Genomic DNA, 267,500 nt, shown 5'->3' on the forward strand with positions numbered 1-267,500 from the left:
CTCACACCCAACTCGTCGAACGAGGATGCATGCAGCCGTGAACGTCACTGCTGTTCATCTGTCAATCATCACGTAAAGCCCGCCCTGACAATGTGATTGGTCCGAACAGATCTGTATCTCGAATAATAGCAGCTGAATGGAGCAGTGCCAGACCGAAGTTCCCTGCAGAAAAAGAATGGAGGCGGGGCTAAACTTCGTCTGGCATCCAGGCTAGCTAATGCCTGGTGCTCACACTGAAGTGTCCTCTCTTTTCAGCAGTCCTCTGAACAGTCTTCTGATGCAGATTTAAGGATTCAGCATGGTTATCTGGACCAAAGGTAACTGGCCCAACAACTTTAACTGTGCCATGTCCTTACATTAAATCTATCTAGAAACCAAAAGAAACTTTGAGGATAATTTAAGCATCTGATTTAAAGTGAATTCTGGGTATAGGGAGAATATATTATTGTAATTTTTCTGACAGATTATTTTAATTTTATTTGCAATGTAATTTAAGGGCTAATCTGATCTGATCTGATCTGTCATCACAGGCTTAATGGATAACTTGAATACTAACTACACTTGTTGTTATCTACATTATTCTGTTTATTGTTACGCCAAGTGATTGAGCACTTAAAAAATATTCTTATTACAGAAATGACCAGAACAGCCAGGAATCAGGCTCTGCTTGTCAAAGCTGTCTGAAATTAGTATTTTGCTTTATTTTAGTTGCACTGTTTGGATGTTGTACATTAATCCCATTGTACCCAAATTAACGATACAATCTAAAATACTTTTCAGACCCAAGATAAAGGGAGAGGTAGCGCCTGATCAGACCATTCCAGAGAAAAGGTACTTGTATGCAAACCATTTTTTCTGTGAAAAATACTTTCAGTGAAAAGACATTTCACTGATTTGAGAAATGGGACAAAACATGCCCAGCATTGGAACTGCTCTCAGGTTCAATAATTAATATGAATACAGTTTGTTTTTTCTCTCAATTGCTTTGCACCTTCTGTCAACTCTGAAATCACATCGTCAAATCAGTTCAATTTTAGGCCTACACTGAGACACTCTCGTTCACAGTCTTACTCAAAAAACTTTGTGTTACGCATACCATACCACATACTTAAAGTGAGAAGGGGACTTTGCCGGTGTAATTTTCAATTAATTGTTTGGTGGGAAATAAGGGACATTATGGAATTATAATGTCATTATAAGTCTTGTTTAACGAATGTACATGTGTAGCAATTGTTTATTGACAAATGCCATGGTTGTTACATAATTTATTTGTTTGGAGTAATGGTTGCTGCTGGGCTACTGAAAGTCTGAGTTTCAGAATGGTTAGGCAGTCTATGTTTTGTTGAGCTGTGGAGAGCACCATAGACTCAGCAGTGCTTTGATTGTGGAATAATTCTGAGTTTATTATTGGGTCCGGTCTATGACCAGTATTTTGTTTTGGTTTTCTATTATGAGTTATATTATTGATTAAGCATTTATTCTTTATTACACCTTTTTGCTGAATAAACAAGGAAAACCCTCATTTGGCATCTTATCCGGTGCAGCCTTCCTGCTTTCCACCACACCGCACAGCTATCCTGATCACAAATCTATCTATATACTATTAATCCACCAGTAAACAGCAACCTACTATACATTGTCCCTTACATTTTCTTGATGATTGTGTTTCTTTACTTTGTTATTTTCAATGTGCAATTGAACATTTCTAATACAAGAGATATGTACTTCCTCTTACCTCAGGGTGTTTATGACAGTACTGTTTTATATGCTCTTATTTCAGGTTGAAACTGGAGAGTTCAGATTCACCTGCACCAAGCTGTGTGTCTCTAAAGTCAATAGACCAGCCACTAAATTTCAAAGGAGAATCTATACCTGATTTAAGGTGAGTGATATAATATCTATGTACAGCATTTATCTACAGTATTACTGTAATCCACCAGAAAACTGTGACCTACTGAACATTGTCCCTTACATTTTCTCGATGACTTTGTTTCTTTATTTTCAATCTGCAATGGAACATTTCTAATACAAGAGATAAGTACGTCCTTTTACCTCAGGGTGTTTGTGACAGAATTGTTTTATATGCTGTGATTTCAGGTTGAAACCGGAGAGTTCATATTCACCTGCACCAAGCCGTGTATCTCTAAAGTCAGTAGACCAGCCACTGAACTTCAAAGGAGAATCTACACCTGATTCAAGGTGAGGGAAATAATTTGTTAGTTAAAGCTGCCCTAAAGAAGAATTTCTCTCAGGGTCCCTGTAGCAAAGACCCCACCTGGACTTGAGCTTGGGTAAGAAAACTGAGACCTACTGAACATTATCCCTTACATTTTCTTGATGACTTTGTTTCTTACTTTTATTTTCAATCATCAGTGGAACATTTCTAATACAAGAGATATGTACTTCCTCTTACCTCCGGGTGTTTGTGACAGAATTGTTTTTTATGCTGTGATTTCAGGTTGAAACTGGATGGGTCAGATTCACCTGCACCAAGCTGTGTGTCTCTAAAGTCAATAGACCAGCCACTAAACTTCAAAGGAGAATCTATACCTGATTTAAGGTGAGTGATATAATATCTATGTACAGTATTTATCTATTAATCCACCAGAAAACTGTGACCTACTGAACTTTGTCCCTTACATTTTCTCGATGACTTTGTTTCTTTTATTTTCAATCTGCAATGGAACATTTCTAATACAAGAGATAAGTACGTCCTTTTACCTCAGGGTGTTTGTGACAGAATTGTTTTATATGCTGTGATTTCAGGTTGAAACCGGAGAGTTCATATTCACCTGCACCAAGCCGTGTATCTCTAAAGTCAGTAGACCAGCCACTGAACTTCAAAGGAGAATCTACACCTGATTCAAGGTGAGGGAAATAATTTGTTAGTTAAAGCTGCCCTAAAGAAGAATTTCTCTCAGGGTCCCTGTAGCAAAGACCCCACCTGGACTTGAGCTTGGGTAAGAAAACTGAGACCTACTGAACATTATCCCTTACATTTTCTTGATGACTTTGTTTCTTACTTTTATTTTCAATCATCAGTGGAACATTTCTAATACAAGAGATATGTACTTCCTCTTACCTCCGGGTGTTTGTGACAGAATTGTTTTTTATGCTGTGATTTCAGGTTGAAACTGGATGGGTCAGATTCACCTGCACCAAGCTGTGTGTCTCTAAAGTCAATAGACCAGCCACTAAACTTCAAAGGAGAATCTATACCTGATTTAAGGTGAGTGATATAATATCTATGTACAGTATTTATCTATTAATCCACCAGAAAACTGTGACCTACTGAACTTTGTCCCTTACATTTTCTCGATGACTTTGTTTCTTTTATTTTCAATCTGCAATGGAACATTTCTAATACAAGAGATAAGTACGTCCTTTTACCTCAGGGTGTTTGTGACAGAATTGTTTTATATGCTGTGATTTTAGGTTGAAACCGGAGAGTTCATATTCACCTGCACCAAGCCGTGTATCTCTAAAGTCAGTAGACCAGCCACCGAACTTCAAAGGAGAATCTACACCTGATTCAAGGTGAGTGAAAGAATTGGTTAGATAAAGCTGCCCTAAAGAAGAATTTCTCTCAGGGTCCCTGTAGCAAAGACCCCACCTGGACTTGAGCTTGGGTAAGAAAACTGAGACCTACTGAACATTATCCCTTACATTTTCTTGATGACTTTGTTTCTTACTTTTATTTTCAATCATCAGTGGAACATTTCTAATACAAGAGATATGTACTTCCTCTTACCTCCGGGTGTTTGTGACAGAATTGTTTTTTATGCTGTGATTTCAGGTTAAAACTGGAGGGGTCAGATTCACCTGCACCAAGCTGTGTGTCTCTAAAGTCAGTAGACCAGCCACTAAACTTCAAAGGAGAATCTACACCTGATTCAAGGTGAGTGAAGGAGTTGGTCCATTAAAGCAGCCATGCTCTCTGAGTCCCCTTCTGTTGAAAAGTGCAATTGCCAGTTAGCACTGTAAATATGAATTGCGGTATTATGCGAAACATGCATTTGTTTCGTGTGTTGAGATTCTCTGCCTCCCTTGCTGGGTGTTAATGTTCCTTGCCACTTTCTGCATCTAGAATTTAAAAATACCAATTCAGTATGTTTCTAATACCCAACATCACAACATGTATTGTACATAGAACCCCAGGTCTCTGTAACACTCCATAAACATAACATGGAGACAACATAGAGGGAATGCATTGGTGGCAGTTTGTAGAAATAGAGCAGCAAATTACTGTTGAATCTGTTTGCACAGCCAACTCATTCCCATTTCAATTTGATACAGTCTATGCTCCCATCACCTGAATGCCCATAGGTTCAGGGGTTAATGATCCAAACCGATAGCCAAAGTTGCTTAATACTATTGCAGGCGATGCTATGCCACTCACTCAGGCTATAGCATACATGTTGTTCGCCTTGGTAACAGTTGATGTACTGTCAAAATTATTTTGGATTTCATTGTCTTCTATAGTTTTGTTTTGTGGTGAATCTATGTGTGACAGAGGGCTCTGTCACGGAGAACGGCAGCTTTCCCTCATAACGTCCCTTACCCACTGTGGTATGTTAGCCGCGGCAGTGAGTGCACGCACTGTTAGCGGTTTATCATGCCTGTTGCTCAAACACGCACACACGCACCATCTCACACAATATAATACCCACTATCATGTTTCCCCTACGAATAATCAGACAATAAGTATTTAAACAAGCTATACTTTATTGAGCGTTTGAGTGTTAAGTTGTGTTGTCTTGTGGTACTTAGCGTATCGTTGTAGCCGGGCAGCCGCCGGTATGTTTTGCTCTGTTAGTTACGTGCGTCCACTTCCTGGGTATGGGTGCTGCTCCGGGACAAACCAGACTGGAGGCACAGTGACTGTTTTAACGACATTGTCCCGCGAAAGTGGCAATTAGGATGAGCTCATGGGGAAGGGGGAAATAACGAGTGTGATAAGCCAGGTTAAAGCATATGTCAAATGTGAAGATGTGAACTGTATTTATTTATAATGCATTTGCTAGGAAAAATACTTTTCATGTTGTGTGATTGCTATTTGAAATAATATGTGTGTTTTTATCCTGTAATGTAAATGTGATGAATTATGTAACACCCCTGTATGTTTTAGTTGGGACAATGGGGGCAGGGTTACGGGGTTAAAAGCAGGCAGGGTAGGCCTGATGAGTTAGAGTATACAGAGACCTAAGCGAAGTAGGTTGATGTGATTGACTGAGAGCGTATTGCAAGTTTGTAACATAGTTACTATATTTTTTTTTTATTTGTCAAGTGGATAATTCTCACCCTATTGGTGGCACTGTTTTTTGCACGGCTAAAAATAAAAAAACCTTTGCACTTAAAGTGCTATCGTGGTTGAGCCATCAATTCATTGGACCCAGAAGGAGCCCTCTACGACATTTGGTGGCAGCGGTGGGATGGCTAACCGCAAAGGCCGAGCAAAAGCCACTACCAAGGGTAAGAGAAGCCTCCGATCCCAGACTGATCCAGAGGAAGAAAAAGAGACAGTTACCACAGACGAAGAAGACGACAAGGGAAAAGATGGCCGACCAACGCAACCGATAACAACTGGCCAAAATGCGGAGTTCTTTGGGATGATGAGGAGTTTTATGGAAGAACAGCAGCGACGAGAAGAAGGGTTCCTGAGCGAGCTACGGGAGAGTCTACGGCCAGCCAGAGGACCAGGTGTGGCACCAGAACCACAGCGGCAGCAGGCGCCAGCCAGCCAGGGGCCCAGAGTGTCAACTGCAGCAGCACGGCAGTCAGAGGGAGCCATGGGGAGGTATGATGGCCTACCCTCCCGGTCATACCTGTTTCATGAGTCATCGGGGCCCTCTGCTGGTGTAGGTCGAGCTGAGGATGACTTTCTGCCGTACCAGCCAGAACTGTTATATGAGCCCCATAACCCTCGTAGAGTATCTATGGAGAGGGGGCGTGTGCGTGACCCAAAGATACCAGTGTACCAGCAGGGGGAGGACATAGAAAACTACCTCCTCCGCTTTGAACGCATAGCCCGCACCTGGCGGTGGCCAACAGATGAGTGGGCCTGTCGACTTGTGCCCTTGCTGACCGGACGAGCCCTGGAAGCCTACTCAGCGATGGAGGAAGATCAGGCAGACAGCTACTATGACCTGAGGGAGGCGCTGTTGCAGAGATTCGACATCTCTCCTGAGACCTACCGCCAGCGGTTCCGGGAGACAGCCATACCACCGGGAGAGACACCTACAGAGTCTTACCAACGACTCAAGGGGCTCTACAGACGGTGGATACAGCCAGCGCAGCACAGCAAAGAGGACATCGGAGAAGCCATCGTTCTGGAGCAGCTGTTGCGGGTGTTTCCGACAGACATTCGGATGTGGGTGAAAGAACACGAGCCAGAAGACGGCCAGGCTGCAGCCAAGCTTGCCCAGCAGTACCTCAATGCACGTAAAGGGGCTCCACCACGCCACTTCTCATCTTTGCCGCGAGGTACCCGTGATGGCAGAGACAAGCCCAGCACTGGACCCAGCACTGGACCCAACACTGGCGGCTGGGAGAGCAGAAGGAGAGAGACGGGCAGAGACCGGGATACGCCTGGAACTGGTAAGGGACTAATCTGTTTTTATTGTCAGCAGCCGGGCCACAAAGCATCGTTGTGTCCAGCAAGAAAGCCAAAGCTCAGTGGCTACTGCTATGTGCCTAGGGAAGAGGACACACAACAGAGAGACAATGATGCTACTGTATGCTATAATGTAATGGTGAATGGTCAAGTCTTACAAGCACTGTTGGACACGGGGAGTGTAATGTCACTTATTAAGTCATGCTATGTTCCAGAGGGCAGTGTTGTATATAGCCACACCACATTGGTGCAATGTGTACATGGGGATCAAAAGTGGTATCCTATGGCAGAGGTTACTGTGACTGTGAATGATCAAATGTATCTGCTGAATGTTGGGGTGGTTGACGATTTGCCCGTAGACATGATATTGGGAAGAGATATGCCTGTACTACGTGATTTGTTTGTCATTGCCATGTGATTTGTCCGAACCTGTGGCTAACAATGTTGCTGGGGCTGTGCTAACGCGGGCCCAAGCGAAAGCTGGTTTGCAGCCACTCCCAGACTTTTGCGATAGTCTGCTGGATGGCGGAACTAAAGGCCCAAGAAAACTTCGCCGTCAACGGCGTTTGGAGAAATATCTAGGGAGACCCCTTGTAGAGCCAGAGGTAACTGGCCTAAAGGTGTCAAACTTGGATATACCTGAGGACATAGCAAATCTCCAAGCACAAGACAAAACATTGCAACCACTGTTTGCTAAGATGAAAGGGACAGGGGAGATTAAAGTTGTTAATCATTGTGGGGAGGAGCTGTGTATGGAGGGTGGTGTGCTGTACATTAAAGATGGGGACAAACTCAGACTAGTTGTACCCAAGAGCTGTAGACTTATGGTGTTAGAGCTAGCACATACCATTCCATGGGCCGGTCACTTAGCTCATCAGAAAACATACCAGAGAATCAGCTCACGTTTTTACTGGCCCTCCATGTACACTGATGTCCAGACATTTTGCAACACTTGCCCCACATGCCAACAGACCAGTGCTGTTCGAAAATCTGACAGAGCCCCACTTTACCCTCTGCCTGTGATCACAACTCCCTTCCAGCGCATCGCTATGGATATTGTAGGCCCCTTGGAGAAGAGTCAGTCAGGGTACCAGTATATACTGGTTATCTGTGACTATGCCACTAGGTATCCAGAGGCCTTCCCCTTGCGCTCCATCACCACACCAAAGATCATTAGCGCACTGGTTCAGCTTTTCTCTCGGGTAGGATTCCCCGAGGAAATCCTCACCGACCAGGGGACAAATTTCACATCGCGCCTAATGAAACAGCTTCACCATCAGCTGGGCATTACTGCTATCCGAACAACACCATACCACCCGCAAACAGATGGTTTGGTGGAACGATTTAACCAGACTCTGAAAAACATGCTGCGCAAATTTGTCAGTGATACTGGGAAGGATTGGGATAAGTGGTTGCCCTTCGTACTCTTTGCCTATCGAGAGGTGCCACAGGCTTCAACTGGGTTTTCCCCGTTTGAGCTGCTGTATGGGTGGTCTGTACAGGGTCCATTGGACCTCCTGAAGAGAAGCTGGGAGATACCCGCCAGCGGTCCAGGTAACATGGGAGTGGTGCATTATGTTTTGCAGATGCGGGACCGGCTAGAGCAGTACCGAGAGGAGGCCCAGGAGAACTTGAAGAAGGCGCAGCAAAACCAGAAACGCTGGTATGACGCACATGCTCGACGGAGGGAGTACCAGCCGGGTCAAAGGGTCCTACTACTCCTGCCCTCCTCAACAAGTAAACTTCTGGCAAAATGGCAGGGACCGTATACCATCACCAGGAAGATGGGGCCGGTCACTTATGAAGTCCATCACCCTGACCGTGGCAAGCAGAAGCAAACGTATCACGTCAATCTGATAAAGGAATGGAAAGAGCGGCAAGAGAGTCCAGTCAAGGCGTTGATGGTGAGGAAGGTGGAGGAAGACGAAGGCCCCTGTGACCTTAGAGCCTGGCAAGGGCAGAGTCCAGTGGATCTAGGTCACCTGAGTGTGGACCAACAAGGCGACTTGCAGCAAGTGTTCGGGAAGTACCCAGGCCTGTTCCAGGAAAGACCCGGGAAGACAACGGTGTTGCAGCATGTCATACACCTGAAGGAGTTGACTCCCATCCGGCAAAGACCCTACCGTGTTCCTGAGAGGCTGCTCGAGCCATTGAGAGAGGAGGTGGAGACCATGAAACAGCTGGGAGTCATCGAGGCCTCCAGCAGTGAGTGGTGCAGCCCCGTGGTCATCGTGCCCAAAAAAGACGGCACACTCCGGGTCTGCATGGATTTCCGCAAACTCAACGCGGTGTCAAGGTTCGATGCATATCCCATGCCCAGGATAGATGACCTGATTGAGAGGATCGGCCGGGCCAAGTTCATCACCACCTTAGACCTCTGTAAGGGATACTGGCAAGTACCGCTGGAGGAGAAGTCCCGTGAGTACACTGCTTTTCAGACTCCGTTGGGCCTATACCAGTTTACGGTAATGCCCTTTGGACTTCATGGAGCCCCCGCCTCCTTCCAGCGGCTCATGGACCGCGTCCTTCAGGGATGTGAGGATTGCTGTGCCGCCTACCTTGATGATGTGGTCATCTTTAGCAACACCTGGGCCAATCACCTCCAACATCTGCAACGTGTCCTAAGCCAAATCCATGATGCCGGCTTGAGTTTGAACCAGCGGAAGTGTGACTGGGCCAGGAGTGAGGCGCAGTACCTGGGATACCATCTAGGCGGAGGACAGATCCGACCACAGGTGGATAAGCTGGAGGCCATCCGCAACAGTCCTCGGCCTCACACAAAGAAGCAGGTCAGATCCTTCCTAGGCCTCATAGGCTGGTACAGAAGATTCATCCCGGATTTTGCAACCATCGCTACCCCCCTCACAGATCTCACGACCAAAGCCGCCATGAATCCGGTGAAATGGACCAAGGACTGTGACCAAGCGTTTGCCATGTTGAAGACCCGCATGTGCTCTTCACCTGTCTTGCAGAGTCCGGATTTCACCCAACGGTTCCTGGTCCAGGTAGACGCCTCTGCTGTCGGGCTCGGGGCTGTGCTGGCGCAAGGAGAGCCTGGTGAGGAAAGACCGGTGTTGTACCTGAGTCGGAAGATGCTGCCACGGGAGACCAGGTATTCGACTATAGAGAAGGAGTGCCTGGCCATGAAATGGGCCCTGGACAGCCTGCGCTATTATCTGCTCGGGAGGGAGTTTGACTTAGACACAGATCATCGGGCCCTGACTTGGATCCAATCAATGAAGGACCGGAATGCTAGGGTGACACGGTGGTACTTGGCACTCCAACCTTTTAGGTTCAACATAAGACACAAAGCAGGAAAGCAGAACGTTATGGCAGACTACCTTTCCCGATTGCCGATCCTCGCCAATCTGGTAGAGGAGGAGGGAAATGTGACAGAGGGCTCTGTCACGGAGAACGGCAGCTTTCCCTCATAACGTCCCTTACCCACTGTGGTATGTTAGCCGCGGCAGTGAGTGCACGCACTGTTAGCGGTTTATCATGCCTGTTGCTCAAACACGCACACACGCACCATCTCACACAATATAATACCCACTATCATGTTTCCCCTACGAATAATCAGACAATAAGTATTTAAACAAGCTATACTTTATTGAGCGTTTGAGTGTTAAGTTGTGTTGTCTTGTGGTACTTAGCATATCGTTGTAGCCGGGCAGCCGCCGGTATGTTTTGCTCTGTTAGTTACGTGCGTCCACTTCCTGGGTATGGGTGCTGCTCCGGGACAAACCAGACTGGAGGCACAGTGACTGTTTTAACGACATTGTCCCGCGAAAGTGGCAATTAGGATGAGCTCATGGGGAAGGGGGAAATAACGAGTGTGATAAGCCAGGTTAAAGCATATGTCAAATGTGAAGATGTGAACTGTATTTATTTATAATGCATTTGCTAGGAAAAATACTTTTCATGTTGTGTGATTGCTATTTGAAATAATATGTGTGTTTTTATCCTGTAATGTAAATGTGATGAATTATGTAACACCCCTGTATGTTTTAGTTGGGACAATGGGGGCAGGGTTACGGGGTTAAAAGCAGGCAGGGTAGGCCTGATGAGTTAGAGTATACAGAGACCTAAGCGAAGTAGGTTGATGTGATTGACTGAGAGCGTATTGCAAGTTTGTAACATAGTTACTATATATTTTTTTTATTTGTCAAGTGGATAATTCTCACCCTATTGGTGGCACTGTTTTTTGCACGGCTAAAAATAAAAAAACCTTTGCACTTAAAGTGCTATCGTGGTTGAGCCATCAATTCATTGGACCCAGAAGGAGCCCTCTACGACACTATGATGTGATGAAATTAGCTTTTTGCTAAATCTGGTAAAAAGCATTTCTTCTCTTTATGTGATTAATGCATTTTGTACGTGGTCCCAGACAGAAATACTCTTAATAAACTAAACTACCAGTCAATCAATGTATAGGCTATGTCTGTCTAGCCACCAATCCAGCCATCTTTCCATTGATTTGGATGGTAGAGATGTACAGTGTGTTTGAAGATGTTTGTGTTATTGTTACAGCAGCTGTTGTTTAATCCACCAGAAAACTGCAACCTACTGAGCATTGTTCCTTACATTTTCTTGATGACCATGTGAACTTTCCTTTTTTTTCAATATGTAATAAAACAATTCTGTCACAAACATCCCCAAGGTAAGAGGAAGTACATAGCTCTTGTATTTTAAATGTTCAACATGCTCCGATTTCAGGTTTAAACTGGAGAGTTCAGATTCACCTGCACCAAGCTGTGTGTCTCTAAAGTCCATAGACCAGCCACTAAACTTCAAAGGAGAATCTACACCTGATTTAAGGTGAGTGAAATAATTGGTTAGTTAAAGCAGCTCCTTGAAAGACAGACAGACAAATGTATCCCAAATAAATGTATCTATATATCTACGTATGTATCTATCTATTAATCCACCAGAAAACTGTGACCTACTGAACATTGTCCCTTACATTTTCTTGATGACTTTGTTTCTTTACTTTTCTATTTTCAATCTGCAATGGAACATTTCTAATACAAGAGATATGTACTTCCTTTTACCTGAATGTGTTTGTGACAGAACTGTTTTATATGCTGTGATTTCAGGTTGAAACTGGAGAGTTCAGATTCACCTGCACCAAGCTGTGTGTCTCTAAAGTCAGTTGACCAGCCACTAAACTTCAAAGGAGAATCTACACCTGATTCAAGGTGAGTGAAATAATTGGTCTGTTAAAGCTGCCACAAAGAAGAATTGCTCTCTGGGTCCCCTACCGTTGAAAAGTGCAATTTTCTGTTAGCACTGTAAATATGTATTGTGGTACTATGTGAAACATGCATTGTTACATGTGTCGAGATTGACTGCCTCTCTTTCTGTGTGTCAATGTTACTTGCTAGAATAAAAAAGACCAATTCAGTATGTTTCTAGTACCCATCCTCACAGCAGAACATGTATTGTATTAGTAACCTGAGAGAAAATGACATAGAACCCCAGGTCTCTGTAACACACCATAAACATAACATGGAGACAACATAGAGGGAATGCATTGATGATAGTTTGTAGAAAGAGAGCTGCAAATTCCTGTTGAATCTGTTTGCACAGCCAGCTCTTTCCCATTTCGATTTGATACAGTCTATGCTCCCATCACCTGTATGCCCATAGGTGCAGGGGTTAATGATCCTAACCGATAGCCAAAGTTGCTTAATGCTATTGCAGACGATGCTATGCCACTCACTCAGGCTATAGCATACGTGTTGTCGCCTTGGTAAGAGTTGATTGATGTATGGCTTTGGATTTAATTGTGTTTCCTTTGGGATGAATCTGTCCAGGGCCTAGAGATGTACAGAGATATACAGTGTGTTTGAAGATGTTTGTGACATTGTAACAGCTTTTTTTTTAAATCCACTTGAAAAATTGCATCCTACTGAACATTGTCTCCTACATTTTCTTGATGACTGTGTTTTCCTTTCATTTTAATATGCAATAAAAATGATTCTGTTGCAAATATCCCTGAGGAAAGAGGAAGTATAGTACAAAGGTCTTGTATTATACATGTTCAATATGATCTGATTTTAGGTTGAAACTGGAGAGTTCAGATTCACCTGCACCAAGCCGTGTATCTCTAAAGTCAATAGACCAGCCACTAAACTTCACAGGAGAATCTACACCTGATTCAAGGTGAGAGAAAGAATTGGCCCGTTAAAGCAGCTCCTTGAAAGACTGACAGAAAGACAGATCGATAGCTACTGTAAATAGACAAATGTATCCCAAAGGAATCTGTCTATCTTGCTATATACTGTATCTATCTACAGTATATCAATCAGTCCACTAGAAAACTGTAACTTACTGAACATTGTCCCCTACATTTTCTTGATGACTGTGACAGAATTGTTTTACTGCATATTTAAAAGAAAACAAAAGTAAAGAAACAAAAACACCCCTGAGGTAAGAGGAAGTACTGTACATAGCCCTTGTATAAATGCTCAATATGATCTGATTTCAGGTTAAAACTGGAGAGTTCAGATTCACCTGCACCAAACTGTGTGTCTCTAAAGTCAGTAGACCAGCCGCTAAACTTCAAAGGAGAATCTACACCTGATTCAAGGTGAGTGAAAGAATTGGTTAGTTAAAGCTGCCCTACAGAAGAATTTCTCTCAGGGTCCCTGTAGCAGAGACCCCACCTGGACTTGAGCTTGGGTCTCCGGGTTACTAACCCTGCAGCTTGACCGCAACGGCAAAGAGCCAGTGATCTTCTTGTCAACACCACGCCAGTTGATCCGTTGTCCTTGCTTCACTTCAGATACAGTTGTTGAACGTCTAGTTTGGTTTTCATGTTCGCAAACAAAGCTGGTCACCACCTGTCTCTTGTCCTGCGCTGTGGAGTTGCCCTATGCTTCCAAACTAGTACTAAGTCCAAGCCGTACTATTCAGCACCTGTCCAACAATATCCCGATGTTGCAGTGTACCTTGGACATGCTTCACTGCTTCTCGTGGATTCCACTCTCGACCAGTTTTAATTGTTTGCCGCAGTGTTCTTCATGACTGGATCCTTAGACTGTGAAAGCATCATCTCTAGGATGGTTTAGCACATTTGAACTCCTCCACATTGGTAATGCCAAATGTAGCATCCCAAGCCATTTTCTAACTACAGTGTATTGTTAACAATTGTCTCAAATTTGTCCACCTTTGATACAGCAATTTTGTATAAAGACAAAGGTACGGTGTTCATTTTAGGACATCCTCAGACTCAGGTGTCAGACTCAGAAAAACCTCTGTCATCCTCAGATAAAACTGCCTCAGCGTCAGAAAAACCTCTTTCATCCTCAGACAAAACTGCGTCAGAAAAACCTCTGTCAGAAAAACCTCTCTCATCGTCAGACAAAACTGTCTCAGCGTCGGAAAAAACTCTGTCATCCTCAGACAAAACCGTGTCAGAAAAACCTCTCTCATCTTCAGACAAAACTTTCTCAGCGTCAGAAAAAACTCTGTCATCCTCAGACAAAACTGACAAAACATACAAATATAATTGTGATTACAGTATTTCTGTCTAAAATCATGCATGATACCAATGAATCATTCCATAGGGCACGGAATGAATAATTTAATTAGTCTGTGAACCGAGCTAACTAGTTCTAGAGAGGTTTTTCTGACGCTGAGAAAGTTTTGTCTGACGATGAGAGAGGTTTTCCTGACATGGTTTTGTCTGAGGATGACAAGAGTTTTTTCCGACGCTGAGAAAGTTTTGTCTGAGGATGAGAGAGATTTTTCTGACAGAGGTTTTTCTGACGCAGTTTTGTCTGAGGATGAGAGAGGTTTTTCTGACGCTGACACAGTTTTGTCTGAGGATGACAAGGTTTTTCTGATGCTGAGGCAGTTTTGTCTGAAGATGACGGTAGTTTTCCTGAGTCTGACACCTGAGTCTGAGGATGACAAGGTTTTTTCTGACGCTGAGACAGTTTTGTCTGAGGATGACGGATGTTTTTCTGAGTCTGACACCTAAGTCTGAGGATGTCCTAAAATGTACACCGTACAAAGGCCACCTGATGAATGGCAAGAGCCCAAATTGTAAGCACCACAACTTAAGCTTGCCAGGCAAAAATGTTTCCATGTTTCAGTGGAATGGGTTGCCTACCCACAACCTGTTCTCAGTCACTTAATGTAGAATTGTACCACCTGCCTAAACTCTTCACAGGTTTTTCCACATTAGACGGAATCAGCTCTTCATCAACGTAAAACTTTTTCTTTCACCAGTTTCCTCTTCTTAAAGGAATAGTTAGGTATTCATGTCATGCTAGGCAATACAGAAAACAGACTTACAGTGTAAAATACCGAAATATTCCTTTAATAAATACACTTCTTCAGTTCCAAGGTCTCACTCTCATCCTTGCCTATTTCAGACTGAAATGACGGGTACATGTAGCATGGAGAGTATGAAGTAGATGCACCTCATCCTGTAGATAGAACCCTCATGATCTAAAATACTTAAATGTCAACTCCCTTTTGTATTATGATAAACATATGACCCAGTGACATCATTTAAAAATGCACTATTTCAGTTGTTCTATTTTTCCAAAAGTGATGCCATTGAACAAGTATATATGAACAGTATGTTGAGATTTCAGTCTGAAGCAGGAGAGGTCAGATTGCCTTCAGCTCTACAGTATGTCTCTGAAGTCAATGGATCTACCTAAATTACTTTGTCTCTGCCTATGTCTCTACAGTGACCTGACTGCCAGTCTGCTGACAAAGGACCACTTCACCTGCTCTGTGTGTACAGACGTGCTGAAGGACCCCGTCTCCATCCCCTGTGGACACAGTTACTGCAGGCAGTGCATCACCTCACACTGGGCCCAGCCTAACCATGCAGGACACTATGCCTGTCCCCAGTGCTCACACACATACAGCTCCTGTCCTGCACTCTACACAAACTCAGCCCTAGCAGTAGTGGTCCACAAGCTCCAGCAGTTCAGTCCTGTTCCTCCTGCTCACTGCTACACTGGTCCTGGAGACGTGGCCTGTGATTTCTGCACTGGGAGGAAACTCAGAGCTGTGAAGTCCTGTGTGACCTGCTCTGCCTCCTATTGTGAGTCTCACATCAGGCAGCACTACACAGTTCCTGTACTGCAGAGACATATCCTGACAGAATGTGCACACCAAGAACAAAAGGCCCTGGATATTAAGTGTGATATTAAGACTGAACCCATCAGCCCAGTTTGATTTGCTGGGTATGTGAAGAAGATAATCAAAGTGTTGTTGAGACTAAAGATAAATACTCTGATTGGACAATCTGATTATGTAGATGATGTATTAATTCTATGAGACTTCTGTTATTCAAGATGTTATATTAGTGAAATGCTTAGTCTTCTGACTTAAATGACATTATGAACCAACTTAAATGTGCAATACTATACTGTGTGTGTGTGTGTGTGTGTGTGTGTGTGTGTGTGTGTGTGTGTGTGTGTGTGTGTGTGTGTGTGTGTGTGTGTGTGTGTGTGTGTGTGTGTGTGTGTGTGTGTGTGTGTCGATATTATGTGATCAATGTGTCATTGTTGAATGCTTCTCATCATGTAAGTGAAAGTATTGTATGGCACCTTGAGTTTTGACCCACCTTATTTGGTGACAGTGACGTCAGTCAGCAAGGTGAAAGCAACTTTTCAAGCACAACATTATTTTAATGACTATTCTAATCTAACTTTGTACACGTTTTGCTCCTGACTGTATTTTTTACTAATCTTATATTTGTATGGATACAAATGTAATCTGAGTCATTTGCTGGGTGATTCAATACTTTTGATTGGTAGAATGCATCTCTCTGACTCAGGCAAGTTGTCATCAGTGTAGTATAGATGTGTTTTATGAGATCTTTGGGAACACTTACCTTGAAGCTGTCTTCATAATGGCACACTGTCATGACACACACATGAACCCTAACCCTAACTTGTGTCATATACAGTATAAAGTGCCATATCATGAACCTTCATGACAGTGTCATGTCACTCTTATGTTACCTTGAAGTAATGTGTAACCAAATCTTTTAGTCGAGGGGACACTGCGGTGTACAGTAAATGGCTGCAGTGTGATGGTCGAAGTACCCGTGGGGACCTGGGTTCGGATCCGATCTGCGGCCATTCCCCGAATTCACCCCATCTCTCTCTCCCACTCACCTGCATCACCCTCTCTTCACTCCCCTATCTAAATGTGAGCAATAAACTGAATTACTGTAATCAATAACAGCCATATCAGCTTGTACTGTTCCTTCATGCAGTGTTCTTCTATTCACTGATGAGATGAAGGTGGATTTTGTGACTCGTATACAGTAAGATTATTTATTTTTTACATTAGTATGTTTTGGTATTGAGTTGGTGGTGGTGGAATCCACAGATGCTGGGCGGATAGTTAATTGGCTGATGATGAGGTTGGTTGCCGTTTTTCCTGCAAGTGAGTTGAAATTATGTGCCTGTGTACTATGGTAAAAAAATAAGTATTAATCCACAAAGAGGCAAAAAGTGATACACAGACAAGCCAACCGTACTGCAGAGTAAAACATTTTATTCACAATACTGGAAACAGGTTACAAACACACAAACATCCTAGATGAGTATGTGAGTAACAAGTCTGTTTTAAACAAAGTCTTACCATTATTTATAGGACTAAAACAGGATATTCTTAATGGATTACATAAAAATAAAGTTTTCATGATAAGAGATTAAGGTTCAGACTCCCTATCTGATTGTTATAAACATTCAAACACACACTGAAGGTGTACACAGACCCAGCTGTTGGTGTTAGTTGTAGCAGTGTGCAGTTACCGTGGCAGATACAATGTGACATATGAGTGATGCATCCAAAATGCTGCTCTGTGTTTAACGGAGACATCTGATGATGTAGATGATGCAGGGCTGGACTGGGACCAAAAAACGGCCCGGGCATTTTTGGCCATAGTGGCCCACCATGATAATTTACACGATAAAACATACACTGTTTTGTTTGTAAAAAATATTTAAGTAAACCGCAGTAGCCTGCATGGAAGCGAGTAGGCTAGCCTACCCTTGCTAAAAAAATATTAATTATTATTATACTCTCTCTCTCTCTCTCTCTCTCTCTCACACACACACACTCTCACACACACACACACACACACACACCCACACCCACGCACCCACTAGAGTGGCCTTTAAACCAGTAAAGGATGAGGTTGTGCACAAAACTCATATGCTATTAAATGCTTCACTAAATAAAACCTGCTATAATTTATGTTGCGCATTTGCAGTTTTAGCCAACAATTCACCTTGATACTAAATAGGCTACACATCCCAAAACATTTTCATTGTTAATTCCATGGGCTATCACCATCCCTGATTGATTCCATGCGTCTGACTGCATGTCTGTGTGTCTGCTTGTCTGCGCAAAGAAATGTGATAGTTTGCTTGTTGTACTGCGTCAAGATTGACAACAATTTCGACCAATCGTGACTGTCTTAAAATTTCAGAAGGTTGATGGCGAGCCGACGACTCGTTAATTTGATGGGTATCGCAATTCAAATGCATGCGAGAGGGGTACACAGAAACCACACAAAAAGACGCACTCACACTATAAAACTTTGTTTTACTTAACTGGGTGCTGAATCATAGTACGCAGGTTAATACATCTAAAAGAAGCAAGGGGAAGCAGCAGTCGCAGATTTCAAACTTTTAATTGTTCGTTGTGCGCCCAAAAAGTTCAGCCAACATTTCGGCCACTTCTTACTTGGCTCACAGTAGCTATTTGGTACAGTATCTCCTCCTCAATCTGTCCCTGCTGGGTCACGTCTCTCACCTCTTCCTCCTCCTCCGAATCAATTTGAATAGCTACTCCTTCCTCTGTGTAACTCTGCTTCTGCACTGCTGCTATGTCGACGGCCCTGTTTGAACTTGTGGTGGCAAACATTTCTGTAATTTTAGCAAATTTTTGCTGCATCCACTTGTAGGCTTTTGCCTTCTATCTCGCAACTTCTCTGCGCCCCCCTTGCGATTTTGTGGTTTGTCTTTGTACATTTTCATATACGAACGGTCTCAAACTCCGGTCGAACTCCAATCAAGAGGGAGATGAGGCAGGGAGGGAGACAGGGAGGGGCCTGAGATTTCATTGGACTAGCCCAATGTCCATTAAGGCAGTCAACCAATGGGCCGCGACTCGCTACCGTTGCGGCCGTACATAAGCGAAGCCTAATATTTTTTTTATTATTATTAAATTATGACAGCCTCGGCCCAAATATATGCGTCGGCCCACCGGGCATTGCCCGGTATGCCCTATGGCCAGTCCATGCCTGAGATGATGTATTAATTTCTATGAGACTTCTGTTATTCAAAATGTTCAAATATTTACATTTGAGTACAATATGCAGTGAAATGCATATGGTCACTCAGACCTCTTGGCCTCTCTGCTCCTCTCTCCCGTTCTCTCTCTCTTTATCTCTTTCTTTCTTTATGGTTTGTTATGTTCTTTATGTGATACATTGTTTTATTATATTTAAATATATATATATATATATATATATATATATATATAGTATATATATATAGTGGGTTCAGTAAGTATCTGAACCCAGGCTAAAGTTGACTAAAAAGAGGAATATAAAATCATCTTATGAGAATTGTTTTTAATGCCTTAATTAAAAAAATTAAAAAGGATTTTTTTATATGTTTTTATTTTACAGGCTAGCTATTTCATGGATCCAGGATATTATGCATCCTGATAAAGTTCCCTTGGCCTTTGGAATTAAAATAGCCTCACATCATCACATACACTTCACCATAGCTAGATTGGCATGGTGCTTTTTCCAGTTAGCCTATTAGCCTGTTTGATTTTGAGCAACTGTAGCCTACTTCACAGGATTCACATACAACCTTTACAAGTATTGACTAGTTTCCCAGCTTACATTGCATCTCAGTTTTTTTCAAGACTGTTTTTTAAATGGCTGCTTGCCATCATGACAACATTGTGAGCACACAAAAAGTCATGTCACACATTTAGGGTGAATGACATTCCGTGTGTGTGCGTGCGTGTGCGTGTGTGTGGCGTGTGTAGCGTGTGTGTAGCCTACACATGCGTGCATGTGTGTGATTGCGAGCGAGCGTGTGTGTGTATGTGTGTGTGTGTGTGCTATTTTCCCACTAGGCTATAATCAATTTGAAATGGCTTTTTCATCTTTAGGAGCCACTGGACCAAGTTTCAGTATAAAAGTTTTGAATTCTGCATCGCATGAAAAGTTGACATGTCCAGCCTTATTCCACACAAAAGCTATTGTTGTATGTCTACTTTTTGCATTTGCATGCAATCTGCATGTAGTCACGTAACTGTAAGTTAGAGGAGTTAGTTTCTATTAGAGGAATAGTTTCACACACAAACACACACACACACACACACACACACACACACACACACACACACACACACACACACAATAATAGGAAGGCTGTGGTTCTATGCCTGCTTTCATTTTGGGCATACTGTCACATAGTCTGTGCATGTAGTCACGTAGCTCTGACAGCTAGTTTTATGTCCCATCCTGTCATGGGTTTTCAGCTTTGGATGTGTATTACTAGAAGCTTTACTTTCACTTACTTTTGCAGAAGGAGTCAGCCTACAGTACATATAGCAGCCATTGTAAGTAGTTGAATTACCCTGTTTTTCACTGACTGTCATCAGTTAACTATTTAAGCAGACTACTATTTAGCCTGAGCCGTGTAATGAGTTCTATTTTTTTTATTGGGAATGCAGGTTATGTTGATTAAGTTGCTTTCTTCCGGATAGGAATCCTTAGTGCCTTTCTTCCTATATGTATCTCCAATTCTAGGGAGTTTTTCCTTGCCCCTGTTACTCATGGGCTCTCTTTGAATGTTTAACACTCTGTAAAGCGCCATGAGACATGTGTAATGTTTTGGCGCTCTATAAGTAAAATTAAATTGAAATTGAAATTGAAATTGAAATAGTAAAGTCAACAGCGGGGCCTGTTTTCAATGCAGTGCATCCATTTGTCTGTATCTGTGTGCAAGTTTACACAGAAACTGCCGATACTATTTTCATGAAATTTGGTGTAGAGGTGTAGGATGGGCCAAGGAAGACCCCGTACTATGTTTTAGTGCATCCAACTCAACAAATGGACTTTCACTTTCCCCGCTGTTGCTTAGCCTTGGCGAAAGGCGTGTGTATTGTTTTTTGGCCTCAGCAAAAGGCTTGTGTGTTGCTCGTGTATTGTCTTGTGGTTTGGCGATTCACGCGTGTTGTCATCAATTGCAAGTCGTTTGCACCCGTCGGGCACCATTCTGAGTTGTTCTGATGAGAATGGCCGTGACGTGTAAGTCGCTTTGGATGAAAGTGTCTGCTAAATGAATGAATGTACTGTAGGCTATACTGTATGTGGGGAGGATTATATACAGATACACACATTATACATACTGTACTCTGTACAGATTTGTTTAATAGTGTGGAAATATTTCAGTTAACTAGTCCACTGAAATATTCCACACAAGACTATCATTCTACGTCTACTTGTTGAACCTGTATGTGGTCACATACTGTAGCTGTAAGTTAGGAGAGTATAGTGACAAGATATAGGCCTACCGTCTCTTTCAAACACACACACACACACACACACACACACATATAGTAAGGCTGTGTATGTACTGTATGCCTGCTTTCATTTTAGGCATACTGCCACATAGTCTGTGCATGTAGTCACGTAGCTCTGACAGCTAGCTCTATGTCCCATCTGGCTTTTCAGCTTGGGATGTATTATTAGAAATGTTACTTTCACTTACTTTTGCAGAAGGAGTCAGCGGACTTATACTGCAAGCATCGTAAGTTTACTACATGAGTAGACTATTTAGCCTAAGCGGTGTAATGCTTTTGATTTTTTTTATTATTGGCAATGCAGGTTATGTTGATTACACTTCTTTCTTCTGGATCCTTCCGGTGCCTGAAGTCAAAAGCGGGGTCTGTTTTTCAGTGTATCTGTTTGTCCGTATCTGTGTGCAAGTTTACACAGAAACTGCTGCTATTTTAACTGCCGCTACTATTTTCATGAAATGTGGTCCAGAGGTGTAGGATGGGCCAGGGTCATTCCGTGTCAACTCACCCAGTGGCTGACAGGTCACACTCTCCAAAAAAATCTGATATACTACTTAAGATGCATAAATCTTAAATAGTATATCAGTATACTAATGGTTCCAAAACTACAGCCCTTTGAAGCGTCAAGTCATTTTAAGCGTTGTGGTGAACTCCTTTTTGTTCAACTTTATTATTGGCTATTATTGGAAAATGATTGGCTCTTTTGGTATTTCACACACATTAGTGAAACATGACGACAGTTAAAACATTTTACCATATATCATTCTGTATGTGAGGATCATCTGTTCAAAACGTGGGCTTGTTGCTGAGTTCCCTTATTGAGATGTGATTTTTGGAAAATATTGTCTATAAATCCACTGACTCTGTACTGGACCTGCCAGTACCATTTTGCACCACTGCATTCCGTGGGATGCCAAAGTGTTGACTGTATGTACTATGATGGATTCTTTCATGGCTAAATCATGATACACTGTAATACAATTTGTCCTCCTCCAATACATAAACAGGCTAACAGTTGTTCAGAACATATTTAAGAGAGACCATATTCTTTTGTCCAAAGTTTTTATCAGTTTTGATCATAAAATGAATTCTCTAGTAGAGTTTTATTCTGAATTCAGACATCTCTGCATGTTACATTCAGGTATATTATTTTGATTGTATTGAAGATGGAGAAGTTGAAAGAAAACCGTAGGGCAGAGGAGAGGAAGATGAAGGTGAAGAAGCAGAGAGAGTTTCTCAGATCATCAGCAGGTGAGAGACATATCCAGCACTCAGATTTACGCAAGAGACGTTTAAATGAACTCCTCACTGCTCCTGTGTACTACACACACATGTATATGGCACCCCAAACATGTACACAGACACACACACATACACATACACATACACATACACACACGTACACAGACACATATATACACACACTCACACACACGCACACACTCACACACACGCACAGACTGACACACACACACACACACACACACTCTAACACCCCCCCCCCCCCCCCCCCACACACACACACACACACCTGGGACACACGGACATACAGTGAAATGCACAACTGAAACATACACAGAAGCCCAGAGTTCATGTCGAAGCAGGTTTAGGTATACTTCATTTAGCACCTGTAGAGAGCTCTCTAGAGTCGCGATGTACAGTATTTAAGTTACTCTATATTGTAAACAGCAAACTTCTCCCTGCTTATCCCCCTGTACACTATGCAAATGCTTTTGGTGTGAAGGTGAATGATTAACAACAGGCAAAAATTGTCTCCAAAGAGCTATATCAACTAATGTTTCACAATTTTTGCAAGATTTGGCGTAGTGTACCCTTTAATCAGTGATAATTATATAATCCTAAAATGATAGAGAGGATTTGCAGTGGGTTTCACAAAATTGCGTACTTTCTATCTCCAGGTGGAGTTCCACATATCTCAGATATGAGCATTGTGCTGTTGGGGAACAGACTTACTGGGAAGAGTTCATCAGGAAACACCATTCTGGGCAGAGAAGAGTTCAGCACCTCAGGAAGAACAGCTGAGTGTGTGAAAAGAGAAGGACAAGCAGCTGGGAGACACATCACTGTAGTGGAGGCACCAGGATGGTGGAGGAGCTACACTGTAGAGAGGACTCCTGAACGTGATAAACAAGAGATTGTCCTCAGTGTGTCTCTGTGTCCTCCAGGACCCCATGCTCTACTCCTGGTCATTAATGTGAGTAAGTCATTCACAGAGACGCACAGAAGAGCAGTGCAGGAACACATGGAGCTGCTGGGTGAGAGAGTCTGGAGTCACACTATAGTGCTGTTCACCAAAGGGGTTTGGCTGGGAAGCACAAGTATTGAGCAGCACATTGAGAGTGGAGGAGAGGCTCTGCAGTGGGTTGTAGAGAAATGTGGGAACAGGTATCATGTTGTAGACAATATGAAGAGTGATGAGGGCCAGGTGACAGAGCTGCTGGAGAAGATAGAGGAGATGGTAGCAGGGAACATGGGCCATACGTTTCACTTTTCTAAAAATCTACAAGAGAAGAAGAAGGCAGAAGAGAGAAGAGCAGAGGTTAGGAAGATGAAGGTGCACAAGCAGAGACAGACTCTCAGATCATCAGCAGGTAAGCAACATTTCCAGTACTCAGATGTACTAAAGAGACGTTTATGGTAAATTACCTTCTCATGGCTCTCATGGCAGAAATCTACTGTTACCAGTTCTGTCATCTCCAAAAGCACATCCCTAATACACATACACAGACATACACAGACATACAGACCCAGTTAGCAGAAGGCTGGCGGACCACTGGGAACAGATTTGGTGGTCCTCTAGCCTTTTGCTCATCGGTTCTCTTATGTTGCGGTCTGCTGGGGGGTGCAGACAAATGTCCCAACAAATTGTCACTATTGGTCTAAAATCTTTTTCGTTTGTTCAGTTATTTCATACATCATTTTATAATATTTCATGTCTGTTCTTAAAATTCAAGACACGTTAAATTTACAAACAGTGGACCACAAGTGCCACGCCACCAGCGTTACTGTACGCCATCTGCCAATCTGATTTTGCTATCTGGACACACAGACACACACACATACACACACACCTGGAAAACTCAAACACAGCAGTCATATCTAGGACACTCAAATGCACAATTAATACATACACAAAAGCCCAGATTTGATTTAATCAATGACAATTATATGATATTAAAAGCGTGGAGAGGATTTGCAGTGGGTTTCACAGCATTACATACTTTTTTATTTCCAGGTGGTGTTCCACATATCTCAGACATGGGCATTGTGTTGCTGGGAAGCAGACATACTGGGAGGAGTTCCTCAGGAAACACCATCCTGGGCAGAGGGGAATTTAGCACCACACGAAGAACAGCTGAGTGTGTGAAGAGAGAAGGAGAAACAGCAAGGAGACACATCACTGTAGTGGAGGCACCAGGATGGTGGAGTAGCAAATCTGTAGAGAAAACTCCTGAACGTGACAAACGAGAGATTGTCCTCAGTGTGTCCCTGTGTCCTCCAGGACCTCATGCTCTACTCCTGCACATTAGAGTGGATGTGTCATTCACAGAGACGCACAAAAGAGCAGTGCAGGAACACATGGAGCTGCTGGGAGAGAGAGTCTGGAAGCACACTATAGTGCTGTTCACCAGAGGGGACTGGCTGGGTGACACAAGTATTGAGCAGCACATTGAGAGTGAAGGAGAGGATCTGAAGTGGGTTGTAGAAAAATGTGGGAACAGGTATCATGTTGTAGACAATGAGAAGAGTGATGGTGGCCAGGTGACAGAGCTGCTGCAGAAGATAGAGGAGATGGTGGCAGGAAACAGGGGCCATCCGTTTTACTTTGACAGAAATATTTCTACAAATCTACAAGAAAAGAAGAAGGAAGAAGAGAGAAGAGCAGAGGAGAGGAAGATGAAGGTGCATAAGCAGAGACAGACTCTCAGATCATCAGCAGGTGAGAGACATTTCCAGCACTCAGATTTACACAAGAGATGTTCAAATGAACTTCTCATAGCTCATGCACTTCATAGGTCATCTTTTTGTTATGTATTATATCCCTCTGTCTTCCTTTTTTACACACTCTCTCTTTCTCTCTCTCTCTCTCTCCCTCTATCTCTCTATCTATTTCTCTCTCTCACTTACACACACACACACACACACACACACACACACACACACACACACACACACACACACACACACACTCACAAACACATGTTCTGTTTTCCACATAAGAAAGCCATTACCAGATATGTCTCATATTCACAAAATAAACAACACATAACCCTCATATGCACAACACACAGACACAGACACACAGACACACACACACACACACACACACACGTACTGTACATAGTATTCTGTTATGCACTGAAGCCTACTGTTACCAGTGCTGTGATCCCTCAAAAACATATCCCTAAGGTCAGTACACAGAAAACACACACACACACACACACACACACACACACACACACATCTGAAACACAGGAACACAGCAATCACATCTAAGACACAGCCAAATGCACAACAAGCACACACACAAAAGGCTAAATTTTATTTAATCAATGATAATTCCAGTAAAAACATAGAGGATTTGCAGTGTGTTTCACAGAACGACATACTTCCTATTTTCAGGTGGAGTTCCACATATCTCAGACATGGGCATTGTGCTGCTGGGAGACAGAAATGAAGGGAAGAGTTCATCAGGAAACACAATATTGGGTAGAGAGGAGTTTATCACATCAGGAAGAACAGCTGAGTGTGTGAAGAGAGAAGGAGCAACAGCAGGGAGACACATCACTGTAGTAGAGGCACCAGGATGGTGGAGTAGCAAATCAGTAGAGAAAACTCCTGAACGTGACAAACGAGAGATTGTCCTCAGTGTGTCCTTGTGTCCTCCAGGACCCCATGCTCTACTTCTGATCATTAGAGTGAGTAAGTCATTCACAGAGACGCACAGAAGAGCAGTGCAGGAACACATGGAGCTGCTGGGTGAGAGAGTCTGGAGTCACACTATTGTGCTGTTCACCAGAGGGGACTGGCTGGGAGACACAAGTATTGAGCAGCACATTGAGAGTGAAGGAGAGGATCTGCAGTGGGTTGTAGAGAAATGTGGGAACAGGTATCATGTTGTAGACAATGAGAAGAGTGATGGTGACCAGGTGACAGAGCTGCTGCAGAAGATAGAAGAGATGGTGGCAGGAAACATGGACCATCCGTTTCACTTTGACAGAAATATTTCTACAAATCTACAAGAAAAGAAGAAGGAAGAAGAGAGAAGAGCAGAGGAGAGGAAGATGAAGGTGCACAAGCAGAGACAGACTCTCAGATCATCAGCAGGTGAGAGACATTTCCAGCACTCAGATGTACAAACGAGACGTTTAAATGAACTTCTCACGGCTCATAATGTTCTTCATGCGATATATCTCTGTCCTTTACTTTGTCTCTCTGTCTTCCTTTTTCAAACACTCTTTCTTTTGCTCTTTCTCTGTACAGTATCTATTTCTCTCTCTCACTCACACACACACTCACACACACACACACACACACACAAAAACACACGTTCTGGTTTTTTTTATTATTATTATTTTTTATGGGGCTTTTTATGCCTTTAATTGGACAGGACAGTAGAGAGTATGACAGGAAGCGAGAGGGAGAGAGAACTGGGGTGGGATCCGGAAAGGACCACGGGGCGGGAATCGAACCCGGGTCGCCGGTGTGAGGTGCAGGTGCCCCAGCCAGTCGTGCCACGACTGGGGCCACATGCGTTCTGTTTTCCACACAATGCAATCATAACTAGAAAAGCACTCGGAGAGCGCCGACCTCCGCCTGTATTGTTCTTCCGAGGTTGTCATACATTTGAACCTAAACTATTCAGATCGCCACCACGTGGCCATGCCATGCCATTACACCGCTAAGCAAAAAACATAAACGCCTGCGGAATCCCGACGGTGATACGGATCACCCCAAAATGTAATCGTTTCTTCCTTGGGTCATTTCTGACCTTCCCTGAATTTCATCGAAATCCATCTATTACATTTTTGAGTTATCTTGCTAACAGACAGACAGACAGACAAACAGACAGATGCAGGTCCACGATGAAAACATAACCTCCTTGGCTGAGGTAACTAGATTTGCCTCATGCTCACAAAATAAACACATAACACACACACACACACACACACACACACACACACACACACACACACACACACACACACACACACACACACACACCTGTAACAAATGAACACAGCAATCACATCTAAAACACCCTCAGATGCACAACTAACACATACTGTAGTGGGTTTCACTGCATTACATACTTTCAATTTGCAGGTGGAGTTCCACATATCTCAGACATTGGCATTGTGCTGCTGGGAGACAGAAATGAAGGGAAGAATTCTTTATTAAACACCATCCTGGGCAGACAGGAGTTTAGCACCTCAGGAACAACAGCTGAGTGTGTGAAGAGAGAAGGACAAACAGCAGGGAGACACATCACTGCAGTGAAGGCACCTGGATGGTGGAAGAACTACACTGTAGAGCAATCACCTGAACGTGATAAACAAGAGATTATCCTTAGTGTGTCACTGTGTCCTCCAGGACCCCATGGTCTACTCCTGCCCGTCGATGTGCGTATGTCATTCACAGAGACAGACAGAAGAGCAGTGCAGGAACACATGGAGCTGCTGGGGGAGAGAGTCTGGAGTCACACTATAGTGTTGTTCACATGGGGGGTCTGGCTGGGAGACACAAGTATTGAGCAGCACATTGAGAGTGGAGGAGAGGCTCTGCAGTGGGTTGTAGAGAAATGTGGGAACAGGTATCATGTTGTAGACAATGAGAAGAGTGATGGTGGCCAGGTGACAGAGCTGCTGGAGAAGATAGAGGAGATGGTGGCAGGGAATGGAGGCTGCCCTTTTCAGTTGATGCAGAGTATGGAGCTTGCTCCTCCCAATTGTAAGTATACATCTTTTAGTGTTATGTTTTTCAGCCCATTGGTATAGAATGTTACACTATTCATATCAAGGCCATTATAAATTATTTTGACCAGAATTTGTTTACTGAATGCCTATTATTTGTGCATACTATTGTAGCAAGAGAACACTTCCCTGGTGACCTCTCTGCCTTGAGACCGGCACATGAGAAAAGATTTGCAGCTCAGAAACAAGGTAAGTGTACATTTTTATTATTACAGTGCATGAAAATGCACTGTACTGTTCTTCCTAGTCTTCTTATTATTACAGTGCATGAAAATGCACTGTACTGTTCTTCCTAGACTTCTTATTAGAGTGCATGAAAATGCACTGTACTGTTCTTCCTAGTCTTCTTATTATTACAGTGCATGAAAATGCACTGTACTGTTCTTCCAAGGCTTCTTCTTCTTCTTATTATTCCGCTGATCAAATTCATTTTTTCTATTCAGCTTGAACCGTTTAACTTAGAAACTTCATTCAAACGTCGCAACGTAGGTCTTAAATAGGGGAAGGCTGCTAAGTATTTTTCAACTTTGTAACTTTTATACTTTTTAAACTATAAATTAAAAACTATTACAAATTTCCCCATAGACTTAACATTGGCCTCTATGACATCACAATCGGATCATTAAGCAATTAGAATCTTATGCCAGGTGGCCAGCCCCACCTGCAGCAGCCCTCTCTCTCTCAGGCTTTAAGCATACAATCTCTCTGTGAAGACTACATATCCTGTTAACTGTTTCCTCTTTCCACAACTGTTTCAAAATAAAAGTCCTCACTGCAATAATACACTATTAAAGGAGAATTCCGGTGTGATATTGACTTTAAATGTGTTGAAACATGATACCGAGTGTGAGCGATTGTCTCAGAGCTGATTTCGACCTGTCAGCTGTTCTCCGAAACCCGGCGGGAGCTTAGAAATAGTCAACCAGGTTTTTAACGTTTGTGCCTCGGGCATCGATCTGCCGTGCAAATAAATCACTGTTTTACACCATTAATGAGGCTCAAAGTAGCTCCACACTTTATTGGTAGACTTCTGAGGGCCCTGACATTTAAAACGAGACATCGAGAACTTTGAAAAAGCACTGGTTGTTTACTTACATGACTGTTTATTCAGGCAGTCACTTTCGAAAGTTTACCGGTCGCAGCCATCTTGAATTTAGTCACGTGACTGATTCATGACTAGTGCACGCAGGGGGTCAAGGCTGTGTTGATTAGCTTCGGCAAGTTAGCAAGCGCCATTTTCAATTATGGCGCCTCATGGAGCATTTAGAACCAGCTCCGTGCACGAAAATCCGTGTTGGGCACGAGCTCTCATGCGCGTACATGTTGGTGAACGGGTACCTACAGCCAATCATTACTCCGTGCGACACTCCACTGGACTCAGGTGTGCGTTCCCGAGCAACTTTTTCTGCTTGTTGTTACGCTGCAAGCAAGGTATGTGCATTATCGCCACCCTCTGAATTGGAGGATGACTCTCTTTTTACAGAATGTCCAATAAAGATCAATGTAGGTCCATGCGTCATTTCCAGCTTTGGATCTTTGCGCATGGTCAGAGCCGACTGGCGCTGGATCGGAGCTCCAGTGTTCAATATGGCGTTGACGAAAATTGGCCGGATTTACTAGCCTAGCATCGGCCATTCATTTGTATGGAGGGCGGGACTTAGTCACGCTCTCCAGTTATATATAATACCTCCATGAGTGCACGCATAGACATAGCGATTACGTGAACCAGTCACGAATCAGTCACGTGACTAGATTCAAGATGGCTGCTACCGCTAAACTTTCGAAAGTGACTGCCTGAATAAACAGTCATGTAAGTAAACAACCAGTGCTTTTTCAAAGTTCTCGATGTCTCGTTTTAAATGTCAGGGCCCTCAGAAGTCTACCAATAAAGTATGGAGCTACTTTGAGCCTCATTAATGGTGTAAAACAGTGATTTATTTGCACGGCAGTTCGATGCCCGAGGCACAAACGTTAAAAACCTGGTTGACTATTTCTAAGCTCCCGCCGGGTTTCGGAGAACAGCTGACAGGTCGAAAACAGCTCTGAGACAATCGCTCACACTCGGTATCATGTTTCAACACATTTAAAGTCAATATCACACCGGAATTCTCCTTTAAATCATTTAACCATTGAAACTACTCAACTATTTAACTGTTCAACCATTCCAACTGTCAGTTATCATCAACTATGCCTCCAGTCAACTACATGAGACCTCCATGCACCTAGCAACCAACATAGCGACCATCAAAATTAAGCGTTTATGACCGTTTCCATAGCAACCAACATGATTTTACTGCAGTAACTTCTTTATTCCTGATAGTGGCAGCCATGGATACCCCATCAACAAATGTTTCAAAATAAAAGTCCTCAGTACCAAGTTAGCTAGTTAGCATGGTTAGCATAGTTAACATTGTTAGCATAGTTAGCATTTTTAACATAACTGCTAAAAATGATTAGCTAAGTTAGCTAATCAACCTGGTTAGCATTGTTAGCATAGTTAACATTGTTAACATTTTTAGCATAACTGCTAAAAATGATTAGCTAAGTTAGCTAATCAACGTGGTTAGCATTGTTAGCATAGTTAGCATAGTTAACATTTTTAACAGTACTGCTAGAAATCATTAGCCAAGTAAACCAATCAACCTGGTTATCATTGTTAGCATAGTTAACATTTTAGAATACCTGTTAGAAATCATTAGTTAAGTTAGAACAGGAATGTTTAAGCTTTAAAATGTCTACCTAAACACTATCAACTCTCTTTAAACTATGCAACCACCATGTTTACCCTAGCTATACCTTAGTAGCCATATCTACATTATCTATCTATATTTTTTTTTGCATTTTCATGCACTGGTAATTCCTTGGAATTGCATTTCTAGTTTTCTTTATTATTATTCCGCTGACAGCTTTTTCTAACCGCAATTTCTCTTCAACCGTTTAACTTAGAAACTTCATTCAAACTTTGTAACGTAGGTATTCTAATGGATCGGGTTGCTATGACTTTTCAACTTTGTAACTTTTATACTTTTTGAACTATAAATTAAAAACTATTAAAAATTTCCCCATAGACTTAACATTGGCCTCTATGATATCACAATCGGGTCGTTGAGCAATTAGAATCTTATGCCAGGTGGCCAGCCCCACCTGCAGCAGCCCTCTCTCTCTCAGGCTTTAAGCATACAATCTCTCTGTGAAGACTACATATCCTGTTAACTGTTTCCTCTGTCCACAACCGTTTCAAAATAAAAGTCCTCACTGCAATAATACACTATTAAATCATTTAACCACTGAAACTACTCAACTATTTAACTGTTCAACCATTCCAACTGTCATTTATCATCAACTATGCCTCCAGTCAACTAAATGAATCCTCCATGTACCTAGCAACCAACATAGCAACCATTAAAATTAAGCGTTTTTGACAGTTTCCATAGCAACCAACATGATTATACTACAGTAACTTCTTTATTCTTGATAGTGGGCACCATGGATACCCTAGCAACTACTGTTTCAAAATAAAAGTCCTCACTAGCAAGTTAGCATTGTTAGCATGGTTAGCACAGTTAGCATTGTTAACATAGTTAGCAATTTTAGCATAACTGCTAAAAATGATTAGCTAAGTTAGCTCATCAACCTGGTTAGCATTGTTAGCATAGTTAGCATTGTTAACATAGTTAGCATTTTTAGCACAACTGCTAAAATGATTAGCTAAGTTAGCTAATCAACGTGGTTAGCATAGTTAACATAGTTAGCAATGTTAGCATAGTTAGCATTTTTTAGCATTACTGCTAGAAATCATCAGCTAAGTTAACTTATCAACCTGGTTAGCATTGTTAGCATAGTTAACATTTTAGAATACCTGTTAGAAATTATTAGTTAAGTTAGAACAGGAATGTTTAAGCTTTAAAATGTCTACCTTAACACTATCAACTCTCTTTAAACTATGCAACCACCATGTTTACCCTAGCTACACCTTAGTAGCCATATCTACATTTTTTTGCATTTTCATGCACTGGTAATTCCTTGGAATTGCATTTCTAGTTATTATTATTCTGCTTACCACTTTTTCTGCCCGCAATTCCTCTTCAACCGTTTAACTTAGAAACTTCATTCAAACTCTGTAACGTAGGTCTTCTAATGGATCGGGTTGCTATAATTTTTCAACTTTGTAACTTTTATACTTTTTAAACTATACATTAAAAACTATTAAAAATTACCCCATAGACTTAACATTGGCCTCTATGACATCACAATCGGGTCGTTGAGCAATTAGAATCTTATGCCAGGTGGCCAGCCCCACCTGCAGCAGCCCTCTCTCTCTCAGGCTATTAAGCAGACAATCTCTCTGTGAAGACTACATATCCTGTTAACTGTTTCCTCTGTCCACAACTGTTTCAAAATAAAAGTCCTCGCTGCAATAATACACTATTAAATCATTTAACCATTGAAACTACTCATCTATTGAACTGTTCAACGATTCCAACTGTCAGTTATCATCAACTATGCTTCCATTCAACTACATGAAACCTCCATGTACCTAGCAACCAACATAGCAACCATTAAAATTAAGCGTTTTTGACAGTTTCCATAGCAACCAACATGATTATACTTTCGTAACTTCTTTATTCCTGATAGTGGGCACCATGGATACCCTAGCAACTACTGTTTCAAAATAAAAGTCCTCACTAGCAAGTTAGCATGGTTAGCATAGTTAGCATTTTTAGCATAACTGCTAAAAATGATTAGCTAAGTTAGCTAATCAACCTGGTTAGCATTGTTAGCATAGTTAACATTGTTAGCATAGTTAGCATGTTTAGCACAACTGCTAAAATGATTAGCTAAGTTAGCTAATCAACCTGGTTAGCATTGTTAACATAGTTAGCAATGTTAGCATAGTTAGCATTTTTAGCATTACTGCTAGAAATTATCAGCTAAGTTAACTTATCAACCTGGTTAGCATTGTTAGCATAGTTAACATTTTAGAATACCTGTTAGAAATTATTAGTTAAGTTAGAACAGGAATGTTTAAGCTTTAAAATGTCTACCTTAACACTATCAACTCTCTTTAAACTATGCAACCACCATGTTTACCCTAGCTACACCTTAGTAGCCATATCTACATTTTTTTGCATTTTCATGCACTGGTAATTCCTTGGAATTGCATTTCTAGTTTTCTTTATTATTATTCCGCTGACAGCTTTTTCTAACCGCAATTTCTCTTCAACCGTTTAACTTAGAAACTTCATTCAAACTTTGTAACGTAGGTATTCTAATGGATCGGGTTGCTATGATTTTTCAACTTTGTAACTTTTATACTTTTTGAACTAAAAATTAAAAACTATTAAAAATTTCCCCATAGACCAGGCCTATTCAACTAGCGGCCCGCGGGCCAGATGTGGCCCGCTTCAAATTTCCTGTGGCCCGCGTGTCTCGTCATGAGAATGAACTCGCTTTGACGGGTGTGCATAGAACTTCATATGACTGGCGAGTAGCGCACTGTCGGCCCGCCCCTATTGGCCAGACTAATTCTTCCAGTTATCTTCACTCAGAGAACACAGCACATCACTACACAAACTGACATTTCCAAATGTGTAACTAGTTTTAAATGTTATCATTAGATGTTGATTAAATTACGATTTCTTACCGCCAAAGATTCTAACCCCGAGCGTGCGCAAATCAAAAATGTTACAATCATACCCGGTCTCCGTTCCTCCGAGCCCTCGGGAAAGTTAGTGAAGGAGCTGTGGTTTGTAGAGAATTGCCTCTTGACTTTATATTCCTTCTTTAAAGCGATGGATTCGTTGCACAATAAACATAAAAGTCTCGTAGGCCTACTTGTTGCAGAGGGTAAAAGAACGATTCTCGTTGTCAATTAGACGTTTCTTTAGACAGAGCCATCTTCACTCCACTCGTGGGAATGTTACTGTTTGTGATTTGCGCAGGCTCGAAGTTTAGAATCTTTGGCGGTAAGAAATCGTGAAATAGATAAAGAGGCAGAGCTGGCATTACTTTTTCTTTCAATTCAATGCTAAGTATATTTGAGAGATTGGCGCTGTAGGCTACTGTGTGTGTTTGAAACACTTATGAGCCTAATTATCTTGAAGTAGGCTAGTTAAATCAACACTGCAATTTTTCCCACTGATGCATGATATGGCAGCTATCAGACATCAGGTATGAAATATATGGTTAGCCTGGGTGTTTTCAAATACTTGTATAGTTTGTGTGGCAGCCTATCACCTGTCTGAGAAGATTTTTTTATGGATATGGATAATAGGCTATGTTCTTAGTTTCTATGCCAGTGTATAAAATTCAATTGAATTTAACTGAATTTTACTCTGATTTTATCAAATATTGTTGGATACAATTATTTTGCGGCGTCTTATTTTATGCGGCCCCTGAAAACCCAGTGATTTTTCCATTCGGCCCTCTTGGTACTGAAGTTGAATAGCCCTGCCATAGACTTAACATTGGCCTCTATGACATCACAATCAGGTCGTTGAGCAATTAGAATCTTATGCCAGGTGGCCAGCCCCACCTGCAGCAGCCCTCTCTCTCTCAGGCTTTAAGCATACAATCTCTCTGTGAAGACTACATATCCTGTTAACTGTTTCCTCTGTCCACAACTGTTTCAAAATAAAAGTCCTCACTGCAATAATACACTATTAAATCATTTAACCACTGAAACTACTCAACTATTTAACTGTTCAACCATTCCAACTGTCAGTTATCATCAACTATGCCTCCAGTCAACTAAATGAAACCTCCATGTACCTAGCAACCAACATAGCAACCATTTAAATTAAGTGTTTTTGACAGTTTCCATAGCAACCAACATGATAATACTACAGTAACTTCTTTATTCCTGATAGTGGGCACCATGGATACCCTAGCAACTACTGTTTCAAAATAAAAGTCCTCACTAGCAAGTTAGCATTGTTAGCATGGTTAGCATTGTTAACATAGTTAGCATTTTTAGCATAACTGCTAAAAATGATTAGCTAAGTTAGCTAATCAACCTGGTTAGCATTGTTAGCATAGTTAGCATTGTTAGCATTTTTAGCACAACTGCTAAAATGATTAGCTAAGTTAGCTAATCAACGTGGTTAGCATTGTTAACATAGTTAGCAATGTTAGCATAGTTAGCTGATGATTTCTAGCAGTAATGCTAAAAATGCTAAGTTAACTTATCAACCTGGTTAGCATTGTTAACATAGTTAACATTTTAGAATACCTGTTAGAAATTATTAGTTAAGTTAGAACAGGAATGTTTAAGCTTTAAAATGTCTACCTTAACACTATCAACTCTCTTTAAACTATGCAACCACCATGTTTACCCTAGCTACACCTTAGTAGCCATATCTAAAAAATTTTGCATTTTCATGCACTGGTAATTCCTTGGAATTGCATTTCTAGTTGTTATTATTATTATTATTATTATTATTACTTATTTTAAATAGCATACAAAATCAAATAAGTTGTAATATAGTATATATATATATTTATCTCCCTCAACAATGGAATTCTCTTCTCTGATTGCCTGATGGGGTGGCCATTAACTTCGTATAACCTGCTACCTTTGAAGTAGTTCCCGTAACACACTTGAATATTAATTCGCCAAACTCGTTGCGAAGTTTAAATGAACTGTCACGTAGCATCCAAGCTGAAATAGGGAGGGAAAGTCAAAACCAGCGCCCCAAGTGGTTGCGTTCCTATCGAAGAGCAGCTCCAATGTTAAAGAGTCACTTCACCCCATAACTCCACCCACTTCACATTTCTGAAAACGGCTTTCAAAATGGGCGAGACGTTCTGAAATTTGGAGAGAGAGTGCAGCACTGCTGCAACCAATCAACCATGGTGATTTCGTGTTAATCTGGGAATGAGTGCTGCAGACATGGCTTATCACAGGTAGGCTAATCAGGGCAGCAGGTGTTGGGGCGTTTCAGTCCTAATTTGTAACGACCCGGTGACGTAGTGTCGGACTAGAAGTGCAGGACAACGTCATCATTCCAATAGTATTTTGGACCAACATGCCATGGCATGTTTTCAAACGGTAGTATGCGCGAGAGAGCAATATCTCCAATACAAAATCAGACGAAATGTTACGTTTGTCGAGAAACACGATTTTTGTCAATATTAACCCTGGTAATAGTACAGTTCACCACTTATGAGTATTTTCAATCAATCAACAGCTCAAAAAACCTATTTTAGGGTGCAGTGACCCTGTCCCATAGACCGACTTTTCAAAAAAATACTACGCAGCTATTCCAGCGATCTTATCCACCAAAAATATTTTTCAGTCTTCATACTGTAATAATCTACTAACTGTGAAGATATCAGACCCTATTTCGCCTTAATAAAAAAAAACGTAATTGCTCGTTTCATTTCATAAATGGACTACAACTTCAAGTGACGTGACACCCTTCCATGACGTTACTCGCCTAGCATGGTTTGTTTATTAGCCTGTTAGCTAGTTGGTTAGTTAGTAGACAATCACACTTACTGCCAGGTCTTGTGTGAGTAGGAGCACAACACAAGTTGTCCCAACATAAAGGTAATTACCACGCGGTTTACATCGCTCTCTGTTATTACAAAAATATGTAAAGCCAGTTCAGCAAATTGCCGTTTTGATCAGTTGGAGATGAAGCGCCCAAACTGGTGACGTCAAATGCTACTGTAGCTAGTACTGTAGTTCGTTATCACCATGTTACAAACAAACTCAAAACAATTAAACTGATCCTAAAAAATAAAGTATGACCACTAGAAGCAATAGAGCTGACCTAAATGCATAGCATATTGAGGTCATTTAACTAAGTTCCCATCATCGGCCGAGATATTTTTTCTAAAAGAAAATCCCATCCCCTCCCGCTAGCCTCTAGGAACGCAACCGCTAGATGGCGATGAGATTACTTTCCCTCCCTATACAGACGTGCAGAACCATAGTAACATTGTAGCATATGACGGAGGTGGATTGTAGCTAGTTGGATGCCATGTAGATTCTAGGCTATAAAAGTAGCGATCTTTCAAAGTTAAAGTTAATCAGAATCCTGGGATATGGCCGCTTGACAACGGGAGAGATAGAACTAACGACTGGCTTTTGGCCGTAGCAACCAGCCATTTAGAACTAACGACTGGCCTTTGGCCATAGCAACCATCCATTTTAGAACTAGTAACGGCAGTTTTGTCCTGCAAGTAGAAAGTTGATATGTGGCGGAAAGTAGTCCCACAGTCAAGACAGTTTTAGCGATGTTAACGGACGAAACGGTGGAATAAAACTGTGTTCTAAATATACAGGTTATGTATACAAACGGGAGATAAGTGGGATAACGGCCTTCGAGGTCGACCGGTTCGATGGAAATAATGGCACGGCGGAGGTAACTCCGTCTCCGTGCTTCGCACGTCGCCGGAGTTCTAGACCTCCACCTAGCCATTATTTCCATCGAACCGGTCACCTCGTCGGCCGTTATCCCTTACATACAGTATATGTATATATGTATATATATATATATATATATATATATATATATACTATCGAGGGCTGAGAACCAAAGGAGCGTAAGTGACATTTTGGTCAAAATTGAGTTATCACCTGAAAGCTCTTTCTAGCTGACAAAATTATAAAAGTAAAATATTCATAAATGTAAAGTTCTTGAGCAAAAACCAAAGGTCTTTAACTGTGAACAAATAGAAGCAGTTAGATTTGTTTTGGCTCTCCTGTAAAGTTGGTGAAATGTCACTTATGCCCCTTTGGTTCTCAGCCCTCGCTATAGTATAGCCTACTATATATATATATATATTGAATTATCGTAAAGTTACTTGAGGGAAGCCTGTTGTCCTTCTTCTAGATCGCCTACAAAAACATGCTTTTGTGGATGTATCTACAATAACCATGAACTACAATCATTTAATTGGGAGAGGATCATATGGAGCAGTTTACAGAGGCTCATACCAGGGAACCCCAGCTGCTATCAAGATCATGCCAATCGGAGATAGTTCAGTCATCACAAATGAGTTTCTCATACCTTTGTAAGTGTGTGTATATCTGTTCATGTTTTCATAATTGTTTAGTTCATGGTGTATTTGCAGTCTCAGTATTATGTAAGTAATGAAGTCATTTTAATTTGTATAGCACATTACTTCCAAAGTGCTTCCCAGTTAAAGAAAAGTGTTTAAAAGATGATTCCAGCACCAACCACAACTGACACCTCCAAACACAAAACCAAAGCAAAAGAGACAAACACATTATATAAACATGCTGACAAAATATGAGTAGCAGCAATCCAAAGTTTCACAGGCTTGATGGCTGTTAAAATCAAGTTTGAAGAGTAGAGATTTAAAAAATGGTCGCAGATGTGCAGGTGTGTTGTGGTAAGCTGTTCCAGAGGTGCGGTGCGTGGATGCTGAAAGCACTGTCACTTTTCTGTGTCTGGAAACGGGGCATGTCCATGAGTACTTAAGATACTTAGTAGTCGTAATGGAGTGTAAAGGTTCAGCATGTTTGTTAACCTAGAGCACGCCCAATTAATAATTTAAAAACAGTCCAGGCTACTTTATATTGAATTCTGTAGGTCTGTATGTAAGTCTGCACTTGTGTAAATCTTATTCTGTAAGTATGGAAAGTGTATTCGGATTTTAAATATTCTTCAGGCATTTATCTCACCCCAACATTGTGCGGATGATGGCTGTAGCCACAAGTGAGACAGAGATCCTCATTGCTAATGAGTACATCCATGGGGCCAACCTGCAGCAGGTTCTTTACAAAGAAACCCCAATTAAGGTGAGGCATGATGTTTTCTCTAAATATCTTTGTAATAGTGATCAACATATACTGTATATGACAATAAAGAATTGTTAAAAACATAGTATAATTTCACTTTCAGTTACAGGACGACGAGGATAAGTTGTTCGTGGCTTTGGAGATTGCTATGGCTATTGACTACATACATGGTAAACAGATCATCCACCAAGATCTGAAGCCAGCAAATATAATGGTCAGTTTCATGTTTCATAATATGGAGCCTAATGAAAACACAGTAAAGCTTCAGAGTTTTTTTTGACTTCGTCGGGTATACTGTACATTACGAAGTGCAGCAGAATGATCAATATACTACAGCTTTATAAAGTAATGTTCAAAGTTGTAATTCAGTCTTCTTTAATGGCAACATTGCCATTGGATTAACATAATTTATACTGACTTCTTTGTTTCTTTCTTGTTTTTTTTGTTTTGCAGATTACAGCAGATAACAGGAAAGCCTATCTCACTGACTGGGGTATGGCAAACTGGCAGGAGACCATGTTAGTGACGAGGGGAAGTCGCCAAGGAGCTCAGTGTGGCCCACAGGGAGGAACCCCTCCCTACATGGCCCCAGAGTGCCTAGTGGACTGTGAGGACTGCAGCACCATGTCAGACATGTGGTCTCTTGGCATCACTCTTCTGGAGATGTTCACCAACTCTGAGCCCTGGTCATATAGCAAAATTCAGGAGCTACGGAGGTTTCTCTCTAAAAGACAGGCTCCACATGCACTGGCTAAACTGCAGCCTCAGATGGATGGCATTATAAAACCTCTGCTGGACTATGAATCTGAATCTCGTATGACAGCTGAAGAGCTGGTGATAATGTTGAAGTCAAAAGTTGATCTCACCAAAAGATATGGGTATGCGTGGTAAGAGGGCTTCATATTGGAAAATATGATGTGATCTTAGTTATTTCAAAATGTATAATGCTCCACACTTGCCTGGATCAACCGAGATGAACCGGTAAGCAATTTAAATTTGCTGTGCAGGTCCATCTGAAAACCCTCAGATTGAAACCAATTCCTGAATCATCAAAAACAAAGGACCAATCACAACTGCTTATTTGGGGTGGGCTTTACAGTATATGATGAAGGGATTTTTTTTTATTATTATTTTAGCAAGTAGCCGTATAATAAGTTGGTATGAAATAAGTCCCTTCAGGACGAGATAGACCTTTCCATTGGCATATCTGGGTCCTGTTTGTCCTGTCGAGAATTATTTTCCGATAATCACTGGTGAACTTTATTAACACATTATCCCTTACATACTGTAAATGGTTAATTTTGCTGATGCTATTATTGCAATGCCAATGGTTGATTGGTACTGGTGGCCCTTTTGTGTTTGAAAAATATGCAATTTGAATAGTATAATAATTGAATTTTTGGATTCGATGTTTTTAGCAATTGAAACATATCTGCACAATATAACTAACATATTAAATAGATAATAAATAAAAACATGAAATGACCTGACTGGGTTCATGACGTTCAGAAATGGCAGTTAAGAGTTACAACACAATATGTGATAATCTTAAATGTAACAAATTAAACAACAATTCTGGTCAAACCATTGATTAATTGCTGATTGGAAGACAGGCATTCCATGAGTCATCAAGATTCATGTCCTTAACCACTTATGTCAGTGCTTCCATATCACCTCATTATGTATTCTTACATTTTGTAAGAAGTGTATGTATTCTGTAATCAATTATCTGAAAGTATTGACACTCCAAGGAATACAGAGTTGAATGGTTCTGATTTCATTTTGAAGTATGGTGAGACAAAATAAAACGTGGTGCATTTCTAAGCAGGCAAAAGGGATAACTATATTGTGTGGCGGAATAACATTGGGAGTACTTGTCTCTGCGCAGTAATATCCTCACTCCAAAGTGAAACTGAAAGTGCAATAGTGAGGATATTACTGCGCCACACAATGTTATCCCTCTTACCTGCTTACAAATGCACCACATTTATTTTGTCTCACCATACTTGGTCGTATGACTACTTGTGTAACTGTATTTTAATAGGGAAAACATGGAGGTGTTTGGTCGCTTCTAACTTCATCTCTGTTTGGATCCTAATGAATGCATTGGGCTGGCTTAACAGTCAAAACGTATGTTATTCCCTGAAATGAGTTCACGATATGAAACTGTAGACTATATACATGTCGAATTATGCAAACTGATTTTGCTTTACAGGGTCACATACTGTATATGCATATAAATTGCACAAATAGGAGATACAGGAAAGTTGGCAAGCATAATTTATTTTTGTGGAGAGAATGTGCAGAACTGGGCGGCGGTCATATTGTTTGCCGCTATGCTATACCACTTCTCTTTCATGTAGCCAAGAAGTCAAATTTCAATACCAACTTATATTAGCCTGGAAAACCAGCGCCAACTGCTGGACGGCAAAATGTTTTGCCTGCATTTGGGTCTGGCCTCGGACCATTGAACATTTTGAAAACACTGCCCTGAATCTGGCAGATGGCAACTAAACCAATCACAACGCAGAGATGTGTTTTGAATCAACGCGGGCGGGGCAGAGGGCTCTGGGGCGGGGTTTTGAGGGAGCGTTGGCCTATAGGCACAGACACGGTTTGAAAGACAATGGGTTGTGCTCATCAACAATGTTCCGTTGTATCCATTCATCGGGGCCAGACTAAATTAGACATCCAATCCATTTAGGCTGGTTTATCAGGCTAAACTTATATTACAACTGGTGCCGAATTGAGGAAGTGATTTAATGGTACAACAAATGTTTAAACCAGTATGGTCTTCATCAGTTACAGGTGTTTAAGCTAATGATTGTGTGTCCTGATTACAAACGGGCTTTGGGACAAAGTGATTTGTATTTCAATCAATGTCTCCTCAGTAATGATTACATCTTTACAGTAGTGATTACATTATCACAACGGCCTTTTGCACCCCATAAAGGATGCAAAGTCCATGAAATGGAATGGATTAATTGACGCCGCTGAGCAATCAAAGTGCTTTACAATGCCATGCCACACATTCACCTATTCACACACACTGATGGCAGAGGGCACCCACCTGCTCATCGGGAGCACTGGAGTCAAGTGTCTTGATCAAACATTGTAACTGTTTTGTTTTTGACATATGAAGTATATGTACAATGATACCAGTGGCCTTGCATGACCTGTCCTAGGTAGACAATTGAGGCCTTCAAGTGTAGAGATACCAGGTCTGATGGAGATATTGCGCAAACATTGTGAATGGAAATGAAGAATTATTTTCCAAAGCGCTATATCCACCATTTTAATGAATTCAATTTTCATAAATATTTTTTTTTTTATTTAATTTTTCAAGTGAAACTGTGTTGGGTTATGTTTAGTTGATTTATCTTTACTCAATAAGAACAAAACAAGTACATTTGTATTGATATTACCTGAAATACAGCACACAATTAAATAACATGATTTTTTAATGTTTTCAAAAATGGATTTATAGCATTTTGGAAAAGAGCTCTTCAAATACAGAACGATGCACAGATGAATGACCAGGAAACAGTGAGCCTCCCTGCGTACTTGCATGGGTGATAGAAATAGATATAGACAATACAAACATGCCTCACTGCATCATCCACAGCAGACACAATCACAAAAAAACACAGAAAAGCACAAAAACGCACAACACAGTGGGGGCAAAAGTGTACAAATAGGTAACACAGTCATTTGTTACTGTTTAGCATCTTAATGGCAGCTGGGGTGAGTTTTTATACCTCTTTAACCTGCAGTTCAGCATTCTAAATCGTCTACCTGAGGGTAGCAACTCTAGTTCCTGATTGAGAATGTGGGTTGGGTCATCCAGAATCGTGTGTGTGCCTCCCTGAGCACAGGTTTGTCATACAGTGACTGCACAGCACTGTTCTTGGTAGCCTACCATTTTAATAGCTGTAGGCCTACTGATTAGACACCCCAACTTGGATTTAAACTGAACTGATAGATTACCATATCAGGTCTGCTATAGCGTATCACACTCTCTAAAAGCATTTGGAAAAACAGAGACATGAGTTTGGTCAACTGTTGTTGTTTTTTAAAGTGCTATACAAATAAATTGACATTGACATTGACATTGTTGCAACCTGGTGCAAAGATTTTCAACATGAATGTGCCAGGTAAGGGAACAATCAATAAAAACACCCAGATAGCCTACTTATATGACCTAACCTGATGTATTGGTGTGTTATGAATAGGCCGAAGTACAGGATAAGGTTCACAGATTGATCTTGGGTCAAATATCATCTCCTCTGTTTTAGTGACGTTAACAACCACCCAATTAAACAACGTTAAAACTGGCCATGGGTGGAGTAATAATCATATATCGTAACAGAGAGACAGAGAGATCTGTCAATTATAAACCTCGGACCATGATCTACTGTGAGCCTGTTCAAATCGGTTCTACCTCAAGGTTTGAGGAAGTCCTATCTTAGCAGGTAAGTTCAGATTTATCTGGTGTCTATTGAGATCATGTTTGAAAAAGGCATATACAGATGATTTTTGGAAGAGTTTGAAGAGTTTGGGTAAAGATATTGCAAAGGGCAGAGATTGTTTTAGGTTTAGAATCACAGAACATGAACAAGATCTTATATTTTAGAATCAGACATATTTTTTGGAAAACATTATCTTCTCATTGCAACATTGCTTCTACTGTTGAAGACTTCACTGTTGTCTTTTTATCAAAGATCATAGAGTGCTACTTGTTATTACTGAGTTCCCACGGCAACGTTGCCTCTACCGTCCATTACGGCAATATTGCTACTGTCCACACACTCAATGGGGCTTTTCCACTGCATGGTATCATCTCAACTAAAATCAACTAAACTCAACTCTACTCACTTTTTTTGGTGTTCCATTAGCAAAAACTGGTACCCGGTACCTGGTACTATTTTTGGTATCGCCTCCGCTGAGGTTCCAAGCCAACTGAGGCGATGAACATTACAGTTGTTTTCTTCAGCTTTGGTATGGCAATCGGCTAGCTTATGGAGGAACTTTGTTGCAGTGGAAAACGAACACCCGGTCCCAAAATCGAATAGAGTGTGTCGAGTTGAGCTGATACCATGCAATGGAAAAGCCAGGTCTTTAAAACTGACAGTTAAGTTAGATTTGTGGGTGTGCCATTTTCAAAGATGGTGCCTTGAAATGGCAAAAGAAGAGACGTTATGATGTCTTAAGCAGAAAAGTGTGTTTAAAGTTTTGCAAAATATGTAGGCTGAGTATGTGCTTATACTGTATCTGGATTGAGATTTACTTATTGAGTGGTCAAGGTTCAAGGAACACATTACCTCTCCTGTGTTTTTCTCCATGACTTTCACTCTATCCCCAGTCTCCCCTGAATTCTGTTTAAATTAATGTATTGTATTGTATTGTATTGAATTGTTCATCTATACATTGTGTATGTAAGATAATGTATTTATTAAAACATGCATGAGCATGATCTTGTCGCTTGAGGTTGCGTTTTAAAGTGATTTATTCAGGCAGACTTTCTCTTTACAGGTCCTTATCACAAGACAGCATTCAGACCCAGAAGATGATTCGGAATGTTTTCGCTCGCCAGAGTCGCCGCTCAGGCAAAGGTAATAAAATCAAATAAACAGAATCTATTATTACTATCTGTTTACCATAATTTTTAAGGAAAAGGGCACTCCAAAAGGTTGATGTTGCGGAAGTGTAAAATCTCACATGATTTTGTACACAGACAATAAGCAGAATTGTGTTTTGGTCAATAGCCTACCATGCGCCCAAGAACGTCTGATATATTACAATATTTGGCGTTTTTGTTCCGTACAGAACGTTGGTTCTCAGCAAGTTGGACACCAACTATCGCAAAATGTGTATATTCAGTACAGTCCCTTCCTTTCTCCCCTGACCCACAGAGACCCCTTCTGTGCTGCAGGACATCCTATTGTAGACCATAAGGACTGGCTATTCAAAGTACAGGAACAAATCATTTGCTGCATTTTAGTAGGGCTAAAGTCTTGTCTTCTGAGTCAGACAAAATATGTTTCTTGAAAGCTGTAATTCTAGGGAGAGTCCATCAGCAAACCTCACTAGGAGATTGATACTCATATTTCTGAAAGCACTTGATTGAATTCCACAGTGTGTTTGACAGAGAATATTTTCCTTTTATCCCGATGTGTACCACACATCTCAGAAATTAGGATTGTGCTGCTGGGGTACAGGAATGCTGGGAAGAGTTCAGCTGGAAACACCATCCTGGGCAGAGAGGAGTTTAGCACCTCAGGAAGAACAGCTGAGTGTGTGAAGAGAGAGGGAGAAACAGCAGGGAGACGCATCACTGTAGTGGAGGCACCAGGATGGTGGAGTAGCAAATCGGTGCAGCAAACTCCTGAACGTGACAAACAAGAGATCATCCTCAGTGTGTCTCTGTGTTCTCCAGGACCCCATGCTCTGGTACTGATAATACGAATGGACTCGGGCTTCACAGAAACATACAGAAAAGCAATGCAGGAGCACATGGAGCTGCTGGGTAAGGGAGTCTGGAGTCACACTATAGTGCTGTTCACTACAGGGGACAGGCTGGGAGACACAAGTATTGAGCAGTACATCGAGAAAGAAGGAGCTGCTCTGAAGTGGGTTCTAGCAACATGTGGGCACAGGTACCATGTTGTAAACCCTAAAAAGAGTGATGGTGCCCAAGTGACCGAGCTGCTGGTGAAGATAGAAAAGATGGTGGCAGGAGACAATTGCCGTCACTTTGTCATTGACAGAGCTATCTTGGATGACAGGAACAAGAAGAAGAATGAAGATGACAGAAAGGCCAAGGAGAGGATAGCAAAAGTGCAGAAGCAGATTGAACATCTCGGATTATCAGGTGAGAGAAGCCCTGACCAGTCAGATGAATTTAATTTCTGAATAGGCATCCAAAGAAAAACTTTGGTTCAACAGTTTGCAACTGCTTACAAAACTAGGTCTCTATTTTATTATTCAAATCTCTATGCATTCTCCAAACTGGTCTCAGAAAATGAAACACACCTCAAATCTTCTGAAAATGCAAAATTAAACAAAATGACAGACATGCCTATAGCCTATTTAATATATATTTGTACGGTATGTTCAACATCTTAACTTCCAGTCTTTGCACTGTTATACACTGCAAGTACAGCATGTGATTCCCCTTGCTGTAAACCTTTCAAGAACAAAGGTTTTACAACTGACAGATTATGTATCCTGTGATTAGCAGAATAACAATAACATAAATGCTGTTTCACCCAGGTCGTGTACCACACGTCTCACAGATGAGGATTATACTGCTGGGGCACAGTGAAAATGAGGCGAGTTCAGCACGAAGCATTATCTTGGGAAGAAAAGACAGACCAGGAAGAGCAGCTGAGTGTGTGAAGAGAGAAGGAGCAACAGCAGGGAGACACATCACTGTAGTGGAGGCACCAAGATGGTGGAGTCGCAAATCAGTACAGCAAACTCCTGAACGTGACAAACAAGAGATCATCGCCCGCGTGTCTCTGTGTCCTCCCGGACCCCATGCTCTATTACTGACAATACGAGTAGACTTTGTCTTCTCGGAGACACACAGAAGAGCAGTGCAGGGACTTATGGAGCCTCTTGGTGAAAAAGTCTGGAGTCACACTATAGTGCTGTTCACCGGAGGGAACTGGCTGGGAGACACGACCATTGAGCAGCACATTGAGAGTGAAGGAGAGGCTCTGCAGTGGATTATAGAGAAATGTGGGAACAGGTATCATGTTGTAGACAGTGAAATGAGTGATGGTGGTCAGGTGACAGAGCTCCTGAGGAAGATAGAGTGGATGGTGGCAGGAAACAGGGGCCTCCATTTCCAGCAGAGTTGTTAGTATACACCTTTTTCTTTCATTATTTTGGTTTGACTTGAAATGCATATAATGTAACTGTCTATCTATCTACAGTATCTATCTATCTATCTATCTATCTATCTATCTGTATCTATATCTATCTATCTATCTATCTATATGTACAGTGCCCTCCAAAAGTATTGGAACACATGCTAAAAAATCATCTTTTGGAAATTGATGCCTTAATTTTCAGTTAGCCTATTAGCTGGTTTGAAATAACTGAAATAAAACCATGCCAATTTCTTGGTATGGTGAAGGGTATAGTGTTGATATGGGGCTATTTTAATTCCAAAGGCCAAGGGGACTTTATCAGGTGTTCCAATACTTACCCCTGTATTTTAAGAAAAACATTTAATTATTTACAATAGATTATTCATTCACAAAGAAAATTGATGTCCTTAAAGGTTGGATATTTCCTCATTTTTTCATTTAAGGCATTAAGATCAATAACCAAAAACCAAACAAATTATTTTATATTGTCAACTTAAGCATGTGTTCCAATACTTTTGGAGGGCACTGTATGTATGTATATGTACAGTATGTGTGTAAATGATTTTTGGATAAAAACATTTGCTTAATCAATAAATGTGTATGTACAGTGAAAGGCAGTTCAGGATGTCACTCTGCTGGAAACAAGCCTCAGCGTCCTGAGCTCGGAAAGTCCTCTCAGTCTGTGACTGGAGCTGCCTCTACTAATAGCTCTGGGTATGAGTCCGTTGAGTTCTCTCAGTCTGTGACTGGAGCTGCCTCTAAGAGCTCTGGTTATGAGTCCGGGGAGTCCCGAGAGATGGCCAAACCCCCCCTGCTGAAGAGTAAAACGGCCCCTGACACACAGGGTAAGTGTGAAGTTTGTATGTATTTCAGATGACTTTCTTCTGAACATTTTTAAATCTGTTAAATTTAGTTTATGCACAATTCATATGCAAGGATACAAGGACACACACACACACACACACACACACACACAATAATCCCTAATTTTGCGTAAATGGTCAACATAGCTATTCATATGCCTTATTTTTTCCTATATAAACTTATTTTCTATATTTTCTATATAAACATTACAATTATTTTCTATATTTTCTATATAAACATTAAGATTTAAGGAGTAAATTGATGTGAACTGAGAAAATAAGAAAGTGTTACAATTGTGCCGGTTCTCCCCTAATAAAAATTATTGTCTTGTTCTCAAATGGGATGTCAAAAATGACAAATGTAAATACCAAAAATAGAATTTCCAGCCCTTTTTGAGTCCGTGTAGGCCTACCTTCCGTTCATTGGTTAACTCTACTCTGAAACAAAAATCAGGAATGAAAAAATATTGCCGTTATTAGAATTTCGAGTAGTTTTCTCACAATGGATTTTCATGTCTTGTATTGAAAATGGCAAAAGTCCAGTTTACATTGCAATAAATTGGAGACCCCGATGAAAACATAACTTCCTTGGTTGAGGTAATAAGAGCATGCATACCCTTTTCTTTGTGTGTGCAAAACCCAGTCTGACACAGTTAATCTAGCATGATTGTGAGATAAGTGGATAGAGTACTATCATATAAAATATATCCTAAGGATAAAAGAAAACACAACAGGATAAAAGATAAAAAAAACTATTATTATTGTAAACGACAATATTGTGTGGTGTGAATAATCCAGAAAACTAGTAAATCACTAATTTGTAACATGTTTTGATGTGAGATTATGTTAGAATGTGAGTTTTTAGGGAAATACAGAAGCAGGTCTACAGAGTCCGTCTTGACTTTCTCTTCCATAATAGCACCGGATTCGGGATATGTTGAACGCGTACCACCATGCAGCAACAAGCTGACTCCCTTGCAAATGGATATAAATACAGGTCTGTATTTATTTACACACACACACACACACACACACACACACACACACACACTCATACCGCCAGTAATTGGCAAACATGGGAAAATAGACTACGTGCACATAAAGTTTGTTTCTGGCCAGTTTGAACTTGCCGCTATTGTTAATGTAATTAGTGTCTACACACAGACCCGTTTGGGTGTTGCACTTGGGAATCAGCGCATTATGATGAAGGATTTAAGCGTGTGTTGAAATTGTTATTATTGGGCAAAGGTATTCAGTGTCGGGGTGAATGTGTAAGGAGCAGAATATAACAGAAGATGTAACAACACAGTTAACACTCCACCAGAAATACATGAGCATACAGAAAAGCCTTTCGTGCACCTAGTCTATTCTTCATCTAAAATAACTTTACAATGCACATCCTAACATTTTTGCTATCACTTAACAATAGTGACACCCATAGAGGTGCACAGTGTGAATGGTAAAACTTTAACTAAAAGATCAACCCAACTCACATTGTTTTCCTTCCTCTGTTTTGCTCATGTATGTGAGGAGGCTGGATTGCTGACAGTCCGATTGTCTTTTTAAAAACAAAACAACAAATACCAGCTTGTGCCAGTCAGCTGTGTTTTTTGCTCTTGTCTGGTGTGGTTCACCTATAATGCTCTGAGGTTAGACCTTGTTCACTCCAAGTGGGATATGTCCCACTTCCCAGTTTTATGGAATGCAGCATTGGTGCATAAAACTGAAAGTTTGTGGATATTATGCATGTAATGCATAGTAAACACGCGTCTCTATTTTACATTTCTGAATTGATAGTTGGAGTTGAGCAGAGGTAGTGTAGTGGATAAGGAGTAGGGCTAGCATGCAGTAAGCCAAAGAGTTGGGGGTGCAATCCCCAGTCTCCACCATTATGGCCTTCCTCTTCAACTTCATTGATAGTGTACAGTAAGTCACTTTGGATGAAAGTGTCTGCTAAATAAATTGATGGAAATATAACCTTATAACGCATTTGTAAATGTGTAGCATGGCATGTCAGTCCTCACTTTAGATGGGCTCACAAATATCATTAACTTTTTTCAATATGTTAACTCTTGTTTTGTTGTGCTGTCAGTAAAATGGGAAATATGATAATATTGTCAAATGCATGGCATATCTTCCTTTATTGTAGTTCTTCTGACTAAACTTCCTTTTGTGGACGAGAAGACCATTAAGATACTTTATGACAAACCCCTTGGGAAAGGCGCTTTTGGAAGTGTTTATAAAGGCTATTATCTGGGAACGCCTGCTGCTATAAAGGAGATACCCATTGGACACATTTCATCTGACACACTGGAATTCATTATACCTTTGTAAGTGTGAATCATTGTAACACAGGCTATGTGCACACATATCCGGGTATTTTTAAAACCGAATATTTCCCCCCCCCCCCCTTTATAAAATAAATTGTATCCGCATTACCTCGTTTTCGAAAAAAAAAAAAAAACATTTCCACACGAAGTCTGTGTTTTCAAGGCACAAGATCCATGCTTTTGCAGTGAACAAAGGTTGCACGTTTGATGTTAGATTTGTTGTTGTTTTGCCGCATATTCAGACGTTCGAAAACGCAAAACTCTGGTTATCTCCGTCTACACACAAATGCATAAATGGAGTTTTTTTTTAAATATTCGTTTATGATGCGTTTTCATGTGGATGACAGGTCCAAACATAGAAAAATATCTTTGTTTTAGCAGATACGCAGCTATGTGTGTACGGGGCCACAGTCATTTCCAATTTCACACTCATTGAGTTTCAATTAAACATACTATGAGCACATACTCCAATAAATTTCCATGTGCTTATAGTCTCTTAACAATATTGATATGACTGTCTTTCAGGCGTCTGGCACACCCTCAAATTGTGCGGATGATTGCTGTCGCCAGAACTGATTCTCAGATGCTCATTGCTAATGAATACATCCATGGTGGCAATTTAAGCCAAATCTTACATCCTGATTTTCATATTAAGGTATTCTCTTTTTCTTCTTGTTTCTTCTCTTTTCTTTGCTCTAGCTATCTACCTCTTGACATTTTCAAGTAGCATAGGTCTGTTGGGGATCTGTTTTCAGGATCAATACAATATGCAAACGACTTCCCAAAAAAAGGCTAAACAAACCAAACCAACAGTGCACTGCAACCAGACAAGCATGCATGCACAATATCTTACGTTATACAGCATGCAAGTAACATCAAATATCACAGATATTTTAACCAATGCATCATTGTGTGACAGGATCAAGTAATGTCCTTATGAGCATAAAAGTATGTATTTTTCACTTACCACTGTAACGCTAGTCTCTCGTCAGTAAAAACACTGCTGTTCACGTTTGGGCATGTGACGTAATCAACATGGCCGACTTGGATGTGGGCGGAGTTGGATATCCAACTTGCTTGTCCTGCAGTCTGCAGCGACAAGCTACTCATTCTCATTCAGCCTTTGCTCCAGCCTGGTTTCGTTTAGTTTCGTTATCTTAAAATAACATGATAATTTCATGTAATAGCGCGATAAATATCTTGAAATAACATGATAATTTCATGTACAGTAATAACATGAACCTTATCTTGTTAAAACCTGAAAAAGATCATGTGAAAGAAACTTTCACATAATTACTTGATGCTGAGCCTTTTTTTTATTTCTAGTGTGACAGCAATACACCACCATACTATATAAGCTACTCAAGACTAGGCTATCATTTTTGGGACAATTAGGGCAGGATTCGGGACAAGTGCTTGTATTACGTGACTGTCCCGAATTTTTTGGGACGTCTGGTCATCCTAACTCCTGTCCAGCATAAGAGCAAGGGAGAGGAGAGGTTAACAGTGTTGGGAGTGCTTGTTACTCAAAAGAGTAGTGCGTTGCACTTTGCTAGTTACTTCTTTAAATTGCAACAAGATTACTTTACTTGGTACTACTTTTGGAGAGTAGCTTGTTACTCCTAAGTTAAGTTAAGAGTTGAGACTTGCTTGCGACTTGTACATGTGTGATTTACTCCCACCTCTGCCACTGCATATTGTTGCTTTAATACAGTCTGTTTTCATAGTTGGATGATGAGGAAAAGCTTTGTGTCGCTCTTGACATTGCCATGGCTGTCGAGTACATTCATGAAAAGAATATAATTCATCAAGACATAAAGCCGGGTAACATCTTGGTATGTACAATTACATTCAGTTTAATGTAGTAATAATAATATGCAAATGCTGTATGAAAATCACCAACAATGCTGTAACATTATGTTAATTCTCTTTGTCATTTTACTTTCTGTTCTTTTATCCATAAAAGATTTGTGAAAGGACCAAGACAGCTTTTCTCACAGACTGGGGACTAGCTAACATGCATGACACTCTGTCTCAATTGGGAGTTGTTCGTCATGGAAAATTATGTGGTCCACAGGGAGGGACAGAATCCTATGTGGCTCCTGAAGTCATCCTGGATGCCAAAGAGTGTACCACTAAATCAGACATGTGGTCACTTGGAATCACTTATCTTGAGATGTTCACTAGCTTGATGCCCTGGACACTCAAAAATGCACGAGCACTGCTGGGATTCCTCCATAAACAGACGCCTCCTCACGCTCTTGCTAAATTGCAGCCGTGCCATGATGAAATTGTGAAACCACTGGTTGTCTATGATCCTAATTTACGCAAGACAGCTTCAGACATAGTGCAGGTATTGAGATCTAGAGTTCACCTGACCGGTAGATATGGATTTGAATGAGATGATTTAATGTGCCTCTTGATGTTTAAGTAATTGGTTGTGTAGGGAGAAAAATAGTTTGCCATTATCATTACCTATCTTGTGCTGATGCAAAGGTGGCTTTTAGGGTTGTTTCGTAATTTTAATGCAGCAGACATGAGCATGTTATTTACAGTTTGAACTCTGAACAAACTCAGCCCAAAGTGGGAATATGCTAAACTTGTGACCCAACTCCTTGCAAATTGTATAAAACTATCAAATATGTCTTGCCAGATATGTAATTTGATGTAATGTAGAAGGGGATAGAGTAACACAATGTTGGAATCTCCCCTTTTGTACATTTTCAACATACAGGGTTCATGTCTGAAACCAATGAAAGGGTGAGAGAGTGTTGTGTTACCCACAACAGCAATGTTACTTACTGTAGTAGTAGTATAGTGTAATAGCAAGCATTCAGGGCACTCATCAACAATGACCTGATACTCCATTCTCTTTATTGTAAGTCAGTATGACTTAAAAGTCAGTTTGAATCCATTATTATAAGGTAAAATAACTACATCATGTTGCTTTACTGTAAAGTACAAGCTAAATTGATGAGAATATGGTATGTTTCCTTTCATGGGTAAATGTGTGTAGCCATCAGGGCAAGATTGTCTGTGGTATAGTTATAGTTAAATGTATACCCTGGGTCTTTTCATTTTATAATGTTTCTATTTTATTTTGCATGTGTATGTGTGTTAAAATTAAAATGAATTTTTAGGTGTCCAAGCAGAGAAACCCTACTGTTTTTGTTTAGATATTTAGTATTCCTTAGTTTTTCTCTGCTAAGCATTTGTGCAAAATCAATCTTACACACAGACACACATACACACACACACAATTTTGAATAATCATTCATTTCTACATGTTCGTGACAAAATGTGGGGGAAAGATTCGCGTTTCAGTGGGAATGCTGCAAATGATGTCTTTCTCTTCTAAAGACAATATGTAGGCTACGATACAAAAAATTAACGGCATATTTTTTTTACCGACCCGACCAAACATGACCCGAAGATCATTAAAAATATTTTTCTTGACCCATAACCGCGGGTGTCTGTGGTCGCCCGCTCGATTTGGATCAGCCCGCGCATCACAGACAGGAATACACACACACAAGCACAGACACACACACACACACACACACACAGACACATACAGTACCACACACAGTAGACAGGCAGGCATACACACATACACATGCACCAACACTTACAAGTACAGTACATAAAAATGTACACAAACACATGCATAAACACACCCACACGCATGCACTCACACCATAGACCTCTGAAGTTCGCCTACAAAAAAGCCACCATCTTTGCCCAAATAAGGAGATCCGGTATCTTGAGATTTTTTCTATGGGAAAATAACATGGGGATTTTCAATTATCGCACCTGTTAAACTCTCGCGGGGATAATGACATTGGAAATGCAGACGTTTTTCACTACACAGTTTTGTCCACTGCCGTCTAGTGGATACTGTGATCTTAGGTAAGTGAAGACGGCACACTTTGATCTTTGCTACCCCAGAGCTAACTTACCATGCAACTTGCCATAGGCAGTTAGCTTCAATTAACTCCCGGATCTCCTTATATGGGCAAAGATGGCAGCTTTGGATCCTTTTTGTAGGCGAACTTCAGAGGTCTATTATCCACACACATACACACACTCACAAGTATACACACAGAGACACATAAAACACAACCAGGCTAGCAGACACACACACACACACACACACACACACACAGACACACACACACCATTATCCCCACCACACACTCACAGCGAAAACTCACAGACAGAGAAGCACTCATACACAAAAGCAAGCGCACACATGCACACACTCATTTAGATACATAAAAGTCGCAGTAGGGGATGGGTTAGATGGAAACAAAAGCGTGAATTATATTTGCGGAGACATCATTCACAATGATGTCAAACTCCGTTTCTCAGTTGAAACGTCAGAAAATCACTGTTATAGTGGCTTTACCATTTGTGAATTAGAGTAGGCTAAACTACTGTACATTGCGTTCGCCAAACGCATCGCCACATGATTCTAAAAGTAATGATTGGCCTATGTAGGCCTAGTATCAGACCGTGTTAAAGCACAGAAGTAAATGTTCAAACAACTTACCATCTAACAGCAACTTCTGGTGAGATTACAACCGAGTCAACAAGACAAGCAGCAGCCTCAACCAGAGCCCGCCTATTCCATTGTATCAAACCTGGTTGAGTTCACTCAGAGTTCCTCCAGATGCGGTCGTGAGCTAGCGCAGAATGAATGGGAGTCTATGGGCTAGACGGGTAAGTTTATCTTCATCATTTTAAAAAGCTTAGTTTTTCTCTGGACTCGACGTATATACACGTTTGTCAGTGAAACAAACCAAAACACTACGAAATCGCTTGAGAATTTGACGATTTATGGTGATTTAATTTTCGCTAGATCTTTGCCTGTATTGACGCCAATGCATTTAAGTGGAGAAGAACCCCGCTGCAAGATGGCATCTCTATTGATGCATTCCTTCCTATGAACAGCAGTAGTCAAGGCGACATCTAGTCAATATATATATATCTATGACTTCCTGTAAGCTGAAGGGACCTCAGACTGAACTCTGGCCAGTAGGCTACAGAGGGTAGTATACAGGTTGCACAACATCCTTCTTTCAACAACCAACTCTAAGGGCTCCAGAGAAGTCCCCAGCACAGAATCAGCTTTCTTGATGTGTTGGTAGGCTTTCTTGATGTCAGTGGCTGTGGTGCTGCAGCCCAAACAAAGAAAACTGACTCCCACAGGAAAGTTAAAAGATATAAACAGTGTCTTGCAGCATACAGTAAAGAAATAGCAACTCTTTGCATGTTTTCTGTAGCTCCCCTGTGCTGCTAACAACAAACTTCTCTGGAGCTTCTCTGTGTGTAGAGCAAAACCTCTGCATTTCTGATTTCTTTGTCCCTATGAGACATGCAGCAGCAGTATTCGACACCGTTGATCACCACATCCTTCTACACTGCCTCCACTCTTCCATCTGACTTTCTGACTCCACCCTGGCTTGGTTCACATCATATCTCACTGAGAGAACAGAATATGTATCCCTGGTAGGTGAAAATTCAGTTACACACTCTGTCACCTGTGGGGTCCCTCAAGGTTCAGTCCTCGGCCCCACCCTCTTCACACTGTACATGCTCCCCCTTGGTCGTGTCATCAGCCGGCAAGAAATGTCTTTCCATTGCTATGCTGATGACACCCTACAAAAACAAACCCAACCCCTCTGCAGCCCTATCCACAGTTTCCACTTGCCTGGAGGATATAAAGGCGTGGATGAAGGCAAATTTCCTGCAACTCAACAGCTCAAAAACAGAAGCCATTCTTGTTGGCACTCCACACCAGATCCGGTCATCCACTATCACCTCACCTTCTCCGGCCACGACATCCACCTTTCACTTTCACCCTCAGTCATAAATCTCGGTGTCAAAATGGACCCTCACTTGACTTTTGAGGCCCACACCAAACATCTGTGCAAAACCTCCTTTTTCCACCTCAGAAACACTGCTAAACACCCCCCCCCTCACTCACTCCCCCCGATGCCGAAAAACTTGTCCACGCCTTCATCTCCTCAGGCTGTACTGCAACGCTAGCCTGGCAAGCCAAACTACACAGAAATGTATAGTCTGGGGTCGGACCATTCAGAGTTGAAGCCTGTGGGTGGGATGAACAGTTGTCTTTCAAACTGCCTCTGCACGTAATAGGCCAGCATTTGTGACCAATCGTAGCCGGTCGGCAAAACGGCAACAGGGCTGCCAAGTTTCAGAAAATTGCAAGCGACAGTGAGATGCGTTCATCGAACATTTTTTTGACTGTCTGCCACACTCAAAGCGTGACACTTGGCAGCTCCGATTAGAGTCGCTTTTTTAAGTGTGAACTTACCAAGACAGAGGCAAATAGATGTTACACAGCTCTGCAACAAGTATAGGACAATGATAGACGTAGCAGCCTTAACGTTAACTTGGAAACTCAAAGAGAAACAGCGAATCAACAGTGAAGAAAATCTAGCAAGCAGGAGAACGTTTTAAATCTAATTATCGGAGTCGGCGCTGTTGTGTGTGAAAGATAACCCAGATAGCAAAACTACACTGGGACGGAACTGGGCCACATCTACCACAACATTCGGCACGGATCTGCATAATGGACCTGATCCGGCGTCCCAACGCACATCGGTCCAAAATTGTTTTGTATCCGTTTGACAGATCTGCGGCAGATATGAACTTGCACTCGTCCAGGTCCGTCCCAGATAGCAAAACACACCTGCCACGACATCTGGCACGGATCTGAATAGTGGACCTGATCCGGCATCCAAACGCACATCGGTCCAAAATTGTTTTGGATCCGTTTTACTGATCTGGTGCTAATAAGGGCTAAGATTGCTCCCAACAAACAAGATAACGTCCCGGCGATGATTCAGAGCATGTTAAAGGACGTATTTCTCACCGCAACGTAAAAAGAGGATAAGTGTTATTACCTCGACTTTCACCCAACTTGCTTTTGTGCCGTTTAGCTTTCCCCCCCAAGTAGTTCTGACACGAATTACATGGCGTTCGGTGATTATTCATGGAAGTGAAACACCTGTCATTATTGTTAAGCAGACATTGGCCTACAGCAATGGTTAGCATTTACGTTCATTATTTGATTACCGTATGTGATACTAATTGGTCTTCCCTGTGATTGCGGCTTGTAGAGTGATGATCATGTCCAGATGAATATTTTATTCTTTAGTTAGCTGGATATTTATACCCGGTTAGGTCTGATACTTTCATGACTACGGTGTATTTCCCCCCTAATAAATTACTAAGTCAATGGTCATATCTAGTAATGTTATTGTTCAAAACATCAGTGGAGTAGGTTAGCCTATAAGCTAAGTCCCAACCACATTGTTTCAAAATTCAAAACTAATATTTGCAATGCATGCTGGGAAGCAAACCTCAACAAAGTAGGCCTACACAAAATATAATTAAAGTTATCAGAGAAGGTTATATTTCATATCTAAACCATGAGGTTTATAAAGACTTATTATACGGCTCTTCACAATGCAAGTAGAACGCCCCATTGACATGAATGGGATTTCCCAACGTTCCACCGGTCATTATTTCTTGTTATTCCACTGCTCGGTTGAGTTCCCCATTGTCCTGCGTTCTATAAGGGTGTGCATTAACTTTAGATATACGCACGGCTATGAAGTAGTTCCAATCTGTTGGCCGTATCACACTTGAATATTAATTCGCCAAACTTGTTGTGAAATTTAAATGCACTGTCACGTTACATACAAGCTGTAAAATACAGACGTTCAGATGATAGTAACTTATAGCATATGACAGGGGTGTCATTTAGCTAGTTAGGTGGCAGTAGGCTAAGAAAAATAGCAATCTTTCAAAGTTAACGTTCATCAGAATCCTGGGATGTGCCAGCTTGACAACGGGAGATTAGAACTAACGACTGGCTTTTGGCCATAGCAACCATCCATTTAGAACTAGTAACCGCAGTTTGAGAAATTAGTTGAAATGTGTCTGGGAAAAGTAGTTCTACAAACAAAACAGTTCTAGCGATTAAAACATTTAAATTAGCACCGGAAACGAACACAACGCAAGTGGCAACAGTGGAATAAGCGGGATAATGGACTTCACGCCGTGCGGTTATTCAAAGTTAATGCACTTTTCTAGACGGAACGTCCCTCCGCTTCGCGTCGGGCCGTATCACCGTCTAGAACGTGCATTAACTTTGAATAACCGCACGGCGTGTCGTCCATTATCCCGTACATAGATGACCGCTCCGAAGAAATAATGACCGTTGCCAATGGCAATGGGTTCACTCCGCTAGTTGTTGCGGAAGCCACGAAACCGTAGCCAAGTCATTGCTAAAGACACATTGAAATGAGTTTCTTTTCTCGTTTTGGCAAGTAGCCGTATACTAAGCGCGATAATGTATAGAACGCCGGTCATTATCGGAAAATAATTCCCTTCAGGAAGAAGCAAAACCCCTCCGCTACGCGTCGGGGTTCAGTTCATCCTGTCGGGAATTATTTTCCGATAATGACCGGCGTTCTATACATTATCCCTTACATAAAATTGTGATAAGCAGTATCCTTAATTCTTCTGCAAAGTTTTTTATAGTGGTGAGTCAGTTGGGGATGTTGTGAATGTCTGCCTAAAGTCATATGTAATATGGGACCTGTATTGCAGATCCGTACCACACACAAGAAGCGGACCCGTACCACACATAGAGGCGGAACCGCATTGCAGATCCGTACCACACAATAAGCAGACCCGTACCACACACAAGAAAAGTAGGCTACCACACACAAAAAAAGTATATATTCTATTCTAAGAGGCCGTACTACACACACAAAAAGTATTCTATTCTAAGAGGCGGAACCGTATTGCAGATCCGTACCACACACAATAAGCGAACCCGTACAGGTCCGCTTCTTGTGTGTGGTACGGATCTGCCATAGGCTACGGGTCCGCTTATTGTGTGTGGTAGGCCTACGGATTTGCAATACGGGTCCGCTTATTGTGTGTGGTACGGGTCTGCTTCTTGTGTGTGGTATGGATCTGCAATAGGGCTCGGGCACACACCTTGCATTCTAGGAATATAGCCACCATGTTGGTAGCGTACCGAACGTAATATCCATTCATGTAGATGCAGAAGACAAGAAGCAGAAATATAGTATTAGCGATTCTTTTCCTCTTGCGATCGTGGGTTGCGCTGTTACACCCCACTACACAGCACCAAGAAGGCAACAACTAAGTAACAGGAACACACTAATAGGTGGGAGTAAATCCATAGTAATCCATAGTAAACTAAGGAGTGAGGCAATATGGCTGTAGCGACACCGAGCCCTATTCATGGGTTTCATCAGGTCCCTTTCCACAGGTGTATACAATCAAGCACCTTAATTATCAATGCAGACTGCATGGTGCTTGATACACCTGTGCAAAGGGACCTGATGAAACCCATGAATACGGGTCCGCTTCATGTGTGTGGTACGGATCTGCAATACGGGTCCGCTTGTGTGTGTGGTACGGGTCTGCTTGTTGTGTGTGCTACGGGTCCACTTATTCTGTGTGGTACAGATCTGCAATACGGGACCGCTTATTAGGTGAGGTACAGGTCCGCTTATTTTGTGTTGTACGGATCTTCAATACGGGTCCGCTTATTGTGTGTGGTACGGATCTGCAATACGGGTCTACTTATTGGGTGTGTTAGGGGTCTGCTTATTCTGTGTTCTACGGATCTTCGATTCGGGTCCGCTTATTGGGTGTGATAGGGGTCCGCTTATTCTGTGTTGTACGGATCTGCAACACGAGTCCGCTTATTGGGTGTGGGCTACATCTGGCCCACAGTCAGATACCGTAGGTCCGCTACATACGGATCTAAAGGCTTTCATGCGGATCCGGCCCAAAGGAAATTGCTATCTGGGAAGTTAGATGCCAAGACCCGCCTTTCGTTGCTTCTGATTTGTTTATTGCGTGATGCCTTCGGGCTCAAGGACTCCGTACACAGATAGAGCGTTCTGATTGGCCAGGCTGAACTCGAGCCTGGCGCAGGCTTGTCCTCAACGGTGCGACCCTAGACAATCCCGCTAGGCAAAAATATTTTTGGCCGCTAGGGTGCGTCTAGATTTCTAGGCTACTGCAACGCACTCCTCATCGGGATCCCCAGCAAGAACATCCAACAGGTGGGTCAATTGTGTAGAAATGTGCTGTCCATTTTAGCCCGTGTCAGCAACAGTTTGAACTTCAGTGACGAGAGGTAAGCAAATGTCCGTGTCAGCAACAGTTTGAACTTCAGTGTTGAGAGGTAAGCAAATGTTTTCACAGCAGAGGGTCAGTGATCAGGAGGAGAATATACTGTAGCACAGCAATCGTAGCTGCATTAACATGTTCACAGAGTCTGGTCTTGGGAATACGTTATGTTGTGTATTGCTGTGATCACTCGATCAGTCAAATAGCACAGCATTACTTTAACATTGTTTTTATTGATAGAATTGCTCCTTAACATGGTCACATTTCCAGCTGAATCATCCACATTATCATGACACTTTTTTTGTCAGTTAGCTTTTGGCTAAGCCTATCATATCACTGGCCATCATAACATATTAGGCAACAATTAGTTGACTAAGGGTTCTACTGGTAAAGGTGGGAGAAAATACATTATTTCAAGTGATCTTTACGCAAAAGGCAACACAGATTTACATAAAACACTAAAAAAATGGATTGAACAAACCAGATATGAAACAGAAAGTTATGAAACAGAAAAACATCACTGAAGCTCAGTGACATGTGCCAAATAAAACTCACAGACCACCAAGTCATATCAGAGACAACCTATCACATCAGATTATATACATATACATCAATGTGAAATGAGCTTATGGAGCTTTACTAAACATTGCAAAAAATAATAGAATTCTAAAATATAAGTGAGATACAGTAAATAACTTTGTATCTAGATTGCATGACAGTGACGGTCATATAATCAAACAAGCATTATTTCACTTGAATCTACTAACAGTGTTATAAAAGTGATGCTGAACTACTGTAAATGCATAGGTATTCCAACATTTAAGGGGCCTAAAGTTAATGCATCAGGAGATACATTGAATCATCTCACCATTCAAACCCATATTTAGTGATCAGGTCAAGTCTAGATTTCAATACCTCCACTATGTCTGAGGCTGTCTTGCGTGATTGAGGATCATATTCAACCAGTGGTTTCACAATGTCATCATGGCACTGCTGCAAGTTAGCCAGAGCGTGAGGAAGCTCCTCATTATTCAGAAATGTCAACAGCTCTCGTGAAGTTTTGCAAGTCCAGGGCATCAAGCTAGTGAACATCTCAAGATAAGTGACTCCAAGTGACCACATGTCTGACATAGTGGTACCCCCTATGTCATTCAGGAGGAGTTCAGGAGCCTCATAGAATTCTGTGCCTCCCTGTGGACCACAGAATTGTCCATGACAAGCAACTCCCAACTGAGACAAAGAGTCATGCATGTTAGCTAGTCCCCAGTCTGTGAGATAAGCTTTCTTGGTCCTTTCAGAAATCTTTCATGGATAGCGCAACATAAAGGAAAGAGAAATGACATTTATTATCGTCATATAGAATTGACTTATAAATCACTTTGTATATTATTATTACTGCATTTAATGTCATTTTACATACCAGGATGTTTGCTGGCTTTAGGTCTCGATGAATGACACTCTTCCCATGAATATACTCAACAGCCATGGCAATCTCCAGAGCGATATAGCGCTTTTCCTCATCATCCAACTATGAAAACAGACTATATTAAAGCAACAACAAATATTTGCCACATTCTTAGGGTTTTTTTTTTTCATATTAACTCATGGTCTTCAATTTCAGTTTGATGGTGTATGCCTGGTCATGTGAAGGACAGACAAACACACCTGCTATTCTAACTGGCATGCAATTTGCTACTTGAAAATATCAAGAGAGGTAGATAGCTAGAGAGATATAAAAAAAAAAAAGAAAAAGAAATACCTTAATATGAAAATTGGTATGTAAGATTTGGCTTAAATTGCCACCATGGATGTATTCATTAGCAATGAGGATCTGAGAATCAGTTCTGTTGACAGCAATCATCCGCACAATGTGAGGGTGTGACAGACGCCTGAAAGACAGTCATATCAATATTGTTAACAGACTTAAGCACAGAGATGAATTGCAGTGTGTGCTCATGAGTATGAAATAGAAAATGCCTTTACAATTCACGCATGCTCATTTGACTGTGTTACAATGATTCACACTTACAACGGTATAATGAATTCCAGTGTGTCAGGTGGATTTTGTCCAATGGGTATCAGCTTAATAGCAGCAGGTGTTCCCTGATAGGAGCCTTTATAAACACGTCCAAAAGTGCCTTTCCCAAGGGGTTTGTCATAGAGTATCTTAATGGTCTTCTCATCGACGAAAGGAAGTCTAGTCAGAAGAACTAAAACAAGGACATTGTATCATATTAGACATTCCTTGCATTTGGCAACATGATTATGTTTCCCATTTTATTGAGCACAACAAAATAACAGTTTTTGGAAATTATTCACAGAGATAAATCCATTCAGTGCAAGTTAATATTTTTAAATAGCCAAATTTGTTTTGTTTTGCACAAGCACAAATCCACATAAAACATGACAAATACACAATGCACAAAACAAATATAGTGTAACTCTTCATAATGCTATAGAATGCTCCATTGACTTGAATGGGCCTTCCCAATGACCGAAGGTCTGATATTTCTCGATAACAGACAACGAAAAATGGCTTTTGTGCTTCTTTCTTTCATATCACTCCACAAGTAGTCCGGTCACTTCTTACAATGGAACTTCTAAGGTGAAAGCAGATGGTTGATCAGCTGTGTTCTAAAGAATGTTTGATGTAAGGTCAGCGTGTTGCAAACCATTTGTTTCTCAGCAAAAGCCATGATGAACCGATAACAAACTACAAAAGCACTCGGAGAGTGCAAACCTCGGCCAAGCGTAAACATAACCGCCTCCTGGATCCAGACAGTGATACGGATCACTCCCAAAATGTAATAGTTTCTTCCTTGGGTCATTTCAGACCTTACCAGAAAATGTAGCTAGTAGCTAATCTGAATCGTCCACTTGTCATTGCTCAAGCAAATCTATATGTATTAATATTATTACTTATGTCTATTAATATTGTAGGAAAACTATTTTCTCATTCATTAAAATGTATTCAACTTCAAATTTATGGAAACCACATTCATGAAAGTGTTGGTATGAATGTTGAGTCATGTTTCATGAATCAGTCATGAATGCTTCATGTGCAGTTCATGACAGCTGTTATGAATGTGTTATGAATGAACCCGTCAAGTAAAGTGTTACCTTAATGCCTTAAATAAAAAATGAGGAAATATCTAACATATAAGCTGTAAGCTGGTTTGATTTGCATTGAGCTCAATGAGAATAAGGCTAACTGAAAAAAAAACACCATGCCAATCTCTAGGCATGGTGAAGGGTATGTGGTGATGTGGGGCTATTTTGATTCCAAAGGCCCAGGTAACTTTATCAGGATGCGTAGTATCTTGGATCCATGAAAAAACTGGTCTTTCAAAATAAAAAAAGCCTCTATGGGGATTTAACATAGGGGTTACAATACTTATAACCCCTGTATTTTAAGGAAAAACATCTATTTATTTACAATACATTATTCATTCACAAAGAAAATTGGTGTCCTTACAGGTTGGATATTTCCTCAGCTTTTTTTATGATCAATTTCCAAAAGATGATCTTCCTCTTTTTAGTCAACTTTAGCATGTGTTCAAATAGCCTTATGACTGTATTATCAGAAGTTAAAGAGAAACTGTACGGTTGCAATCGACCAATCAGAGCTGTGTAATAATAATAAGAAGAAAACGTAGAATCACAATGGGTTGCCTCGCAGCTTCGCTGAATGAATGAATGAATGAATGAATGAATGAATGAATTAAGTATTACCCAAGATCTGGCAATTGCAGGTGGGTAATGTGTGGTTAAAAAAACAGACCTGTACTTTTCTCCATTTGCAAGGGTGTCAGCTTGTCATCGCATGGTGGTAAGCTTCCAGAAGAATATCCAGAACTCTGTGCCACTATGGAAGAGAAAGTCCAGATTGTATTTACTCTTACAAATGTGTAAAATCATAAACTTAACTAAACTATATCATAAACTTAACATAAACTTTCCAAGTTTCCATGACTAGAACCAGATTTATAATCAGTAATTTGCTAGTTTTCTGGATTATACACAATGCCAAATATTGTTGTTCGCATTAATAATTTATTTTTAACAGGACAGTTTCTAATAGTAGGATATTATATTGTATGTAATACTATTGTATACCCTGATATTCTTACAGTACAATATCTACTGATTCTACAAACATGCTAGATTGTCAGTATTAACTGTGGGTAGATGGCAAATAAGCTAATTTCACAAAATGTTGGTGTGTTACTATAAGAATATTCTTAAAGGAGAATTCCGGTGTGAAATTGAGCTTAACTGTACCGAAACATGTTAAGGTGTACTCACACGTGTTGTAAGACCCCCAGCATTCCGAACTCCTCCGTTTTCAGCCTAGCTTGCAGTAGGCTTGAATCTATTAGATTGGGCATTACGTAGCCTATGCAGCTAAATCGCTATTTTTAAACCATTAAAAAGGTTCCAAGTAACTCCACACTGCATTGGTAGACTTCTGAGGGTCCTGACATTTAAAACGAGATACTGAGAACTTTGGAAATGCACAGGAAGTTTATTAAAAAAGACTGTTTACAAGCAGTGCCTTCATAGAATCTCTCCGCTGGGCGCCATCTTGGAATCAAGTCGCGATAAGCCGACTGACGAGCACGAACGAACAGGAAGGACAGGGGAACATATTGCTAAAGTAATTCCATAGGAAATATATAGTTATACTGTCTACATGAGCATGATGAGTAACAAAGCTCAAAATGTTTGCAATATGTCCCCCTGTCTTTCCTGTTCGTTTGTGCTCGTCAGTCGACTTATCGCGACTTCACCACAAGATGGCGCCCAGCGGAGAGATTCTATGAAGGTACTGCTTGAATAAACAGTCTTTTTAAATAAACTTCTTGTGGACTTCCAAAGTTCTAAGTATCTCGTTTTAAATGGCAGGACCCTCAGAAGTCTACCAATGCAGTGTGGAGTTACTTTGAACCTTTTTAATGGTTTAAAAATAGCGATTTAGCTGCATAGGCTACGTGTTGCCCAATCTAATAGATTCAAGCCTACTGCAAGCTAGGCTGAAAACGGAGGAGTTAGGAATGCTGGGGGTGACCGAAAGTGCGTCTTACAACACGTGAGTACACCTTAACATGTTTCTGTACAGTTAAGCTCAATTTCACACCGGAATTCTCCTTTAATTGATTACTTATGGAATTTGCAAATTCAAAACTAACGATTAGGAGGATGCGGTCTGCTCTCTGCTTGTTTCATGGGCTGAGTGATGTCCCATTCAAAAAAGTGGCCTTTGTTTTCTGCCACCATCACCTCAATGTTCCATAGGAGCTCTGTTACTTGGGCACGATCATCCTTCTCCCTGTTGTTGAAAACATGGTATCTTATCCCACATTTCTCTACAAGCCACTGTAGAGCTGTTCCTCCACTCTCAATGTGCTGCTCAATGGTTCTTCTTTCCAGCCAGTCCCCCTTGGTGAACAACACTAAAGTGTGACTCCAGACTCTCTCACCCAGAAGCTCAAGGTGTTCCTGCACTGCTTTTCTATGCGCCTCTGTGAATGACTCACTCACATCAATGACTAGGAGTAGGGCATGGGGTCCTGGAGGACAAAGAGACACACTTTGGACTATCTCCTTTTTATCACTTTGAGTTGTCTCCTCTTCATATATATGTTTCCACCAATCAGGTGCTTCGACTATAGTGATGCTTCTCCCTTCTATTTCTCCTTTTCTTTTCTCACACTGATATGTCCTTCCTGAAGTATTAAACTCATCTTTGCCCAGGATGGTGTTTCCAGATGAACTCTTCCCAGAACGTCTGTTTCCTAGCAGTACAATCCTCATCTCTGAGATGTGGGGTATATCATCTGAATAAAGCAAAAGTCACAATTTCAGTATTGCAAAAGTCACAATTGCAGTATATACGTTGCAAATGGGTCTAAACAAGCATATGCGAGCCAAGCACTATGAGTGGGTCTCCATTTGTGTTAGTGTTGTCAAGCATGCGTCCAGTGGATTGTTGAGGTATGCTACTCATTTCGCAGTGATCTTGTGGAACTTGAGTCCTTTTATAGCTCTGTAGAGGTATGTCACTTTCACTGGTATTAGTGTTCATGTATGTGTGTGTCTGCTTGCCTGCTTGTGTTTTATGTGTCTCTGTGTGTATACTTGTGAGTGTGTATATGTGTGTGGGTAATGGTGTGTGTGTGTGTGTGTGTGCGTGTGGGAGTGTTTATGAGTTTCAAGTCTCAACTTTTCTATCAAGAGATATGAAAAAGTTGGAGACCACCGGATCGGTGGTTGGTGGTTTTTAGCCCTTAACCTCAGTTAACACAGTGGGTTCAAAGGCCATTGTAACAGGGGTTATACATTTCACAGTGTTCTCCCTCAGTATCTCATCTGTCTTATATTACATTTTTAGCCTTGTGTGACTTGATCCACTTGGCCATTTAAGCCCCTCAATTTAGTCGCCTTTTTCATTTTTGACAACTTTTGGACATATTCTAAGGGATCAATAAAGAGTAAAAATGGGATATAACATTTTTATCCTGTTTACAGGATGGCAATCTGATCCCTCAAACAGAAAAAATGGGTTTAAACCCCATATTGTCCTTCTAAGAGGTTCATAAAAATCAAACCAACACCTCCTTCAGCCAAGACAACTGGGATATTGGGATATTAAAATGGACAGGTCGGATCTACCACATTCACATGGTCTACAAAGTGGCATACTACTGCAGGAAAAAAGAAATGTTGGATTTGCATTTCATCTTGTCCTTGAAAAAAGGCAATACAATTGGCATTTTTAGGAAAAAACACCATTTTGGCCATCTTTGAAGGCCCATAGCCTCGAAATACGAAAACTTACCATCTCAATGTTTTTTTCAACATGTTCTCTTACTCATGGACTATATGTAAAGTTTTAAAAATGTGAGTACTATCCATTTATGACCATAAGAGAACAAAAACAGTTTTTTTGTTTTTCATTGCTTAAAAAAAATATGGGTTTGTTTCGATGAATAAGTCTTCAATGGTGGGAAGGACTGTAATTCCTTTGTGATATTGGACAACTAAACAGGGTACTGCCCCAGTGTTCAAATTTTTAGAAAATAATATGGTAGCCTTAAGACAGGAGAGGGGTTTAAAAAAAGTGGTGCTCATTAAATACAGGCATTTTCAGCCTTTTTTAGGACACGTCTATCCACATTTGAAGAGCCATATCTCAGAAACTAAACAAGATACCAAGCTAAAATTTTGGTTTTCTTCTAATGAGACATGGAGGAACATTTGGACCCAAAATCAGGAAAAACTGAGGACCATGGTGTCGGACCTGTTCCAACTGATATGGAATTGGCCATACGGCGGCCATATTGAATTTTTGGCCAAAATTGAACATGCCCCAAGTCTTAATCTGTTCCAATAGGGGTTCTGACCAGGAATCCATTGAGAAAACTTTGACCAAAAACTAGGCCCAAAACTTCTAGCAAATGACCTGTCTATGATGATCTTTGGTTCAGCGCGGGGGTGGAGTGGCCCCTGGGGACCAAACGCAATTTTTCCGTAGAAGCCTATTGGGGTTAGTTTCATGTGCCCCGGTGTTACGGTGTCCTGGGAATCATTGAAGAAAAATTCAGGAAGTAGATGACGGGAAAAAAGAAAGAAAACAAAACAGGATTAAGCATCCTGCAGGATTGTACCCCCGCTAGATCGCTGAGAGAAGGAGAGACAAAGATAGAGCGAGACATCTTTAATGCTTAATTTTGTCTGTTCGGGTGGGTCAGATTAGATCTCCAAAATAGGTTGAGTGGGTGAGAGTCGTAACAATGCACAACCCATGCCTCACTAGTACACAGGGAATGAAAATCCCCTGTGTTTTGGGGTAAGGATAGTTTTTTGGAGTGAACTGCAAGACAGACATTTGAAAATCAAGCTGATTTCATTTTTGATCATCTTGGAGAAGAAATAAACAGTGGTTCTTAAACGTTTCGCTTGGCAGCGCCCCCCAAAAAACATTGCCCAAGTCTTGCAATCCCCTTCTGTCCATCCAGCAAAATTGGGATAGAATAGCAAAATTCAAAGGATAACTCATTCATCATGTATAACTTGCACTCCTGTGGCACAAAATAAATCCCATATTTCCAAGAGTAAGCTACAATGGCAGTGCAAGGGAAGAAACAGATAAAATGTTTACCTGTCACAGTGGCAGAGTGGATTGCAGCTTGCTGAACAGTGTTCATTTTCTGTCTCAAAATCTGACAGCTATGTGTTGTGCTGTGAGGAGGGATGATGATGTTTAATACAGATCATAACATTGAACAAAATGGTTCATTCTTGTAATACATGGAAGTTACTGTCCCCCTCACAAGCACAGTTGTACAGTAAAATGGAATAACATGTAGGCCTAAAGTGAATTCCATCCATTATTCTGTGTGTGTGCGTGTGTGTGTGTGTGTGTGTGTGTGTGTGTGTGTGTGTGTGTGTGTGCTAACTTTGAAACTGCTACAGTATATGCTTGGAACATTGTAACAGTCTGTGTTTTCCATTTTTCCCTTACAAGGCTTTTGAATAAGAAATAAGAAATATTGTAAGTCAATTTGACCCCAAGCAATGTTTAACATCATAAAATATATGGTTCACTTTTTTCATGACTTTTCCTCATTTGAAGTAGCCTGACGAGCCAGACCCACATCAAGATGTAGGGTCTGGACACTCACCGTAGACAGGGCTCAATCGGAGGGGTGGGATAAACAGTTGTCTTTCAAATTCCCTCCCCGCAATAGGAGAACTCTAAACGAATCATCTTCTTGTTTTCAAGTAGCAGGATGCGTAACCTTCCCTCTCCACGCAATAGGATAACGCTAAGCGAATCATCTTCTTGTTTTCAAATAACAGGATGCGTTACCGTCGCAACTTCTCGTCGCATGTCAGTCACCATTATGTTAAGCCCTGTGATTGGATCGCTGGTGCTGGGGGTTCTCAGCTCCCTGGCTCAATGGATCGTGCCTAGACTGCCCCGCCAGCCAAATTAAATTTGCTGCCGCTAGGGGCGTCTAGATTTCTAGGCTACATTTGAAGGGTACAACAGAGTAAACATGAAATTTGCACAAAAATATTTTTCCAATGTCCTGTAAAAAAAAAAAAATTATGTTGGTGTTCTTGGGGTCAATTTGACCCCATTTTTATGAAACATGAGGTAAATGAATATTTGACACATTATGGATATTATTATTACAATAGTATGAGAACATGTTGTTATTATCATTATTACAAGTACATATTACATATAGTTATTTTGGCAGGTCTGAAAAAGTCCAAAAAGTCAGCCTTTGGGCTGTTGACACTGGATTGGCCTTAATGCCAGCCAGGGTTCCACTGTGTTTTCAAAAAAGTTGCCGGCTTCTTTTAAAACGCGACTGCAACCGTCTTTTTTCTGCAGCTCGAAGTTGAGAAATGTTTTTTTTTTTTTTTTTTTTTAACTATTTTATTGAAACAATGTGAAAATACAAAGATCACCACAGCTAAATACAAATGAAATGGTCATGCGTCATGCTTACGTCATGCTGTCTTTTTTACAACTGACCAATCATAAGCGTTTAACGAGACCTGTGGTTTCCCATGACAACAGGTAAAAAATGGTGAAGGTGACAGAACATCGGTCGAGAGACTCGTTTTTGAACATGACTTCACAACTTTGCCATAAAATACTCAAAGCAATAGTCAACCCCATTTTTCTCTTTCGCGATATTTTGTGTCCACACGTCCGTTAGTCACTTTGCCTATTGCATTAAAAACGCTTCCGGCTGCTTTTGGAATAAAAACGCTGGCAGATTTTTTTTTGCAAGATGAGAAAACGGTCTGCACAACTTCTTTTGTCAGGAAAAGGACGCTCCGTAGCCTTAGTAGTGATGTTGATATTTAAAGATTTAATATCAAATATTTTTCTTACCTGAAACACCGTAGAGGGATATCACACAGGGATATCACATGAAACCAGGAAACATGAAGATGTGGTCATACTGTACCTGCCACTATAGGTCAGGGTTCAGGTTATTATTTAACTGCTAGCTTTTATTACTCTGTGTCAAATGTGCTCATATTATATATATGGGTCCGTGAAACGCTTTGCAGTGCTTTGATCTATTTGCAGAATTCACATGAGAAAAACTTTAATTATACATTTGTTAGACTAGGCTACTCAGCAAATGGACAATTGATGCTATTTTTAACTTTCGAGTGTGGTTTTTGAAACGGTAAATAATGAATTTGAAACAAAACTAAAGTTGAGTCCATTTTCCAATTTTCCATTCCTGCATCGTGGTTGGACTGAACCAAACGCGCCAAGGGATGTACGGGTGGCGCCTCTGGCCAGTTGTAGAGATAAAACGACCAACACAGTACAAATACAAAGAAAACACATGTCATCTCATCTCGACTATAGACCTCTGAAGTTCGCCTACAAAAAAGCTACCATCTTTGCCCATATAAGGAGTTACGGTATCTGACGATTTTTCCTATGGGAAATTAACATGGGGATTTGGAATTATCACACCTGTTAAACTCTCGCGGGGATGACAAAATCGGAAATTCAGGTGTTTTCCTGAACACACTTTTGTCCTCTGCCTTCGAGAGGAATCTGTGATCTCCGGTATGCGAAAGCGGCAGACTTTGATTTTCGCTACCCCAGAGCTAACTTGCAATGCAACTTGCCATTAAGTTAGTTAGCCAGTTAGCTCTGGGGTAGCAAAAATCAAAGTGTGCCGACTTCACGTACCGGAGATCACAGTATGCACAAGAAGGCAGAGGACAAAAGTGTGTTCAGGAAAACGTCTTTATTTAAGACTATGTCGTGCCCGCGTGAGTTTAACAGGTGCGATAATTCAAAATCCCCATGTTATTTTCCCATAGGAAAAATCGCCAGATACCGAATCTCAAAGATGGCAGCTTTTTTGTAGGCGAACTTCAGAGGTCTATGGGCGCAGCATGTTTGTTGATAGGTCGTAGGCTAAGCCCAACTCGGGGTACTTGCAAGGTAAAGGGGGGCGTTCTTCCGTAAAATGCCGCAAGAAAGCTGGGTAATTTACATTTTTCAACTCGGGCGGGCGACTTACAATACACATGGATCGCAGGGTAAGGCCCATGATTATATTATATCTGATTATATTTCGAGTTGGAAACGCCACATGTTGCGAAGCACTGGCCGAGTCGTGTTTATTTTCTATTAGCATTGGTACTAGCCACGTTTACCAACACCAGTTTGAAATATGTCTTCATTTAATATTAGGCATACTGTATGTAACCTGCATTGTGTGGAACCACCGCGGTCCAGCCCTGCACACGGCCGGACTCGAACCCGCGAGAGAGCAGCACCTCGGATCGGGAGTCGAGCGCGCTAACAATCCAGTTAAAAGCCCAGGCTACTAGCTTTCATGCCAGCAGCTAATGCTGTGCGATACTACGGTATATATCGTTGTACGACAGAAAAATGTCTATCGTACGATATAGTCCTCTACCGTTTATATCGTAATTTTAACTCGTGTGGCTGTGACTGCTAAGACAATTTAACTGCAGGTGCGTTGCCGCTTCTCACAGCGGGCAACGTAAACTTAATTTACTGACTCGGGATGGGTGGCCAGGCAAATGAACGCAGGCAGCTAATAGTAAACAAATTAAACTTTTTTGACGTTGGCATAAAGACTAGTGTTGCACGGTGCACCGATACAACGAAAGTATTGCAATACCCTGAAATTAAAAATGTCACAACACCTAATGTAAGCCTACTTTACAATACGTTTAAGAATGACTGTGTTCTTCTGAAGAAGCGGTACGCGCAAGGCAGGTCTCCCCTAAAAGCTAGCCTGTGGCTGTGCGTCTTCCCCCCCCTCACACACACTGGTATGCACAGCAGTGCTATTAACAGCGAGACATTGCTGCTAGTTTAAGTGATGCTATTGTAACACACAAGTATAGGCTAATATCAAGTTGATTTGCTCACTTGCATCTCTCAAATGTGTGTTGCTAACCAATCTAGGCTATGGCATTTAGATCATTTAGGCTTACTTGGGTTTAACATCATTATTTTCTCACGTATTTCTTAAAGTGACAGGCACTTAATTACACCTACTGTACACAACCACAACTGTTAAAAAAAAAATGTTTAGAAATTATGAGAAAAATTTGCATTCATGTGTGGATGTAAATATATAATTTTAAGTAGAAATTCTATATCGGGATATATATCGTTATCGTGATAACTTTTTGTCCATATCGCACAGCACTACCAGCAGCGATCTTGAAGCGTCGGGGAGTGAGGTTTACTAACGTTCTACAGCATAGCTAACTAGCACCTGTTACATGTAGGTAGCCTATTACAGTAATATGAGTGATTGAAATCCTCATTTAAACATCCAAAGCAGTCCACAAACAATGAAAACAGTTCATATTTACAAGTCTCACGGAGCGCTGCCATTTTGGAATCTGTATCAGAAACCTTGTCTCCTCTGAATTCAACTGAGCAGGGCAGGCAAGTTCACCATCAGAGTAAAGGGGACGTGTTAGTGTGTGTCACTAGGCAACATCCTGTGTTTCTCCTTGGACCTCTGAGACGGATGGATAATAAAACGCACCATTAGATCTTTGAGTTCAGCTGATAGATAGATAGATAGATAGATAGATAGATAGATAGATAGATACTTTATGATCCCCAAGGGGAAATTCAATACATGATAAATGAGGCAAAAGGCAAAAACAAAAGTGCTGAGTTAATCATTTTCATTGTTGCTAGAAAGTGCATTGCATGTATCGCCTCTTGTCAGGGTAGTACTAATACAGGGTGAGAGGTAGGTGGCCATTATTTGCTATAACACTACTTTTAGTGAAGCTGAAGGAGCCTCAGACTGAAGGTAGGCCTACTCCGGCCAGTAGGCCACAGAGGGGAGTACAGTTTGTACAACATCCTTCTTTCAACAACCATCTGTAAGAGGTCCCAGCACAAAACAAGCCTTTTTGATGCGTTGGTGGCTGTGATGCTGCAGCCCAAACAAACAAACAAAAAACTGTACTGAGTGACTCCCATAGGAAGGTAATATATAAATGTCTTGCTGCATATATTGAAGAAACAGCAACACTTTGCTTGTTTTCTGCAGCTCTCATGACATGCTTCTAACCACCCATTCACTTTAGTTTTCTAGTCCAGGAGCCTCTGTCAGCGAACCACTGTTGGCAGGATTGTGTGTGGGAATGAAGAGATCAAATAACATGATCTGCACAGTGCTGTCTATTTTATCCAGGTGAGAGTAGGCTTGTTGAAGCAGCTATTCTGTCATTTCAGGACTTTGAGCCTTCGTGCTACAACTTCATTTGCTGTACTCTGGCCAAATGTCATTTGATAAGGTTATGATAAGTGTACTTAGGGAGAGGGGGTATTTTTGTATAGCATGGTGGAGAAACAATGTATTGCAGGTGACCCAAATACATGGATAGAAACAGAGAGCTTTGATAAACAGGAATTACTTTTATTTTCTTTCGCTACTCCAAGCGGAGGAAAGGGGACTGAGAGAAGCGAAGTGAAATGTGAGAACAAAAACAAGTGAAACAAAAACCATAACTCAATAAACATGGGGATAAGGACAGGGACGCTGGGACAGGGAACAGCTGTGACTGCACCTTATTATTAGTAATAGGATCCTTGTAGTATTATATTTATACCTCTTAGCAGATGATTTTGTCTGGTTTTGTCTAGAATGATCAGTTTTAAGTAAAGGCTAAATTAAAAAAAATAATAATATTTAAGAGAATAATAACAACTACAAAGCATTGCTGAGGGCCTTCTAAAGTATTCTTGCTCAAGTGCAGGTCACCAACGGGAGCAGAGAGTGAAATATAATGCGTTGAACTTGACCCAAGAATGGTACATCATTTTTCAAAATCGTCTGTACAGGTCGAAGTGCATTAGGCCTAACGTACATCTGAAACACAAAAACACATTTTTGCTAGTTGCGGCGAGCCGTAGTTCAAACGACTAGGGCTCCCTGCAGACTTGTCGCTACCAGTCGCTTGCCCTCAAAGCCCATCAGTTGTGTTTTACCTTATGTCTTGATTGTGTGATGACGTTATCACCAGCAAAGTCAAACCAGTGAAGCAAACTCTATCTGGTCCAATTTGCTAACATATCTAGTATAATACTATATAGTATTTGTTTTATATATATATATATACAGTGGGTATAGTAAGTATTCACACCCATGCTAAAGTTGACTAAAAAGAGGAATATAAAATCATCTTTTGAGAATTGATTGTAATGCCTTAATTCAAAAAAATGAGTAAAAATAAAACCGTTGAGGACACTAATTTTCTTTGTGATTGAAGAATGTATCGTAAATAGATAAATGTTCTTCCTTAAATACAGGTTGCATAAGTATTCAACCCCTATGTTAAATTCCCATAGGAGCAGGAGGATTTTTTATATGTTTTTATTTTTAAAGGCCAGCTATTTCATGGATCCAGGATATTATGCATCCTGATGAAGTTCCCTTGGCCTTTGGAATTAAAATAGCCCCACATCATCACATACCCTTCACCATAGCTAGAGATTGGCATGGTGCTTTTTACAGTTAGCCAATTAGCCTGTTTGATGCTCATTGAGCTCAATGCAAATCAAACAGGCTAATAGGCTAACTGGAAAAAGCATCATGCCAATCTCTATCTATGGTGAAGGGTATGTGATGATGTGGGGCTATTTTAATTTCAAAGGCCAAGGGAACTTTATCAGGATGCATAATATCCTGGATCCATGAAATAGCTGGCCTTTAAAAATAAAAACATATAAAAAATCCTCCTGCTCCTATGGGAATTTAACATAGGGGTTGAATACTTATGCAACCTGTATTTAAGGAAGAACATTTATCTATTTACGATACATTCTTCAATCACAAAGAAAATTAGTGTACTTAGCGGTTTGATTTTTGCTCATTTTTTGAATTAAGGCATTACAATCAATTCTCAAAAGATGATTTTATATTCCTCTTTTTAGTCAACTTTAGCATGGGTGTGAAAACTTACTATACCCACTGTATATATATATATATTGTTACTGCAACTTAAAAAAAAGTGGAGGGTGACACTCACTGGATCTCAAACCGAAAACAACCTCCGATGTTGCGGGCAGGCCTGTCCTAAATCTTTTTGAAAATAAGAAGTGCTTCATTGGAGCTCTAGAAGCCAAATTTTGGACTTTTTCGTTAGAAAACATCAGCTACAACACAAAACTCATCCGATACGTGACCATTTGGGACATAGTTGGGACATTCCATAATTAGAGGACATTTTGGCATTTACACTTCTTAAAAATAAATCTTCAATTTTAACATGGTATGTTGAATATTTAAGAAATATGGGTCATAAACTACTAAATTATATGATTTGTCAAGCTCAGCCATCGATGGTACCTTTTCCACCACATATGTTTTATTTGCTATGTGTATGTCCACGCAACCCTGTTACTAATAACATATTAGGCCTATATCTTGCAAATAATCACAACAATCTTACCAAAATTAGTTTTTTTTTTTTTTTTAAAGATTATTTTTTGGGGCTTTTTATGCCTTTAATTGGACAGGACAGTAGAGAGTATGACAGGAAGCGAGAGGGAGAGAGAACTGGGGTGGGATCCGGAAAGGACCACGGGGCGGGAATCGAACCCAGGTCGCCGGCGTGCGGTGCAGGTGCCCCAGCCAGTCGCGCCACGGCTGTGGCCAAAATTAGTTTATTTTGAGATGTGATTGGATCTGAACATGTGCCACACTATGCAGTAATGATGCTGTTCTAACAGAAGAAACGTAGAGATTCCGGCTATTTATTTTAAATGTGTAAAATATGTAAATATTTTTATAATATAAAGTAAATTCTTGTCCAAATATATGAAATTATACAAATAAATTCATTTTTATTATTTAACTAAACATATCCACAAACACCCTGCTAACTATGATAATAGCATGTTATTTAATTTCAGTAACAGGGTTGCGAAACCAGTGCTAATACAGCCTCTAGCTAATGAACAAAGGCTAGCTGGTTGATTTAGCTATTTGCCAAGGTCAAGGACCAATGTAGTTGTACAAATTTAGAAAATAAAAATTTGAATTATTCAATGTTATTCTTAAAATATGGGTAACAGGGTTGAGTGGTTTAGCTTGACGGACTCGGTTAACAAAGAACAATTCTAAAAAATATCACAAATGCAAGAGGGCACACACCTTTGGTCTACCCATGGATTTTCAAAATGCCTGGATGATGTAATTTCCTGTTTGTAATATGACATAATATTTTAACCTGTCTGAAAAAGGCTTGAGAGAAAAAGTGTGATTGCAGTAGCCTACTTCTGGAGAAATTTTGTTGCAACCCGAGAGATAATAAAGCGTGGAAAACCGTTCACGGATGGTGATTGAAGTTAAACTTCATGTAATGCACCAAATATCGTACAGCAGAGTAAGGAGCATTGTTGGGCACTACCCGCAAGCGGTTTGGCGATTCAGCCAATCACAATCAAGAGCCGGAACTATACATTTTAGAATCTTAAAATAGAAATGCAATGCTAACTTCTAACTGTAACATACTCTGTGACAGAATCAACTTCTAATGCAGGTCAGCTCTGAATGAAAGGGTAACAGAAAAGGGCACACGGGGGACTGAAACGGGCTGTTGAGACACTACAAGTGGACATGTTTACATGAGCCTGGACCTTGAGTTTGCTCTTTCATTTGTGTGAGTTAAGCCCAGCGCCCACCGGACACGGACATGACGCGTCGCGACAATATACAAATTAGAACTCCATTGTTTTCAATGGAGCAACGCCCACTGGAAACGTCCGACTGCCGCGCAGGAGCCGCACAGAGATAGAAAACTATTCTAAAATCCTGCGCGTCAAGCCGAGACCAGAACGCTGCGTCCCGTGGGCGCTGGCCTTAAGGGGAGCATACACACAAAAGCAGAGCCTCAGTATATTTGATACTGAAGATACTGTCTAAAATACTCTAATTAACCAAGGTTTACACATTGATTTGCAAAATATCTTATGAGCTATTGGGGCGGGCTATACATGGGGATGCATGTTTTCTGTCTTGATGTCTGATTCTGAATCATTGTAAAGTAGTGTTAAATAAGCTAGGTTATACACAGTTGTGGTCCATTTATGTGCATTTAGTGTAAAGCACTGTGCTGTGGTTATACACAACACAGCCAATGCTCTGGAAATCACTGTGCACTAATACAAATTAATTTAATTAAATCACACAAAAAACAAAATACAAGCTGTTATATATCTGACTGATCAGTGTGCTGTAAAGTAAAGTAAAATTGAGAAAAGGCTATCGACAAGAGCCAAAAGCCCTGTTCTATGATCATGAATGAACATTTTAAGTACTGTAGGTATTTTGAAATGAAATGACATACCATATTTGGTGAAGCAAGCTTTGTATTTCTTATCTGATGGGTGACTGTGTGGTCGGGTTTTCAAACAGTGTCTTGAAATGAAGAGGCGGATCTGCTCCTCCCCTTGCTGGAATGAATTCATCAGGAGAATTTGTATGTTAACCATCAGATCCTGGATGGAGTGCTGATCAACAAAATAATAATACAAACCATTATGGAATATAAACAATGTTCTAGTTTACTCACTGCATAATAGTAATATGAAATGTGCAGAAACCATGTATAATTAGCGGTAACACTTTATTTTAATGTTTCGCTGTTACAGTGTACCTAATTAGGTACAGTGGTACAACCTGTGTTACAACATGCACTAGCATGTACTAACATTGTACTTGCATTATGTATTTGTTAGTACCTACTTATAGTTGTTATATTCTTAGCTCAAGTCAAGGCCTCATTGTCCTCAGTGTACATGTAACAGCTGCACTGCAACACCTTTATTACTTTTGATACAGTGGAATAAACCTGTTAAGTATACCAGTTACTGAGCTGACTGGACCTAAGAATGGTTTGTATATCAAGTCTATCATGACTAGATTTACCCCATCCAGCAGGTCTCAGGTCAGCCCTTTGCCTCTGATGAGAAATGTAGGCAAATTGTCAAAGTTTTGTAAAAGCACTCAGTATTACAATGTAACAACTATATGTAGGTACCCACAAATACATAATGCAAGTACAATGATAGTACCTGATAGTACATGTTGTTACACAGGTTGTACCACTGTACCTAATTAGATAGATACACTGTAATAGCGACACATTAAAATAAAGTGTTACCACACATGGCATTACATTTCACATTTTTTTTAACCAAAGGTAGGTTAGAAATGCAAACGTATTTGAGAATACTTTCCTTGCACAGGGGCACGATGGTGGCAGCCTCTGGATAGAACAAACACGCTTCTGATGCCCCAATAGGAAGCACTACATGATCAATCATTGGAAAGCACTATACGATCAATCTTGTGCATCACAGCACATTCGCAAAACGTCCAAAAACATTGGTGGTAGTGTGTATGAATTGGACATCATTGTGCAATACGATATCTAAAAAATAGATATAAGAAGTGCATGATTACTTTCCCTGGGGTGTTGTCTTATAACAAATGGGAATGTGGGATTGAGCCAATGGTGTTGCAGCGCAAATACGTTACTTATGCCTGAGAGCTGCAAACTGTCACACACAGAGAAGTTGTGCATTGAGTTTTTATGGATATACTGTACTGTAGCAATCAGGCAAAAAGGGGTACTCTGGTGTGCTGCTTGCTGTTGTCCACCCATCCACACAAATAACTGAGTGACAAGTTTAACTTCAAATGTTGTGTTGCAAAGAGTTCAAAACAACTTTGAAGGCATGTGCCTGATTTTCTTTGATTTTAGATTCAGATGACTGAGGTCACCAATACGGAGTTGGCTATTTGCTGTCAGGAACAAAGAGTATGTTTGGATGAGATGTGTTTAATATCAGTTCATGGCATACCATTTCTTATGTGTTTGACATTGAGATGTGCTCAATTGCAGATGGATGCTTCAGTCAGCAGAGTTCTACAGCTGGATGCATTGGTCTGCAGGCCCGAGGATTGCGAGATGTGGCATCTACAGTATATGAGGATGCTGTGGTTTCATATCTGATCAGTACAGGAAGCTGAAAGGACTTGTACAAGGAGATATGGTCGCCATGGCAGTGACACAATGACACAGATCTCATGATTCCGCATGTTCACTAACAAACCCTCTAAAACAGAACGTTCATGTTCTTGAGCAAGTTACTCCTAAGTCTACAGTACATCTTATTTGTAGAAGATGGCCAGTGAAGATGGCCTGTGACACAGTGGCCTGCATCCTCTCAACCATGTTACATAATACACTCCTGCACTTTGCAGAAACTTGTTATTTCCCAACTGCACTGTGCAGTGTTGTCTTTTTAAACTGCTGGATGCTTTGCTTCCGGTCACACAGAGCTTTGCATTTACTGTCTGCAGGATATTCATTTGGTCTGAAGATCACTGTGTATTAGGATACGCTTTTCCATTAGATAAAAAACACGTTGGACCTGTTAAGGTAAACTGTTTCCTAATGATATTTTGCAACAGACATTTTTGGAAAACTATAGTGAAAAGGTCTGTTAGGCTACTGTCCATGCACAGGGCACAAAGCTCGAGGCATGGTGCTGGAAGCAACTCAAATCTAGCGTCAAACAGTCTTCCAAACAGAACTGTCTGGACATGTACAGTAAACTAAACACGGTTCCCTCAACTAGTTATGTACATATAGTTCAAAAGTGAACTGAGGAATGCCAAAACACTTGAGATCCTGCTGCTATCAAACACAGCCACCGTAAGCTTGGTGGATGGGCTGAGTTTGTCAGATAGTCTTCCGGAAGATTATTCATTGTATTTCAGAAGTGGAGAACGAGAGAGCCACTATTAGACCAACAACAGCATCGTGAACTATCTATTTTTGCACACAGCCTGTACAAAGAAGTTACATTTACACATTGTTACATATTATTACACATTTATAAATACATTTTGCCATTATGAGGTGTACATGGCTCTTTGAGTGTAGACTTTCTTTTGTGGCTTCGATACTACATACTGCCCAAGACGATGTCACCAAATGGACACCATCCACCTTATCCATACAGACACAGAGACCATAAAGAGGACAAGGTCTTTGTTGACGCAATTTAGACTATCCTTCTCTGCCTGGCTATGCACTTTGAGTTTCTACTGGGGAGAATCATGCAGCTTAGCTGGCAGTGCCTCACAGGCAGAAAACCAGCCTGGCAATTGAGCTGCCAACGAGCCTTGGGATGAATTCTTTCTTGTTTCTCTTCTATCTCCTACCCTGCTCTTCTCTCTATATCTGTCTATCTACAGTATCTATCTATCTACAGTATCTATATATCTAAATTTATTTGGTTTAATCAATATGAGTTCCATTGAAGTTTATGGTTTACCATATAACATACAGTTAGCCATTTGTATATCTCTCTTTGTGTGTGCCATGCCACAACTCTGCTACTAGCTCACGAACTTGGTAATATTCTAGGTGAACCTATTCCTTTTATGTATAGCAGTTTCTCGCTATTTCAATATTTACCACAGATGCCCTGTTCTGTCCAATAATGTTGAAGACGCTCTAAACCTTTGCAGTCAATGTGATTCTCTTCCCGTGCTGTCTATAACACTTTCTAAACATTTACCTACCCCAGTGCCCCCTTATTTATAAACCATAGCCCAATATTTCTATAAATGTAGTCCCTGGTTCAAGGACAAGTTGGATAACTGCTCACTCCCACTGTACAACAGTATAAACAGTGAGATCTTATATTCAGGTCTGTTTACAACACATATTTGTCAAATTAACTAAAAATATAATTCTCTACACATTGGTAAAATGTTCAATGTATCAAAGAAGCTGAATGCTATACAAGCTGACATTCTTTTTAATTGATTAAATGATATGTGGTATTAAAGACACTGTACACAGCATTAGATGCTTAAATGTTCTTTTTAATGACTTATGGAATGCTTTCATTCATAAAAAAGGGATCACTTCCCAACTGCTGTGATGGACCCGGCCTCACGGCAAGGAGTAATTTTATCATTCTTTTCAACAACTCTAAAGTTGCATTGCTTCCAGTCATACACCACCTCACAGTCAGCAGGTAAATCTATTACTCTTCCCATTCTGAAAAAAAAGAGAAGACATACACAGAAACACATTAAACACTAAATTCATGATCAATAAAATAATAATTGCTTTGGATGGTTATTACTATATCGATTACTTCATTGGTTATTATGCCTCTGTTGGTGTATGTTTTGCTTTGTCTCTGGGAAGGTTTACTGAATACTTACTGGTCACAGCAACTCATCGAACCAGAACTGCAGATACACTGGTGACATCTGCTGTTTGTCCATGTTGTTCCAATAGTATGGATGGTTTTATCAACTTCATCCTCACATTTGTCTACACAAAACAAATTAACTCCTGAGCAACACCGGACTTGACATCTTAACAATTGGTTAACAAGTTACCAAAGGGTCCGTGAGGAGGTTAATGAGGTTAATGACTTCCTACCCACCAGATAAGAAACAATACGTTTATGCATTAACATTCTTTACCCTTTGAGGCCTAAGCTATTTTCAGTGTAATGTTACTCCCTTTACAGTACTTCTAGGGTGTTTTCATATTTATTGTACCCTAAAGCTAACAATAAGGAAATATCCAACCTTGAAGGGAAGTAAAATTGCATAAAGAAATGAATATTTTTAACAAAAACAAGTCGCCCCCAATTATTGACACCTTGACAGGTGATATTCACTAATATTCTACATATTTTGTGTTGTAACTTTATGTTTTCATTAGACAATGAACTGTGTTGACACATTGCCGAAATAATACATTGGTCTTTACCTCCTTGGATGTAGTCCACGTGCCAACAGTAGGAATGAGCCAGTGCAGCCAGTGCACACAGCATCAGCAGGACACCTACAGATCTCTTTACAGAGCACACACACACACACACACACACACACACACACACACATATTCAGCAGGACACAGATCTCTTTACAGAGCACATAACACACACACACACACACACACACACACACACACACACACACATATTCAGCAGGACACAGATCTCTTTACAGAACATACAGTATAACACACACACACACACACACATATTCAGCAGGACACAGATCTCTCTACAGAGAACACAACACACACGCAGACATGATCAGCAGGACATCTCTCTACAGAGAACACAACACACACGCAGACATGATCAGCAGGACATCTCTTTACAGAGAACACAACACACACGCAGACATGATCAGCAGGACATCTCTCTACAGAGAACACAACACACACGCAGACATGATCAGCAGGACATCTCTCTACAGAGAACACAACACACACGCAGACATGATCAGCAGGACATCTCTTTACAGAGAACACAACACACACGCAGACATGATCAGCAGGACATCTCTTTACAGAGAACACAACACACACGCAGACATGATCAGCAGGACATCTCTTTACAGAGCACATAACACACACGCAGACATGATCAGCAGGACACAGATCTCTTTACAGAGCACATAACACACACGCAGCATGAGCAGGACACGTACTGTACAGATTTCTTAACAGAGCACAACACGTTTGCTAAAGAAACTTCTGCCCTTTAAAGCCAACAGGATATAAAAGGCAATAGGTAGCCTACTAGACCGTAAACTTGAAGTGAGTCTTGAACTTTTTCAGAACACTCAATGAATCTGGTCCATATTTTGTTTAGCCTATATCTTGGAATACCAACATAATATTTACAACTACAATAAATATCAACCCTACAATACAATTGTACAATGGATTTTATAAACTAACCCATCCGTTCCAAGATGTGTTTCAGTAGCTCATTAACACTTACCATTCTTTCAGATAAGACTTCCTTGAATTATTTCAATGTACTAGCTCATCAATCAGTCTGTATCCGATATCTCGGCATGGATCTTTTTATCCCTACTGGTGAGAGAGGGAGGGTTATGTCCACTGTTCAGTGGGCCAATAAGAGACAAAGATGTTTGGTAAACACTTATTCAGTTCCTCTTAGCTTGTGTAATTTTGCTGAACAGTGACTGGCAATGCAAGTGCCATATCTGATGAGTAAAAAAATATGACTCATTGACAAGCCATCAACAAACAGGTTTTGCAGCAGTTCCAACGTTGCATTTCTCTTCCAATTTTGGTCAAACAGAAGACATAACCTACATCTCTGTCCTACCAGACAGTCAGCTTCCATAGTGAATGGACACTTAACGCTTCAGTTACATGTAACTAAACTGACACCTTGGGCAAGCTCACAGGTTATCAAAAGTCTTGTGTTCTTGGGTCTGCTTTGTGCAAACTTTGAGTTGCTTCTGTGCCACATGCCCAAACCTCAGAGTTGAAGATCTTCTGGAATAATGTGTGAGTGTGACATGTGGCCACTCCAGAGAGGTTAATCTTTCTGTGGCCTTGTCTGCACTTTAGTGGTTTTTGAGTCCAGAACAGACAGCAAAACTACCACTAGGGTAGCAGTTTTCAGATTACATTACATGCTTGCATAATTGCAAAAATGTTTATCTTTTTTCCCCAGTTAGCCTATTCAAATTGTATGAGATCAGTGAAAAGAATACCTTTGGAACACTGGATGAATGGTTTGAGGGTCGAGAATACCTTTTGAAATGATTTACTGTGTAAGTAGGCTACATAATCTGAAAACTGCTGCGATGGAAATTTCTAAGTGATCCCAAACTTTTGACCAGTAGTGTACATGCAGTATACATATCTCCCAAAAGTAAATACACCCTTCACATTTCTATACCATGTAAAGTGTTGGGTGTACAGCTTGTATACATTTGTGTAAATTTGCTGTCCCCTCAAGACAACTAAAGACATAGCCATGTTTAATCCATGGCAACAAAAGCGAGCCCACCCCCAAGTGAAAATGTCCAAATTGTGCCCAAACTGTCAATCTTTTGTGTGGCCATCATTATTTTCCAGCATTGCCTTAACCCCCAATGGAGTTCACCAGAGCTTCACAGGGTGCCACTGGAATCCTTACTCCATGACAACATCACAAAGCTAGTGGATGTCAGAGCCAATGAATGAGCATGGGCTGAGGAATAAACCAGCACAGGTATAACTGCGGCAACCAGCACAGGTATAACTGGGTTGGTAGTTGACCCACTTAAAATCCAGTCACTGTTTAGTCGGGTGTGCAAAAGGAAAGCTACAGGCCCTGACGGCATCTCAGCTCTTCTCTTAAAAACATTTGCAGAAGAGCTCACTCCGGCCTGGTGCCCCATCTTTCAGAGCTCAGCAGATTCACATGTTGTCCCAGCCCTCTGGAAAAAATCCACTATTATTCCTATCCCAAAGAAACCCTGCCCTATAGAAAATAATGATTACAGACCGGTTGCACTTACCTGAATTGTAATGAAGTGCTTTGAAAAATATATGGTGTCCACTGTTGCAAAGGGAGGTCACCCCTGCTTTAGACCTATTTCAATTTGCCTACAGGCAAGGGAGAGGCACAGATGACGCTATTGCTGGCATCACTCACTTTGCCCTTAAGCACCTCGAGAATCCTGCGGCCTATGCCCGTATCTTATTTATTGACTTCGGTTCTGCTTTTAATTCATTGCAACCTCACATACTGATAAATAAAATGAACCACATGAATGTAAGTCCCCACATCATTAGATGGTTCCATTCTTTCTTAACTAACAGACTTCAGAATGTAAGAATTAATAGTACATTCTCTGATACTAAGTCTATTAGTAGGCCTACAGGAGCACCTCAAGGCTGTGTCAGCTCACCAGTGCTCTTTACACTGTACACAAATGACTGTTCTCACAGCTATCCTGGCAATTTTATCTTTACATTTTCTGATGACACTGCAATTTTGAGCTTGTTGTATCAGCACACAGAACCTGCGGCATTTAAGGAGGTGCAATCTTTTGCCAAGTGGTGTGACAGAAATCACCTCACTATTAATGTAAAGAAAACAGAGGAAATGGTGCTGGACCCAAAGTTCATTGGGGACCACACCCAATAGCATCCATGGTGTAAAAATCAGCCAAGATAATTTGTACACATATCTAGGTATTCATTTTGATAACCTTTTCAGTTGGCAAGCCCATGTTGATTATCTGTGTTCTCGTCTGCAGCAAAGGTTGTACTTCCTGCGCAGGCTCAGGGTGTTTGGGGTCAATCAGAAAGTAATGTTTTTATTTTATCAGTCCATTCTGGAAAGCATTCTTAGGTATGGGATGACTGTTTGGTATGGTAACCTCTCAGTCCATTTAAAATCAAGAATTGCTCGTCTGGTACAGACAGCAATGAAAGTGATGGGGAGGTCAGAAAAGCTGCCCCTGCAGACTATCTATGAGCAGTCTGTGCTCAGACATGCTCAGAGAACCTTGTCTGATGAAGCACATGTTCTCCACTCTGAATACAAACTTTTACCACCAGGCAAACACTATAGAGTGCCCCACTGCAGGCTTAACCATTTTAAAAATTCACTTTTCCCAACTTCAGTCAGAGTTCTGAATGCTTCTAAGGCCAAAGGTGTTGTGCAATAAGGTTAAGGATGGTCCAACATGGTGGTTGTCTGTTTGTCTTTTTATCTTATTTTACTTATTAATTTATTTTCTGCATGTTATGTGTAGGTATGTGTGCATGTGTATGTGTATGTGTATGCAGGTTATCATATGTGTATGTTTGTTACTTTTATGTTAGCAGCAATGTAGTCCAAGACAAATTTCCTTCGGGACAATAAAAGTATATTCTAAAACCGAGTTTAACATGGAGAAAAGCAGGAGCAAGGTGATGGCACAGCGGGAGACAAAACACCCCTTTCTCCAGGCCCCCGGCACAAGAGACCGTGCGTCAGTCCTGGCCTGCTTTAATGCAGCTGGGGAGGACATACCACCTCTTATTATATTTTCCAAGTCCTTCCCTGGGGGCCAGTAGGCTACACCACAGGGAGTATTGGGAGGATCATGATAAAGTGAGACATTTAGATAGCCTACAGCCAGAAGTAGAGATCGGAAAGACATAATGCAGGAGTCAGAGAGAGGATAGTAGCCTATTGATCACAAGATTAAGAATAGGACACACAGGGCTTAATTTTTCTTCAGGGAAACATCCAAAAGGGAATTGTCATCATTAGTCACTTGGAAACTGTAGCACATTTTATTTCATTGCACAAACTATCTAGAAATCGCTTTTTCAGTCACTCAAAATGGTCAAAACAGAATTTTACATAGCAAGGAAAACCTTTATCCAACATTTATCACTTTATTATTACGTTTCTGAAAGACACAGAAGTAGGCCTAGCCAAAAGGATTTAATTATTTTTTATTTATTTATTTATTTGTTTAGCCGCTTATTTTAGTTAGTTGGTTCCGAAATCTCCTGGTTCACACTCCAGCCCAGTCGGTGGCGGTAATGCACTCTTAAGTTTGTTTGCCAACCGCCATTAAACACAAGAAGAAGAAGAAGCAGAAGAAGTAGAAGAAGATATCAAAGAATGTCTGTTAAGCCTTCTAATCTAGTAAGTAACTGGTTTTCATTTGTATTACTTACTATTCAGAGTGTGGCAGTCACATGGACGCTTGTAGTTCTGTAGTGTTACATTTTAACGCTTATGGGTTCGTAAGAAAAAAACCCTATGGGAAAATGAATCGTGAGTTTGTTATTAGGGGAGAGCCGGGTCGATTGAAACGCGGGACGAAAGTAACACAGCGATTTCCTCGAAAACCATGCACATCTGAAATGTCATATGTCGTCAGTTTGTTCAACACACAAGACTTGCCAACCACGGGAAATCTCGTGCCATGACGTCATCGAATTCCACCGTTATCCCCGCAAACCTGTTTTTGACACCGGCAAGTAAAATCTTATGTGCGGTAATTTTTTTGTGATCACAACTCGTGTTTATTGTTTCATGCAATGATCACATGACCATACGAGAGATGAATCATTACTTAAACATGTCTGAAAGTGTTAAATGTCAGCATTTTGAGGTTTAGAAGCAAAATATGTTTAAGTGTTAGTTAGCACTGTCGGGACGATTGAAACAGTTGTTTCAATTGTCCCGAACTATCAATGCAAAAAAAAATAAAATGTTTCAAAATAAAAGAGGAAGATCAATTGTGAATCCCTCAACAAGGCTTACAACGGGAAATAAGTAAATTAGATGGAAATGTAGTCATCAGTATGGTATAAAATGAAGAAATGTGAGTTTAATCGAAACGCGTATCTCGACATTGACGCACATGGAAAAATACATTTTTTGACCTACTTATATTTTGAAGAATCAGGTGAAATTTTAGCCATGACAAGTACAGAAGTATGTTGTTAGGTATGTTTCATAAAAACTAGAGTAAAGTGAATGGTTTCTGTTTACAATATGCTGTTTCATTCGTCCCGCACATGTGTTTCAATTGACCCGACTGGGTGGGTCAATTGAAACAAATGACAACTTACGTTCAAAGTTAAAAAACAACGCGATCACTCAAGGTGTATATGAAATTACACTGGTAACTAAGAGAGGACACATGTGAGTTGTTGATCACATGACAACATTATTTGTATCCCTTTCACCTGTTTTGAAAAAGACGTTAAACTGAAAAGTGTTTCAATTGACCCTGCTCTCCCCTACGTCCATCCCTTATTATCGTCCTCTTCCGTCTATGTGTCACTGAATATTAATTTCTATACAAATTAAGACGGAGGATTCGTAAAGAAACACAAGCACCTACACCATAAGTGTATCTTAATTAACTATGTACCAAAAATGACATTTTATCGTGACTCTTAGACCTGTAAAACAGTGTTGTAAACTTTAGTACAAAACCGCCTGGAGCTAGTGACGCCGACGAACCGTTGATGTAGGCTACATCAAAGATTCTAGAGCGGAGCAAGATGGATCAGTTTGTATTTTAGGATCACTGCGGAACCGACGTCAGCGGCGCAATGCATTATGGCACAAAAAGGGCCTTTTCCTACGGAGCCCGTGAAGGGTCAGGTGTGTGAATATTTTTGAGTGCACTTTTGCGTTCCCTCGCAATACTTTTTGCGTTACCTCGCAATACTTTTGCGTTCCCTCGCAATCATTTTGCGTTCCCTCGCAATACTTTTTGCGTTCCCTCGCAATAACTTGTATGTATGCCCTTAAGCCGCAGGTTCCGTTTGCGGAGTGGGAGGGGTAGAGAGGGAGCAAGGGTGTGTGTGTGTGTGCGTGTTGGTGTGTGAGATTGGAGTGGGAGAGAGAGGCATGTTACAGGGACCTGAGTGATGTGAATGTAGGCTATATTATAAAGATCACAAAATAAATTCTCTGAACCAAACCACTGTGCAAGTTATTAACCCGCTGCTGTTGTGAAGGAGAGAGGGAGTTAACCCGAGTCAATTCAAGTACCTCGGCCCTGGAGCAGCCAAATTCTCCCCTGAAATCTCAAACTACTGAGACGTAAACAAAAATTAACATTGGGCTCTGTACAGTGGCTAGCCTAGGCTACATCAGGTTAATGCGCTGTCAACTCTCATGCTGCGCCGAAACAAGCCGTTTTTCTTTAGCAGGCGCTTCAGAGTTTTCATGCTTATAATCACATTGTGTCTCACAGACAAATCCGCCAGTATATTGCTGTAGCCTATGTGAGCCCCAGGTTAAAGTAAAACTTAACAATGTCCAGATTATCCATGAGTTGAACAGCAGTCCATGTAAACCTGTATGGTGGGCTAATGCATGGAGCCCAAGTTGACAGGAACACATACATGTTATTGCGAGGGAACGCAAAAAGTATTGCGAGGGAACGCAAAATTATTGCGAAGGAACGCAAAAGTATTGCGAGGTAACGCAAAAAGTATTGCGAGGGAACGCAAAAAGTATTGCGAGGGAACGCAAAAGTGCACTCAAAAATATTCACACACCTGACCCTTCACGGGCTCCGTATTTTCCTCCATCATGTGAGGCCACTGCGCGAATATTTTGTACAGTCTATGATTATAAACAACAAACCTATGGTATTTCGAACCCGATCGGCTAGCCAAAACAATAACACAGATGTAAGCATTTAGGCTACTATGCTAAAAACTAGTAGTAGCTAGTAGTAACAGAGACAAGCTCCTGCTGGACACGAGGAAACGTTATATGGAAAAGATAGGCTATCTTTGATCGGTAACATGGATCCGGTGTTGTTACGATAGATAGCAGACAGGGTTAAAGCGGATCTTTGGTAATGGTTCAAACAAGGTCTGAGCGAAGCAACGGCCTTCGAAAACCACTTTGTCACAAACTGTAGTATAGTTTTGTAAATATGGAGATGTTGCTACCAAAATGCTACAGCAAAAATTAAGTGGACTAATGCTGCGTTCAAGTGCAACGTGACGTGAGACTTAGAGTGTGTTGTGAAAATGTCACCCCGTCCTGGCAACGTGATTTCCAGCTGCATATCGTAACTGGGTAGAAATAGATAGGTAACTTTTTACCCATATATTTTCATTCTAACAGATCATAACGACAAGATTTCACGCCATAATATGAAAAACTAGATGTACCGCAAAGCGATACACAATATGACCGCCGCTCAGTCCTGCACATTCTCTCCGCAAATATCAATCACGCTTGTGTTTCCATCGCCTACTCCATCCCTACTGCAACTTTTATGTATGTAAATGAGTGTGTGCATGTGTGCGCTTGCTTTTGTGTATGAGTGCTTCTCTGTCTAGTGTGAGTGTGTGTCTGCTTGTGTGTGTGTTTAATGTGTCTCTGAGTATATGTTCACTGTGTTCTCTGCCGTCACTGTCACTCCAATATCAGATAACACACACACACACACACACACACACGCACATGCGCACGTGTGCACACACACACACACACAAACACACATACACAGGCACACACACGCACACAAACACACACTCGCACACACACACACACACACACACACACACACACACACACACACACACAAACACACACACACAGGCACACCCAGAGAGAGAGAGAGAGAAAGAGAGAACACACACAGAATACACACAGATAACACAGACACAGAGAGAGAGAGAGAGAGAGAGAGAGAGAGAGAGAGAAAGAAAGAGAACACACACAGAACATGCACATACACACATATACACACATGCAAACACACAGATGGGCACACAGAAACGCACCCACACACACAGGCTATAGTACATCACACACACATTCACTTCTCAGCTCCGGTGGTCTCACAAAATGTACTCAAAGATGTGTGTGTGCATGTGTGTGTGTGTGTGTGTGTGTGTGTGTGTGTGTGTGTGTGTGTGTAGGTGTGTGTGTGTGTGTGTGTAAGGGTGTATGTGTGCATGCGTGTGGGCGTGTTTGTGCATGTGTTTGTATAATGTTTTATGTACATGTGTGTATGTAGTGGTGTGTGTGTGTGTAGGTATGCGTGTGTGTGTGTGTATTTATGTGTGTGTGTGTGTGTGTGTGTGTGTGTGTGTGTTCCTGCATGTTTGTTGCACCCAGAGCAACCATTCTCTTTTAAAACATATTTGGAAACTAGTTGATTAAAGGTTTCTAATGGTGTCACTTATATGTTTCTAGGACAAAAACTAGCAGAGATTGAGATGTTTGGAACAGTTTTTGAAATCCCCAGGGGGGGATTTAGACTCCAGATAATACCACCATCTACTGGCCGATGGGTATACAGTCCTGAATGTACACATAAATCCATTTATTTTATAGCCCCCCATGGATGAAATTCCACAAAACTTGGCATACTCCCAGAGGGTGTCAGGTTAATCATACACATGAAATTTGGTGCAGTTCATAACATCTCATCTGAAGATAGGGGCAATTAAAGCAATATTACATTGCATTTTCAATTTTTACGATGGGGGGGCAAATCACAAATGACTGGTTATAAGCTAAGTTGATGCAAGCTCTAGAGAACAACATACCATAAACATTTTGTCATCCTCGGTGCCACGGTTCAGGTAGTTATGTAGGAAAAACTGTCATTTTTGGGCTTCGGGCGGGGGCAGCGCGGGGGTGGAGTGACCCCCGGGGACGAAACGAAAATTTTCCATAGAACTCTACTGGGGCTACATGCCCACCAAGTTTCATGCGCTCCGGTGTTACGGTGTCCCGGGAATCGTTGACGAAAAATGACGGGAAAAAAGAATAAAAAAAAAAAAAAAAAAAAAAAAAAAACTTTGACAACAACTATATGACCGCTGCGCTAGCTATGCTAGCGGCGGTCATAATAAGTTGTTAAAATTGCATTGCAGTGTCTAAAACAACCCTTCACGCAGAGAAGTAAAGTTTAGCCTCATTGGTCCCTCAAAATCCAAATTTCTTAGGATATATTTTTTGTCAAGTAATTTTGAATTTTGTATTTGAAGGGGGATGCAAAGAAATGACACATTGCTGGATGTTAGATTTTTTAGAGTCACTTATTTGCTTAAATATTTTTTAATGTCAATGACCTACACACGCTTCATTAGCAGAATGCTAGCGTGTTATGGCCTGATGCTAAATAGGAGACCAGTTTCAGCTAGCCATTCCATTGAAACCCCATTGAATGTTGGCGCCACTTTGACATCAGATAACGTTACAGCTGAAATGTTTTAAGCCTTTGTACGAACATTTTCTATTTTCGGAGTAATACAACATTGTGTGATTGGCGTCATAACCTCGTAACTGTCTTACTGCCTGAGTAATAAAACTTTTTTCTGAAAACAATGCTAAAGTGGCGTAAGTTAGGTAATGCGCATGTGTTCAGAGAGAGTGAAGCGTCGCCATAGGTCAGACTACGTGCCCACGTCACATTTACGTCCCCTGAGCCTGCGTAGAAAGACAAGCAGCTCAACAGGAAAACGGTTGAAATTTGCTTCATTGGTCTCTGCTGACGTCTACGTGATAGCTTTGTCCATATATTTTACTGTTTATTGCATAGATGGCTCTGCAGTTGGGAAGTGACCTATTTCCGGCTGCGTTCTTAAACCCCATAAGATCCCACCCCAAAAGTGTATTTAAATTATCTTTGCACTGGAAATATCAAAATACAGTCGCTTGAATTGTTGTAAATGGTGTTGTAGCTTAATGCCTAATCGGTGGAATTTTGGTTTCTCAACAAATATTTTAATCAGTTTAATGTTTGCCTCTTGAGTTTTTCCCCAAACTTTTTAAAGCAACATTAACACGCTATTTGTTTATCCAGCAAACTATGTCCACAGACAAGGTAGAGTATGTTCAGTGTTGGGGAGTAACGCACTACATGTAATTGAGTTACGTAATTTAATTACAAAATAAATGTAACAGTAATATATTACAGTTACTGTAGAAAAAAATGTAATTCAATTACAGGTACTTTTGAAATTTTTCAAAATTACAATTTCAATTACATCTCAATATTGTCAGCAAAACTTTGCAAATAATATTGTATGTAAAAAGAACTGTTTCCCTCCACAGCCATAGTTTGATACGGGACCTTCTGATAGGCTCTATCACGTCTACAGCGCCATCAGCGTAGGCCTACATGCCTACCTGTAAACGTGTTATGGTTATCATTATATTATCCTCACAAAAAAAGTGATGCTAATTCATGTATTGAATGCCCTTGCTGCCTTGTGCGCTTGTACAGAACTGCTCGGCAGCCTGTAGACCAAGGCCGAAATCTTCACATGGATTTGGGGACGATATATATCATTCAAAAATTGGAAAAGTAATCAAAAAGTAATCAAAAGTAATTAGTTACGTTACTCAGAAAAAGTAATTCAAATGGTTACACTACTATTACATTTACAACAGAGTAACTTGTAACTGTAACACATTACATTTCTAAAGTAACCTTCCCAACACTGAGTATGTTGCATGATTTTTTGAAGTGCCGTTCACCCTGTTACGAGTTGATGAATTGCTGAAATAATTTTGGAAACATTATTTTAAGGTATGAAAAACTCTTTAGTGTTGCTTAAATGGCCTTTCACTTCAGTTGTTGCCCACTGGTGCACCAATAATGAAGTGAAGTATAAATCATGGAAGGTAGTTTGAATTTGGCTTCAGCCTGTACAGTTACTGGGCTCTCAATTAGGTTCCATTTGCGGTTCACGCTGCAACAACAATAACAATTATGATGATGATAATAATAATGCTAAAATACTTGTTCTTTCCTTTTTCAGAATCCAGATAATCAATTTAAATGTTTCTACTCACAAGTATAGAAAATGGTATTAAGAAAGCAATGGAAAGATGAGGACATGGTGCAGGCAATGGAGGAGGTGGCTGGAGGCATGCCAGTGCGCCAGGCATGTAAGGTCTTCAATGTCCCTCGCAACACCTTGATGGACCGAGTGAGTGGGCGGGTTACCCATGGGCGCCGTTCAGGCCCAAGCAACAAACTCTCCGTTGAGGATGAGCAAGCTTTAGTGGAGTATTGCCAGTACTGTGCATACCATGGGTTCCCACTCACAAAGGCTCGGCTCCAGGCATATGCCACCGTGGTGTGGAGGAACAGGACCAAACAGCCAGCATTGCCGCCATTAAGTCATAGGTGGTGGACCTGTTTTAAGAAGAGGCACGCGGCTGTATTAAGTTTGGCTTTAGAGAACATTGGCCAGGTGAGGTCCACCTGTGCAAAACCAGAGCCGGTGATTCGCTTCTTCGACTTACTGGAGAAGACAATGAATGAGCACGGGCTGAGGAATAAACCAGCACAGGTATATAACTGTGACAAAACCGAGTTTAACATGGAGAAAAGCAGGAGCCAGATGGTGGCACAGCGGGAGACAAAACACCCCCGTGTGTCAGTCCTGGCCTGCTTCAATGCAGCTGGGGAGGACATACCACCTCTTATTATATTTCCCAAGTCCTTCCCTGGGGGCCAGTACACCACAGGGGGGCCCCCCGATGCCATCTATGGGAAAACTCCAGAGGAGTACGTCGATAGTAAACTCTTTCTAAGGTGGTTCCATCACTTCCTCCTTCACGCGCGGCAGGAGCGCCCTCTGGTCCTTATCTTTGATGGACACAAGGCCCACCCCTCACCACCAGTCGTCGAGGCGGCTATAAGGGCGGGTGTCGTACTGCTACATCTCCCCTCATATACCTCCCACGTTCTTCAGCCCCTGGAAGTGGGTTTCTTTGGCTCTTTGAAGGTAGATTTTGCCACGGTGGCTGACAATCTCTGCCATTTAAAACATTCTTATATTGTGAATCGGACGGAATTTGCCAAAATTGTCCACCACCCGTACCAGCAGGCTAAGGCTAATGGAGTGGTGGTGCGAGGGTTTAAGAAGTGTGGCATCTTCCCTCTTGATAGGACAGTCATCAAATCCCGCCACCCCACCTGCAGCAGGACCACTGCCACCACCACCAGTGGACCATCCCCCTCCTCCTCAGTAGGAACCTCTGCATCCCCTCCACCCATAGGCTCCTCGCAAACACCAGACTCCCAGCCTTCCCTAAGCCAAGTGTTGGTGGAAGCAGAGTTGATCTCCCCTATCACTGCGGAGGAGTATGAGAAATTCCTACAGCAGAAGGAACAGCAGTCCGCAGGGGCCAGAGAGGCAGAGAAGCAGAGGGATCGAGCCAACAACTTCGCCCTACAGACCACTGACCCCGTCGCGACCTCCAGAAGAGGCCGCAGTGCCCGTACCCTTGCCTGTGCCTCCTCCCCCTCTTCCTCCAACCCCTCCGCAGCCACCTCCTCAGCAAAGAAAAGGAAGGCTGCGGTTCTGACACAAGGTAAATAGAGTGTCATTGAATATCAATATCTGGGTCAATGACGTGACATTGTGCATCATCAGGTGATCCAACCAGGCAAAATACTAATTTAAGCCAGAACATACTGTAGTACATTAAACACTCAATCTCTATATCCTCCAGATAGTGTCCATGTGGAGGACACAGAGATGTCTTATAAAGCAATACAAGTTGTGCAATTACAGTCATTTTAAGAGTCTAATGCAATTAGTTTGTGAACACATACCTGATATTGTACCTAATTATTCTATTAAACAATATACTTTTAATTTGTAAAGTATTTATTCACATTTTAAATGGATGTTGGAAAATCAAAATACTTGCCCCCTACAATAAAGTATTTGTAAGTTACTTCCAATACCAAGGTCAGCTACTAAATAATGATGTGCTGAGCACTGTAGACAATCTGAGACTTACCAAAAAAATAAAACACACACAAAAGTGTGTTTTGTTTTTCGATTATGCCACCTTGGGTGGTGAAATTGCAAATACAGTCTAGACATGTATTAAAACCCCAGTAAATGTTGCAGTCCTTTAGACTCGATTAAACATAGTCTTCCAACTTTTTTCAAAAAAAAAATCACGCCTTCCATTCTAAAGATTATTTTAAAAACACAAGGCTTATAAGATCCATATATCTAACTATCCAAATTTTAAAATAGCATCTCTTGCAGGACAGAAGAGAAACAAGAAGTCAGCCGGAGGTGACAAAAAAACACCCAAGGCAACTGTTCAGGTAGGCTACATCACAATTTGGCAATTTGGCGCATCATGTCTTAGGCTAGAATAAACAGATACGCAAATTGCAGCGAGTAAGAGCTTATACCAAAGCCTAAAAATGTCATAGTCTGTGCTCCTTTGCACGATCGTGCAGGCAAAATAAACATTTGTGCACAAACTGTTTTAAGGATATCAAACTTTAACTTGTTTAGTGACCCGAGGTCACGCAGCACCCCATCAACATCCAAATGACTCCAAAATAGTTGGAATCGTTTGTGAACGATTGTGCAGACAAAATAAACATCTCTGGTTTCGGTTTCGTTTTTCGTTTTCGCTCGTTTTATGCTTGCATATTTCTCTGCAGAGCTTCCCCGACAGCTTTAGCGCGTATATTTATACATATATAGGCTATATATAAATATATAAATTGCAAGGGTGGCTCTTCTTGTTCTTTACGCGTCTCAGACTTCCAGATGTAAACAGGAGACGATACGTCTCCTGCAGAAACTGCAAGGTTGCAATAGTGGATAGGGACACTGGGGGCGGGAGGAAATATTACTGTGTTCGATGAAACTGGTCAGTCAGGCAAAACAACGATTTCTGAGCGATTTTATGACTATGAAAAAGTTGCATAGGGTCTCTTTAGTATCCTTAAAACGGTTTGTGCACAAATGTTTATTTGCCTGTACGATCATGCACAAATGATGCACAAACGAATCAAAACACTTTTATTCATATTTTCAATATATGGGGGGCCAATTTCATACAGGTGTGGGCCTGCATAGCCAACTCTAGTCTGTGGTGCATGCTTGACTGCATGAGGACAAGCTTGAGGAGGCTGTGGAACAGTAGTTTGAAGAAGGCGGCCTGCTTCTCTGAGCATGTGTGGGTCAAGATACGGCGGTTGAGCGTTTGGGCACTGCAGTGTTCTGCGCATACTCCCTGGTGCATTGAGCTTTCTCTTTCTCTCCAAATTCAGGGAATCATGGAGTGTAGTCTGAATTTGGCTTTAGCATTATGTACAGTTGCTAAGCTCTCAATTCCCCACCACATTCCACGTGTCATTCGCGGTTCATGCAGCAACAACAATAACAAGGATGATGATGATGATGATAATACTTTTTTTTTTCTAATCACAACTATAGAGAAAGCAATGGAAAGATGAGGACATGGTGCAGGCAATGGAGGAGGTGGCTAGAGGCATGCCAGTGCGCCAGGCATGTAAGGTCTTCAATGTCCCTCGCAACACCTTGATGGACCGAGTGAGTGGGCGGGTTACCCATGGGCGCCGTGAAGGCCCAAGCAACAAACTCTCCGTGGAGGATGAGCAAGCTTTAGTGGAGTATTGCCAGTACTGTGCAGACCATGGGTTCCCTCTCACAAGGGCCCAGGTCCTGGCATATGCCACCGCGGTGTGGAGGAAGAGGACCAAACGGCCAGAATCGCCACCATTAAGTACAACGTGGTGGGCCTTTTTTAAGAAGAGGCACACGGGTGTATTAAGTATCACGTGCAGAAAGAAAAGGCCGACCACTGCTGCCGCCACCACCACCGGACCATACCCCTCCTCCCCAGTGAGAACCTCTGCAACACCTCCACCCATAGGCTCCTTGCAAACACCAGACTCCCAACCTTCCCTGAGCTAAGTGTTGGTGGAAGCAGAGTTGATCGCCCCCATCACTGGGAAGGAGTACGAGAGATTCCTACAGCAGAGGAAACAGCAGTCTGCAGGGGCCAGAGAGGCAGAGAAGCAGAGGAAGCGAGCCAACAACATCGCCCTAGAGACCACTGACCCTGTTGCGATCTCCAGAAGCGGCCGCAGTGCCCGTACCCTTGCCTGTGCCTCCTCCCCCTCTTCCTGCAAGCCCTCCGCAGCCACTTCCTCAGCCAAGAAAAGGAAGGCCCCAGCACCGACACAAGGTAAATAGAGTTTCATTGACCGTCAATATCTGAGTCAGTGATGCAACCAGGAAAAATACTCATTTAAGCCAAGACTTAAAACAACGTGTTTTAACATCTGGACACAGAGATGTGTTAAAAAGCAATTCAAGTTGTGCAATTAGTTAAGAGTCTAATGCAATTAGTTTTAAGAGTCAAATGAACAAATGGTGTACCTCATGTTGTACGTATTAGTAATGAAGTATTTATTCACATTTTAAATGTGAATATTTATACGTTACTTTTAATACCAAGGCCAACTACTAAATAATAATGTGTTAAGCACTGTAGACAATCTCAGGTATACTTACCAAAAAAAATAAGTTTTTTGATGATGCCACATCTTTTGGCTGGTGAAATTGCAAATAGTCTAGACATGTGTTAAAACCCCAGTAAATGTTGCACAGCCATGAAGACCTGTTTAAACACAGCCTTCCAACTTCAAAAGAATCGTGCCTTCCATTTTTAAAGATTATTTTTAAAACGCAAGGCTTGTTTGTCAATGACCCATGTATCTAACAATCCAAATGTAATCCTCTCTACAGGTCAGAAGAGAAACAGGAAGTCAGCTGGAGGTGACAAAAACACATCCCAGGCAGAAGACAACGGTCAAATGTATTATTTTAAAGTCTGTGGGAAGTGCGTGGAGTGTCTATGTGAACAGTGGGACCACCAGGACGACGACAGCGATGAGGGGTTTCAGTGTGTGCGATGCCGGGGCATATGTGCTGAAAGTGATTATCGTTCAGTTATCATATTATAAGGCTTTGGTTGGCCACAGACAGCTAAGCTAACAAATCACTTCTCGGTTTGTCTTTAAGAGTTTTATGATTTTCTTTTTTCTAGTCCTATGACTTGTGTGTTGTGGGCTGTGTCAGAACATGTTGTGTTTATTTGCTGCTGCTGTTGAGGCATAAGCTATGATCAGTAAAGAAGTGCTCCACAAAAACCTGGACCGTGAGTGGTGACATCTACTGTATATACTCAATTGGGTTTTATATCCTCTGATAATGGTGGTTGGTTGTTGTTTTATTTAACTTTATGAATAAACAACTTGAGTAGGTACCTAGTAGGTAGGTACCTAGTCATGTTTTGCAGATTTAAGTTGTGTACCATTATATTTACATTTAAAGTTAACTAACTGTATTTTAGTTTCACTATGTGTTATTTACTAGGTGAATTATAATATAATATAATATAATGTAATATAATGGAAGAGCTGGCTTCATTCGCCTAACACATTCATTTGTGCTGTAGGAGGTACAGCACATGGAAAATGTGATGAGAAATTCAATCAAAAGCCTGTAATGAAAATAAACAAATATATGCAAACTCTAACGCATAAGAAATGCTTTATAAACTAAGTGCATGTTGAACAGATATGCCTGTAGCACTAGACCCCTCTTGACATTTCCAAAATTATGGAGTTTGGATAAAGAGCACTGGTCAACTCATTCCACCAACATGGAGTCACTGAGGAAAATAGTCTTGAGTTTGACCTAGTGTGTATGGCTTCTTGACACTACAGACCCTCATCAGAAGACTGCAGTGGGTGGTTGGGGGTGTACACTGTACAGTAACTTACATCTTGATCATTGAATTAAGATAGCTGGGAGCAGATCCAGTCATTGTCCTAATGGCCAAAGTGAGAGATTTAAATGTAATTCTGGCCACTGTGGGCAGCCGTGGACAATAATGAGGAGAGGAGCTTCATGTGTCCTCTTGGCTGATTGAAGACCATGCATGCTGCAGCATTCTGAATCAGTTGTAACGATCTTAAAGCAGGTAAACCAGCTAACAGTGAGCTATGAATCAAGTAAATTACAGTTTTTGCCCGTTGCTTGAACACTATAGACCCATGCTTAGACTAAAGTAATACAACTTGAAACTTTTTTACCATACCTCAAACACATGTACCCATACCTTAAACAAAAGTGCTGCTTTGCACTCCAGTTGCAATTCTGCAACACACTTAGGCTACTCCTTTATGCAACACACTTGGTCCTGCATACTACACTCTATATCATACATACTAGGCTATACTGTAAGACACTTGTTCACAAATGAAATCTCAGGCTGCCATTCGTAAAACACTCATATCCAAAATACAAAACACATTGGGTAATTGCAACAACTCAAATACACACTTGAAGGCACTTACTTGCAAAACTGAACACCAATCAGCCAGCTACAAAAAGCCCTCAGTTTAACCATTGTGAATGGTGTATTTCCCAGTGTTGTGTCATACTTGTGTGACAAGTTTTGGCAATGAATGTATTCAAGCAAGTTTAGGTACTGATAGTAGAGTTTCAATTTGACACAGATGTGAATGGTATATTTCACAGTGTTGTGTCATGCTTACTTGTGTGTGAGTTTTGGCACAATGAGCAAAGTTTTGCAACCGGCAAAAACTGCAAATGGGTGAATTTAAAGGTAAACAGACAACAACAAAAAATGTTATAGGCGCCATTTAAGATCAAAGGACAAACATGGTCTTGCAAACATTCAAACTCACGTGTGTGTGTGTGTGTGTGTGTGTGTGTTTTAATTCCTTGCTATGATTTGGTGTGACTGAAGGTACCTTGTTTTTTTGTGTTACTGTAATATGTTATGTTTGCATATGGAGCATGCCAAAGCAAAACAATTGCAATCAATGACCAATGACAGTTTTACAGATATTGGCCGCATTTCCCAGATTCATTAAGAAGCCCTTAAGTGCTAAGAACTTCTTAGAGCATTCTATAGAAGGTTCTTAGAGCGCTCCTAAGACGTTCATAGCACTTAACAACTTCTAAATGAATCTGAGAAACACAGCCATTGTGTGTAATGGATGCCATAGACAAAAGAGTTCTGACAGTAGAAACAAAAAACAGGGGGGCTTATATGAGACTGAATTGGTGGAAATGTTTGTGTATTTAAAATACAATGTTACAATTAAATAATCAAAGTAAACCATTAGTAACCAGAGCATCTTAAGGGTGGGAACGGTCTTCATTCTTCACTCATCCCAGGGTAACCTGCATTTGCGTCAAAAATAAACATCTGTACATTTCTATCTTGATATTTTTTATTATTTAAGTGATGATGCTGATCCACATAGTTGGTCTTAGATGGTATACACAACAGAGATGCACTGCACTCTACCGTCCATGTTAAATAGTGCACTCCTGTAGAAGCTTGTTATTTCAGAAGTGCACTGTGGGGACAATAAATGCTGTGGTTAGACTTTTTGACTACTTCAAATTTGCAGCTCTCCCAGTCGTAATGCACCTCGCAGTCACTGTCATATCCACGTGCATATCCCATCCTGTAACAAAAACAATCATCACATTAACTGTCTGTGTTGATTAGATAATGAATTATAAGGATCTGCTGAAAAGACAAGTTTGATAATCATTGTTATACTTCAAATATTTGATATGTTTCTGATGAGGACATTTATGAAAGTGACTTGTGCTAATAATGTATTGACCTTTGCCCTGTTTGTGTCATGTGGTCCACTTACATGTCGCAACATCTCATTCCTGTCTCTGTGCAAGTACACCGCTGGCATTTTCCGCTTCTCCATGTGGACACAACAGGATAGCTCTGATTATCAAATTCATCCAGGCAAGGGTCCAGGGCTGATCAGAAGCACACAGACATTTGTATATTTCCAGCATATAGCCTAGTTTTATGGTGTGAGTTTATATGTTTGTTTTATGCTTGTAGAGTTACCTGGGTCTTTAATCCGTATGTTTCCATCGCTCTCCACAATTGCTTCATAATTCACAGATTATTGTTTTCTGTTAGAAATGCATGACTAATATTTTTTGTAGATTAATGCTGGTTTGCATCATATACTGTGTAATTTATAGAGTTATTTTGTACCTGGTTTCTTTTCTTTGAGCCAGCAGGCAGCATTAATCAATGCTACCAGAGCGCACAAAATCAGTATCACAGCTGCATACCTCTTCAGAGACACATACAAGTTTTAAAAAAGGTTTATAGACAACACTTTTAATTACGGACATAAAAGGTTCAACTTGTTAAGTCAGCTATGAATAACAGCAGAACAGAAAACAAGTCATAAAAGGTCCTATTTAAGTAAGCTGACATTTTGTACAGACCCGGAGTTTGCTCTTTCAGTGGTATGAAAGACAGCATTTACAGTATATATATATACTATATATATATATATATATATATATATTTGGTGTTTAGATATCATGCACATTAACTGATTTGAAGCATTGAAGAACATTAAATCACATAAACAAATTAAAGAACATGTTTAAAATAATACATTAGATATAAACATGAACCTGAAAAACAGAAAAACTAACAGGAAGGCTAATTTATTATTTAGAGTTGAACATTTTAAATAAAAAATATCAGACATACCATGTTTGCAAACGGAGCATGCACTGCTCATGATAGCGGTGCAGTGGAGTTTTAAACCAGCACTCTGCTGCAATAGGGGTGGAGCGCTCCCTGTCCCTGTAGTGTGACATTCAAGAACATTTTGGCTGTTATTGTTGTTGTTGTTTTTATTATTTTCTATTTCTTTATAGTGAACCTGTTGATATTCCTAGAGTGGAATGTGAAATCAATGTATGGCAGGAAAGTTGTATCTTGTTCATGATGATTTCAGGTCAGGACTTCATTAACTTTAATATCCAGCTGTATTTCTACCAACATCCACTGGTGTGTTCTCTGAGGAGCATTGACTATTCAATTCAAAACAATGTATGCCCAATGGGGCATTTTGCATAGACACAGCTAGAGTAGTACAAGTTAAACTAGATGTACCGCAAAGCGATACACAATATGACCGCCGCTCAGTCCTGCACATTCTCTCCGCAAATATCAATCACGCTTGTGTTTCCATCGCCTACTCCATCCCTACTGCAACTTTTATGTATATAAATGAGTGTGTGCATGTGTGCCCTTGCTTTTGTGTATGAGTGCTTCTCTGTCTAGTGTGAGTGTGTGTCTGCTTGTGTGTGTGTTTTATGTGTCTCTGTGTATATGTTCACTGTGTTCTCTGCCGTCACTGTCACTCCAATATCAGATACACACACACACACACTCACATGCGCGCATGTGCACACACACACACACACACACATACACAGGCACACACTCACACACACACACACACGCACACAAACACACACTCGCGCACACACACACACACAGGCACACCCAGAGAGAGAGAGAGAGAGAGAAAGAGAGAACACACACAGATAACACAGACACACAGAGAGAGAGAGAGAGAGAAAGAAAGAGAACACACACAGAACATGCACATACACACATATACACACATGCAAACACACAGATGGGCACACAGAAACGCACCTACACACACAAGCTATAGTACATCACACACACACACACACTCACTTCTCAGCTCCGGTGGTCTCACAAAATGTACTCAAAGATGTGTGTGTGTGTGTGTGTGTGTGTGTGCGCACTGTGCATCTCTGTGTGTGTGTGTGTGTGTGTGTGTGTGTGTGTGTGTGTGTGTGTGTGTGGGTGTGTGAGGTGTGTGTAGGTGTGTGTGTTCCTGCATGTTTGTTGCACCCAGAGCAACCATTCTCTTTTAAAACATATTTGGAAATTGGAAACTAGTTGATTAAAGGTTTCTAATGGTGTCACTTATATGTTTCTAGGACAAAAACTGGTGACAAAAAGTAAGGGTGTATGTGTGCATGCGTGTGGGCGTGTTTGTGCATGTGTTTGTGTAATGTTTTATGTACATGTGTGTATGTAGTGTTGCGTGTGTGTGTAGGTATGCGTGTGTGTGTGTGTGTGTGTGTATTTATGTGTGTGTGTGTGTGTGTGTGTGTGTGTGTGTGTGTGTGTGTGTTCCTGCATGTTTGTTGCACCCAGAGCAACCATTCTCTTTTAAAACATATTTGGAAATTGGAAACTAGTTGATTAAAGGTTTCTAATGGTGTCACTTATATGTTTCTAGGACAAAAACTAGCAGAGATTGAGATGTTTGGAACAGTTTTTGAAATCCCACCATCTACTGGCCGATGGGTATACAGTCCTGAATGTACACATAAATCCATTTATTTTATAGCCCCCCATGGATGAAATTCCACAAAACTTGGCATACTCCCAGAGGGTGTCAGGTTAATCATACACATGAAATTTGGTGCAGTTCATAACATCTCATCTGAAGATAGGGGCAATTAAAGCAATATTACATTGCATTTTCAATTTTTACCATGGGGGTGCAAATCACAAATGACTGGTTATAAGCTAAGTTGATGCAAGCTCTAGAGAACAACATACCATAAACATTTTGTCATCCTCGGTGCCACGGTTCAGGTAGTTATGTAGGAAAAACTGTCATTTTTGGGCTTCGGGCGGGGGCAGCGCGGGGGTGGAGTGACCCCCGGGGACGAAACGAAAATTTTCCATAGAAGTCTACTGGGGCTACATGCCCACCAAGTTTCATGCGCTCCGGTGTTACGGTGTCCCGGGAATCGTTGACGAAAAATGACGGGAAAAAAGAATAAAAAAAAAAAAAAAAACTTTGACAACAACTATATGACCGCTTCGCTAGCTATGCTAGCGGCGGTCATAATAACATAAAATACATTATGTACAAGGCTAAAGAAAAAAAATGAACAGCCATAGGTCAAATTCAAGACTCTTTTCCTCAGTGGTTCCTTGTTGATAAATGAGTTGTCCAGTGCTCTGCTCTCCATTCATCTGATAGTTTGGGGTCTTTCAAGAGGGGTCTAAAGGCATATCTGTTCATGCAATTAATTTAAATGTTTCTATGAGTTATTTCTTGTATTGTATTGTAAATGTTTCATTATGCTATTGACTGCATTGACATTATTGTTCATTATTGCTATTCTCCTTAATCTAGTCTTTTTACTTTACTTTACTTTAACTTTTTTAAACTGTTCACTGTTAATTTAACTATTGCATTGTTTTATTTGTAAGTCACTTTGGACAAAAGCGTCTGCCAAATCCCATAACCACAACCCTAAAGTAAATGTGTGTCTGACTTATGTAGATAAATGTGTGTATTGTTTTGCAAAAATATGATGATAATGTGCTTATACTGTATGTGGAGAAAGTCTGGGCTGATATTTTGCTCCTTGAATGTAAGGTTTCACTAACTGTTGGATACTGTTGATTTATTATTATTTGATTTTAGAAAGGTTGAAGTTCTCTTGATGATTTGGCAAGAAACTGCACTATATAGAATCATAGGAGAAAGGCTATTCAGTGAAAACAGCTGATTTATTTCACACCTCTCTCGGTCAGTTTTGAGGTGGTTTTGCTGAGTTGTGTGACTTAACACCAACTCTGCCATGCCTTGAGGAACAATGTGGTATTATGAGGACATTCAGGCAAAGACCATATTTTATATTGTGGCAAGACAGTCACTTTAATCATATTGTTTCTATTTTTAGATAGTTCTGATATTTTAAACTAAAATGCATGGTCCCCATACGCATCGCCAATTATAGACAGAATAGTTCTTGCGCAAAAAGCCTGGAAAGGTAGAATTATGAGTGGCTGTGTTCCCAGACCTGAAAAAGCATGGATATGGATGAAAGCTTTGAAAATGTTGCTCAGAATAGGGCTTGATACATACATTAAAAAGATTTTTTCAAATGAAAAAAGAACAGTTTGTAAAAAGACTGGAATTTTATTTAGGAAAAGGGCAAACACCCTGTATAAAAAAATCTGTAATTGTTTTTTTGTTGTTGTTGTTGTTTTTCTTTTTTTTTCATTATTTCATTAATGTTCACAGGAATATATTGCCTTAGATAATGCACACTAAGATACACTGCACTCTGTCGGCCATGTTACATAATGCATTCTTGCACTTTATTGAAGCTTGTTATTTCCCAACTGCACTGTGGGGGCATGTAATACTAGGGTCATTCTTCTTCACTACTTCATAGGTGCATTCCTTCCAGTCATACAGCACTTCGCAGTCTGCGGGATATCCACTTGGTCGTGCCATTCTGAAAAACAAGCAGCATTTATGCATGGTAGTCATCAAGGGTCCGTTTATTCAGATTTTATCTAAAGAAAGGAGATACAGTATCTAAAACATATTTTAGACTACAGGAAAGTAGCAATAATCAACTGATACTGCAACTAATCTCTTTCTGTTTCATGCAACCTATAATTTGGACCTGGAAAAAAGTACAGGCCATAGATCTGTTCTGGTGAGAAAAAAAGGGAAACCGTTCTGATGATTAGGGAAGAAACCACTTCTAGAAAAGCAGAGGAGCATCAGAATTACTCAAGTATTCACTTGGATAGCACCAACTCTGTCACAACTTGTTCAATAATAAGATTACAGCTGCCATAACTATTGCAATGACGGTGTCACAACACGATCAATGCAACAATATCTACAATATACAGATATATATACAATAACAATATCTTCTTCTTGTTGTTCTTTATGTTAGCGGTGAGAGAAAGAGGAATTGATCATTATGTCCAATATTCTAATGTGTGGTGTAATGTTCTGCATTAGGCCCATTATTCCAATGTGTGATGTGTGAATGTGTGACACTAAAAGTAAGATTCTAATGGCCCTGTATGATATCTGTACTCTTCCTAAATGATATAAAGTGCCAGGGTCATTGTGTCTGTTTGCGTTAACAACTATTAATTGGAATAGACTAAGTGTCTCCTGACTTTGCCACTATTATTGTATGATTATCTATCCTTTGCTCCTGGGTTAAATCCTGTATCAAATCAGAGACCCATATTCTGGAGTAGGCTACACTGTGCTTCGTGTGTGCCTCTCTCCTGTATACAGCTGTATTGAACCCTGTATCTTGAGTTGATTGTACTTCTTCATGACTGGATCTTGTGTTTCACTATGGTATACAATATATTTTTATACCAACAGCGGTCATATTTATTCATGGCATCCCCCCTTGTAAGCATAAGAAATAAGGTGAATATATTATTCTTTCCTTGAGTCCCAAAAGGGGGAACAGGACCCCAAGGCGCAGTAGGAAGACCCATTCAAGCCAGTGGAACTCTCTGCTGCATTCCATAAAGCTAGATAGTGGTCATGCTGCACAAACCTGTCACAACACTCCATGCCTCCGGCACCGCAGCTGCAACTCTGGCATCCAGAGTTCACCCAGTTTGTCCCAACACGGTGCTGGGTGTTATCCCAGGAATCTTCACAGAACCTCAGCCCCGCTGCAGAAACAGAGACCTCTAGTGTTGTCAATAAAACACATAACCTAAAAAAAACATTTGAATAACGGTAAAGCAAGCTTTATATGCATTTTATGACAGTGTCTGAGCTCTTGCACAAACACTATGTAATCTAGAGCTCCTTGGCTCTTTGGACTGCTCATTGATTACACACATCTTAGTCAAGCACTTTTGTTATGTTCCTTAACACACTTAGATCAAAAATATAATTCAGACATGGACATACGTTGTTCTATATCAATTTTCGCCATTTCCCGATAGCAGGCTGTATAGGCCAAGGGAACCAGGCAGCAAACGATCAGTAAGGCAGCCACAGACCTCTGCACAGACACAAAGAGAACGATTTTTCACTTTTTGTTTTAGACTTCTCACAAACAATGTTTTGCAGGCTGCTTTTGAATAGCTAAAAAAAAAATTATAATGAAAAATGCATCAAAAGCACTGTATGTGTTAGAAAGCTGTAAATATCCTTGTCATCATTTCATCACATGTCCACAACTTCAGCACAATTTATCAGGATTGCCACATATCAAGAATCTGGGCAAAATCCCAGCTATTTCAAGCACAAACAATAGTAATATTAACATACAACAAGTTATATTTAACCATTTAATTGGAATCATTTACTTTACTAGGCTTACCATGGTTGCAAACTGGGGTGGTATGTGCAATAGTCAGGCTGTGCCAAGTATTTCAGCAGAGAATGTTACATCAATAGAACTATCCATCAATATTGACATGGCAAGGAGGAGCTAAGTTTTCAGATGAGCTCCAATCAAAAAGCCTGCATGGTAAACAGCAGCTTCTAGCACTTTTTCACCAGCACAATTCTCTACAAACATTTTACTCTTTTAGCATAAACAAAAACATCAGATATTCCATATTTAACATGTAAGCTTGATTTCCCTCTTATCTTAATAATTACAATGGAACCAAACCAATAGACAATTTTTCAAATGTTTACCATGGATGATGATTCACAGTAAATATTGGTGCTTTATCTTTGAACTTTACTTTCTGGGCTTTATACACAAGCACACTGTTCTGGTCATACTTCACCCTGAACACAGGTTGGACCCTTGAACCTTCATCTGTGTTGCAATGTCCTATGGATCAGTCAAATGTCTTATATGACTTATTGTTCAGTATAAGGACACATTGCTCAGTTAAATAGCATCTTAATTTACAAAGACAGCCATAAAAATCATTTAACAAAATGTCACCAATAATGTCCCATTGTTATCAGCATTTTGTACCCTTTGTCTTTCAAACTCAATTATTATGACCACCGCTAGCATGAATTGTCAAAGTTGCTTTCCCGTCACCAACTTCCTGAATTTTTGGTCAACAATTCCTGGCACACCGAAATACTGGGGCACATGAAACTAGGACATGTAGCCCCAACGGGGAAATTTGGTTTGGTCCCTGGGGGCACTCAGCCCATTTAGTGACTGTACACCCATCGGCCTCGATGATGGTGTTGAGCAAAGGCATAAGCAATGGTCTTGGTACCGGCCTTCCCAAAACGACGGTAGGCAGACAGTTTTCTTAGAAAATCTTGAGAACTGTAGGGCCAGGATATATTTTTTGTCATCAGAGAGTGAACACACAACTCTGTGTATTCATTGAGCCCTTCCCTGTGTGGTCTAATTCAGCCTTTCTCAAATTTCATTGACCTGAAGCCCGGTCATGGCAGACTTTGGGGTCATCGGTCCCACCAACACGCAGTCCGTCCCAACATTCTTAACATCCCCCTGTCCTGACATGGAACATTGCTTTTCTTTTTCTATTGATCCAAGGTTCTGTGACCAAGTGCTGCAAATTATCAGATGAGTGAGGCGGAGTCACAGAAGCACAGGACATAATTTGACACTGCGACAGGTTTTAGATACCGTAAATGTTCTGCATTCACTGTCCTTCATGTTTGTTATTATTATTATTATTTCTTTAGTTTCCAACCAGTTTCATTCATTTAAAACTACACTGTAAAAAAATTCCCTGTAAAATCACGGTATGTTACTGGCAGCTGTGGTTACCTGTAATCTACTGTTTTTTTACGGTAATTTTCCAACTACAGTATAATACTGTTGAATGTATCACAGTACACTGCAATATTTACACAGTTGTAGTACCGTAAAGTTACAGTACTCTACAAAATGTACACAGTACTAATACTGTTAAAATAACACTACTCTACAGCATTTTCACAGTACTTGTATCGCTTAATTTTTATATACACTACTGATAATAAGAGCAGCCCAAACAAGATGTAATTTAAAAGCTTTTTTATTAAATACAGTAAACAATATTAACATTTTAATTCATACAACTCACTTTCAATTCATACAACATCTGCGCACCTATGATACATGAAAATGAACACCAGGCAGTGTAACTGGTGTGTGTGTGTGTGTGTGTGTGTGTGTGTGTGGACAGGATGAGAAAGCTTAGACACCCAAACCAGACTGGAGCCACTTGTGAATAACCTGTAACACAGATACATAAAATGTAGGCTAGGGTTTTATTACAGCAGACAAAGGCATTTATGTATGTTGATATTTACCTTCACTACATCCTGAACTGGTAACACCAGTTACAGAAGCATATGGCTATTTTTTATTATTAATGTGTGGACCAAAAGTCAAATAAATAAAATGTAAAACTGTATAGCTTACTTTACTTGGGTGGCAGGACAGATTGAGAAAGCGTAGACACCCAAACCAGACTGGAGCCACTTGTGAATAACCTGTAACACAGATACATAAATGTACATTTCAGAGAGCTTTTGAGTAGAAGGTGGGTTTTATTACAGCAGACAAAGGCATTTATGCATGTTGACATTAACCTTCACTACATCCTGAACTGGTAACACCAGCTACAGAGGCATATGGTTATTTTTTATTATTAATGTTTAGACCAAAAGTGAAATAAATCAAATGTAAAACTGTATAGCTTACTTTACTTGGGTGGCAGGACAGGATGAGAAAGCGTAGACCCCCAAACCAGACTGGAGCCACTTGTGAATAACCTGTAACGCAGATACATACTGTAAATGTACATTTCATTAGAGAGCTTTTGAGGTAGTAGGTGGGTTTTATTACAGCAGACAAAGGCATTTATGCATGTTGACATTTACCTCCACTTCGTCCTGAACTAGTATACAGTTACAGAGGTAAGGATGGGCATCGTTAAGATATTATCGATATCGATGCCATTATCGAGTCTGCTTATCGATGCGATTCCTTATCGATTCCCATATCGATTCCTGTACTATCTACAGAACATTTATACAGTATGGCTTTGAGAGTTGTTGGCTTTGAATGTATTGAATGCTTTTATATTTCTAAAAAGTAAACATTTCTAAAACAAATTAAGCTTCGTATTGTAGCCTAATCATAGTCGTGTGTTCTAAAAGAGTAGCTTAAACAACACGTCATGGTTTACATTTTAGGTCAAATTGAGTAAAATTGTAGGCCTACTCATCAAAAACGCTCAAAAATTGGTGGGCTGCAATGGCAGGGCCATTTCTGATCAAAATGATTCAACCGGTGTTTTTAATTCGTCTCTCCATGGGATCATGAAAAGCGTTCATTTGTTGTGTGTAGCCGAATAAGCATTAAGTTGAACCTATGAAAAATACTGATTTTGAAAACAACAAAACCGCAATTGAGTTTACTTATTACACAGCTCCGTGCTGCAGAAAGTTATACCGATTTAATTTCATATGCCGTATAGCCGACGTGGTGCGCCTTATGTAACATCTTGCATTAGATAGGCGATTGCAGCAGCAATTCCATCATAGGCTACCACAATTTTGTCAACTGTAATGTCAATAGCCTATACAGTGAAACAAAGCCTGTCAAACAATGTGCGTAAATGTATTATGCCTAATGAATCTTTGAAGTCCAAATGAAAGAAAATGTTGCTGCTGTTGCTAAGATCTGTTACAATAAATCGTGACTTAAGCATAACAGACAACGAGTTTTGAGGCTCTAGGCTATAACGTGTGCAATGAAAATATAAAGTGTGTTGCATTCCATAATTCTTTTCAAAGACTAGGATTAGGCAGTCTCTGCAGTTTCCATGAAATCCAAGTCGTTAGTTGTTTTAAATAACATTGCTTCTAGCCATAGACAGCGTTTAGCCCACGTTATCCACTGTGAAGTTTCACGCGCAGGAACGCACGCACATTGAGTGCCCACAGGTTGCATTGATGGCACCAAATTAGAAAGTATAATTTCCTGACTGGGGAATCCTTTAGTTTATTTTTCTCGCTGATATAGACGGTTCACTTAATTTAAAGGCAATTGATGACATCTGATGCCCTGCTAGCACTGGGATGTTCGTAGCCTTGAAAGCTAGCCAGCTGAGCTGACGTTCACAAGTCAGTTCAGCTGTTCTGTCCTTCTTCTCTACGTGATTTCTAGTTGTCCATGCAGAAACTCCCTCGGATAGCCAGTTAACTTCGTGCATATTCTTTTTCAGAGTTTAATCCAGGTTTGATGTAAAATAATTTGAATAGCCATTTATAAAACACATAGTGGGCTAGGCTGAGCCCTAACTAAAAAGCCTGTTCATGATAGCATATAGTCAACACGTTGTCATTTTTGCCAAACGAAAATAAAAATAGGCTACTTACAGCTATAACAATAATGTTTTGATATAAGTCTAAGCCTGCCGTTTTGCAAACTGTCATATACAGTGCACTCCTGGTATTTAATGGATGTTGTTTAAGTGCTTGAGCATGACAGAACAGAACGTTCAGAATCGTTAAGGGAATCGTTAACGTGTGGACTTGTACGATTCCGATGGATCGGAACGTTCGGAACCGGTTCCAAACCGGAACCCGGAACCGATTCCCAAGCCTATACAGAGGCATATGGTTATTTTTATTTTTATTATTAATGTTTAGACCAAAAGTCAAATAAATCAAATGTAAAACTGTATAGCTTACTTTACTTGGGTGGCAGGACAGGATGAGAAAGTGTAGACCCCCAAACCAGACTGGAGCCACTTGTGAATAACCTGTAACGCAGATACATACATTTCATTAGAGAGCTTTTGAGGTAGAAGATGGGTTTTATTACAGCAGACAAAGGCATTTATGCATGTTGACATTCACCTCCACTCCTGAACTAACACCAGTTACAGAGGCATATGGTTATTTTTATTTTTATTATTAATGTGTGGACCAAAAGACAAATAAATCAAATGTAAAACTGTAGCAGCTACTTGGGTGGCAGGACAGGATGAGAAAGCGTAGACCCCCAAACCAGACTGGAGCCACTTGTGAACCTGTAACGCAGATACATAATGTACATTTCATTAGAGAGCTTTTGAGGTAGAAGGTGGGTTTTATTACAGCAGAAAAAGGCATTTATGCATGTTGACATTTACCTCCACTTCGTCCTGAACTGGTAACTTTAACGCTATCGTTAGTTAACAAGCTAACGCTAGCTAACAAGCTAACGCAAACCAACTTTTGTTGTTCACAGGCTAACGCTAGCTAACAAGCTAACGCAAGCCAACTTTTGTTGTTCACAGGCAAACACATTACGTTAGCGTTAAACCAAATTAAACTTTGCTCATTTTAAACTCTGAGTTTAGCTTTAATTAAAAAGGTAACAAAGCCCAAGTTGGACAGGATTTAGCCCTGTTTAAAGTGAGCTAAATTAGCTTGCGCAAGCTAGACGTAGCTGGCTTGTAAATATGAGCAATATCTGCCGGCCAGCAAATCTTCGGATAATATCAGCAAATAAAGCTAGCAGCTAGATAAGTAGGTAACTTGTGTTATGGAAGTACGTTTTCACTGAGTAGACTAGGTAACTGCATGAATAAAGCATATAGGAGCATACTTACAGTGAGCCTTCAGCAGCACTTCAACTAGAAAACTGAAGAAGCCGTGAGAATTTCCAGAAGTCGAACGTTCCTCTTTTACGGCTGATGCTGCTTTCCTACAGTAGTTACTGTTTATGCTCAACAACACACAGTCTTACAGTAATACAGTATTTCCACAGTAGTTGACTGTGTTGTGGAAAAACAGTAGCATGCTGTTGCAAAATTGCTGTTAATTAACAGCAATTTTTTACAGTGTACCTTTAATGGCAATGGTACTTTTCAATTACGTAATAACTCTCTTTCCTATATCCCTGCTAAACATATATGCGTTGAAATGCATTGAAGTTCACACAACTCTTTTGTTTCATATTTGTAACACCCCATACTTCCTTACTGTATACTTTTTCAATCTTTTTTTTTTCTTTCACTCTCACTGACACAGGGGTGTTTCAAGAGGCAGGGGGACACTGTTTTAAATGATTCATGTGCGTAGGCTGAGGGCTGGCGTTGAGGGCTACAGACTCAGTTAGATCATCACATTTGCTTCTTCAACTCTTAGGGAGATAGAGGCTCCACTCTCTATCTCACACCACAACAGGGGGAAAAAGGACTTGAGGGGAACTGAACTTCTATCTCAGGGTAATATCTTTATATTTGCCAGTAGTAGTTATTGCATCAGTGATCCCACTTAAAGGAATACGCCACCCAAAAATGAAATTAAGCTAGTCTCGGTCACCCCCAGAGTTAGAACAGTGAAAAAAACCCGGTTAAAATCCGTCCGGGCATTCTCCTGCTTTGGGAGCAGCGATGTTAGCTTTAGCTTAGAACAGTTGCTGTAGTTGAAGGGTGTCAGTGAGCACGTCCTCCAAAAAGTGACTGAGACGTCTACATTTTTTTCTAAATATATCTTGGGAGCCGTGTGTTCAAAACGAGTACAAATCATAATGCAAAATCGAACGAGACTATTACCTGGGCAGATCTATTAGATTATTTAGAACTATTTTCAGCCTCATCGACGACGAAGCACCGCTAGCTAGGCGCAAAGTTCTCACGTAGCACCACTTGTGAAGTTCCAGTCGAAGCTAGTTGGGAGTTTACAAGACTGCTACGTGAGAACTTTGCGCCTAGCTAGCGGTGCTTCGTCGGCGATGAGGCTGAAAATAGTTCCAAGTAAAGATCTGCCCAGGTAATAGTCTCGTTCGATTTTGCATTATGATTTGTACTCGTTTTGAACACACGGCTCCCAAGATATATTTAGAAAAAAATGTAGACGTCTCAGTCACTTTTTGGAGGACGTGCTCACTGACACCCTTCAACTACAGCAACTGTTCTAAGCTAAAGCTAACATCGCTGCTCCCAAAGCAGGAGAATGCCCGGACGGATTTTAACCGGGTTTTTTTCACTGTTCTAACTCTGGGGGTGACCGAGACTAGCTTAATTTCATTTTTGGGTGGCGTATTCCTTTAAAAGCATGTGTCTTAAGTCCCTTTCCCACATGAGCGAGACATCCGGATGTCAAACGGATATCAAACGGGTGGCTGTATGTGGGAACTACATGTTCTTGCAACTACATCTACATCTAGATGTTACCCGGGTGCGCTTAGGTGGGAACGCAGCCGGCACAGTTCTGGGTAGAGATGGGGGGCGTACCGATGACGTATAGAAATGCGTCCTTGCAGCCTGCTTGCAGCGCGAGGCAGAAAGTACAAATTGCCATGGTAACGATAAACATTGCCCTACGAGTATGAACACAGACGAGAACACCGGAGTACAGAAAACAGTGACATTTTGTTGTGTACGTACAATAAAAATTTAAACTGCAATCAGGTTGTTGTGTTTGTTGTGGGACAGGCAGTATTATCCTTGCAAACGTGAATAGCTTGAAGTGTTGTCGATTAGATTGCAACAAGCTGTTTATTACAGTGGTTAGCAATTAACAGCTAATAGTTAACGTCGCTGTTATTTAGCATTGTTGCTTTTTGTAGGAGTTGGGAAGAAGCCTCAGACCTCTGTGTGCTGTTTATATTTTCCAGGTGTGTCATTATTTTCTATCAATTTGTTATGTTGGATGTTTATACCAGAGAGGGTTGAAGTAGAGCTTTGTTCATAGCCTACTGTGGTCGTAGGTTAGCTATTTTTCCCTCTATGCTAGCTCCCGCTGACTAGCGAGCTAACTACTTCTGTTGTTTCATGATGTTTTGGATCTGATGTAAGATCTGTTTCGACCTCACTCTGACCGTCACTACGGTCTAAAAAGGAATGATCACCTTCGTTCTGCCTATCACCGAGACCATATGTCAAAATAGTCATGTCCATGACCTCCGGAAGCAGAACGACTTGCGTTAATAAATAGCAGAGAATGCTCCCGGGTCAGTCTCCTATCCCTGAACGCCTCAGAATGGTCCGAGCGACAAGGATAGTGACGGTCATCCCTCGGTCTCACAGATCCATAGTTACATTCGTAACCTACGTTCGCATCATCCAAGCAACACAGCACAACAACGCATTTATTTAGCGTCATCTCCCTCCCCCTGCAAGTGCTGACATTGCCCCACCCCTCGCGGCTCCTACTCGGGTCTAGTGTGAACACAATTACCCATATCTCACTCGGACATAAAACTCATGTGGGAAACGTCCGTGTCGTGCCTTTACCCGGGTAAATATTTCCGGGTAACTTCTAGAAGTTATGTGGGAAAGGGACTTGAGAGAGTGAGTGAGTGAGAGAGAGAGTGTGAGAGAGTGTGAGAAGGAGAGAGAGAGACATTTGACGAAATGTTAAGGGTAGATGTGTTGAGACGGGTTTGAGCAAAAGGTGGAATACTCTCAGGAGGACTCAGGAGGATTTGGATGAAGATTGGGTTGTTTTATTTTCCCAAAATAAGGCCCGTAGGCTATAAAATAGTCAATAATAATAACAAAATCAATGATGACAAAGGTAAATAAAAGAAAAGAAAAACTGTTTCAATAAAGAAAATAAATTGACATAATAGTCAAAAAAATTTACTAAATTTGTCTAGACAATAATTTCAAATGACTATAGACTAGCCAATGCTACTAACCCGCATGAGAGCTACAAGACAATATGTCTCACCATCACTCGCCCTCCTGAACCTCTAAACAGGTTGGCTTAAATCAGGCACAAGTGTCCCCCTACAATTGGGTCAAACCATTGTTCACAATAACACAGGGGGTACTCAGGTGTGATAACAATAAGTAAGCTAAAACAGCTAAGAAAACACACTACAACCAGCAGAATACAAGCACAACAATATTTTAACAACGCTACCTTAAGAAGGCATAGCCAACATACACATTCAGCCTATAAATATTAACTTCACAAAACCCGGGTTCATTTCCGGTGAACCCGGAAGTCGCATCACAGATAAGCCGGAATTCGGGCCAGGAAATCCCTTTCAACACAAACAGAGGACGAGACGCTGAACACTGGTGAGACGAACGTTACAGACTATCGCTTACTAAACTATAAGGTTTTGAACTTAAATAAACACCACATTGATTTGACAAGACATGTTTGACGAGTGCTTATTGTAACGAAAAAGACAATGAATGTTAAGTGAATGATAACGTGATGGTAATGTATTAATGGTGAACGTGATTCTAAACGGTAAAGAGATGTAATGATTAATAGTTAGCCGGGCCAATTCACCGTTGTGTAGAATGTTTTAGACTAGTCACAAGAGCAGCAACGGGAATTACAGAGATTGTGTGAGGAATGACATGGTAATTACATAGTGGTAAACAGTGTGACAAACATACAACAAACATAAACGGACGTTAGCGCTCCGTTTTAGCAAGCAAGCAGCATTGCTGTGGTGGCGGTCGCTATGCGCCCCGTCACACACCCCCCCCCTTAAGAGGGAGCGTCCATATCATGACGCGAGAGAAAGAGCTATGGATAATCACAACATTAATGTAGGCCCCGGCGTAGTCCTCAGCGCCCTTCAGGACCTCATCCAGAAGTTGCTGACAGAATGCTGCGGCGCCATGGAGTCCAAATGGCATAACCTGGAACTGGTAAAGGCCTAGGCGCTCCACCATATCGTCCATGCGGGGCATGGGATAGGAGTCAACTGCCGAGATGCCGTTCAATCTCGAAAAGACAACACAGAAGTGGAGCCCTCCATCCTTCTTCCGAACAAGGATGGCCGGACTGCACCCCTCACTGTGCGAAGGCTCTATTACACCTATCACCAACAAGGCCTGCACCTCTTGCTTCAGTGTGTTGATCAGGCGCACTGGAACTCTGGTACTGGTATGTTGGATGGGGCCTGGAGACGTGAGCTGGACGACCAGGGTGATGTTTGCTCGCCCCGGCTGGTCTCGAAACAGGCCTCTGGGGATGACGCTCAGTAGATCCTCCTGCTGTAGACAGGTCAGGTGGGAGACGGACGGGCAGAGGGACTCACCGCCAGCAGTAGGAAGATACTGCTCAGCCAGTTCCTCCTCCTGTTCCACCGTCTGTGCCCACAACTGGTGCTGGACGGAAGGTGGATGGTCCATCCACTGTTTCAGCAGGATAACATGAAAGAGCTGTTTTGGGCGTCGCCTGGCTGGCATGGCAATTTCATAAGTCACTTCACTGGCCTTGTCAAGCACCTCATAAGGGCCTTGCCATTTTGCCATTGTCTTTACGATGTGCACAACGCGATCCATACGGTCTTCCACTATTGGAGTAGGTAGTCTGGAGCCTGCAGAACCTGCCCTTGCTCCTAGGTCTTTCGACGGGCCTCCTCCAGAAGGCGCTGAATCTCCTCTCCTATCCATACTCACTGAGAGCTGCTCGCGGCCACTGGTTTCCCTTTTTCGCTGCCACCAAATGTTAAGGGTAAGCTACACGTATCAGATTAGACTGGAATGTAGCTCTATGCTTTGAGCACAAAAGTTTAACTTGTACTGTATGTACGGCAGATCTCTCCATACGGCGCGTTACTCAGCAGTGAAGCCCACGGCAGGATGAGGATGACGGGAAGTGTGCCACCACCACCACCAGGTGGCACACTGCTGCAGCTGCTCTGGACTCTGGCGGCTCTCTGGACTCTGTCAGAGGGTAATCAGGGTATGTTTACAGTCTTATTGACAGCCTGTTTTGGTCATTTAACCCTTCTTCACTCTGCTTTTCCCATCCTCCCTTCATATGAGTAAATCATTAAGAAGATTCCACTGACAGAGTCAAGTGGGTGACCCCTTACTTTTATCAACAGCACTGATGCAATATATTCACTGTACAACAATGGTGGTAGCAGGTCAGTCTTTTATTTATTATGAATGACGTTTCGGCCTAAAGCCTTTGTCAAGTTTCCTTGAGGCCTCTCCTTCATCTTCATCTAGTTTATCCCACGACCAGCACCTCGAAAAAGAAAAATACAGGTGCACGCTGACTTTGCTTAAAACAAGGTAGCAGGTCAGTCGTAATTATGTCAAGCCTGCCAACCGACTCTATACACAATGTGATTCCACATGATCACATGATTTCCAAATGGTGTCTGAGACCTGACTGTGCATTTCAATTAACTTGACAGAGGTTTCCCTGAGACCTGGTGCCTTTCATTCAGATGGCTGATACCTGACTCACTTAAGAATGTCCTAATATGGACAGTGGACACCACGTAGTATTTATGCAGGTTTTTTTTTTTTGCTTAATTGCTTTAAGATGGCAGTAATTTCTTTCATTACAGAACAAGTAATCTTCATCCTCCACCTCCTGTTTTAGCAATGCCCCCATATACTGAACTATGCCCAAGAAACTATATGAAGGATCCTGCTGTCCCAGTCATAATCCCACTCCAATGCCAGACTTACCTCTATAACTTTACCTCTATTTTTTATTCTCTCGACATAATGTCACTAAAATATGACCACTAAAGGATACACATATTCATGTAATATCCATATCCAATAATCCAACTGTATAATGGACACAGAGTTGAGTGGGTAATCTTTAGGAGTAAATTAATCATTATCCATCCCATCACTCCTGTTTTTAGCGATGCCCCCACAGTGGGCTCAACCAGAGAAGATGGAGAAGAAGTTCCATGTCGTCGTTGTCAGCTACACGGCCAAGTTTCGCTGCCAGGCCCATGGCAATCCCACCCCAACGCTGAAGTGGTTTAAGAATGGCAAGGAGTATAAAAGGGACCAGCGCATCGGATTCAAGGTAAACTGTAGCTACCAAGTAATGGAGACCAACACACATCAGATAAGTGCCTCTATGTCAACAGGGTGTTCAGCAAAGCAATCACAATTGTGTGCTATTGCTGTAGTGACATGAGGTAATGTAGGCCTAATTAATGAGAGAAAACACTGTAAGCAGTGCAGTTGTGTGCCTCCATATCCCAGTTGAGTTTCAGTGGGAATACAAATTTGTCTAGACTCACAAAAATATATATTTTGTGCCGTTGTGCTGCTGGACATTTGGGTGCCCATATAGCAGAGCTGACTTTCCAAATCACAGTGAGTGCAACCTATGTCAAAGTGCCCTGGCTTTCACAGTGTATAAACAGGTCAATAGAGGGAACCGAATAACTCCGCAATCTCCTCCAGACATATACATTTTCTACAATGACAGGCCAGCTAGAACCTGCCACATGCTCTCTTCCTCTCGTGCGCTCTCAGATGCATTCGGTGTGGTGTAACGTTCAAGTTAGATCTTAATGAAGATTGAGAGAGAAGCCTAAAAGTATCCTTATGTAACACTCTGGTGCATAATGACATTGTAAACATTCTCTAAGAAGATAAAAATCAGATTGCAGTAAAACTATTAATTGGCTAAACTTTGGTGCCCCCTGGTGCCCTAAGCACAGTGTGTGATGCGCGTTTAGCGGTAGCGGCCACACTGGTTTTGTGCATCCATAGAGACTTAGGGTTCATATCATTTGTCGATCCACCCTTCCTTCATTCCTTCCTTCCTAATTAAGATGTACAGTATATCACCGGGCACAACATCTGGCTCTGTTTCTCTTAGATGCGAGACCACCCGGGGATCATCAACATAGAGTCTGTAGTGCCCTCAGACAAGGGGAACTACACTTGTGTGGTGGAGAACCAGTATGGCAGCATCAACCATACTTACCAGCTGGATGTCGTAGGTCAGTGCCATGTTGGTTAGCTTTATGGAAACCTGAGGATACACTCATTTGGATGTGGGCGTGACTGCTGACTCATCATAAGATTGTACTTAAGAGATCAAAGTGGGAAGAATGATGAAACATTTTAGTGTGAACAAGCAACGTCAAGCAAGAAAGTAGATAAACAACACACTCAAGTGAAATCTGCAGTGTGTGAGATGAACAGCAACGTGAGACCAATGATCTCACAAGCTACCAGACATATGCTCCTTCTCAGCCAGCCTCACTGCCACAAAGATAACTTTTACACTGACACCTGGAAACTTTTCTCTACCTTGAAATCACTACTCAACCTACCACCTCCTCTTCCCCTATCAACCTCACTGCTGATAGCATTCTTTACAGACCAAATGGCGGCCATAAGCAGCCAATAGTTGGTCCAGATCCGCTGGCCAGCAACGTTGTTGTAGGTTTTTAAGGGCATAACATCAGCCTATCTGATTGGCTTTGATAATGCACCTTGAGAGTGTGCCTGATGTACTGTATCTGTTCAGAAGGCCACACAGTCTCCACAATAAAAGGCAAGCAAATCATACCTAGAATAGGATAGAATATATACTTTTTTGATCCTGTGAGGGAAATTCGTTTCTCTGCATTTAACCGAATTAGTGAACACACACAGCATACAGTAAACACACAGTGAGGTGAATCACACATTAACCCGGAGCAGTGAGCCGCCTGCCCAATCAGCAGCGCTCGGGGAGCAGTGAGGGGTTAGGTGCCTTGCTCAAGGGCACTTCAGCCGTGGACTGGTCGGGGATCGAACCGGCAACCCTCCGGTCACAAACCCGAAACCCTATCCAGTATAGGCCACGGCTGCCCATAAGCCTGAGTCTGAACATATTGTCAAACAATGTTTTCTTCACAGGGTCTTATTTATCAAGCATCATAATGAAGCAGGGATTTTTACTCAGTGAACACACTGAACAGTTCCAGCTGTTAGCTATCGGAGCAGCAGTTATCCATTCACGTTGATTTACAGTACTTTTTCTTCACCTTTTCTGATATTGTATACACCAAACAACTATTCTATTAATTGAGGAAAAATAAACACATTGATTCACTATGTGACAATAAGCATTAGTAGGGTTCTGAGGTTTATATCTGACTGTGATAATATCCTGATACCCTATTATACTGCACTTCTTTCTTGAAGACTTATTTTGTGTGTGTGTGTGTGTGTGTGTGTGTGTGTGTGTGTGTGTGTGTGTGTGTGTGTACGTATGTGTACATGTACATGTGTACGTACTGTATGTGTGCGTGTTTGTCCTCATACACACAGAGAGTGTGTGTATGAGGAGTGTGTGTCACAGGCCCATTATACAGGCAGGTCTTCCAGCAAATCGCACAGCAGTGGTGGGTAGCGACGTGGAGTTTGTTTGTAAATTCGTCTCAGAGCCCAAGCCCCATATCCTATGGTTGAAACACATTGAAGTCAATGGGAGTCGTTATGGACCTGAAGGCCATCCATATGTCCGGGTGCTAAAGGTATGACATCACTATCTTGAAGAAAAACTATAGGAAAGCTGACTGCCAGTGGAGAAAAACAAAACTGGTGGTTATTATATTTTATTATTTTTATTATTTAACTAGAAATGTACTTCCAAGGAATTATCAGTGCATGAATATGCACAAATGTACAGATAGATCATGGTTACTAAGGTGTTGCTAGGGTAGACATGGTGGTTTCATAGTTTATGAATATGGATAACTTGAAAGCTGTTGATAAAAAAGACAATTTAATGAATGTTTAATGAATGATATGTAGTCTCAACAGATTGTATGCTTAAAGCCTGAGACAGGGAGATGCTGCAGGTGGTCTGAACACCTGGCATAGGATTCTAATTGCTCAACGACCCGATTGTGATGTCATAAAGGCCAATGTTAAAGGGATATTCCGCCATTTTTGGAAATACGCTCATTTTCCACCTCCCCTCGAGCAAAACAATCGATATTTACCTTGTTCCCGTTCATCCAGCCATTCTGTGAGTCTGGCGATACAACTTTTAGCTTCAGCCTAGCATAGATCACTGAATCGGATTAGACCATTAGCTTCTCGCCTGCTAGCTTCATGTTTAAAAGTGACTAAGATTTCTGATAATTTTCCCATTTAAAACGTGTCTCCTCTCAAGTTAGAAAGTGCAATAAGACCAACTGAAAATGATACCTGGCGTTTTTCTAGGCTGATTTGACATGGAACTACACTCTCATCTGGCGTAATAATCAAGGCAACTTGCAAACATACCATAGGCGCAGTGATATCGTACGCAGCATCTGAAAATAGTCCCCATAGACATCAAGCAGTAGTAGTGCCAATAGCTGCAAGTTGCCTTGATTATTACGCCAGATGAGAATGTAGTTCCATGTCAAATCAGCCTAGAAAAACGGCAGGGTTCATTTTCAGTTGGTCTTATTGCACTTTCTAACTTGAGAGGACACACGTTTTAAATGGGAAAATTACCAGAAATATTAGTCACTTTTAAACATGAAGCTAGCAGGCGAGAAGCTAATGGTCTAATCCGATTCAATGATCTATGCTAGGCTGAAGCTAAAAGTTGTATCGCCAGACTCACAGAATGGCTGGATGAACGGGAACAAGGTAAATATCGATTGTTTTGCTCGAGGGAAGGTGGAAAATGAGCGTAATTCCACAAATGGCGGAATATCCCTTTAAGTCTATGGGGAAATGTGTAATAGTTTTTCATTTATTCATGGGTTTCATCCGGTCCCTTTGCACAGGTGTATAAAATCAAGCATCTAGATTATGAATGCAGACTGCACGGAGCTTGATTAATACACCTGTGGAAAGGGACCTGATGAAACCCATGAATAGTTTAAAAAGTATAAAAGTGACAAAGTTGAAAAATACATAGCAGCCTTCTATTGAAGACCTACGTTGCAACGTTTTAATGAAGTTTCTAGGTTAAACGGTTCAAGCTGAATAAAAAAATATATAATTGGTAATTGGTAAGCAGAAGAAGAGAAGAAGAAGAAGAAGAAGAAGAAGAAGAAGAAGCAGCCTAGGAAGAACAGTACAGTGCATTTTCATGCACTGTAATTAGGAAGTTAAGAAGGCAAAACAAGCTTATTTTTCTGAGCATTTACAACAATCCAAGAATGGTCCTCTATATTAGAACTGCAATAAAGCTGTCTGTACAACAGATTCCAGATGGCAGCTGAAAGGGATTGAATCAACATATTAGATATTGCAACTGCAAGTGAGTATTTCATAGGAAATATAAGCTATTTTTTTAATGTTATGCCAGCAACACATCTTTAAACAGTAGGAATTTGGCAACAAAAGGCTGTATAAGCTATGTAGGATAAAGACAACAAAAGGAGGAACATCGCACAACTAATCAGGTTAACTGACACGATGATTGAGTATAAAAAAGAGCATCAGAGAGTCTGAGAAGAAGCTGGTGTTCACACCTGAGCGAGCAAATTATGTGAAGAATGCTCCTTAAAGAGAAACTATGCAGGATTGGCTATTTCATCTTAAGTTTCGGTTTCGTTTTTCACTTTCGCTCGTTTTATGCTTGCATATTTCTCTGCAGAGCTTCCTCGACAGCTTTAGCATGTATATTTATACATATAGGCTATATATAAATATATGAATTGCAAGCGTAGTTCTTCTTGTTCTTATGCATCTCAGCCTTCCAGATGTAAACAGGGAACGATCGTCTCCTGAACAAACTGCAAGGTTGCAATAGCGGATAGGGACACTGGGGGTGGGAGGAAATATTACTGCACAACGATTTCTAAGTGATTTTATGACTATGAAAAAGTTGCATAGGGTCTCTTTAATGTGGAAATTCAGAGAAATCTTTGTAAACAAGGGGCAGGACTATAAGGGCTTTGCTGAGCTGCTGACAGTCAGGTTTCTAGGCCTGCGGCATACAATTGCCTGTGGTCCATCTCATGCAGAGAGGTAGGCCTCCTGTAGTCTAGGCAGGGTGTAAACATTGTGCTCTCTCTCTCTTCAGCTCACCCTGCCCTGATCTGCAGTCCTCCTTACACACACACCCCTCTCTCTCTCTCTCTCTCTCTCTCTCTCTCTCGCTCTCTCTCTCTGTCTAATGTGTCTTTTCCTGTTGTTCTCTTCTAGTCTGCTGATCTTCAGACCACAGACAAGGAAATGGGGGTCCTGCAAATAAAGAATGTGACTTTTGAGGATGCTGGGGAGTATATCTGCTTGGCATGGAACTCTGTTGGTATCTCTTACCGTACTGCATGGTTGACTGTCTATAGAGGTAGGGAAATGTATGTGATACAGTGGGCATTCCAGATCATGTACAGTTTCAGGCGCAGATTACATATTTTTGCATTGAAAATCTCCAATCTCCAATCTCCTTTGAAAAGCCAGGTGTAATCCAGACTGTGGTTACTGCATGAACAGGGGTAGCTTTCAGTTTAGAGTCATATATGTCATCCATCTCTGTATGTAGCCTAGAAGCCTGCTAAAATGTTTAATTTATTTGTATAAGCTGCACATTAAGCTTGAGTATTTGAGAAGAGTTGTTGCCCTGCATGATCTCTCTGTTCGATGCCATTGGCATATATTACTTCATGATCACAATTTTTATTCTTTTTAATATCCTCTGAGGTTGATTCCTTTCATCTAGCTGGAGACTGAATGATATTATTCAGTTGTTAGCAATAGCGTCACAAATTACGTTGCAGAAACACAACAAAAACTAAACCTGCGGATTGGCAATGCCACTGTTTACAGTTCACAAATGTTGGTAAATCTGTTACCGAGTGTCCAGCCTTCTGGAAACGTATGGATACAATACCTTGCAACAGCAATGAACTGATAGAGAAGAATGAAGAAGATTGGGGAAAAAAGATGTCTGTAAAGTATTTGTGTAAACATGCACCATATAGAACAACAGGCCTACAATCTGTGAGAGCTGAACAGCAAGGTGAGATGAGGCCAAGAACCTGATTAACCTGATTGTGTGTATGTGTGTGTGTGTGTGTGTGTGTGTGTGTGTGTGTGTGTGTGTGTGTGTGTGTGTGTGTACGACCTTGATAGAACCAGAGCCCGACATTTCCTGTCTCAGTTTAATGCCAAGACTGCCAGAAGATCGCACTGCTGTGGTGGGTAGCGACGTGGAGTTTGTGTGTAAAGTCTTCAGTAACCCCCCACCCCAAATCCAGTGGCTGAAGCATATTGAAAAGCATGGGAGTCGTTTTGGATGTGATGGCTTGCCATTTGTTCGGGTGCTAAAGGTAGGCCTATGATATAACTGCTAAACACTATGTGTAGCTTAATGCAGAGGTCCTGCCCTGGAATCAAGAACATCACATCACCACCATTCTAAGGAAGACAACATTTTAAGAACATGACCTAAGTCTTGGCTACTGGTATCGCTGTACAGAGTTACTCCACAATGCAAGGGGCAAACATATAATGTTTGTCTACATGTCATGAATCCATACAGAGATCTCTTAGAGAAACTGTATAACTGTGTAGAATACCTGTACTGTGTTTTAGGCTTCTTTCACTTGGTAGTTAGTCTACATTTTCACCAGGAAATCAACACAATATCATCTGAAAACATTATTGTATGCCAACATGTTCTTCAATAGGGTCTCTCTCTCTCTCTCTCTCTCTCTGTATGTTCCTTTTGATCTCTTCTAGTCCGCTGGACCTAATACCACGGACAAGGAACTGGAGATCCTGCAAATAAAGAATGTGACCTTAGAAGATGCCGGGCAGTATAGCTGCAAGGTGGGGAACTCGGATAGGATATTTCATCATTCTGCATGGTTGACTGTCCAGGAAGGTGTCTAATGTATGGTTAAATAATATAGTCGAGCACCGAGCTATTAGGTTGCATGCTATAGTGCCCCGAATGTACTGTAGCTTAATGCAGGTTAAAAACAGATCCCTTTTCAAATGCCTATTGAACCTTTAACTTACACACAATTAGCACTTCACTAGTCACTTTGAGCTCTTAATTATATTTTTTTGTACTTCATGAAGAACTATGTGATATTGAACATTGAAATCTTTGTGATGGTTAAATGATCTTTTGGGCGAGAATGGCGGCTTTCCCTGCTCCCTCTACCGTCCCCAAGCGGAAAACCAGCCTTGCAAGATCTGCATTAGCGTCCCAGCAGCGTCTGAGCCCAGTAGTCCCGTGAGAAGCGAGCGAGACACAACATGCTTAAAATTCTCTGGACATACACATGCCTCCTCAAGCATCAGTTAGCCATGTCGGCTCTCTATAAGATGGCTTCAGTTTTTTTTTTTTATTGAAGTATGTAAAGCACATTGAATTGTCTATGTGTATGAAAAGTGCAATATAAATAAATGTATCCCGAGTCTTGCATGGTTCCTTCTCTTCTGAGCCCTTTGCCAAACCCTCACACTGGCTTGACAGGTGTTTACATGTGGATGGAATAAAGCAGGGTCATTCATTAGGCACTAGCATAGGCGATGTAGATACTGTACATAAACTGTAGGCCAATAAGCAACATATAACTGCACTTCAATCTCCTGCACTGATTTTAAGGCCGCATGTGCATCAACAAAGGTTCCACATTCTACCACATTAATGGCTAATCGTAGACTAGGATTTTTGGGTGGCCAACCGAATCTGAAGGGTGGCATGTACGTGCCACCTGGACCCACCCCTTTCGCTTCGCCCCTCGAAGTTCTTGCCTGGCTCTTCTTTTCTCTGAACTCTGACATTGATCTGATATTGCAGATGTTTACATGTGGCAGGGTGATTGTGCACTCAATCAGGAGTTCCAACATCCTGCAAAAAATCCTAAGGATATTTATCCTGCGGACAAGTCGTTTGAGACTTGTTGCTAGGGGCTGCATACATCTTATGACAGTGCATCTTACTGTGCTTTATGCACCTTTGGATTTAGATCTGCGTGCATGTACTTGAGTACTTGAGAGTTGTGCTGTGCAAACTAACAGTGTGATAGTGTGCGTGAACACCAGGGGGTCTATAACTTCATCTGTCATATTTAACTTGAGAAGTAGTTGGTTGATCACTATCTCTTATTTTTTTTTCAAAAATTCTCTCCATAATGTCACGGAAATATGACCATTACGTAAAGTATACACATATCAATGGAATATGTCCATATTGTATAATTATAATTATATAATTAATGTCATAAATATTTTTTGTCTCATACATGTGCATACATTGTTTTAGTCTGGCAGTTCACCCGACACTTTGTTTGCTCTGTGTTACTCAGGTGCACAGGTGGACCCTCATCATGGAGTCTGTCCTCAGACAACTGGACAATGTGTGTGTGTGTGTGTGTGTGTGTGTGTATGTGTGTGTGTGTGTGTGTGTGTGTGTGTGTGTGTGTGTGTGTGTGTGTGTGACTGTGTGTGTGTGTGTGTGTGTGTGTGTGTGTGTGTGTGTGTGTGTGTGCATGCTTCCTGTTTCCAAGTCCAATGCCAATACTGCCCGTAAATATAGCACTGCAGTGGTTGGCAGTGACCTGGAGTGCTTGTTTGCAAGCTCTTCAGGCCCCAGTCCCACTTCCAGTGGTTAAAGCATATCGGAATCAAAGGGAGTTGTCATGGGTGTGATTGCGTGGCATGCTTTATGTCCAGATCCTTAAGGACATCAATCATGAAATTAATCACTTTTAAGCAAGAGAACACTTAGGCCAAAAAAAAATACAGAGCTATAGGCCTACTGCTAATTCAGAATCCACAAAATAATGAACCATCTCTGGGGTTTACTTCGGTCTAGCGACAAACTTAAATGAACCCTGAGGTAGTTCAAAACATAACAGATCTAACTATCTTAAAAGTTTTTTTGTTTTTTTTACCAACCAATAATGCTGCAGTCAGGAAAGGCTGCCTCCCCTTGTGCTGCTTGCTTCAATCCAACCACTGGCATTCAGTGCCTCAGTGTTCGATTCCTGGCTGCCACCGTTGTGCCCTTGAGCAGGGCACTTTAGTTGCTTCGGGAAGGCTCGCCCTTGTAATATATTACGTATGTAAATCACTTTGGATAAAAACTGTCTGCCAAATTAATAGAAATACCATTGCTTAAAGTTAAATATAAAATCATCTTTTGGACATTTATCTTAATGCCTTAAATGAAACAATGAGGAACTATTCAACCTAAGGACATCAATTTTCAAATCCTTAACATACAGGGGTCATAAGTATTGGAACGCCCATGTTAAATTCCCATACATGATTTGTATTTTTATTTTTATTTTTAAAGGCCAGTTAGGCCTATTTCATGGATCCAGGACACCCTGATAAAGTCCCCGGCCTTTGTTAAAATAACCCCACATCAACACTTTACCATACTTTGGCATGCTTTATGTCATCAGCTGTTTGCTAATTAGCTGATTTCATTCCAATTCAATCCGCCAATATCTGAATTTGAGTCCGTCAAGATTTCACTCTCCACGACCGTTCTATATACAGTCTATATGTCTACGACACACACCTTTTATTTTGTTAAATATGAACTTTTATTTTGACGAACATATCCGGCTGCACCTATCTTCATCCGCAAGTTACTGTTGTCACTGTATTCACGGAATGTTTACATCAGGTAAGATTAACACGTGTAGGGTTTTTCAGATACAGAGTAATTGGGGTCGTATCTTTGATGTTGTTTAGGTCCTAGTAGGCTATAGGTCATGCGATTGCATGCTATTGGCCAAAGCAAAGTAGGATAATATCTGGGTCAATCAACACGTAGCGAAATAGTCTGATGACAGTTACAGTAGCCTATGGCTAGCGACGATGGCCTGGGCCAGCCAGCCAGCGGTTCCCAAACTTTTCCCCCACGGACGGACCGACCACCTATACATCTTGACTTGGCTTACGTACCCGTAACCCCATCATCCGACCATGCACCTGAAACATTTTATTGTCATAGGCCTATTCCAGGAATCATGAAAGCAGCCTCTCTCTTTTTTTTTACGAAAACATAGCCCACTATAGAGAGTTGATCAATTATATCTCTTGTTCCAGGATTATACTAAACAAATCTGATCAGTTTGTGTTTAAATGTGGCTGCTTTTTCACTCTCTCTCGATTGCAGAATGGCTTCCCAAGGCGGTGGGGAGTGCTCATGCTGCTCCCATCAACGGGCAGTGCCTAGCACACACCAAACTTTAGAGGAGATGGACTTTGAGAGAGGTGGGTGACATTTGGCATCTGAGCTTAGCTGATTATTAGTCTACTCTATGTCACTCTCTGTGTAATTCAGTGTGTAACCAAAGTTGAATCCCCACAGGGATTTGGTCTGCTGCTTTAGATGGAGATTTGGGCCGTGTGGAGTCATTCCTCAAGAAGGGGACCGATCCTAATACAAAGGATAATGCAGGCTACACTTCCTTGGCAAGTGTAATATTTTGGGTTTATTTTATTTGAATACTTTTTTTGCGCAAGTTTCCAAGCAAAACATAGTCAACATTTTAAATGTGGAAGACCAATACTGACAAGTGTTAATGAAATCCTTGGCAAGTGTTTAGACAACCATTCCTCTACCTCAGTGGTTCTGTGGTACGGGTACCACTGGTGGTACGCAGACTCTCTGTTGTGGTACTCAAGGGAGTCTCCAAGATGTTTTATTTCATACAAAATAATTACTTCAAATGATGAAAAACATATGTAATGAAAATTATACTAGTTTTGATCTTTCTAGAAAAGAACTAAACAAAACAATGCAAAACAGTATGTGCAATGTAAAATATATTGTTGGCCTAGGCTACTGTATTTTCATGCTGGTCATAATGGTGGTTCTTGGAGAGTCAATTGCTCTCTGAGGTGGTACTCATTGTGAAAAGTTTGAGAGCCACTGCTCTACCTTACTCAGGCCTTGTGATGCATTCTTTCTGCTCAAATTCGCTGAAATGTCAGCTTTACTGAAAAACAACAACAACACAATTGAAATGTTTTTGCTCCTCTTGTTTTGTTTTCTCAGCACTACGCAAGCCGCGGCGGCCACGAGTCCGTTTGCGAGCTGCTCCTTGGTCACGGGGCGTGCGCGAGCCCCCAGACCCGAGGCGGTGCCACGCCACTCCACCGGGCCGCCTACTGTGGGCATCTGCCCGTGGTGATGCTCCTGCTGAAGTTCCACGCAGACCCACAGAGGAGTGACGACGACGGCGCCACTCCTCTGCACAAGGCAAGATGGCACTGCAGCCTGGCATACTGGCATACTGGCATACTGACATACTGGCATTCGGCACAAATGCACACTGCTTACAGTCTTAAAACGGTGGTGTTTGTGTGTGTGTGTGTGTGTGTGTGAGAGAGAGAGAGTGTGCGTCTATCTTTTCATGTGTGTGTGTGTGTGTGTTTGTCTGTCTGTCTGTTTGTCTCTCTTTCTCTCTCTTTCCTTTTTTTCTTTTGGTATGATTTTAGTGTAATCTGTTTTTTTTTTTGTTATTGGTTTATTTGCTTGTTTATTTACTTGTTTTTGTATGTGTGTGTGCGCGGGGTTTAATATGGGCTGTTTTTATATTTCTAATTGGTTTCCTTTTGACTGTCAATAAAGGAACCTTTAAAAGGCTCTCTCTCTCTCTCTCTCTCTCTCTCTCTCTCTCTCTCTCTCTCTGCAGGCTGCTGAACAAGGTCATGTGGAGGTGTGTGAGCTGCTGCTGAAGCATTGTCCAGCCCTGCGGACACAAAGGGACAAGAAGTCACGTGCGCCTCAGCATCTCGCGCTGGTAAACAGCCGCCTGCAACAGCTCCTTCATAGCACAGCAAATGATGGGCCTCCCTCCGACTCGAGCGCTTGTGCCGGTACATCCTGTACTGTGTACATGCCAATGGCAGATCAGTCCCTGTAATGGTACGGTCATCAAATGTTTCTGGGGAACAGAATTGGAGTGCAAAAATGAGCTCTGGTTCTCACATCGCTCCAGTCGAGCCAAGCTTAGGAAATACAGCAACATTGTGTTTGTAGGAGATGCCATTCTTTGGGGTAGTGGATGGGGTGGGGGGTTATTTTGAAGTAAATATATAGCAAAAGCAAGGATGCCGTTTTTGGTTTAGTTCTATTTCAAACAGGGTTTAATTTGAGCTAAACTGTAGCATCTGCATAAAGTACTGGTCGAGCCATTACCATTCGTGTGGCTGTTTTCTCTGTCATCCTACAGAGGGCGCTCTTCCCTTAGCCATTGCTAAGGACAGCTGGCGCATGTGCTCTTTGAGAAGAGAACATCTCCAGGAATCTCTGTGCTGTGTGGAGACCTGGGTGTGCAGACTGAATAACCATTGAAGCAAAGCCTTGACTACCAGGACAGGCATCTGTAATGTGCAGCCAAGCGCCAGAACATGTCTCTGTGAAAGAGATGTTCTCAGGCCCTGTTCAACACAACATGTTCGGAAGTTTATGTGTGATCTGGTGCAAGGGCCTTAATGTTTTGTTTTGAAGGGCTTGCAGTAAATCTGGTGTGCAGCGACGAAGGTCTGTACGGCGATAATGAGTTAGGGAGAGTTTTGGCACAGTTGCATTACTACATTTTTTGAATGTTTGGGGGGGGGGGGGGGGACTGATAAGATTCGTGCACTTACTGTGCCTTGCTAAATATTGTAAAATCCACTGGAAACTTCTGTGTTTCAGTTTCAGTACGGAAACACAGCAGGGGGATATCATTATACATAGATGTGTTGTTTTGTAGCTATTCATCTCAGGAAATTAAGATTTGGTGAGCAACAGAAGTGAATCTGATTCACTGGAGTTTCTCACCAAGTAGTGAGGAGTTTGCAAGCTGGGATGGTTGTTCGTTCTTGGTTTACAACATTTTTGAGCGAGCTCCAGTAACGCTCTCCAGTGGAACTGTAATTGTATCTATCACAGCTGTGTCTCTCGAGATGGGCCGTGGGGAGAGTTAGTTGCCGGTGCTGTTATTTTCATGCTAACTCTACACAGCTGCTCCAGTGAGCGTAGGCCTGTACCTGACCAGTTGCTGGCCTCCCTGGCCCTGCACGTCCAACCTTGAGTCGGTATGTCTTCTTTACTGAGGTCCTGTCTGCCTCAGCAAGAGCTGAAAACATTTGGCAGTCCAATGGCGTGTCTTGGAAGTGGACACAGGCCAGTTTCGACAGGGACTGCCTGCATAGGAGGGTCGAACTCTTGTTGGTGGGTCGTAGCTGATGTCTCATCTATTATACTGTAGGTTAGTAGCTAGAATGGAAGGTCATTGAAAGGTGAAGTTTTGAGAAACGCTTTCAGTTTCAATAACTTTTCGATGAACTTGCCTCCCATATATTAACACCAGCCACTGGTGTGGACAGTCTGAGGGAGAGCAAAGTAGACATATGGAATACAGAAAGTATACATAATATCTATACATATACGTATACTGGACATCTAAAACCTACAGTATAGTCAGTCATTCAATTCTTATTTATTTATGATTGCTTTGACTGATGTAAATCGTGCCAAATAGAACATTATATCATGAGCTGTATAAAATGTGCAAAATACAAATGACCCACATTGACTGTCCACTGTCTTAAAAAGTTGTTACAATAACAGATTGTGCAGACAATGTTGTAATTACATGAACATGTTTCAGTTGAGAGGACACATTTCCCATGGGCAGGGGATGACATATGTAACCTTGTCTGGGAGATACTGCCCTGTTTTTACAGTGAATGTGCTGTCTTGGCTGTATTCGCAGCACACTGTGCACAGCTTGGGCCACGGTGAAAACCAGCTATAAGGCTTCCTCAATTGGGTGAGTTCTCCTGGAGGCGGTCTCAAACGGGCAACCTCGACACATGCGCTCAATAACTCAGTTTGCATCACCTTGGCGTCGTGGAGATGCAGCACGCACATACATCATGTGTGTCCTCAGCTGTCGGGAGCAGTGAGCCCGAGACGTTCCTCACTCCCAGTGTTGATTGGCCATAATAAATCCTTGTTGCCAGTGCAAGAGGGGGATGATTGTGATTGTGTCACCCGCACTGAATGTGCTCATTTTCAACCAGGCACGAATGCAGAGACCTCTCAGACCAACGGTGCAAAATTGGAGGGGGGAGGAAGGAAGGAAACAGCTCTTTCTAATGCTAAGCAAACCAGCGCTGAAGTGGGTGAGAGCCTTTTGACGTCACGTCGGTGTGTGTGCGCCACTGCGCATTTGTCTAAGTAAATGACAAACAAATGTCATTTCATATCTCCTTGTGCTGTGCAGCCACAGGGCCGTGAGGAATGCAAGGCCTGGCAAAACGCAAGCACTAATCAATTATGCGCTGGTTGTTGGGAGGTTTATGGGATGCTGTCAGTTGCCTGCCAGACAGGGCTGCATCATCCGTGGCCTGTCACGGTCGTGATGTGAGGCGGATCAATCCCAGGCAGTGGAGCTTGTGTCTCTCTGTGCCTGGGATTGGCTTGCTGGGAAATCACGATTGGCCCCTGTGGTTTTCCCACTTGCCACCCATTGCAGATTTTTTTCAGTCGGATCTGTTAACTTGCTGATTGTTTTCCCTGGGAAATGTTTTTTTGTCGCTGTTGTTGTTGTTGCTATTTTGTCAGTGACAAAAATAAATGTCATTCACTTATATAAGGTTGTGCTGTTCTTTTTTTTTTGTGGGAGAAGTGTGTGTGGGCAGGGGGGGGAGCATGGCAGGGAAGCATTGCACTTGAATGGTTGGTATTATAGTTTGTTTTACTGTCTAGTGCCCCTTGCTCCACTCAGAGTCAACCCTGTGTATTCTGTTAACTCAACAACACACACACGCGCAAAGCCATCCGCTGTGGACACATTGTGCCCCGATCCCAATGGGGCACCAGTAGGCCCCTCTTCCTGTATTAAGCTCAGCAGCTTAACTGACCACAATACTCGACAGCGCACCAGCGCTCTGGTCCTTGTTAACCTGCTAATTCCATGCACCACGGGGAGACTTCTACCTCCATCCATTCTCTATCAGGCTCTGCCTTCCCTTGGCCTGGTCTTTCTTTCTTTAGTCAAGTACCATTTTCCTGTTGCTTTGGCCACAAGTTGCTTCTCTCTCTTTTTCTGTCTTGGTAAAAGAGCAGTAGCTAGCGCAGAGCCGTATTTCAGGCCAAAATTAAAGTTTTGCTGTTGACAGAGCTCCCCTGACTCTCCCAAAGCCGTATACTTCCCCCCTGTAATTTCACAAAAAAAAAAAAAGAAACGTCACTTATTATTGCCTACTGTAAACAAACAAAGCGCAGAGCACTGGCCATGGGGATTGGTTTGGAATTTTGGGTTTGCATACCCAGAACCCACCATTATGAGTCCGTGTCTGTTTGGATAAAAGCGTCTGCTAAATGCTAGTCACTTGATCACAAACGTGAAGGCTGAAGACTGGAGCTATGGCTGCCCTCGCAGCAGACAACTGAGAAGCTAGTGTGCCATGCTGGGCCGTGAAGGGCAAGCCCAGAGCAAGGATAATGTTGACATACCGTGATGGTGCGACAGCTGGAAGGTGAGGATGGTTCAGCAGCACTGCATGTGCTGTGACTGGGTTTTTTTTCCCCCATGGCAGTGATCCAGCTGACATCACCCTTTTCTGAACCCTATCCCTGTGTGTTATGCTGTGTGTGTGTGTGTGTGTGTGTGTGTGTGTGTGTGTGTGTGTGTGCGCGTGCGCACGCATGCCTGTTGTGTGTATCCGCTGCTCCCATACATGTGCACTAGAGAGAAACATACTACAGGTCCCTCACCCTTATGCATCTGTCCTATTGTATTAGCTCCGACTCTGAGCGTGTGTCCTGTCTCACACCAAGGGGACATGCTGTACAGGCAGGCACTGCCCTTTCTGGGGATTGATAGATAGATAGATACTTTATTCAAGTTAGGGGAAATTCAAGTTAGTACTTTGAACTTTTTATTCTCTTTCTCCTTCCCCTTCTTCTCAGCATAGAGCTGACGTAACTTCCTGTGAGTGGGAATGTGAGAATGTGTGTGACAGTTGCGTCTTTAGTAGTTTGTTTGCAGGTGAAATGTGTGTGAGTTTGTGTGTGTGTGTGTGTGTGTGTCTGCTAGAGAAACTGCGTTCTGGAGCATGGGGAGATTTGATTGGCGCTGGGCGGTGGGCGGTGTTTGCAGGCCGATCCTCGAACCACATCCAGGCCAGAGAATGGAGCGGAGCCAGCCTGCATCTGGAGCTCATTGCAGCTGACGCCACACAACACCAGGAGGGGAGAAAGCCTATGCTAATGTGTGTGTGTGTGTGTCCTTCTGTGTGTGTGTGTGTGTGTGTGTGTGTGTGTGTGTGTGTGCGTGTGCATGTATGTGTGTGTATGTGTGTGTGTGTGTGTGTGTATGTGTGCATGTGTGCATGTGTGTGTGTGTGTGTGTGTGTGTGTGTGTGTGTGTGTGTGTGTGTGTGTGTGTGTGTGTGTGTGTGTGTGTGTGCGCATGCTTGTGTGTGCGCGCGTGTGTGTGTCTGTCTGTGTGTGTGTGTGTGTGTGTGTGTGTGTGTGTGCACGCATGCCTTAATGTTTCAATGCTTTCAAGGGCTTTGCTGTATTTATTATATTCCCCAAACCAGATGAGGCTGAGTATGTGTAAGTGCTCAGATGAAATGAAGACAAGAGAGCAAAAGGAAGCATGACACTGTAGAGTCTTAAAATTCCTTACCATCCACTTGTGTTATGGAAACTGTTTGTCACCTGTTCTTTAAAGATTAGCCTCATTTTCACCCATAGCCCCAGCGACATGATATGACCAACAAGACCACCCTCAACTAGGGAGATTTGACCTTACTCATCCCGGTACTGTACAATCCCCTCTCTGATCTGGACACACACACACACACACACACACACACACACTACATCCTTCACACGACCATATACCATCAAAACGAATTTGAAGATGATGCCAAAATGAGTCGCCTAAAAGGAGCTGCGTTGTTAAAACACTGGCCTCAAATTTGTTTAAAGACAGGCCACATTTTTGTTCACCTCTACAGGCCTTTTTGACCGCTTCAAAAGCCACTCTCCACCAGGGAGATTTGACCTTGATCATCCCAGGCCTATGCCCTCACCAATCTGGTTTCAGACACACACACACACACACACACACACACACACACACAGACAGACACACACATGCCTTTTCTGCACATGTTATAATTGTGTGCCATGGAAAATGAGGCCTAATCCATTGCAGGACTATGGCTGATGCATTTCAGATGGCACACGGTAATATCAGAGCACATCACAGCCACTTGCCTGATGTGTGACAGCGCTCCGTTCTGGGGGAGATTCAAACAATCGCTTTGAGAAGGCATTTTTTTCCCCCCTCCTTCTTTATACGGGGCAAGCTGTTGCCAGAGAGAAAGACTGAGAGAGAGAGAGAGAGAGAGAGAGAGAGAGAGAGAGAGAAAGGGAGTGAGTGAGTGCTAGCGAGCTAATGAAAACACCATGTGCTATTGGCTGAAAATGAGAGAAACGCTCACAGGGTTTTTTTCTCAGGCTGTTGCTTTTATATATGCTGTCATGTGTCAGGCTTTTAGTAAGAGAAAGGTTGTGTGGCTTTGATGTGGTAAGCAAGCTCTTGGACTCCTCTTGATTAATATCCATTTGAATCGGCGCTAATTTGCCTAGTTGGATGTGAAGTGAAGCTGTGTGACTGATGAATATGTTTGTTGGATTGCTGATGTATTTTCCCCCTGTGGCCCACGGAGCACAATAAACATTCTTCCTTTGATGTGTATTCAATATCTGGCCTGTTTTACTCATGCATGTGTTGTTGTAAAAGCAGTGTTGTTGGATCGATAGGTCACTTTCTGCTGGGAGTGCTCCATTTCCTATCACCCTCGTATGACTTCCAAACCTGACTCAGTTTTCCAAAGTGAGAAAGTCGTCCCATGGCAAAGGCTACTGCGGAAAACCAATAAAAGTGGGGAAAAAAAGAGAGGTCTGGTCCAAAGAAGTCACAGCACTCTTAACCAGCCTCGGTGGAGTTTGGTTAGCCACTTTCCTGGCCATTGTTTCTTCTGTCATCCTCATATTTCACATTTTTGGCAGCTGAATTTAACACTCTGTGAGCCACATATCCTTCCTATAATAAGCTTGCTGCTTACAGCTTAGCCATCTACTGTTTGTATGTATTTACATGTGAAAAAGAGCACCTTGAAGGTATGAATACACAACAGTGTTTTGTTCTCTCTCTCTCTCTCTCTCTCTCTCTCTCTCTCTCTCTCTCTCTCTCTCTCTCTCTCTCTCTCTCTCCCCGCTTTCCATATTCTATTGCCTTTCATTCTATGCTTCACAGTCTTTGTCAAAACTATCATGAGTGAGGCTACAAGGCAAGGAATTTGGACAGCACTCAATCTAGTGAGATTTATTTGGAAAAGCTATGAAAGTTCCCTTGGATCCACAATCCCACTTCCTCGGTAATGAACCACAGTAAAGCCAGAACCTGATGTTATTTCCCTCTGAAATAGAACATGGGATTTAAACACAGGGCTCCACTTTGCCTCAGGGCTCCATGGCTCAAGGGTAAAACATCACTGTATAGAGGATGAACTGTGTGCACATTTGTTCAAGGTGGATTCCATTCCATGTTTGTTACCGTTTTAGACTGGCAGGAATTAACGTGTATAAACAGCAATGTGTGATCAAAGAACTTGGTTTATAACATAAAAATCACTTGTCAAGTTAAAAAAAATTAAATATAGTTTTGGGCCGCATTGTTTTAATTAACTGTGTGTGTGTGTGTGTGTGTGTGTGTGTGTGTGTGTGTGTGTGTGTGTGTGTGTGTTTGTGCGTGTGTGCGTGTGTGGATGGATGTGTCTGTGTGTGTCGTATGACTGGGTGGGTGGCTGGCTGTGTGTGTGTGCGTGCCCGGTGTGTGTGTGTGTGTGTGTGTGGAGCCTGTGAGAGATTGGTATTCGTCTGCTTACTGTCACCATCCTGCTTTGGCAGACCCTCCTGTTTCTGTTAGGAGCCATTTCCTGCAGTGCCAGTGGCGGCGTTGGGCCTGTTTGAACTTGAATTAATCAGGGAAATGGGCACCCGTTTCAAACAATATCGAACCCTCAGATCCTGGCATGGACATCTTTCCTGTATTACCTAATGGATTGTGTATGTGTGTGTGTGTGTGTTTCTTGTCTGTATATGAGTTAGTGTGTTTGTGTGTGTGTGTGTTTCTTGTCTGTATATGAGTTAGTGTGTGTGTGTGTGTCTGTGTGTGTGTCTGTGTGTGTGTCTGTGCGTGTGTGTGTGTGTGTTCCTGTATGGCTGCATACAGTACGTTTCTGCGCTGTCGATACTGCTAGATGCATTGAAATCTTGTTTCTGTAATCTGCTCCGCAGAGATGCTCGTCCAGAAAGAGGGGGGTGGGGATCCCCAGGTAATCACATCAATCTCTAGTTGCCCTGTTGTCTCGTGATTGAAGTGCCACTGGCCGACCGCCGCTTCACTAGCCTGGTCAACTGGAAACAGTGGGCGGAGAGCCAGCCGAGGTTGAGAGGGCCGCCACTCTTCTCCGGTTTAGGTGCTTATCGGCGCTGTTAGAACACCAACGCCTGACTTACGATGACATAAACCCATTAGCGATGGCTTGAAGAAGACCACGTTTTCTCCGATGTTTTTCCTTCCCCTCCCTGTTGAAATGTCTTTTGCTCTGTCTGGCTCAAGTGGTTAGGCCTGGGTTCTAGAATATAAACAGAGAGAATTTATCAGCCTGTAGGCGTTGAGTGATTTATTGACAGTGCTATTGTTTAATTCAGTTTCACAACACATCTTAGCCAAACCAAGGGTGTGGAGGAAATGGATCTGTCTTGTTTGGTCCTATTCATTTCGCTCAGTTGAGCGCTTTCTGTGGTCAGCTCTTTGTTTCTAAAAATAAAAAAAAAAAACCTTTTCCACTGACATATGCTACAAATGTAAATAATATCCTTGGCCGCATTAGAGATTATACAGTATGTTTTGTATTTAGCATAATATGTTACTTCGTACATATTGTTCAAATACTCTTTTTTGATGTGTATTAGGTAGTTACCTTCCATTTTAACAAATCGACTCTCATTCAGTACATAAATATATGACGTGGCATTTTTAACAGATGAAATTTGTTCTCACCTTTAAAAACAAACAACCTTGTAAACCGTATTGAGTATAAAACTGTCTGCCATTCTGAGACACAAGCTTCCATTTCTCTCTCTCTCTCTCTCTCTCTCTCTCTCTCTCTCTTCCTCTCTCTCTCTCTCTCTCTTCCTCTCTCTCTCTTTCTCTCTCTCTCTCTCTCTGTCTTTCCCCCACCCTGTTCCTTGTGTTGCCTGGTGATGTTTTATGAGGGTGCCAGTAAAACACACATACTGACACTCAGTGCTAGGTCTCTGCCTGCTCTCAGCCTGTGTCTACATGCCTGGAATGTGAGTGTGTCTGTGTGTGTGCTGGAAAACAATGATCTTAGACCCTGCCTGCATCTCCACCGGGCAGATATGGCTGTTGGGGCGTTTGAAAATGATTCATTTCCATGCTGTTGATTTTCCACTTATGATATATGATATTACAGTTCATTTCGCATGTGAATATTACTCAAAAATGTAGGCCTACAGATGGTGGCATTCTCAAAAGTGTAATTCTAGCAGGTATTTAAAGTTTAATCTAGAATTGGGACTCTGAATATTAAGTACATTTACATGTGCAAGAGGATTCTTTGACAAGAATAAATCGTGATATTGAAAGGGCCTGCTGATAGGTGAGGACTGCTGTAATGCAAAACAGGCCAAATATGTATCAAATGCACATGAGAAACATAAAAAGGCTTTTGTTCTGACATAATGGCTGTCAGCCTGCTTTCCCACAGGTGTGGAACGTACGTGCTTTGCTGAATGCTATATAGGCTTGAAATGGCTCACTGTTTTTGAAACATGGGTGTTGTACATCAGCCAAACTCCAACACATAATAGAGTGTAATATGTAATTAAACTCCTCAGAGTGTCTGCCTATTGTTTACAATGTCAAAATAAGATCAGGAAATAACATGATGAATGTTTCCATGGCTATAATTTGACGCGAGCGTGTGTGTGTGTGTGTGTGTGTGTGTGTGTGTGTGTGTGTGTGTGTGTGTTTGTTTGTGAGCATGGTTGTCTATCTGTGTGTATGTGTGTGTGTGTGTGTGTGCTTCTTATTGGTTTCTGAAGGGGGGAAATAAACCTGTTCTTATTGATTATGATAATGCAATCTTCCCAAAAGCATCTCTTGACACATGCTATGACAGGTAGACAAACTGCCCAGAATCTCATATTATTTAGAAGACTTATAATGAGCAGTCATTCACTATAAATCACATCTGACTGTGTGTATCTCTAATCAGTGGGAACACGCTGATACCAACAGATGAAGGATGATCTGTTCCTACACAGCTCTTCAAGAGCTCCACGTTTCCAGAGAAGCCATGAGTGCGTGTTGTATGAGAATTCAAAGGACTTGTTCCTATGTTCTCCTTCATGTCTTTGTTGTGAGGCCTTTTTCTACTCATGATATGCAATATAGAAGTCCCTAACTGTTCAATTTCCATCATTGCAGAGTGGATGAGAAATGGCAGCGCATCTCATCATGACAGTTGTAAATATTTCCACTTCAAATGTACCATTTTGCAGGCAAGCCAAAAACAAGCAGTTGCTGTTGTCACCAAAGAGAAACAAAATGATATTTAAACGTTTGTAATAAAGCTTGGGGGGGAGGGGACAGCAGCAAAGTAGAGATTGTGACTTAATCTTATGTAGAGTCCATTCTGTTAAGTGTGGTTACAGGCACAACACAATACAAACACAGACAGCAGTGCACTGGCCAATTCACATGCGCATGGAGAATGTTTGGTCTGCTTTGGGCTTAAACAGGAAGCCCTTGACCCCTCGGGTCAAAGGCTATCGCACAAAAAAAAAAGTCCGCCCTCAATCTGCGGGTGAAGGAGGCCCTCAACACAAAGAGCCCCGAGAGTTCCGGAAGCGCTCCCCTCCTCAGGCCTGATGTGATTTGCTTGGCTGGGGGGGCCGGGGCGCCGAGAGCTTCCAGTCGGGGGTGAAGGATGGGGGTACTGCTGATGGATGAATGGGGGCTTGTGCTGAGTTGTACTGACAGGACTAGAAAAGAGCAGGGCTCTCTCTCTCTCTCTCTCTCTCTCTCTCTCTCTCTCTCTCTCTCTGTCTCACTCTGTCTCTCTGTCTCTTTTGTCCCTGCCTGTGAAAGAATATTTGGACGTACACCATTAAGCTGGTTTTGTCAGCAGACGGGGAAGAGAAAGGCAGTTAGTCCATGCTCGGCTGTCCTGATGTGGGTAGGCTGGTATGGAAATAGTCCGGCAAACAAATCATGTGTGTGTGTGTGGGGGGGGGGGGGGCATTGTTCTTTGGCAGGTCCTTTTCAAATGATACCCTGCGTCCGTCCATGCTGATGTGTGGTTTCCTTCTCCCTTTGTTTCTGGGGCTCGGCGGTCCCAACTTTAACAGTATCCGGCACATTTCCTTACCATGAAAAGAAGGGACCCCGGAACGCTGTCGTCCCAGAGCTCCGTCCATGTTTGCTGGGTCTGCCACAGTCTATTGTGATACAAAACAAAATCAACTGAAACATGTTCTCACTTTCAAAAAAAGTGGGACTGTCTAGGTAAAACACACAAATTGACCATAAAGTGACCATCAAAGGATGTGAAGTTACTGAATCAATAATCTATCTATCTATCTAGATATCAATCGATCTATCTCCCAATTAATTTGTTTATTGTTTGTTTGTTTATGTGCTTGCGTGTGCTACTTACACCATATCAGGGATCTTGGCCGCTACTTTGTTCATAAACCACACCCAAACAGATGCAGATGGTGCAGCCACAAACTGCCAGGCCACCGTTCCCAGGCAATCCCCTCATTAGTACCTCCTCATAAGCTTTGCAGGGCTGGAACCTGCTCTAATAGTTCTGTTCAGCATGGTACTTCCTAGGTAACTGAATATTGCATAGGTCTGTGCAATGCACTCTGTTTTAGACCTGAACCCAATCCCAATCCCCCCTTGGACAACATTTCCATTCAAATTTCTAAAATGGCTTCTATATCTCATTTTACTTTCGGTAAGAACATTTGACATATGACATGCACCCCACAGACACATACCCACATATAGGCTACATATGCTGCTGAGGTGCTGCTGCAGACAACAGAACAAACTGCACAAATCTATTTCAAAGTGTTCTAGATCTTCAGGGAATATTCTGCTCTGGCTGAATTCATGACCATTGCCAAAATGTCCAATACAATGACCTTCTTGCTGAGATAACTCTTCTTCACTGTACCTCCATTCAAAATTATCGTAATTGAATTATACAAAATTAAGTTCAATTCAATTTAGCCTTAAGGTTTTACTCACAAAGGGGACTAACATAAGGATCGTGAAGATAAAGGTCCACAGGATATCCAATTCATTTGTCGCAATTTGCTTTCTTTCCCGCCATATGATTACCTTATGACTCGAAAGGAAGTGGGAAACTGTTCGAAATTGGCCAGGTCCATGTCAAGGAAATGACTGGCGGGCCGCATTAGCTTTTGAGCGTCGGTGCACATGGTTTGAGTTGATCCCTGTCGCTCATGTGCTCCGTCCTCACATGAAGCCCTCACATCTCGAGCAGCCACACATGAGCTGCTTTTAATGAATGCTGACCTCATGATCATTTGTATTGTATGCATTGTGAGGGAATGCTGCTGCTCTGTGTTTCCTCCTTGTAAACACTCAGTGGATGGTGTGAGTGGCATCTGTACAGATTGGCTTTACATTTTAGCAAACAAAGGAAAGTTCTCCGCGCTTCTGCAGTTGTGCGACAATCTGGTGCAACCAGGCCAGGACAGAAGTATATGAAAAGAAGAGGAATGCCGGTGCAACGCAGATGTCATCTTTTGTATTTATTTTAAAGGTGCAAAACATTGACGTTACAAATGTCTTCATCAGAGTCCATGGCTTTACATTTTCTTTGAGAAAGTTGAACATTTTACTTTAGTACATTATACATGCAGTAGTACCACAAAGTTGAATGAAATCATTTGTTTCAACTGGATTATGGACACAAAATCACTCTAGGCTGTAAAAAGAGACACCAACAAGAGTGAAACCTAATTCTTCGACTATTTGTGGTATTTGATCTTTAGCATCATATCTGAATTCATTTCTGAATACAAAAACCAAACGTGATCACTGGTCACACATACAGCCATGAATATCAAAGGAACAGATAAAATCCCCTTCAAAGCATCTGAATGACAACCATCACAAATGACATTTCAGATTACTTTTCCCTCCTAGTAACCCATGGTCAGTTGACACCTTGTCACAGGCAGAGGTGTAAAAGCCAGGGTTCAGAAAGTAAAAGTCCTGTCACATTTTTTGTTTGAACCATTCACCTAATCAGCTGAGTCTAATTAACACAACTCTTTAGCCAGGTAAGATCAACTAATTAGTGAAAGCAAACATTGACCAATACATGGCATGACTTTTACTCTCTGAAGTTGGGCTTTTCCATCTCTGGTCACAGGTGTCTAAATACCATGCACATGGCAACCAGTGGTCCCACTCCTTATGCGCCCTCCATGTGTAACGGTTCCTACACATGCAGACTTCACAGAGAGAAAATCGAGGGTCGTCCCAAAAATTCCTGTCATCATCTCTTCAGCAAAGGCAGTCCACAAAATGTCTGGGCTGATTAATTCCTGGCCCGGGAAAGTGAGGCATGCGTTTGTGAATCAAGCATCAATGGGACTTCATTTAGCATCAAAGTCCAACTTCATATGGTCTCAACAGACATAAATTATGCTTTTGATTGAAGAGTTGAACCATAGTCTATGTTGACGTGGATATGGTAGCCAGATGGATTTTTAACGTTGATCATGTCATCAACATGTATCATTCTATTTTGTATTTCTTTTGTTTCAAACCATCTTCATACAATCCTAGAAACTAATTTTAAAATGACTTTTTTGACAACATTACCCTATTATTATACAATTTCTTTACATACATAATACATGTAGCCACTAAATACCTTTCATTTTTGTACAGGAATGCCTCAATTTTTTTTTTTTTTTTTCATTTCTTTGACAATTTAGAGGCCCATTTTTGATGAGCAGCACCCTGCAGTTTTATTGTAAGAAACACTTTTGACCTGGATAAGCGTTCCCATTTGTTTTTTCTTTAACAAATATGTATGTTTCGTCAAAGTGAAGTCCACAGCAGTTAAGTCTATGTTATATTGTGTTTTATAAACGTTTAAAAGTTTTTCAACCCCCTCGCTTTCTTGCTGAGTGCTCAATGGTTTGTCCGTTCATTTGTTCATTCTCCCCCTCCCCCCTTCTCTCCCCCGACATGTCCCTCATTAGTCTCTGTAGGCTTGGTTCACACCTCATTGCCACCTCTATTCATTGCAATATTTGGTGATAAGCCCTCTTTAGTAGGTCAATGGGACCCTTTCAGAGTAGCCTGTTTGCCCTCCAAAAAATAAGACTCAGGATAATGGACAATTAGCTAGATTTATTCTTTCTTTTTGGCTTTCCCAGTAATAAGGCTCAGTAACCATTTCCTGTTCCAGTGGAAGATCTTTATGTCCTCGACATAGGCATTGTACCCTAACAGAATGCCGGCTGGAGCCCAGTAAGGAGAAGGGAGGGGAAAGAGATGTATTTTGTACTTTCTGGGAGCAGTTTCTGTGTGTGTTATGTGTCTGACCACACAAATGAATGTTGACATCGAACAAGGTGCCGGATTCAATTTCAAACTTTCATATTCCCACAATAAGGTAAAATTGCCTGTATTTTTTCATTATATGTATTCTGACCAACACAAACTAAACTTGCTCACCTGTGACTCTTCTACAGTATATTTCCCAAACATCCAAATTATGTTTCTCAGGGGTGTCAGCAGAGGAAAGTATGCTGTCCCTGAGCCTCCGAGTTGTTCTTAGCGCACATGATTGGCTTAGGCAGGGTTCAGTGAAGAGTCACACTGCTTCACAGACCAGATGATGTCCACTGGGGGTGTAAGACAGCTAATTACACCTCTGTAAACACAACACGGAGGAAATGAGATGGTCGAAAATGAATCACTGATAGCATCTACTTGTGTCAAGTCAAGGAAATAATCCAGATGGATCTGAATCGTAAGGCTCACTGCACAAAGGGTCAGACCTGGTGTGTTTTTCCTTGACCATTGGGGCGAACAGATAGGACAGAAAACTAAGTGTAATTGATCATCTAAGTCTGCTGAGTGTTCTACCTGTCCTAATGATAGGCTCTGCAATTACACTGAAGAACTGCATCCTTGCCATTACCATGATGAGGTTAGTCTTTTTGCATAATAGTTAGAGAGGCTTACCAATTTAAAACTATGTTGTGGTGGACAAAAAGTTCCCTCTAAACAAATGAACAAAAATGCTTGATAATTAACAACAATTAGGCTAGCCTATTTACCAATTATTATGAAAGTTCTGAAAATACAATGTTTTTTTTTTTCATTGAAACGTTAACTAAATTTGGTTTGTCTCTGCTATAGCCTAGATACATAATTAGAAATGCCGATAATGAACAATTCATCTGGTTAACATCATTTCTTTTCGACTTCTGAAAAATGTTTTCCGAATTTCATATCAATATCTTCATCAGACGATTTTAAATCACACTCCCTCGCAGACTACAATCCCATAATGCAAATGGTGCTCTAAGTATGGGCACTGAGGTGTTTCGAATGGCAGGGGGAGCCAGGTTTTAAATTCGGTGATGTAAGTGGTCTCTGAGCGATGGTAGTAGGAGGTTTCCTTGAGCCCGGAATCTCATTTGTTTCTTCTCCACTTTTGGGGAGGCCGAGGATACGTGCTACAACTCGCTCCGCGACTGGTGACTAGTGAGAGTAAAGACTTCAGACGACTTAAATGAAAATCTAGTCATTGTTTTGGTATCAACATTTTCAATCGTTTTTCAGCCTTAACCTTTAGTTTTAAAGCTGAGAAATACTAACTGGAACATACGTTTTAAATGGATTTATGAACCGAAGGATTGGCCACTAAAGTTGCTGCTATCGGATAAACCCTCTCCAGGACAAGAAAAAAGGGAATTAGGAGGAAATTGTGTACTTCTCTCTAAAGGTAATACTTTGATGTTTAGCACTGAGTAAAATAAGCACCCCTGATATGTTTTAATACACGCGTTTTGGCTACAGATCGTTTTTATCAAACTAACTTTGCAAAAGCCCCATGCTTTGAGGCTCGTTTCGCGAGTGTTTTCCCTTGTGTGTGTGATTGCACGTTCTGAACAGATTTGTAACTTCGACTACGTGTTTCAAGGAGACTTTGAGTCATGGAGGAGACTGTGCGGTCCTCTTACCGCCTGTAGCCTATAGCCCATTCCTTCATCTCTATTGCGTCTACCAACAAGCGGATGCAAGCTAGGATTCATGTTTGTATTGATGGGCAGCCGTTCTCTCTGGAGACGAGTGATAACCGGAGTAGGTTGAATTCCGGTTGAGATAACCATTGCCTAGAGTATTTCAAGTGGTCTCAAACTACTTTTGACTGTGTTCTCTTTGCTTCTGTCCTGAGGTTTCACGGGTTTTCACGACTCACGGGTTTTGCAGTTCGTTAGATTTGGCTTTAATCAGGATATTTCACCTAAGAGGCTACTAAATGTATTTGTAAAATGCAATATCCATACTCAGCTGCGCATTCAGAGATGTCCAATTGGCCGGGGGCCAGTGGTTAAACTGTTTTATTTATTAACTTTTGCCAATGATACATTTGACTATTCCTCTTAGTAATTGAAGATCATCAGTTAAACTTTATCACCTCATGTTTTCCGATCATTCTTTTCCTTAGTCCATTTTGCCCCCTCCCCACGCAGTTCAACCATTTCAGTGCTTGTGGGAGAACAATTGAACTGGGGTCGCGGTCATTTGCATGTTAAATACGAAAACAGAGGGTGAGATTGCCGGGTTATGCAATTCATTTCTCACACATAGACCTACAACCTTTGTCATGTGAGCTTTTTCATTTGGAAATGTATTTTGTCATCAGGCCTAAGTGTCCACACCCGTATGCCCCAATGTCGTAAAAGGATGCCCACTGCCAAGATTCATCCTATGCCAAAAAATATGTTTTGACGTGAAGTTGCTGCTTATGCCCAGTGTGATAGGCCTATAGGTCTATCTATTGACGTTTGTCCGAAGAAATTCGTCACATTGTAATTCCACCTTTCTACCTCTGTTCACGTTTCTTCCAAATTGAGGCCACTGATGCACACACTATGCTTCGCTCATTCCCTGTTTGCTGTTTGATGGCAGTGCTTTTTATTCACCCAAACTTGTAATAACATAATGAGTAATTGGAATAGTAGTCTACCCTACCTGCAGTAGTCTGTGCGTCAGCAAACGATTATGTGTTTTGTGCTTGTATTTTGGTATGGGAAAGCCATTGGAGTCCTGGGGCATATCATTATTTCCTTTCCTCTAAGGGGCATCACATTTGAGCTTTCCCTTACATCAAATATCTATTTTTTTTATTTTAATAGGTATACTTGTAGGTATTCCTTTGCTTAGGCTGTGGACCCTGTGGACCCTCTTATGCAGTGTTCAGTGTATTGCACTGGAATGACCATGATTGATGAATACAGTGTATGCATCCTAAAGCTAGATATGCTGGTAGACATTGTTTACATCCCGGATGTGAAGGTGTTATGTAAGCTCCTCTTTCTTTGCATCATGCTGGTCAGAGCATTAAGATCCCTTTTTGCTTACATTGTGTGGCTTGACATACACTATCATGTATGTATATCAAGTGCATTTTATTCATGCTTAAAATAGTTTGGTATAGTACATAGTTTGGGAAGGTAGTACAGCCAAGGCTTTCCCTCAATATAACTGGCATCAGGTGGAGAAATGATGATCTGCAACACCCACACTGTCTGTGGTCATGCCATTTACATGCCAGGGTGTAGAAGAATGTGCGATGGAAGTATCAATTACTGATGACTGAAAATTATTGCGATGAGGTGGGCAGTGTTTGTTTGAGCAGATTTGTGCTCCCATTGGGAACAGTTCCGGAAGGAGGTTCTCATTTTAGAGCAAGGAATGGTGGAGCGGAATTTTGTACTGCCCTCTAATTTATGGGTTAGAGTTGCCATAGGAAAGTCGCCTAAGTCGTGTTAATAACAGTTTTCCGAAAAGGCTTTTCCTGAAACTTGAAAAGAAAGGAGGAAGTTGCAAGGCACAAAAATGGCAACAACAGTTCAATGCTAAAATAAAGCTTGTGACAGTACAAATTATGGTTGAAAGAATGGGCATGTCATTAAGACCGCTCCACACTTGCATAATGCCCTTTTGGATTGTAGTGGTCTCCAGATCCTTCTTTGTTTACTTGCCAGATGGATGAGGCCTATACTTCCAGAAGTCATGTTGCCTTTGCTCTCTGTTGAAGATGAGTAAACGGATGTACAAAACTTGTGTTTTGTGTGCCCATTTGAGCTTTCTTTGAAGAGAGAAGCCATGTTTGTTTGTTTATAGCAATGCACCAAAGTATTGAAAAAGCTGAGTACTGTAATGTGTCTAGGAAGTGGCTCGAGCTCTTAGAGACAACACTGTTTTGTGTAATCCTAAAATTTTCAGAAAGGTCTTTCCTCTAAAGAGAAAAAAATGAAGAAGTATATTTTGGAGACACAGTGTGCAGACTGCCCTCCTTCCGGCTGAATGTCTGACACCTGACAAGTTTGGATGGCACCTTTTTCCTTTTTTCTAAATCCGAAATCCGAAATCCCTCTCAGCCCTTGAGCCTGAACCCCTGTTTGGAATGAAGGTGAAAGTGTGTGTGAGGGGCATGGAGGAGCAGGCCCAGACTGCCTCGCACCTCTCCTAATGGGGACCCCCGCGGAGCTGCAGTCTCTGGGCTCCCCGCAAGGCAGACAGGCCCCCAGGAGGGGAGGAACCGCCGGGGTCAGACCTGCGGTCTCTCTGAAACAAATGCCCACAGCTCAGGAATGCTACGCATGGTCGACTGCGGATGGTAATTAAGGGGCCGGCCCTGGGCCCTGGTGCCTACTCTCCTCGAAACATCAGGGGGGTTGGGTGGGGGGGGGGCTGGGGAGGGTGAAAAACATCATCACACACGCAGGGCTGGCCATCATTGGCGACCATCAGGGCATGCGATATTTATAGCATCATACTGCATCATCATGCAAGTACTGGAAATCAACATTTTGAGCAGTCAAATTGAAATTCACCCAAGTTCTGATTTGAGCTTCTGATTTTATACGTCACTTCTCTCACCAATAAACTTTTTTTTGTTCTTGTTTTGCCCCAAAAGACTACGGCTTCGTGAAGCATTTTATAAAAGCACACATTTTAGAATTGGGTCAAGAGAGACATTCCACTTCTTCCCCCAACAACAAAACGGCCACTCCGCTATTAAGAAATGAGTGGAAAACTCAAGTTAAAAATGGAAATATGAAAAAGAAGCTAGGAAAAAGAGATTTCTTTCCTCGCGTCAGGGAGGTTGTGACCATAAGAGGAATGTTCCTGGCTGTGTGTTTATTCTCCTGTCCGCACGACTAATCTGTTGTTTGGAGAACGATAATGGGAGCGGCACAGTGCTATAATGTCAGCTCTTCCGAGACACTTAATGGAGACTAACTGTTTTAATATGAGACATGCAAATGCCTGGGCATGGTATCTGATGTGTAATGCAGACACTGAGATACTTCAAAGCAAAAATGCTGGCCAGTTGTTAGGTAAACATGAAGCAGATGCATTTGGCCAAGATAAACTATCAATGTTTATCTTGTTGCACTGAAACTGGTGCCTGTTTCTTTTCTTGAAAAGATGGATATCCCCCCTTCAGTAGTGGCACTATCTCCACTACTGGTCATTGGTAGGCTACATGATCAATAGAGGTTTAGACCGCATTCTGTTGCCTCAAGTTTTGTTTTGTATGAGATGCTTTCAGTGTTTTTAATTGTGATGGCTTGATTTTTAACGCCAGTAGAAATTTACAGGTTTCTGTTTTTCTAGTGAGTTGCTACTCAATTACTTAGCTTAAGGATATCATTGGGTAGAAAACAAAACCAGTCTGAAATGTTTCAACTTGTTTTTTTACTTTTATTTTCTCTCTTTTGGATTCTTTCTTTTTTTTTACCTGTCATTTAAACAAACGCTTGTGCCCTGTAGCTCTTGGAGGAAGCTCTAAGAAAGTCAAGTTTGCACATGTTGTGGAACCTCAGGTGTAGTGGTGGTGGTGGGGGTGGGGGTTTGTGATGTGGAACTGATCCCGTATGGAGGAGGACCCCAGAGGGGCCCTGGGGTAAAGTTAGTGAAAAGACCCAAGTTCCAAGTCTCTGGTCAACAACTGTTTAGCTCTGTGTGACGCAGGGCTGCTACCCTCCTGCTTACCACCGCGCTTATTCTGCTAATTGTCAAGCTGGGTCCCTGCAGACTCCACTAATGAAAAGACCTGCAACGCATGCCTCCAAGAGCTCTCTCAATTGGCACTTCCTGTCTGCTTAGTGCAAGGCTGAATAGAGAGCTGTTTAAAATGCCCCATATGAAGCTTTTGTTAGTGTGTCCACGTTAGTGTAGGTTAGGAAGAATGGTAAAAAAAAAAAAAGTTAATTGTGAGTTTTTACCAAAAACAAATTCCTCCAGCTTCCGCTACACATCAAGGTTAACAGTAACAGTAGTCATTTCCTCAGTTTTTAGCGCATTTGTAGCAAACATACATTTGTGCGATTTGTTGAAGCCCCGGGGAGGTCGTCCCGCGCGGCGCGTTGAGGGCGCTGCAGTGAGGCGCACGGAGGAGGAGGGTGTTATTGGCGGCAGTCCGGCCTCGCGCGTTGCGGTCACCCGGTCCCCTCGGGGAGCAAAGTTGGGGCTGGCCAGGCCTGCGCTGCGCCGCTGAGCGCTCTGGAGGACCTCCGGCTGTCTGGCAGATGACCCACACCGGGGCTGGAGCTGGGGCTGGGGCTGGGGCTGGGGCTGGAGCCCGGCCAGGCACTGGGGTGCGTCACTGCTTACGGGGCCGAGGGCCGGGGGCCGGGCTGCTGACAGGCTGCATCCCCACGGGGCCTTGCGGTGACTCAGCTGCTGCAGCCTTCTCTTCGCTGGCTGGCTCTCGTTGATGGAGAGTGAAATAGTGTAGACCCCCACCACCACCCCCCCCTCACCCCCAAAACACACACACATACACCTCTTTTGTGTTTGTGTGTGTGTATGCGAGTGGTGGGAGGGGGGTTGGTGGGGTTGGTGGTTCTTGTTTCAATGGAATGCACTGGTGGAAGTCCTATTCATGTCAGGCCAAACTCTGTTGCCTCTGAGACACAGCTGGTGTATGGTAAATACAAAGGTATTCTAGGGATTCTGATTTTTCTTCCCAGTATGAGGCTCTTCGTGACTCGACGAATTGCGTAGTGGTTAGTCATCCTCATGAGGCGTATGCAGGATTGGCGTATTATACGTGTTTTAAAATGGCTCTCTTTTTAGAAAGTGACTGTGCCCTGTGGCTTTTTAAAGCTCTGATTTGTGCGTTTCATACCACCGTATTAGGGCTGTGCATCTCTATATGACAATCTGATACACGTCTGGATGGCCTTCAATACGACTTGGGGACAATCTGATTACATTTGTGTAATGAAGGCATTCATACAATGATGTTCTTTGACTAACAGAACCCCCTGCCATGTGACAATTTGGTGAAGACATCTTGACAGCCAGAGAGGCAAATGGTGGCAAAAGGTCATGCTTGAGATTGGGGCTCAAACCAACTGCGAGGTGATGAATCTGTGGGGAGTCTGTCCTGGTGTTTGTGTTTGTGTTTGTGAATGGGCAGGAGAAGCAATGGGACACTTCCTCTAGCGAGGTGTCGTCTAGATGCCTCCAGCTGGAATGGACTGGTCTGTGCTGGCTGACTGACAAGACATTGAGTTCATTCCTTCTCTCCTCAGAGCCTTTTGAGAGGCCAGGTGTTAATTGCATCAGGCAGGTGCCAGCGCATGATTGAGGGAGCAGGTCCGTGTGTCAGAGGTGACTCACCCCGGGCCGTCGGCCAGTCCATTCCACGACGGCGCTCCTTCCGATTTCTCACCCCCACTCCCATAGCATCCCCCTGACACAGTTGTGACCACTCAGTTAGCGAACAGTGTGACTCAAATGGAATGCATAACGTTCCTACCAAAGCCGATGACTAATAGCTTCTTGTAATCTTTCACAAAGTCGTGGACGAATCAATACGAGGAGGTTGATGGATGTTCTTCCTTCGTCTACTCACCCTAGACTCACTGAGCCCTGAGCAGGACTTATTCATGTGGCTCTGCCTTTTAACAGAACACCTTCAGGAGGAGATCTCTGTTTTCATCCTCTCTGGCCTTAGATCAGAAGAACAACAAAAGAAATTGGGAGTCGGTGTACATTCAGGATGGATATCTTTTAATTATGGCGAGGCAACAGATATGCCTTTTGGCTGTAGGAAACTCTAGACTGCTGTGAAAGTGATCCCTATATTATCCTGCATTTCTGACTGTTTTCCCCACTCCCTTTCTCAAGCCTGTCATTTGCGGGCGTTGTTTGACTGGGTCAACAGTTTCTATCTCTGCAGCGGAAGTCTAGCAACCTACATTGTTGTATTCTCTCTCTCTCTCTCTCTCTCTCAGCAGTTTGAGGAATTATTTTTGTCTGCATTTTGTAGACAACAGTCAAGCATTTCAGTGTTGTTGTTTTAATTGCAATTGCCAATAGTACCAATATTTGAAACTGTCAGAAACAAGCAATGTTACTCCTTTCCTAACACTCTCCTGCTGAGTCACACATAATATATTTGGTCTCTACAAATATAATTGCATAACATCTGTTACTATGAATAATTTTAGCATGATTGTTTAATGAAAATCCTTATCAATCTTGCTCCCACACATTTTATCTTTTCGTTTCCTGAACACACATAAATGGCTGTTTGGTAGGCCTTTGTGGGGCTATCAACTCAATCAAACGTGCGTCCTGTTTTTGCTCTTATCACTCAGTGAATGTCAACAAATGAAATAGCGAGCCTTGAATCCAAGTGGCTAGAGTACATGCTGTCCATGTTAGCTAGTCATATAGCAACGCCTGATGTTTTAGCCGTGTGTAACCAGCTTTCGGCCATTGAGTTGGGCAATAAAGACTGCTCAGTTGGAGTCCTCTGCCATAACATTATGAGCGTAACAGAGATACAGGTTAGTATCTAGCAGCGACACCAGCTGGTATATTTGACGTGATCTGTTATATGGCCATTAGGTTCAGCCACTGTTTACTGATAATCGTATTTGTTCTAAAATTGGTCAGTCTCAGCTCTGTGTGTGTTCTGGGTGCTGTTCTCCTGAACCTAATTTCACACTGGGCCTGCCTCTAATTTAAGATGTTCCCAAAAGTGTCCTCTCATAGACACGCCAACCACGTCTCAGACATGGGGGTAGGAGGGACGTCGCTACAACAGTCATTACGGCCCTAAACAGGGCAACGTGGCGTGACCAGTCCCCATTTACCTGCACATCACGCGTCACACAAGCTAATTTAGATGCAACTTCCTCACGCCTCTCTTGTCTCTGTCTCTCTGTGTGTGTGTGTGTGTGTGTGTGTGTGTGTGTGTGTGTGTGTGTGTGTGTGTGTGTGTGTGTGATTGGTGTAGGTCCGCCGTGTGACACGTGCATGGTCCAGAGTTGATGCCCCTGCTGCCCAGATGGATCTCTCCATACAGAGCGTTGCCCAGCTGTGAAGCCCACGGCAGGATGAGGATGAGGATGACGGGGAACGCGCCGTCACAACCAACGCTGCTGCTGCTGCTCCTCTGGACTCTGGCAGTTCTGCTGTCGCAAGCCCAGGCCCGACCTGCGGTCACTGAAGAAGGTACATTTACAATCTTTAAAGCGCATAGAACGCGCTCAACTCACGAAATGTTTCAGCTGACTGGGTGCTTGTGCCCATACGGAATAAATCAAAGAAAGCGAGAGTACAGCACTCCTAGTCATGTATAACTTTATTTCTCTTTTTTCTTGCCTGTGACCAGACGTTTCGGGGTTCTCCCTTCTTCAGTGTCAGGCCTGAGGGAGAACCCCGAAACATTTAAAATCTTACAAGCAAACGGTAGACTGTAGCCTTTTCACCCCATTTACACCCAGATTAAATAGTTTTATGCAGCCTTACTAAATATCATAAGTTGTTATGGAGATTCTATTGAGGTTGTCCCAAATGTTGGTGTCATATTTTGTTGTTACTTTGATAAACAGTACTTGCATGACCACTTTTCAAAGGTAACATTTCAAGGCTGAGTATGTGCTGTCTAGCAGTGTGTGTGTGTAGTAGTCGTCACTATAAGTATATGCGATTTTCACAGACTTTGTAAGGCATTGTTCCTCTGGTTATTCCTAATGGTAGCAATACTAATCCTCTGAAGTAATGTAATTCAGAAGTCTAACTAGGGAGTGGCATAAACCCAGTGAAGCCAAGTGAAAAGAGAGAGGGGAGAAGTGAAAAAGCTCCAGTGAAACTAAATCCGGAAAAATGTCTCCTGGCTAAATTCCAGTGATGCTATTGCTGCCACCTCTTCCCTGCCTGGAAGGCCACGTTTGGGTGTTTCCACGTTTTGAAATGTCAGACGTGTGCCGTGCCACCCATGAGTACAATAAACCATGGGGCATTATAATTACACAACGTTTAAATAGTGGGGTCTTGCTGTCTCTTCCTCTCTCTCTTTTATGGTGACGCCTTCAAACAAATTAAAAAGGGCGATATTTACACTTCCTGGGAATAGATTGGGGGTGAAATGACTCCCATGTGTAGCCTTAGGCCGTGCAAATATCTTTTGAGCTTCTCCTGTACTCTGCCCTTCTCTTCTTTTTGAAATGAAAAGGTATCTGTTGTGAAGGGAAGAGTTAACAGTTGGGGGGTGGGGTGGGGTGGGGGGTGGGTGCATAAATTAAGTGCTTGAGAAAGGACACACACAACCAACAGACCTCACCCTGTGACTGTCTTCAACTGTGGTGGAGATATCATGTTTCTGGGAAAGAAAAAGACTCTCTCTCGTTCCTTCTCTCTGTCTCTCTGTCTCTCTGTGTCTCTCTGTCTCTCTCTCCCTTCAAGTGAGTGAGTTGCAGGATAGACAAACCTGAAACAAAAAAAAATCCCTTCCCCCTCTACCCTTGCTGCTCCGTCACCAAATGGTCACTTCCTGTGCGTGACCCGGCGTCCACCCCGCTCCCTCGCTGGGCCCTCTGACACATGGGCTGTTTGGCTCCGCACAGCTCCGCACAGCTCCGCACGGCTCCGCACGGCTCCGCACTGCCCCGGAGGCCTCCTGCCGCTCCACCGACAGGCTCAGCTGTCAAGAGCTCATAAAGTCGGACAGGCGTCAGAGAGTGTTTATTTCCCCCTCCTCTTCTCCTCCTTTTTTCAGAGGATCGCAGGCAGGAGAGTGTGTGTGTGTGTGTGTGTGTGTGCTTTGCCGTGTCATCCAGATGTCACTGACTTGAACAGTTGTTTGTCTCCTATCCTGAGTGTCCACTGAATTGAAGTTGGGGCGACCTTTATTGAATGGGTTCAATTGGAGGAATGTTTCGTTGACCCTTTGAACGGTTAGCACCAGATAAGGGCTTGGGGTGGGGGTAGGGTCCAGGTTGTTGATGTCTTAAGGAGGTGACCTCCGCAGGCTACTAGACGGAGTTGAAAAGGCCCCTCTGCAAAAGAAGTCATCGAGAGGTGGAGCCCCAGGGAATAGTGTTTCCCAGCGCATTCCTTTCACTCTGGATCTCACTTCCTGTCCAAAGGCACAGGTCCATGTCGGGCAAGCCAAAAAACAAACAAAGCCAACAAATATGTGAGAGGGACATTTTAAAAGAAAGAGATCCGCACACTTCCCATATGGAGCCTGTTTGCACTTGTTGTTCCCATGTTTTGTTTACAAGGCTCTATATAAGTTAGAGGGCCATGCGAGGATAGAGCAACTGAGCTGCGCTGCTGCAGTGCTTTGGCTCACGGCTCTATCCTCAGCTGCCTCTCTCTCTCTCTCTCTCTCTCTCTCTCTCTCTCTCTCTCTCTCTCTCTCTCTCTCTCTCTCTCTCTCTCTCTCTCTCTCTCTCTCTCCACACTGATTGAAAACATGAGCATTCTTTGCGTGGGCTCATTAACCAACTTGTTTTTGTTTATTTCCCTAGCACCCTTTGTCTCTAATGTAACACATGTGTTGAAATCGTAACGTCTGCCCCGCGACGCCCCCACCACTACCCCCTCAAACCCCTCTGTTTATTTACGGAAAACTCTTCGCCCCGGACTGCTGGATTCTGCGCGCAAGCTGTCCTTGCTCCGTCCTTGGGAAGATGGAAAAGTATTCTGTGCCAGGGAAGGGGACTGCTGTCGTCTAGCTGCGGTGCTGGTGGTGGCAGCAGCAGCAGCAGCAGCAGCAGTGGCTACAGCAGAGCCAGGATGCGCCCCATAGAAAACAATGGAGATGATTCACTGACAGCTGCTGATCTCAACCCCCCCCCCCCCCCCCCTGGTGTATATTGTGTTTGGGGAGAAAAGTCGGGAGGGCTGTGAACAAACGCCGTCAGCATTCAGAAGGAGAGGTGGGGGTGGTGGGGTGGGGGGCCGTGGTGGACACGGCCTGTAACGAGGGTCAGCCTGTAGATGGGTGAATCATGTGGTTGTATTCATTACCATACACACACACACACACACACACACACACACACACACACACACACACACACACACACACACACACACACACACACACACACTTTGTTTCCTTATTTGTTTCCTGAGAATGGATGGATGGATAGATGCTAGATGGAAAGATAGATGGATGGATGGATAGAAGGTAGATGGATGGATGGCATGCATAATGTTGAACTGCAACATGTGGGGAAGCATCATAGAGCCTCCACTCTGGCCTTGCAAGACTGCCACTAATCAGTAGGATCTAGGTGTGGTCTTCCTGCAAACTTTATATGTTTATACTTTTATATGTTTGTACTACCACTATGGTAGTACAAACATATAAACCACTATAAACTACCACTATGCTAAATCCCTCTGTCATTTTCTCTCTCTCTCTCTCTCTCTTTCCCTCTCCCTCCCTCCCTTCCTCCAGCACTCAACCATCAATTCAGGTCAGGAAATCCCAGCAGTCATTTTCGCACTGTATTGCTTCCTTTCTTGACGCCGGCCGGCCCCTCAGTATTCCATGGCGCCGGGTGGTCATTGCAGTGGAAAGGCCTCTGATTCGGCGGAGGCTGCGGCTCACTTGCCGTTTCCTGAGCTCTCGCTTCCTTTTTAGTCCAAAAAACGGCCCTCGATCGCGTGCTTTGCTTACTTGAAAAGATTCCGGAAAAAAAAGAAAGACAAAAATCCCCCTCTCTTATGATTTTGTGTAATTAACTTGATTTTTGAGGATGTCAATCAATTGTTCCAAATGGCTTGAAGAGGGCACGAGAGCCGCAGCTCCTCCAGCTGGGTTTCACTCCGAAAATGTGCTCTCGGATCCGACTTAATCCTATCACAGAGTCAGGAGGATCAACTGAGCCCCAACTCGCTCGTGGAATGCAAGGCCTAATGGGGTCTTCGTGCTTGGGTCTCCTGAATTTCAACTCAAAATAGTAAACATTCTGAGATTGGTTTGCTATGGGTTTGAGTTTCATAGCCCTACATCCTGAGTGCAAGTATCGGAATGATTTTCAAAGCATGTAATTGTGACATTTTGTGTAGTCAACAGAAGTTTGGAACAATTCTTTGTGTTGACTCACTTTTGGTGGGATTTATTTTGCATGACCTTGGTGTTTATAGTGTTTATATGAGTTCATTTGTGTAACTCAAACAGATGGGAGGATCTTTGTAGGCAGACTGCAGAGCATTGTTTAATTTGGATTTGTGTAGTGTATTTACCTTATTCCGCTACGTCCTTTTTTCTTCCGCCTTGTGCTCAATCTTCTGGTCGGCTAGTTCCGTCTTTTTAGCTTCATTGGGATTACATGACAGAAGAGGATGGAGAGGCTAACTTGTGAGGAAACAAAAAATGCATTCAGGCGGTCAGATGGCAAGATGGTACTTTGCCACCCAAGGCTATTCATATTTACGGAGCAGGTAGATGATCTGTGGCAGCCTCTTGTCTCATGTGGAGATGCATTTTAGAGACGGACTGGTCATTCTCAGCACAGTATATCAATACACAGTATAATTGTGGGAATATGTTACAAATAGCTTTTTTAGTTTTACCCAGAACCTAATGCATTATCTAATTATTTAGCTACTGTCTAAAATGAGAAAACCAAAACGCTTACTGAGGGGCCTTATTACTAGCCTGGCATAGCCCTCTGTAAGCTTCCGCTCAATTTTCATTTCCCTTCACCATTACGTCTGGGTCTGATCCCATTGAACTCGATTTAAGGTGCATTCCGACCGGACCAATCAGCGAACGGGGGGGATGGGGGGGGGGGGGGGGGGGGGTGTTAACGATTATGGTCGAGCATAATGCGTGTTTGCTGTCATCACCAAACGTTAGCGATTGGGTAAAATCAGGACCAATCGTTTCAAACTTCAACAGAGTTCACGCCTCCTGCTTGAAATCGAGTCTGAATGGAGTAGGTCCAGACCCTCTACGTACGAGGGTTTTGGTATGACCAGGCTACCTTATTACATAAACTTCCTAACTCCTATCTGTTTGGTAACCATGGTAACTATGTTAGAAAGTCATTGCAAAACAGCTGCTCCAGCTAAGTCAGTGTTCTAAATTCAGATAGGAAAGGTATTTCACAGAAATGTCTTAAGTCACCAAAATCCTAAATAAATGTTCCTAACTTTAGGATGACCTATGATGCCAGTCATGATGAGGTAGCTCTCATAGCTAGGAGTACCATCTAAAGAAAGCTCGACTTACATTTCAACAGTGTCCCAACCTGTAAAGTAAGACTAGCCTTGATAGTTAGTGGGAAGGACATGTGCGTTAATCTGTCCTGAACCTGGCCATAATCCATCAAAATGAATTTGAAGTTGCCTACCAAAACATACCTTGAGTAGTTAACTACGACACACTGTTGCCTTAAGATATCCTAGTCAGAAGGATGTTGGCAAGAAATTGTAATATTGCGTAGCCGCTTTAAGTATGGACATTAACCCAGCCTGTCACACTCTCTAAGCCTTGTCAACACAGGACTGTGACAGACGCACAAACCCTGCATCCATCTGTGCTCCACATCAAAGCGACAGGCGCATTTACAGAGCTTTTATGGGATGTTTTTATAGTGTGCTTGTGGCCTGTTTAATAGCAGGAATGTTGACAGAAGCATATCAGCGCAGTGGACACCAGGCTAGCCGAGAGCTGTGGGGAGAGAGAGGGATGAGGAGAGAGAGAGAGAGAGAGAGAGAGAGAGTGAGTGCAGAGGAGAAAGCAAAAGGGAAGGAAGGAGGAAGCTGGACTGGTAATGTGTAGGAGTTTAAGGCTGTGTGTAAAAGGTACAACTAGAGCTTATTTCTCTGCCTCTTCCTTCTTCTGGCTCTCTCTCTTTCTCTTTCTCTCTTTCTCTCTCTCTCTCTCTCTCCATTTTGTTTTTTGAGGAGAAAGTTGATCCTACCCCCTGGCCCCTTTTCCTACTGGGATTAAGGGCCTGTCAGACATATGCAATCCAGGAAATACCTTCACTGGGCCCAGCTAAGGTTACTATGGCAACTGGCCCTGGAACCTGCCACTTCAAGCTGCCCCCCCCAACCCTCTACCCCCCCCCCCCCCCCCCCTTTTTCTCTCTCTGGCTTCTCTCGATCTACCCTGCTTCTTTTGGTCATCTGTGTGGCCTTCTATTGTGGAGTCCAGGGGTCTTTGTGTAGGCAGAAGCTCTGAGTGAAGAAGGGGGAGGGGTTACATGAGGAGGTCGACCAATCGAAAACTGAGGTTCGGTGGCTGTAGATCATACATGTCACATCATATGGCAAGAAGAACCCCCCCCCCCCCCCCCCACACACACACACACACACACACACTCTCTGAAAATGTAATTTTCATCTGTTGCACTTGCTCTTGCTCTCCCCCAGTCTTTCCCTGAATAATTCTGCCCGCTTAAACTTTTTGTCTAGTCGTCAATAAAAAAACTACCTTTTTTGGGGTTCTAAACTAGTGATGGCAATACCATTATCGGTCAAGACTGCATTTTTCTGCAAGTAATCTCAATCCCATGCAAGGACGCTTTCTCTTCCTTCACTCGTCCATAGAGCCTCTTCTTTTTCCCCTTTCTCTTAGTAATTCTACACCTGAAAGACGATCATTGGCTATTATCTGAGACGTGTGTAATTGACTTGTTTTTAAGTTTTAGTTTTTTTGTTTTGTTTTGTGTTGACATCGATTTTTAACATTGTTCAAGACCGTGAGAATTGCCCAGGCAGCCCAAGACATAGTGCATCCAAGCAACTACTTTACTTTATGGCATGTGACTTGCAGGCCTGCCTCTACTCTTAAAGCTCCCTTCTTTTCCTATTTACCTGAGGAGCGGATCATGAGGACTGTAGCCTTGTTTTTGTAGAAGTCAGACAACAGCTTGGTGATAGACGGTGTGTCGATCTAATTGGTTTACCCCACCGTTCATGCCTCCCCCCCTCCTCTCCCCCATCCCAGCCCCCCGAGATGGCATCATCGCTGGGGAACTGGGTGGGGTGGGGTGGGGGGGGCTCAGGTGGCCGCCTCCAGTCCCCCCTAAACCCATTTATCGTAATTAGATTTGGTCTGTCCCTCTCGACTTGCTCCTCGCCAGCTTGGTGATTGGCCTGTGACTAATTCGGGGTCCAATCGAATTTTGCGAGGAAGGAGTGGAGATGATTGGGGCTGAGCTGCTGGAAAGGTATTGCTGTGCGGTCCTGGAATACACACACAAGGGCCCCGTTCCAACAAGGGGATGCCCGTCTGGAAAAAGGGAGTCTGTCTGAGAGCAATAGCGGTGGAGAAAAGAAAACACACTCGCATATTAACGTCAACCAGATTTGTAGGAGTAAAGAATTGTGCTTTGTGAATTTGTGACTTGGAAAATCGCTCGAAAATTCACTTAAGAAAGCTGACTTGTTCTTTTCCATTTCCTCCATCGAAATGAAATCAAATGTGTACAGGCTGTGCCCGCCATATGTACTCCTCAGCAAAAGCTAGCAGGGGACATCATTGGGACAGTTTGATCTACCAGATTTCCATTGCTTCACGTTATTATCTTGTACTAGATGCTGAACAGGGTGGAGAGCTCTTTGGTGCTTTGTGTCTTGAATGATTTTTGTTGGATGTCTTTTGTGTTAAGAAACTTCACTAATATTTCATAATTCCATTTTCTACAGAGCACTCCCCCCCTGGGCCCATCGTACAGCCAGGCCTGCCAGCCAATCAGACGGTAGCGGTGGGCGGCGATGTGGAATTCGAGTGCAAGGTCTACGCCGGCCGGCAGGCACGCATCCAGTGGCTGAAACGCGTCGAGGTCAACGGGAGTGACGTGGGTCCTGGCGGTCAGCCCCTTATCCGCGTCCTGAGGGTAGGACATCTTGTCTCGTCTCCTCTCCTCACCAGGCCTCTCTCTGTGTCATTTCTTTAGCTGGTGCTTAGTCATCTGGTCCAGACTGTTCTTTCAGAACATCTCCAGTGTGGGCGACCAATCACCATATCAACAAAGTTTGATTGAGCATTGTCTGTTTCTTTGGAAAAACTGACTGGCCTTTTGTGGCATGGCCCTAGGGGTACACCCAAGCACGTGGTTTAGAGGCAAACCTGGGTACGTTTACTCAGAGTAAGTGGTAAACCACCTAACACAAGAGCCCCATCACTTCTTTCTCCTAGTGAAACAGAGCTCTTCTATTAGGTGGTTTACCGCTTAAACGGGAGTTAACTTACCCATTGTTTGTTACTAACCCACGTACTTGGAATCCCCCCATCGTGCCTCAGCTATTTCTAGCACTGATGCCTCAAGGGCTGGCTTGTGTACAATATTCTATCAAAAAAAGATACTTCAGATATCGAGGATGGGTAGCAGAGCATATTGTTTACACATAGCTGTATGTTTTTCTTTTTTTGAGCGGGTTCCTAAGGGAACCATCAGTAAGGAGAGATAAACAGTGGGTTGTATATTTAAATAATAGTGTAAACAGTTATACGGTTACATGTTATTATTCTCGGTGTTAATGACACTTGCTGTAAGTGACCTCAAGGAAAATTCCAGAGCTGTTGAAAGTGCTTGGACACTTTTTTACATCTGGGAATTTTCTGTCTCGTACCCCCCTGTCCTCGTTCCCTGCCAGCCTAATAAGGATGTTCTCCTGCCATCCAGTGGCATTACTCTCGCTCCCTCGCTCTTCAAAGTCGCCAGTCGGAGTCCGCCCAGTGATCTGTCCTGTCTGAATTCCTTGGCCACTTTTTTGTTTGCTATTGCCCTCATGAAACCCCCCACCCCACCCCTTCCCCCTATTAGCTTTGATTTACATGGCCATTTAAAAACAATATGTTGTGAAAGCAAAGCAACACACATAGACACTAGTTCTCTGAGTATATTAGAGTAAATGAGTGAAATTTATCCCATCGTCTTTTAATCAGATTCTTTATGTACAGGAAGAATTTACATTGTTGTTTTTGTTTTCCCACTTAACGACCTTCACTTGGAATATTTTCAGACCTCCGGACCGAACACCACTGAGAAGGACTTGGAAGTCCTCCAAATAAGGAATGTGTCCCGGGAGGACGAGGGGGAGTATACCTGTGCTGTTGAAAGCTCCTTGGGGCGGTTTCATCATTCAGCTTGGTTAACCGTTTACAAAGGTGACTGCTGGATTTCATACTGCAACCCTGGTCATGTCGCATTAACTTGACAAATTGAGTTCTGAAATGTGCTTAAAGCCGAAGTCTGTTCCATTGAAGTGTTCATGTGTTGCCCAACCACATCACGCATCACGTCTCAACAGAGTAGACATAACAGCTTTTGTTTATTGGCTTTGAAACAGACCTGACGTCCTCTGAAGATGACGAGGAGGACGAGGACGACTCGTCATCTGAAGAGGCCAAGCTGTCCAGTAGCCAGAAGTTAATGCGTAAGTGCTGTGACTTCCACCAAAACTGAATGACCTGCATTGTGGAGCTCCCTTTAGTCAGAACAAGCTTGCAGGTTTATTCCATTGAACTTGAAATGGAATAGGGAAGGGCCCGAAAAAACTCTCTTTGATATTAGAAATCCATTTCACAAATTCACGTCAAACGATTTTGTTACCATCTGGAACTGAAATTGATTGGACTCAAAACCAACAGTGATTTGTCTCGGTTCTCAGCTTGAAGGTAAAGACAGGCCAGGCTCTGTGACTTGCTGCCCATGCACCCAGTGGTCTGGCACGGGAAACAGCGCTCTTGTGACTCATAGCAGTCACGAGAAACGACCTCCGTTAAAAGGGAAAAGCCTCGGGAGAGAAAACGGAGGATTAGTATTTGACTCTCTAGAGGGTGTTTATGAACGCGGGCGGGCGGGCAGCCATGTTGGGGCTGAAACCACCACCCTGTCTGGTGCCTCACGCCCCTAGCAGGGGCTGGTTGTCATTCAGACTGTGACCTTGGATACAGAAGGTCATTCACGAGCTCATTTCTTTCAGTGTGAGTGCTTTTAGTAAGTAGTCTGTCAATAGTTAAGTAGTCTACTGACTGTATGTGATTAATAATAGTGTGGTGGTAGTCTCTCCAAACTCACAAAGGGCCTTTTGTCCTTTCTTCTTTCACATTAGATTTGAAAGGCCGATGGTTTATAACTTTACCTCTTTTTTATTCTCTCTACTTACACGTCACTAAAATATGACCACTGAAGGATAAACATATTCATGTAATATTTCCAACTGTATAATGGGCACAGTGTTGAGTGGGTAATCTTTAGGAGTAATCATTATCCATCCCATCACTCCTGTTTTTAGCGATGCCCCCAGAGTGGGCTCAACCAGAGAGGATGGAGAAGAAGCTTCATGCCGTCCCCGCCAGCAAGACGGTCAAGTTTCGCTGCCAGGCCAGCGGCAACCCCACCCCAACGCTGAAGTGGTTTAAGAATGGCAAGGAGTTTAAAAGGGACCAGCGCATCGGTGGATTCAAGGTGAACCATAGTTCCCAAGTAGCTGGTGACCACCACGTGTCAGTTGTGCATTTTCACGTATTTGGATTATTCAACAAAACACTCACAATGATGTCATTGTTTTTGTCTTGGGTACATTTTGCACAAAAAACTCAGTAAGTAGCATGAGAGACCTTTGTATATTTACTCTTTTGAAAAGAACAGCATTGCCTCCCAGTAAAAAAAAAAACCTCTTTCAATCAACAACCTTGAAGCTACTCCTGGTGCGTTTATCCATTTCAGATGTGCTGATGTTTGTGTCAGTTGCATGTGTTTCACCAAAACACCAGGATCAGTGTCCTTACATGGACAGGCCGCAGGCTCACCCTTGTGGACAGACAGGTAGTAAAGGTGAAGCCAGACCCCGTAAAGAGGAAGTTGTATTTGGTTAGACAGGCCTGCTTCAGGGCCCGCTTTTGTTTTCTCAGTATTCGCAGGGTCCTGGACAGGACACGCTTGCTGCTTGTTTGCGTGGAGAACAGCTGGTTGTGTTTTACTGCGGAGTCTCTGTGCCCAGATGGGCTAGTGTTTCAAAAGCCCCAGCAGGCCTGATTTGAGTCCAGCCATAAGCCCTCAATATGCATGTTTTAGCGGTTATTGACCGTTTCGCAGCTGTGAAACCGGTGATTCGCTCATAAAGCCCCCCCCCCCCCAAAAAAAAAAAACGACAAAAGAAATAAGGCTTGTCGGTTTTAGAGTCTGCGAGCTAGTGTACAGCGTCCACTGAACTCTGAGTCACCGCAAACCTGACACAAGAGTGTGAAAGGATGCACTCGCGGTGTCCTGTCCTATTTTAGTGTCGCTTGCCAAGTAGCAAATGCACGCTTAGTCGCCCTTCCTTCTAGCGTTTTCCAAAAGTCTTGATTCATCGTATGTAGAACTTAATGTCTGATATTCAGCTGTGTCCCCAGACAAACAAACCGGTTGGGCTACAGCAGAAGGGCTAAACCACAATGTACTCCCATGCCTGTAAGGTCCATGACATGTACAGTATTATTCTCCGAGCATTCAAATAACAAGAGGGATGGAACATCCACAGAGAAAAATTATTAAACGGTTATTAAACAAAATTGCAGTCAGACATGAAGTCAAATTTTCCACTGGTTAATTAGTGCTGGTAATGGAGGCGGCCTTTTATTTATTTTTTTATTTTTTATTTTGCCTCTCGTCACTGACCTCAAGCACAACTGCTGCTTCCAATCATAGCAGACGTTGTTTTAAGTTTCCTGAAATCGTGTTAGAAACATGGTGCCAGCTCTACGTTCACAGACTTCTTTTCCTCCTGCCCCCTTCTCTCTCTCTCTTTCTCTCTCTCTCTTTCTCGCTCCCTCTCTCTCTCTCTCTCTCTCTCTCTCTCTCCCTCCCTCTCTCTCTCCCTCCACTGGCACAGTGAATGTGTGAGAGCGCCCAAGTGAGGCCTGGTGCTGTGCCATCCAGGCTCTGAATAGGGGGAGCGTGACGTGGGAGCGGTGGTTGTTTTTTCCACCGTGTGCAAATTGAAGACATATGGACGCTTGATATGCTCACACAGACACTCTAGAGGCCCTTCTCTCGACACAAAGAAACTTCTCTCTCTCTGTGTCTGTCTGTGTCTGTGTGCATGCTCCATACTGAGTATTTAACACATTTTAAAACTCCCCATGTATACTGTATGTACCATGAGGGCCATACTGAAACCTTTTAGGCCAGTGCCGATTTCAAGGTCTAAATTCACTGTAGCTTCAACCATCCTTCAGACCCATCCCCCCCCCCCCCACACACACACACTCACTCACTCACTCACTCACTCACTCACTCACTCACACACACACACACACACACGCGCGCGCGCGCGCGCGCGCGCACACACACACACACACTCACATTCTCCTCAGCATCTGTGTTTCCCATCAAGGTGTTCTCCTGCCTTGTCCTGGACAGACCCCCCCTCCCCTCCCCTTAGTCTCCACCTACAACCCCCCACCCGTGCTGTCCGTCCCCCCCCCCCCCCCCCCCCCCCAGCTGGGACACATTACAGTGCTTCCTCTCGACTGTGCCAGCTCCCCCTGTTCTGGACGTTCGCTCACGCTTCAGTCTAAAACCACACACACACACACACACACACACACACACACACACTCTCATACCCCCCACCACACGTATGCACACCAAATTCCCATCTGGACTCTGTTTTCTGCTCTGAACGGGCTGAGGCCTTCATTGGTGGTGGTGCTGGTGGTGGTTGAGGGTGGAGGTGGGGTTTGTGGTAAATGGGCGCCTCTCTGCCCAACCCCCTCTCCTCTCTGAAGCTATGCAGGGGTCTATTGTTGTCGCATGTAAAATCTTAGGTGTATTGCCGGTGTGTGTGTGTGTGCATATATGAAGTGGTGGGGGTGTTGAGGAAACAAGGCAGACTGTATGCATTCACTGAAGCAGGGCACATCTGGAGCAGCTGTGGTCTCTCTCGTACACGCACACACACACACACACACACACACACACACACACACACACACAGTTGTTGAGTGTAATGAGTATGAATTTCAGTGGCCAGTTAGATATCACGTAGGGTCTCATGTGTGCCATTTCCGGTCTACTGGAAATGAACATAGTTACTGTGCAGCGCAGAACACCAGTCAAGCTTGTAGACATTTACAACATTAGTAAGGAAGGTGTGTGTGTGTGTGTGTGTGTGTGTGCCTGTGTGTGTCGGTCGGTCGGTCGGTCGGTCGAGATCACATCACAGGCATGTGATCTTAAACGATGTAAGAGAATGGGATCAACAAACCACACAAACACTTTTTCAAAAATATTTGATGCTTCACAGTGAATGTTTCAACTTCAACTATGTATCCAGATGTGTATCAGAGTGTGTATAGTTTGTATAAAGAATTGAGCTAATCTCTCGTGAATGTATATGTGTGTATAGATATATCTGCGAATGATTCACAATGTTCATCTGTTCTTAGTTCTCATCTTGTCGAATCAAAATGCGCAGTATTTCACTGGACACAACATCTGGCTCTGTTTCCCTTAGGTGCGCGAGCACATGTGGACCATCATCATGGAGTCTGTGGTGCCCTCAGACAAGGGGAACTACACTTGTGTGGTGGAGAACCAGTATGGCAGCATCAACCATACTTACCAGCTGGATGTCGTAGGTCAGTACCGTGTTGGTTAGCTTTATGGAAACCTGAGGAAAGGAGAAGAATGACTGACGTATCATAGCAATGTATTGAATAGGATAGAGAAGGATGGAAGAAATTTAGAATGAAAATGTGTTTCAAATCATTTGTGTCAACATGCAGCATCACGTAGAACAATAGTCAGACTGTTCTAACACACCCATGCAAAGTCGTCAGTGTGTGAGCGATCAACAGACAGGTGATATGAGCTAGATTCACCCACACCGGCCTGTGACTGAGTCACATTTGAATAACCCAGTCAGAATCACGCCCCACTGGCCCGTAAAGCCTTGCAAGGCTTATTCCTGGGGGCATGACATCACCCCAGAACCTCGCCTCCACTGATTGGTTTTGATAGCACGCTTTGAGAGCAGGCCTAATTTGCCCACTCTCAAGGCGCCGCGACCTCCACAATCAAAGAAAAGCAAAGGCAGATCGGAGTCTGAACATTTTGTTTCCATGCCAAAGTTTTCTGCTTCATTACCAAGGCTCTTATTTATCAGGCATCAGAATGAAGGAGAGGGGTTTTTTTCCCCTCTTTGAAAGCAGCTTTTAGCCTCTGGACTTCGTTCAACTTATTTAACAGTTCCAATTGAACCAGAGGCCACTGCTTTGACTTGCAGTCGTTTCAACAAAATGGCTGCAATTATTCTCATAGAGACTGGACTGGGATAAGTGAATCGTTTGGGATCTGTTATGAGTCGAGCCATGAAATTGTGGTCTCCGTGTTGTGAAGTGATTTCAAATCTGAGACATATTAGGCTAAACTCAAACCAGGCAAATTGATGTTCTTATAGCTGTGATGCACCTTTGATATGCTTTGAGGCTTTTTAAAAGACTCTTTGTGTGTGTGGGTGTGTGTGTGTGTGTGTGTGTGTGTGTGTCCTTGTATGTACAGAGCGCTCTCCTCATAGGCCCATCCTACAGGCAGGTCTTCCAGCGAATCGCACTGCGGTGGTGGGTAGTGACGTGGAGTTTGTTTGTAAGGTCTTCAGTGACCCCCAGCCTCACATCCAGTGGCTGAAGCATATTGAAATCAACGGGAGTCGTTACGGATCTGATGGCCTGCCATTTGTGCGGGTGCTAAAGGTACGTAATCTGTAACACTGAAGACTTTGTGTCAGCTGCTTTGTGTGAGCTGCTTTCTGTTTTTGAAACCAAAACATCATGGGTGATCTAGTACACTCGTGAATACAGAAGAACATTGTGACAACATACAACCCCAGTCTTGGCTACTGGCAGCACTATACAGCGTTAACTGTCCAGTTTCTCTGTTTGTTTGTTTATTTGTTTGTTTGTTTGTCAGTGTATTTGTTGCCATGATGATGTTTATTGACTGTCAGATTCTGTGACCATTACCTGGCCTGACGCGTACCTGCCTTTTGACGCCTGTTTTCCTGTTTGCAGCATTCAGGGGTGAACAGCTCAGACACTCAAGTGCTGACGCTCTACAATGTGACTGAGGAGGAGAGTGGACAGTATATTTGTAAAGTGTCCAATTATATAGGCGAGTCCAATCAGTCGGCCTGGCTCACGGTCGTTAAGCCACAGGCCCAAGGTAACCCTTCTACAGGAGCTCAGAGGGGCCATTGCAGATGTGGAAAACATTTAAGAAAGAAAGAGAGAGGGAGAAAAAAATGAGCGAGTCAGAGAGAAACTATGATGAAGTGTGGAAGGATATGAATAAGCTTAATCCTCACTCCTGACTCCATTCCCGGCTCACTTGATTTTCCTACCTGTGGATGATGCCATGGAAAAATCCCAGCAGAGCCTGATATGTGGTAGGGGGTGGTGGTGGGGGGGGGGGTTCTTTAGTCCATGTTTCCACTTGGAATGGTGTAGGTCACCCATTTACTTGAAATGCGGTCGGCGAGACTCGTAGCTCTGCTGGATCAACTTCCATGTGGCCCATCTCGTGCATGTAGAGATGGACTGAAGGGAATACAGGCTCCCGCTCCCCTCTTTCCGTGGTCTGCTTATATCCGATATGGTGATGGGTCTACGCAGGGTGAACACATTGTGCTCTCTCTCTCCTCTCTCTCTCCTCAGCTCGCATTCCCCCCTCCACTCCCAACTCCGCCACTAACTGTGTTTATTGCAGGGACGGTGCTGCTGAAGCTGAACCTCTGGGGGTGTATTCCAGTGTGTGTGTGTGTGTGTGTCTGGGGACTTGAGGCATGTCCGCGGCCATCAGTCCTTCCTCTTATCTTGCTACATGAGCCTGCTCTTTGCTGGTGTCCTTCCTAACTCAGCCCTTCTCTCTCTCTCTCTCTCTCTTGGGTTCTTCTCTCTCCCTCCCTCTCTCCCTCTCTCTCTCTCTCTCTTTCTTGTGGGTCTTTTCCTATTGTTTTCTTCTAGACTGCTGGCCTTAACACCACGGACAAGGAAATGGAGGTCCTGCAAATAAAGAATGTGACTTTTGAGGATGCTGGGGAGTATACCTGCTTGGCGGGGAACTCTATTGGGCACTCTCACCATTCTGCATGGTTGATTGTCTATAAAGGTATCTAAGGTTCTTTCACGGTTCCTTTTCCTCTTCTGTGCCCTCTGCCAAATCTCCCACGCTGGCCTCACAGATGTTGTCACACTTTAGAAGGACAACAGCTTTTTGTCGCATTTTAAGAATCCCACATTTCTGTAGAACAGCAAGCTGCCCAACTGGTTGAGACGACCTTGTCAGTCACCCATGTGGAATTCTTTGCATTCAGCACACAAACGCACAGAATACACACTCACAGATAAAGAGGGCACCTTATATTTATGGCTATAATGCCATTTGGATCTCTTCATTAGTGGGGATATGCCTATCTCCTTGAAGCTAGACCTGTCTGTTAGGTGCTAGAGCAGTGCAGGTCAGTGTGCGTTTCTAAAAATGGCTTCCTGTCGTCATCCCCTGCTCCTTTACCTCTGCATGGTCCCTGTGCATTTGCTGTCTAATGGGATGGCCTGTGACAAGACAAGACATCCCTCTCTCATGCTCTGCGCTAATGAGATCAATGCATGTCAAATACTGTCCTAACAAAATGGGCCATTGCTGTCCGTAAGAGAATGCAAGATGGATTTGGCCTTATATGGGGTTTGGCATTGGGCATTGAGCTTCACTCCAGTACATTCCTCTTCCTCTTTTATATAAAGTCCTATTATATAAAAAAAAAATTGACGATACAGAGTCTTGTGTTTGGAATTTCAGTTGGACAAGAGTTCCAAAGAGTGTTTCAGTGCAATCTGCATTTCACTTGTGAAATGCAAATGAAATCATCTTTGAGTTCTTGTTGTTGGTAATCCAATGTTTCGCTGTGCAGTGAGTGCTTAATACGAGTTGGATTATCATTTTGCTTGTCGGTCATACTCCAAACACAAGCAGTTGTCTCTGTCTATTTCTAGTCTTTTCTGCAGCATTTCTAAACTTAACTTATATCTCTAATTTGCTCAGAAGTTTTAGTAGAAATCCTTTTCTATTTCATCTGTCTCTACAGATGTACTGTTATCTGTTATCTTTACAATAGAAATTCTATATGTTAGAAGTTAGTTATCTTTTATACGAGTCTGTGTCTGTCTGAGGGATACCATCTATGTATTTAAACTAGTTAATAACTCATTAAGAGTCTTGGTTGTGTTAGCGTGGCGTGTGGCTACTGGCTAGTGCTGTGCAGTGCATCTAACTGTGTTTACTTCTTGTGGGATGAAGCCGAGCCTCCGTCTCCACTGCCCAATCAAACCTATCTGGAGGTGCTGATCTACTGCGTGGGCTTCTTCCTCATCTGTGTGATGGTGGCCATCGCGGTCATCGCCAGGATGCACAGCTCGTCCAAGAAGAGCGACTTCAACAGCCAGCTAGCCGTGCACAAGCTGGCCAAGAGCATCCCTCTGCGCAGACAGGTAACAGAAAGTAGATAGGGGGTTTGCAAACTCTTACTCTTTCCTTCTTCTCCACTGGTCTATAAAGAACTTTTATAGATCAGTGTTCTCTCAGAATAGCATCTTAGCCTTTGCCAGATATGATAGATAGATAGATAGATACTTTATTGAACCCCAAGGGTAATTCAAGATATATTTTCATAAATGATTTGATATAATGTAGTTTATGCAGTAGAGTATAGTGAATTGTCATACAGTTTGTTAATACAATGACCTCTAACCTAACATTGGCTCATGAAGAAGACAGATTGACGCAAGGTTATTTTTGGCTGTCTATTTGCCTTTTGAGGTAAGTTATTCCATTAAGGTAAAGGTGCTGATGGTCTGATAATGATACCGTTACTGCTTCTTGGCCAAAGCCATCACACAAATCAGTATCACTTTGAGCTCTCCAATCAACCAATCCATTCATGTAGGCTGTCTTGTATCATGTATCTTTTCACACTTTACACTAAGCTCAATTTGCTTCACCAATCATGCCTTCCCCACCAACAAATAAGGAAACACATGTTGTCTGTTTACCACCCAGGCCCACTTTAGCTGCCCTTTCTCTTCTGTCCAAGCCAGTGTCCTGTGCTTGTGACTGGGGTGGAGGATAACCCAAGTGCTCTGTCCTCACAGGTGTCCGTGGACTCCAGCTCCTCGCTGCACTCGGGGGCCATGCTGGTGCGGCCCTCGCGCCTCTCCTCCAGCGGCTCCCCCATGCTCTCCGGGGTCTCCGAGTACGAGCTCCCCCAGGACCCCCGCTGGGAGCTGTCCAGAGAACGGTACGGACCGGACCAGAACAGGACAGAACAGAACAGAGCAGAACAGAATAGAGCCCTGCCTTTTGGGAAGAGTTGTACAAATCTGACTTCAGAAAGTAAAAGTCCTACCATGTATCGGTTGTACCTTTGCACTGAACACGGGTGATTTCAGTAATTAGCTCATCTACCTGTCTGAAGAGTTGGACGAGTTTGATTCAGTTGATTTAGTGAATGAATGAAGCAAATATGTGGCAGGACTTTTACTTTCTGAAGCCGGATTTTTACAACTCTGCTTTTGGGATTATTTTCAGACATTTATTTAATCATTTGTAAGAGACCGTGTCCATGAATGTTGCCATTTGATGCTATGTACAGTGCCAGAGAGCTAATTGGGTCTACATCTACAGCCTCGTGGCAGGTCCCATGAATTGAATATTCACTTTATGACCAGAAATACATACCATAATACAAATTTCATGCAAGGACGACAGACACAGGGACACACAGTTCATCTTGTATTACATGTCTCACTTTCAATGTTTCTCTTTTCTCCCTGGTTTTGGGTAGGCTCGTTCTCGGGAAGCCTCTGGGTGAAGGTTGCTTTGGCCAGGTGGTGATGGGAGAGGTCATGGGGATGGATAAAGACAAGCCAAATCGTGTCAGCAAAGTGGCAGTCAAGATGCTCAAATGTAAGTTTGTCACAATGGCCATGAAAATGGCGCCAACAATGAAAGTGACAGTAACACATAGATCAACCGACCTAACTGCTATTATGTATTATGCATCATAGAATACAACATAGGGATCATACTACATTGCCAACTGAGTACAACCCTCGCAGTTGGCTACCCACTTAGTTACACCCATTATTTCCAATACTAACTTATGTGTATACTATATTCATGTATTTATAAAACAATATAGCCAAAGAGAGTATAGAGTAGCTTGAGTGGTTCCATCTGGGTGAAGTGAACTTTTGGAGTGCTCGCCATGCTTTAGCACCGGTATTTCACATTTAATGTCTTATAGCTTAGCATAGGTAGCATTCTACATTGCCAAGGAAGTACAACTGAGTGCAACCTTTTGTGGTTGGTTACCCACTTTGTTACACTCAATATTTCTTAGATAAAAAGGGCATTGCTGCACTTTGGCTCGTGTTTAAAAAGGAAATCAGTCATTTAAAGTCTGAAACTGTTGTGGTAATGGCAAACCTCCAGTAATTCGGTGGATCAACACAAGCATCTGCAGCGTCAGTCCCACTGGGAGAGTCAGCTCGGGGCAGTCTCGCTGGTGGAGCGTCTCTTCCTGGCAACAGGCCACCGCGCAGGAGACGGACCGGAGTAAAAATTTACGAGAGGCCCTGATTTAAAATGTATGACGGTCCCCATAAAACCGGAGATGCACTGTTAAGGGGGAAGGATGAGGAAGGGTTTGCTGTCTCTTTTTTATTCTCACACTGGAAAAGGCTTAGGTCCAAAAAGTTCCAACTGTGAGGCTTTTAGGTCAGTACATTGTGAAACGATAAAAAGAGATAGAAAAGAATATCTAGCATAAGCTGTACTGTAGCTCATTAAATTAATGTATCTTTACCTAATATCAAACCGAATATTAATTCATTTCCAAAATCTTCATCTATCCATTTCTCAAACCTTCATTTTACGCTGATTCATTAATGTGATCTATTGAAGTGGGTACCTTATGACAGATAATATTTTTGTGTCACTGGTCTCAACTCGGCAAATACTTTTGTTACCCCTGCAGCTGATGCCACAGAAAAAGACCTGTCGGACCTAATCTCGGAGATGGAGATGATGAAGATCATTGGAAAACACAAGAACATCATCAACCTGCTTGGAGCCTGCACACAAGATGGTGAGACACTGATAAGAAATTGAGAACAAAGAATGATAGGAGAACGTGAGATGCTGCCCAGATAGAGAAACACAAAAGTATATCAAACATTGATTCCAAAAAGCCATTCTGGAAAAGGGTTTTGAAAAGTTAAAAGTAAACATTATCCACTTAATGGGCAATTAATGCAAATGGAGAAAGTGATGTCCAAAGTCACATGGTCCAAGAGTTGAGATGGTGGACAGAGGGATCAGCAGGTTCAGATGACCACGGCCAAGTGTGTAGAATGGGAGCTGTAAGAGCTTCCGACACCAGCTTCCTGAGCTCTCTGCAGGACATGGCTCCCGCTGCCAGATCTGCCATTTCACTCAAATCTTCCCTGACAAGCCTTGGCAGTGGCGCAGCGCTCTCCGCGGAGCAAGACCATTACTCCAGGAGCAGCATCCCGCCTCAGCCATGTTCCCCAACGCCAGACTAATACAGAAAACATGACCCGAGTCTCCACACTCCTCCACCTGTTTGGCCGGAGCCATTATGCAACTGGAACATGCCAAGGCCTGCTGGCCAACGCAGTCGTATTTCTGTCCAATTGCTCTCATCTTTGGCTGGGTCTCAATCGTGCTCATCGGTCCGATCGGACATAGTTTTCACATCTGTAGTACGCTTGCATATGCAGTGCTGAATTTGAATTTTTGTTTATAAAAAAAAACAGAGAGAGCGATGAATTATTCATGTTTCCGGAACATGTATTTTTTTCTTATTCATTGTTTCCTGAACAAAAAAATGTTTCCTCTTTCAACACTCGTTATTGTAATGCATGACTATGTTGGAGATGCAAGCCAGTAAAGCTGAGTGTCCTATCCCCAGGTCCACTCTATGTGATTGTGGAGTTTGCCTCTAAGGGCAACCTGAGGGAATACCTACGGGCTCGTCGTCCTCCCGGGATGGAGTACTGCTACAACCCAGACCAGGTGCCCGTGGAGAACATGTCCATCAAAGATCTAGTGTCCTGCGCGTATCAAGTGGCACGAGGCATGGAGTATCTGTCATCTAAAAAGGTAATGTTCCCTAATCACATTTCATGTCATTAATGTCTGAAAATGTATACGCTATGTAGTGTATAAAGTTAAAGCGGACTGGTATATAGAATTTGTTATTTAGCAGACGATTTTATCCAAAGCAACACATTGTATGTGTGGGTTTGGGAAATGAACCTGGCAAATACCAATAGTCATGTGATAGTCAGTGATGTTACCACTGTGATGTTGCAACCAATAGTCTGTGATGTTACAACCGATAGTCAGTGATGTTGCCACATTTCTCCCAGGCCCACTACAGAACACATGCGATATCTCTTGAGGTTGAACAGGCTCTATAGAGCACTTGTGTCTGTTGATGTGTTTGGAGGTGGGTTGAACAAGATGGGTTGCAGGGCGTAGTCCATGCTAACTTCTGTCCCATTTCCGGCCCTTGCAGTGTATACACAGGGACCTGGCTGCCCGCAATGTTCTGGTCACGGAGGACAATGTTATGAAAATCGCAGACTTTGGTTTGGCACGAGATATTCACCACATTGATTACTACAAGAAGACCACCAATGTGAGTAGGACACGACCGGCCGTCAGAACCCGAGCTGGGGAAGGTTATTCTTCTCGCACGTTGGTTGTCTCCGTGTAAATTATGATTTGGTCTAAAGTGGAGTGTTCTTCCTGCAGGGTCGTTTGCCAGTGAAGTGGATGGCCCCGGAAGCTCTCTTTGACAGGATCTACACGCACCAGAGCGACGTGTGAGTGTTGAACGTTTTCTGTGTATTCTGTGTTTTCAGTTAGAAACGAGTCCGATGGGTCAAGCTGTCTGTCGAGCCTGATCTACATTCTTTAATCATTTTAGTCCTGTAATCAAGACTGACTGGCATCTGGTGGTTTTTTCAGGTGGTCTTTTGGGGTGCTCCTCTGGGAGATCTTTACTCTGGGGGGCTCCCCATACCCCGGCGTCCCTGTGGAGGAACTCTTCAAGCTGCTAAAGGAAGGCCATCGCATGGACAAGCCCTCCACCTGCACCCATGAGCTGTAAGGCCCGATCCAATCTAGGGTTTCATCCGAATGTGTAACAAATCTAAATCCAGAGTTTGTTTGTGCTTATCATGTAATCAAATGTAATTGTTAGTTAGTCTGTATCACGACTTTCTGGAAATTTGCAAATACACTCAGATGGTGATTTGAATAGTCCAAATACACATTTGAGTAGCCTTCAGAATGCACAGAAGTATACTACAGTATACTTGTCAAGTAGACTTTCCTCTCCTTGTTGCCTTGCTGTTCTTGCTGTAGTCCCCATCCTCTCAGCCTAACAGAGTCTCTTTCTTGATGTCAGGTATATGATGATGAGGGACTGCTGGCACGCGGTTCCTTCTCAGAGACCAACATTCAAACAGTTGGTGGAGGATCTCGACCGGACGCTTTCCATGACCTCCAATCAGGTCAGTCACAATTGCAACATACGAGATGTATTTGCTTTGACAATGAAAATACTGCCAAACAACTCTAAACCACCATTGACAATGTTCTACATTGTTTCAGAAAACCCATCAGAAAAATGTTGTCACGTAACATTAGGGATGTTTTTTGTCTATTTGTATCTGGAGTTCTTTACTTGAGTCAGGAGACAGGCCCTGTCGTAAATAAGAGTTTGTTTGATCAAGTACTTTATTCATCCCCGAAGGAAATGTTGGCTTTCTTTTGTTCTTGCCTGTTTAAATGGTGGTTCATTTTATTTTATTTCATTTTTTACTGATGTCTTTTGCAGGAGTATCTGGACCTCTCTATTTCTCTGGACCAGTACTCTCCCAGCTACCCGGACACACGCAGTTCTACCTGCTCATCAGGGGAGGACTCTGTGTTCTCCCACGAGGCCGGCGTGGACGAGCCCTGTCTGCCAAAGTTCCCTCCTCACCCCAGCAGAGTGGCATTCAAGAAGCGCTGATGATTCAACGCTATCTCCCTGTTTGTTTTTCTTTTTTTGGTCTCTGCTCTGCAGATACCCAACACACTCATGCACACAGCAAAGGACTCAATTAAAACACACATACACATACACACACGCACACACACAATCACTCCCACAGACACTCTGCAAACTTCTCTTTTCACCCCAGAGCTGGACTTCATTGAACTCAGGAGATAGGGCTCAAATTGGGGATGTCAGTAAGCAAGTGTGGTGGAACTGCCTTGATTAAACTTTTAAAAAGAAAAAAGAAAAAAAGTGCTGTTTGGTACAGATGCACCTGACTGGTCAGTGTTTATGCCTTGGTACTCCAACAGAAAGTGCTGCTCCAAGAGACGAAGAGAGAACATAATGGAACCCCTAGATGTTTTTGTTTTTGTTTGTTGTTTGTTTTTTTGTCGTTGTTTTTTTTTGTTGTTTTTGTTTTTTTTGAAGAGCACTGCAGGAGAGATGAAAGGACCACATTCACTCTCCCACTTTACATTCGGTCTCTCCTGTCCGTCACTCAGAACATTCCGCAGGACAGATGTGTATGGAAAATATCGACTGTCAGAGAAAGGGATCACGAAGGACCATTCCTCTCTGGGTTTGCGTTGAGGGATGTCTCGAATGACCCAAAATGGCCAGGCTGTAGTGTTGACTTGAGAGGGTCAGATGGAGCTAGAACGATGGTTCATTTGTAAATACAGCTAGAAATTTATAAATATGAATATATATTTACAGCGTACTCATATTTCTATTATTACATTTGATTCTGTTTGGAACAGTGATACGTTTCATACAAACAAACAGTTCTCAGTAGGGGATTGGGGGTATCAGTTTTGACATGAAATGCGTTGTATGAACTTTGACGTGGCCAGTGTTTTTTTATTTTTTATTTTTTGCTTGTTGTCTGTCCATTTCGCCTTTGCTTTTCCCAAGATCTGATGGCTTCCATTTTCCCATCAGGAAAAATGGATATGGTACGACAATGTATGACCAAAACTGTTTTCTGCTTTCAAGCCACAGTGTCCTGGTATCACATTCTCATTGTCACACAGCTTATGTTATTGTTATTTCTTTTGTACTGTACATGCCCTATGAACACAAAACATGGTTTAATTGTTAAGCTACATCTATAATGTCTTAATACAAAACATTGCTAGGAACATGGGCCTCTAAAACCCAATGCACTCTAACAGTCATAGCCTGCCATATTAGGTATGACTGTATTGCGTGCGTGCGTGTGTATGTGTGTGTGTGTGTGTGTGTGTGTGTGTGTGTGTGTGCATAAACAAGGATGCCATGCATTTGAAGTGGTGGTCCAAGGAAGATACCAAGAATGCTTGTCACCATAAAAGGATTACATTAAATAAAATGCGACTGAAAACAACTCATTAAATCTTTTTCTGTTTGAGAGAACTTCATAAACAACCTCGTAAATAACTCCCCTCTTTTGAGTTTACAACGTAAATCATGTTTACAGGAGTACACGCATAGCCTGTTACGATTCCTCCCATTAAACATGGGTTACTGGAGGCGATTAAATATGATAATGCACTGCTGATAAAATAAGCAACACCTAAGCATGTTTGTGCTGAGCTGTAGCTAGCTGTTAGCATGTTATTTATGGGCTGGTGAATGGCCCCGCTTGCCAGCACTTTGTGCTATCAATCAGACATCCTCTGAGTTGCGCTAACACTCACCCATGCTCTTGGCTGGCCTAATGCCATGTGCTGATGCATCACTTGAAGTGCTCATCTGTAGCAACAGGCGGCTTTCAGCCAAATGACAAAATGTCCGTCCCCTATCAAGAGTGAGCTTTTACTGCCTGATTCAACTGCATTATAGGAGTTCAGATTTGGGAAAGTGACTGATGGTGGTGATCCACTGTATTTTTACATCATCTGTTTGAAGATGCATCCACTGGAGTTGGTAGTCTCCAGTCAGAGACTATCGTGAGGGTGTTCAATGATAAGTGCTCAGTTTACATCCTTTTCAGACTATTGTTGGATAGGATTTTTTCTTCACTCTCAATTCAATTATATTATTTGTATAGTCCCATGAACAATTGATATTGTCTGAAGATCTTTTACAGCCCAAAGCCTGAACCCACCTAGAGCAGCAGTAAGGAAAACTTAATCCAAGGCAGACCAAAGGTTTAACTCGTGTATAGAAAATTCTGACCAAGCAACTCTGGTGAAACTATGACTGCTAAATAACACCAATGAGTCACCCTTTCATGCAATAAATTAGTGCAGGTTTTCATATGAGAAAATTAGCATTGTGAGCACCTGTGGCCACCATTTTCTCAAGCTTCAATGTTGACACCGAGGAGGACTCAAGATTGTGTGCTTTTTACTAGGTCTGCCTTAATGGAAGCTATTGGAGGAGGCCATTGCTGTTGGTTGTGATTACCTATGCCATATGACAAAGGAGGGGCTGTGTTGAGTCTGCTGACATGGCAGAAACCCAATTAACATCCTTATCTGTTGTTGTTGATCTAGTGCTGAAACAGACACAGCCCAAAAAGGCAAAATACAGCATTAAAACACACCAGCTTTGAACTTCTAAACCTGAAATGTCCTTCATTTCACTCTCATCTCTTTTTAGGGCGCCGACCAAACGGTGCCTGGCACAGTGATGATGGGATTGCTTGTGTCAGGTGGTCCACACCCCCTTTGCCTGCGGCCACATACTGAGTTGGATTTGTTCAATTCACTTAAACTGGCTTTGATTTATTCTGGTCTCACTTTGATGCCACTGCCTCACATCAAGGAACAGACCCCTCATTATTCTTCCAGTCTAAGTCTGGGGTGTGTTGGGGCTGACAGATGACCTCCCCTTCACCTTGCTGCTGCTGTTTCCAACCCCCCACCCCACGCAGGCAACACGTTGTCAATCAGAATGTGACGCAGTCGCGCTACAGTGTGACCTCGCAGGGGGTCAGAAGTGGTGTGTGTGTGTGTGTGTGTGTGTGTGTGTGTGTGTGTGTGTGTGTGTGTGTGTGTGTGTGTGTGGAGATGGTGGTATGAAAGGAACAACTTACTCATTTACAGCCCTTGGTGAGAACAGTGAGTGACATCATCAGCTCGCTGCAGGTTGCTGTCTTTCAGTGCTTGATTTAAAGGGCTGCATGCACAGACAGGAGAAATGGAGAAAGGGGAATTGGTTGTGCTCGAGAGAGATACAGCAACGCTGCCAACTCCCATATAAGGAAGGCCAGCGGGACAAAGACAGGGCAAGACAATGATTGAAAGAATGAATGGATCCGACTCATGAATATCCCCACTGGCCAACTTCCATCTGCTGGTGTTTGGCCAAAGAGCTGCGAAACAACCGATTTCCAAGGACTGATGAATGCAGAGACTTTTAAGGCTTCCGCCAACACATAGCCGCCAACATAAGTGCGCCAACACTTTGTCATTTGCCCGCATGTACCAGCGGCGAAATGTTCAGCTGACAAGCTTTCAATATTTTTTTAATTTTTTTTATTTTTTTGATACTGACAAGAATTTAACTGAATCGTAATCTCCATGGCAGTCGTGAAAGGGTTCAGCGGTCATGTATGTAGTCGTGTATTGGAAACAATGGAATCTAATGTAATCAAACGTCAAAAGCGAAGTACACTGCACTCATGTCTGTGCCAATGTGTGGAAGCCTTTCGTCCTCCACCTCGTCTCAAAAGGTCACAAGCAATCAGAACTGTCCCAGGTACAGCTATAAAAAAAGTAATAATATCCAAAAGAACGGTCCTATTATCTGAGTAAACTGATGCTTATTGAGCTCAATGCAAATCAAACAGGCTAATAGGCAAACTGGAAAAAAACACCAGTTTGATTTTTACTCATTTTTCAAATTAAGGCATTAAGATCAATTGTCAAATGATGATTTTATATTCTTCTTTTTAGGCAACTTTAGCACGGTATCAAATACATGTGCTCCACACTATATATATATTTATGACATATATGATTTATGTGACAGCGATTATGGCATTTAGGAGCTTTCTGGTGAACCCATTTAGAGATCTAAAGAATAGGAGCACCAGCTGAGTGGAATCTAGATGAGGGCTGGGCAGGAGTGATGTGTCAGAGGGAGAAGCCACAGCCCTTTGACCTAGAGTGTCATTATCTCTTCGGAGGACAAGGCTCGCAGGTCTGCAGGGTGGCTGTGGCCCTGACAGGCTCCCAGTGCACCCCGTGTCCACTGGGGCAGAACTGACGGATCGGGGCGCAAACGGGGCAGCAACCTGTCAATCACTCTCTGGCGTTGCATTGTCCTTCACTTCTTCTCTCTCTCTCTCTCTCTTCATCGTTGAAAGATGGTGCCTTTTGGGAATATCGGGAAATATATGCCCCCATTTGGTAAAAGGGGAAGCAATGTGGTACAAAAGAATGCATATAAGGGGTAAACAAGGATAACGTCTCTGTAGTAACAATGGCTTTGTTGTATGTTTTTTTTCCTTGCAAACTAAAAGAAGGCCATTCCCTACCTTAGAGCTGCTGTTGTTTTTTCTTCAACCAAATCCCAAAGTTCGCAGTGGTCTCTGCTCAGTCTGCGTTCCTAATGGAGAGATGCATATGGCGTGTCTGATGAGGCTTAATGAAGACTTAGGTTGTGGTTCCTTCTCCATGGGTTCTTTTTTCCGGTAAACTCTGAATTACAAAAACAGAAAAAAAAGGAAGGCTTATGGGAAGACTGAGAGGATTATGATGACTGCTGTCTGGCACCCCTGCAAGTAACTGAATACATACGGCTCGTAGAAGGGAGAGAGGGAGAGAGGGAGAGGGCAAGCCATTGCGAGTCTGACAGGCAAAATAACCTGACACAGGGGGGAGAACTAAAATCAAAACACAAATGAATACTGACAACTGAATCAATACACAGAACTGGCTTCCAGTGGCTTGACAACCAGTTTCTTAGGACACAACATCACTTTGAGTCAGAAGCTCACACATCCTGTTTACCTCTCCTTGTGCAGGTGGGTATACTTGTACATGTTTAACAAGGTACAAAATAATGAGGCAATCGTATACTTTCAGCTCCTCAATCGCCCATATAAGCCCTCCATATTAGAGCTACAATGACATATCCTCAAAGACAGACACCAGCAGGAAAAGCCAACAAAATCTATTCTGACCTTGACTGTGTTCCATGTGCTTTGCTGGTTGTCATGCAATAGCCTGGTGATTTAACAAAGAATGTCTTTGTGTGCCTTTAAACTTAATTCAATTTTTTTTTTTTCTCTGGCTGACACTTTCATACAAAGAGTTTTAAATATGTCAATTATTACAATGGTCAGTCTCCCAAGAGCAACTCAGGGCAGCCAGGAATCAAACCCACAACATTTTCTGGCTATTGACTGTCATCTCATCACTACACTCCCACCACCCCATTTTATGAATGTGCCAAAATAACTGATGTTGTCTCAAGGTGCTTTACAAAACCCAAAGTCTAAACCATTAGAGCCAACGCTAAGGCGCAGAGCATCAGAAAAATATCCCCTTTAATGGGGAAAGCCTCGGCTCAGATCAGCTCAGGAATATCAGTTCATCTCAACATCAGTTCATACATATTAACATACTAATGGCATATGTGGAATCCATAGAATCCATCAAGTTTCATGTGTATAAATGAAAAGCATTCCTCCGCGTCCAATTGTAACATGGCAGGCCTAGAGAAGAAGGCTAACATGTAGGCCTATGGTATGTGGTGAGAACTGCTGGGAATTGTTCATCACAGTTCAGTCCTTCAGAACTAGTAAGCCTTATTGCCATCTGTTGCATTCAATAAAATAAGATGGATAAGCTAATGGAGACATTGTCATTATTTAATCAATCATGCAGAATATAATAATAATAATAATAATAATATTTTTAATAATGTTTTCTCAACTTGTACTGGCAAAGCATAGAGAAATAAAATGAATAAAACTGCTTGAACCAGTCATCTCAACATTAGCTGGAATCTATTTAAGCCTGGTGGAGACTGGAGATCTTTTTTTTGTATAAGTTTAAAAATGACTGACATTTACTGTCATCATATAGCCACTGGAAAGTTCTTACCAATACATACCTCAAGGGACCATTTTAGCATCCTTTAGAATACATAACCTGTCAATTTCAAATAGGTTAGTTTGTCTGCATCCACTCAGTATTTAAAAAACCCTCAGATTTTCAGAAAAGATAGAAATGTGTATAGGCTACATATGTGTCCAATGCCAGTTAGCCAGATAATAAGAGGCAAGGATGAGCAGTATGATAGTTACAAAATATTTCAAATACAAAATAGTATTTTGACATTAGCCTTTTACTGGGTTTAAAAAATGGTTGCTTATTTTGTATCAAAATGCCGGTAGGCCTATGTATTTTTGTAAAATAACAAACTGCCAAATATTTTTGGTGAAACCAATAGCCTACTTTGGGTGATATGATGACCTCATAAAAGTGCAAAACAATGAATGTAGCCTCTGACTGGCGCTGATTTAGTAATTTGGCCAGACTTGTGATCAAAATATTGAGATTCAGGAGGGTGATCCAGTGCAAGACGAGTAATGTAGGTACATCACACAGCACACTCCCTGTCTCACACCACTCTAAGGCTCCGTTCGAATCGGGTAAAACTGCTGCCTTCTAAGATATCTAACTATCTGCTTGTTTTCGGTAGAACTTTGGAACAACTTGTGTTCTCCAAAGCTGAAGATAGAACAAGGCACCATTCTGAGCAATGCTGCTGGGCAATGTTCCTGAGTATTGTTCTGGCACAACAATTTAAAGGTTTTGGTGGTCCAACAATGGACCATGCTACGGTTGGGAAGCCGCCATAGGCAGTGAAAGATACTGGTGGTCTGATATCTCTGATTTAGCTATCTGAGACAAAAGAAACACTGGCATTCCTCTTCATTCATTTCAAAACTCTTGACAGAGAGACATTGTAGCCTATACCATTTGGCCATATTTTTGTATGGAAAAGATAGTTAAACAATTGAAGATGTGCCTAATTCAATTAAACTGAGTAAGCTATGTGCTATATATCTGGAGTTACAAGGTGATTTGACCATCTAAAAAACATCTCCATTGTCTCATGTCTTCCCCCATCACTCACAGTAGGTTATCTCTTAAGATGGTATAGGCCTAAAAGGGAGAATATCTGGTTTAATTGATGCTGCATTAAGCCGTCAGTGTATAAAGCCTAGGACTAGGCTATTTCTTTAACAAAATATAGGCTATAGGCTACTATTGAATCAATAGCCATACGGTTTCCAACGCGAACAGTGTTGCTCAGAAACATAATGACACCTAGCCATCACTCATCCATGTGACGAGCAAAACAGGCGGGGATGTTTTCTGGACTCTGATGCTGCTGGCGGTTGAGGTGGTCGGTCAATCACCTGCAGCCGCGGGGATTTTCCTGAGAACATGAACATGGCGGCACCTGAAGGGAAGCGGGAAACATTTCACATCCTGTTGCTTCCCGGCACATAGCGCCAAAGAACGCGCAGCGAACGTAGTACTAAACTCAACCAGATGTGCAAGTGAAAGAGACAGGGCCTCTTTTACTCCGCCTGGCCTCGGCTCGTGTAAATAGGGATGGTGTTTAAAAAGTGCCTTTACATGTGATTTTCTTATTTTTAGAAATACTTACAACGACGCATGCCTATATGACGCACCACGGTGGGCCCAGTTCAACATCACCACACACACCACAGGTGACTAAAGGAAGTATGAATGTTTGAGAAGTTTAATGAACAAATATTTTCCGAATGACTCTAGAAAGTAACGTAGTTAGTTATAATATTGATTCCTACTGTAAGGTTATGTAAGCTTACATCTTTCTCCTTATGAACAAATGCCCTGTATGAAAATCTTTTCCCTCTGGCAGAGAAGCAGACATTTCGAAAGCAAATGAGCCAGGTCCAAAAGCACATCTGTTAATGCTATGCCTGTGGGATAACTGCTGAATATGCAGAAGAGTGGGCCAGTGCTTGTTGGAACACATGTCCTCTATGATTTTCACTTACTTGCTCTCATAGCTCTTGTTTCTGTCAAAAGCCTAACTGAAATAGGCTAATAGGCTAACAGTTGTAAAACGTAGCAGGCTTAGGCCTACATTTTTCTAATATCCAAAATGTGTTAGTAGGCTAGTCGATGATGAAACGTAGTTTTCATTTCGGACTTCTTTATTTGATAGAAATCTCTATGAAGATATAAAAAATATTTACCGGTATGTCAAGCAAGGTGTCACACACACACACACACACACACACACACACACACACACACACACACACACACACACACACACACACACATACACACACACACACACACACACACACACACACACACACTCACACACACACACACACACACACACACACACACACACACACACACACTCACTGAGAGGGAGAGAGAAACCTGACAAACAATGGCTATTTGTCTTTTCTAATGAAAAGCTTCCCATTTTCTACAGTCCTATGCAGTAAGCACACTTGTGAATTTGCACAGACATGCTGTGTGAGTAAATGTGAGGGGAGTGTGCCAGTGTGGAGCTACTTGTGACAGTAGTCTCGTTGTGCTATGCGGTAAAGGCTGCCTGTGCCTGGTACAGCTGGCGTGCTCCTGCTGGGCTCATGCAATCTGTACCTATCTCATTGCTGAGGAGACAGTGCAACCTATTGGTAGCACTGTGCAATGGCTTTTGACACAACTGAAAGATACATTTCACAACGCCTGAGCACAGTAAATGTGCGTTTTTTCGAAGTTATGTCGATTTGCCACGACTGATTTGAGGATCTCTGTATAACATGAAGAAGGTGAAAGAAATGTACTGAAAATTATAAAGCTTAAATAGTGTCAAGTTTTTCAACAAACATTAGAGACACTGGTATTTGCGGGTAAAATTGGGTCAGTTCTGCTCTTTGTTTGCTACTAAAGCATTCAATCTACTTTTCTTTACATCATTTGTTTACCTTTCTGTTTTTGACACGGATCCTAATGATACAACCATTGGGCGGTAGGCCTATAAAGATAACGCTTCCTTATGGGCACTCATTTTGGTGTACACCCCAAAAGCATTGAAGGGTTAAATTAAACCCTTAATTAAAGTAGGCCTAAATAAATAGCCCATTTTCATGTAAAGGGTTTTGTGTTGCCTCCTTGCTTTGCTTTACCTGACCTCATCTACATACTGTAGTCCACAACACCTTCCCTCTTATCTCTTCTCTCCACTCACTGTTCAGGAACTCTGCCCTCTAGTAATGTTCATTCTGTGCTTTTCACAACTACTGTGATCTATCCCTTCCCCCTATATGCCTCCCACAAGAAATATGTGAAATGGGAAGACTGGGGGCAGGATCCACACACACACACACACACACACACACACACACACACACACACACCTCCTCCTGCACCTCCCACTTCCAGGTGGCTTCCTCTGCACCCCCACCATCCCTTTCATCATCCCTCTGCTCTCCTCCCTGCCTCTCTCTCTCTCTCTCTCTCTCTCTCTCTCAGGCTGGATGGTGGAGTGTTGGTCCATGCGATGGTTAATAATTCAGTGTCAGCCGTGCAGTGCACACAGGTCTGCATGCAGCAAATCGCAGCCTCGCTCCTGCAGTCTGTGCTTTGACAGCTGCACCGTGAGGAGATAGAGGGAGAGAGAGAGGGAGAGAGAGAGAGAGAGAGGGAGGGAGAGAGCTAGCTCAGCGTACTGCAGAGCACACACTTTCTCACAGACAAGCTCACAGAGAAAAGGGAATACTAAAGAGGTGGGTACTGCATGCTCCATTTTGCTTTCCTTATGGTAGTTAGATCTCTCAGATCGCCTCTCTCTCTCATTCTCTTTTTTTTACTCCACACACACTCTCTCTCTCTGTCTCTTTCTCTGTCTCTTTCGCTCTCTCTCTCTCTCTCTCTCACACACACACACACACACACACACACACAAATACTCTCTCTCTCCCCTCACCCTCCCCAACTCTCCCAGTCATTCTCTCATCCCCCCTCCTCTCACCTCACAACCTCATATCTCAGGAGTGCAGCACCCTCGCCACCTCTCTCTATCTACTGCAGGATTTTTTCCCTCTCCCATCAGTTTTCATTTTTAAAGCCCAGGACTAACACCTCCTCCAGCCTCTTGCTCATCTTCTTCCTCTTGATCTTCTCATTTAGATTGTTGTGTTTGTCCAGCCACTTCTTGTCTGGACGCTGGCTTTAGGGTGAGTGGAGAGATAGATAGAAGAAGAAGAAGAAGAATAAGGGCCAGCATGCTGGAGGCTGGGCCGAGGAAGGTGCCGAGATGGCCGCAGTGGAGGCAGCTGCTTCCCGCCGCCTCCCTATGGATGCTGCTGCTGCTGCCGCTGCTGCTGCTGGGGCCGACGGGCGGCGAGGCCAAGCGCCCGCCCAAGATCCCCCGCTGCCCCGCTACCTGCTCCTGCACCAAGGACAGCGCTTTCTGCGTGGACACCAAGGCCATCCCCAAGAGCTTCCCCCCGGGGATCATCTCCCTGTGAGTACACACCGCACCTGCCCCAGCACCAGAGCCCTCTGTGTGCTGCTGCTGCTGCTGCTGCTGCTGCTGGGAGAGCCCAGGGCTTTGGCTGTGTTCACATAACACTGGGGAGCTGAGAGCTGTTAAAGTACTTAAGGGTATTTATTCTTAGGGAAGGGAGGACAGCAGAGCTACTGATAAAAGGCTAGATGAGATGTGCGCTGCTGCACTTACTTAATGTGTACTGCTGCACTGTGAGCGTGTGCCAACTCAAGTATTTGCCGTATGTGGAAGTACATCCCTTTGGTTACATTAGAATGTTGCTCTTGTAGTTCATGTATATATCAGATATGTGCGATGCGGGGGGTGAATCATGTTTATCTACCTGAAGTGTATGTAACCAGTAAAACCATAATATATCTTACATTATTCTTTGCTTTTGATAAAGTCACTGACCCAGTAAATCCAACATATCTGTCCATACGAGACAATACAAAGAGAGAATGCCAATGACATGTTTTCTGATGGAATAGATGTCTCTTGGATTTCTTTGTTACATAAGGCATTGACGAAGGGTTGGGACTGACGTTGTCACGTCCTACTTGCTCTGTAAACCATGTCCAGTCTAGCGTGCTGTCTGCCGAAAAATATCGATCAGATTTTCTGCAGGAGCTGAAAAAGTGTTACTTTCAAGAATCCTTTTAGGACTCTGGACTCTGTTAATGTACTCTGCCAAACCACATCAAACAGCGTGATCTCAGATGAAACATTTTCCTGAGTTGAATAGTTTCATTCAGAGACCACCAGTGTGCTTCTGTTCTCTAGAGAACAGTTCGACACTTGGTACCTTGGCTCACATGATTATTCGCTAACTTTTAAACGCCAACACAATGTAGAGCAGTGCACTGCTTGTCACATATAATCCAGACCATACAATGTAGTTGCTCTGACACATAACAAATGAAGTGCTTTGTATGGCAGGGACTGAGAAATGAGTGAAAGAGCTTGGGTTAAGATATGCAGCAGACAGACGTGTTTTATATGGGAAGCCTGCACCACAGCAACAATCCCGACCACTTCTGTGTCCTTCCCTGTGTTGTGACGGACCACTCCAGTGAGCTCAGCTCTGGCTCGCTCATAAAAGATGAGAGATGGGCTCTCTGAATCCCTCTGCCGCAGACCTCTCTGTATTCTTGGAATGAAGTCAGCGAGCTGCTTTGGCTCTGGTTAGAAAGAGAGAGTGCATCGATTGGACCCCACGTACGGGACGAGCGTTGGGACTCTGGGGAGATGTAGTTGTAGCACACAACTACATAGGCCCTCTCCAGCCTACTAATTGGCACCAAGGGACAGTCTGTTCAATCTGATTTTTTTATAAACAGCCTAGGAAGCAAATTTAAACCCTAAAATCAGAATTAATTTGAATAAGCTATTTCTAGGAACAAATGAAAAGCACCAATGCAGAGTAGAACACACAAGTGTGTGCGTATGTATGGGTTCCAGAACTGCAGGATCAATTACATAATTAGTTTAACTAAAGCACCGTAATGTGGATATGGCCTCTTTTTTGCTCCAAGAATTCTTGTGATGGCAAGACAAAGAGTGTGTGTGTGTCCCAGTTTCTGAAGATTAAATGATCCACGAAACTGAAATAGCCAGCGGGAATCAGTGCAAGCTAGGCAGGTAATCACTTAAGAGGTCACATGCCGAATGACCCCGTATAGATGGGTCAATATATAGATATTGTGGACAAACTGTGTGCACACAGACATTTCAGTCCCGGTCTGCTGCAAATTTAAGAACTGAATAGCATTTTTCAATGCTCTAGAATGTATTCTTTGTTAGCTTCAGTTTTGTTAAGCGCATAGGTAGAGATAAGATATGGCATCCAATCATTGTTTGGTAGGATTGTAGGAAAAATATTTGAATAGATAGATTTAAGTGAGATCTTGGTGCTGGTAACGAAGTTAAAGGAACCGTATGTAAGAAATGTATTTCAATTAATCATAAATGGCCCTGATATGTCACTAGACATTAAGAAATCATGCTGATTTCAAATACTTATATCACTGACAACAGTAGTACGGCCAGGATATTGTCATTAAAAAAGTGAAGTTGCAGCTCTCAACTGATATTGATGTTAACATATTATGTCTTTTGGTCTGATGCGCCATGCTCCACCTATCTACTAATCAAAAAGTCAGTGGTGTTTCGGTATCCGGGTTGCCAACTTCGACTCAGGGGGAGGGGAGGGGATACACCGCCCTACAACATTTTGAAAGTGATTGCAGTACCGGTTTTGGCCAAAATCCTACATGCAGTTCCTTTAAAGAGACCCTATGCAACTTTCTCATAGTCATAAAATCGCATAGAAATCGTTGTTTTGCCTGACCAGTTTTATTGAAAACAGTAATATCTCCTCCCGCCCCCAGTGTCCCTATCCGCTATTGCAACTTTGCAGTTTGTTCAGGAGGCAATCGCTCCTTGTTTACATCTGGAAGGCTGAGACACGTAAGGAACAAGAAGAACCACGCTTGCAATTTATATATTTATATACAGTATATAGAAATATACACGCTAAAGCTCTGCAGAGAAATATGCAAGCATAAAACGAGCGAAAACGAAAAACGAAACCGAAACCAGAGATGAAATCGCCAATCCTGCATAGTTTCTCTTTAAGAATGATGATGAAGATGAGGAAGATTATGGTGGTGACAACGACGGTGAAGATAATGGTGGTGGTGGTGGTGGTGGTGGTGATGATGATGATGGTTGACTCTCTGTTTCTCAGGACGATGGTGAACGCTGCCTTCAGTACGATTCCAGAGGGAGCATTCTCTCACTTGCACCTGCTCCAGTTCCTGTAAGTCTTCCTGACATCCCTCCTTCCTTGACTTCTGTGTGTCTCTCTTCCTAAATCCCCTGTTTGCCTCCAAATGCTGCCTGCACAGTTAAATGTTTCATTTCAAAAGTTGATTTGCCCCAGGGATTCCTTGAACAGGATATTTCAATCTCAATGGGTTCAATAAAGAATAAGTTGATAAACACTTCTGTGCGCACCTCCTGTCAGGGACCTTTGGAGTGCCATAGTTAAAGGCACTATGTTTCGGTGGCACTGAAAGGCCACACCTCAATGACAAATAGGACAACACAATAGCAAATCAAAAATCACAAAGGCAAATTACAAAGCACAACAGTGAATCAGAAATCACAAAGGCAAATCTCAAATCACAACAGCAAATCAAATCACAAAACTCCATGGTAAGAAGGAGGGTATCACAACGGTAAAAAAGTTGTGAGTTTTGATTTGCTATTGTGTTTTGCCTTTTGTGATTTTTGATTTGCTATGGTGTTTTGTGATTTGCTATTCTGATTTCCTATTTGTCGTTGTGTTTAGAAATATCAATAGAATGTGAAGACAATGGTTTTGAAGTAATGTCCAAATTACCCATGCTCTGTTTTGCCTATCCACTGTTAGCATGCAAAACAGCTAGCGTCTGTTATGATTTCTCTGTGTACCACATCAGGCTGTATTAAATACAATGTAAGTTAATGGAAGAGTGTTGTGGCTGCACTCAAGACAACTTGAAGTCTATGGGACTCCACATAGTACCTTTAACCTTTAACCTTTAACCTTTAACCTTAACCTCTGGTGCTCTGTGTACTCTGGCTCTGTATCAGTGACAGTGTCAGTGTCGTGTCCCAGCCAGAGTCAACGTCATCTGCCATTACGAACTCCCATCGCCCCCTCAAACAATGGGCTGTCTGTTCACTGTCCACATGGATCATTGAGAGGCTCAGTGTGTTTGTGTGTGTGTGTGTGTGTGTGTACCTTTGCCACTGTGTTTTTTTCATAGTGTACTTGCCATTCTGACGCTGGTCAGTCATACTCTTGTCCACTCTGCTGTAGATAGCCAGATATATTCCTATGCTCCTGGGTCATACAATGCATCTGCACCATTTACCTCAAAATACTTTTCAAAAGTTTTTTAACATTTTTTTGTAATGTTTTTCTCCAACCCTGTGAGACATCGTTTGAAGAGTTAGAGCTCCTTGAACTCACACTACACTGCATTCTTTGCAGATGTGATTTGCATAAATCTCATAAAGTGTGTTAGACCATGCGAGCGCAGCGCTGCTCTGCTCTGCTCAGTGCTCTCTCCCGAGGGACTGCATTGCGATTTCTTTTACAGGGAAAGAGGGAAACAGAAGCTGACATAACCACTCCCTTTTTCATTAGAAAACGAGTCCCCTTTGTAAGCAGACAAGGCAATAATCGGGACTGTACATGAAAGCTCATGTACCAGTTATCGGAGGGGTCATTTTCTGCACCGCATCTACTGTTGCTGGAAATATCAGTGTGACACCTGTTTACACTCTGCACACACTGTTAGCGCTCATATAAACAAGAAACAAGAAACCCAAGATTGACTCCCTCTCCCTCTCCCCCCTCTCTCTCTCTCTCTCTCTCCCTCCCTCTCTCCCTTATGTCTGCAGATTATTGAACTCAAACACATTTTCTTTGATTGCTGATGATGCCTTTGCTGGTCTATCACATTTGCAATATCTGTAAGTAAGACATATTTCTCCTTTACTTCCTTTATTAAGTATCTTCACTCACTAAATGCATCTTAGCGTACTCAGTTTTGTTTCAGGTGTGCATATATATGATGTGGAATTGTTTAAAATTAACTGTTTATTAAATATCTGAGAGAAAGTAATGTCTCCATCCATGATGTTATATGTATTTCTGCTTGCATTCACAAACAAGAAGGTTGTATAGAACACTGATCAGGGGTATCTCCAGCTTGCTGTTACCAGCACTCCCCCCTCTCCACTCTGGTGAGCTAAGCAATCCCAAGGTGGCCATTTTGTTCACTGGCTTGAGTATGAAGTACAGCCAATGACCTGAGTTGAGGATCACAGATGAACGATGTGCCGAACGACTGCATCAGACCTTTGGTGACATATTAGATCCGTTTGAAACCTGTTTGAGACCTGTTTGAGGCTCGGCTGGCAATTTGGTTTCGGTGCTTGGGGTGGCACACAAGCTTAGCTTAGTGCGGGCGACTTGGCTTGGCACAGGCTCGCGCTGTTGCCCTGCTCTGGGATGCGGCAGTGCTGCCAGCTCTGTCTGGGTGACTCCCCTCTGAGCATGCTGATGAGCTCCGCTCCCTCACATCGGAGGCGGCCCGACACCAGCAGCTCCCTCCAACCACCTCCATCACCTCATGCACACAAGGCCTCCTCACATTGGCAGAAATTGAATGGGGAATAGGAGATTTGGTGTGATGGCCCATTGGCCATTATGGTTCATAATAGCCGTGCCGAACTTGTAATGAGAGCCATTACAACTTGTAAAATGATTATCAAAATAGCCAGCCAGCAACTCCCAATCTCTTCAATTTCACCATTCCTAAACACAAACAGTCCCTTAGCACAGAAACGGATATTTGAGATTGTGATTTTCTTCTTGTTTGTTTGTCAGAGGCTAGCCTTCTGGATAGACAGGGAGCCTATACAGAGAGCTTACTGCTGTTGCTGTGTGTGTCTTTAAATGTGTTTGTGAGGCTCTCTGTAGACATGGGCATGTGTGTACTGTACCCCCATGTTTATAAAACTGCCACCGTTGCAGCACTCTCATTATCCCTGCGCTCACAATTACCTTCTCTTCTGCTCTCACCTCATTACACATAATTCAATAGCTCCGAGCAGAAAGATAATCAATAGATGGCACAGGAGAGAGCATTGTTTTTTTTTCCTAAGTGCTGCGGGTGTTTGTGGGATTGTGGGATGTTTCCGCCTGTTTGCTTACGCCTGCACTGTCTAAGGGGATGCATAGAATCTAATCTGCCCAGCCCTTTGTGCGTGCTAGGCCTTTTTCATCTGCCTTGGCACCAGTGCCAGTCCTCTGCCAGTTTGTGTAGGGGTCATTTCACCTGCAGTGGTTGGAGATGTTTGAGGGGATATGTTTCAATAATTAGCACATTATTGATTAACACCGATTACACATTTAGTAATTAAACATTTAACACTAAATGCTGGAAATTAGTTTGGCTGCATTGTGTAGGACTATTGTATTGAGTATCTTGTGTATTGGATATTCATGTGTGTTCAGTGCTTTTCCACCTCATCTGACCTCTATCACCATCAAGGTCATAGCTGGTCTAACCCTTGGGTCTGTGGCCATTAAAGCTGTTTAAGATGCAAGTGCCATCGCAGGGCGGCTCAATGGCTGCTTGTGTTCCAGTGGCAACGAGGGGAGGCAGGAAAGAGCTTTTAGCGGAAATGAATGTACGAGCATTAGAGTCCTACCCCCACCAACCCCATGTTATTAAGCTGAAAGGTTTAACAAGAAAAATGTAACGCGCGTGGAGAGGGTGCGTGTGGCCCGTCTGCCTCAGCCTGCAATCCATCTCCCACATCTTAATTGGATCTAACAGGCCAGTGACCCCCATATCTGTCAGAGATGAGCTGGGGAATTCGGTCGTCTTCTCAGAGAGTTAAATTAAAGAGAGACCCAAGGCAGAGAGATTCAGAAGAGAATTAATGTTCTTATCGATAAAACCATGTCCTTCTAGGGTACATTTACATTCATCTCTGCCTGACTGCTTCAGCGTATGTCTTTCTTTCTTTCCCCACAGGTTCATTGAAAATAATGACATCCAGTCGCTGTCAAAGCATACATTCAGAGGACTAAAATCCCTAACGCATTTGTGCGTATATATATTTATATATTCCCTTGGATTGTATGTCCATGTTATGAAAATAATTGTGGTAATAGCAATTCAGTTCACATAATGATAGCCATTTCTTGTCTCTGTCAGATCTCTTTCCAATAATAATCTACAGGGTCTTCCTCGGGAACTCTTCAAGTATCTTGATATCCTCACAGACTTGTAAGTAGTCTTTGTAATCGTACGACAATAGCATCTTTGTCAAAGTGAGTCACTGAGTCTTTCACAGATCTTTTTTCATTAAAACAAATTATGAAGAAAACAAGTACATGGCACATCATTGCTGCTGCCATGAAATCCTTCCACCCATATGGCATACCTCTTACACAACAGATTAAAAAAAAGATTTTGGTTACAGTTAATCACTCCTTATAAAACAGTTGAGTGAAATGACAGAATGATGAACTGACAACTGAATGATTCATGAAGCCCCCGCCTCCCCTCCACTGCCCCTCCCCAGAGACCTGCGCGGTAACGCGTTCCGCTGCGACTGCAAGATCAAATGGCTGGTGGACTGGATGGAGAAGACCAACACGTCTGTGCCAGCCATCTACTGCGCCAGCCCCTTCGAGTTCCAGGGCCGCCGCATCCACGACCTCACCCCGCGGGACTTCAACTGCATCAGCGCAGGTCACACTTAGTGGAGCTACATTGTGTGTTACTACTAGATAGATAGATAGATAGATAGATAGATAGATAGATAGATACTTTATTGATCCCCAAGGGGAAATTCAAGAACAGGGGCTACTAACAGGGGCACTAGTAAATATTTTGGGCCGTATGAGAGAATATAATATTAGGTCTCCCCAATGATGATAATGTTTTAATGTTGTTTTGATATGGTGTAACTCTGATTAGTAAATCTAACGCATGTTTATACAGCCAAATAGATAACCTAATGTCCTGTTGCCTCTACTAACTCTGGGCCAGAATGCACCAAGAGCAGCATAGAAAAGCTGTACCACTCAATGCAAGACCTGCATCATATGTATTAAATCAATGTTACTGATAGATTACTGAGTGAATCATATTTAACACATCAGTTGGCAGTGCCTTTATCGTTATAGTGGCACATGCCACTAAGTAAAACCAATTATTATAATAGGCTACATTGTTCAGTAGGAGGCTACTAAAGTACAATTGCTGGTAACACACACTTCATACTGTGTTCCTCCCCCCCCCCCCCCCCCCCCCCATATGACAGACTTTGCTGTGTACGAGACCTTCCCCTTCCAGTCCCTGTCTGTGGAGTCCTATGAGTTTGGTGGAGACCAGTATGTGGTGTTTGCTCAGCCCAACACTGGAATTTGCACAGTATTTGTGTGGGATCACGTGGAGATGGTTTTCAGGAAGTACAACAACATTACATGTAAGTAGATATTAGATAGATAGATAATTTATTTATTCCGAGGGTGTTACGCCCCACCCTTAGTTGGTCCCATGGGGCAAGCAAGCAACAGCCTGCCACATCTAAGTAGATCGACAGATCTATGCTTTATTTATTCTGAGGGAAATTTAGGAGTGCAATTGTCATACATTACTTAGATGCTGCTATTTCACTTGAAGATAAAGTATCTAAGACTTGGGGGCGCTGTGGCGCAGCAGGCTACAGCGCCCGTACCATGTACGGGTCTGAGTACCCACGGGGACCCAGGTTCAAATCCAGCCTGCGGTCATATCCCGACCCCACCCCATCTCTTTCTCCCACTTACTTCCTGTCTAATCTTCACTGTCCTGTATCAATAAAGGCAAAAAGGCCAAAAAAAAAGACTAAGACTTTCCATTCCAAGAGAATTCACCACTGCCCAAAAGGACTTTCAGTAAGAGTTTTCTTTTAGTTGTTTTTGATCTGCAGCCTGTACTGTGTTTTGTGATTTTGTTTGTAAACACCAGGAGTCTGTGGCTCCCCAGGTCCTTGCTCTCGTCTCCTCAGGGCACCCACTGAAAGTGACAGTGTGTGCAACAGCCGGCGCTGGCTCTGCCCTGTCTTTTATTGATGTAGTTGCTCTTAGACTAATGGATGTGGCCTGAGACTGACTGAGTGACTGAGTGAGTGACTGACTGAAAGCAGTGGCTGGTCTCTGTGGGAGTGCTACACCAAGAGCACAGAGAGGAGAGGGAGGAGACATCTTACTCGACCGCACAGAGCTACTACATCACTTCCCTTAGACCACGGGAGAGACTGAGTAGCATAATGTATCTCTCTGAGAAGAGATCGTTGCACGACTTCCTCCTCTTAGTGCAGCGGCTATTTTGGGAGGGCAACAGATAGTAGTACAGCGAAGCACAAGTTTCTTTTGGTAGGATTTACCTCTCAGTTTAATCAATAATTGATATCGTCCCAGAGCTCTGCGGTTCTTCCTCTGTATGGGTTTTTCTTCCTGATTACTCTGGGTAGATTTGTCATGTGAATATTGCAGCGTGTTGTTTTTATATTTCCCAGCTCGATCAGCGGTCTACTGCAAGCCCGTGGTTATCAACAACACTCTCTACATGGTGGTAGCCCAGCTTTTTGGAGGATCCCACATATACAAGTGAGCTTATCGGCCTACTTGGTTTTGAGAACACGATTCTCCAACTCTGTCACAGTGAATGAGTTGTCAACTACAGATCCTCACTCCCATATTACAATGTTAAAAAAAAATTAAGAAAGTGAAAAAAGACAATTCCATGCAGGAGAGATATTATTACTCTCTACTTTATTATATTATTAGAATGTGAATGTTGTAGTTTATTCTTTTTGCACCATTTTGTTTGCAGATGGGAGGAAGGCCCTCTAAGATTTGTGAAGATCCAAGATATTGACACAACCCGTGTCCGTAAGCCTAACTTTGTGGAGACCTTCCAGATAGAGGGGGATTGGTACTTTGCTGTGGTGGACAGCTCCAAGGCAGGCTCGACCAGCATCTATCGCTGGAACAGCAACGGCTTTTACTCCCATCAGTCCTTGCACCCCTGGCACCGCGACACCCATGTGGAGTTCCTGGAGGTGGAGGGCAAGCCGCGGCTTATCCTCTCCAGCGCCTCGCAGCCCCCGGTGGTCTACCAGTGGAATCGCAGCCAGCGCCAGTTCGCCTTCTACTCGCAGATCGCCGACACGGCCGACGTGCAGATGGTCAAGCACTTCTGGATCCGCAAGGTGCTCTACCTGTGCCTCACGCGCTTCATCGGCGACTCCAAGATCCTGCGCTGGGAGGGACAGCGCTTCGTGGAGATCCAGACGCTGCCGTCGCGCGGCTCCATGGCGGTCTACCCGTTCAGCGTGGGCCTGAGGCAGTACCTCCTGCTGGGCAGCGACTACTCCTTCTCTCGGGTGTACCTGTGGGACGACCTCACTCAGCGCTACCAGCCCTTCCAGGAGCTCAACTTGCTCGCCCCGCGGGCCTTCAGCCTCATCAACGTGGACAACAAGGACATCCTGCTGGCCGCTAGCTTCAAGGGAAAGACCCTGGCGTACCAACACCTAGTGGTGGACCTGAGTGCAAAGTAATATGTTGCTCTGAAATTAGCTGCTGCTGCTTGTGTATAAGCAAAACTTCATGAATGCCAGAGGTTTTTTTTAAATGTGGATTCCCAAAGATATCAGAATAGGCAGGTTTACATATAACATGGGTCATTTTTATTTCATAAGTGTGGAATTTTTAGTCATAAGTAAGTTACAGTGATAGATGAGGGCCGCAAACATTGAACACTTTTAAAAAATGTCCACCAAAATGTAACACTCTAAACCTGAAATTACAACCTATAAAGTTCATGTTTTCTTTGAATGGTGAGAAAATATATGCAGGATATTCTCTTGTTCCTCTACTTTGATCAGCTGTATATGTTGTAGTGAGCAAAGATTATAAATATAGCATAACCTATGATCAATGTTTTTTCATCCAAATGAAATGGTCCTACCGGTATTTGGACATTTTACTTTGCATTGTTGAAAGATACCATTTAATACATTTCACTCGAGTATAGGCTTCTGTACATGTTTGGAAGTACATCTGTCATGATTTTCAGCCGATCTTTGAAAACTAACATTTTAGTAGATATAGGTGACATTTTAATAGTGACTAATTAAAAATGCACCTGAATGTCCTGCTCAGGTGTGTAGGAATAAAGTTAGAGGTGTATCTTACAGCTACGTAGTCCTTCAAACTGCCCAAGCTCACACACTTTCGAACTTGAATACACAAACATGTAACATGGTAAAATGGACTGGTTACCTTCACACAACGCTGTATACATTCTTAACATGAGTTTGAAAGTCTGAAAGCATCGTCAGTATCCGGAACTCCTCTTCTTGGGGAGAAAGGACACATACCATTGGAATGCTCATTGTCTTCTGTTGTGGCTCTTGCCAACTATTTATATTGATTTTAAAAGCATGTAGCTATTAGATGCAGTGCTATCACTGGTTTAATGACTGTTACAGGAGATTAGATATGGTCATTTTTACTAACATTCATTTACCAAGTGCTCAAATGACCAAATATATAAAGGTCTATTTTGGATTATGCCTAACATGTAATGGAAATATTTCATCAATATACTGTGATCTGCATGCATGGCTTAAATGATATATGCTGTCAGAATACAATTTTGAAAGACCCATTTGAGCTGAAGGAAATTACTTTATTGTACCATCACACTTTTCTTTGGTTTCCACACTTACAAAAAAGAAGTAACAAGCAATATGTCTTTAAAAGTCTAAAGACAAATGTGTATTATTTGTTTTGCTCTTTGTTCTTTGAGGTGGTTAGTAGTTTGACATTAGTGCAGTTTATTGGCTGTATGTTGATAGAGCACTCTCACCAAGCATTTTAGTGTATGCGAGTGAATGTGTAGTATGGAAATGTTTGCAGTTTTTTCTGTCTGGAATGAAGACTGTTTTCAGAATATTTTTGGTGAAGAGTATTTTCAGACTATTTTTGATGCCAGTTAATGTAGTGAAACTATTTGTGGCTTAATGTGGTTTCTTTGCATAGAATGACACATTAATCTTAATTCCACTTTGAACAAACACATTTGCCTTCATTGTGTATCATCATAAGGCACATACTGTATGGTTTTTTTTGCCTTAAAAAAGCACCGTGCTTTGTGAAAGTTTTGGATGACCTAGAATCTTACGTATGGAGATGTGACAGTTGCCAAATTTTGCTTGGAAAACACATTAGGCTGCCCTAATAAGTATATACAGTAGTTCCACCGCACGGCTACATGTGTAAGAGAAGGACATACTGGAGCACACAGATGGTCAAAATGGTTAATAAGAAAGTTGCGTAAAAGCTGGACAAATGTTTTGATCTAAGACTGCATCCTCATCAGAGTCGTCATCATCAGACAGGAGAAGATTTAATCATACATTGAAACATTAGTCCAGTCTTCATGCACCTTTTTAATTCTGGTGCCAGTTCTCTCTTATATTTGAATATTATCCAGTTTTGGTCCACCAAACCTCCATTCTAGGAATACGCTGGCCAAAGTTAGGGGAGAGTGGGAAGCAAAATTCAGGGAAACTGCACAAATTGGGAATTCTATGTGAATATGCAACTGTGCAAGAAAATGAATAGCTTCCCCTTGGAATTATACGGATCAGTTTTTTGGCATTAAAGAGAGGAACACTGATATGTGAAACAAGTCTCCTTACACATGTAATGCCTCAAAATATGAAAACAAAACAAAAAAAACCTATATCACATATGAATATGTAAATACTTGAAATGTTCACAGAAATATCAGATAGAACCTTATTATTCCAAGGGGCATGATGATATGCCTATTGTTATTGATATGCCAAACAGACCCTTTGCTAATGCTTAATTTGGTCACATGCTCATATTTACACAATATGCACCTTTGTTGCCCTCCTGCTATATCAGAAAAAAGATGTGTGCAATTTTTGTTCTACTGCAGATTGTTCCATAGATTGTGCCTCTGAAATGCAACAGACCGTGTGTTACATGATATAATTCTGATATAATTTGTCAACTAATAAATTTGTGCTGCACCATGTCATGGCAATGAGTCATTTCTAATACCAAAAACGTGACCAAGGAGGAACATTTGATTATCAAAATAATACCCAAGGGCAAATGGCATTCTTGAATTATAGACTATAGAGGGAATCATGCTTTGGAAATGGTGATCATCAAAAAGAAAAGAAAAAAACAACACACAGGCTTCCTTCACCACACCAAGAGATTGGTATGGTTTTATTTCATTCTCATTGAGCTCAATGCAATTCAAACCAGCTAATAGGCTAACTGAAATAAAACCATGTCAATCTCTTAGTATGGTGAAGGGTATGGTGTTGATGTGGGGTTATTTTAATTCCAAAGGCCAAGGGGACTTTATGAGGGTGCATAGTGTCCTGGATCCATGAAATAACTGGCCTTTAAAAATAAAAAATCAGTCCCCCACATCTTATGACTATCATACAAAAAAAATCAGCAAGATATCTTACTTATTTGCTTAATGTAGTTTTGTAGCTGTAGTTTTGAGGGGTTGTTATTTTTGTGGTTATGTAGTAACTATTACCTAAAGTGTCTGAATAGTAACAGTGTAGTATTTATTGTTACCTAAGCTCTCCTTTGCATTACGGATTGGATGTTATACCTCATTTTGTCAAATCGCTTTCAATAAAATCATCTGCTCAATGAATAGTTAAAAGCACATATGGTTATGGTAATGGTATTGGTGGTATGGTATGGTAATGGTATGGTAATGGTATGATAATGGTATTGGACAAATGCTTTTGTCCAAAGCGAGATATAAATAACAACAATACAATAGTTACATTTAACGGTAAACAATTAAAATAATAATAATAATAACAAATATGCAATTTATTTATATATATAAACAAATCTTTATTACTGCAAGTATCTGCATGGGAAATGAACTGATCATATCTATCCAGCCATACAATATGAATAACAATCTAACTAGTTTTGGAGCAACTGTTGCATGTGGGACCAACTGTACAAGAGAGAAAGGCTGTCTCAACAGAGACATATAGCATCAGCAGGCAAACCTATGCTACAACTTCTGTAACTTAAAAGCAAGAAAAAAGTTAAAAAAAAAAAAAAAAACGTATGATGATGCATTTAATGTTTGTTTGAAGGCATCTCAGATAAGACCAACTAGTCTTTGTAACGTATCTGTAAACAGGTAAATCATCTTACAACTTCTCTAGTGTTCAAACAGAATCTTTGTGAGGAATGCACTTCAACAGATGTTAATAACTGAGTCACCAAACTGGACTTGTCAAGAGCTGTGCGGCCCTAAAATGTCCATGCTATTATAGCATTTGTCAGTATAAAGCTTAACAACTGATCAAATTATGTCCAAAACGTATAAGACCCATTATCCATTTGCCATTTGAGATGCCGGTATAAGAACCCAACTTGGATCTGTTGGCTGTCCAGCAAAGGTTTCCACAGAGCTGCTGTTGGGTGTTACTGAAGCAACAACCATGTTCGAGCCAGAGTTGGGGTCCTCCCTGACTTGGGTATCAGGCTTCGGACTGGATCCATTTTTGCTGTTAGGTCTACACCATGTCTTGACTGTTGTAGGATGCGGCAGAAAGCTATCAAAGCTCTGACGGACAAACCGGTAGGCTTTCGGAGAAAGAGCATAGAGAGTGGTGGAAAAAGATTTCAAAGCTTCAGACATACCGGCAGATTTACTCTTACACTTGGACCTGGTAAGGATTTCTTTGGCAACTCCTCCGAAAGAACCCTCCATTATACCATTACAACTATTAGAAAACAACAACTTCTTTTTCAAATCAGTTGCAAGTGAGGAGAGAGATTTCACTTTTTTTCTCAGTCTTCTCACTCTCTGCTGTTCAATCCTCACTGTCCTTCTGGAAGAAACTAATTTAGTTTTAACATTCAAGAGTTGCGCCTGTAGACGTCCAGGGGAGTTTTGGAGTCCAAGGGAGTTTTGGGGTACCGGATGGCCGTTAATGGCTACTTGTTCCTCAGTTGTAACTGGATCTGCCCTGACAACAAAACTCAAATAGTCATGATCATGGTTGACGATATGAATTTCAGCTGGTACGCCAGCACTGGGATGGCTTATTTTGATATTCAGACTGTTTCTGGTCGTCCGCGGCTTGGGCTTCGAAATGTGGCGTGGGTAAAAAATGGTTGGAACTGCATAGCCAGTAAGGCCTGCTCTGAAATTTGGTTTGAAACAGTCTGGCGCAAAGTGGTCAGAACACAGGGAAGAATATTTAGTTGGGTACCAATCCACTCTGTTAACGTTGCGAATCCATTGCTTCAGCCGTTCTGGGTCACGGAAAGGGAATCTGAGAGGAGAAAAAAGGACACCAAATTCATATCGTTCATACTGTTTCCGTTCATAGTTGTGGTGCTGATATACAGTGCCCTCCAGAAGTATTGGAACACATGCTTAAAGTCAAATATAAAATCATTAATTCTCATTGAGCTCAATGCAATTCAAACAAGCTAATTAGCTAACAGCTAATAACTGACATAAAGCATGCCAAACTCTTAGTATGGTGAAGGGTATAGTGTTGATGTGGGGTTTTTGAATTTCCCCTTGGAGATCAATAAAGTATCTATCTATCTATCTATCTATCTATCTATTTTAATTCAAAAGGCCAAGGGGACTTTATCAGGGTGCATAGTGTCCTGGATCCATGAAATAACTGGCCTTTAAAAATAAAAATAAAAATCCTCTATGGAAATTCAACATGGGCGTTCCAATACTTATGACCCCTGTATTTTAAGGAAAACGTTGATTTATTTACAATACATTATTCATTGACAAAGAAAATTGATGTCCTTCAAGGTTGAATATATCCTCATTGTTTAATTTAAGGCATCACGATTTCCAAATCAATTTCCAAAAGATGATTTGATATTTAACTTTAAGCACGTGTTCCAATACTTTTGGAGGGCACTGTACCTGTACCTTGCAGGCCCACTGCAAGGAGTCCTCAAAAAGTTGAATTTCGTAAAGGGTTAACACAAACAAACTGCCATTGGTGGATAATATTTGAGGGCGGTAACAGGTATGCGATGTTTCTGAGGGTGCAAACAAAAACTGCATTGAAGCTGCTTCAAGGTTTTTTGTTTAGTTGTACAATGAAAGCACAGTTTTATAGTTATCTATGTGTGTTCATTCTAGGCTCCTTTGCTATAATTTTGGTCACTGTTGTCATGACCTATTTGACGTTTTTAGAACACTAAACAGGTTACAGAAGGTGCCTAATGTTATTCCAGATGTGTTGACGTGTATCACTCCTATGATATATTGCTATTGTCAAATTAACGTGCCTGTTTCGAAGCTAACTGGTAGGCTAGTCAAATCAACTAAAACTCGGATATAGTTTGCACCTTCTTATGAAAGAATAGATCTCAGAACAACCACATCTTCTAGTAGCCATAATCTGTAATGGTAAAAATATAACTTTGGCATTAACTTACTTGAAGAAGCTGATTTTAGATGAGCCGCCCGTCCTATTTGAACATTTGACTGCCACACAGCAAGGCATGTTAAAGCATTAACAGAAAGGTTAAACTGCCAAAGAAAAACACGCCTTGATGAAGACCAGTCAACCAAAATGAAACTACGTTACACACATTGTAGTGATACCACAAACTCGAAAGTCATGCCCAATCTGTCTACCCGTCTCTAAAATCTTCAGCGATAATTTACAGAAATACGTATCAAAGAATCGAATAGTGTGAAGTTGTGAAGGGACAACTTGGCTTTTTCTTGTTGTCTTCCGGGAGTAAAGACAACTTCCGGGTCGGTAACGTCTTGATTAAAAATATAACTGACTGGATGTGACCCTTTCTCAAGATGTAAAATTCACTTATCATCCGTCATATTCAGCTGAGTGGACAATTAAAAAAACATCTAGATAACTGAAAAACTGTTGTATCATAATTGATTAAATCAGTCATATGTCATATGTGTAGTTATGTTCCGGGTTAATGGCGTTGTCACATCCGCTATTGCACAGGAGTGGTCAAAACATTTCACTTTCAATCTTCACACTAATCGCAAATGTTAAGGGGTTTGCTCTGTGGACTCGTGAACATATTTAATCTAAAATGGCTATAGGGCTATTTGGATGGTGATTGAAACCTTGACCTACCACTAGCGTTACCTTGGCCCTAGTGGTGTAGCGAGCTAGCTACTAAGGTGAAGAAGGTGTGTGTTTTGCTAACAGTTTTTACAGTTACCGACACTGGACTATGCCAGAGACACTTATATCATTTTTAGTATGTTTGATAGAATATCATTAACGTTAACTTAACGTACAGGTAAACGAGTGTTTGTGATAAATGTTAATGTATATTATTGATATACCCACGTATATCAAACTGCAGGGCAGATAGAAAAGTGGGATGTCAGTCTGTTGTATTGGAATTGTATTGTTGCTGCCGTAAACTAATCTTAGCTTTAATTACAGAACAATGTCGAGTTTACCTCAGTCAAAGGAGGATTGCTCTTCCGAGTTTCCCTCAGACTGGGGAGACGATGCACGTATGGCTTTCCTATTTTCGGCATTCAAAGAGAACAGGGATGTCGACACTACAGATTGGGATGGTAAATTGGACTTCTGGACGCCACTAATTGTAAACCACTGCAGACGTCGGGGCGCAGTCTGTGTAAATTTGCACGAACTGAACGAAAGTTTTCGCCGAAAGGGCAGTTCGCCCCTTGGTTTGGGAGTTGTGCTTCAGTCCATGTACAGGTACTGCATATTATTTTTCACACCCTGCTGCACTGCTTAGCCAAGTCCTTCATAGTTAGTTATCGCAAAAAGAGTATAAAGGGAAGCCAATCTCTGCATCCTTTATCAATTGGTAGGCCTTATATATCACCTAGTAAACTATTTTTGGTATTTTGATGTAAAGGAATGGAAAAGTGCAGAAAGAATCAGAGTTTGCTGCAAATGTGGATTCTGGCTGGCTATCTTGGGGAGTTGGCCTTTTGCTTGTTAAGCCACTGAAGTGGACATTGTCCACCCTTTTGGGCAGTGGACGTGTACCTCTGGAAGAATCTTTTGTCGTGATTGAGTTGGTCAAGGTGAGTGTCACTGCCAATGTTAATTATATCAAACACTGGCAACATGTACTGTTTATATCAAAGATCTATAATATATACATTCAGTAATGTAAGATTGTGTCTTGTGTCTATTGTCCATAGGAAAAGGCGGTGAAGCTCTTGGAGACATATCGGTCCTCTCCATTGGCAGACAGGTGTCTGTTGTCCTTTCAGGAGATGAGAACACTGGCCTCCCATGTTTGCTCAGATGAGACCACCCTATGCTTGGCTCTGCTTCAACTGCAGAGGGACAAGCAGGTGACCGTGTCGCTTCATGAAGGTGAAAAGGTGAGTTGATGAATGTGTTTTAATTCTAGTCGGATCACTGGATAGTGATTGCTCAGGGGATTTCTATGACGGCATGCATGGAAGGTCATTTAATTCCAATGGAGCCTCCGAGCCAGGTGTTTTTGTTGTACCTAGTGAATCAGCATGTTACGATGTTGAAGGATCTTGTAATGTTGAAGTTGTAGAAAGAGTTGCCTGATTGGGCAAACAAGACAGTCAGTGTGGGAGTGAAAATGTAAGGAGCAGAATATAACAGAAGATGCTGTCACAACCTAGATTATGCAAATTATCTGGGTAAAGAGCCTTCCGTGCATAAAGTGGATTATTAAATATAGCTCAGGTATGAAGCTTATTGTTAGTAAAGTCGTCCCCTTAGAATTATAAGGTTCTATCTGACTTTTTTGTCAAAATTGAGTTATTGCCACTTTCTTTTCCTGTGACACCTCGAGTTGAAGATGAGGTGATTCTTGTAGTATGCAATTTTGGACGTTACATCTGAAGAAGATAGAGTTTCACAGTATAACTCTATGGTATACCTCTGTGGAATTCTTAGACTTTGACGCTCAGTATCTCAGAACTACTCAGAACGTACTGTAGATAGAGCCTCAGAATTCTAAGGAGTGTGCAAAGCTACAGTAAATTTGTGTCAGCAGTCATCTTTCTCTCTTTCTCCCCCCCCCCCCCAGCTGGTGAAATTCTCCCAGCCTGGCCAAGGTCGTGTGAGCCCTGTCAGTGATGTGGACCTGGGTATCTACCAGCTGCAGTGCAGTGAGAAGCTGCTAGGGGAGAGAGTGGACGCCCTGGGCAAGGAGGCAGACAAGTAGGCCTTGAAGACCACTTTCACAGCACGCCATACAGACTGTCCAAATTTGTCTCACATTATGCTTGGCCAAGGACAGTTTGCTTTAAACATTCATTCATTCAACACTTATTTATTCTCGGAGGTTCATTGAGGGTAGCTCTCATTTTCAATGAAGCAAAGATAGTTTAAACACAAATCCAGGCCTTTTTTAGTTCTAAGGGAGAGGTCATGCACACCATCCCTTTTAAACTGATGGCAGCTTGTTATTTTGCTTAAAGCAAACACAGTCCTCTGGATTGGTTATGATGAAAAGATGAGGCAGATGATAAACCAAATAAATGCTGTTTGTTTTTGACAGATGCAAAGAGGAGGCCAGGGCTCTACTCAGTGAAGGGAAGAAATCTCAGGTAAGTCATCTGACAGGCCTTGGTTTTGAGACCCATTCAAGATGTAGTCAAGGTCTGAGGAAAATCTGAGCTTTCAGAGGCAATCGACTGCCTAATGAACTGTTAATCTGCAAGTTTGTTGCTCAGCAAGAACTATGTTAATGTGGATGTTAAAAAGATAAGTGGGGGGGGGGGGGAAGTGTATTAGGTAAGTAGGGAAAAGAAGTGTATTAGTAGCATATTAGTCTAGTCCCGGGACAGTGACACTTATATAATATAATTGACAAATGTACGTCGCTTTGTTGAAAAAGCATCTGCCAAATGTGAATGTGAATGTAAACAGCCTTAAATGAGGCATGCACTGTGTCTTGCTCCCTGTGCAGGCTCTGAGGTGCCTTAGGGGGAGGAAGCGTGTGGAGAAACGGGCTGACCGGCTTTATGCCCAGATGGAAACTATAAAGGGTATTCTGGACAGAATAGCCCACTCACAAACAGACCGTCTGGTGAGAAAATAATCACATGCTACAGCCATGTTGAACGATAGATCCTTCTGTACTTTAAATGAATGGATCTCTTTTGTTGAACATTCCACCTGTGATTTTTTTTTATTTTTTTTATCATCAGTCAAGGGTTGTTCACACTAGTAACGTTAACTATAACAGTAATAACAATAGTTTTATGTATTTCTAGCTAATATGAATGACAACATCCACACTGCATACTATAACAATAACAACATGAAGAATGATATTGTTGGGAATAGAGCAATATTCAGAACATGACAGCCAATCAGAATCAATCGAATCACATTAAAGAACATGAGAGAGACTTTCCTTGCTATTGCTCAGTGTGGATGTTCATTGTTGTTGTCAGTGTTGTCTTTATAGTTACTTCTGTGGATGGACCTTTATGCTGCTTCTTAAAATCTGCCCTGAAACCCAGTGTGCTTAATAAGTTCCATTGATGTTCCCCATGCAGTGCATTCATTGAGGATGTTGATTCTGAATGGAAAGCGCATTGATTGATGTACAGTTTTACGTTCATGTTGAGCCCTATAAAACAGTACGCAATACCTGTGTTTGTCACAGGTGATGCAAGCATACCAGGCAGGTGTCGCCGCTCTGCGTCTCTCATTAAAAGATGTGACTGTGGAGAAGGCTGAAAGTTTGGTGGATCAGATCCAGGAGGTAAGACCACCTTGTTTTCTTTTTGTTGTTGTTGTTGTTGTTGTTGTTAGTATGAATATCATTTTTTGTCACCTGTGATTATTTTCCCTCTGATCGTCTGTGCTCTGTGTGCTTAGTTGTGTGATACTCAGGATGAAGTCAACCAGACGCTTGCTGGAGGAGCATTGGACACAAGTATGTGTGCTACTTTAAGGCTTGACCACCACCCTAAGGATTTGTGCATGTCATCTGTAAAAAATTATGAAAAACTGGTATGGCAAAAAAAACGGACTTGAAAAATGAATGTATAATTTTGACAGTGTACTCACAATGTTGGCATAATGGTTTCTGTGTTGTATATGGGGGAAAAGAAATTGTACACACTGAAGCACCACAGAATGATTCTTCGTGCTGTGTTTGTTGTACTCAGTGATGTTGTGTTTGCTCCTGTAGCTGGTGGGGACACCGATGAGTTGGAGGAAGAGCTCAAGTCTCTTTTGGAGGAGTCTGCTCCAGATGGACGAGGGGACCTTCCAGAAGTTCCCTCAGGACCCTTACCATCCGGCAGAGAAAAGAGTGTCCTCAACGACGATTTCTTCAACTCTCTACCCAGTGTACCTGACTCACGGTTAAATATCACAGACGAGGAGCTGGACAGGGAGCTGAGTCGCCTCAACATCTCTGGAGCAGGTTTGATTTTCTCGTCTTGATCTAAGCTCTAGGTAGGGTTTTTTTTTTGTCCCAGGTTGTTGTGAGGTTCATTTGACTTTTTTTGTATAGAAGAGTCTAGGGAAAACGAAAGAGGTTAATATGGCCTGTAGGAACAATCTTGTGGAGTTTTTTTTTTTTTTTTTAACAGTGGCATTGGCTGACTTCTATTACAAATGTCTTGGATTGAAAAGGGATCAAGGCTCACCTCATTGTTCCATTCTGTTACAGAACATTTAGTCATCGTTGTTGTCTGTTTAGTTTAGTGTTGACTGATAATACACTTTTCCTAACAGGTGGGCAGCAGAGAGGACCGATCTCACCACTAAGGAAGCCAGAGCCGGCCCAGTGAAGCACAATGAAATGTATTAGTTAAAGTATTAAGCAATCAAACTACCGTCTATTGTATGTTTTGCAATATGCCTTTATTCATGTTTGTTATGGCATGTTTGTGATCTTTTTTTATTTTAAACTAAACGTTTTAAAAGGGGCCTTTTAAAGTTTGTGAAGTGTTACTCTAATAAATGATTACAATTATGATGCCAAAACAATTGATTCTGTGTGACAGAATCATATCAGTTATTACTGAATAAATTCTATGTAAATGTTAAATGGGATTGTCTCGACTTTGTAATGTGCATATAGATACATCAGATATTATATTATTGGTGTCATACTTATTAGTACATGGTGTAATTTGTATACGGAAAAAAAGGCTTGTTAATCTTTCGTCAAGAAACTTCGAGCTGTAGCGCATGCGCAATTTGCCAATCACATCGGAATGAGATTTTCTTGGCCCATGGCGACACTCCTCTCGGCTTTGAGATGATTCTTACCTGGATCTAATGTTGAAACAATTACTGGATGCACAGATAAGGACATGTTTGGGTATGTAGAACATATATTTGACCAGGGTGGCTATATGACAACATGATAAATATGGAATTACAGCCATCACGCTAACGTGAGCTAATGTGGTAGCATAGATAGCTAACCGTTAGCACTAGCTACGTTACATTTAAACGCTAGCATGCCGCCGGGCTAAACTTTCTCGTGAACCTACAAATTGGGTTATAACGGTAGCTAGCTGCGTGTTTTGGTTTGGGTAGGTTGCTGAATTTCTCTTATAAGACCAAGTGGTGACGTACACATACTCTGTCTGGTTATCTTGTTTAGTTTAAGCATTCAATGTATCAGTTACAATATGTCCATGGATAACAACCTATCTTTAACAGGTTGCTATGCTAATTATGTGACACTGGAGCTCTGTCCCAGTAATTCAAACGAGCTAGCAGCTAACGTTTAACCGGTCTATGGTTTAACCATAGCCTGTCTTGCTGGCAGCTAACCGGCTGGTTAGAATGTAGCAGCACTGGAGGACATGGCTATCTAGACGCACGACAGACACAGGTTATGTAACTTCAGGTTTAAAGCCAGATAGGATGCTGTTCTGACGTTGACGGTAACGTTAAAAGACCGGGGCCTTCGTGTCGCGTTGGACAGTTATTGAAATAGGATACTAAAGCAGATGCATTACGGCAGGTAGATTGCTCTGAGAAGTTACTTCCGTTAACGTTGTGTGTTGACGCAGTTATACCAGAGACACAAATACACTGCTCTCTTGGAAAAGTGATCTAACTTACATTAGTGGCTAGTTTGTAACTTACACTGGATGATTAGATGTTACATTGTAACGATAGGTAACCAAGTTAGGTTGGATAACACATTTCAGGTGTGCATCTTTCGGCTCATGTTCAGCAGTGACGTGTAAGATGTTTGGCAGTTAGCTTCTCACCATATGTTACAACAGGTAATGCTAACCACCACCTACGCAATTTATATTTTACAAGCAGTGGCATCTTTGCCACGTCACGAGTCCACGATCGATGTTGTGTCGCGAATGATTGCATTATCCTCTCCATCATATGTATCCCATCAAGATGAATTTGTAGATGATGTCTTTGTTCGTTTTCTAAATTGGTATATTCTCAAGCTAGTTGCCTATAAAACCTTTACATCAGGACAAATGTATTGTTGAAGTCTGAGTTTGTTATTCCTCTGTCTCATTACAGGTTAGTAATGACGTGCTCCAGAAGTTTCCATGTGCCCCAGCAGGGTTACCGGTAATGTTACTGGAGTCAAATGTCAACACATCGGTTACATTGAATTGATTTGACCAGCTCTCAACAGGATGGGAAAGTAAGTTTCCATTTCAGTGAAAGCAGATGCTGTTTGCTAATGAAGGCATTTTGTCTCACGACATCTTCTCAAGTGCATCTGTTGTATAAAGTGAAATGTAGAGCCCGTTATAATGATGAACTGCCCATTTAATCTTCTCCTCTCCTCTCCTCTCCTCTCCTCTCCTCTTCTTCCCTGCTCTGATCTCCACAGGCTCAGCATATCCTGCCTTTTCCCTGCCTCCTGGCACTTCAGCATATCACCAGTGGTTCTCCCCCGGCTCCTCCTTCCTTCATTCAGACAGCTGATCTTCCTGAGCTTGTTGGCTGGGCTTCTGGGTCTCCTTTACCTGCTGCTGGTCACAGGGAAGGGCCAGTACAGCTGGGTGAGGGAGGATTCCCACATTCACAGGTGAAGGTCTTACATTGGTTGCCACGTCACTTCAGTCTCCGTAAACTTGACAGATTTATGTGGTGTTTGATGATGTCCTGCTTATTCACCTGCTTGTGTGGCACCCCTTGTAACCCTGTAGACATTTGGCCAGAGTGACGGATTTAGAGGTCACAGACACCAGCAACCCAAACCTTAACTACGGGCTGGTGATTGACTGTGGAAGCAGCGGTTCACGGGTGTTTGTCTATTGCTGGCCGCGGCACAACGGCAACCCACACGACCTGCTAGACATCCGTCAGATGAGAGACCAGCATAGGAAGCCTGTGGTCATGAAGATTAAACCAGGTGAGCTATTCTCACTGCGACTTGTAATAATTTAGTTGTAAGCCGTGGTGCATCATTGGTGTTGAATTTTAACATGTTCCTCTGAGGAGAACACTCAGGGTTTTATTGATTGTTTCTAACATCTTTTTTTTTCATTCTGTGACCTGCTGTTGTAACCCTCTGATGTTTGCGCACTGACAGGTATCTCTGAACTTGCTACCACACCAGAGAAGGCCAGTGACTACATTTATCCTTTACTCAGCTTTGCGGCACAACACATCCCAAAGTTTAAGCATCAGGAGACGCCTCTGTACATCCTCTGCACCGCGGGAATGAGAGTGCTGCCTGAGAGGTACTCACCGCATGAGAGACAATAATTGCAAAATGTTTTCATCAAGTGTTCCATTAGAAAGCATATCCATTTGCATGCAAGACCACAAAATGCACTAGTCCACAGAGAAGGCTCAGTCAAAGAGAAGCCAGAGAATACTTATCTCGTCACATGATGTGTGACCTGGAGTTGAGCTAAACAATGTTCGTATGGCATCAGATTATCCAGAAATGAATAGATGTTTTCCCACAAGCCTGAGCAAACAGTAGCATTAACTCTACTGCTACCATTACTTCCTTTGATGGGCTTGCTGTATTTTGTGAATTGGAGCCTTGCCAGTAATGTTATCCTCTCTACACGGAAGAGTACAGATGCCACATACTTTGATGAATATCTGTAGAATCCTCTCACCTACTCTTCTGACTTGGTAGGCAGGTTGCTCTCTGTGAAATGTGGCATTTTAAAAAGGGACTCTAAGCTTTTGGTGAGGCAAATATGGAGTGGTTTCAGTGTTAGGAAGTTTGTGAAGAATGACTTTGTTGATGCCTAAAGTTGTGAATGGTGTTTCCATGTTCAGTCAGCAGGAGGCGATCTTGGAGGATCTGCGGACGGACATCCCTGTGCATTTTAACTTCCTGTTCTCAGACTCCCATGTCGAGGTCATCTCTGGGAAACAGGAGGGTGAGTCTGCTCTCTACTAGCACTTTATATTAGACTGCGATCCAGACCCAGTGCAATGACATCTTTAAACACACATTTAAATTTGCCTTTATTTTTTCTATTTGTCCAGGTGTGTATGCATGGATTGGGATTAACTTTGTTCTTGGAAGATTCAATCATGGAGATCATGGTGAGTGCCTGGTTTCCTTAGCTTATGACAGTTTGTCGCCGACAGTGGCATTTCTTTTATATTAAAGCCGTTGTTCCCTCATTAGATGGTGAGGCAGTGGTGGAGGTGCAGGTCCCAGGGGGTGACCAGCAGGAGGCGATGGTGCGCAAGCGGACGGCAGGCGTGCTGGACATGGGCGGCGTCTCCACGCAGATCGCATTCGAAGTGCCCAAAAGTGTAAGCTTTGCTTCTCCACAACAGGTTACTATCCCTAAACAGTTTCCCTTTTTTACAAGTTTGTTGACCTCTGTTGCTCATTCGATTTCTTCCCCACATTTGACTCACCACTGGCCCACGGTCTGTACGGTGAACATCCCTGTCTGTTTAATGGAGTTGAAGCTCTTCCTTCTGCAGAGATAAGATGCATGGATTCAGAATAGGATGGGGCATACGCGTTTAGAGCACTAACCAAACAGCAATGGTGGGTTCACTCAGACTTTGGAGATCTGTTATCCGGCAGTTTTGGGGTGTCAATAAGCTCTGGGGATAGTTTTGCTCAGCTAAATAAGATGGGCTATAATGATGGATGGCAGATCTTCAGGTTTGGGTGTCCCTCTGCTGACAAGCATAACATTTGTAGATCAGGGTTTCTTCACAAATATGCAAACAGTATTTAGGTGAATTTAAGCAGAGATAATTACAATCAAACTCTGAAAACTGATTCCTTCTCAGTGAGTGATTTCTGTGTTTAAAGGCTTTTGGGGTGACTGGTGATAATGCTATGCAGCTTCTTGGGTTTAACAAACAAGCTGAAACCTAGATTGGGTGTTGGTGTGGCTCTGAAGTACCGCTGGCTGGTTTTAACCTTTTCAAATAGAAAAAAACAACAATCACTAACTTCTCTGTCCTTAGAGTGGTCTTTTATAGTAATAAAATTATTATACTTCTCAAAAATGGACGGCCTGGCTTATCGCAGACTGTGCTTCCGCAGGAGGAGATGGCAAAGAACCTGCTGGCAGAGTTTAACCTGGGCTGCGATGCCCACCGCACAGAGCACGTCTACCGTGTCTATGTGTCCACTTTCCTGGGCTACGGCGGCAACGCGGCCCGCCAGAGATACGAGGAGAGCATGGTCAGCAAGACCGCTGTCCAGAACAAGTAAGACCCGCCTACTTTCAGCAGAAGAGTCGTAACGAAAACAAGGTGTAGTCTGATGAACCCACAGGATTCTCTCTGCTTTATGTTGCTTATTTACTCTGTGGATTCAGATGAGCTTATTATTATTATTATTATAATGTTTGCTGGTAAAGATAATCACCTGTTCTTCTGATCTCAACAAAAACTTCCTAAGTGTGGATTATGCAGATACAGATCAGGGGTTTGTCACTGGTTGTCAGTGAGGGCATTGCTGCTGGTCCCTGACCATGCCTTTGTAATCTCTTTGTAGTCTCAATGTAGTAATCACAATGGGTGCCTCTCATGCAGCGTTTATACGTCCTCCCTCGCTCCTCGATGCCTCGATCCTCACTGATCTACATAAAGAATGATGGGGGGGGGAAACAATGGGATAGTCTATCCAGTGTTAGTTATAGATCAGTGGGAACGCCCCTCGAGGATCGAGCATCGAGGATCGAGGAGGCATGTTGAGAGGCACCCTATGTTGTAGTCAGAGTTGACTAGGGAAGCAAAATGAGCTTCCCTTGTCAGAATGGTGGTCCTTGGTTTCAGTGTTAGGAAGTTTGTGATGAACAGTGGTGTTGGTCCTTGCCTGGAGTTGTGAATGGTGTTTCCATGTTCAGTCAGCAGGAGGCGATCTTGGAGGATCTGCGGACGGACATCCCTGTGCATTTTAACTTCCTGTTGTAGTCAGTGGTAGTCCTCATGTTGCTTCCCTTGACAGAATGATGGTCCTTGGGTGAACTGAGACGCCATGTTGGAGTATACGTACTTAAAGCAGTTCATGCTCAGCGCAGCGGTGTGTTTCTGTGTGTTTCTCTGGACTCAGGCGTCTGGACCAGCATGTGGGGGAGTCTGTAGACACTCCAGTCCTGGACCCGTGTCTTCCCAACGACCTGCAGGACGAAGTGGGTCCCACAGGGCAGAGGATCCACATCCGCGGCACGGGCGACTTCGACTCGTGCCGTCTGCTCCTGCAGCCGTTCCTCAACCGCACCAACGAGACGCACACCTCCCTCAATGGCATCTACCAGCCGGCCATCGACTTCCGGAACAGCCAGTTCTACGGCTTCTCCGAGTTCTACTACTGTACCGAGGACGTGCTGCGCATGGGCGGTGACTACAACTCCACAAAGTACACCAACGCTGCAAAGGTAGGAATCTGCAGGAAGTGTAGGCACAGCATTTGTCTGCTGGTTATAGTGTCTTAATTACTACAAATATACAGTCAACTCCAAAAGTATTGGAACACATGCTTAAAGTTTAATATAAAATCATCTTTTGGAAATTGATCTTAATGCCTTAAATGAAGAAATGAGGAAATATTCAACCTTTAATGACATCAATTTTCTTTGTGAATGAATAATGTATTGTAAATGAATTAATGTTTTCCTTAAAATATAGGGGGTCATAAGTATTGGAACGCCCATGTTAAATTCCCATAAAGGCCAGTTATGTCATGGATCCAGGACACTATGCACCCTGATAAAATCCCCTTGGCCTATGCTTTATGTCAGTTATTAGCTGTTAGCTAATTAGCTGGTTTGAATTGCATTGAGGCCAACAGCTAACAGCTATAACTGACACTTTATATTAAACTTTAAGCATGTGTTCCAATACTTTTGGAGTTGACTGTATATCTAATAACAGGTTTTACTTTTGTGCTCTTGTGGGTGTCAAATACATCAATTAAAAATGGCAATCTCGTCTTCTTGAAAGTTCGCCACTATGTATTCTGAATCTTTCTCTGTGTAGTTTCTGTGTCAGTAATCTAAAAACCCCTCCTAATAACCTAATCATTTTTTTTCCCTTTGTTTCCTTCCTGTAGAACTACTGTGCCACCCAGTGGAGAACGTTGAAGGAGCGCTTTGACCGCGGTCTCTACGCCTCCCATGCTGACTTGCACAGGCTTAAGTAAGTCTCAGAGGTAGCCTCTGCCGCTGATAACAACGGCAGCTTTTCTGTTTGGTTCAGTGTGTTCTGTAATGTCATATCTCCCTTCGCAGGTACCAGTGTTTCAAATCCGCGTGGATGCATGAAGTTTTCCACACTGGCTTTGCCTTCCCCCCGAATTACGACAACCTGAAGACCGCGCTGCTGGTCTATGACAAAGAGGTGCAGTGGACACTGGGAGCCATCCTCTACAGGACACGTTTCCTGCCTCTAAGGTGACAGAGACTTAAAAGCAACACCTTAGGCAGTGATTTGCCAATTTCTGTCATGAATTTAAAATTAGCAAATAGTTTTTGTGTCATCATCAAATTTATTTTCAATGTGTAGTAGGATCATGTGATGGTGTGAAAGTAAAGACCTGTAGTTAGCCAATGCCTTGATCCATAGGCTCTTAACAATACTTGAAACTGTGGTCATTTTCTCGTCTAATCTTCTAGTCCAGTCAAGTCAGACAGTAAGGGCCTCTCATGTAAAGTTTATACGTCCTCCCTCGCTCCTCGGGCCTCGATCCTCACTGATCTACATAAAGAAAGATGGGGCGGCAACAACGATAGTCTATCCCTTTGTCTATCTTTCTTTATGTAGATCAGTGAGGATCGAGGACCGAGGAGCGAGGGAGGACGTATAAACTTTACATGAGAGGCACCCAGTGACATTGCCTACCTAAGAGATGCAGTTCTGAAATTCGTTTTTTTTTCTTCTCTCTTTTTTTGTGTGTGTGCTCTGTAGGGACATCCAGCAGGAGAGCCTGAAGGGGACGCACTCCCACTGGCGGCCCAGCTTCCCGTACGTCAACACGCACTACCTGTTCCTGGCCTGCTTCTTCGTGGTGCTGCTCTCCATCCTGCTCTACCTGCTGCGGCTGAGGCGCATCCACCGCCGCGCCGTCTCGCTCCACCGCGGAGCCTCCTCCTCTATGCAGTGGTTGGAAGAAGGCTTGGACTCCCCTGACGTCCTCGTCACGCTATAGGCTGGAGGTCTGCCTGTCTTAGGTTTGGCACCCGCCCCCACCCCCCCACCCCCACTCCTGACATCACCCTGGCAGGGCCCTTATTGGCCAGTACACATGAAGGTCGCCTTTTTAGACTGCTGAAAAGATGGCAATAATCACGCTGACTTCACATAAGACTTGACGAGACTGTTCGGAGTTCGGACTGAGAGCTCGGCCTCAGGTGAAGTTTCTGTGCTGCTGCGGCGCCCAACACAAAAAAAAAAAATGACTGTTAACTTCACCGAGCTGCGATTTGAGAGGACATTTTGAGTGCTATGAGCCGTTTCAGTCTAGCTTTGAAATTATCATGTGTTTCAGTGTTAATTTATTTTTGATATCTTTGTTTTTGTTGGTTTTTTTTTCCCTCTAAGTTTTATTATCCTTTTTTTTTTTTTTTTTAAATGACCATTAGCAATGTGAACAGTTTTGTACGTGCACACTCTGCGGCCCGGCGAGATTTGTTTCCACACTCCTTGAAGTTCCTTCGTGATTTAGATGGAGCTGGACCTTCATGCCATCCGGCCTCTGTCTGTTTTGACCGTGCCAAAAAAGAAGGGCACCCTTCCTCTCCCCACTCCTCATGGACACCCACTCATCCAAGTTGATTAAATCACACACACATGCACGACTTGACGATATTGTTTCCAGTGGCACATTCCTTAGTCAGATAGGCAACTTTATCATGTACCGAGTTGCCCTCTTCGTGTCGGGTGAGACCTGACTCCGAAGCCTTTGTAAGCATGGCTTCTACCATAAGAAGACAGAAATTGATTTTGCTACTGGGCAGTCCTGTTGAAAGACATACTGGTGTCACTCTCAACTTAACAGAATGTTAAATAGTTTTGTGGTACCCCTCAATAGATGGTACTTCCTTGAAAAATGCCTCTGATTTTACTGTTGGTAAATATTTCTGACTCTAGGGTTATGGGATATCTGCGCATCAAAATGATACCAGTGTTTCTGTATACGATAGAGGCTAAAAATCCAGTGCAGAATAGTTCAGAGTATAGATCCCAAGGCATAGACCAATGACTGGTGTGTGTGTGTGTGTGTGTGTATGTGTGTGTGTGTGTATGTAAGGGAAGAATGATTTATTGGACCTTTTTGTTTTGATTTCATGTAGTAAACTATGGGGGCTATGACTCATAGAGCAGGCATATGATTTGTACTTCCATATCCATTGTCTGGCTTCTAGTGTTTCAGCGATGTTATGATTAGTGCATTCTGATTTCAATAGACCACAAATTTAGGGACCACATTGCATCCCAGTTATACATCTTGGAAAAACTGCTTGTGTCAAAACCCATCAGATAACGGCGATATTAGCACTGCATCCTGTAGTGTATTCCCTGACACTGCCATGGCATGTAGTGTTGTATAGATTTCAATAGGCTGTGCATCCATGATTCATAATACCCCTTGTACTTTTCTCTTGGGTTTCCTAAAATGGTTTAAAGATATCTGCAGCAGCTCAATAGGTACACTATATTTGAATAACGAAATCGTGCAATATTTTTTTTCCACAATGTCTTATCACGTGTCGAGGTGTGACCCAGATGGAGTCCTGGCACCGGTCCTGTATTTTTGAGGAGTCCAGTCTGCTGAAAATGATCCACATGTCTTTGAGTCTGTGTGGATCTGTCACTCTGAATCCTGTGTATGTGTCCGTGTGTGTAAATGCTTGTGTGCGTGCGAGTGTGTGTTTTTATTCATTTGAGGCTTCTTTTTCTGAAGCCGTGTTCACTGCTGTATGAAAAAATGATTGTGAAAGCACAGACGGCATATTTATAAATTATGTTCAGGAAAGAAATCTGTTTGCACGGAAAAGTTCAACAATCTTGTCTGATATTAAAAACAAACATTGAAGTCCTCAATGAGTCTATATAGCCTTTCCTCAGGCTTACTGATGGCGAATGAATGGATTGAGGGCCCTTATTTGAAAGTTGTGCAAAGTTTTAAGTATTAACCCATGCTAATTTAATAACCAAGTAAAGTCAATTAGCTAATTTAACGTAATCAGCAAGACCTGAAGCGCAAACATTGATGACTCCGCTCCATGCTCCCATATGCCACATGACTGATCTTGTGCAAGCGGGTTAAATTTGCTTTCTAGACGTTACTCGACATTTAAATTAGGGCCATGAATTTGTTGTTTCCCCTATAGCCAAAAAACAAAACCAGTAGTCCCATTTTTTTAATTTTACAGTCAGATCCATGTTGAAACAAATCCTATGTGGTGAATGAACTGTTGTGTGTGTTCTGGCCTAACATTACAGGAGTATTGCAGGAGCGAGCTGAATGGTTTTCCCAGTGATCTGTGATGAATGGGCAGATCAGCTTGCCTCTCCCCTGCCCTGGAGTGGGAAATGGCTGACTAGATGGCGAGGTGGTCGTCCTGCGGTGAGGTGAGGGTTGAGTAAACAAGCTAATGCATCTTTACGACAGCGGTAGCCGGGTCTTACAGGTCCCCTGTGGCCTTGGGAAGAGGGGCAGAGAACACCGGCGGCCGCATCAATCAGGCCTGCCAAGCCGCAGACAGGCGCTTAACGCTCAGGTCACCTGGTCAGGTCAACAACCTAGTGAGTGTCTCCGAGCTCGACTCCCAGGCCCATCATCACACAGACTGCGTTTTCCTAGCCGCCGTGTCTCACTAGACACTGGGTGGCTCGCTGTCCCAGCGCCCCACTGGAGGGTTTAGTTTTCAGGCTACTGCCCCGGCCACAATGGGGTCAGGTTTCACCACTCAACCAGGCTGAGGTGCCAAAGAATCACTACTGGAAATGCTCTACGCATGCAGCTTCAGCACAGGGGAGAGATTGGCAGCCCCCATCCTCTTACCCAATGTGTTGGGTGTTTGTTTATTTTCAGTAAAACCCTCTAAGCTTTTTAAAGCCAGATATTGGCAGGTTTTCTGTCAGTCAGGTGAGGATAGGGGAGGTTGTTTTGGACGTTACAAAACCTTAAGAACAAGAACATTGTTTTCGGTCAAGCTCATATTGTCCTTCCACTGTACCGACAATAAAAAAAATAAAAATGTTTCACTGCCGTCTGTCATGCCCAGTCCATTTATCCAAGTGTAACTCTCAACAGGGATTTGCCCTCAATTATATATTGAGTAACAACCTATTCATCTCATTAAAGCTAGTCTGTGTTTCTAATCCAATACACCTTTTCAGTGACTTGTTCCCATGTGGTCTACCAGTGGTCCATTCTGTGGGTGTACAGAAAAAGCACTGGTTGTTCATACACAGTCCTGCTTTTGTAAGATGGGAAACGAAGTGGCTTGAACCAAGTGGTGCACTGTTTCAGCCTATCAACACATTGCGTCAGGAGCATGATAGGGAGGGGTGTCATTTGATTGGCTGTTGCACTGAAATATCAACCTTTTCCCAGAATCGAGAACTCTTTAACATCTATTGTCCTCATCTCTTAAGACATTTGGAAATGTTAAAGGGACTGTAGCCGTGTTGCTTGGTCTGGAAACTCCTCTATTACTCATCGCAGACAAAATATCTACATTGTGAAATAAATTCCAGGATTTCATTCAGGAAGTACAGATACACGTGCATAGACACAATATAGAAATCAACCTCAAGCAATCTGTACAGCAGCACCACTTCCTCAATGTAAACAATCCAAACAGAATTAGACACACAGCAAGCGAGCAGCCATTCTGCATTCTGTAGTGTTAAATGCAGCATGCCCTCCCTTCAAGCAGCACAGTGTAGGCTGTGTTACAATCAGTGATTGGTTTCCAGTATCATTCTTTGGGTTTTCTTCTTCACACACTGCTCTTAAGGATGGTGCCCTCTCTGGGCTTGCTTCCATGTCTTTCAGCACTGAGGCACCGTGATTGTCTCTCCGTAGTGTCCTGGGTGGTTGTGCCTCTCATCTTTCAGCTGCGTCATTGTGAACCCACTGAGGTCTCGTTGCCGTGGAGGCACTTTCTTCTCTACCAGGGGACATGTCTCAGACGGTGGCACTAAACAATGAGTTAGTTCAGTTTTACAAATCCAATCAATAGACTTCAATGAATAAGAAATGTTTCACGGCTATGCATCACTATCCCTGAGTATGAAATGTTTCACTGCTTGACATCATTATCCCTGTGTGTACAAATAGAGGGATGATAATGTACAGCACTTACAATCGTAAGTTAAAACTTGTGTACATCTCTACTTGCTTATTATGATTGAATGCATTTGACTTTTAGGACTGCTCACAGGGAACATCAGTTGTGACCAAGAGACAGACCGTAAAGGTTCAAGGGGCCAGAATTGTCATACAAACATTGGCCAGGTATATCCACATATTGATTCCAGCCTCAATTACCTGAGCCAAGCTGTAATTGCTAGATCACTTTATGCACCCAAAGATTATCACTAGTACAGTTTAACGTTGCACATAACTCCTCTCTAAAGGTACATACTGTACACATGCAACTACACTGGGGAAAGATTGATTATATTTATCAAGAAAGCATGTTTGGGCTATACTTTCACCTGACTGTGTTATTGTCATTTGATAACTTAATGGATAGCAGCCAAAGATCTTTTATGCACACACTCACACTTATTATGTGTGCCATTTACTGCCAGGTATTTTGAGTTGATGTATGTTGTTTTTATGTTAAGGATGTGACCGGTGTGCAGGCCAAGTGGTCTTCAAGTGTAATGATCACTTTCTCTGCTGCTCTGCTGAAGGAGGGAGGGAAGCCCTGCTGTTAGTGCAGCGCCAGATCCAATGTGTAAACACACATCTGTCCCTCAGCTGACATAACAAGTACGCTCACACTGATAGAGTCCTTGTCTCAAAACCCAACACACTTTACAGTAACAGGACACACCTCACCCCATACCATACCATCTACAGTTGGTGATTTTATGGTAGCCATCATGCACCACTGTGCTCATCTCACATTAGCTATCTGTGAAGGTGATAAGACAGTGCCATTGGTCAACTTTAAAGTTATAGGGGCAATTTAATACATTGTCTTATTTGAGAGGACATTGATCTGGGACAGGTCACAGGGGTTTTGGAAAGATATTGACTGTGTTTCTTCTTTTCTTTTTTCATCTAATGCATTGGAGTTACTATATCTGACAAATGCGTTTTCAGTGTATGTGCATTGTTCTGTTGATTGTTCAAGGTGCATGTACAAAAACCAGAGGCAAACAATCTTTAGTAACACTGAGCAACAACTTTATGTGGTATGCCCTCAAAGTTATGTTGTCACATGTGGTTTTCATTGTTTCATAACCCAACTGGTTATACTGTAGGTTGAGGGATGTGAAACGTTCCTGGAAAAAAAGAAAGAAACTGTGCAAGATCAAGCATCAGGTATTAACAGAAAACATTACTGAAGCAAATCTGCCGCTGACTTCTCATTGAAATTAAACTTGAATTGACTTGCACTTAGAACACACTCTCATTCATCTATAGCCTACTCACACAAACAGGGACAACTTTTAGGCCATGGTTTTCTCTGTCATGTGACATTTCAAATGACACAACTTGTGCGATTGTTCAAAAACTTGCGATTGAAAAAGTATAATCAACCGATTTATATAATTGTATCACTAGTAATTGCACCTGAGCTATTTGAAGTAACCCATATTGCGCCTTGTAGTGAAATGTGGCCTGCAATAAGATCCAGGAAATGTATTGATGCCATCTCATGAATTATTTAGAAGTCATTTTGGAGAAGTGTGCACATCCATTTTATTAGTATTATCACAGGCCTATGCACCCTTGTCTGAATTCTTTTTTTACATTTTGAAGAGGCTCACCTAGAAAACAATATTTTATAGAAATCTTCGGAAAATAAGCAGACAACTAGGAAGACAAGGGTATAGTTTAACCTTTACATTCACAATTCCCCCTCAAGACTTTGACAAATGGAATGTATAGGCCTAGGTTATATCAAAAGGTGTCTTTACATTCTGCCTGCTTCCACCGTAGGCTAAATCATATGATCAACTCCCATGACTCAGCAAAGCACGACAACGAGTAGGGTGCACTGGATGACTGAATGAATGAGTAATAGGCTGTTTGTTGACGGTAAAGGTATCAAATGTAAGCTAACCTTAAAAAGTTTTAACCAGGAATAGGCTATCAACATAAGCTACTTAACTTGACAAGTTCTGATCTCCCAGCGTTTTTCTTGACATTATGGTTAAAACATTGTCTAGTCTAGTGGACGTATAGCCTACCGCTTAAGCGCTTGTGTAAGGTCCCAATTTGGACGAGCTCACGCCCAAGTCCAATACATAGCTTTGATCTGATAGAGGGACCACAACCTCTTTATCTACCGACCCACCCCCAACACTGACTGCTCCCATACACACCCATGCAGCCTTCTAGCCTTTTTCATAGTGGACATTAGTCGGCTTTAACGGTCCAACACTGAATTTTTGTCTCTGACTGTTTCGAACTGGGAAAGGCTAGCCTACTCTTTTTCAATGCTAAACGTTATCAAAAGTGGGGTCCTGTCAACATCTGAACTAAACAAATTCAAAACGATGGTTGGATTTAGGCAATATTCTATTTTGTAGCCTATTTGACATTGACAAGACACCCTATAGCCTGTAGCAGGATATGAAACCTTGATCTCTTCATTTTAAGTGATCAAGCACAATCTTAAATGTCTTACATAGATTGTTGACACTATGTCTGCTATGCCATGAATTAAATAAAAAGTTTCCGATTATCTCTGGTTAGATACAAGTTTACTGAGCATAGTATCCTATCGAAACTACTTTTGATTGGATATATTTCCATTTCACCCCGCCCTTTCGTTGATTTAGTCCCGCCTTATTAATGTTTCGCAATGTCTGATTGGACAGTCAAGACAACCCGCCGCGCACCGTCACTACGTCACGACAACGGAGGTACGCAGTGATGATGGTGTGGCTCTCCTTGCCGCCGATTCAGATAGGTTGTTGGTAGAGTGTTAAAAAGCATTTTTTGTTCAGTTTCTCCCGTATGGAGTTACGTACTGAGGCAGTAGTGGCCACAGTGGAGATGTCGGAGCTAAAGACCCGAGAAGATGACCCTTCAGATAGCAATGAGTACGAGAGTTTGCCACCCCATGCCTCCTTGACGACCCACATGACAGCGGGAGCAGTGGCTGGAATACTGGAGCACACGGTGATGTACCCCATAGACTCTGTCAAGGTAAGACATGGAAGTATGTTTGCTACCAACTGACACTGTCACATTAGGTTCATAATAAGCACGACGGCACGTCTATCAACTCTGCCTCCTAAAATCATGAAATGCCTTCAAGTTTAGCCAAATGTGCCAGCTAGCTAGCTAGTTAAAGTAACATTAGCCAGCGTGTTAGCATGAGGCGCTGGCCAGCAACGTTAGCTAACGTTATCCAAACGAGCCCAGGACTGACTTCGTGTACACATTAATCCAAGTTGCCTGAATGATCTGGAGTTTTAACTCAGGCAGTTTCTAGTACAAATTAGTGAACTTGATCACTGTAAGACATGTTGAGCCCTCCAAATATCACGTTGTTCACTATAACGTTGCACCTCAAAGTAAACTTATGAATGGCAGCAGTAGTTTTACAATTATTGCATGGCTGAACAGAGCTGTTGCTGCAATCTGAGCCCAAACCATTAGTTAGATATGTGGCTGTTTATCATTAACCCTTGAATTTCCCACTTGAGGTTACCACAACTTCTCGTTTACATGTCTTGAGCCAGGTCATGACCGACTACTTCGATTCTATCAGGTGCTGGTGAAGGTCATCAAGCAGGGTTGTCCTTGCTGATGTCTAAAGAAGCTGTCTAGTTATATTAGTATTATCAATACATTTCTCTCTCTGTATCGCGAGCTGTTGCAACGGCATCATGAGTTCATTCATAATATTTCGCTTTTCGGACGATTGAGGACAAGGCCATACCACGACATTCACAGCTGTCACACCAGTGGATATCGACAGTGACCATTTATGTATCTTGAGGTTCACCCTCTCTTATTCCTCCGTCCAGCCGCTAACCCAACCACTGAGAACAGTCTTGATACCGATAAGATATCAACGTGTTATCTCGATGCCGGTGTTTCCAGGAATATCCCAGGTTGAATTGAGTCGGCATGACTTGTTCACATTGATTTCAACTAACTCTTTCTTTCTCTGTCTGTTTTTGAAAGTTGAAAATGAAATGACAGTCTTATCATAATAAGTATCACATCCGGACCCTGAGTCCAGTCCTCATCCTCATTGAAGTCTAGTACTGCTTCAGTGACCAGCATGGGCACTTAACCTCTCTGAATAGCATCTGCCTAGTCGTTTCAGAGCAAGTAGACTGACATGTCACTGTAGTGAAGGAAGCCAGAAGGTTGATCAGCTTGCTCTGACAGTTAAGTTGCAGAATAAAATGACTTGACTCTGTGCCAGACTAGCCTCCAGCCAACCAGTCAGCCAGCTCTCCAAGGCCATTGTCACTATTTCCTCCTGGCCTGCCAGAGCTCACTCTTTCAGCCTTGTTCGTACCATCCGTCCGAGAGCTATGCTCTGGAGGGGGACAGTGCTACGTGTCTGGACAGCACACATCCCATAGACACAGATAGTGCCTCACTAACCAAGGCCGTGAACCGCTCCAGAAAAAGGGAAGATTGGATTTACTAGGAACACATGTATTTACCCATGCGTTTGGTAATTATTCCAGTAGAAGCTGATGAGAGGACATTGTCTCAGAATGTAGGAGCTACATGATGAAACACTGATGTTTACACCTTAGGAAGCTGAAGTTGTTAATTCAATTAATTACAAAAAATTTCACCATATCAAGCTCATGTGGTCGGACATTATTAGCACCTGAGATGGAGGCTCTATGAATTTACTTTGTCCAGGTTTCACTTTTTTTTTTTTTAGTTCTACTACTTGAAAAAATTATTGAAACAAATGGATGATCATAAGCCCCATGAAGATCATAAGACTAGTTGCCCCAAAGTCATGAGGCTGACATGCATTTTGACACGGTGGCTTTTTTCGGACTCATAACAGAAGCTGTGCTGGTTCATTGTTTTGGCTAGGTGGAAACTTCTGAATGAGGTTCTTCAAGGGGGAAAAGCATCACTGAAGGAAAAAAAAGTAATTGCAATAATTACTTTAAGGAAGTTGTTACGCGCTGTATTCAGTCAATTGAAAGGGGTTTGGTCAGGTTTTGTTCTTGGCTCTGTGTGCAACATCCTCTTTTGCACTAACAGAGGATGTCCAGGTTTACTCTAATGCTGTAAAGTTAGTTATAGTTCAACTGTGCCAGTCAGTAAGTAATCGTAGCATATCCTTTAACAGGAATGACCTTTCCAGTTAAAGCTGGCAATGGTGCAAAGTTATAATAACTAAATAACCTAGTTTTATTCATGTAGGTACAATGGTAGGTTGATCTAACATTTCTAGATGATGCAATGACATCACGTAAACTGGGATTTCCAGTGAGTGCTAAATGATAAAAGCCTGATCAAGTCTGCGTGTTCAAATTCACCGTGGTTCTTTTTTTTATTATTATTGGTATGGTGTCTGTGTTTGCCCTCATTTTAAAAGCTTGTGTGGGAAACATATATCCTATATATAATAACCACATATCCTTGAGGCACCTGTCCCCGTTCAAGGATTAACCTCTATTCAGGTAGACATTCATTCATTTAAGAGCACAGGGGGAAAAAAAGGGGGCAAGGCATGTGTCGATGTGTTTCATTGGTTTACACGTTGTTAGACAAACACGTTTTAGGTTGCAGTGAAGACGTAAAGGTGACCATGAATGAGTAATCAGCATGAGCTTGCATAATCTTATGAGTAAGTCTCCTAAGTGGGCCTGTAGGTTAAGTTGTGTTATAAAATGAGTGTCTATTAAGTTGTAAAATAGTTTTGAGGGAGGTTTCAAAGATTTTGACATCACACTGTTTTTTTTTCTGTTTTTTTGTTTTTTGTTTTTTTCCATTTATTTTATGTGTAGCTGTGGGCAGGCTAGTGAAAAGCATCCGCCTTCCCTTGATTCCCAGCTGGTTAGTGATTCAACAGCCTGTCGGGGAGATGATTCAGAGCTGTTAAGCAACTTCAGAAAGGCCAGAGAGGGGAAGGCATGGTGCGCTAGGCAGCAGGGTACGCTGGAAGGGGAACTGGGACACACCGCCGAGGGGCGGAGAGCAGACGGGTTCACCTCTCCTCACCAGGGTCCCCGAGTGCGTTTTTAGAGAGTGACTCGCTCTAGGGAAACTCTCTGGCTCGTGTGCGCTGTGAAACAGAGCTGTAACCTTTAGCACAGACGGGGACAACGAGAGGAGGAGGAGGAGGAGGTGGTGGTGTCCTTGTAAGGGTTTGCAGAAAGGGTGTGGGATTTATCAGACAAACTCAGGCTGTGTGTGTATGTGTGTACTTGTGTGTATGTGTACTGTATGTGTGTGTATGTGTGTGTGTGTGTGTAAAATCTGCACCATGCAGATGAAGGGTGGACTTGGCGTCCCACCCCTACGGAGCTGATTATCCAACCGCCACTGGCAATGAGCTCTTTTACACCCCCCCCCCCCCCCCCACACACACACACAAATTATACCACTCATAGAAGCAGATATTTGTACCGATAGTGGACAGTCATATGCAAGCTTGTTCTCACTTCACATTTTGTGTTGACATACCGCAGTTTAGAACCAAACTTTCCTTTTCGCTTTGACACCTACACATATTGTATAAATTGTCATTTCAAGTCCAACATTTAAGTCAACAAGTATGTATGGGCTGGCAGTCCCAAAATACAAACACCATTTTGCCACATTCCTGTGTACTCAGGAATTTGTATGTTTTGGCTCTAACGTGATCACGATTGGGTGAGTCCCTTAACCCTTTCAGCCTCTCCTGGTGATCCGGCCCAACAGAGCCAGTGGCTACCTCTGGGTGCTCCAAAGTAGCTCTCAGAATTCCCTGAAATGCCGGGGAATAGGGCTATTCGTGCCTGTGTTTGCCGTTGCTCACATAATGGCATTCAGTGCAAAACCACTAAATAAGGGGAATTAGTGGGGGAAAAATTCAGTTCTGAAGTGGTCAGGAAAAGGTTCGGAATTTTTCCTTCCTTGGAAAAGGGCAAGCACTCTGATTAATAAATACAGGGAATACCTACACCCGTGTCTGGCAGCTGTGTCCCAGTGGCATGTGGATGCAGCAGTCAGTGCTGGCTGGGGCCCGTGTGCTGTTGTGCCTCAAGAGCTCCTCTCCTCTCCTCTCGCCTCTCTGGCTGGCGCTCGACAACAGAGCTCCTCCAGCCCAGCTTTTCCAGGCAGCCCAGGCGCTGGGGCGAGCACTGGAGATTTCTTTCCACTTCAGTGCTAAAGGGGCTTCCAGCCTCCTCCCCATGCCAGACAATAACCCCACCCCCCCCCCCCCCCCCACACACACACACACCCCATCCACCCCAATTAAAGAAAAGAAATGGTAGTGATCATCGTGCGTCCATTTGCATGAGATAGTTGTATCTCATGTTTCTGTCATTTTGCATGTTTGTTTCATTTGTCCGTCAGCCTATGCTGCATGTCTTGCCATAGGTTGCCAAATGGATTGAATGATCTATGAGTTTCTTATTTGGGCCCTTCCTGTTGGCCGTCCCTATCCAGCAGGTCCTCACAACCATTCTTGTAGAACTAGTTTCTAAAGTGCTGATTTGTGTGCACGGGCATGATGTAAGGCATGAATGCTAAGTCAAGGTGTGTGTACTGCATGATTGCTTGTCGACAATCAGCCATAAATCAAAACCAGCTCCCAAAAAGTCCACTGCCTCCACTTAGGTAGGTCTAAAGCTTGACTGTCATTCACTCCACAGAAGTAGGTGTGAAGCCTTTTAACAAGAATGCATTTCCTGGACTGAAGACAATGACAGGGAAACAACACCAACAAATTCAAATTGGCGTGTGAGTGTGACGTGGCCTATATTGTCTCTGCTTAAGACAATCCTTATCATCCCTTCCTTAATTCCATGATGATAAGACTCTGCCGTCATATTTGGAAGCCCGCGGATGAGCTTCTGTTCCAGGAAGTCGGGTCCCCTTGGTGACTCAGCCAATCAAGAATGCTGTTGAGTCAAGTAAGTTAGGCGTACATGAGCCGAGGCACACTGGACGCTGGTTAGGTCAGGGCAGAGGTGAGCAGAGGCCACAGTTGGCAGTGCTGCTGGATAATCTGCTCTCAGGACCTCTGTCACTGCCTGCCAACACTCACTCTGGAGCCAACCGCTTCAAAGCAGGGCTACGCCGCCATGCGAAACCCTGGCTGTGGTGAGTAATCGTACTGTCCTACTTGGTGTTGTCCAAACCAATTAACCGTACATTTCAACAGCCCACATTTTGAACCCAGGGCCTTAGCGTCAGTTGCTGCCACCATACCTCTCAATATGTACTACTGATAACAACTATGCCCCAAGATGAGCAAGATGGTGTGTGTTTTAAGGCCTTGATTCCATGGCAACCATCAGCAAGATAAACTACACCTTATTACTTACTGTAATGGATCCACTGTGTTGGAGGAAGTTGGCACCTGGGGAGAGCCTTGTGGAATGCTACAGGGTGTCAGGATACACTAGTGTGTAGTGTGTGCCCGTCTGGCTTCTGACAGCTTTTGGCTGAGCTCCCAGTTGTTTTTAGTGTAGTGGTGTAAAGTAAATTGTCTCTGTTTGGAGACTAAGCCTTGTTGCATATATCCTGTATCTATTTTAAAATAGAAATGTATAAAAAGTATGCAAAGAAAAGTGTACAGAAATATGATTTAAAAATAGCAGAAATATTCATGTAAGTACTAGTTTTTAAACTATTTATAAGCAGCCAATGCAATCTGGTCTTAAAGTATAAAACGTTCAGACGTGGCAAGAAGTGAAGAGATGCCTACAGGCCCAGAGTTTGGCTGTGTGCAATTTCAGCAGCTCTAAGGCTTGCTACCTGTCCTGCTGTGTGAGCGTAGTGCTTACGTGATTATACGTTCGGTCAACATGTGTTTAACAGGTACCACTCTGCCAGCTTAATTAGCCGCCATGTTTTGGGGTATTAGTTTGACTATGGGATGAGGCCTCTTGTGCTGTGTTGATGGGTCTTAGTGCCGTTTGAATAAAAGAAGCCAGCATTCATTCTGCTGTCTTGAGGCTTATGCAGAGTAAAGCTGTTAAGTAAGAAGATTTAGCAGGATAAGGGTACCAGAGAGAATGCTGAAACAGTGCCTAACGACATCCTGTAAATACCGTACTGGGATTGTCAAATCCTACCAATCCTACCGAGTTGAGTTGTTTGACGGGACAAACATTAGTATATCGATTTCCATGCTTATTTCCATGCTTATAATATTATTAATAGGTTATTAATAGGTTATGGTGGCTTAAGACTGATAGGAAATTGTAGATCAAGCAGCGGTGAACAGGGTTTACTACTGAGCCAGGCTGTCATCTTATAAATCTCATAAGTATTGTGCCTCATGAATAGTCACAATAATACTAAGACACAAGGAAAAGGATATAGCCTGACGTCATTTCAACATGAAGTTCTGCTTTCTGCTTTTAACATGAAGTTCTTTCTCTCTCTCTTTCTCTCTCTGTCTCTGTGTGCTGGGTAGCTGTCCTTTTGGAGAGATGTGTCAGTCTCTGGGTTGGTTGTGCAAGTGTTTTGTTATAGTCTTTCATGCCAAACCATTCACACAGCACAAAGCATGTTTTTATTTCGCCTAAAAATGTAGGGAAGCCCCCAAAGACTGCCTGCCTCTATCTTCCCTCGCATACTGCTTTGTGTTTCCTTCCCCCTTTTTTAACAATAAAATATCATTTCATTTCCGTCAGATATGTTTGCAAATTTAGACATTTCTCAAAAGTCTCCTTGAAGAAACTTTGTTTTATTTAGAAAAAATAATAAAATTGTAATCTAACAATTGTCTGTTCCCGTTCTTACTAAGACCGGAAATGTGTCTGAAAATCAAAATTGAATGATTGGGGATTGATTTTTCTCAGGGACAGGCAAGGCTTTGTGTGGTCTTGAATTACATATTCGTATTTACTTATTTATTTATATATTTTCCTGAGTTGAAAGCGACGAGTTGTCATCTCATTTCCGTTGCAATTGAAAAACGCTGACACACTTTTCAGTAAGACTCTGGACCTACATGTTTGTCCGATTGTGACTCCCTCGTCACACTCTTCTCCCCTCCATGACTAGCGTTCACTTCCTCTCTTCTTTCTGCCTCATTCCTTTCTGATTTTTTGTCTTTCTTTACTCAATCAGACACGGATGCAGAGCCTGCAGCCTGACCCGAAGGCCCAGTACCGGGGCGTATACGAGGCCCTGCAGCGGATCGTCCGCACCGAGGGTGTCTTGCGGCCCCTCAGGGGCCTCAATATCACAGTGCTGGGGGCCGGCCCAGCCCACGCCCTCTACTTCGCCTGCTACGAGAGAGTCAAGCGCACCCTCAGCGACGTCATCCAGAATGGGGGGAACAGCCACATAGCCAACGGTACAGGCCTTCTGCTTTATTCTTGGTGCTTGACATTTACTGAAATGGACTGTTGTGTAGATTTCTGTAGGATTTAAAGGGATAATCCGGAGTGAAATGCACTTTAGATAAATTTTTCGGACTATTGGGAGTACATACGTTGAGTTGACACCAAAATCATGTCATTCGGATGTGTTTTGAGAAAGTTCGAGCTCACCGTTTTTAGCCAAAACTCGTTAGCCTGGAAGTGACTCGGGCATGTCTTTCGCCGCTACAAAACGCTATTTTTATACCTCTTCTACTGTTCCAAACAACACTACACTTACGTGGTAGTGAGTAGAGGATCCCTAAAGCCAAACCGAAGTATCCCCACGTCTTTATGTGGTCGGATAGAGAGTCCAGAATAAATTTAATCGAGTCAGTACCTTTCCGGAAATGTCGCAGCTGCAGCTAGCAACGTTTAAACAACACTTTATTAACATTTCCGGAAAGGTACGGACTCGATTAAATTAATTCTGGACTCTCTATCCGACCACATAAAGACGTGGGGATACTTCGGTTTGGCTTTAGGGAACCTCTACTCACTACCACGTAAGTGTAGTGTTGTTTGGAACAGTAGAAGAGGTATAAAAATAGCGTTTTGTAGTGGCGAAAGGACCTGCCCCGGTCACTTCCAGGCTAACGAGTTTTGGCTAAAAACGGTGAGCTCGAACTTTCTCAAAATACATCCGAATGACATGATTTTGGTGTCAACTCAACGTATGTACTCCCAATAGTCCGAAAAATTGATCCAAAGTGCATTTCACTCCGGATTATCCCTTTAAGCTATGGAATTGCGAGTTCTCTTCCATTGACTTGCCTTTCTTAAGGCTGTAGCCTGCGTTTTCCCAGAGTCTTATCTGTCATTTCCTCTAGCCTCGTCTCTGTTGCCTTCCCAGAGTCTCATCTGTTTTTGAGCGAGACGTCATCTTGAGAATCCATGAACCTTTCCTTAAATCATTCTGAGCCATCTCTCAAATCAGCCAGAAGCGTGTTACAAATTCACATGCCTTGTAGTCATGTGTTGTCATGAGGTTTTGCACGGAGACTGTTTTTTTCTCTAGTGAACCAGTTCAACTTTCAACTTTATGTTAACCTTATCTCACAACGTTCTTGTCTCATGCGTCTTGCATTGTGGTTAGCATATTGAGTTTTTAGTATAAGCTTTTATGTTAATTATTAGTCAGTCTTGTAATGCATATAGTTCATTAAGAATCTGTGTCCAGCAATTTCAAGCATGAATTTGGTTTGTAAAGTGCATCTTGATGCCCTGCAGGACAAATGCTCCCTGGTACAAATATGCAGGGTTCCCACGGCCATGGAAAACCTGGGAAAGTCATGGAATAGTAACCATTTTCAGTTCCATTTTCCAGGTCTGAAGAAATTATTCAATAAGTTCAGGCATGCAAACTCCTCACCTTTCGGCGAAATTCGCCGTTTTGAATCAAAAATAGGTGACTTACATGATTCGTGCAGATCCGATGAGAAAATATTTAGGGGGGGGGGGGGGGGGGGGGGGGGTGGGGTGTCAAGGTGAATTGAATTTACAACTGAGTTTAGAAATCATGCGCAGACGCTAACGCATCTTGAGGTGTTTCTAGAGCCGCATTTAAAACGTGTCTGATCAGCAAGGGATGCGTGAATGTAGCCCCTATGCGTTTAATAAACATTAGTGGAAGCGAATTGTTGACAAAGACGCAACGCGAACAGAATGCGCACGCCAAGTAGCCTGAGATGTCAGGTGGAATATAGCCTAGTGATTCTGGCGAGAAGAGATGCCGAGGGATTTCACAGGTGGGCTAGTTAAAACTTTCAACTTCTATTAGAAAAAGACGCTGAGATTAGAGTCGCAACATAGCATAGGTTGTTTTCTTCTAATGATGAAAGTTTAGCGAAATTAGACAAACATGTAGACATAACGAGTTATTTTTGATGAAGAATGCGTGTAGTTTGAACCATCTAGATCGGCAAAAGGTGAAGCAAATAGGCAGACTTTATCAGTATATCAAAGGCTAATGTGACAGTTTAATTAAATGCTCATAAACTGGGCTGGTTCGTTTTGTCCAGAGACGTAGTTGATTGACATGATAATGCTGTCTTTTATAAAAGTGGGCCCTGTTACGCGAAGCACACTGCGCATAGACCTTACGCAAAGCCTACGCAAAAGATATGCAACTCAAATGATTCGCTATAGTAACGTAGCCAAAAAAAAGTTGCGACTGCTTCAGACCACACGTAACGCACGTAACCGTTTGAGTTATGTGTGTGACTTGCAACAATTTTCATTAACACCCGGATCATTACGAGTTCGTAAGCCATGCGTAAATTAAATTTACATTTGATTGTAGAGTTACAGGAGGACCCTGATTAGTCTGCGCCTACAGGTAGCCTACAGTTTAACATGTAGCCTAATATGAAGACAGTTCACATAACTTTATTGGTTTGTTAAACACACTAGCACAATATAGCCTAGAAAACACAATATGTAGTAGCCTAGGCTGCATATTAAAACGTTTTAAAACAATTTGAAAAATTAAAGCCTACCCTATTTTATATAGGCCTAATAATATTAGTTTGAAATAGTGTGTGTCTCAAGCAAGATTATTGATTACCTGGTTTGGTCCAAGAAATATTCAGACTTTTCCTTATTCTGATAGTTTAAGTGTCCATTAGGCCTATGAAATCATCAGAAATTTGTAATAAATACATAACAAGTACATAAGCACAGAGAAAGAGAGAGATAGTAAGAAAGAAAGAAAGCGGGTCCCTCACTCTTTGGAAGATTTTTTTTTTTTCCGGGGGGGGGGTTCAGAGAAGAGTCTCACCTTTTTCACCCCTGACCAGTTTGCATGCCTGCAATAAGTTAATTGAAAGTTTTGAAAAAGTCATGAAAGCATTCTTGGGATATGTAGGTTGGAAGTTGCGTAGATGTCGCTTTCTTCATAGATTTAGAATGGTGGGTGAGGAAACAGTCATAACTAGAAAAGCACGCAGAGAGCGCAGCCCTCCACCAAGTGAAAACATAGCCACCTCCTGGATCCAGAAGGTGATCTGGATCACTCCTTGGATTGGAATTTCAGACCTTTCCTGAAAATGTCAGTTGCGAACAAAATGACAAACCCAGATGAAAACACGACCTCCTTGGCGGAGGTAATTAGCCCCAACTTGTGGCCTGAATTAGGCAATTTTGTACTTTGTGAAAAGTCATGGACATTTCACTTAATGTCTTAACTTAATTTTTTCAGAGAAAATAGGTGGCACAACTGTGAAATGCATACATTGCATACATGTGTACACAAATGCATACAAATGCATACATGCACTCTTAGGCCCAATTTTCACCAAAGATCCACGACAAGGCGAAACTGTTGCTCGTTGTTGCAAACCATCGCGAATCATTCAACATGTTAAAGGAATAGTTCGGAATTTTGGACATAGGACCTCATTTCCAACTTTACCGAGGTGATATAGGTCGGTGGAGACCGTTTTTATCGCGTTTAGCCCCTTCCTTCAGTTGCAGCGTCCCCCTTTGCTAACTCTGGTTTTGAGCTAATACATTTCTACGGTAACATCAGTCTGACATCAACAACAGTCTTACTCACTCCACCGCACACCCGCGACAAGTCAATTAAATCGTCGGACTATCGATATACATGTCCGTTTTGATAGAATAATTTTAGAAATAAAACTAACCGTGCAACTCAATGATTTATTACATTTTGAGGGACTAGTTTCTCAATATCAATCCGCCACTGCCATACAGGGAACAAATTAGGCTATTGCAATGCGATGCAAGGTTCGTTTTATTTCTAACATGGTTCTATCAACACTAGGCATGTGCATCGATAGTCTGACGTTAAAATGTATTTGTTTCGGGTGTTCTGTGGAGTGTTTTCAGTGGCAGGCTGGATGTTACCGTTGACTTGCGTTATCTTGGCACCAGATTTGCACGAGATGAACGCTGCAACTCATAGGAAGGGCAGAAATTCACTGAAAATGGTCTTCACCGACCTATATCACCCAGACTGAGTTGGAAATGAGGTCCTATGTCCAAAATTCCGAACTATTGCTTTAAGTCGCAGTTGCAGGGTTTTAGAACATTGCAACTCATCTTGTCACTAATCTTTGGTTTGAACCCCCCTCTACAGGCAGGCTACATCAGGCACAGAACTGAAGCATTCCATTTGCGGAGCGTAATGCTGCAACAATTAGCTTCCAATTGAGTACAATGGAACTGCACCAGGAGTGATAGTGGCATGTATAGTACTCTGGAAAAAATAAGACCAGTCATCTAAATCTAGTTTTGTCCACTGGGAATGGAACGCTTCAGTTACGTGCCTGGTTCAGCCAGCTGGTGAAAGCTGCGGCCAATTCAACAGTAATGCTGTGACCAGTGGTCTGAGGTGTTCTGCGACTCGATAGCTCAAATCCTTCTGTAAACAAGACACAATATACAGTGCCCTCCAAAAGTATTGGAACACATGCTTAAAGTTAAATATAAAATCATCTTTTGGAAATTGATCTTAATGTCTTAAATGAAGCAATAAGGTAATATTCAACTTTTAAGAACATTCATTTTCTATGTGAATAAATAATGTATTGTAAATAAATAAAGGTTTTCCTTAAAATACAGGGGTCATAAGTATTGGAGCGCCCATGTTAAATTCCCATAGAGGATTTTTATTTTTATTTTTTAACGGCCAGTTATTTCATGGATCCAGGACACTATGCACCCTGATAAAGTTCCCTTGGCCTTTGGCATTAAAATAACCCCACATCAACACTATACCCTTCACCATACTAAGAGTTTGCTAAGGCATGCTTTATGTCAGTTATTAGCTGTTAGCTAATTAGCTGGTTTCATTCTCATTGAGCTCAATGCAATTAAAAAATTGATGTCCTTAAAGGTTGAATATTTCCTCATTGTTTCATTTAAGGCATTAAGATCAATTTCCAAAAGATGATTTTATATTTAACTTTAAGCATGTGTTCCAATACTTTTGGTATGTGCTACTGTATGTGTTCTGTTTACAAAACGCTTTTGCACACCTCTTTTGTAGGGACAGGTGCGTCAGAATAGGTTATCCAGTTAAACTTGTGAAAGAAAATCCCGCACACTGTCCATTACGCATGCATATTTATTTACAACGTTTCGGTCATAGACCTTCCTCAGGTGTATGTGTTCTGCCACCCCTGATCCTGTCTGGACATGCTGACTGATTCTGTCTGAACATGCTGACTGATTCTGTTTCTTGTGTCCCTCTCAGGTGTGGCAGGTAGTCTAGCCACTGTTCTCCATGATGCCGTGATGAACCCAGCGGAAGGTACTGTAGGCCTACCAGCAAAACAAACCTTATGTTTATTTATTTAGTTGTTTATTTGTTTCTTTATTTCAGATACACCCAGTAGACGTGCAATGGGTCATAAAACTCACGGTTCAGATCGTATCACGGTTCTGTGTAGCCAGGGCTACTGTAAAATAGGGATCGACCGATAATCGGCCAGGCCGATAATTTTGGCCGATATTCTGCATTTTTATAGTTATCGGTATCGGCCATATTTTTCACCGATAAGCCGATAACATATATTTTGCAGCCGTTCTGTCCCTAACGCGGCCTCCACTGCCTGCCCTCATCACTCTGAGCTCTACAGCAATGTCCCGCCCACCACACCATCTGATTTGCTAAGCACAACGAATCAGCCAATCAACACCGGAGGCTAAACGATGTGAAAGTCTGTTTCGAGGCGGAGAAATTGAACAACGGGAACGAGCTCATTCGTAGAAAGCAGCCTATGTCGCTGGCACTGCAAGAATTCACAAACTTCTAGACGAAAGTTGCAAAAGGCAGCAACAGAAATAGCATCTTATCAGTCCCAATGAAACTGTAATGCGGTGCATAAAGCAAACAGTCTCACCGTTTGCTAGACGTAAGGCTAATTTCTAAAACCCCATTTGGCGACGTTACGCATGTTAATGTGTAGAGTTAGATAGCAGCCATAGAGAGAGTCAAGGGAAGCCGAAATAACTAAATAAAACGTAACGTTAGTGTTGTGCAGGCTAATGATCCGTTTAGCGTAAGCCAACACAACAGGCTTTATTGAGAATGTAAAACTCACTAGCGAAATAAATGTGGCAGTGGTAAAGCCGTTCATGATAAATCCCCGAAGGTGATAACTTGTCAGAAAGTCATAACGTGACTCGGCCTCAAGTCCCAAAAGCACATCGCCTTTGTACATATACACATAACTTTATTATTTGAAGTGCTTTTTGAACTTAAACACGCCAGTGTCATCCCAACTAAGTTCTCTTTTTCTCTCTACCTCTCCCCCCTCTTCATGCGCGCTCACACACGGTAGCCGACACACACACGCAGACAGACACGCTGCCCAGGAGGCATATGAAAATAAATGCAAACGAATAACCAGTAGCCTAGCCACCTCTGCATTCTACAAGTTTTAATATTCAGCCTACGCTAAGGACTTATGCAAGTTATGTGTATAGTCTACATAACCAATTGAATAGCCTATAGAATGAATTCAGATGTAATTCCCATCCAAAAGTCAATTTGCAATACAGAAATATGCTGTCCTATCTAATTTTGACAAACTTTATTACCAGTCCAACTGTTGATTTGTTTTTAATTGATAATGACATAAAAAATTGCAGTTTGATAGGCATCAGGCTGCTGGAAGTTATTATGAAAACAACAGATTTTTGCTATTTCTGAAAATGGCTTTAGAGGGATTTGCATTCAACTCAAATATTCCTTTCCTAAAAATGGCATAATTTTTACATTTATCGGTTGCACATATCGGTTATCGGCTTCCAAATTTCATAATTATCGATATCGGTATCGGCCCTGAAAAAAACATATCGGTCGATCCCTACTGTAAAACACTGTTTTATAACACTTAATGATAACAATCATGACTTCTCTCATAATGACCTTTTGCCAGCTCCATTTGAATATAGCCTATGGCTAATCTACAAACTCTAGCATTTGTTTTTTGCAAAAAAATTTGCCTATTAACAATGATATGCATAATAATATTGGTATAAACAGCCCACATTGCTTTGGAAATGGAAGCATGTGATGACATGATGCTAGCTTGACATTTACTGTTTGTTGTGAATCACGTGCTTCATGTAAGTGAAATGTAGTTTACGTAAGACAAATTATTGAAGACTTTAAGACACAAGGCAGATTTTATATTCTTGTCCTTTTTCAAAATTACAGTGAGTGCAGCCTATGTTAAAGTATATTCATATGATTTCCTTTTAAGCATTTTTTTTTTAAATATTAAAATGAAGTTATCATTTATCAACAATGACAAGCCAGCTTGAACCTGCCACTTGCTCTCTCTCCCTCTCGTGTGAGCCGCGCTCAAGATGCGTTCGCAATTAAACGAAGTAACATAACGTAGACCTATCTGCTGCGTAGTGGAGGTTGAGACGACCCAAACTTGCATGAAACATGCTGCTGTTGCATTTTCACGTTCTTGAGGGAGAGTGAAAAATTAGTTTGCCAGAAGAAGGAAGGAGAAGGAAACCAAATGATCGACTTACAACACTAAATGGCCGTAGACTGAATCAGGAGCTGAAAGGAATGTAATCATGTTTCCCATGACAAAGGTGCCTTACAAATGGTAACAGATTTAAAAGGAGCCATTGTTAATTCCTGCGTCCCCTTCTGACATCGGTCTAAGAATGATCTAATGATGTGTCTGGAAAAAAAAACAACCCCATTCATTGTTTTCAAACTGTAGAGATTATTGACGACATTGTTGTATGGCATGTTTTCATGAGCTGGTTATGTGCTTCTAGATCAGGCCTGATTGTCAACAGTCTGATTTTTAGCTTGGCCATATTTGTGTTGATTTTTTTTCACATTCATTCATCTCTCTCTCTCTCTCTCTCTCTCTCTCTCTCTCTCTCTCTCTCTCTCTCTCTCTCTCTCTCTCTCTCTGTGTCTCTCTGTGTGTCTCTGTTTGTCTCTCTGTGTCTCTCTCTCTGTCTCTCTCTCTCTCTCTCTCTCTCTCTCTGTGTCTCTCTGTGTCTGTTTGTCTCTCTGTGTGTCTCTGTTTGTCTCTCTGTGTGTCTCTATCTGTGTCTCTCTCTCTCTCTCTCTCTCTCTCTCTGTGTCTCTCTGTGTCTGTTTGTCTCTCTGTGTCTCTCTGTGTGTCTCTGTGTGTCTCTATCTGTGTGTCTCTCTCTCTCTCTCTCTCTCTCTCTCTCTCTCTCTTTCTCTGTCTCTTCCCTCCGTGGCCCTCTGCAGTCATCAAGCAGCGCATGCAGATGTTCAACTCTCCGTACCGGGGCCTGTGGGACTGCGTGGTGACGGTGACGCAGCGCGAGGGCCTGGCGGCCTTCTACCGCAGCTACAGCACGCAGCTGACCATGAACATCCCCTTCCAGGCCGTGCACTTCATCACCTACGAGCTGACGCAGGAGCGCCTCAACCCGCAGCGCCGCTACCGGCCCACCAGCCACATCGTGTCGGGCGCGGCCGCCGGCGCCGTCTCGGCCGCCGTGACCACGCCGCTGGACGTGTGCAAGACGCTGCTCAACACGCAGGAGAACGGCGCGCTGCGGCTCTCGGGCATGGCCAACGCCATCAGGACGGTGCACCGGCTCGGCGGCTCGCGGGCGTTCTTCAAGGGCGTGCAGGCGCGCGTCATCTACCAGATGCCCTCCACGGCCATCGCCTGGTCCGTCTACGAGTTCTTCAAGTACTTCCTCACCCAGCAGCAGCACCAGCACGACCTCGCCCTCAGGGACCACGGACAGCAGAACCAGGAGCCCAAGCCGGGCGCAGGCTCCAGTCCCACATGAGGCCCGCCGTGGCTCTCTGGGTTGGAGCAGAGACAGGGAGCTACGGGCCTCTGAATTAATTTGGGGGGGGGAGGAGACAGAGTCCCCCCTCGGAGTCCTCCTCCCCTCCTGTCATTTCAGTATGTTTACCATGAAGTCATGAGCTGACTGACACTAAAAGAGGGCACTTTGGATGTTTGCTGTCATTTAGGTAGAACCTTGTGTTCATTTGTCGTCGTCGTCGTCGTCATTGTCATCAACAATCTTTTTTAGAATTTAATAAGAGTTTCATCCAACCTTTCACATCCACCGTTCCATCAGTCTCTCCCCGTGTGGCCTGGAGCACTGAAAGGCTCTCGGATGGTGCCGTCAGATGAAGTCTCTTGCCATGGAGGGGAGTGAGGAAAAATGGGGTAATGGAATGGTAGTGGTGGTTACCACTCCCCCCCCCCCCCCCCCCCCTCCCCTCAGTCTCTGGCTCGCCAGACCGACCATCCCCCCCCCACCCATCCCCCCGATCCCCGGTCGCTGTCTGTGTGATGACTGAGTCTACCCTCCTCACACTGTGCTTGGCTTCATCCGTTTGTTTATGGATTTCATGTAGGAATTTTTTTTTTTTTTCTTATTTATTTTATTGGCTAAGCGGAAGGTCGCATTTCAAGGATTTCGGAAGAGCCGCAGGGTTTTGTGTGCTTGTTTGATTTCTGTGTGTATTTTTTAAAGGGCTGTTTAATTGAGCGCATTCCTTAGTCCTATGTGGTAAACAAAGAGCCCCCCCCCAATTCATGTTGTGCCTCATCCACCGTCAGTTGCAGGTTAGAGCTTACTAGGGGACTCATAAGGCGGCATTGCGCAGGTGTCCAAACCACCACCACCATTGTGTAAGAAGCTCCAGTGAGCTCCTCGTTTAATGTGTGGAATTGTGGGGCGCTGACTGAAGCTGACCAAGCAATCCAAGTTAAATTCCAAACCAAGTTAAATAGGATCCTTTTTTTTTTTTAATGCTTGAGGGTTAGACGTGCTGTTCTGGATGTCACGTGACCGTAAACGTGGAATCCAGTGAGATAGCATTTATGTATATGGAGCCCAGGGCTGTCTTTTGCCACATTATGCAGAAATGAATCTCATATGTGAGATGGCTACTATAGTTAAAGGAGAATGGCTCTTCCATGAAGAGATTCAAGAGAAGTATCCTTTGTTCATGTGTCATACGGATTTTTAGTAGCGTGACATTGCATCTTTACGCTGTCAGTCTCTTACGTCATGTACTAAAGAGTTTTGATTTTGTACCGCACAAACTTTCCCAGCCTTCATCACTCCATAAAACATATTAACGAGTCGATGGCTCTTTCCAGTTCTTACTCATAAGTTCATTGTTGAACTTGAGTTGTTAATTCTATCGTTACAAATCCCAAATTGAAAACAAGCGCACGAGTGAAACCGCTTGATGTATGCTCATTCCGTGGAGACACTGTAGCCTTCTCACAGTAAACAGTAAAGTATGTAAATATAAAGCTAACTATCTATCTATCTATATGTATGTACGTTAAAGACATTGCCTGTGAGAGCTGTTGTACACATGTCCATGGGACACCTTCTTCACTCACACATGTCTCTATCTCTGCCTGGGTCAAGTCTGTAGATGTGTATGTCATGGAACATTCAGACACAGTCGAAATCCTGCATACAAATCTGCGGGTGTCCTCCTTGTACAGGTGCCTGTGTGGCCCAGAAAGGTTTGCCTTGTTTTATGCAGAGCACTCGGCTTGCTCTGGAATCACGCACAACTCTATGGAATTTTAAGTGTAAAATGTAAAATGTGTAGAATAATGTCAGCTTTGGCAACTTTTCCTCCCTTTGTGTGTGTGTGTGTGTGTGTGTGTGTGTGTGTGTGTGTTTTTTTTTTTTTTTTTTGTGATTTGCTGTGTGTGTGCACGTGCGTTTGGGTGTGGACTTTTTGTCTTGAGTTGTTGTTGTACAGGTGTGGCTTGATTCACTCTGGTCAACAGTAAAATGAGACGCACATACCAAAAGCCTATGGTGTGGAGAGTGTGGGGGACCACATGGCTCAACACTCCTAAATATCTGTGATTTTTTTTTTTTTTTTTTTTTTTTTTTACAATCTCCTCCTGTAGAGTCTTAATTTAAATTTAATATAATGTAATGTTTGTAAGTATTAGCCATTTTTATGTACCGGTAACAATGCATTTATGAAAGTTACGCAGCATGGGCTAATTGAAAAACAAAAGAACACTGAGGTCAAGTACCTCACTCCTTATATGGGCCAAGATCTGCTCCTCACAGCTGCAGTCAAGTGTATCGAGTAGGGGGATATGTAGTGCACTAGATGGGGTTTCAAAATGTGGGTTTGTGCTGGCAGAGAGAATGCAGACCAACAGTGATGCAGACGGGGTTGGATAGGCTGGCGTGGGGTTGGGGGGTGTCGGACTGGTTTCAGACTGGTTTCACTGGCAGAGCTTTTCAGGGCCGAGGGTGCTTCCTGTGTCCTGACTGTCCTGCGTCACTCACTTCCTGTGTCCGCTCCGTCTGGTCATTTTTATCCATCTCGATTGCACCCCACCCCCAAACTAGTAATACAGACATTTCCAAAAAAGACCACATTACTAAAGCAGCTAGGAGTTGTTTGTTTGCCTTTCATTAAGTGCTTATTGGTTTAATTTTTCTCTCACAGAAAAACGCAGAGGGTTTTCGTTTGTTGTTGTTTTAAAAGCCTGCTTCTCTAACGCTGTATTTATTCATTAACTATGCAGCAGAGTTGGTTCCAGGACAATGTTATGTGGAACCACGACTGTCTGAGACTAAATGTCCTCCTCCTCCTCCCCTTTGAGATCCCAAAGAAGTCGACTACTAGACACCATGTCAGGCCCTGTTTAGACTTCAGGCATAGCTTTAAAATGTAGATTTAGAAATAGTGTTGAAAAGATTATACAGTTTTTGATTGCCCTTGATTTGGTGATTGCTTCATGCCGTTGGATTCACTTATAGCAAAAGGGGATATAGTGAAATCGCGTTTGGTGGGGTTTTTGTTTGGAATTGTTTTCAAAAGTGCATACAAACTGCTTGCTCATCTGTCCAAACCCACTGGTGGGTCTTTGGACAGACGTCAAGATGGTCAGAGGGGCAGTTTTATTGACTTGGAATCTACACTTTCAACCGTGTCATTGAAAATTGTCCCCTAAATGATGTGACCTTATCTTAGAGAGATATAGGTCTTGTATAAAGTTGACTTTTATGAATAATATTAATATTTGGCAGCATAATAGCCTAGTTTAAGTACCCCATATGAATAAATGCCATACTTATGACCTGCTTAGTAATAATTGTACACTTGTAGAAAGGACATATGGTTTGACAAAGTACTTGTGCTTTGAAAAAAAAAAAATTAAACACTGAAAGCGATCTTAATTTGTGGTACAAAGTGAAACAAATAAATCACTAAATGGCCAGTATTTCTTTCTCTATGCATATCCTTCCCTTTGCTGTTATGTGTGGCTTTCTACACATCTTCCCAGTGCTATCACTGTCTTGAAGATACTGTGGCCTTTAGCACATCCTGACCATCACCTTGACGGAGGAATAGTCCTCTTCTCTGATTTGATATGCTGAGAAAGAGTCGGCAAATAGATGAAGAGTTTTAGATCTTTAGAGTTGAGGCAAAACAATTCAATAGCCTGTGCATATGTTTCTCAAAGGTCATGAAAATTGATCAGTGGGATCTTAAAATAAATCTGCTTGTGCTAGAGTTGTGGGTTGAATAGCAACACATGACTTACCAGACTTGACCAGGGAGGTATTCTAAATACGTGGTTTAGTGACAAACCTGGGTAAGTTGACTCAGAATAAGGGGTAAACCTCCTAATAGAAGAGCTGTTATGGCTTCATTCTCTTAACAGAAGTTGTAGGAGGTTTACCACTTACTCTGAGTTAACTTAACTCAGGTTTGTCACTAAGCCACATACTTGGAACACTCCCCATGGGGTGGACAATGTTATTGATATTTATGCAAGCGTTTTATGCAACTGCACCGGTGGTATGTCACTACGCTACCCTTTAGATGTATGACAAAACAACACATATTCTATTGCTTTTCATAACAGCAAAAGGACAAGGTTATCCTTCAAATAATTCCGCTGCGTAACTTCAGTCCCTTTTTATTTTTGTATAACATGTATGACATGTTGCCCCATAATATATATGCTTATAAATAGTTTTAATGAAGAAATGTAACATACGTGTCTAGGGACATGTTTGCTAGTGTACATTATTTGCTGCTTGTACGCACAATGATATGGGAGTTTGGGGAACGAGGGATATTTTTAAACACAGAGTGCCATCTAGAGTTCTGAACTATTTTTGCTGGAAAATGAATGATGCAAATGTTTATGGATGGAGGAACTGCTGCTACAGTTTGTAACACTGGAGCTGAAATAAAATGCAATTACTCAAATAATGCAACCTGACTCTTTTATCGTCTGCTTTTATTTTGGTAGATTATGTAGTAATTTAAATGGAAGTTATTATACGGTATTGGTGTACAGCCGTCTGTGTCTGCTTTTCTGAGAGGTGATGTGGATGTCTCGCCGCAACTGAAAGTTGTGTTCACACTCTGACCACAAGAGGGCACACCAGATGAGCCATTTATCCTTGTTTCCAAAATGATGCAACACAAGACACGAATATACAACTGAATAAGTTATTTACACAATTATGAACCTGTTTCTATAGGCAATTCTTTCTTGAATTAATCTTTAGTAATTAAGAAAATACAAGATACCAAACTGTTATTTTGCTGATAAATTAAAAGATAAAAACTTCCAGAAAACAACAACGTGTCAAATAATCCTGGGGCCAGGGCTTTGTAAATGAGCAGGGCAACAGTGTATTGATCAAACTCTTTCATATGCAATTGGTTGGGCACTTCCACGGTGGCCGACCAACACCCAGGTCAAATGAATACTGTACAACAGTTAATTGCAAAACTGTGGTAGCCTACTGGTACTGGTATGCAGACTATAGTGATACTCCAGAAGTCTTCAAGATGCTTATTCATAAAGACAAAATAATCACTTTGATAAAAAATCCTTAACCATGTGATCACTGTAGTTAAATTTGAACACAAAACAGAATGTACATTGTAAAATATGTAGTTAAATTGGCCTATGCTACTATATGTTAATGCTGGTCATCATGGTACTTATAGAGCCAGCTGTTTTCTGAGGTGGCACTCGTTGTGAAAAGTTTGACAACCACTGCTCTACAACATGACGTAGGATACCACAGCAGTGAACAATTGGCTCCAGACAAACGCAACACATGCCTTGGGCTGTACCTGAGATCTGTAAAGGCACTGCTTCACAGTACAGTACACACTGTACAAACCTAAAGGAGTCACACAACAGGGTGCAGAGTACAACAAAATATCCACAAATCCTGGAGTCGGTGGAAGAAAATGACCCCACCCCCCACACTTGCCCGCAACTTATCTGCCGTGATATTGAGCAAAACTCTTTTTATTTATTTTTTTATTTTTTTAATGTTACAGAATTTACGTACAGAAAACGCATCCTGTGTCAGTGTACTAACACAGGACCACTAACACTGAGACAGTGTGACAGATGAAAAAAGTACCCAAGTCCTTGATATGCATTAGCATTTCCATCCTGGATGTAAAAAAGACAACAACGTTGCTCTAGTCTTTAGGGTGAATGGGGATCCTTGCACAACTCAACCTACATGTCCTGGGACACGTACACAGTTTGGGAGAATGCAGTGTGTTGTGTTCGTTGTTTACGGTCCCCTGTTTTGAGATGGCTGTTTATCTGCACAACATAAAGAAAGGATCCCTCTTGATCATGATGAGCCTCTTGTCATATTGTCCCTATTCTTTTATCACTTGATCTGGTCTAAACTAAACTGTCCCTTCTACCTGGAGCTTCTGCCAGGAGATAACACACACACACACACACACACACACACACACACACACACACACAGTCACGAGGTCTTCAGCTGAACGTAGACCGACACATGCCCACACGCACTCACACAAGCGCCCTGATGGTTTGAGTAGTGGCTGCAATCGATGGCTCTCATCAGATGATGCGGATGCGAGGGGGTTTTATCTGCCGCTGGAGAAGAATGGGAGCCCATGCTGATTGCGGCTACATCAGGCATCCAGTTTCATGACACTGGCCCTGGGAGACGATAGTTTACGGAGGCCCTCCCCTCCTGTGGGAACCTGGAGCCCAGAGTCTTCGGATCATCACCTTATCAGAAGGTTGGCAAATTTGTCCGACAGTCACGGCATATTGCCGCAGTGACAATGCTGCTCTTTGTAAAGGGCTCCCAGTCTTTCCCCCATCCTTAAAGAGGAGATATCCCGGTGTTTGCTCAAACCTAGATTGGCTCCTGAAACAACAACATGATGGCTCCATGACCACACAATGTGTACAATCTTAAGGGCCCATCAGCAATAGGAGAAGATAGGGGAGTCAGAGAGTCGAGATGGGAATGGGAAAAACACTTCAAATGCTGCTAGAGGAAAGATACTCATTGATTAAAACTCCCAGTTGGTTGTCAGACTGCGATTTTGGCCTACGTACACTTGTAAGTAGGTTACATGTTCTCATATGACCACTGAACTTGATGTATATTTTTGTGCCATCATCATAGAATCTTACTTAATGAGTGATGAGGAATGATTGATCTTGTTTTTTCCTCAATTTCAGACTCCTCTGTTGATATACGCACAAACTGTAAGTATGACAGCATGCGTCATCAGTTCTTAATGTGTAGTGTAGTGTATCTCCTGTCTACCTGATCTATTGCCTCACAAAAGGTTGTGAAAGTATTGGCCTTAATCTAGCTGAGGACATATTTATGGAAGCTCTTAGAGGTGATGAAATGGATGTTGTGGAGCACATTGCAGTCAAAAATGTACTTTTGTTTACGGCAACAAAGAATCGACTGCTCTCCAACAATATCATGGCATATCTCCTCCTTTCTTGTTTGTGTGTGTCTGGCGAGGGCTGTAAGTGTTTTGACTTTACATCACAAATTGAATTCTCTGTGGTATTACTAAGTCAACTTTGCCCCATCACTGGTAGACCATTGTACATATGAAACAGGCTGTGACCAGACTGGCCTCCCCTACTCTTGGGGAAAGCCGAGCACGTGCTGGTGGATTTGAAAGTGCTTAGAGACTGTCCATCAAACAGCCAACACACACACACAAACACAGACACAAACACAGACACACATACATACAATGCATATATCATGCTTATAACAGTGGCTGTCACAGATCCAGTTCGTCCAGGTGGTTTCGGGGAGGATGTCAAAGGCATTCCCTCTGTCAGGTCGACAAGATGACGAAGAGGAAGGGGAACGGCGAGCGAAAGGGGCGTTGCAGAGCCTCTTGTGTTTCAGAGGCAATGTACCGTGTCCCCCTTGCACTAGGCGTCACAAAGGCAAGATGGGCAATAATAGCCCCGTCAACCGGGGCCCTTATCTGATGGCTGTGTTCCTGTGCGCCATGTCGGCTGAGACGCTAGCCCAGATAATGTCAAAGTTATAATCCCGTCAAAACAGATGCTATCAGGCGCTGCTTTCACATCGACCACTTTGCTACGTTTGAATCTGCCATTAACACTCTGAGTTCACCACTGGCATTGAACGTGCTTCAACTTCTTTTTTTTCAAAGTGTCTGATGTCATGACTTGTGTTAGCTAGAGATGTTTTAAAGCTGAAAGTGACCTCATACAGGGGCCATGATTCCTTAGAGATAGTTTCTCTCTGGGACTATTTAAAGGCCTTTAAAAGGCATGATAATGAGACTTGTCTGTTAATCTCTCTTGCCCCCCCCCCCCCCCCCCCCACACACACACACACAGTAAGGAGGTTCTTGGGGGCCCTGTTCTGACATGGTCCAACCCTGGCTCTTTGCCCTTGTGTAATTGGTCACTGACAGCCAGGTCATGGGTCGTATCTGCATTGCTTCATGGTAGTGGTTATATTTGCATCACATTGTGAGGGTTAACCTCTGTGCAGCTCTGAGGTGAAGAAAACGTACACGCTTTGTGTTGACTTGCCATTGGCATTTCAACAGTTAGAACAATATGGCAATATAGCAATGTGTTGTTGTAGCACCAGACAATTATTCAAAAAAGTGTTGTTTGGTTAAACCACAAGCCCTTAAATCCCCAAAAGCTTTGTACTGAGTTGAGTGTGTAGGTCTGTCATCAGAATGTGATTCATCTGAAGGGTCACAAAGAAAACATTTTCTTTGTAGCGTGTGCTCCTCTTGTTTTTTTTTTTTACATGTAGGTCACTGTTTCCTCTGTCTGTCGTTTCCTGTGTGCATTGTTACATGGAAGTCTTCAGTTAAGAGGCACCGGGCTGTCATTCCACCCACTGCAAACTGCTTTGAGCAGATCAGGTTTGGATGGATGGAAGCTCTTCATTCAAAGGCAATCAGGTGAATCAGTTTGGAGCTATCAGCGCTACACCATTCAAGCAAAACCAACATTCCTTTGTTTTCATCTTGAAAGGCTCTCTGAGCAAAGCCAGAAAAGCCTGTTGTCTCTTAACAGAAAGTGCAAGTATTCTACATAGAAAAAAATGCTAGCATCAAATTATGGTGATCTCTCCCTTTATTCTCTTCCACGAGAGACACCACCATGGCTAAAAGTAAGTTTGTTCCAGTTGCTCCACCACACTCACAGAAAAGGGTGCTATATTGAACCAAAAATGGCTCTATTGCAGTGGTTCTCAAAGTGGGGTCTGGGGACCCCTTGGGGTCCGTGACTCATAGCCAAGGGGTCCGCGAAATAATTTGCTTGAAATGATAAAGTTAACATTTTAAAAAGATGATGCTCTTTTCACCCATAAAACAAGCAAGTTGTGTCTATTTGGTCCTACCCACATTAACTTGGGATAGTGGACCCGGCCACAACTTCAGAGAATACGAATGGTTAACTGTTACGGTTACAAGGGGGTCCTCGGAAAATGTTATCCCCTAAAAGGGGTCCTTGGAACCAAAAACATTGAGAACCCCTGCTCTATTGCATGCTTTATATGCCACCCCCAAAAGGGTTCTTTAAACCATTCATCAAACGAGCCCCTGAGGGTTCCTCAAAGCCTGCATGGTTTTATATAGCGCCCCAGGAACCCTTACTTTAAGAATGCAGTCCTTAAAAAAAAAGAGGTCCTTAGTTCCTTAGCTCCCGGCATGAAAGACATGCAATTGGTAGCAAAGACATGACAAGGCAAAACCGACGACAGCCTTGTGATTGGCCCGTGTGTTGGGATTCCCCCGGGGTCATCGGGTCGTGGGCCTCAGACGGGTCAGGAGCATTCACGGGGGCTCTGTCTGTCTCCCAGATAAAGAGGCGATGCTATCACGGCCACATCACACTCCCCTTCTCAGCGCAGGCTTGCTACTGTAAACAGGATCTCTGTTGATGGCACGGTGTTCTCTCCAGGCCTGCCGTGTTATCGGCCATTCCTGGAGCCCTCTGTCCTCGTCCCTCTAGCTGACCCCGCACGCACATGCACACACGCACAAGCGCAACGGGAAAGTCTCACGCCATCTCTACGCTGATGCAGACACTGTCCATATCCCAGTTTAGTGGGCGTTCATGGTCAGCCTGTGTCAGAAAGTTATGATTATGAACTGGATATTCATTTTGTACAGGGATGTATTCGCACTAGCAATGAGTGTTAATGTTTCAAAGATTTTTTTTTTTTTTCTTAAAAAAATACGACAGAATACAACAGAACTTGTAGAGTAGCTGTAGCTTCCTGCTGCTCTAGCTGTTGGCAGGGATGGGCAAAAGTACATCAAAATATATTTTTGAAATAAAATATATAAAAAAACAATTTTAAAATAAATTAGAACAAAATACTGTGTGAAAGTACTAAAAATAAAAATGTAAAGGGAGCATATTACTTGGCAAACCTTCCACAGCTGTCTATGAGACCCGACAATTCATTTTTGTCCTCTGTAGTGGACATCAGTCTAAGTTTTATAAATGAAATGCCATTCATGCCAACTATTTCAATCCTTTAGTTCTCTCAAGAAGACATCCTGGTGTTTCTGGTGATACCACAATTATGTGGATTGGGTTAACAGATTTTACAAATTATATTTTCAAAATGGCGGCAAAATACTTGTGTAACTGCACCCCATAACTCCACCCACTTCACTTCACATTTCTGAAAAAGGCTTTCAAAATGGGCAGGACGTTCCGAAATTGGTGATTTCGTGTCAATCTGGGAATTAGTGCAGCAGACATGGCTTATCACAGGTAGGCTAATCAGGGCAGCAGGTGTTGGGGCATTGCATTCCTAATTTGTAACCATCCGGTGACGTAGATTTGCAAGAGAAATGCAGGACTACGTCAGCATTCCAATAACATTTTGGACCAAAATGTCATGGCATCTTTCAACCTGTAGAAGGCGCGGAGAGCTATATCTCCAATACAAAATCATACGAAATGTTAGTTTTCTCGGGAAACACGATTTTTGTCAATATTAACCATGGTAATAGTGTAGTTCACAACTTATGAGTAATTTCAATCAATCAACAGCTCAAAAAACATATTTTAGGCTGCAGTTACACTTTAAATCATCTACAAAAAATCTCAAAATTTAAACTTTTTTTCTTCAGGGTCTCAGGAGGTTAATCTATTCCATCATCCGTTGAATGACTCTGTTTATTAAGTGGACAGTGTTTGAGAGCTCCAGCTTTTTTCTGCCCAATAGATATGCCCAGAGTGGTAGATAAAACAGAGTGGCGACACTCCCATAGACTGCCAATATGGCAGCGCTTTTTCCAGGCAGGAGTTTTGGAACTATTAACAGCCGATCTCTTGGTCAGTAGTGAATGGGTTAGTTGATTACACCCTCCAGAATCCAGAAGTACATCCCACCCTGCGATCCAGCCATTAAGTGCAGGTTTTTTGGAACTTTATCATGTGGAGGCGACATCAAAGAGTGTCGCAACTCTCTCTTTCTATGGCTCTGAATATGCCATAACCTACAAACAGTCAACAGTCAACTATGTTGACCTGCCTGTTACCTCATAGCCTAAAAACTGTATCAGAGGTGCACTCAAAAAGTCACAATTTAACTGGTCAAGCGCATCAAAGTGGCATTGTCAATGCATGCCGAGCAATGTTACCAGGAAACCACATAACCAGTTCCATGTGTTTTGATTAGATTCAAGTTCTCAAGAAACTTGAGGTTGGTATATGAGAGGATGTGATCAACCTGCAAGTTACTCAACTTTCACTGTATCATCTTCCTGAATATCAAGTCAGCACTAGACAGAAGCTACTTTCATTGTTTTGCACTTTTATGATGTCATCACATCACCAAAAGTAGGCTGTTGGTCTTACCAAAAATATTTGTCAGCATTTTTAAACTACAAAAATATGCACCTTTGGTAGAAAATACGGAGCAATTTTCTTCGACAAAATAAACTACAAATAGCAAAATGCCATTTAATATTTTAAACACTTATTTGAAATGCATGTATCAGAAATACTGCAAATTCCTGGCTGTTGGCTACAGCAGCAACTCGAGCTAGGTAGTACCAATTTTGTTTGTGTTTGTGTTTTGTATTTGTCAATTTTGATCCAATTTGACTGCTTTGCTATGTTGCCCACCCCAAATTTCTACCAGCCTACCCAAATGTAGTAGGCTAGAACCGGCACTGATACAGTATGTTCCCTTCTGTCATTCAATACACATCACTGAGGACCACTCTCAACAAAACGGACATGATTATCAGATAAGATGACAAAAGGCTTAATCCCTCCTATGATAATTGTGACCGTTGGTCCTCCATAAAAAAAGGACCCCCCCAGCCACACACAACAGATAATATCCCCAGGAGCCATTGTTAGTGGAGTGGGCCAAGCCCTTCAGACGTTAGCAGTGTCCTAATCCCCTGAGGTCTGGGGCTGAGGGAGTCAACGAGAGGTTCATGAACCACCTGCGTCTGGACAGGATACTGGTAATCCTGTTTATCCGAAAACTTTGCTACCTTTCTCATTCGGCTGTCTTCAGCTGCTCACGGCTCAGCCCAGAGGTCTGTGAATCTAGGGTGACCAGATTGTGTCCTCTTTTTTGGTTTGTGAAAAAGAGGACACAAGAGAAAACACTGCCTCAAAAGGCTATTTTGTATTATTTGTGAACGACAGATAGAAACGCGTTGCAAATTCGCTGTAAACACGTTTGAGGCTCTAGAAGCACTAGGTCTCAAAAAGAGCACATGTACTGGAAAAAGAGGACATCTGGTCACAGCTGAACCTGAAAATATAATGTTGATGATAATATGCATATCCTCAGTCTAATCTCTACTATTGATCATGAGATTCTTCAGAAAGTTTCAATTTGGTGTCTTTTTGAGAGTGTGTCTTGTGATTTGTGTGATTTGTTTGTACATTTCGTAGAGGTGGATTATATATTCAAAACACAAAAGAACTGTACATGCACCAGAACAGGCAAAAATAACTATGGTTCTACATAACCTATACAAATACATATCATAGACTGTATAAATAGATAAGAGAGAAATATCACAACATGTGATGCCATCGGCAGAGTAAAAGTGAGTGAGGCAAGTGAGACAGTTTCAATAGGGATAATACAAAAAAACCCAACATAATTATTCAAACATTAAACCTGAAAATGTTATATCTGCTCTTAGAATCAGTGATCTCATTCGCTGTTCCGCATTTGCGTGAGATGAGGCTTTGTGTGCCGTTCTGAAGAGCCCAGACTGAGTGACTCAGCGCCCTCACACGATTAAGAGTCAAGGAGCATCATCTCACATTGGCAGCACTTGGAGAGAGGGCTCTCAGTAAAGCAAACCACCGATTCAAAACAGCCTGAAACCACCCTCACACGCTCAGCCCATATACCAGCATGACTTAGGCTACTGTCACCCACACACCAGCACTGTCTTCACTAAGAGAAACACAGGCAGACACTGACTTCTAGAAGAGAAGAATCACGGTCACGTTTCACAGATTTTATGAAAGAGCAGATTGTTTTGGCCATGGTGGTTCTTTTCATATGAATCCAACAAAACATTGACACTAAATGTTTTATATTTAATGTTGTTAACATTACTGAATATTGGCTACATGCTTCCATACACTGATTGCAATAATGCATTATCAAAAGGTCGTATCAATTGCAAGTGATGTTTGATCAATTAGCCTATTAACCAGGAAGTTATAAGTACTACAGTCTACAGCTCTCCATTTATAATATAAGAAGTTGACTTTGAAGATCTGTAGGCCTACTGATTGCCATGAATAGCGCTTGAACTGCAGCATCAATGCACATCATAGTTAGCCTGGGTGTTCCCATCCTGCCTTGCGTGGTGATTTCATTCACGCTGCTTAGGCAGTCTGGAAACTACCGCCCTAATTTTTGCCTGAGATAGGAGACAAATAACACAACGGGGGGAAAGCACAGACGCATTTGATAGTATCCATGGCGGCCAATGAACGGATCTGGGCATTTTTCAAAATATGAGAAAATTAACGTCTGGTTGCCAGACTACGTCTCATTTGAGAATTAAGAAAACTTCAAGCAATTCTCACTAACTGTACAAAACTGTAGGTAAACCATCATGAAATGCTCTCACACAAATAGGCCTCCAACAGTGCAACAGCTACTCTTTGCCAAGAATCTAAGGCCAGACACACTGGAGTCTTTCCCCAACTGATAAGCGTGGGGGGATCTCTGGCAACAGGCTGTTTGATGGATTGTGAACAGAGCTAGTATAAATCTACCTCCAATCTTGGCTAGCTGCTAGCACACATGCCATTAGCAATATTGATGCATTGGGTGGCTTCTGGAGGGCTCTGACAACCAACTGGAGTGCATTCCAGAGCAGCCAGGGTGGACTGTGGGTGGAACTCCAAAACGTCTGACCTCTTTTCACTGTCTTATATCGGACCTTATCTGGCAAAACAAAACAGTGTCAGTGCAGAGATTGCTATTATTAAGTGGCATGGTAGTGTCTTTGGAAAAATTGTTTTCTTGAGAGACAGGGTGTGTTGGCTTTCTCGCTTGAATGGCAAGTGAATGAAAATCATGTAGGCCTAATCTCTTGCATCAACCATTATGTCTGTTGTAGATATCATCCAAGACACTCCTGAAAGTAGCTAGCTGAGTTACAACTGGTAATACCTGTCTTTGTGTAACATGTTATACCCTTGTCAACAGGGGTAGCTGTGATGAAAATATCACTTAATTGTCTAAAGGTTTGAAGTGGAATTTTAATCCCTAATGAAAAGATCAGATAAATGACTTTCACGTGTGCATTCACTATGTTAAGGTCAGATGTTAAATTCACATTCTTACACGAATGAAGTGACAGTTACTGTACCTTGAGGGCACCTCACCTTGATGTTGACTGTCTTAATAGCTTCAGGCCAACATGAAATCAATCTTACACACACTGTGACTTCAGCATGATAAATAGCTGACAATTGTCCTGTCAAATCAACAGGTCATCTGTCAAAATATCACTTCCGTTGCTCGTGCAATTCTCCTGAATTATTGTCTGTTAAAAAAAAAAAGTCTCCTCATTAGGCTTGGCATTGTGCAAATGCCAGAAGGGTGTGGACAAGATGTATTTGAAAGATATTTATTTATTCAGATGGTACTAGCCTATCTGTTTCAGGAGAATCTGAGAAATCTCAAGGTGTTTCCCCTGTATTGATGTCTCACAAAATTCTTCTCAGGACATGTAATGGGTGAAGAATTGCCATGTGACATCTTATGACAACTCTGGGGAAACATATCTGGAATTTAAATAGCCTGGTACAGTACATACTGTTGTCTTTAGAGGGAGGACTATTGAGAGCTTTAATTGACGCTGTCATTGTAAATAGAGTATACTAATGTTGTATTATAGAGACTCAACTAGCATAACCATGAACAGCTTAAAGTGGCAGAGCAGGCCTACTCCTCCTTTGAAGGTACTTCCTCCAGGCAGTGGAGTATATCGCAATCAAAATGTCTTCTGCGTCTGACAACACATGAGGGAACACTGGTTATCGTTTCTCACAGACTTAATGTTTTTTTGAAGACTAAGAACCATGTCCGCCCAGTGAAGTCAGCTTACAAACATCTCAGCACTGAATTATCTTGCAATGGAGCATGAGGGCCCTTTTGTTTCTAATCTTTTTATCAAGGTGTGCGACTTGTCCTTTAATAGCCCACATATTTCACTGGTAGCACTGTCTGCTATGGTGCATCTTCATTATTATCAGATTCTAGGGGTGCATATCTATCATGCTTATGTGTGTGTGTGTGGGATGTTTTGAAAAGTGCTGAAAGCATCACTGGGTTTTACACAATGGGGTACATTTGTGAGAAAAATAAATGTTCCATGCAAGCAGCACATTTTTGTCTGCAATAAAAATGAATTCCTTTAAATTGTCATTAGAATAAGTTGTGGTCCCCTGAAACATCACCCATCATGCTCAGGGTCTCTTCACACAAGCTACGACTGGTCTAGCTCTGTGACTAAGCGCTCCTTCTGGATAAAAGGTAAATAAAAAAACAGGATTTATGTTTAAGGTAGTTTAGGCTACCTTAATTCTCTAGCTTTGAATAACTAGAGGTTCCGATTCAAGATACAGAAAAATATGATTTTATTGTTTATAACATACAGGCAAAAAAATACCCTGAAAACACTCAAATTGTCCGTTATTAAGTCTTGATCACCATACGGCTCCCCTCCACACACCGTTTAAAACAAATCCATTCAAATCATAGCCATACGGCCTGTATGGTTGGTGTGGATAGGATTTGTAGATAGTTGCCAAAAGTGACGCCCGACGCAAATCCTCTTCCGTGACAGAAAAGGGAAGTCCCTCCGGCTTTTGGTAACAGTCTTTCCCATATTCCGAAACTAGTTGCTTCCGCTTGGTTTTGTATCTACGGTTTTGGAACCATATTTTGACTTGCGTCTCCGTTAGTCTCAGGCTGCTGGCAAGGTGAGCTCTCTCTGGCGCGGATAAATATTTCTGGTGATTAAACTTCTTCTCCAACTCCAAGACTTGCAGGTGTGTGAACGCAGCCCGCGAGCGCTTATGCTTGGCGCTGTCTGATGATGGTGCAGGGCTCGAGCCAGAAGACTCGATGGATTCTACAAGAATACAAGGTGCCGAATGTTAGAATGATGAAGTAGCCTACTCCTCAAGGACAACAACGGAGAACGTTTTGTTGGAAATGGAGCTAATTTAACAGCTTCATCTAGGTGTGCGTCTACAGTTCCAGTCTACAATTAGGCTATAGACTAACCATTCAGTAGCCTAGAAATCTGCTACAGTAAATGTATGGTCTTGGCATATTACCTGTTGTGTCATGTAGTGATGTCCCTGTTCTCAGTTCCAGTGATAGAGGGTTTTCAGTAGTTTGGTCTGTCCCCCATTCAGAACTGTCATCCCGTATGTCACTGCAACTTGAGGCTCGTCGTTTCTCTTCTTTCATTGAGAGGATATCTTCAATGAAAAACGATGTCAGCTGCTTCTCCGACCCTGCCATTTCCGTCGTTTAGATCCCAAATCAGAGCAAAGGAGATGCACCCTAAACGCCAATTCAAAGGAAAGCACTCAGAACATCCCAAGCGAAAGTTACTGGTAAGTCTGTCTCCCTCTTCACTTTCTTCACACAATTTATACAGGTGGTGTTGCCGCCTACCCTGCCCAACTCTGATTGGCTGAGAGTTAAGTGAGTTGAACTGATTACGTCAGTTTCGCGCTGTAGATGCACTAATGATAAAAACAGAGGTTATAAATCATGTCTAGTGATCGGCAATTATCAAGTCTCGCGACTTATACGTCATTTAGAAATGACTTTGAAACAATAGATGAATGGAAATCATATGGGGCAACTAGGCTAATAAAGAAAAACTATAGATTCATAATTCTGAACGAAAGACTGTATTAGCCCACCTTTTCAGTGTGGGGACAAAAAAAAACCCTTTTTTATTAGACCTCAGATGTGTTAGTTATTTGTGTTGTCTTTTCCTAATAGATGCATGTATTTATTTTAATGTTTTGAATGATTTAAATGTGTAGGTTATTTTTATTTGCCGTTTTCAGTGTAAATGCAATTAACACACATCTTATTAGTGCCTTTGGCACAATGTGTTGTAAATGACACCGCAAGTGAGCAGCTTTGCTCCCCCTCCCTGCATTGGCCCTTATCCTCAGCTCGTGAAACGGGGAGATTTATTATGCAACTGGATATCTGTATTATGCACTGACAGGGGCCTGGGTGTCAGGGCAAGGCAGAGGGGCCATGTGTCTGCCTGCTGCAGGCTTGTAGCCTTCTCAGGTCAGGCAGGCAGGCAAGCAGGCAGGCAGGCAAGCGGGTGGGTGGGTGGGTGGCCCCTCACCATGGGGCTAATGTGTTCTGCACATTGGGGCAGGCTCTTTGGCTGACACCCACGTTGCCGCTGCGGCTGTTTGTTTGTCGTGCTCCCCCGTGTCTCTGGTTGACCTCGGAGCGCTCGGGACAGGACAGGACTAGGGGGGGAAAGTGTTGGGAGAGGGAGGAGTAGCGCCGTCTCCCAGGAGAGCCGAGATTCCGGTTTGGAATAACAAGGAGGCAAGGAAGACAAACAGGGGTATTGTTTGCGTCCCTGACCCTCACACACACACACACACACACAGACAGACAGACAGACAGACAGACAGACAGACAGACACCGTACACACACACACACACACACACACACACACACACACACTTATGCCGGGCTTGTCCGACTGTCTTGGTGTGATTATGTGGCTTTTTTTTTTAAACGATAGAAGAGCCTCTCCAGCTTGTCTCTTTAAGTGTATGCTCTTGGGAAAAGAAGAAGCTTCGATAAGATATAGACTCTCGAACAAACCAGAAAATATGTTTACCTTATAAAATATTTGTAATATATTGTGGTGGTTCATTGGTCATGTAGTACTGCATACAATATCTCCAGTGTATTACAGGATAGAATAGAACAGAATAGGATGACATAAACCCAGCATGGGATTGAGGGTTTCATCCTCCATGCAGGTGAAACAGGGATACCGTGCGGTATTTTTTGTGTAATCCTAAGTACAGCCATTGAACTGAGAAGTGAGTACACATCAACATTTTTGTGCGGGTTTACTTCATTCTAAGTCTTATATTGTTGTCATGTAAACATTGTATTTAAGATTTTTAAGATAATGTTCACATTGAATTCCCTTCCTGCCTCCCCCCACGTGTGTGTGTGTGTGTGTGTGTGTGTGTGCGTGTGTATGTGTGTGTGTGTACGTGTGTGTGCGTGTGTGCATGCACGTGGGCGTGTGTGTGTATATGTACCTGCATAAAAGTGCCTTCATTCATAATGTCTTTGATCAGGTCTTTTTCCTGTTTTGTGTCTCTTTTCCGATTCCTATCTTAATTTTAGGCGAGCATAGTAACTCCATTCATTGAAACTGCCCTTTGCCATGTGAACTGTGAGACAAGTACGCCCAAATGGAATAACATCATTCACTCATAGTTGACCGTGTTCTTCTGTCTCTGGTTACCTCATGCCCTGCGCCCTAACGCAGTAACTCTGACACCCCAGACTTTGGAGGTGCCACCACCAGATGTGGGCTAGTTAGGGTATGACCCCGTGACCCAGGAAGTCATATGTCTCGCCCTGTACATGGCCCACACTAGTGTCATTTGTTTTTGTTGGATGGGTTTATCTGGTTACCTTGTTTGTCTTTCGTGTTCTCCCTGCATTCTCCTTCCTACATGGTCTTCAACACTCCTCCAGGTTGATTAATACAAGTGGACTGCGAGGATGCTTTAAGTAGACTTTAAATATTTTTTTTTTTAATTAGTTTTGTAATCAGTTGGTCACTTTTTTCATATTGAGCTGTGGCAGGAAATGTCAAATTACATTTGACATGTTTCAGCTACAGTTGTAACGCCGTACTCCAAAAGGTATACCTCCTCCCCACCTCCGACTGGGTTGGATGATGATGGCAGTAGGCTACCAGTATTGAAGCTCCCTCTACTGGGGAACATACTGTAGTCACTATTACCATTATCACTGTCTGTGACATTGGCATTTAGGTAGAGCCATTTTCTTGCACACATTGTCACCTTGGCTTGACATGCTTTGTTGTGAATTATACGTTTATTTAACAGGAAACTCATGTAATTACATAAACAAGTCCATATTTTTGTATTCTGGGTTAATGTGTTCTAGTTCAGTAAAAAAAAATCCTATTGATGTACAAGGACTGTGCTTTAACACACAGATGATTGGTCTTTTCATTTGCAGAGACACCCATTCCACTTAGCAACTGTAAAGTAAGCTCTGCAAACAGTCACAACAATGTGAGTCGTGGTGTTGAAGGGAGTTGCTTTTACACATCAGCAGTATTGTGGTAACTGCAGTTGTTAGGCAGGAGCGAAAATATTATTTCAGATGGGGGTTTGAATTGGTGAGAGATCAAACAAGCCTCTGCTGACGCCTGCCCAACCTTTGTGAGCTCAGAGAGAGAGACATCTTTGGTTGTGATGGGGTGTAGTTTATGTTGGCTCAAGGTGCTTCACACACACCTGCCAGGTGAGGTTTGAACAGGTGAGCTCTTCACTGACATGGAGAGCCACGCTCCAGTTTTCTTTCTCTTCTTGAGAGCTGCTCACATGGACAGTGTGATTTCTGAAGAGGTTCGATGGGCTCTTTACTGATCCACTCAGCAGCTGCAGAGATATTAGTCACTATGAGAGGCACCGTTACCACTGGTTAGGTTGCTGTACATGACTTATACTTTTGTCATGTTTTCATGATTGCAATGTTTTTATCCTACATCTGATTGTATGCCTTCATTTCATCAAGCATAATTCTATTTGATTGGTCGTTTGGTGTGTTTTAATCTCTACAGAAAATGGTTGAAGTTAATATTGCTAACCAGCAGAGGGGGCCAGTGGACTATAATTTCATTTCGTGGCTGGACCTCATGGCTGAATGTGGAGCTCTTTTCATTTTGTCCTGTCCTATCATCATGTGATATTCACATGGCTAAAACAGCATGTTAAACTGTATGCTGTATGCACTTATTTTTGTATTGTCCTGCTTCGAATATGAGTATCGTATCTGTCAGGCCTCTGCCTGTTTTGTGTCTCAATTGACATTGATCATTTGTTTTGGTCTCCCTGTGTTTAAATCCTCCCCTCTCTCTTCTAGCCTTTCGGTCCGATCTGACAGCGAGCAGCAGGCTTCAGGCAAGCTGCCCTGTGCAGGTAAGTGAGTGTTTGACAGTTTGGTGTTCAATCAAACTGGTTAGGGCAGAAATGTTGCTGCACTCTCAGGCTGGAGGTTGACAGGGTGACTGACAGTACAAACATCGCCTTTCAAACTGGCTTAAACCTTGGATAAATAGCCCATGGTGTGTTCCGTGCATTTCTTTATTCTTAGTAGTCTTAGTGGATACGAAACGTAACATTTTTTCCATAATGCATGATTGCGATCAAACACAGGTGGATAGTCTGAAAGCAACTTCTAAATCTCATACATCAATGAAATACACCTAATCCTGCATTCTGCACTTGCTACCAACTTAACATCAAAAACAAAGATTTGTAGGATTTGTTTTGATGTTGTAACCACATTTCATACAGTTGATTTACATCACTCCTAAACCAGCTGATAAATGTTTTTCCTCCCTGCATGCTGAAAAAAGAACAACTTACTGCAAGAGCACTTACTGGAGTGCACTCTACCCTCTAACCTATGTTCATTTTTAAAAACCCAGTCAGTAGACTGGTTTGAACTGGTGGCATAGGATTTAAAATTCTGGCAAAGCCCCTTTCCTGCTAACAGTGTGTAAGACTGCAATCTTACACAACTCGTAAAATACTATAAACACAAGAATTCTGGGTAAATAAAGTAGTGCACACAATACATCATTGTAATTGAAGTCGTTAAAAAAGGCTACAAGTTTTCCTTTTACTCAACTGAGTTCAAGATTGTTGTTGCCAGGAGACAAGCGGTTGTTTATAAGATGGCCGACAGTTGAGTGATGTGCTATAAGTGTGGACGGATGTGTAGATGTAAGCTTTGTTGGGGGAAGGTTTTGCTTTATTTCACAGAGAGATGTCCTAAACCAATCTCCAACTAATGCAAGTACAGACAACAGTGCTTAACAGCCTGCTTTGAATAGACTTTGCAAGCAAGGCAGTTGCAGTTTTTGCCACAGCGTTGAAAAATGTATTGTCTTTGCATAAGACACTGTTGTTGACATCATGCCAGTAGTTCTGCTCTTTTAAAATCTTAAGCCTCACGAGTTTTGGCAGTAAAACAGGTTTGAACTCTTGTTCAAAAAACTTTAATTCATCAAATCATCTAGACAAAATTGTTAACATTGACAAACAATAAGGATGAATGAATATCTACAAACAATGTCCAGAGACATAAAATATTTGTGTCCTAACATAAGAATCCTCCTCATCATTCTTAATCTTCCTACTTTAAATTTGTTAACTTGTTTGTTTAGTGAAAATTCAAATAACTGTAGAGACACATCATCAAACATTTTGGAATCTGCAGGGATAGCTATATTGCAATTGATGGGGGTGATCAAGGTTTTCGCTTCGCTTACCTGCGGCTATTGACTCACACATTTCAGCTGTGACAGGGACCTCTTTGAGGAGTGCATATGAGTAGGTAGCACGGAAGAAGCTGTAATCATGACTAAATTGCTCTAGGTGTTATTTCTGTCTGTTCAAAGGAGGACTTTGTAACTCATATTTCATACAATTGAAAAGAAAAGCATATTTGCGGTGTACAATTCTTGTGTTCACTCTTTGTTGTTTGTTGTTACTCAAATTGCAGATTTGATAAAGAAATCATCTCGAAAGATACGTACACGTCTTGGTTTGGTATATTTACAAAAAAACAACATTTTTAATTTCTGAATTGCAGTGTTTAATGAACAACGTCACTATCAAGAATACACTTTCACACACACGCACACACACACACACACACACACACACACACACACACACACACACACACACACACACCGAGATTGGAAATGCATTTTTTAACCACACACTTCACCATTCAATTTAAGGAACAATGTCACTATCAAGAATACACTTTCACACACACACACACACACACACACACACACACCGAGATTGGAAATGCATTTTTTAGCCACACACTTCACCATTCTATCACACACACACACACACACACACACACACACGCACACACGCACACGCACACACTCACAGACTGATTATGCAGCTTCCTTAAGCTTGGCTCATCTCTGATAGGTAAGTGCCTGGCTGATATCATCTCTTCCTCCGGTGTCGCCTTGTGGCACACGTCGAGTGTTGCCGCAAGAAGCCGAGCTTCCGACACTCACTCGGCTTATCAGATCCTCTCAAGTGGCCCAGGACTCCACACTGTCTGCAGCTAAGTGCAGCTCCCAGTTAGAGAGCAATGCCTTATCTCCCTCCTAAGACATTGCTATGAGCTAATATTCCTTCGGTTATCTCCGCGACCCTGCCCATCTTCCTGGTCCCTTATCCTATAGGGCTTTCACTATGGCAAGAGTAGAGTTTGCAGACATATCACCTCCATCAGTTGACAGGAATGCTTGATAATCATCTCTTGTGGTCAGTAGCTCAAATGGACTATAATGGTCATTTAACACATTTAATGAATATTTGTAATAGTTTCCGCCGCCTACCGCAGTGGTCAAGTGAGATGCTGTTGATTTCACATGCAGGGAGGGTTTATTGCCTCCACCAAGGAGGTTATGTTTTTATCTGGGTTTGTTTGTTTTTTTTCAGTTTGTTAGCAAGATAACTCAAAAAGTTATGGATGGATTTCAATGACATTTTCAGGAATGGTCTGAAATGACACATTAAATGAAAATGAAACCATTACATTTTTGGGAGTGCTCCGGATCACCGTCTGCGCTTATGTTTTCGCTTGGCGGAGGTCTGCACTCTCCGAGTGCTTTTCTAGTTTAAAATTGTGTCACTCAGTGGTGTTTTGTTGAATGCAAAGTAGACCTATGTAATGTCACTCAGAGATGTAGTATGTTATATATATATATACAGTATATATATATATGTATATATATATAATATGTATATTATATATATATATAATGTAGTAGAACCTATTTCTTCCTGAACAACTAACTTGTGTGATGGAGGGAGCATATATTCTGTTATACCTTATGTGTTTCAGATATTTAGAGGCCTTTCTTAAATGAAAACTATAAATATAGAATCAATAAAGTAACCAAAACAAAGGCTGTTTTATTGACTATATTACTGAAAATATACAATACAAATGTGAAAAAGTTTAACTTCCTATAATAATACGAATCTAATAATAATAATAATGATAGTAAGAATATTAATACTCATTCCAACGCTGTTATAATATAACACTCAATTTACTTAGTCAGTCAGTTGTACTTGTACTGTGTTGTATGTAGGTTATCTATCTATCTGGCCTACCCCTAACTAGGGGAGATGAGCTGGACTAGGGCTCTTGTTCGACTGAAAGACACGCTGCAGAGTAGAGACGCGCTGTCTGCTGCTTTATTTACCCTACTCAGCGGTCCAGGATGAGACAGGATCTGCCATCTTATCTAAATCTGATTGAGTCAGTCACAGCTATTGTTTAGCTTGTTTGGTCCCTGGAACAATCATTAACACCCCATTTGATTTCCATTAAGATTTTAAAACGGGGAAGGTATGTGCAGCCTGTATCTCCTGTTTTGTTATATAATTACCATATTTAGACTCGTAAACTCTCTGCAGAATATCCTTACGAACGTAATTCAATGAAGGTGTCCTTTGCAAAATGTAGAACATTGAGAAAACATATTAAGCACATCCTTTGCCACGTTTGTCAAATTTTATTACGAAATTAATGCTTTTATACCGTTTATTAGGACGGACATTTTCTTAAAAATGTTTATCAAAAGAAAATGAAAAAAAAGTATATATTTTAGTTGACAATAACAATTAATATTTTATTTGTTCGGGTGGTATTTAAAATAACCAATTGCCTACAAATAAATCATATCTGATCGAACGAGGCAGGTGACGAAATGGCCAGGCGGGCCCTTACATATAAATGGCTGGAAATACAAATGTAATAATTAACAAAACAACAATACATTATGAGTCAAAATGAATAGGCATTGCCTACTCATGAGGTCGGTGTTCGGGTAAGGTTGGTACAGTGTTTCACTGCAACCTTAACATTTATGTCCATTGCGAAGCTAATAGTAGGCTATGGTGTTAATGTTGCGCCTCTCTCACCATGCCCTGATGCCCGGGAGGGAACTTTGAAAGGGTCCTTGCTGGCTCATGGGCCCTTCTGTATGGCTCATTCCCAGGCTAAGGTCAGTAATAGGACTTTGCGCAGTATTCACCAAAGGCGACACACCTGCGTAGTTGCAGCTGTACGGATTGTTGCCGTAGCCACTGTAGTAAGTGTTGTACGTATATGAGCCCATTGTAACATTGTATGGTGTCGCATGCGTTGCGCCAAGACAGGGCTTTCCGTCTCGCACTAATACTGGCACCGCCACCCTTCTAGGAGGTAACGGGTGGCCGGCCAACTCCAGTGTTTTGTCTTGCCTCTGTCTTTTGCACTTGTACCGTCTGTTCTGGAACCAGATTTTTACTTGGGTAGAGGTGAGCTTCAGCAGGGTGGCCAGGTGGTCCCGTTCTGGCGCGGAGAGGTAGCGCTGCTGGTTGAAGCGCCGCTCGAGCTCCAGCACCTGCGTCTGAGAGAACAGCACGCGCGGCTTCCGGCGCAGCCTCTGCTTTGGCCTGCCGTCCTCCCTCCTGACTTTGCCATTCAAAATGTCGTTACCACATGCGCCTGCGAAAAATAGAAAGTACAAACAACGTTTTAGACAAACAGAGAATTAGACATATAAATGCGTGTCATGTATAGGCCTATATCTGTTTTCTCGAATCCAACCAAGCAAACTGAGCCAACAATAGCCAACAATTTACTCCGAAAGCATATACTTGTTATCCTATTTGACTGGCAAAACGGTATGCCTCATGTTCAATTGCCTGGCTTGATTTGACGCGGGTGTTGAAATCGGTAACTTATTAATAGTTTTATTGTAAGGGGGCGTTGTAGAGGGGCCATTTGAATAACGCCACACTGATAGTCCTCTAAAATAAACAAGCTTCAACGACGCAACTTGAGGAAGCTTTATTCCTCAGTGTTATGAACTTATGATGACTGTTATGAATTGTCCATTTTAATTAATGCCATATGTTAGGACTGAGGTAGGCTAATATCATGTAGATAAATATATGTTCTCTAGACACATCGAATGCATAACTAGCTTTCTTGTAAGACCCAAGCTGTGTTCCAACCTGTGTGGAAGGTTAGAAAGCTCACCTGAGTCTTCAATTAGATCAGCCTCATCCTCTGTCGGGGAACCACAGCCTCGGAGCATGTCATCATCTGAGTTCATTCCGCATCTCGGCTGTTCACCGGCGGTAAAGTTAGGCTTGTCTGGGCTGTACAGTAAATCCAGACTTCGGCTGAGCGCGTTGTGCATACACTGGAGAGACTGCATCGGAGGGACATCTAGTTCGGGCAAGGTCGCTTGCTGATTGAAAACATAGTTCTGCTGTTGCTCCAGCTTTAATATATCCTTCACCGAGAACGGCGTTGAAGTCACCGGGCAGGGAAGCATCACTTGTTGATCCAAAGGACTGCCAGCGACGTCTCCAAATCAGATGTACGTAAACTCAAGACACTTCAGTAAATAAAAAATCCAATCGTATTTATTCCAACCCCGTATCCGAGATGTCTTGTTAATATGCTTTTCCTCATGTAGTAGGATAAATTGCAGTTGCGTGCCAGCGGCTCTCTGCCAGGCGCGTCTCCCTGTGCTTCCTCGAACCTTCACCACCCCTAGTCAAACGCATGGCGTGAAGCAAGCTCTTATCGCGCCCGAGACCACTCCCTTTTCTGTGCTTCAAAGGCTCAACAACAATCATATTAGTCAGTGGTCATCATTTCGCCAACGAAGTTTTGCTAATCTGTTGGAATATGAGTAGCCTATGGAATTAACTCGAAATATAGGATACTGGCATTAGGAAAACAAGCATTTAATAATATATTCAATATGATATGCACATCTTGACCTAAAGTCCATTTTAATCTAGAAACCGTTTCTATCCAACTATCTTTCTATTTGCTAGCTTCTGAATTGTCTCTAAATGCATGGACATATCTTCATATGATATGATAATATAGGTCTATTTATCGGAATAAATCCAGTTGCGTAAACAGAATGAAGGTGTGCGAATGTCTAATATTATTTACTGAATTTGTTTCACAAACCGTGAACTTTTGGTAGTTTTATTTCTGTAATAAACTCTTGAAAAAGGTGCTATATAGCTTGTATGCTTCATATAGGCCTATGACACCCCTAAATGGTTCTTTAAAGCCGGCATGGTTCTATATAGCACCCAAAGAACCCAACAGCCTACAACTTCTTTCGTTAAAGTTCACGACACATTTCTTGTAAGATTGTCCCCTACAACTATCATCCAGCATAATAATAATAATAATAGCACAAACTATTTCAACTCAAAATGGAAAACGACAGGGGGAAAAAAGGAAATGACGCGTATGAATATTTTTCAGCCTCGCCTCCCCAAAATAATTACATCGAAATTATTCATGACAGTCAATGAAGCCTATGTAGCCCTTGATGCAGCCTACTTTTAGGCTTTGCTGTTGAAAGTCTTAGATCTGCTGTGCCATCCTCACTAACCTACTCATTTCAATCGATAATGCACATTCTTGTGCCACACACCCCAAACATCCATGGCCCTGTCTTGTCTGCAGGACGTCGAATTAGTGTCCACATCCCCACGCTTGAGTGCGCCAGCAAGACGAGGTGGATGTTGGCCGAGGTTTACACAAGCTCGGACTTCCAACGGCCTATTAGTGTACACAGGCCACAACAAACAGTAATACTACACCTAATGTTGTGGAGGAGAAGAGGCCGCGGCGCCAGACTGCAATGCTTGGCTGGGGCTGAGAAGATCAGGAGAACGGGGGCGAGCAGGACAACGTCTTTATCCCTCCGTGATGACCCCGCAGACTGCTGCCGGCTGACCTCTGCAATACTTTGACAGGGAGACTAAAGTGCTCATCAGTGGCCTCCAGGTACTCCGAGTGCCGCTCTGTGTCGCCTAGGCTAGCCTATAGATCAGCAGGTTCACCGGTGGATTTCCATTCCGTCAGGATATATTTCAGTGAAATGCGCACGGAATTCTAATGACTCTAGTTAATTGCTTTAAAAAAAAATTAAAAAAAATCTGTGAGCTAACTTCATGAAAATGTTCGCCTATCTGTACGAAGTTGTTTCGCGTGGTTTAGTTTTAGCAATTCTATATTCAGCCCCAAAATAGCATTCAGTATGGAATATTTGCCTTTGCGCTGGCTGTTATTTTAGGTAATCTAAGGTAGGCCCTTCACGCAGAAAACCTACGCATATCAGCCTTGGTTTGGGTTTGACATCACATCGACATCATCTTTGTATGCTCCATGAACCATATTTATTTTCGGAGACTGAATATTCACAGTTCTGCTGGACGTATCTTT

The 267,500-nt window shown here is 42.3% G+C and overlaps 16 protein-coding genes and 1 long non-coding RNA gene across 26 annotated transcripts in view; 11 read left to right on the forward strand and 6 right to left on the reverse strand.

The window, feature by feature from the left end:
- The window catches only part of LOC134089400 (uncharacterized), a 45,590-nt gene extending 29,548 nt beyond the window's left edge, over window positions 1–16,042 (forward strand). The window contains exons 11-24 of the mRNA XM_062543842.1: window positions 256–317; window positions 781–831; window positions 1,781–1,882; window positions 2,098–2,199; window positions 2,459–2,560; window positions 2,767–2,868; window positions 3,128–3,229; window positions 3,436–3,537; window positions 3,797–3,898; window positions 11,330–11,431; window positions 11,710–11,811; window positions 12,677–12,778; window positions 13,104–13,205; window positions 15,322–16,042. Of these exons, the coding sequence (XP_062399826.1) occupies window positions 256–317; window positions 781–831; window positions 1,781–1,882; window positions 2,098–2,199; window positions 2,459–2,560; window positions 2,767–2,868; window positions 3,128–3,229; window positions 3,436–3,537; window positions 3,797–3,898; window positions 11,330–11,431; window positions 11,710–11,811; window positions 12,677–12,778; window positions 13,104–13,205; window positions 15,322–15,817 (1,731 nt within the window). The 3' untranslated portion in view covers window positions 15,818–16,042. The remainder of the gene's footprint in view (window positions 1–255; window positions 318–780; window positions 832–1,780; window positions 1,883–2,097; window positions 2,200–2,458; window positions 2,561–2,766; window positions 2,869–3,127; window positions 3,230–3,435; window positions 3,538–3,796; window positions 3,899–11,329; window positions 11,432–11,709; window positions 11,812–12,676; window positions 12,779–13,103; window positions 13,206–15,321) is intronic.
- A 6,332-nt stretch (window positions 16,043–22,374) lies between these two features.
- On the forward strand, window positions 22,375–40,334 carry LOC134089401 (GTPase IMAP family member 8-like). The gene is made up of 10 exons (XM_062543843.1): window positions 22,375–22,459; window positions 23,128–23,820; window positions 24,732–25,169; window positions 25,853–26,435; window positions 27,804–28,180; window positions 28,318–28,392; window positions 38,046–38,226; window positions 38,848–38,977; window positions 39,081–39,191; window positions 39,431–40,334. The coding sequence occupies exons 1-10, from the start codon at window positions 22,375–22,377 to the stop codon at window positions 39,866–39,868; spliced, it is 3,111 nt and encodes a 1,036-aa protein (XP_062399827.1). The 3' UTR covers window positions 39,869–40,334.
- Window positions 40,335–81,210: 40,876 nt separating this feature from the next.
- LOC134088549 (prostate-associated microseminoprotein-like) lies at window positions 81,211–83,260 on the reverse strand. Its single transcript, XM_062542551.1, has 4 exons — window positions 83,166–83,260; window positions 82,139–82,223; window positions 81,580–81,691; window positions 81,211–81,409 (listed from the first exon to the last, which is right to left on the reverse strand). The coding sequence occupies exons 1-4, from the start codon at window positions 83,166–83,168 to the stop codon at window positions 81,271–81,273; spliced, it is 339 nt and encodes a 112-aa protein (XP_062398535.1). The 5' UTR covers window positions 83,169–83,260; the 3' UTR covers window positions 81,211–81,270.
- Window positions 83,261–86,732: 3,472 nt separating this feature from the next.
- Window positions 86,733–99,021, forward strand: LOC134088547 (uncharacterized). 2 transcript variants are annotated; one of them, XM_062542548.1, is made up of 5 exons: window positions 86,733–86,837; window positions 93,458–95,021; window positions 95,702–95,775; window positions 96,905–97,679; window positions 98,243–99,021. In XM_062542548.1, exons 2-4 carry the CDS (start codon window positions 93,503–93,505, stop codon window positions 97,403–97,405), a joined length of 2,094 nt encoding a protein of 697 aa, XP_062398532.1. In that variant the 5' UTR covers window positions 86,733–86,837; window positions 93,458–93,502; the 3' UTR covers window positions 97,406–97,679; window positions 98,243–99,021. The 2 variants fall into 2 exon arrangements, with proteins under 2 accessions (XP_062398532.1, XP_062398533.1); XM_062542549.1 differs by having other exon boundaries at window positions 95,714–95,775.
- Window positions 99,022–100,591: 1,570 nt separating this feature from the next.
- LOC134088548 (beta-microseminoprotein-like) lies at window positions 100,592–102,154 on the reverse strand. The gene is made up of 5 exons (XM_062542550.1): window positions 102,081–102,154; window positions 101,568–101,649; window positions 101,415–101,456; window positions 101,203–101,320; window positions 100,592–101,004 (listed from the first exon to the last, which is right to left on the reverse strand). The coding sequence occupies exons 1-5, from the start codon at window positions 102,081–102,083 to the stop codon at window positions 100,878–100,880; spliced, it is 372 nt and encodes a 123-aa protein (XP_062398534.1). The 5' UTR covers window positions 102,084–102,154; the 3' UTR covers window positions 100,592–100,877.
- A 3,273-nt stretch (window positions 102,155–105,427) lies between these two features.
- Window positions 105,428–107,911, reverse strand: LOC134088550 (beta-microseminoprotein-like). 2 transcript variants are annotated; one of them, XM_062542554.1, is made up of 4 exons: window positions 107,875–107,911; window positions 107,137–107,230; window positions 106,772–106,892; window positions 105,428–105,685 (listed from the first exon to the last, which is right to left on the reverse strand). In XM_062542554.1, the coding sequence occupies exons 1-4, from the start codon at window positions 107,875–107,877 to the stop codon at window positions 105,559–105,561; spliced, it is 345 nt and encodes a 114-aa protein (XP_062398538.1). In that variant the 5' UTR covers window positions 107,878–107,911; the 3' UTR covers window positions 105,428–105,558. The 2 variants fall into 2 exon arrangements, with proteins under 2 accessions (XP_062398538.1, XP_062398536.1); XM_062542552.1 differs by lacking the exon at window positions 107,875–107,911 and adding an exon at window positions 107,552–107,780 and having other exon boundaries at window positions 105,520–105,685.
- Window positions 107,912–113,237: 5,326 nt separating this feature from the next.
- Window positions 113,238–126,226, forward strand: LOC134088553 (fibroblast growth factor receptor 2-like). The gene is made up of 8 exons (XM_062542559.1): window positions 113,238–113,387; window positions 117,678–117,825; window positions 118,754–118,923; window positions 119,731–119,854; window positions 121,176–121,381; window positions 124,002–124,146; window positions 124,932–125,128; window positions 125,541–126,226. The coding sequence occupies exons 2-8, from the start codon at window positions 117,723–117,725 to the stop codon at window positions 125,691–125,693; spliced, it is 1,098 nt and encodes a 365-aa protein (XP_062398543.1). The 5' UTR covers window positions 113,238–113,387; window positions 117,678–117,722; the 3' UTR covers window positions 125,694–126,226.
- Window positions 126,227–128,405: 2,179 nt separating this feature from the next.
- ankrd39 (ankyrin repeat domain 39) lies at window positions 128,406–133,426 on the forward strand. The gene is made up of 5 exons (XM_062542560.1): window positions 128,406–128,451; window positions 128,947–129,044; window positions 129,142–129,245; window positions 129,832–130,035; window positions 130,472–133,426. Exons 2-5 carry the CDS (start codon window positions 128,948–128,950, stop codon window positions 130,700–130,702), a joined length of 636 nt encoding a protein of 211 aa, XP_062398544.1. The 5' UTR covers window positions 128,406–128,451; window position 128,947; the 3' UTR covers window positions 130,703–133,426.
- Window positions 133,427–145,635: 12,209 nt separating this feature from the next.
- fgfr1a (fibroblast growth factor receptor 1a) lies at window positions 145,636–178,016 on the forward strand. 4 transcript variants are annotated; one of them, XM_062542555.1, is made up of 19 exons: window positions 145,636–145,961; window positions 153,510–153,727; window positions 161,177–161,367; window positions 162,497–162,641; window positions 162,824–162,910; window positions 163,772–163,944; window positions 166,979–167,102; window positions 168,025–168,215; window positions 168,534–168,684; window positions 170,815–171,011; window positions 171,666–171,811; window positions 172,358–172,479; window positions 173,552–173,662; window positions 174,509–174,699; window positions 175,118–175,240; window positions 175,357–175,427; window positions 175,573–175,710; window positions 176,015–176,120; window positions 176,447–178,016. In XM_062542555.1, the coding sequence occupies exons 2-19, from the start codon at window positions 153,544–153,546 to the stop codon at window positions 176,621–176,623; spliced, it is 2,628 nt and encodes an 875-aa protein (XP_062398539.1). In that variant the 5' UTR covers window positions 145,636–145,961; window positions 153,510–153,543; the 3' UTR covers window positions 176,624–178,016. The 4 variants fall into 4 exon arrangements, with proteins under 4 accessions (XP_062398539.1, XP_062398540.1, XP_062398542.1 ...); XM_062542556.1 differs by having other exon boundaries at window positions 170,815–171,005; XM_062542558.1 differs by lacking the exon at window positions 168,534–168,684 and adding an exon at window positions 169,485–169,629 and having other exon boundaries at window positions 145,637–145,961; window positions 170,815–171,005.
- Window positions 178,017–186,210: 8,194 nt separating this feature from the next.
- Window positions 186,211–199,863, forward strand: lgi3 (leucine-rich repeat LGI family, member 3). Of its 2 annotated transcripts, XM_062542563.1 has the most exons (10): window positions 186,211–186,401; window positions 186,805–187,141; window positions 189,915–189,986; window positions 191,621–191,692; window positions 193,768–193,839; window positions 193,951–194,022; window positions 194,321–194,490; window positions 195,065–195,229; window positions 196,304–196,394; window positions 196,621–199,863. In XM_062542563.1, exons 2-10 carry the CDS (start codon window positions 186,900–186,902, stop codon window positions 197,348–197,350), a joined length of 1,686 nt encoding a protein of 561 aa, XP_062398547.1. In that variant the 5' UTR covers window positions 186,211–186,401; window positions 186,805–186,899; the 3' UTR covers window positions 197,351–199,863. The 2 variants fall into 2 exon arrangements, with proteins under 2 accessions (XP_062398547.1, XP_062398545.1); XM_062542561.1 differs by lacking the exon at window positions 186,211–186,401 and having other exon boundaries at window positions 186,690–187,141.
- An 861-nt stretch (window positions 199,864–200,724) lies between these two features.
- On the reverse strand, window positions 200,725–203,605 carry LOC134088557 (THAP domain-containing protein 1-like). Its single transcript, XM_062542565.1, has 2 exons — window positions 203,310–203,605; window positions 200,725–202,165 (listed from the first exon to the last, which is right to left on the reverse strand). The coding sequence occupies exons 1-2, from the start codon at window positions 203,375–203,377 to the stop codon at window positions 201,217–201,219; spliced, it is 1,017 nt and encodes a 338-aa protein (XP_062398549.1). The 5' UTR covers window positions 203,378–203,605; the 3' UTR covers window positions 200,725–201,216.
- A 237-nt stretch (window positions 203,606–203,842) lies between these two features.
- On the forward strand, window positions 203,843–208,904 carry chmp7 (charged multivesicular body protein 7). 2 transcript variants are annotated; one of them, XM_062542566.1, is made up of 11 exons: window positions 203,843–204,042; window positions 204,305–204,589; window positions 204,753–204,924; window positions 205,045–205,230; window positions 205,917–206,050; window positions 206,391–206,439; window positions 206,802–206,921; window positions 207,507–207,605; window positions 207,722–207,779; window positions 208,038–208,274; window positions 208,589–208,904. In XM_062542566.1, the coding sequence occupies exons 2-11, from the start codon at window positions 204,309–204,311 to the stop codon at window positions 208,642–208,644; spliced, it is 1,392 nt and encodes a 463-aa protein (XP_062398550.1). In that variant the 5' UTR covers window positions 203,843–204,042; window positions 204,305–204,308; the 3' UTR covers window positions 208,645–208,904. The 2 variants fall into 2 exon arrangements, with proteins under 2 accessions (XP_062398550.1, XP_062398551.1); XM_062542567.1 differs by having other exon boundaries at window positions 203,843–204,033.
- Window positions 208,905–209,055: 151 nt separating this feature from the next.
- entpd4 (ectonucleoside triphosphate diphosphohydrolase 4) lies at window positions 209,056–219,477 on the forward strand. 3 transcript variants are annotated; one of them, XM_062542569.1, is made up of 14 exons: window positions 209,056–209,180; window positions 210,365–210,491; window positions 210,684–210,881; window positions 211,003–211,208; window positions 211,389–211,539; window positions 212,096–212,199; window positions 212,309–212,368; window positions 212,454–212,608; window positions 213,339–213,505; window positions 214,353–214,677; window positions 215,352–215,437; window positions 215,530–215,691; window positions 216,206–216,468; window positions 218,744–219,477. In XM_062542569.1, exons 2-13 carry the CDS (start codon window positions 210,484–210,486, stop codon window positions 216,444–216,446), a joined length of 1,863 nt encoding a protein of 620 aa, XP_062398553.1. In that variant the 5' UTR covers window positions 209,056–209,180; window positions 210,365–210,483; the 3' UTR covers window positions 216,447–216,468; window positions 218,744–219,477. The 3 variants fall into 3 exon arrangements, with proteins under 3 accessions (XP_062398553.1, XP_062398552.1, XP_062398554.1); XM_062542568.1 differs by lacking the exon at window positions 218,744–219,477 and having other exon boundaries at window positions 216,206–218,336; XM_062542570.1 differs by lacking the exon at window positions 218,744–219,477 and having other exon boundaries at window positions 212,454–212,584; window positions 216,206–218,336.
- Window positions 219,478–223,366: 3,889 nt separating this feature from the next.
- On the forward strand, window positions 223,367–244,253 carry slc25a37 (solute carrier family 25 member 37). The gene is made up of 4 exons (XM_062542571.1): window positions 223,367–223,643; window positions 230,724–230,952; window positions 236,238–236,294; window positions 239,247–244,253. Exons 1-4 carry the CDS (start codon window positions 223,452–223,454, stop codon window positions 239,801–239,803), a joined length of 1,035 nt encoding a protein of 344 aa, XP_062398555.1. The 5' UTR covers window positions 223,367–223,451; the 3' UTR covers window positions 239,804–244,253.
- An 11,216-nt stretch (window positions 244,254–255,469) lies between these two features.
- On the reverse strand, window positions 255,470–256,493 carry nkx3-1 (NK3 homeobox 1). The gene is made up of 2 exons (XM_062542572.1): window positions 256,192–256,493; window positions 255,470–255,983 (listed from the first exon to the last, which is right to left on the reverse strand). Exons 1-2 carry the CDS (start codon window positions 256,379–256,381, stop codon window positions 255,556–255,558), a joined length of 618 nt encoding a protein of 205 aa, XP_062398556.1. The 5' UTR covers window positions 256,382–256,493; the 3' UTR covers window positions 255,470–255,555.
- The window catches only part of LOC134088565 (uncharacterized), a 31,128-nt gene continuing 19,488 nt past the window's right edge, over window positions 255,861–267,500 (forward strand). The window contains exons 1-3 of the long non-coding RNA XR_009939978.1: window positions 255,861–255,998; window positions 256,273–256,476; window positions 260,055–260,110. This is a non-coding gene — a long non-coding RNA (uncharacterized LOC134088565). The remainder of the gene's footprint in view (window positions 255,999–256,272; window positions 256,477–260,054; window positions 260,111–267,500) is intronic.
- On the reverse strand, window positions 264,166–265,575 carry nkx2.7 (NK2 transcription factor related 7). The gene is made up of 2 exons (XM_062543786.1): window positions 265,275–265,575; window positions 264,166–264,737 (listed from the first exon to the last, which is right to left on the reverse strand). The coding sequence occupies exons 1-2, from the start codon at window positions 265,573–265,575 to the stop codon at window positions 264,166–264,168; spliced, it is 873 nt and encodes a 290-aa protein (XP_062399770.1).

This window comes from Sardina pilchardus, chromosome 8, assembly GCF_963854185.1.
Source record: "Sardina pilchardus chromosome 8, fSarPil1.1, whole genome shotgun sequence".
Lineage (NCBI taxonomy): Eukaryota > Metazoa > Chordata > Actinopteri > Clupeiformes > Clupeidae > Sardina > Sardina pilchardus.

Excerpts from the sequence above, each read along its gene's own strand:
- LOC134089401 (XM_062543843.1), top strand. The coding sequence starts at position 22,375 with ATGGAGAAGTTGAAAGAAAACCGTAGGGCAGAGGAGAGGAAGATGAAG. Across the intron at positions 26,436-27,803 it reads GCAGGAAACATGGACCATCC|TGTGTCACTGTGTCCTCCAG; the intron begins GTTTCACTTTGA and ends GATTATCCTTAG. Across the intron at positions 38,227-38,847 it reads AATGAGTTTCTCATACCTTT|GCATTTATCTCACCCCAACA; the intron begins GTAAGTGTGTGT and ends AATATTCTTCAG.
- LOC134088549 (XM_062542551.1), bottom strand. Across the intron at positions 81,692-82,138 it reads CGTGGACTACATCCAAGGAG|ACAAATGTGAGGATGAAGTT; the intron begins GTAAAGACCAAT and ends TGTTTTGTGTAG. Across the intron at positions 81,410-81,579 it reads TCGATGAGTTGCTGTGACCA|AATGGGAAGAGTAATAGATT; the intron begins GTAAGTATTCAG and ends CTTTTTTTTCAG.
- LOC134088547 (XM_062542548.1), top strand. The coding sequence starts at position 93,503 with ATGGTATTAAGAAAGCAATGGAAAGATGAGGACATGGTGCAGGCAATG. Across the intron at positions 95,022-95,701 it reads GGCTGCGGTTCTGACACAAG|CATCTCTTGCAGGACAGAAG; the intron begins GTAAATAGAGTG and ends ATTTTAAAATAG. Across the intron at positions 95,776-96,904 it reads CACCCAAGGCAACTGTTCAG|AGAAAGCAATGGAAAGATGA; the intron begins GTAGGCTACATC and ends TCACAACTATAG.
- LOC134088548 (XM_062542550.1), bottom strand. Across the intron at positions 101,457-101,567 it reads GCTCAAAGAAAAGAAACCAG|CAATTGTGGAGAGCGATGGA; the intron begins GTACAAAATAAC and ends TGAATTATGAAG. Across the intron at positions 101,005-101,202 it reads GGAATGAGATGTTGCGACAT|GATGGGATATGCACGTGGAT; the intron begins GTAAGTGGACCA and ends TTTTTGTTACAG.
- LOC134088550 (XM_062542554.1), bottom strand. Across the intron at positions 106,893-107,136 it reads GAAAATTGATATAGAACAAC|CGGGGCTGAGGTTCTGTGAA; the intron begins GTATGTCCATGT and ends CTGTTTCTGCAG. Across the intron at positions 105,686-106,771 it reads GGCATGGAGTGTTGTGACAG|AATGGCACGACCAAGTGGAT; the intron begins GTTTGTGCAGCA and ends CTTGTTTTTCAG.
- LOC134088553 (XM_062542559.1), top strand. The coding sequence starts at position 117,723 with ATGAGGATGACGGGAAGTGTGCCACCACCACCACCAGGTGGCACACTG. Across the intron at positions 118,924-119,730 it reads ACCAGCGCATCGGATTCAAG|ATGCGAGACCACCCGGGGAT; the intron begins GTAAACTGTAGC and ends TGTTTCTCTTAG. Across the intron at positions 125,129-125,540 it reads CATTTGTTCGGGTGCTAAAG|TCCGCTGGACCTAATACCAC; the intron begins GTAGGCCTATGA and ends GATCTCTTCTAG.
- ankrd39 (XM_062542560.1), top strand. The coding sequence starts at position 128,948 with ATGGCTTCCCAAGGCGGTGGGGAGTGCTCATGCTGCTCCCATCAACGG. Across the intron at positions 129,045-129,141 it reads GGAGATGGACTTTGAGAGAG|GGATTTGGTCTGCTGCTTTA; the intron begins GTGGGTGACATT and ends GAATCCCCACAG. Across the intron at positions 130,036-130,471 it reads GCGCCACTCCTCTGCACAAG|GCTGCTGAACAAGGTCATGT; the intron begins GCAAGATGGCAC and ends CTCTCTCTGCAG.
- fgfr1a (XM_062542555.1), top strand. The coding sequence starts at position 153,544 with ATGCCCCTGCTGCCCAGATGGATCTCTCCATACAGAGCGTTGCCCAGC. Across the intron at positions 167,103-168,024 it reads TTACCAGCTGGATGTCGTAG|AGCGCTCTCCTCATAGGCCC; the intron begins GTCAGTACCGTG and ends TTGTATGTACAG. Across the intron at positions 168,216-168,533 it reads CATTTGTGCGGGTGCTAAAG|CATTCAGGGGTGAACAGCTC; the intron begins GTACGTAATCTG and ends TCCTGTTTGCAG.
- lgi3 (XM_062542563.1), top strand. The coding sequence starts at position 186,900 with ATGCTGGAGGCTGGGCCGAGGAAGGTGCCGAGATGGCCGCAGTGGAGG. Across the intron at positions 191,693-193,767 it reads CTATCACATTTGCAATATCT|GTTCATTGAAAATAATGACA; the intron begins GTAAGTAAGACA and ends CTTTCCCCACAG. Across the intron at positions 193,840-193,950 it reads CTAAAATCCCTAACGCATTT|ATCTCTTTCCAATAATAATC; the intron begins GTGCGTATATAT and ends TGTCTCTGTCAG.
- LOC134088557 (XM_062542565.1), bottom strand. The coding sequence starts at position 203,377 with ATGCCTTGCTGTGTGGCAGTCAAATGTTCAAATAGGACGGGCGGCTCA. Across the intron at positions 202,166-203,309 it reads TCTAAAATCAGCTTCTTCAA|ATTCCCTTTCCGTGACCCAG; the intron begins GTAAGTTAATGC and ends TTCTCCTCTCAG.
- chmp7 (XM_062542566.1), top strand. The coding sequence starts at position 204,309 with ATGTCGAGTTTACCTCAGTCAAAGGAGGATTGCTCTTCCGAGTTTCCC. Across the intron at positions 204,590-204,752 it reads GTGCTTCAGTCCATGTACAG|GAATGGAAAAGTGCAGAAAG; the intron begins GTACTGCATATT and ends TTTGATGTAAAG. Across the intron at positions 207,780-208,037 it reads TGGAGGAGCATTGGACACAA|CTGGTGGGGACACCGATGAG; the intron begins GTATGTGTGCTA and ends TTGCTCCTGTAG.
- entpd4 (XM_062542569.1), top strand. Across the intron at positions 212,369-212,453 it reads ATTCAATCATGGAGATCATG|ATGGTGAGGCAGTGGTGGAG; the intron begins GTGAGTGCCTGG and ends TTCCCTCATTAG. Across the intron at positions 213,506-214,352 it reads AAGACCGCTGTCCAGAACAA|GCGTCTGGACCAGCATGTGG; the intron begins GTAAGACCCGCC and ends CTCTGGACTCAG.
- slc25a37 (XM_062542571.1), top strand. The coding sequence starts at position 223,452 with ATGGAGTTACGTACTGAGGCAGTAGTGGCCACAGTGGAGATGTCGGAG. Across the intron at positions 230,953-236,237 it reads GAACAGCCACATAGCCAACG|GTGTGGCAGGTAGTCTAGCC; the intron begins GTACAGGCCTTC and ends TGTCCCTCTCAG. Across the intron at positions 236,295-239,246 it reads CGTGATGAACCCAGCGGAAG|TCATCAAGCAGCGCATGCAG; the intron begins GTACTGTAGGCC and ends GGCCCTCTGCAG.
- nkx3-1 (XM_062542572.1), bottom strand. The coding sequence starts at position 256,381 with ATGGCAGGGTCGGAGAAGCAGCTGACATCGTTTTTCATTGAAGATATC. Across the intron at positions 255,984-256,191 it reads ATCACTACATGACACAACAG|AATCCATCGAGTCTTCTGGC; the intron begins GTAATATGCCAA and ends GTATTCTTGTAG.
- nkx2.7 (XM_062543786.1), bottom strand. The coding sequence starts at position 265,575 with ATGCTTCCCTGCCCGGTGACTTCAACGCCGTTCTCGGTGAAGGATATA. Across the intron at positions 264,738-265,274 it reads TGATCTAATTGAAGACTCAG|GCGCATGTGGTAACGACATT; the intron begins GTGAGCTTTCTA and ends TATTTTTCGCAG.